The 259,341-nt window shown below is 38.7% G+C and overlaps 3 protein-coding genes across 10 annotated transcripts; 1 reads left to right on the top strand and 2 right to left on the bottom strand.

The window, feature by feature from the left end:
- Positions 1 to 250: 250 nt before the first annotated feature.
- On the top strand, positions 251 to 72,094 carry PCOLCE2 (procollagen C-endopeptidase enhancer 2). 2 transcript variants are annotated; one of them, XM_065876533.1, is made up of 10 exons: positions 289 to 596; positions 1,520 to 1,628; positions 46,389 to 46,644; positions 53,251 to 53,375; positions 56,341 to 56,477; positions 61,637 to 61,791; positions 64,798 to 64,800; positions 66,710 to 66,793; positions 69,141 to 69,308; positions 71,518 to 72,094. In XM_065876533.1, exons 1-10 carry the CDS (start codon positions 514 to 516, stop codon positions 71,646 to 71,648), a joined length of 1,251 nt encoding a protein of 416 aa, XP_065732605.1. In that variant the 5' UTR covers positions 289 to 513; the 3' UTR covers positions 71,649 to 72,094. The 2 variants fall into 2 exon arrangements, with proteins under 2 accessions (XP_065732606.1, XP_065732605.1); XM_065876534.1 differs by lacking the exon at positions 64,798 to 64,800 and having other exon boundaries at positions 251 to 596.
- A 20,867-nt stretch (positions 72,095 to 92,961) lies between these two features.
- TRPC1 (transient receptor potential cation channel subfamily C member 1) lies at positions 92,962 to 156,073 on the bottom strand. 7 transcript variants are annotated; one of them, XM_065876811.1, is made up of 13 exons: positions 155,857 to 156,073; positions 144,898 to 145,052; positions 138,389 to 138,490; positions 133,998 to 134,200; positions 128,406 to 128,537; positions 125,999 to 126,194; positions 121,614 to 121,950; positions 114,820 to 114,959; positions 112,994 to 113,137; positions 103,709 to 103,884; positions 94,769 to 94,970; positions 94,277 to 94,471; positions 92,962 to 93,214 (listed from the first exon to the last, which is right to left on the bottom strand). In XM_065876811.1, exons 1-13 carry the CDS (start codon positions 156,029 to 156,031, stop codon positions 92,987 to 92,989), a joined length of 2,385 nt encoding a protein of 794 aa, XP_065732883.1. In that variant the 5' UTR covers positions 156,032 to 156,073; the 3' UTR covers positions 92,962 to 92,986. The 7 variants fall into 7 exon arrangements, with proteins under 7 accessions (XP_065732883.1, XP_065732880.1, XP_065732882.1 ...); XM_065876808.1 differs by lacking the exon at positions 138,389 to 138,490 and having other exon boundaries at positions 92,987 to 93,214; positions 155,857 to 156,031; XM_065876810.1 differs by lacking the exons at positions 112,994 to 113,137; positions 138,389 to 138,490 and having other exon boundaries at positions 92,987 to 93,214; positions 155,857 to 156,031.
- A 4,512-nt stretch (positions 156,074 to 160,585) lies between these two features.
- PLS1 (plastin 1) lies at positions 160,586 to 236,786 on the bottom strand. The gene is made up of 16 exons (XM_065877041.1): positions 236,661 to 236,786; positions 209,747 to 209,852; positions 204,742 to 204,905; positions 202,785 to 202,914; positions 198,256 to 198,388; positions 196,716 to 196,797; positions 188,456 to 188,621; positions 188,232 to 188,374; positions 187,231 to 187,326; positions 184,376 to 184,571; positions 179,355 to 179,433; positions 176,142 to 176,256; positions 169,214 to 169,347; positions 168,645 to 168,768; positions 161,348 to 161,472; positions 160,586 to 161,113 (listed from the first exon to the last, which is right to left on the bottom strand). The coding sequence occupies exons 2-16, from the start codon at positions 209,814 to 209,816 to the stop codon at positions 160,978 to 160,980; spliced, it is 1,893 nt and encodes a 630-aa protein (XP_065733113.1). The 5' UTR covers positions 209,817 to 209,852; positions 236,661 to 236,786; the 3' UTR covers positions 160,586 to 160,977.
- Between the last annotated feature and the right edge of the window lie 22,555 nt (positions 236,787 to 259,341).

Raw genomic sequence — 259,341 nt, 5'->3', positions numbered from 1 at the left:
CCCTCCAACCCCCCTCCCACCCCATCATCTGTGGATCAGGGCGCCAGGTCCCATTTGGGTACCACGCGGCAGGGGATTCCCTTTCATCCTTCTCTCCACAGCCCCTGCCCGAGGGATGTGAGCGGGGTGCGGGTCCCGGGGTGCCAGCGAGGAGCCGCCCGCCCCCCCGCCCGCCCCGAGAGAGGAGGCGGCTCCCGCCTGGGAGCCGCCCCCTCTCGCCGCCAGAGAACAAACGGGATATTCAGCAGTGGCCTGTGGCTGCCAGAGCAACTCCTCAGGGGAAATTAAGCGGCGAGGCAGACTGCACCGTAATCGCCTCTAGAAAAGCGCCCGGCCCCGCCTGCCGCGCACGCCCGGCTACCTGGGCTACCCCGCGGCGGCGCGTGCGAGAGAGCGGGAGAGGGCTCGCCGGGGTGCGGGGCGCGCCGGGGCGAGAGTCCGGGCCGGTGCGGAGCGCGCGGTGCTGCGGGGTGCGCGCCGGGGTGGGGCGAGCCCCGAGCGTCTCCACCGGCCATGAGGGGCGCGGACGCCTGGGCCCCGCTCTGCCTGCTGCTGGCCGCCGCCGCCCAGCCCTCGCGGCCGCAGCCCCCGGAGAGGTAACGCGACCCCCGCCCGCGCTCCCTCCCTTCCGCCTTCTCTTTCCCTCGCCCACGGCTTGGCTTTACCCACTCCGCTTCGGGGCGCCGGGGGACCCACACGCCACCACGACCCCGGGAGGGGGCCGGCCTCGGGGCTCCTTCCGGCGCCCCCCAGCTCCGCCCGCCTCACGGCCCCGCAGCTGGCCGGCCACCACCTCTCCTCTCCCCGAAGATTCAGGCGGGCGCTGGGAAGCACTGGGACCCAAATGTGTGGACTTTGCTTTACTCCTGTTTTCTTCCCCGGAGAGGCTTTGCCCAGAGAGAAGCCTAGGGGAATAACGCGAGTTGCCCAGCGCCCGGGGAGCGGCTCTTGGCAAGTTTAACTCTTCAACCTCTGAGCTGCCAGATGGCTCCAGGACCTGGGCCGGGAGACCCGCCCTATGGCCAACTTTGCCTTCTCCTTTTCAATGAGAGGTTCTGCCAATGGCCAACGATTTTCAAACAAAGAGAGAATTAGGCATCTCTCCAAATCCAGGAAATTAAAACTTTTTCATATTAACCATTACTTGTCTAGCTTTAAAACCATGCACTTCACGGAGCCTAGCTCTCACCCTCGCTCTCTCTCCCCACCCCCGCAGTTAAAATTTCCATTTACCATTTTCCTGTAAGATCTTACCACTTACGTGGAGGACTTGATTGCATATGGATGGATGGATAGATTGATCTTGTTATTATGGTGGAGACAGATGGCAGCTGGACTGAATGTTTTAGCAGGCTAGAATTTATTCTAAGAGCTAACAAGTATTTCAAATCCCGTATATGATGCAGGCAGTCAATTGTCAGTCTTCACTTTATCCATATGAATAGACTGCATCTTTCTGAAATTGACATTAAATTGTTAGACAGTGTTTCAAATTTCTTTTCTTCTTTTATTTCCCCAGACCTGTTTTCACATGTGGCGGCATTCTTACTGGAGAGTCTGGCTTTATTGGCAGCGAAGGTTTTCCTGGAGTGTACCCTCCAAATAGCAAATGTACCTGGAAAATCACAGTAAGCATTTTTTAAAGAGGGTATTCTCCAAAAGTGAATACTGGAAACAGTGGAAGAGCTGCTGCTTTCTTCCTCTGCTGTCAGAATTTGGGTTGGGGGCAAATGTCTGTAATAGTGAATTTGGGAGATTTTAAATAGAACTAGTGGTGCCCTGCATTAACAGTTAGAAAGGGCTCGAGATAATGCTTGCAGGGATAAATTCTTAAAGCAGATGTGTGTCTGAAAACCCAGTCTGACTCAGCTGAGTTTCATGGATTCAAAATCAAAATTCAAAATTCAAAATTCAGGCTATCTTCACGCAAAGGCCCATCATAGAGACTTCTAGAAGCTATTTGTTGCCTGTGCCTTTCATAAATGTCTCCTAGTGGCGGATAGAAGATCAAAGGTAGCACTCACCCCTGACTACTTTATAACCATTAGGGGGAAGAAAAGGGGAAAGAAAAAGAAAAAAACAATCCCACTTAATGTCTCTGACTTAAAACCACCACTAAAGGCAATCTAAGAATAGAGAATAACAATAACTTAGGGGAGAAAAAGCCTAAAAACAAAAACTAACAAAATGCCCAGGTTGGTTACTAATGGCATAGATTATGCTGAGTCAAGGTAAGAAATCAGATTTAGAGACAGCCAGCCTTAAAAAAGTAAGTCCAGATTTAGTCAGCTAGAGTGAGTCATCTTTCCAAGTGAGCATAGTAGTGACCATTATCTTCTTCAGTTTTTTCAATTTTGGGAAGTTGTTTGGTACTTGAACACATTAGTTCACTGAAAGCTTCATTCAGTCAGATTGTACCACCCATGAATTAATGATTTTTAAAAATAGGTACCTCTTATTGAGCACTTACTGGGTGCCAGGCACTGTGCCAAGTAGGTAACAAGCATAATCTCACTGAATCTTTGAAATCACTGTGAGGAAGTATGATTATCCCCATTTTATAGATGAGGAAGCTGAGGTCTAGAACAATCATATAAACTGACTTGATCAAGCATTGGGTAAGTCCGACTTTCTATGAAGTAAAGCCTATTTTGCAGTGAGGCCTTCCCACCAAGAAGGTCATTTGACAGACAGATATGGGGGGGTCTCCTTCCTTAAATAAAAGTCAGTTCCTATATGCATTGATGCTCTCCTGTAAAATATCGGCTATCTAATGAATTGGTACAGATTTCATTATGTTATTGCAACGCATGGGGCCAGGAGAGGATGGTCATGAAAACTAGCTCTGCAATATTGTTATTAGCATAAATGTGAAATAAGGCTCTGAAACAAACATTAACTTGGTTTTTATATTATAGTTGTGTTTTAGTTATGATTAAATGGCTGTAAGTTAAAAATGACCCAAGGAAATTAGTGACTGAGAGGCACCATGTGCCTAGCAGGTAGACTCCATGGTGAGCCCAGTGTTTTGGGTCTTCGGGGCAATGTTAGTTTTGGAGGTGGGGAAGGGTGTCCAGTGAAAGTTGTCCTTGGTAAAGGAGGGGTGTGCCCTCGCAGAGGCCTGACTACCTTATTTTTATGTGTGGGAAAGAGGAAGTATAATGGATGCTCCTTGTGGGTACAATGTAAAGGTGAGGCATGCTGGCTCTCACTCCATGACTCATAAGCCGTGTGATGGATTTATCTTTAAACCTCAGGACTGTTGTGACGATAACATGAGATGGTATGTATAAAGCTCTTTGGCTGAGTGTCTGCGTTAAAGAAGTGCTCACTAAACGTTAGCTACCACCGTTACCGTTGTTGCTAGTATTGACTCATCCTTTCTTCTGACTGGTAGGCAATATGGCAGATCACTGCCACCCCCTTAGTATATTGGCTAAGCTGGGCTTGGCATCAGCTTTAAAGCAGCTCAGACTTTGATGGAACAATAGACTTCGTTATGTGTATCTAGGAAGCACTTATTTCTGTGCTTGGGTTCTCCTGTAATCTTACTGGAGAGATTCTGTGTGCGTTAGGACTAGGTTGGCTCCTAGTAACAGAGATCCAAAGTAACAATCGCTCAACCAGAAGCTTGGTTCTCTCCCATGTAAAGGAATCTGGAGGTAGGCAATTCAAGATTGGTGTGGCAGCCTCAAATCATTAAGCACTCAGTATCTGCTTAGATGTGTGCTCAAGTTCCAGCCATCAGGTTCATGGTTTAGCCAACAAAAAGGAAGAGAGGAAGGGCACAGATCCTCCCTTTAAGGACATTGTGCAGAATTACCTGCACCTGGCTAGTTATTAGTTACATGGCCACTTCTAGCTGCAGGGAAGCCCTGAAATGAAGTCTTCATGTCAGGAATCCATGTGCTCCGCTAAAATTCAAGAGTCTTCTTTTGAATAAAAGTCTTCTATCAACTGTAGAAAGAAGGGAAAACAAGCAAACAACAAGCAGTCTCTGTGACATATTTATTTGTGGTTTGCCCAGGCTGCCTGAACTAATGCTCAAAAGTTGAGTAGCAAATGCAGCCTTTTTGAAAAATATATATTTTTAGAAAGCATAGGTAATGCACAAGAAAGGACTGTACAATTTGCTTTTCTCGTGAAAAGCTTTATAGTTTTCACTCTTAGCCATTTGATTGTTTCAAGGGACTGCCTCTTTTATGTTTGCATATGAGTAGCACCAAGAACTTCCAGAGGAGCCCAGTACATTCTCCTGGTTATAATTACAGCCTCAGCAGAATGTTCCCAAAGGCCTTGGATGCTCTCAAGATCTCAGTTTCAAAATATCTTCATATCTTTGTATTTCACAAGGAAAAGCACTGAATCGTTGGAAAAAATATTCCCATTTCTTCTTCATGGTCCTCTGGTGTGTCAGAGTAGAAGAAGGGAGCTCCCTAGCTTCTGTATATCCTTGGGTTGATAAAAGAAGGAGGACTGTGATAGCACTAAAGCTTGTAGAAGCTGGTAGCCCTAAGGTCTGTCATTCATTCAGCAAATGTGTGTTGGGTCTTGGGTACTACTGGAGTTTTGGTGAACAAGGCAGCCAAGCTCCTTGCCCTCATGCAGCTAGCATCGTAGTTTGGAGAGACAGGCAGTTAATGTTTAAACAAACAAGTAAACAAGAAAATATTACATAGTGATAACTGAATTATAAAAATAAAATAGATACTACTTCATATCCATCAGGATGGCTATTATTGAAAAAGCAGAAAATAATAAGTGTTGGCAAAGATGTGAAGACACTGGAACCCTTATGCATTGCTGGTAGGAATGTAACATGGTGCAGCTGCTGTGGAAGACAACAGGATACTTTCTCAAGGAATTAAACTTAGAATTACCATATTACCCAGAAATTCCACTTCGGGGTATATACCCAAAAGAAGCTAAAGCTGGGATTTGAATAGATATTTATACGTCCATATTCATGGCAGCGTTATTCACAATAGCCAAAAGGTGGAAGCAACCCAAGTATCTATCCATAGATGAATGGACAAACACAATATGGTATACAAAGGAACATTACTCAGCTTTAAGAAGTAAGGAAATTCTGACACATGCCACAACATGGGTGGACCTTGAAGACATTATGCTAAGTGAAATAAACCAGTGACAAAAGAACAAATATTGTGTGATTCTGCTTACATGAGGCACCTACAGTAATCAAAATCATAGAGACAGGAAGTAGAATGGTAGTTTCCACGGGCTGGGGGAGTAGAGGAATGAGAGTTAGTATTTAATGGATACAGAGTTTCAGTTGGGAAAGATGAGAAAGTTCTGGAGATGGATGATGGTGATTGTTGCACAACTTAATGCCACTGACCCATACACTTCAAAATGGTGAAAATGGTACATTTTATGTTGTGTATATTTTACCACAATAAAAAATTTTTAAAAATAAAACAGAGCAGTGGAATATTAGATAATAACCGTATTCCAGTTCCAAAAGGGGAAATCTGTAGAGACAGAGAGTAGATTAGTGGTTGCCTGGGGCAGGGGATAGGTATGGAGATTAACAGTTAATGGTCATGAGGGATCTCAAAGGTGGAAATGACCTATGGTGATGGTTGTACAACTTGGTATAGTTACTAAAAGTTATTTAATTGTGCCGTTAAAATGGGTGAGTTTTATAATATGTTAAATACACCTCAAGAAATATGTAGCAAAAACCAACAAACATAACATAGTGGTGGGATAGAAGTAGCTATGGATGAGGTGGTTGGGAATGGCCACTCTGAGGAAGTGACATTCGAGCTGAGGCCTGAGTGATAAGGATCCAGCCATGTGAAAGTCTGGGGAAGAGCATTTTAGGCAGAGGGACCGGTGGGTGCAAAGGCCCTGAGGTACAGACAAGCTTGATTTGTCTGAGGAACAGCCAGGAGGTCACTGTGGCTGGAACAGAATGAGTAAGCGGGACGATGGGAGAAGTAAAAAAGGTGAGCAGGGGCCTGTAGGCCATGGTGAAGAAGAGTAGGAAGCCGCTGGAGAATCTTAAGCAAAGGAGTGAGATGTTCTGATTTTAAAAGATCATTCTGGCTGCTGTGTGGAAGATGAATTGTAGGGCGTTAAGAGTGGAAACAGGGAGACCGATTAGGAAGCTGTGTGGCCTCCAGGAGAGAGAAGATGGTAGAATGGACAAGAGGGATAACCAAGGAGATGAAGAAATGTGGACTCTTCTCCCTAAAGCAGTTGTCTTAGTAGTTCTGAATGCAGCTAGGGTGGAGTGGCACCGGCCAAGAGGCCCAACGCACCAGGCTCTGGACCCTTGCTTGACATCTGCTCCAGACAGGGCTGTGCTCTGGTGTGGCCTCATCCAAGTCAGTCCATTAAAGGCTTTCTGGAAACCAGTGGATCCAGTCCATTTTCCAGCTCCTGCAGTCAGTAAACCAAGAGTAGAATTCCCACTGGCTATTCAACATCGTAGAGACCTCTCAAGACGGAAGAGTCTCAGAATAGCCCCCAAACTCAAGTTCCCATAGCTAGAAAGATCCTGCTTCTCACCACTCATCTGCTTTGCAGTCCATTCTTCCAGACTGGAGATGTGTCCCAGCAAGGTGGCTTTCACCACCAAATCCTCTTCATCAAACTCTATCTTATCAGTGGGGGCGTGGAGGTGGGAAAAGCCTAACGTTAACGTCTGTATACTTTGAGAAAGGTGAAGGCTAGTGGTCACAAGCAAACTTTCTAGCCATTTGTATTGGACTTTCTAAGATGGAAGTACAGCTTGCAGATTGGAAATTTAGATTTGCCCTTAAATTATAGGACTTTAAAATTTTCCTTGCTATTTCTTGGACGGCTGCACTGTCTAAATACACTATCAACATTGGCTATTTAAATTTAAACTAATTAAAATTAAGTTAAAAATTAAAACTCCAGTTCCTCAGTCACCCTGGCCGTATTTCAGATGCTCAATGGCTACATGTAGATGGCAGCCACCATATTGGACAGTATATAATATGAATATTTCCATCATCACAAAAAGTTCCTTTGGACAGTGCTGTTCTAGAAAACTTTCGAGGTTGATTTTACTCATGTGAAGATATGTTGGGGACGCACGTGCTCCATGCTGCTTAGTTGTACTTCTGCTTTGCAAACCAGGCAGCTGATGCTTGTTCTGTGTAGTGCCGAAGCTGTGACTGGAACTCAAGCCTCTTGACTCAACTCTATCTTTCTGGCCACCAACTCTTGGTGACCTCTTGGTGACTCAACTCTATCTTTCTGGCCACCAACTCTTGGTGACCTCAAGTCTTAGGTTTTACTAATGAATTTTGCTGAGTGTGTTCTAAAAAACGTATGGCTAGAGTTCAAATCAGAGAATTTGAAGGTTAAGAAGTTGTTAAGTATTTTGTTACTAATGATAACAAAGTTGAGGGTTTCTTAGTTTCTCGTAAGAGTTGAGGTTCAGGACTGTAACCTAAGGGGCATCTGCATAAAATACCAAGTCTGCATACATGGGGGGTGGGTAGGACTTAAGTATGATTTGACAGCTAAGGGAAGTATAATTTTTGGAAAATGGTGGCTGGTCTTCTAAGCGAGCTTGGAAGGACAACATGACTGGGTTGAGGCAAAAGTCACCCAAAGTGATTGAAGGATGAGAACTGCGCCTGTACCAAGCCCGGCAACAAGAAATGAAACTCCAAGTATTGACATACCACCACCTGGACCGCACTATCACAGTGGTCCCCCTGCTGGGTACATGTGCCCAAAGGGGCAAGACTGTGCAGGAGACAGTAAGAGACCTCTGAGATCCCTAAAACAAGTCAGGGAGAGTGGACCAGTGTCAAAAAGAGCACAGCCGGTGGGATGTGGCTCACTGCTACACTGGCAAGGCACGTTTACCAAGAGCCCACCAAGCACGGCTGTAGGTGCTGGAGACACACAGATGAACACCTGGGAGATATGAGCATGGGAGGCTGCCTGGGATGACGCATTCCCCAGGCTCTGGGTGGGAAGAGAAATAAAACCCAACAGGCACCTTGCCTTCTTGGGTCCACCGGCACAAAGATCACCATTCTATTAATGGTTTCCTTATAAATTCATTGCAAACTTGGCATGTCACCCAATCCTTCGGTTCCTTGATCTTTTCATCGATAACTTGTTCATTTTATAATCCCAGTAGAATTGGAGATTCATATTGATAATTTGACACAATTTTAAAAAAAAAAAGAAAAGAGGCTTTAGTAGCAAAATAATACCTTGTGAAAGCAACTCTATTCAGAGTTTGACTTGGGCTGCATATGGTATGGCCAGCTAAGTGGAACCAGCTGAAACTTGGTTTATAGCAACTATGCAAATTAGAGGAAACTTGAAGCCTAGAACATTCTGGGAACTCTCCTCGAATAGGTATGTAGGTATTGTTATTTTAAATTGGTTCCCAAAGTTAACAACTAAATATTGCATCTGAATTGCTGTTGTTATCTAACAGAAACAGCAGTTGGTATGCAGATGTCAGTGAAAATGATTTTGTTCTTAGATTTAAAGGTGGGCATAATTTACAAAACAGTTTTTAAAAATGAGATTATTCATGTATGTGGTCTTATTGTTATAAAACATTATCAGAATTACAAGGTATTTGTTTACGATTTATATCTCTTTTTTATTTCCAAAAAAAAGTTTGAAGGTACTGAAATTAGCAGATTATTGAAGGTTTCAGTTATTATTTTGAGCAGAAATCTGGCTTGGGAAAAAACCAGCAAACATTTGAGCAGTTTAAAATTTGGTGGTTCCTTTAACTCTGAAGTAAATAATGTGGGCTGATCAGAAAGTCACAGACTTATGCCAGAAATGGAAGGAGAATTATAGCAATGAATAGAGTCAGTCCTATTTAAGCCGAAAGTATGTGGCAAAGTTTTCCTTATTTAGCTAATTCATGCAGAGGAAAAAGGCATAAATTGTCATATGTAGAACATCTTCAGATTCCCCAGGTAATACACGTACTGTCATTTTGCTAACTACCTTATTTTTTCTATGCAACTGGAATTAAATATACGCGTTATTATACAGGTCGCAGATCTAAAATAATAACATATGGTTACTTCATCTGCATCCAATTCCGTGATGTCAGTGGATACGTGTTAGTATGTCCATTTCACAAATGGCAAAAGTGAGGTCTGAAGAACTTGTATCTTGCCTAGTATCCCTGCAAATGGTTTGAAAAGCCTAGCACATTTTCTGACTCGATGACACAAATGCAGTATTATGCACTTATTTAACAAATAAACATTCGCTCAATGCTTATTGTACATCCGCTAGCTATGTACTGAGCATTGGGCTGGGCCCCAGGGCTAAAAGGTCAAGGCATAGTTTCTATGCTTACGGAGTTTATAATCTGGTAGGGAGTAGTTAGATAAGAAAATCAGTAGCGATTATGTTGTGTAAATAATTATACTACTCAGTGTAAGTAGTTTTAAGTATTGATAATGTGGAATAAGGCTGATTGACATTTTAAAAATTATTGAAGTTCTTAGGTTATTTAAATGAAAACAATTATTACCTCATGCAAAGAGTAAAAAATGTTATGACCCACTTTACATCTGTGCTGCTCTAAGACTTGAGAAATTGTTATATGTCCTTTGTTTGACAGCACAGGGCTGTTTTACAACACATGCCTTGATATTTCCAAATACACCTAATAAATAATTGCGTAAAGGCATTCCTTACCATGGGGTGATTTTGTTACTTATGTGTGTTAAAGTCATCATACTGAATCCATCCTCCAAAAGCCTGATTAAGTTTAAATGGCATTCACATTTACTTTAGAGAAATGATAGATTGAAAATGTGATTGGGGTTTACATCTTCCCACTAACCTTCATATGGCTTCATGAAAAGCAAGTCAGCAGTGGTGGGGCATGGAATTGCATGAAAACTGAAACATATAGTGATGCTCTATTTAGATTGGGGCTAGGTATATAATTTGAGAAAACAAATAGTGAATTTAGACGGGAACTCAACATTTAAGTCGCTTAATCATACCTAAGGGTATGGCAAGGGGTTCTAGAATTACTGTAACTGTTATTTGCCTGGTATAACCACAGCAGGACAGATAGCGGAATGGAATTTTGGCCTTAAACACATATTTCCTGGCTTTAAAATACATGCAGGATTTAGAATTATATAGAGATTTAAATTCCAGTCAACTATGGGGTTTGTTTTAATGCACCTATACATTTGTTGGACTAGGCTTCGTTACTTCAGCTGCCTGAATAGTAATTTAACCCCATGCTCGACTTAATATCATTCATATCTAATTCCTTAGTAAAGATGAGTGCAATTAACAGAGAATGTCTGCATACCCAAACTTGAGCACTCTATGAATGGGAAAAGAACACTATAGCTACATGCTGTCTGTTTTTTAATTAGGAGAGAATAATTCAGAAACGTTGCGATTCTTATGACACTTAAACTGTCCCAGTTAGGTTTCAATTGATAAAATACTGGAAGCATTAAAACATTTTCCATGCTGCCTTCAGTCCTTCTGAGAAGCAGGGGGAATATAAATCCTAAATAAATAAGCAAGTAGGTGACGATTTCCCACTGGGGCCTCAGCCCGATTTTTCTAAGTTTGTTTAGTTTCCTGCTTGCTTTTAAGGGCTTCTGTTGCTTGTTTTGTTTTGTTTTTCTTTGCTGTCTCACATGGAAATCAAATATGTTTTTATTGATTGAAAACATGATGTTTTATTAATGTGCTTATTTGTACCGCTTGTATTTTTAGGGCTGGTTGAAGGCAGATGCCTTAGAAAGGGCTTAATGAGTAGAGAAGAAAATGAGAGACCATGAAAATGAAGTCCTCTTTGGGTATTTCTTTTTTCTGAAAGAGATTCTCTTTAATAATATATTAATGACAAAAAGTCATTTTTCCTGAAACATCACTATAGTAATAGAGCACAAAGATAACACATTTAAAACCCCTCTATTAAAGAGCTGTATAATGAGAAAGCATTTAACAGAGGTAAAACACCCAGAAATGGTTTTAAAGATTGTATTATTAAAAAGACTGATGGAACTAGTTTCACACTCCTATCCCAGAGTTCAATTTATGATGTGAAATTATAGGCAAATTGGAATTGTTCCATAAAATTTGCAGATTCCTTGCCATCTATCAGGTATTGACAGAAAAAAAAAAGAAAAAGAGAGTGGTTTCATTGCTTGGTTGCTCTATGCTGGAGACCAGAGAAGCATTTACAGGGCTCCTAATTCTAAGGCTTTCTCTCTTTTTTTTTTCACATTGTCCTGCTTTCAGAGTTTGGAAAGTGTTCCCGTGGTTAGCTGCTGCACAGCCAAGTTTTATCTGTATGGATCATTATTCCTTGAGCCTATGAAAAACGTAATCACTGAAACACCCCTGCACATTATAATTTAGCAGCCTTATCGACAGTGGCAATGGCGCTTTGGGGGTACTCTTGAATTTCTTACTCTAGGGACTTGGGAGAATAGAAGTGTTTTCTTCAGATATATTATGAGTCAAGGTGGCAAGTCTCTGTAAAACCAATATAAATATCTAAAAATAAATGGAACAACCACAGAGACGTGGGGAGTTGCAATTAAAGCTGCACAAGCCCTGCCACTAAATATCACCTCTCTTTCACCACCTCAGCCCCAAGACACTCCTGGACATGACATATAATAAAATAGTGTTTCCCAAAGTGCAGAGGGAGGGAGAGACCTTTTAGTCACAGATGGGCTGTTCTGTGGACCAAGCTGATAAGAAGCACAGGGAAGCCAGTGGAGATCTGATTGCTGCTTGCTGCTCCTAGAAGTGAATTGATAGTGTTACGGACTAGGGTTCTTGACCTTCCTTAATCGATAGAAGTTGATAAGAGGCCAGACAAGAAATTCAGGCCGTGCTTCACTGGGGCCCCTGCTGCAGCAGGGGGGGAGCGAAAACAAGTAACAGGTTCCCTTGCTCATTTCTGGGGAAGGGCAGCAAGCTGGTTCCTTATATGGGGTGAGGGTGTGTCCAGGGGTCGGGCTGGAGGTGTGGCTTAGGTGGCTTGCCCACCCTTTTGGTGGAGTTGAGTGCAGGTGACGTGCACATTACCCCTGTTTTTGCTCCGGGCTCTTCAGAAGTGGCAGTTGGGTTTTTGATCTCTTTGTATCTTGTTGTCCATAATTTGCCCCAACTGGGCATGCACGCAGTTATTTTTAGTCCCTTATAGTTTCTTTGTATTTTGTTGATCGAGGAGACATTTTTCCAGGTGCAAGCACTGCAGCCGAGGGTCCCCGGTCCCAGCCTGTCTCAGTAAGGGTCTGATAGAGGTCTGATATAGACTTTCTAAAAGCCCTGGGCTATGATTGACCTTCTGGGAAGAAATCATAATTCATTACAACTATTTTTAAAGTACCTTTCAGAGATCAGATGCTGGGCTGGGCAGGGAGACTGTAATGTTTGGAAAGCCATGTCCCAGAATAGGGCTTGGTGTGGCAAGGAGGCTTTCACTAGTCTGGGAGATGTCCCGGAAAAGATCACAGTAGCACAGGGTAACAAGGTTCACGGTGGAGTGTTGTAAGTATGGCGTCACTCAGTGACTAGTAGAAAGGGCATTGGCGAGTCACACTGAAATTTTTTTCAGCTATTTACTAGGAAGGTGATGCACTTTCTAGAACTTTCCAAAGTTGGTTATCATGGCCAGACCTGCATTGTAAAGGTAGCGTGAGGATTGAAGGAGGTGGTAGATGAGAGGCCCTTGGCACGGCGCTTGATGCAAGAAAGTAGTCAACAAATTTTTTTTTTCAATCTCTCTTCCAGGACTGTAATAAGCCATAAAAGGGTGGTGTTTGTGTAGAACTTGTCTGCAAGCCAACGCATTTCAAGCTGGATGGTAATCCCTTTGGGGCATGGCTAGCTCCCATGGGTATTGGAAATACCCATTCCTACTCACTATGTCCTTTCTTCACTTAAAATATGGTCTTTCGTAAGACTTTGTCCACAGAAGTGCTTCCAGACCTTCCCTGATTCTCCTCAAGCTAACCACCTCCCACCCAGCACCAACTGAGAATGCCCCTTAACTTTTAAGACTAGGGTGCTTAGAGGCAGAGAAATGATTGTCAGTTAAGAATTGCAAATAATTTTCTGTCTTTAGAGATGGGGATTTTAATTTGCTTTTGGAGGCTCAAATCATCAGAATAGTCCCCACTAGTTACACAAATTAAGTAATGAATTTATTCATTAATTCCTAATAGAGATACCCCATGATATATTATTGATAGTTAAGAGTGCAGTTTCTGGAGCCAGACTGCCTGGGTTCAAACACCAGCTCTCCTATTATGGTGGTGAATCCCCAAAGATGACCCCTAAATAACCTCACCTCCTGGTATTCACGCCTTTTTCTAGTACCCCCAAACATTGAATCTTGGCTGGCCCTATGAAAAAATAGAATGAGACAGAAGTGATACTACATGACTTCTGGGGTTGGGGCATAAGAGATCTTAAAGCTTTTGCCTTAGTCTCTTAAAACGTGAACTCTGGGGGAATCTAGCTGCCATAAAAGGACTGCCATGCTATGAGGAAGCCCAAGCTAGCCTTGTACCGAGGCTTCATGGAGAGAGAGAGAAAGATGCTCAGACAGCCCCCAGCTGTTCCAGTATTCCCAGCTGGGGTGCCAGACATATAAGTGAGAAAGTCATCTTGGAGGACCAGCCCCAGTTAAGCCTTCAGACAACTTAAGCCCTAGCTGAGAAGTGATAGTAATTGCATGAGATAATTCAAGCAAGAATCACCCAGCTGAGACCAGTGAAGTTACAAAACCATAAGAAATAAGAATACATTGTTGTTTTAAGCCACCAAATTTTGGGGTTGTTTGTTATGCAGCAGTAGATTACCAAAATAGTTACTTACCAGCTATATGACCTTGACCTTGAGTTACATACTAGCTGTATGACCTTGAGATGAGTTTCCTCATCTATCAAATATGGCTAATAATACTCTCTACCTCATAGGATCATTTTGGGCATGAAATTAGTTATTGCATGTACAGTATTAAAAACCATGCTTAGCACATGGTAAGTACTCGAAGAAAAAGCATTATTCATCCATGAAATATTTATTGAATGCTTAATATGTGTCAGGCCTTGTTTTATATTCTGGAGATATAATAGTGAAGGTTCTCGTACTGAAGGTGTTTACTCTCTACGGGGGGAAGAGAGACAATAAAATAGATCACAAATAGTAGGGTAGGAATAAGTACCATGAAGACAATAAAACAAGGTGATGTAATAGACTGAGGCTGACGATGTGACATTTGAACTGAAACCTGGATGATGCAAAGCATCTCCCCACTGATGGTTCCTGAAGAAATTGTGAGGTCATCACTGTTCTGAATGCAGATGACTAGGTATGTGGCCTTAAGCAACTTCTGACATTTCTTGTCCATTATGAGTACAAAATGTCTTCTGGATGATTACAAGTGAAAAGGCCTTGCTCATGAATTAAGGTTAACTCCTCTGGACAGGGTAGTGGATTTGGTTTGCTTCTTTATATTTGGTTTGTTTGCCTTTTTCTTTTGAAAGGTGCTTTGGGATGTGGACAGGGGAAGGGCTGAAGGGTCAGTTTTTGTGCGTAATGTTGTCTTGGGTCCCATGTGACATGGAGTGATGCAGAGTTGGGAGGAAGGTGTTGTCCTCATCCTGGCTCACAGGTCTCTGCAACTTGGGAGGGAGCAGAATCTTAGGGGCATCAGAAGATAACACCCTTGAAACAGATAGATGCTTCCTCTTCATTGGCCCATTCAGGGGACTTGGTGGGCACATCCATCACCAGGAACATTCTATTTATCCATTCATCTGTGAATTGACACTTGGGTTATTTCCACTTTTGGGCAATTTTGAATAGCGCTGCTGTGAACACTGGTGTTCAAGTGTCTGTCTGAGTCCCTGCTTTCAGTCCCTTTGGGCATACACCTAGGAGTGGAATTGCTGGATCATATGGTAATTCTCTGCTTTATGAGGAGCCACCAAACTGCTTTCCAGCAGTAAGAGAGGAAAGACATGTGAACACTATCACTAGGGAGCCAGACAGCTTTGTGGGCCGGTGTAGACATCCCTTGGAGATACTCCAAAACAACTGAGATTTTAGGGGGGATTCTGGCACAGTCATCAAGCTAATAGGAACTTGCACCATTGTTCTTTAGGGATTACAACTAGGCATTTATTGTGTGGGGGATACATATATGTGGTAGAAAAAACATTTTTTTTACTGCAAGGCAATTATCAGGAGCCATACATCTACCCTAGGAATTGCCCAATATACTTGTTTTAGTTATTATAATTGTGATTTATAATTTTAATGAACTTGTTTTATTATTCTCCATAAGTCTTATATATATTTATCCCTATAAATCTGAGCAATGCATATATTGTTTTATTACTCTCTATAAATCTTAGCTATTTATATATCTGAAAATAATGAAACTATATTTCTTAGTAGAGAAATAAATCATAGAATTATTAAGTCAGAAAGAAATTACCAGAAAGCATTCCTGACTGTCTATCCCCCAGTGCAGACTGGAATCTACTTCCTCTGTGTTCCCATAGCATCCGGGGAGTATCTTTTTTGCAACACTGATCACTGATCATCTGTTTACTAATCTGTCTCCTCTACTAATGGAAAAGCTCTTGAGGACAAGACCCTTGTTTTAGTTTTCTGTTCTCCTAGTAGCTAACATAGTGCTTGACACAGGCAATAGTAGCTGATGAAAGAATGAATGTATAAATGAATGAATGTTCGAATGAATGAGTGAATGAATGAACAGATCAATGACTACACCTCCTTTTAGGCAGAACAGCACAGAAGCTATAGATCTCTGCAGAAGAGTATCAATTTATTGCCAAAGATCTCTAGGGAAGGAGACTTATTCTGAAAATGACTTATTCTGAAAATGTTTGTGATCTGCAGAATGCTACCCTTAAAAGAGATGTTCCCTTCCTGCATCCTCCTTGCCTCTAGTTGTGTGCCACATGTGTGCTGTTTGCACCTCCCCCTGCGTTTGTGCGTTATCAGTCACCTTATGGCTGTACTGGGTGACCAGCAGTCGGTCAGCATAACATCAGTGACATGAACAGAACAACACACCCTGTGGATTTAATGTCGATTTCTGCATATTTACTTTCCAATATGGGTGAACATTCTTAGATGCATCATTGTGTGAAGTTCTTCTTCTGTGCCTTCTGTTCCACTGCAGAGTGTCACTATAAATACGCATTACACTTCTCACATACGCAAAAGTACAATGCTGCAATATTAACGTTGACTTTGTAAGCTGTTAGTTTTATGTATAAAACCATTCGGGGTTGGAATTTGTAAATAGTTAAGTAGAGAAATAGATAAAACAGTTAATATGAATTAAGAGTGTGTTCTTTTCTGTTTTTTTTTGAATTTTATTTTATTAAAAAACATTTTTTTTATACAACAGGTTCTTACTAGCTATCCATTTTATCCATATTAGTGTATATATGTCAATCCCAATCTCCCAGTTCATCCCACCACCACCACCACCACCAAGAGGGTGTTCTGTTAGCTACTTCACTTTGGTAAAAACGTTACATTCTTTTAAAGCCAACACATCCTTATAAAAACGTAAGTGATAGAAGGCTGAATGAAAGAGATTAGATTATAACATAATTCTCACATTTGTAGAATTGCTTGGTTGAATGAGCATTTATAATGTTGAATAATATCACCTTAAGTATTATATTTAAGTTTAGGTATTTCATTCCATTTAACCAATAAATCTTTTGAAAAAAAAAAAGTCATTTGGGGGCAATCCTTCACATCTTGTGAGGATGAATTCACAGTAAAATTGTCATCCTGTTGATGAGGACACTTGCCTCTGGCTGAGTAGTGATTTTCACACTTCCCCAAGATATGTATTCAGTGATCCCGGGGGCTTTTATGAGGGAAACAGACATGGTAGCTTCTGTTGCAAAGCCAGACAACAAGAGGCAAGATTTTTCTTCCCACTTAGTGTTATTTTTTTTTTTTTTTTTTTTTTTTTTTTTTGCGGTACGCGGGCCCATCACTGTTGTGGCCTCTCCCGTTGCGGAGTACAGGCTCGGGTCGCACAGGCTCAGCAGCCATGGCTCACGGGCCCAGCCGCTCCGCGGCATGTGGGATCTTCCCGGACCGGGGCACAAACCCGTGTCCCCTGCATCGGCAGGCGGACTCCCAACCACTGCGCCACCAGGGAAGCCCACTTAGTGTTATTTTGTGAGCTGTGACGAAGACACAAGATGGAGCACCTATGAGGGATGCAACAAGAAAGGATGTTGGTATGGGAATCAATGAAATTATTTTATTTGATTTAGGCAAAAAGTATTTACTGAGCACCTAGCATGTTCTAGGCAGTGTTTGGGCACCAGGGATATGTCAATGAACCGGGCAGACAGAGATTCTTGCCCTCAAGGAGCTTTGCATGCCTCGCATGTGCTGGGAGCAGCGAAGAAGCCTGTGGAGTGAACAAAGGGGAAGGGAGCAGATGCTGAGGTCAGACAGGGAAGGGTGGGGTAGATCCTATAAGGCCTGGAGACCAGTGTGCGTGAGATAGAGAGCCTATCAGTCAGGGTCTCCATGGAAAACAGCATGCTTGAAATAGCATGTTGGGGATGGGGTGTTGTTTACAGAGAAGCTGTTTAAAAAGGGTAGGGAAGCCTAGAGGAGAGAGATATTACTAGAACCCAGGAGTCAACCCAAGGGGACCTCACAGAGAAGGAGCCAGGGAAGTTAATATCCTGACCTAATTCTCTTCTGTGTTTTCTGTTTCCTGTTGGGGCTTCCCACGGCCACAGCACCCGAAGACAGTGGTTGATGCATTGATCCAGGTCAACCACCCAGTAAGGGGAGTAGGATGGAGATGGGAGGAGAATGGATCCAGAGGGACAAATGGAAGACATTGGGCACAGGAAGCCTGTATCAGCAGTCTCCAGAGAAACAGGACCAGTAGGACATGGATATACATATACACACATGCATATATACATACAAACATATACACAGGTGCATATAATGTACATATATGTATACATATAAACACATATACATATGTATATATAAATATACACACACATATACATATACATACATACATATATAAAGAGATTTGTTTCAAGGAATTGGTTTATGTAATTATGGAGGCTGGCCAATCTGAAATCTGTAGGTCAGGTCAATTGGCTGGATTCTGTCAGTCGGGAGCTGAGATGCTGCAGTCTTGAGGCAGAATTCCTTCTTCCTCAGGGAAAGGTTTTGCTCTTAAGGCCATTCAGCTGATTTGATGAAGCCCACCCACATTATCAACACAGCCTTCTTAGTGAGTTGATTGTAGATGTGAACACATCTATGAAGTACCTTCATGGCCACACTTAGGTTAGTGGTCAATTGAATCATTAGGTGCTACAATCCAGCCAAGTTGACACATGAAACTAACCATCCAGCGCCACATCAGGGTTCTGGGCCAGGAGTGACATAATGTGACTTGTGCTTGTAAAGGATCACCTGGATGCTGTGTTGAGAATAGAGCATAGGCTGCTGGGGTGGAAGAGGGCAGCCTAGGTAGGAGGGTCTTTCTGTAATTTAGAGAGGAGATGATGGCTTGGACCAGCATGGGAGCCACGGAGGAGGTGAGAGCTGGTCAGTGTCTGGATATACTTTAAAGTAGAGCCAATAAGAATTGTCGATGGACAAAATGTGGGGTGGAAGAGAAACAGAGGAGCCAAGGATGGCTTCAGAATTCTTGGCCTGAGCAAACCGGAAGGAGGAGATCAAGGTGGCACAGAAGCTGGGGTGGAGCGGATTTGCCGGGGTGAGCAGGGGCTCCGTTATGACATGTTAAGCTGGGGTGTACGTCAGTCCCCACAGCAAAATGTCCTTCCAGATACCGCTTAACCAGCAGAGAGGACAGGCGGCAGATAACAGATTGCTTCCTATTCTTGATCCAGTGCCTCAGAAAAAGTAATGAAAATGTTACAAACTTGATCAAATGGCAGCAGTGAGCCCCGTCTTTAAAGCGTGAGGTTCAAGGAGCTGCTGCAGTATGGGACTATGCTTAGGTGTGCCGGCGGCTGACGACAAAGGTGCTCATGAAGCTTTTGAAATGAAGAAGGTATATAGTAAAAAACAGAAGAATCACTTCACTTCACTGTTAATGTCTATAAAGACATTTCTTCTGCTTCAAATGACCTGGTGTGTTATAGCAATAAATCCTATTTCTTGCCTACCCTAAACCTATTATTCAGAGCCATAACGTCACTATTTTACATTGAAAATTAGGAATTGGAATCTTTTGAGTTTGAACTGGGGTACAAAGTGTTTGGTTGCTGAAACTTTGGCATATTCCCAACACCGGATGTTTTCCTTCACCTTTCAGAGAAATAAATCAATAACTTAACATTGGGCATATTTTCAAGCTACACCCAAATGCTGCAGCAGAAGGTGAAAAAATACTTTCTAGAGCTAAGTATTATCAAGACAGAATCAGGAACCCATTCATTGCTCTTGCCCAAATTGAAACAGCTTTCTAGGCCCTGAGTGTGATAAATCCATCAGCCTTAACATTTTACAGAATGCTGCCATGTGTAACGAGAAATCACTGTTATTCTGGGTCCTAATTTGACTTGACTCTCCGGAACTTTCTGACAAAGCCAGCAAACGCTTGCTGCCATTCTTGACATCCTATGATGCTTAGGATTTTCTAACTTTTAGAGACAAGAATAAAAAATAAAACTGACTGCCTTTGGTTCTATTACCAAATGTATTGGCACACTCTAGAATCATCCCTCTTGTTATTGTGAAAATACTATTAATTGCAAGATAGTAAATGAATTTAATTTTAGACTTTTAAAAACAGGCCTAGAGGTGACAAACTGTGTACATTGCCTGTATCTGTTAAATGGTCCTTGGAGGCCAAAAGTTTGAGAAACACTATTCAAGACAGTGCTCTCCTTAAGAGCAGAAGCCACAGTTGTATTTATCCTTTCCTTAGAGCCCAGCAGGTGACCTGACACATAGTAGGTCCTTGATAAATATTTGATTAATTTATTGAAAATAACTGGATAGCCTTCCTAGAAGAAACAAAAGAATTATCATTATTCCCTTGTGTTTTTTTGTCCTGCCCGCAAGGAACTTGCATTCGTTTGGGAAGAGTTCACAGCCATCGCATTCCTGTGTTTTACTGATGAGTTATCGTCAACACATTCTGTTGCACTTTCCTCACACGTTTCAGTTACTTTTCTGAGCAGAGACAAAGAACCACAAGTCACGACCCTCTACAGCAATTCGGCTTTAGCTCCCTTGGGAAACTGTCAAATTCACCACTAATATTTTCTGTTTTTACTCACTTATGAAATGGCTGTTGCTTCAGGTTAAGAATACAGTTGATATTAATGCTACTGAACTGAACTTGGGTCCGCCTGCCTGCCCGCTGTGTAGCAAAGCCAATCTGATGACACTGGTTTGTAGTGAAGGAAAGTACAGTGTTTATTTGTGGGGCACCAAGCAAGGAGAATGGGCAGCTCATGTTCAAAAGACCCAACTCCCTGATGGCTTCCAGGGAAGGGTTTTTAAAGGCAACATTTGGGATGAGGGTTGCAGATCATGGACTTTCTTCTGATTGGTTGGTCGCGTGGTAACAGGGTGATGTTTTTGGAATCTTAACCGTCAACCTTCTGGTTCCAGCCATTCTGGGGTCTACAAGCTTGTGGTCAGCATGTAGTCACGATTTTCCCCTTTAGTGTGGGTCTTAGTTTCTGCAGAACAACTGGAAGATATGCATCACATTGTTATGTCTATCCCTTGAGGAGGAACTAGGACTCTGTTTTATCACTGAACTATTGTTTAGGCTAGCGCTACTTTTCTTGCTTAACTGCTTTTCCTTTGTTTCTGAATTCCACCACTTCTCTAATTAGTAACTGGTTGAGTCTGTGCTTTGGAACTAAAGGAAGGCCCAAGAGACTAAAGCCTTTCCCTGCACACAAGAAACAGGGGACACGGAGGGGGGTGGCTTTTGTACCTCTGTGGGCTCCACGGGGTCCTGCTCGGTTTCACTCCCCCCTTTTCTTTGATACTCTTCAATCCTGAGGGGAACAGGGGCGGGGCAAGAACGGAAGTAAAGTTTTGGATAGAGAGGTTAATCGTAAACTTGGCAGGGTAACTCAGTTTTAGAGAGACTGGGTTTCATTAACAGGACAGCATAAATTAGATACGGCTTGTAGTAAGTTGTGAGATTTTTATACTGGATCACGGGGCGATGGACTATGACTAGACTTTATAGCAATTTGTTGTTCAGGTTCATATCAATTTCAAAATTCCTCAGTAGCAGGTTTCAAGTTTGCAACAGTGTTGTGGATGGCATTTAACTAGTGGCTGTGTTATGATACATAATACTTGTAATTTTAGCCAACATTTATTGAGCCTTAAGTAAGCAGCAAGCACTGTTCTAAACTCAGTAGACTGAAAGATATATGTTCGTACCATCTGCGTGACATTGTGTATTTCTGCTTATTTTAGTTTTGGAGGGTTTTTTTTAGGTAAACTTTACATAGAGTGAAAGGCACAAATTTAATATTTATAATTCAATGTATTTGACAAATGCATCCTCCATTTCCAGTACCCAGAACCTTCGCTCTCACTCCTTCCCAGACAATTCAACATCCCTCCACGGTACAAGCACCATAGATTAGTTTTCCTTGTCCTAGAACTTCATTAAAATGGAATAATTTGGAAAGCACTCTTTTTTCTTCTTCAGAATTTACTCAGCATAATGTTTTTGGATTTATCAATACTGTTGTGTCAGTAGTTTGTTTCTTTTATTGCTAAATATTATTCCATTGTATGAGTACACCACGGTTTGTTTACCCATTCTCCTGTTGATGGGCATTTGGGCTATTATGAATAAAGCTACTGTGGACTTTTTGTGTAGGGCCTTTCAATGCATATGTGTTTTCTTTTCTCTTGTGCAGCTACCTAGCAGTAGAATTCATGAGTCGTGGGATAGGTACACATGTAACTTCATAGGAAACTGCCAAGGTGGTGACCCTTTTACACTCCCACCAGCAATGGCAGAAAGTTCTGTGTGCTCCACATTCTAGCATTTGATATCATCATCAATCTTTCAGTTTATTATTTTTTTTAAACAACTTTATTGGAGTATAATTGCTTTAAAATGGTGTGTTAGTTTCTGCTGTATAACAAAGTGAATCAGCTATACATAAACATATATTCCCATATCTCCTCCTTCTTGCATCTCCCTCTCACCCTCCCTATCCCACCCCTCTAGGTGGACACAAAGCACTGAGCTGATCTCCCTGTGCCATGCAGCTGCTTTGCACTAGCTATCTGTTTTACATTTGGTAGTGTATATATGTCCATGACACTCTCTCGCGTTGTCCCAGCTTACCCTTCCCCCTCCCCATGTCCTCAAGTCCATTCTCTACGTCTGCATCTTTATTCCTGTCCTGCCCCTATGTTCATCAGAACCTTTATTTTTTTAGATTCCATATATATGTGTTAGCATGCAGTATTTGTTTTTCTCTTTCTGACTTACTTCACTCTGTATGACAGTCTCTAGGTCCATCCACCTCACTAAAAATAACTCAATTTAGTTTCTTTTTATGGCTGACTAATATTCCATTAAATATATGTGCCACAACTTCTTTATCCATTCATCTGTCGGTGGACACTTAGGTTGCTTCCATGTCCTGACTATTGTAAATAGAGCTGCAATGAACATTGTGAAACATGACTCTTTTTTAATTATGGTCTTCTCAGGGTAGATGCCCAGTAGTGGGATCGCTGGGTCATATGGTAGTTCTATTTTTAGTTTTTTAAGGAACCTCCATACTGTTCTCCATAGTGGCTGTATCAATTAACATTCTCACCAACAGTGCAAGAGTGTTCCCTTTTCTCCACACCCTCTCCAGCATTTATTATTTGTAGATTTCTTGATGATGGCCATTCTGACCGGTGTGAGGTGATACCTCATTGTAGTTTTGATTTGCATTATTCTAATGATTAGTGATGTTGAGCATCCTTTCATGTGTTTGTTGGCAGTCTGTATATCTTCTTTGGAGAAATGTCTATTTACATCTTCTGCCCATTTTTGGATTGGGTTGTTTGTTTTTTGATATTGAGCTACATGAGCTGCCTGTATATTTTGGAGATTAATCCTCTGTCAGTTGCTTCATTTGCAAATATTTTCTCCCATTCTGAGGGTTGTCTTTTTGACTTGTTTCCTTTGCTGTGCAAAAGCTTTTAAGTTTCATTAGATCCCATTTGTTTATTTTTGTTTCCATTTCCATTTCTCTGGGAGGTAGGTCAAAAAGGATCTTACTGTGATTTATGTATCAGAGTGTTCTGCCTGTGTTTTCCTCTAAGAGTTTTGTAGTGTCTGACCCTACATTTAGGTCTTTAATCCATTTTGCGTTTATTTTTGTGTATGGTGTTAGGAAGTGTTCTAATTTCATTCATTTACATGTAGCTGTCCAGTTTCCCCAGCACCACTTACTGAAAATACTGTCTTTTCTCCATTGTACATTCTTGCCTCCTTTATCAAAAATAAGGTGACCATATGTGTGTGGGTTTATCTATGGGCTTTCTATCCTGTTCCATTGATCTATATTTCTGTTTTTGTGCCAGTATCATACTGTATTGATTACTGTAGCTTTGTAGTATAGTCTAAAGTCAGGGAGCCTGATTCCTCCAGCTCTGTTTTTCTTTCTCAAGATTGCTTTGGCTATTCGGGGTCTTTTGTGTTTCCATACAAATTGTGAAATTTTTTGTTCTAGTTCTGTGAAATATGCCATTGGTAGTTTGATAGGGATTGCATTGAATTTGTAGATTGCTTTGGGTAGTATAGTTATTTTCACAATGTTGGTTCTTCCAATCCAAGAACATGGTATATCTCTGCATCTGTTTGTATCCTCTTTGATTTCTTTCATCAGTGTCTTATAGTTTTCTGCATACAGGTCTTTTATCTCCTTAGGTAAGTGTATTCCTAGGTATTTTATTCTTTTTGTTGCAATGGTAAATGGGAGTTTCCTTGATTTCTCTTTCAAATTTTTCATCATTAGCATACAGGAATGCAAGAGATTTCTGTGCATTAATTTTGTATCCTGCAACTTTACCAAATTCAGTGACCAGCTCTAGTAGTTTTCTGGTGGCATGTTTAGGATTCTCTCTGTATAGTATCATGTCATCTGCAAACAGTGACAGTTTTACTTCTTCTTTTCCAATTTGTATTCCTTTCCTTTTCTTCTCTGATTGCCATGGTTAGGACTTCCAAAACTATTTTGAATAATAGTGGTGAGCGTGGACATCCTTGTCTTTTTCCTGATCTTAGAGGAAATGCTTTCAGTTCTTCATCATTGAGAATGATGTTTGCTGTGGGTTTGTCATATGTGGCCTTTATTACGTTGAGGTAGGTTCCTTCTATGCCCACTTTCGGGAGAGTTTTTTATCATAAATGGCTGTTGAATATTGTCAAAAGCTTTTCTGCATGTATTGAGATGATCATATGGTTTTTATTCTTCAATTTGTTAATGTGGTGTATCACATTGATTGATTTGCGTAAATTGAAGAATCCTTTCATCCCTGGGATAAATCCCGCTTGATCATGGTGTATGATCCTTTTAATGTGTTGTTGGATTCTGTTTGCTAGTATTTTGTTGAGGATTTTTGCATCTATATTCATCAGTGATATTGGTGTGTAATTTTCTTTTTTTGTAGTATCTTTGTCTGGTTTTGGTATCAGGGTGATGGTGGCCTCGTGGAATGAGTTTGGGAGTGTTCCTCCCTCTGCTATATTTTGGAAAGGTTTGAGAAGGATAGGTGTTAGCTCTTCTCTAAATGTTTGATAGAATTCGCCTGTGAATCCATCTGGTCCTGGGCTTTTGTTTGTTGGAAGATTTTTTTTTTTTTTTTTTGCAGTACACGGGCCCCTCACTGCTGTGGCCTCTCCCGTTTCGGAGCACAGGCTCCATACGTGCAGGCTCAGGGGCCATTGCTCACGGGCTTAGCCGCTCCACGGCATGTGGGATCTTCCCGGACCCAGGCACGAACCCGTGTCCCGTGCATCGGCAGGCAGACTCTCAACCACTCCGCCACCAGGGAAGCCCCTGTTGGAAGATTTTTAATCACATTTTCAATTTCAGTGCTTGAGATTGGTCTGTTTATATTTTCTATTTCTTCCTGGTTCAGTCTCAGGAGGTTGTGCTTTTCTAAGAATTTGTCCATTTCTTCCAGGTTGTCAATTTTACTGGCAAATAGTTGTTTGTAGTAATCTCTCATGATCCTTTGTATTTCTACAGTGTCAGTTGTTACTTCTCCTTTTTAATTTCTAATTCTATTGATTTGAATCTTCTCCCTTTTTTTCTTGATGAGTCTGCTAGTGGTTTATCAATTTTGTTTATCTTCTCAAAGAACCAGCTTTTAGTTTTATTGATCTTAGCTATTGTTTCCTTCATTTCTTTTTCATTTATTTCTGATCTGATCCTTATGATTTCTTTCCTTCTGCTAACCTTGGGGTTTTTTTCTTCTTCTTTCTCTAATTGCTTTAGGTGTAAGGTTAGGTTGTTTATTTGAGATGTTTCTTGAGGTAGGATTGTATTGCTATAAACTTCCCTTTTAGAACTGCTTTTGCTGCATCCCATAGGGTTTGGGTCATCCTGTTTTCATTGTCATTTGTTTCTAGGTATGTTTTGATTTCCTCTTTGATTTCTTCAGTGATCTCTTGGTTATTTAGTAGGGTATTGTTTAGCCTCCATGTGTTTGTAATTTTTACAGATTTTCTCCTGTAATTGATATCTTGTCTCATAGCATTGTGGTCAGAAAAGATACTTGATACAACTTCAGTTTTCTTAAATTTACCAAGGCTTGATTTGTGACCCAGGATATGGTCCATCCTGCAGAATGTTCCATGAGCACTGGAGAAGAAAGTGTATTCTGTTGCTTTTGGATGGAATGTCCTATAAATATCAATTAAGGCCATCTTGTTTAATGTGTGATTTAAAGTGTCTGTTTCCTTATTTATTTTCATTTTCGATGATCTGTCCATTGGTGAAAGTGAGGCGTTAAAGTCCCCTACTATGATTTTGTTACTGTCGATTTCCCCTTTTATGGCTCTTAGCATTTGCCTTAAGTATTGAGGTGCTCCTATATTGAGTGCATAAATATTTACAATTGTTATATCTTCTTGGATTGATCCTTTGATCACTATGTAGTGTCCTTCTTTGTCTCTTGTAATAGTCTTTATTTTAAAGTCTATTTTGTCTGATATGAGAATTACTACTTCAGCTTTCTTTTGATTTCCATTTGCATGGAATATCTTTTTCCATCCCCTCACTTTCAGTCTGTATGTGTCCCTAGGTCTGAAGTGGGTCTCTTGTAGACAGCATATATATCGGTGTTGTTTTTGTATCCATTCAGCCAGTCTGTCTCTTTTGGTAAGCACATTTAATCCATTTACATTTAAGGTAGTTATCGATATGTGTGTTCCTTTTACCACTTTTTTAATTGTTTTAGGTTTGTTATTGTAGGTCTTTTCCTTCTCTTGTGTTTCCTGCCTAGAGAAGTTCCTTTAGCATTTGTTGTAAAGCTGGTTTGGTGGTGTTGAATTCTCCTAGCCTTTGTTTGTCTGTAAAGGTTTTAATTTCTCCATCAAATCTGAATGAGATCCTTGCTGGGTAGAGTAATCTTGGTTGTAGGTTTTTCTCTTTCATCACTTTAAATATGTCCTGCCAGTCCCTTCTGGCTTGCAGAGTTTCTACTGAAAGATCAGCTGTTAACCATACGGGGATTCCCTTGTATGTTATTTGTTGTTTTTCCCTTGCTGCTTTTAATATTTTTTCTTTGTATTTAATTTTTGATAGTTTGATTAATATGTGTCTTGGCCTGTTTCTCCTTGGATTTATCCTGTATGGGACTCTGTGCGCTTCCTGGACTTGATTGACTGTTTCCTTTCCCATATTAGGGAAATTTTCAACTATAATCTCTTCAAATATTTTCTCAGTCCCTTTATTTTTCTCTTCTTCTTCTGGGACACCTATAATTCGAATATTGGTGCTTTTAATGTTGTCCCAGAGGTCTCTAAGACTGTCCTCAATTCTTTTCATTCTTTTTTCTTTATTCTGCTGTGCGGTAGTTATTTCCTTTATTTTATCTTCCACGTCACTTATGCGTTCTTCTGCCTCAGTTATTGTGCTACTGATTCCTTCTAGAGAACTTTTACTTTCGTTTATTGTGTTGTTCATCATTGTTTGTTTGCTCTTTAGTTCTTCTTCGTCCTTGGTAAACGTTTGTTGTATTTTCTCTATTCCATTTACAAGATTTTGGATCATCTTCACTATCATTACTCTGAATTCTTTTTCAGGTAGACTGCCTATTTCTTCTGCATTTGTTTGGTCTGGTGGGTTTTTACCTTGCTCCTTCATCTGCTGTGTATTTCTCTGTCTTCTCATTTTGCATAACTTACTGTGTTTAACGTCTCCTTTTCGCAGGGTGCAGGTTCGTAGTTCCCATTGTTTTTGGTGTCTGCCCCCAGTGGGTAAGGTTGGTTCAGCAGGTTGTGTAGGCTTCCTGGTGGAGGGAACTCGTGCCTGTGTTCTGATGGATGAGGGTGGATCTTGTTTTTCTGGTGGCAAGACTGCGTCTGGTGGTGTGTTTTGGGGTGCCTGTGAACTTATTATGATTTTAGGCAGCGTCTCTGCTGGGTGGGATTGTGTTCCTGTCTTGCTTGTTGTTTGACATAGGCTGTCCAGAACTGTAGCTTACTCGTCGTTGAGTGGAACTGGGTCTTAGTGTTGAGATGGAGATCTCTGACAGGGCTTTCGCCACTTGATATTACATGAGGCCAGGAGGTCTCTGGTGGGCCAGTTTCCTGAACTCGGCTCTCCCACCTCAGAGGTTCAGGCCTGACACCCGGCTGGAGCACCAAGACTCTGTCAGCCACACGGCATTGGAACCCATATTGAATCTCTAGTTCAGGGTCTTTTGGAGTGAAAACGTGATGAGCTCTGGAGCAGCACCATAGATAAACCTTAGATGATCATCAGTCTTTCTAATCTTAGTTATTCTGGAGGATGTATAGTAAAGTCTCATTTGTGATTTTAGTTTGCATTTCCCTGATGACTAATGAGGTTGAAAGCTTTTCATGTGCATATTGGTCTTTCTTTATGAAATGCCTGTTCAAGTCTTGTGCCCATGTTTCTTACTGGATTATTTGTATTTTATCGTTAAGTTATAGGAGTTCTCTATTTATTCTGAATATGTTATTTGTTAGATATACGTATTGCAAATATTTTCTTACCATCTGTGGTTTATCTACTCATTTTATGAGTTTCTTTGGATGCCCAGAAATTTAAAAATGTTTGAAGTCCATTTATCAGTGTTTACTCTTGTAGTTAGTACTTTCTTGCTACCCAGGGTTGTAAAGATACTCTACTATATTTTCTTCTAGAAGTTTGTAGGTTTAGCTTTTGCACTTATGTCTGTGATCCATCTCAAATTAATTTGTGTATGGTGTGAGGTGGGAGTCAAGCTTCATATTTTTCTGTGTGGATTTCCAGTTTTTCCAACATGTTTTGTAGAAACTGTTGCGGTTTGAGAAATTAAGGTGAGAAACCAGTGTTCTTAACCAATGCATTCTTTGAAGGATACTGTTGTCAACTCACAGTTCTTTTGTGGAGAGTAACTTCATCAAACAAACTTGTTAGGGGTGCCTTGCCCCTCCCTCTTGGCATGAAATCGATGTGCGAAACCAGATTTTGCGGTGTGACTCAGATGCTCATCTTTATTACAAGTTAAGTTTTGATGCTTTTCTTTCTATTTATAACTTGAAATTAGGGTTGACAATTAAAAAAAAATGGGCAAAAGATTTGAACGGACATTTCACCAAAGAAGATATATGAATAGCCAATAAGCACATGAAGAGATGTTCAGCATCATTAGTCATTAGGGAAATGCAGCCCCAAACCACAATGAGATACCACTTCACCTCCACTAGGATGACTATCATCAAAAAACAGAATAATAAGTGTTGTTGAAGATGTGGAGAAATTGTAACTTTTGTACACTGATGGTAAGAATGTAAAATAGTGCAGCCACTTTAGGAAACAGATTCTTTTAAAGTTAGACATTTACTATATGATCCAGCAATTGCACTCTCAGGTGCAAGAAAAATGAAAACACACATCCACATAAAATTTTGCACAAATATGTTCGTAAAAACATTGTTAACAATAGCCCAAAAGTAAGTACATCTCAAATATCCACCAACCAATGAGTGGATAAATAATATGTGTTATGTCATACAATGGAATATTACTTACCCATAAAAAGGAATGAAGTACTAATTTATGCTACAACATGGATGAACTTCAAAGACGCTATGCTAAGTGAGAGAAGCCAGATGCGGAAGACCACAAGTTATATAATTCCATTGATATGAAATATCTGGAAAGAAAGCAAATCTATAGAGATTAGTGGTTGTCTGAGGCTGGGCATGAGAATGAGGAATGACTGAATGGGCTTGAGGAGTGATGGAAGTGTTCAAAAATCGGATTGTGAGGGAGTTTCCTGGTGGTCCAGTGGTTAGGATTTGACGCTTTCACTGCCGTGGCCCGGGTTCAATCCCTGGTCTGGGAACTGAGATCCCGCAAGCCATGTGGCACGGCCAAAAAATTTTTTTAAATTAAAAATGAAATATTAAAAAGTAAAATAAGATTTATATATAAAAACTTGGATTGTGATGACGGCTGCCCAACTATGAAAATTTACTAAAAATCATTGAAATGTACACTTAAAATGAATGAGTTGTATGGTTTGTCATTTTTACCTCAGTGAAGTTTTTTTTTTTTTTTTTTTTTTTTAAGTGTTTTAGGATTGGAACATTTTGGCCTGAATGGGGTCTGAGATATTAAGGAAACACCAAGACCCTACCTGACACTTGTGGCCAAGTGGGGAATGATACAAGCAGAACTGCCGTGTCTGGCATTATAGGACTTTGGTTTTAAGAATCACTTTCTTGGACTTCCCTGGCAGTCCAGTGGCTAGGACTCCACGCTTCCACTGCAGGGGGCGCGGGTTTGATCCCTGGTCAGGGAACTAAGATCCAGCATGCCACCCGGCCAAAAAAAAGGAATCAGTTTCTTGCATTGAAAACACACAAGATAACACCTTCCCTCAACATCAGCCCACACTCTAGGGCAGCCAGGGGCTTTGAGGAAAGGGTGCTTGGTGAAACTTGGGTCTTCTCATTTTATGAATAAGCCTAAGGTTTGCAGTTGAAGAAACAAGAACAGACAGGGGACAGCATGGAGGTGGAGGAGAACACCATGCCAGGCCACGTTTGAACGCAATGACCCCTGCCCTGCCGTGACTTTTCAAGCCATCTGTGCCAGTTACAAGCAGTCTGATCTAGTGAGTTTGTTCTGAGCCTCTCTCCAATGTTGTTCTTCCCATCCACGAGTGTCTTCTTTTTATGATTTTTCCTAAATGTGTTGTCACAGAACATTTAATTTAAATGTCACACCATGTGAGCAGAAGGGTTCAGCGTCTTTTCTCCTGCTGACTAAACTCTCCTCGGGAATCCTGAGGGTTTTCTTAAATAGCACGTTAGTTTATCCATTTTTCTTTTGTTTTTAATTTCATTTACGTTTTTTGAAAAGTTTCCTTGGGGGGTGGGGATCTGAGGGGAGGAGAATTTATAAGCAGAGTTAGCTAGGTTGTTGGTCTTGGGAAGACAGTTGTGGAAATAATGGAGGTGCCGCCTGTTTACACTGCTCACCGCCGTCCCCAGGATGTGCCCTTTGGGTTGTGGCTTCTGGCATCTCTGAGCCCCACACACACCCTCTTTCTCTCTTACCCTCTCCTTATGGCTCCGCATTTGGGAGGCATCTGGCTACAGTAAGAGTCATCTCTGGCCTCAGATTGTGTTTTCTCTTGTAAAAGTTTTCCACGTCCTCTTTCCTGACCGAACTACACCTTTTTTTTTTTTAAATTGGAGTATAGTTGCTTTACACTGCTGTGTCAGTTTCTGCTGTACAGCAAAGTGAATCAGCTGTACGTATACATATAACCCCTCTTTTCTGGACTTCCTTCCCATTTGGGTCACTACAGAGCACTGAGTAGAGTTCCCTGTGCTATACAGTAGTTTCTCATTAGTTATCTATTTTATACATAGTATCCATCGTGTGTATATGTCATCTCAATCTCCCAATTCATCCCAACCCCTTTCCCCCTTGGTATCCATACATTTGTTCTCTATGTCTAGAACTACACCTTTTAAACTCGTTCCCCTCCCTCCAGCCATCGTTCCAGCTGCCTTTTGATACTGAAACATATACCTCTGATATCTTAAACTTGCCAAAAGCAAACTTATTACACCCTCTGTCCCTCCACCCTGCTTTCCTCTAAAACAAAACAACACAAAACCTTTCTCTCCTTCTCACGGTCCTTCTAATGTGGATGGTGCCTGCGGGGATTGAAGCCTCGAGGTCATCTTTAGGGAAGCTTCTCCTCCCTGCCATCCCCCCTCTCGTCCCCACCACCTTAAGTGAACCCAGCTTTCCACTGCAGATGCTCACTGTGAAATTAAAACAACAACAAAATGTCATTTTTTTGCCTACCAGATTGACATGTCTTGACAGCATCTGTGTAGTTGAGGGTGTGAAACGTGGGACTGTGAATTAATTCAGCGTTTCCTGGGTCTAGTCTGTAATCATCTAAAATGCCCATACTCCTTGACTTAGCAAATCCGTTTCTAGGAATTCATCCTACAGAAATATTCCCTTACGCACAAGAAGCCTTATATTATTGTGATTATAATAGCATTATTTATAGTAATGAAAAATTAGAAACGTACTAAAAGCAGAAAAATATGTAATTGTTTCTGTAAATTATGGTACAGGCATACATTAGAATAAAGCCATTAAAAAATGGTAACGTAGCTGTCTTTTAGTTCTTTTGAGTCCTCCATAGCAGGGGTCCCCAAACCCTGGGCCATGGACAGGTACCGGTCCGCAGCCTGTTAGGACCCCGGCCGCACAGCAGGAGGTGAGCTGTGGGCGAGCGAGTGAAGCTCCATCTGCCGCTCCCCATCGCTCCCGTCACCGCCCGAACCATCCCCCACCTCCTCCCCTCCCCGGTCCGTGGAAGAACTGTCTTCCATGAAACCGGTCCCTGGTGCCAAAAAGATTGGGGACCACTACTCCGTAGCATCTAGCATAATTCTTGGTATTTGATAAGTGCTTAATAGAATCTGGCTTTTCTGTTTTAAATGTACTCTTGTACATAATTTTATAATGTTATACCTAACATACTCTTACAAGTAACCTAAGACTATAGTGTCATATCATTCTTACTACTTCTTAATAAAAATCACCTTAGTGACCTCTGGTTAAGCATGGTAGATTAAACACATGTGCTTATATCTGCCCCCTCTCAAGATCCCACCAAAATTACAGTAAGGAAATTTAAAAATTTAAACCCACAAATACAAAGGGAACTGGAATGGTACTAACAGTACGTGAGAGATACCAACAAAATTTTGGAGGATAAGAAAGCAGATGGCCAACGGTAACTGAATTAACAAAGGAGAGAGAATGAAATCGTGACTTTCAGAGGGGAGGGGGCGCTGCCACCGAGGAGCAAGCTGATTTGTGCCACGGAAACCCTGCCACGGAATTGGAGGCACCAGGTTTCCTGGAAGGCAGTGGAGCAGGGGAGGTTATAAATTGGAGTTATGTTTGAAAGCCTTTTAAGAGCAGTTAACCTCTCAGGTTCCCTCCCCCACTCCCAGCAGCAGGGGGGCTGCCTCCCTTCCCTGTTGCCCTCCATCATGGCAGGGCTTCTTCTCTGGGAACCAGAGAGGTTCTGGACTTGGGAACTGCAGGTCCAGCAGAAGGGGCCAGGCTGTTGGGGAGGTCCTCCCAACCCCCTTTCGTTCTGCTTCTCTCATGAAAGCTGCAGCAAAGCCTTTACCCCTCGGACAAGACATTGAAGGATCTCAGCGAAAATGAACAGCCCCAAGGGAAGGACCTCCAGACACTGACTTTTGGGAGACCCCAGGAAAAAGCCAGTCTGTCCCCAGTCACGCTGTGGTGACTAGCCCTGCCACAGAGCTTCCCATCTGCCTCACCTCAGTCGAGGGTTCCTAGACATTTGAGGAAAGGCTCTTACCTGAAAGAGTGGAGCCCAAACAGACAGAAACCAAAAAACTCCAAGGAAACAGAGACAATGCAGAGAGCAGAAGAAAATTTCAAAATGAATATTGTTCTCCTCAGAGAGATCAAAAAGGATATTGTTCACGTAAAATAAAAGCAGGATGCTTAAAAAAAAGAAAAAATAAGTTAAACACTCTTGGAAATTAATAATTTGGTAGAAATGAAAAATTAGTTTCAATTAATTTTTAAATTGATAGAGGGCTGGAAGATAAACTTGAAGAAGACACTCAGAAAGCAAAATATTAGAGAGAAAAGGTAAGAAAATTAGAGGATCCAGGAAGCCCCATCTGACTAGGGAGAGTTCTAGAAAAATAGAACAGAGAATACGAAAGGGAGGGAATTATCAAAGAAATAATACTCAGCACAGTGAATGAAAAAGATAAACACCAAGGCACATCTTTATTAAACTTAGACGAGAAAATCCTGCACGCTTCTGGAGGGGGCGGAAATCACGTAGAAAGGGAAAGGAACATTAGTTTATTGGAAGCTAGAAGTCAGTGGAACAATGCCTTTAAAATTCTAATGAAAATTATTTTTAGGCTATAATGCTATACCCTGCCAAACTGTCAGACAAATGTGAGCACAGAATTAAGGCGTTATTTTTTTTGTTTGTTTGTTTTGGGGTGGTTTTTTTTTTTTGGCCACACCACGCGGCTTGTGGAATTTTAGTTCCTTGACCACGGATCGAACCCAGGCCCTCGGCAGTGAGAGCGCTGAGCCCTAACCACTGGACCGCCAGGGAATTCCCAACACGTTTTTAGAAATGCAAGATCTGAAACTCTTTATCTCTGTATACCCTTTGTAAGAAAACTACAAGAGGATGAGCTCCAGAAAAATGAAGGAATAAAGCAAGCAAGAAAGAAGACATAGGAGCCCCATGGGGATTTCCTGAGTTAATGGCTAAGCAAAATCCCAGCCTAACAGCTGTGCAGCAGGACTTGAGAGTAACCAGACCAGACCAGAGAGATAGAGGGCAGGAGGGTGGAAGGCTCCAGAATCAATATTTCAAAGAGGAAAATGGAACCGATAAAACACCTGCGGCTGACGATTACTGAGAGGGGTTTGAGTGACAAGCACATGGAAAACAAAGGACGCTTAAAGAACGAGGCAATAAATTAGCCCTAAGAAAAACAAAAAATTGTGCAAGAAATGGAACAACTTAGTTCAACAGTGAATAATATTTATGTGGTCGGAGTACTGGAAATCCTAAATATTGATTTAACCAGAATCTTCATGGGGGAAGAGGGGAAATAGTAGTAAGTTAAGACATAGAGATTTAAAAGCATAAATCAAGAAATAAGCAATTATACCCCAATAAAGATGTTAAAAAAAAGAAAAAAGAAATAGAAGCACAAGCATTTTGTTAAGAAGCAAGGAGGTAAATGCCAGATAAAACAGTCGAAAGAGTTAAATTGGTTATCCCTGAGGAATCAGGGATGGGAAGAGGGGCAGGGCTGTTATTTTCCGTTAAAGCCTTGTAGTGCTATTTTAAGTTATAAACTATGATTTTTTTGGATAAAAGAATTAGGTTTAAAAACAATTTGAGTTCTTTCTTGTAACAACCTAATGCGGCCACACGAACCCTGTTTCTTACTCCTTCAAGAGAACATTGGATGCTCACATTTGCATCTGTTCTGCTTGGAATGTGTTTATTACCTTCCTGTGACTTCTCTTATCCCAGAAGGGAAAGGCTTTCTCTTTCATTCCTAGTAAAATAGTAGAATTTTGTGTTCCAGGGCCATTACAGATTTTTCAGATGATACCACAGATTACAAAAGGATTTTCTTGAAAATATCATTTCAGATTTTTTTCTTAGGTCATCACATAGAAATCAGTGCTATCCTATAAAAGCTTTCAAAAATAATTACACCCATGTGTCATTAAGGAGAAAACACGGGTTATGTATGACCCAAAGGCCCCTGGCTAGCAAAAGACAACTCTGGCTTCTATGTCTGTTACCCTTAAGCCTAGCTGTCAGACGACACAGACCAGTGGCTTAGGGTAGGGATGCTTTTTCTCTATGAATCTCCACCAATCATGTTTATCCCATTCTGGATTAACTCATGCTGACAGCTTCTGGGGAATTGAAAATATATCCTAAAATGACTTAAGTACTTTGTTCTATTTTTTGAAGGTGTGAAGAAATGGGCTAGATTTAATTCTATGACCTATCTGCAGTCTTTTATCATGAAACACAGCTAAGAAAAAGCAATGGCTATCCTTTCTTTTAAAAAGTTATAATCCATCATATGCAGATTGAGAGATTATAGCAAACCAGACTGCTTGGGATGGGTGGTGTTTTTACAATCTCCTTCTCTAACATGTCTTAATGGAGCCCTAACTTGATCCAGGGAGGCACTGCCAAGTTCTGTGTCACAGGGACCCTCGGAGTTTATGTTTTCTCCACCTGGATATGTGTCACTGTGCCAGCTGCTATTATTTATGGCATAGATGGCATATGGCATAGATGGCATATGGCATGGTAAATGGCGTAGAAAGTCCCCAAACTGTTCGCAGATCTGAGACTAAAATGAAGATAGAAAACTCTTCCCCAACTCCATCCTCACCTTTCCTGCATTTTTTTTGATGCCTGGACTCCAGCTGCCTGTGGGTTCGGACTCAGATGAATCAGAATGGAGCAGTCCTGCCCCTGAAAGGTTCACAGCCCACCTGGAGACAGAGCACACACCCCAGACCCTGTGGGCCCCTGTGGGCCCCGTAGATGCTGAGGGATCTACCGAAAGAGAGGGGAGAATGGTAGAACAGTGGGCTCTGGGAGCGGAAAGAGGGAAGATAACACCCCCCTGAGTGTGGACATTTGTCAAGCAGTGGGAGGCTGGTGGGTTCCTAGAGAAGGTGCATTTGGCCCAGACTTTGAAATCGGGGTGGCAGTCGATAGACTGAGATGGGGAGAGAAGATTCCACGCAGGGGTTATGCATGTGATCTCATAGAGGTGGGAATGGAAAGGGGCTATTTTCGAGGATGGGGAGATTCGAGCCCACGATACAAAGGGCTGGGTAAAGATGAGACCAGAATGTCAGAGGGGAGAGCCTCACACAGCATTACTGTAAGGAGTTTGGACTTCATTCTGCAGGTTACAGGAAGCTATTCTTTCATTCTTTTATCCATTCAGCAGCTCTTCATTTACTCAACTTATGGTTTTTACTGGGGCAGCTTCTAATTTTAGAGGAGGGACCCAGATGCCCTGCGGCCAGGATAGCCAGGCGTCCTCATTTGTCCTGGACAGTTTCGATGTGTACCCGTCATTCAGGGCATCTCATGTGATTTAACATTTGTCATGGATTTTTTATTATTTTAAAAGAAATATTACTCCTGAGAGTTGCTTTAAAATAATGCAAGATGGGTTTGGTAGAGCTTCCCTTTGTGCTTCCATCTTCTGCCGTGGTCTTGTCTAGAAGGGCATCGTACACTTATGCAGTAGGCAGAGTTCTCTCTTCAGCATGTGGTTAAATGTGAAAGACAACCAGTGCAAACTTGTCTCTTTTTTCCCAACACAGCTAAGACCTTTCAAGGGCAGCATTCAAGACACCCACTAATCACGTGAAATAGCTTGGGCTTTAGCCACTAGGTTCAGCCACTCCTTCCACTCTTGGGTGGTAGAGGGATGAGTGTTTGATGCTTCTGGTCCCAGAAGCCAGGTGGCACCAGTGCTGTGGTTGGTGCTGTGACCAGTGAGACACACAAAGCCACCAGGCTACCAGCTGGCTGGTTCAATGGGCAACATGGGAAGTATAGGTTCATTGTGCGTGAAATATACGCTGGGGAAAGGAGGCTGAGCTGTCCTGCTGTAAAACAGTCTGAGTGTTCTTGCTAGAGTGGTTTCGTTATTTATGGCTTGGTATAAATCGACAGCTCTTTATTTTATAAATCAATATTTTATTGTATGGTAGTGCTTTTTTATTTTATTGTTGGGTAATGCTTTTTTATTTTGCAGTAAACCCTTTCAAGAATAGCTAAAAAGACAGCTCATGTGTAGTGAAAAATTAAGTAGTGAATTTCCAGTTCTCAGGAAAAGTGATGACTAATGCATAACTTGCCCAGATTTGTCATCACTTACATCTATGGTAGGGTCCTAGTGATACCATGAGCCACAGGAAAAGCAGAAGAGGCACATCTGTGAAAAGATGTGAGCAGTATGGAGGTTCCTTAAAAACCTAAAAATAGAGCTACCATATGATCCTGCAATCCCATTCCTGGGCATATATCTGTAGAAAACCATAATTTGAAAAGATGCATGCACCCCAATGTTCACTGCAGCACTGTTGACAATAGCCAAGCCATGGAAGCAACCTAAATGTCTGTCCACAGAGGAATGGATAAAGAAGATGTGGTACATATATACAATGGGATAATACTCAGCCATAAAAAAGGATGATATATAGCCATTTGCAGTAAGATGGATGGGCCTAGAGATTATCCTAAGTGAAGTAAGTTAGACAGAGAAAGGCAAATACCATATGATATCACTTATATGTAGAATCTTAAAAAAAAAGAGATAAAATGAACTTATAAACAAAACAGAAATAGATCCACAGACACAGAAAACAAACTAATGGTTACCAAAGGGGAAGGGGGAGAGGGATAAATTAGGAGTTTGGGATTAACATACACACACTACTATATATAAAATAGGTAAACGACAAGAACCTACTGTATAGCACAGGGAACTATAGTCAATATTTTGTAATAACTTATAATGGAAAAGAATCTGAAAAAGAATGGATATATGTATAACTGAATCACTTTGCTGTACACCTGAAACTAACACAACATTGTAAATCAGTTATACTTCAATAAAAAGTAAAAATAAATAAAATTACTTCAGTTTTTTAAAAAAGGAATACTCTACATTTTAAAAAATTTCTATATATGTTACATATATATATATATATATTTTAACATCTTTATTGGAGTATAATTGCTTTACAATGGTATGTTAGTTTCCGCTTTGTAACAAAGTGAATCAGCTATACAGAATGCCCTACATTTAAACCTGACTTTTCCTCCTCCCCCAGGCAAAATCTAAAGGAGTAGCTTTTTGCCCAATTGCCTGTCTCCCCATCCTGGCTGGACTTTCCTCAGAGTTCCTGTTGCCCTGGGTGCTGCTTTGTTGTGCCTTCACGTTTTTCCCATCTGCATTTTCCCGTGGCAGACTTGAGTGGCCCTGCGGGAGCCACCTTCTCCTCTCTGGTTTTTCCATCTTCACTCTCAGGCTTAAGATGCATGACCAGCTTCTTGTTCATTCCACAGCCAGGTCTTCCATCAGAAGACCCACTTCTTTTCCCATCTCGAGCAGTACCCATGGCTGCTGACTGTCTTCTCTCCTTCACTGCCCAGCCACAGATAAAGGCGTCAGGGGTCATGACGGTGGTGCCAGAAGAGCCAGTTAGACTTTGCAGGAGCCACTGAATTTACAGCACGTACCTCGGTGATGCCTCTGAATTCACTCTTTTCTGACTGCTTCAAATCGTCTGTCACCTCCCCCGCTCCCATTCACACAGCCTGAGACCGTGTCCGCTTCTTGGTGGCCATATTACAATGCTGATTCATATGGAACTTATAGGCACCAAAAAACAACAAAGATATCTCCACAGTTGCCTGTCACCGAGCTGCTGGGTCAGGACAACTGGCACGTGTCACTATCCATGTGTCAATCAGGATAATTAACCCAAAGTGTAAAGCTGTACCAAACAGCCCCCCAAATCTCAATGGCCTGACACAACAAACGGTTATTTCTTTTATAAATTTATTCATTTTATTTATTTATTTTTGGCTGCGTTGGATCTTCGTGGCTGCACACGGGCTTTCTCTAGTTGCGGCGAGCGGGGGCTACTCTTCATTGCGGTGCATGGGCTTCTCATTGCGGTGGCTTCTCTTGTTGCAGAGCACGGGCTCTAGGTGCGTGGGCTTCAGTAGTTGTAGTTCTTGAGCTCTAGAGTCCAGGCTCAGTAGTTACAGCACACAGGCTTAGTTGCTCTGCGGCATGTGGGATGTTCCCGGACCAGGGCTCGAACCCGTGTCCCCTGCATTTGCTGGCAGATTCTTAACCACTGTGTCACCAGGGAAGCCCCAAACGGTTGTTTCTTTTTTTTTTTTTCTTTATTTTATTCAGGTGTAGTTGATTTACAATGTTGTGTTCATTTCTGCTGTACAGCAAAGTGATTCAGTTATACATATATATATACGTTCTCTTTCGTATTCTTTTCCATTATGGTTTATCACAGGCTATTGAATATAGTTCCCTGTGCTATACAGGAGGACCTTATTGTTCATCCATCCTGTATGTACTAGTTTGCATCTGCTAACCCCAAACTCTCAGTCCATCGTTCCCCCACCCCACCTCCCCCTGGCAGCCACAAGTCTGTTCTCTATGTTTGTGAGTCTGAACGAAGGGTAATTTCTTGCTCATGTCACCGTCCAGTGCAGTTGGATGGCTGTCCCGGGCAACTCTCCTTTGAGCATTAGCTCCTGTGTGGCTCTGCCATCTTCTAGAACCTTCCTGTTTCCTCCCTTGAGTCCCCTCCTTAGAGCAAAAAGAGAACTCTGAAAGGATTGTGCAGAGGACTTTTATGGCTCGGCCTGGACGTGGGTACCTCACTTCACCTGCATCCCACTGACCAGGACCCAGGCACCTGGCCCCAACCTAAGTGCAGTGCAGGCTGGAGCATGTCAGCTTCCTGTGTGCCTGGGGAAAGGAACCGAGATCAGTGAGCATCTCCTCAGCTTCTGCCACCGTCGGGCCATGGGAAACACAGTCGGGTAGAAGTCAGGACACCTGGGCTCTGCCGCTGACTTGCTGGGTGGCTGTAAGTCATCATAACCACTCTGAGCTCTTTCTTCCTTTTCAGAAGGGTGCCACTACTGCTTGCCTCATACCTGTTAGTTTACGTTGTTATATAAACTTATGTGCTAGTCATAGGAGTTGTGGTCTGCACTGTTTTTTTAAAATTAAGATTATAAGGATTCCAGTCATTTGTTCAATAACTACGTTTTGAACTCCTGTAATAGCTAAGTATTGAACTAGCTGTGGGCAACCTCTGGTCTCTGGATGGTACATTCTGGTGAAGAGACAGATGATACATAATCTGTAAAGAAATAACGCGGTTATATGGTCAACATGATCTAAAGCAACTGAAGGGCTCGGGAGAGACCCCTCTGCAAAGGTGACACTTGAGCTGACAGTTAAATAATGAGGTAGGTAGAGGCAGACTTGGGAATATCAGGGAGGAGAGTGTGCTGTGCAGAGGGGCCAGACTGTGCAAAGGCCCTGAGGTGGACAACCAGCTTGGAGGGTTCCTTGAACAGCCAGATTGTTGCATGACAAGGAAAGATGAGGTCGGAGAGGTAGTCAGGGGCCATATCATACAGGACCTTAAACCTCTCATTGCTTCAGTTTCCTTACCTGTAAATTGTAAAACTGGGCTAATATCAACTTCATACGGTTGCTGTAATTAAGTGGAATAATATATGTCAAGGGCTTAGAAAAATACCGGCACCTTTTATACACTTAAGTGTGTGATTACAGGTACAGTGAGGATTTTATTCCTGCCATGCTGGGAAAGCTTTGGACAGTTTTCAGCAGAGGAGTGTAACCTCATCTCCACTGGTTCTCATGGGCTGGGCTTGAGGTAGTTGGGGGTTTCCACCCTCCTTCCAGACGTAAGGGTGTAACGGGTTTTTTTTGGTAAAAACCCTAACCAAAAACATATATATATATATATTTCAAAACATCACGTTATTTCCATGAATCAAAATGTATGTCTTATTTTCCAAATGTTTATAAGATTCCATCTTTAAAAAGAGGAGTATTTAAATAGACACAGATGATGGGAATTCCCTGGTGGTCCAGTGCCTCACTTCCATTGCAGGGGGCCACAGGTTCAATCCCTAGTCGGGGAACCAAGATCCAAGCAACGTGGCACTGCCAAGAAAAATAAAATAAATAAATAGAAGAGACACATGAATAAGATCTTGAAGCTTCTGATTTATCCCCCTCTTGAAGCCTAGCCAAATATTTGTGCGTACTTTGTACATACATTTCTCTGGATTACATTTGGAGATGTAAGTGAGTTGACACAGAGCTGCCGTGCCTCTTGAACTTGCTGTAAATAAAATGTGGCCTGCATTTTAGAACATGCTTTCTGAAAGGTCTGTTTGTGGAAGAAGAAATCTAAGAACATTAAAACGAGGGCTTTTAAAAAAAATCAGACAGGCTGCAGAAACAGATCTTTTTGCTCAAATTAGTAAACGATGCGTTGGGGGAAGAAAAGATACAGACACAAAGGAGCGTTCCCACTTCTACCGAAATCTATTCCTCCACACAAAAGCAGCTGGCTTCTATTCGCATTTTTTTTTTTTTTTGCAACTGATAGAAATAGATTTACTTTAATAATTTCAAGTTGAATATACACATCGATAGCCAATAACACAATTTTAAGTTCTCTGTCATCCACTCGGTTATTTATTTATTTTTACATTAATTTAATTAATTAATTAATTAATTTTTGGCTACAGTGGGTCTTCACTGCTGCATGCAGGCTTTCTCCAGCTGTGGCAAGCAGGGGCTACTTTTTAGTTGCGGTGCACGGGCTCCTCATTGCTGTGGCTTCTCTTTCTTGCATTTTGCTCATAGTATCCTGAAAATGCAAATGACCAGCTCAGAATGCAATTCCCCATTCATTCTCTGGCAGCAACCCTGGCATTGGCATCCAGCGACTTGGCATACTTGCCTGTGACCATAAGGACACCCCATGGGCTGTGGGGTGAGCTGAGGTCACTGTTGCAGTGCTGGGCTTTGGCCCACACAGGACTCGGCTACTGATAGGGAAAATCACAAGCCCAGAATTATTTTTCTACAGGCAGATGAATCCCTTGGTCAATAGAATCTCAACAACTTGGTAGCCCTGTCTAATTTGCTACCCCAAAAAAGTACGTTACTTGAGTTTCCGCATTGTTAGCATTTACGGGAGATTTGAGATATAAAGTTTCCCCAAAGATATGTCTTCTATTTTTGGTAAAGAATGACGTAGAAAGGAGAGGGGCCTTCTGGAGTTTTGCTGCTTGGTGGGATATGAAATTAAAACCCAAGAGGCAGAGCCACCCAAAAGGTGCCTCGTCCAGGATTTGTGCAAAGAAGCCGGTGTCCATTTAGCTCTTGATGGATTCATTCATTTAATAAATCTTTATTATGCACCTCTACTTGGGGCCATGTGCTGTCCAGAAGATGGGGATGCAACAGTGAACAAGGCAGGCGGGGGGGATCCTTACCTTCTAGAGCTCCATCTTTCAGGGAAAACGGACACAAAAACATAACTATGTATTTTGCATGGATACATATACATGTATATAAAAGTATTTTGCGTGGCACAGAAGAAAACTCACTCAATTTGTGACAGTGGTTGCTTCTGAGAAAGGAGGGAGAATGAGGCTATGAATGAGGACAAAGGAAAACTCATTTTATCTGAAATTATGTATTTACTTTCTAAAGGAGACTTTAAAAAATGTGTTGACAGAATGTTAACAATAATCAATTCTGGCTGGTTGGTACCCAGGTGTGTGTTATATTACTCTCTGTTTCTTTCTATATTTTTTTACATCCCTAACAAAGAAAAATCAAGGGTACAGACCATAGATTCTTCAAGTGGAAGGTCATCTTCAGAGAATATGCTTTCCAAAGTCCTTTAGAATCATAATCCAGGAACTCTTAGCAAAGTTCACCTCACAGAGCATCAGACAGTCTTGGTTCCTTATATAAATATGAAGAACAGCTGTTGTGTTACAGCGACAGGGTTTGATGCAATGTGCATCTCACTTGCAGAAGAACTTCTCTTTGGCCTTCAGTGTGAGATGGCATTCGTCTGTGGTTCCAATAGACCCACAATGGGTACAGATCTCCCCTGAAACCTTCCTTCCAAAGAGTTTTTGTCCGGGTTGTTGGGTTTTGTGTTGAAAGTTATACAATGTAACCCATTTTCTGCTGCTGATATATTTGTGTCTCATTCTCAGAGAAATTTCAACTTTTCATTGCATCGAGACCAAATAAAGAATGTTGGAGAAGGAAAGATTTATCCCATTGGGAATGAGTTTCCAAGGCTTGGATTCCATTTCAACAGCCTGACCACAGTCACCCAGTTTTCTCAGTGTCACAGACCTATGATGAATGAAATGAAACAAGGCTATGATGCCCCATGTCCCTCCTTGTTGCAGTCGTCCAAAGACTCTAGGACAGTCTCCCTCCTTTCTTGTAAACTTTAGCCCCTGGCTCACGGTCACTGTCTTCAGCACCTTCCTTGTCATCATTCGCAGTAATTTCAATATCTACGCGGATGATCCCCTTGGGTCCTTAGCTTCCTCTCCTCCATCGCTCCTCAGCCACCCACTTCCACTGTCATTGTCCTTGCCTCTACCATGATCTAGGTTGTTACTGCCCTCACCCTACTGAGTCCTGATTTCTATGCTTACAACCCAACTTGGATTCCACGGTCCACCGTTATGGTCATTCTCCTGCCTACGTCCTCTCCCCCACCATAGTCCTCACTTGGCAAACACCCCTCCACCTCCCAACCTCCCCACCCAGCACTGCTTAAATCCAGCTCCAGCCGCTCTGCACCTCCACCCAGGGAGCTGAACATGGCTGGGGAGAAAAAGAACGCAACCATGCAGAGAGGACTCACTTTTTCTTTCCTTTTTAATGAAGTATAGTTGATGTACAAGATTATATAAGTTACAGGAGTACAACATAGTGATTCACAATTTTTAAAGGTTACACTCCATTTATAGTTATTATAAATTATTAGCTACATTCTCTGTGTTGTACACTCTATCCTGTGGCTTGTTTATTTTGCACATAACAGTTTGTACCTCTTACTCCCCTACCCCTATCTTGCCCTTCCTCCCTGCCCTCTCCCCACTGTGGTTTACTCTCTATATCTGTGAGCCTGTTTCATTTTGTTCACTACTTTGTTGTACTTTTTAGATTCCATATATAAGTGATATCATACAGTATCTGTCTTTCTCTGTCTGACTTACTTCACTTAGCCTATTACCCTCCAAGTCCATCCATGTTGTTGCAAATAGCAACATTTCATTCTTTTTTTATGGCTGAGTAGTATTCCATTGTATTTATATATAACACATCTTCTTTATCCATTCATCTGTTGATGGACACTTAGGTTGCTTCCATATCTTGGCAATTGTAGATAATGCTGTTAAGAGCATTGGAGTGCATATATCTTTGAATTAGTGTTTAGTTTTTTTGGATATATACCCAAGAGTGGAATTGCTGGGTCATACAGTAGAAAGGACTCACTTTTTTTTTTTTTTTTTTTTGCGGTACGCGGGCCTCTCACTGTTGTGGCCTCTCCCGTTGTGGAGCACAGGCTCCGGACGTGCAAGCTCAGCGGCCATGGCTCATGGGCCCAGCTGCTCCGTGGCATGTGGGATCTTCCCGGACCGGGGCACCAACCCGCGTCCCCTGCATCAGCAGGCGGACTCTCAACCACTGCGCCACCAGGGAAGCCCGTGGCATCACATTTTGATCATTTTCTGATCATGGGATAAATAGAGATTATATGCAACAAAGCAGGACAAAAAAACAAGGCATTCTACAACAGCTATCTCCGTGAGCATGCTTAAAAATTTAATTGCATTTTTTGCTATCAGCTTCTTAGACTGTGGCTTTAGAGCTTCTGATATTCACACTTAAGATAAGCTTCCAGCAATTAGAATGCAACCATGTCAAAGCCAAAATATCCCTCTTCTTGTGACTACTCTGTTACAGCTTCTACATTGGGTGTGTATGTGGCAAAAAAGGCAAATAACACTGAAACACTTCTTCTTATTATAGGAAAAAAAATTCATGGCATTTACCAGCATGGGGAAGCCATATTTATAAGAAAGCATCTGTTGATCTTTGAGTCTGAGATAGTCTAAGATGAAGCAGTCAGTGTTGCTTGTGTTTTTTTCTTTAATCGCTGACCTTTGTCATCTGTAAGCTTTTATGGAATGAAATTCTTATTCTATTGAGTATGAAACAAAGCTGATCAAGACTTTAAACAGCTTGGATGAAGAAATTAAAATAGTGTGAACTGGGAGAGAAATGGGGCTTTTGTAAGAATCCTGCCAAATGCTTTTGTAGCCATTTTCTCTACCTATTCAGGGAACAAGGAGGGAGGAGGAGATTATGGTGAGGAAAGTCTTATGAGAAAGTGAAAACACATCTTTTTTTTTTTTTTTTTTTTTTAATTTTTGCGGTATGCGGGCCCCTCACTGTTGCGGCCTCTCCCGTTGCGGAGCACAGGCTCCGGACGCGCAGGCTCAGCGGCCATGGCTCACAGGCCCAGCCGCTCCGCGGCACGTGGGATCTTCCCGGACCGGGGCACGAACCCGTGTGCCCTGCATCGGCAGGCGGACTCGCAACCACTGCGCCACCAGGGAAGCCCGAAAACACATCTTTTTCATCAGTGTATATTGTGTTTCAAGGCTGCCTGTTATACAGAGTTTTCACCCGGAAAACAAATAAAAACTCAGCGACTTTGAAAAGAGATGATTCACCAGTTACTCAATGAACATAATCATTGTAGATATTTGATCTGGATTCTTCAGGATCCAAAGTGGATTATCTGTAAATTAACTGCACAATTGCCAAATCACCCCTTCAGTTTGAACTTCATAGAAACATTCTGTATATTGAGATCGTCCTATTGTGTTATTTGTGAAAAATGACATTTCAAATGTTGCTTTGCCAAGCACTATCTCTGAGTGCCATGGTGCTTTGAAATACGCAGATGTGCGCTAAGGTCCAATCAGGACTGGTATTCTTTGTCAGCAATGACTTATCAATTAATAAGACTGATGCAGTATTTTGCAGCTTTGTTGAGACAGACTCCCTAGGAATAAGCTCCTGTACCCCAGAGAATTGTGGAATTTGTCAAAAGAGAACAAATGCTTATCTTTCACTAGGAATGCATTATGGTAGAAAATCTTTTCTGGCCTAGTTCAGAGTTGAGGGAAGAAAAACCATCATTTTGGGTATTAAACTTTTATCTGCTTATTTTAGTAATTGGCTAGACGTGAAGATTTCAGATGTTTTCATGACACCGTTTTCCACTTGGCCCTTTTCTTGGCAGGTCCCCGAGGGAAAAGTAGTAGTTCTTAATTTCCGATTCATAGACCTGGAGAGTGACAACCTGTGTCGCTATGACTTTGTGGATGTGTACAACGGCCACCCCAATGGCCAGCGCATTGGGCGCTTCTGCGGCACGTTCCGGCCCGGAGCTCTTGTGTCCAGTGGCAACAAGATGATGGTACAGATGATTTCCGATGCCAACACAGCTGGGAATGGCTTCATGGCCATGTTCTCTGCCGCTGAACCAAATGAAAGAGGTATCGTTTCCACATAACAGCAATAATAAGGGCTCACAGTTGTTGAATGCCTCCTGTGTGTCAGGCACTGTTCTAGGCAATTTATATGGATTTACTCATTTAATCTAAAGTTTAAGAGCAATTCTTCTCAAACAGAGAGCTAATAAATACCACCAAACCATCAAGAGACCATTAAAAAGTCAGTCTTGGGTCTTCCTTGGTGGTCAGCTGGTTAAGCCTTCGCCTTCCAATGCAGGCGGTGCAGGTTCGATCCCTGGTTGGGGAGCTAAGATCCCACATGCACTGCGGCCAAAAAACCAAAACATAAAACAGATGCAGTGTAGTAACAAATTTAATAAAGACTTTAAAAATGGTCCACATCAAAAAAACAATCTTAAAAAAAAATCAGTCTTGCCAAGGGGGAGGGAGGGTCAGGGAGGGATGGACTGGGAGTTTGGGGTTAGTAGTTGCAAGCTATTACATATAGAATGGATAAACAACAAGGTCCTACTGTATAGCACAGGGAACTAGATTCAATATTCTGAGATAAACCATAAAAAAAAAAAATCAGTCTTTTTTAAAGCCATATATATTCTTATAAAAATTCAAATGTAGAAATTCATGGAGTAAAAATGTGAAGCCTGCATACAGATATACACATACAGCTATAGAAACATTTCACCCCATTGTAGTCCCCTCTTAGAAATAGCTGTGGCTGGTAGTTCCCATACCGTCTATATGCACTTACTTATATGTATGTACTTTTGCAATAGTTTTTAAAATATATAAGTAGTATCATACATTCATATTGTTTCACAACTTTTTCTTTACACTTCATACTACGAGTTGGGATCGTTCCGTGTCAGTACATGTGCGCTCCCAAGGGTAGAAACCTCTACCCTTGGAAGACAACCACAGTGGTCAACATCTGTTAAACTTACAGCCTTCCGCCTGCAGGCACTCCTAATCTTTTCTTGCTTTGGGCTATAGTGCAACATCGCTGGTTTGAGAGAGCAGCCAGAACCTTTGGGAGGAAATCCCAAAGAAGAATTGAGACACAAAAAATTTAGGTATAATCCAGCTAAATCTTTGGCTAATGGCTAAACTCTGCATATATGAGGGAGAACTCAATTGGCCTGGTACAAAAGCATCATCTGGAGGTTGAAAAAAACAGAGATTACAACTGCTGCTCGCTACCAGGGCAACAGACTTTGAGCTTGGATCTAGCCAAGTTGATTGCCTTCTAGAACAAAAGTCACTTTTTATAGGAACACAACAGAATCTAGAGACTTTATAATGTATCATTCATAATGTCCAGTATCCAATCATGTGAGGAAACCACGAAAGTGTGTCCATATTCAAGAAAAAAAGCAGTCCATAAAAACTGACCCCAAAATAACCCAGAAGTTACAGTTAGCAGAGAAGCACTTTAAAGCAGCTATTATAAATGTTTAAGGATTTAAAGGGAAATATATGTGTAAAAAATAAACAGATTGAGAATCTCAGAAAAGAAACTATATAAAAAAAGAAAATGGTAATACTAGAGCTGAAAGATACAGAACATGTAATTTTTTTTTTTTTTTGTGGTACGCAGGCCTCTCACTGTTGTGGCCTCTCCCGTTGCGGAGCACAGGCTCCGGACGCGCAGGCTCAGCGGCCGTGGCTCACAGGCCCAGCCGCTCCACGGCATGTGGGATCTTCCCAGACTGGGGTACGAACCCGTGTCCCCTGCATTGGCAGGCGGACTCTCAACCACTGCGCCACCAGGGAAGCCCCGAACACGTAATTTTTTAATTTACCTGATGGGCTTACAAGCAGACTGGAGGTAGAAGAAGAAAAAGGCAGTGGATTTGAATAGAAATGATCCAAGCTGAAGAACCAGGAGGAAAAAGATGAAAGAAAGAGAGCCTCGGAGACCAGTGAGACAATGTCAAGCGGTCTAACACATGTGTAATTTGTGTCCCAAAAGAAAAAGAGAGTGATAATAATGCAGAAAAAATATCTCAAGAAATGATGGCTTGAGGCCACCCAAATTTCGTGAAGAACATCAATTTATAGAGCCAAGAAGATCAGCAAATCCCAAATAAGATAAATAAAAATGAAGCCACACCTAGGCACATCATAATTAAATTACAGAAGTCGAAAGATAAAGAGAAAATCTTAAAATCAATTAGATAAAACCCAAATTACATACAGAAGAACAATGGTGTGAAGGATGGCTTTCTTTTAATCAGAAACAATGGAGGCCAGAAGGCAGTGGAACAGCATGTTTAAAGTGTTGGAATAAAAGTATCAACCCCGCATTCTACAGCTAGTCTTCAAAAATGAAAGTAAGTCAGAAAGAGGAAAACAAATACCGTATGCTAACACATATATATGGAATCTAAAAAAAAAAAAAAAAAGGTTCTGAAGAACCTAGGGGCAGGACAGGAATAAAGACGCAGATGTAGAGAATGGACTTGAGGACACGGGGAGGGGAAAGGGTGAGCTGGGACGAAGTGAGAGAGTGGCATGGACATGTATACACTACCAAATGTAAAATAGGTGGCTAGTGGGAAGCAGCTGCATAGCACAAGCAGATCAGCTCGGTGCTCTATGACCACCTAGAGGGGTGGGATAGGAAGGGAGGGAGGCAGGGAGACGCAAGAGGGAGGAGATATGGGGATGTATGTATATGTATAGCTGATTCACTTTGTTATACAGCAGAAACTAATGTACCATTATAATTATACTCCAATAAAGATGTTTAAAAAATAGAATAATAGTAATGGTAAAAAAAATGAAATAAAGACATTTTCAGATAAGCACCTGCATCACAAGAAGTATTTAAGGAAGTTTCTCAAGTTGAAGGGAAGTGGCCCCACAGGGTAACTCAAAGGTAATGGAAGGATTGAAGGCCACTGGAAATGGTAAATATAGAAGGCTATATTTTATTTTCTTCTCTAATTTCTTTACATGTGTCTGTTCAAAACAAAGCAAACAAAAAACTTTACCCCTCTATTGTGGCAAGCGTAATGTATGACATAATATATATGACAACAATTGAACAAAGGATGGAGGAGCAAATGGAAATATACAGTACGTGAAGAAATACACTGTTAACTCTAAATACGCTGTCCTTGGAGAACCCATTAAAACTGCAGTCCTTGGAGAAACCATTAAAAATGCACATATTTTAGCTAAAAGCCAAAAGATTAAAATAGAATACCAGAATTATTGAACAGCCCAAAGAAGGCAGGAAAGGAAGAGCAGATGGAACAAGAGAAAGGTGTGACAAAGAGAACAAAATAGTAATTGGCACACTGTCCAAACATGTCAATAAATACATTAAAGGTAGAGGATTAAATACTCTAATTAGAAGACAGTAATTATTAGAATGGGTTCAAAAGCACAGCCCAACCGTAATTGTCTAAAAGAAAGCACTAGAAATACAAAGACAAAATAGGTTCAACATAAAAGGATGGAAAAATACATACCATGCAAACTGCATTAAAATCAAAACTAATGCTTATAAAAGGCAATGTTACAAAGATGAATAGGCAACCTACAGAATAGGAGCAAATATTTGCAAAACTACCTCATAAAGGATTTGTATTCAAACTATATAAAGAACTCAACAGTACAAAGATAAAGATCCCCATGAATATAAAAATGGGCAAATACTTGAACAGATACTATCCAGAAGATATATGAATGACTCATAAGTACATGAAAAACTGTTCAGTGTCATTAGTTAACACGGAAATGCAAATTAAAACCACAATGAGATACCACTGTGGTTTTACATACCAACCGGGTTGGCTAAAACAACTGACCGCACTAAATGGTGGCAAGGATGTGATGCAACCAAAGTGCTCATCCCTTGAGAGGTAAAAAATGCTACAACCGCTTGGGGAAAAAATTTTGGTAGTTTCTTATGAAGTTAAACATCTACATCTACTCTTGGCCCAGCAATTGCATTCCTGGATATTTATGCAAGAGAAATGAAAATACATGTCCCCAAAGAGATGTATACAAAAATGTTCATAGCAGCGTTATTCGCAGAAGCCCAGACTGGAAGCAAGCCAAGTGAATATCAGCAGGAGAATACGTGAACAAACTCTGGTTTCCACACCCCAGAATACTACTTAGCAACGTCAGGGAACAAACTACTAATACACACAGCAACATGAATGTATCTCGGAAATTGTACGAAGCAAGAGAAGTCAGACACAGAAGAGGACACACCGTATAATTCATGTATGTGAAGCTCTAGAATAAAACTCATCTAAGGTGAAATTTTTTAGAAAAATGGCGAGAAGAGCCAGCAGACTGACTGACAAGGGATACAGGAATTTTGTGGGAAATGATTCTATTATAATCATAGGAGTGTGGCTCCCACGGGCAGATTCATTTTTCAAATTTTTACAGCTAAGACTTGTGCATTTCAGAGTATTGAATTTACCTCCCCCAAACCTGTAAAATGATAATAATAATAATAATGCAGGTGGTGAGCATTGGGTAGTGACATTGATAGAATAGTAAAATGATGATAATCGTTGAAATTGGATGATGCATACATAGAGATTCATTACATTGTTCTGTTTACTTTGTATATGCTTGAAATTTTCCATGAATTAAAAGTTACAGATGGACTTCCCTGGTGGTGCAGTGGTTAAGAATCCGCCTGCCAATGCAGGGGACACGGGTTCGAGCCCTGGTCCGGGAAGATCCCACATGCTGCGGAGCAACTAAGCCCGTGCACCACAACTACTGAGCCTAGGCTCTAGAGCCCGTGCGCCACAACTACTGAGCCCACTTGCCACAACTACCAAAGCCCTCATGCCTAGAGCCTGCGCACCGCAACGAAGAGTAGCCCCCGTTCGCCACAACTAGAGAAAGCCCCTGTGCACCAACGGGGACCCAACACAGCCAAAAATAAATAAATAAATATATATTTTTAAAAAGTTACAGAAATTACTCCAGGCTCAATTTTTATAACACATTGTCTTAAATTTAGAGACTTCCTTTAAGAATGATTAGCTTCTGTGTCACAGAAATATTTTTATTAAAGTATATTAATTCCTTTCAGTGTTTCTTTGTTAGTTAAGTCCCAGTAAAATTAAATGTAAAACTTGTATTAAAATGTCTTTCTAAAATTATTTCTGTGAACCTTTTTGTATTCGGTTGACCAAAAAGTTCATTTGGTTTTTTCCGTAAGATGCTACAGGAAAAACTCAAACGAACTTTTTGGCCAACCCAATACATATGCATAGAGATTGGTCTGAAATGATGTTTGTCACATGTTCGTTGTGGTTAGTGGGATTTGAGGTAATCTTACCCCGCATTTAATTTTAATTTTTTTCCCCCCACCAATGAAGAAACAGCTTTACTAGGAGTCTAGGCGTATTGGGGAAACCCAGTTCAGTCCCAGAGAAGTGAGGCTAATATCGGCACAGAGCAGGAATCTAACACTGCAGAATTTTCTCTTGAAGACCAAGTGTGAAACTAAACCTCCATCTTAATATCCTAACAATCAGAAGTGCTGCTGAGTTTAGCTGTGGTGAAACTTCTGGAAGCTCCTAGTGAAATAATGAGACTTGTGCATAAAGGGAGAACCTCCAGCACTGCTGAGTCTGAGCTCTACATGAGGTTATGGGTCTGGGGTGGAAGGAGTAGAGGAAAAGGTAAGGGGATGGTCTCATCCCACACAAGGCCATCTCAGTGTGCAGTGAGGGAGGAACCAGGGGTTTGGGGACAGAGGGCAGCAGAGGGACACTGGCTGACGAAGCACAGTCCCTGTCATAACGCACAGGGCCTGTGCTGTCTGGTGTGAGGGCACCTCCAGCAGGTCCTGGCAACACCCGGCGGCACCCCTTCCTGAGGCCCTCGGGAGAGAGCCTTCCTGGTTCTGTTCTGAGTTCATCCAGAGCAGAACTGCTCATGCCTGATGGCAGGTCCAGGGTCATGGGTAGCTGCGCGGGATGGAGCGGCCCCCCCGTGACACCTATACCTGTTAGTCCAGGAGACTTTTCTGGAGCAGTCACTTTCTCAGACCAAGAGGGAGCTTGCCCAACACAGGCCCAATCTAGAAATCACTCCCACCTTCTTTAATGCTTTTCTGTATTGCTGAAAATTTATAAACATGTATTGTTTTTACAAACAAAATTCTTAAAAATTGTGAAAGATGTATAGTATAAAAAGTTTTCTAGGAATGAGTGTTGTCTGTAACAGCTAATTCAGATTTTGTCTGTGGACGTGGACAAAAATAGTATTAGTAAATAATACCCCTGCCTTGAGAGTTCTAATGAGCCTGCATGATTTCTGAATGAGTGCATGCCCAAATGTTTTGTCTCGTCCAAAAAATGGGAAAAAGGAAGGAAGCTATGGCCCTGATTTCATTCCTTCTCTCTCTTGTGCTGATATGATATGTCAGTTAACCTAGAGATCATTCTGTGTGTGTGTATGTGTGTGTGTGTGTGTTAGGGAGGGGGGTGGGTTTAGAGGAGACTAACCATTTTTTTAAGAGAAAATTTAAAAGCATCTGCCATTGTCTTTATTATAGTATCAATATTCCAAATTCCTAATTTCCCCATGGTTGCATTGCCATAAACTTGGATTTTCTTTTTTCGTTTTTAATAACTTCAGGGGATCAGTATTGTGGAGGACTCCTTGAAAGACCTTCCGGCTCTTTTAAAACCCCCAACTGGCCAGACCGTGATTACCCTGCAGGAGTCACTTGTGTGTGGCACATTGTAGCCCCAAAGAATCAGGTGAGATTCCCTGAAAACATGAAGAAAGTATGCATGTGTGAATTAGTGTGAACTGTTAAAGGTACAGGGTGAGGAAGACCCCCTGGACACAGTATTTCTTCACGCAAAGGCCCAGGTTAAAATTGCCTTTGTGCCATTTGACTTGTAAAGTCACGGATTTAATTTCCTATTATAGAATTGTAATTTTCAAAACAGGTTTTGAAATACAAATGGTCTGCAAATTCCACATGAGATTGTTTAACCCCGTGGAAGATGTTGTAAGCATGGGGTTATAAGCAGCAGTGACAAACCGTAGGAGCATAACAAATCCCCAAGTACATGTACGCTTCAGGTTACCATTTGCTCACAGAGCATTATGTCCTGATAATGGCCCTCTTAGAGACCAAATCAGAAACAGCCTGAATGCTTCACTTCAACAAAGCCAATGCAAGCATACCACATCATCTTTTCTAAGAACATCTTTTCTAAGAATGGTCTGATGAGAAAACTGGTGGTGTGTGTTTTGTTTTTTTTTTTTTTGGTTGCTGTTTAAAATAAAATTTGTGTAGGTTCCCCACAAATAACTTTATTCATTGCTCGAAAACAATCAACAGAGAAGTTTTCCATTGTTTATTAGTATGTAGTTATATGAATTTTTACCCTTTTTGGGGCCCACTTTCAGATATTAATCGCAGGGTTGAACTTAGCATGAGAATAGACCAAGCTTACATTGTGGAATTCTGAAAATAACTTTTAAAAAAATTGTGATTATTACAAAACATTATAGACTTAAATCAAAACACTGTATGGTAAGCATTACAATACTGTTAAAAACACTTTTCTAAATTGATCTTTTGTATGGCTTACACAAATATTATTTGACATATATTCATTTCTTTAGTGGAAAATTACTCAGGTAAATATACCCTGCAAGTTAGTGATTTGAGTACACACACACACACACACACACACACACTTCACACACTTTGATCATAATCCTAAAATTCAGTTTTATTTTTAAGATGAAAAATATGTTCATTTATTTGATAATGAAAGATTCTATAGATCTATTAAACATTTTATAGTTTAAAATAAATTTAAAAATTAAATTTCTCAAACATTTAAGCCATTATGTAACTCTTGAGATAGTACTGATCATTTTTCTCTCTGTGTCATTTGTAAATATGTTAGATTTTTTTTTTTTTTTTTTTTTTGCTTGATAGATATTTTTTATTTATTTATTTTTTAAACATCTTTATTGGGGTATAATTGCTTTACAATGGTGTGTTAGTTTCTGCTTTATAACAAAGTGAATCAGCTATACATATACATATGTTCCCATATGTCTTCCCTCTTGCGTCTCCCTCCCTCAATATGTTAGATTAAATAATTTGAATTTAATTATACTCACAGATTACAATTTAGCATTTTTTCCATTGTTTTTCTCTTGGATTATTTAAATTTGGGTTTTATCTTTTTATATGACTTTTGGCTTCAGCCAGCTGAGTTTTTAATCATGGTGCCTGAAATCACTGGAAACTGTCCAAATGAGAAAAATAATATGAGAAAGTTAAGTCCTAAGTAATTTCTATGTAAATCTATGGGCATTTTCTTCTATTAAAGACTTACTTTTTAAAAAATCATAACTTTCCCCTTTCCCCTTCTATTTATTTACTTATTTTTATTTTCTCTTCAAAAGTTCTGTGACTATTTTCTAAGTAGAAAAAGTTCAGCCAATTTTTTAATAACCTAGAACACATTTTATTACTAACCGCTGAGGAGTTACAGGACCCAAAGAGGAAATATTTTAATATAACTTAAAGCAGTGTTAAGTATGAATAAGCAATTATTCACCCATCACTGGTGCTGACTTTTTAAAAGTGAATAAATATGTAGATAAGTGGCAGTGATGTTCAAAGCCACATTTTACCTCTGTGTCTCTCTGTGGTGCCATTGCTGTTATCACCTTCACCCACATTACTGTGTCTAAGTCTTTGCTAGCTAACAACTAGTAACAGTGTGCCTGCCCTAACAGGAGTTAATGCCTATTATATTCCATAAGCAGCAAGGAGGGTTGCCTGCCCACCTGCCATCCAGCAAGAGTGGGGACCAGCTCTCTGGGTGCCATGGGTATTTATGAACCCCGTGAGACTTCCTCTGATTCACAGGTTGGAGGGAGTCTTGAAAAATCTGCTTATGAGGGGAATGATTGCTCTTACATCAGAACTTCTTATTGATTCGAATAATTTAGGACACTATTACTGGTACCAGTGCAAAAAAAAATTAAGAAATACTTCAGAAATCTAACACTGACTTTGTGTATCCATGCTTCTATGCAACCTCTTCAAAAATCAACCAGATCACCAAGTAGACTGTGTTTGGCAGGCACAGTTTTCAAACATACTTCCAGAAGACATCATAGTCAGTTCCCACTTCCCTGAACCTCTGGTCCTAAAGAATTTGACTTCTTTACATGTGGTGGGAATGTGAGTCTCCTTTTCTTGAAAGGGGAACTGTTGTGTCCACGCATCTCACGCACCCCAACACACACTACTGTAGGGGACATTGTAGATAATATTTTTATTTCTATTAGTTTTCCTCTAGAGAAGAATGAAGTTGGTGTATAGCCCCGCTTCCCACTCCAACACAAGCCCAATTTAAGTCTTAACATAGGTTTCTGGGGTTATATAGTGTTTTTATACTTTCTTAGCTGTAAGTGAACAGAGTTCCCACGTTTAAGATCCTAATTAGGATTGATTTGGGCTTGAGATGGTCTTTTGGAATGATTAAAAATGAAAGCAAAAGAATACCACAATTTTGATAACTAATAAGTATGTAAACACTAAGAAAAAATTCAAACACAGTGAATAAATTTTTTTAAGAAGGAAAATCGTGGTACCCTACAAATCTGGGGAGAGGAAGAATTCTGTTTGAGGTTGTTCCACACTGCTCCTCTGACACTTCTAATGTTGTGCTTTCACTAAAGCTTATAGAATTAAAGTTTGAGAAGTTTGATGTTGAGCGTGATAACTACTGCCGGTACGATTATGTGGCCGTGTTTAACGGCGGGGAGATCAATGACGCTGAAAGAATTGGGAAGTATTGTGGCGACAGCCCCCCTGCGTGAGTAGCACCTGTTTTATTTCATTAATATTTTAGGAGTTCTAAACTTGTTTCTTATTAAATTGCCCAATTATACTGTATTTTCTGGAAGATTTTGTGGTGTCGTTTTGTTCTCAAATTCTTGGGTTCCATGGCAGTGGAGTCCCGTACATCATCAACACAAAGAGCAGCCAACCCAGAGAGCGAGGCAACATTAGCAAGAGTGTAGAGAGGGCTCGGCAGGCAGCCAAACAGATAAACCGAAGTAGAGTTGGTGATGCCCCTGGGGCAGATGCTGAGCCAGAGACCTGACCTGGATACCTCACTGCCCTGCAAGTGGGGAGCTGAAGCATCAGAGTGGAATGAGGAAAATTCTGAGCAAAAACTAGGGAGCTGATTATTGGGAATCCAGACGAGGAAACCTGGAAGCTTATGACAGATCCAGGTGATTTTACCTGTCCTGGACTTTGGGGGCTTTACGCCGCCTCGCATTGTTGCTCAAATTCTTGCTGAGTGAGCCTGGAAGGTACTGTGTATTTATCAGCAAATATTTATGGAGCTAAGAGCTCTGCCACTTACTAGATGCATGACATTGGGCAAGTTACTTAACGCCTCTGTGCTGTATTTTGGTGCAACACATGACTGTTTTGGTGCAAGATATTTCACACTGTCACATACAGTACTAGGAAAAGTGGCAATGACATTGCTACAGCTTGCCGGCAAAGTCACCACTGTGCCAATTTAAACAGCCTTTCTTATTCTGTTGCTTCAACATAATTAGAATATCTGCATCACTTGATCTTACATGCATTTCTATGATTTCCCATAGACACATCTGAGTTAAAGCAAGGTACTTTGCGGTTTAAATTCATTTATATTTATTATGTTTGATAATAGTAAGCATTTTTGATGTGGATTTTACAGTCCAGCTGTAAAATGTACATGGCATTGCTAGGGGAGGGGACAAAACTAAGACAGTTTTGAAGGAGAAGGAACCGGCAGGAGGATTTGACCAACCATGGTGGAGCCGGGTCAGAAAGCTGTTGTAATTAAGACAGTGTGGTTTTAACAGAGAGGTAGAAAATTTGACTAATGAAAACACCAAAGAGAGGCCAGAAACACATCCACATGTCTCTGCAGATGAGACGTATCCCAGAGGCACACAGATCAGCAGGTAAAGGATGACCCTATTGAAGAATGAGGCAGGGACAACTTTTGCTTCTATGGTAAAAATGAATTGTATTCATATCTAATAGCACACAAACGTCAATTACAGATGGATTGGGAACTGAAATGAGAATTTCTGCTCATCAAAATACACCTTAAAGAGAGGGAAAAGAGAAGGCACAAAATGGAAACAGATATTTGTAAAATATTTGATATATTTGACAAAGACCTAGGTCTAGGTTCCAAAACATATCAAGAAATCCTTAAAAATTATTAAGAAAAAGATAACAACTCAGAAAAAATGGACAAAAGACATGAAAAGGCATTCCCCAAAGAAGAAAGCTGAACAGTGAATAAATCTTTGACAAGAATGTAAATTGGTACAATCACTTTGGAAATCAGTTTGGCAATATCTAATAAAATTGAAAATAAGGACTTCCCTAGTAGCACAGTGGTTAAGAATCCACCTGCCAATGCAGGGGACACGGGTTTGATCCCTGGTCCGGGAAGATTCCACATGCCGCGAGCAACTAAGCCCATGAGCCACAACTACTGAGCTGGTGAGCCACAACTACTGAAGCCCGCGCGCCTAGAGCCCGTGCTCCGCAACAAGAGAAGCCGCCAGAGTGAGAAGCCCGCGCACCGCAACAAAGAGTAGCCCCCACTGGACACAACTAGAGAAAGCCTGTGTACAGCAACGAAGACCCAACGCAGCCAAAAATAAATAAACAATTTTTTAAAAATTTTTATTTATTTTATTTTTGGCTGCGTTGGGTCTTCATTTCTGTGCGAGGGCTTTTCTCTAGTTGGGGCAAGCGGGGGCCACTCTTCATTGCAGTGCGCGGGCCTCTCACTATCGCGGCCTCTCTTGTTGTGGAGCACAGGCTCCAGACGCACAGGCTCAGTAGTTGTGGTTCATGGGCCTAGTTGCTCCGTGGCATGTGGGATCTTCCCAGACCAGGGCTTGAACCCGTGTCCCCTGCATTGGCAGGCAGATTCTCAACCACTGTACCACCAGGGAAGCCCAATAAACAATTTTTTTAAAAAATTTGAAAATGAGCTTGTATCCTCTGACCTGGTACAGAGCATATACCCTACTCTTCTCGTGGACAGTTTTTTCCTTCTGCATCACAAGACATATACCGGAATGTTCTCATTAATATTATTTGTACTGGGGGCAGAGTAAACAGCACAATGTTTATCAACAAGAGAACAGTTCGATTCTGTTATAGTTCACACTATACAGCCCTGAGCACAGTGGATGAATCTCAGTTACAATGTTGAGGGTGAAAAAAATAACAGAAAAAGACACACTATATTCTTTCATTTATATCAAGTTTAAAAAAATGCAAACCTATAGAATATATGGTTTCACGATGCATATGTATGAGTAAATCTATAGACAAAAGGAAAGGAGAAGCACAAAACTCAGGGCGGGTGGGGGCAATGGGGATATCACTTCAGCATCCCTGTGCCTGGTTCAAATCAGTATCGATACCACTGGATTCAGTTCAGAAACATTTACTATATATACCCCAGCCGCGTGGCAGACACGATGCTAGGGACCTCGAACACAAAGATAAAATAAAAGATACAGAGGTAAGTAGTGGGAAGGACAAAAACAAGGCAGATAGGTAAACTGGCAACGGAATGTCCTGGTGGATTTCTGACAAGGAGTCCTTTGGTCCAGTCGGGACAAATGGTGGGAGGTCAGGGGAGGTTTGGGAAAAGAGATTATGCCTGTTGAAGCTGAGTCTTGAAGTAAGAGTGAGAGTTAGAGGCAGAACTTAGGACACACTCATTCCAAGCAGAGGGGACTCCGTTATTGAAGATCCACAGGGGAGATCTATGCTATTCTGGAGCCTGAACCTTGAGTGGGCGCCCAGAGGGCAAGGAGGCGGAGAGTGGAGCTGGGTTCCACGTCCTGCAGACATGGGGACTCTCGAAGTGCAGTTAGGGGAAGTGACAGGACCGGTGCTTCTAGAACGCCCGCCGTAGACAAGAGGAGCAGGGAGCTGGCAAGGAGGCTGTAGCAGTGGTCCCGGTAAAGCTGAGGTGGTAGGGAAGGGTGGTAGAGATGAAGAGGAGGTGGATCAAGGAATATTTAGGAGGCAAAACTGGCAGGACTTGGTGGCTGGTTGGCTGTAGTGATTGATGAAGAGGAAGGCTGTGGATGACAAGGCAGAGACAGCTCACAGAGCCGGCTCTATAAGACACCGGTCAGCATCCTCAGTCCATCCTGGGGTTTGCCAGTGGGGAGTGGGTCCAAGTGAGATGCCCCCTTGCCTTCCTGGCGGTTTGTAACAATTTGCAGATGCAGCACTCTGCCCTCAGCACCTTCATGGCACTGTGACTCCGTCGCATCCACACTAAGGCTCAGTAGCGGCATATCTTTGTTACTAAAATACTCTTCCTTGAGAAAATTCAGCTTCCAATGTCGTGCTTCCAAGATGAGTTCATAGAAAAGGCAGTGAATGATCACTATGATTATAACATCATGCCTAGAAGGCTGACCTGGTTGGATCTTAAGGTTTTCTTTGCTGCTTATAAGAAGTGCTTTTTGTAATTTTATCATCTAAACAAGATTAACGTGTCTTATTTGTACTTGTAGTTGAGAACTGTGTTTCCTGCACACTGTATTTGTTCAATGGAATGTGTTTTCAAAAGCAAGATAAAATATTTCTGTTCCAGGCTTGATTCTTAGAAGCATTATTTAAATGACCGTGGTCACTTTTGTGACTGGAACTCTAAATGTGGGTCACAGAGCTTGCTCTTAGGTTTGTCTCGTCCCTTGGCTAAGAAGGCAATAACCTTCAGGACAGAAAAGAATCCTGTAGTTTTTCTAACTGGTTGGGTCAAGTCCAGATCTACCTTCCCCTCCACCCACTCCACTCAAAATAGCTGACAGGTTGCCTCATTACTTACTATCCGTGAGGGCTAAGAAGCAATTCAGCTGAGAAGACGACTCAAAAAAAGGAGTTTAGTCAAACCACCAATTAACTCAATTAAATAAATTTTCCACTTCTGAATTAAATAGTTTTAAAATAGAATTAGCCAATTTTAAACCATTTTTAAAATAACAATAGCAAGATTAAATGAAACTACCGTCTTGTATAATATAGTTATCCCCTAAGATTTAACAGAGCTTCTGAGCCTCGGTTATGATCGCCACTAAACCTTTAGTACCAGCACGCCCCTAAAATTGCTTTAAAATTAGAATTCTTAATGATGTCTTTCATGACCACCAAAACAAAGGAATCACTTTCTCTTTCTCCTTCACAGCATTTTGCTACCCAGATTATAAACAGAAAGGCTTCCATTTCAGGCACGCATAAGAACTCTCATTAACAATGAAATGAAAGTCCCATTAAACCCTGCGTGGCTTTCTTATCCCTAGGTGACCAACCCACTGAGGTGATCCCTTCGGTGGTGTCTTCACAGGGTGTGGGAATTTGTTCACCGAAGTTCTCCATCTGATTCCCCAGGGTCAGCAACCCTAGCTCCCCAGGCCAGCTGGAACCCAGAGTCTTAGTTCAGAGAAGCTGTGTGGTTGCCAGGTCAGGCCAAACCCTGCAAGGCTCGTGAGGAACCAGCTGCAGCTTCGGTGTTTACATTGGTCCCAATGTCTACCAGCGTCTCTAAAGACACCTGGTCCTTTCAAATGCTGACTCTCCCACACACTAACCGAGGGCCTTGGGCAAATCACTTGAACTCTCCGATCTTCACTTGCCTATTCCATGAAGAGGGGATGATAACAGGGTTGTAGTGAAGACAGAATTCAACAGTTTTCACAAAGCACGTGCCTAACTGAGCAAACGTTCAGTAAATGTTAGCTATTCGCATTAATACTGAGCAGATTAAGACCATCATCTTTTTAAGTATTTCAGCTTTTCAGTTTAAACAAAGAATAACCTATCATCAGAAATGGATGGAAAGTTAGAAAATGCTACATTTCAGAGAGGTATCACCTAAATTTTTAAATATATATATAATTACATCTTTTTTTCTTTTAGGCCAATTGTATCTGAGAGAAATGAACTTCTCATTCAGTTCTTATCAGACTTAAGTTTAACTGCAGATGGATTTATCGGTCACTACAAATTCAGGCCAAAGAAATTGCCGGCAACTACAGCACCACCTGTTACCACCACCTTTCCTGTGACTACAAGTAAGTTTTCCTCGTTTGAAGTTTGTACACAAACTTGAGTATAAGAAAAATTCTTCTGAAGTACAAAAAAAAAAAAATTAAGAGGAAAATACTTGAGACTAAAATAAGTTAAATAAGATGACAACTTATGGAAGAGAATGAGTCCATGAATTAAAGAAAAGTGTAAGGTGTAAGAATGCTTCTAAGTTAATAATTTTAAAATGTTACCTAAGAAAATTACGGTCACTTAAAAATGCTAGGAACCCTGTTTTGGCACAGATCATTACAAGCCTACTTTTTATTTTTTGGCACTTATAACATTATGTGTTTTTTTTTATTACGTAGAACTGTAGTGTTTTAGGTTAAAGTTTCAGGGCCCTGATACCTGCCTGTTTTCACATCTGCCGGTATTTGGACTTTTTTTGGGATGGGGTATGCTCCAAAATGTGTCATACAAAATGTATTATTTTTTCAAATTGGAGTAAATCAAACAAAAATATTTGAGGTATTATAGAAGCCAGTCGGGAAACTCTGGTATTATCTAAGAAATGGAGGGGCAAGTGTGGGTCCCTGTATCTTGTCTCTATACCCTGTCAGCTCCACCCACCAGGATTTCAGGCCTGAGATTTCAAAATCTAAATCCAGGGAGGAGAAAAAAAGTGGGAAGGAAGGATCTAAGGTTAAGATATGAAATAGGCTGAGATAAACCCAGTTTTACTGCCCACCATTTTCTGCAGGTACCCTGAGCAGGGCTGTCCTGAGTACAGGCACTTCTAGAAGGGCTGACTTTTCTGAGCACTCCACAGTGTGCCACCCTGTGGCCTGCAGGTGTACTGCCGCACGTTACAGCAATATTTCTCCAGCCTATCTCAGTGGACCCTGGTGTCCTATTCTTTCCAGTGAATTATCTGTCTGCATTCATGTGGTTCCCCAGCTTTTATCTTGTGGTTCCCCAGCTTTTATCTCCAGTCCTAAACTTTCTCTGAAATTGCAAACATGAATTTGTAAATTTTCTCCTAGAGTTTTGCAACTGCTAGACATTTAAATTAAAACATATCAAATGTAACTCATTTCTGTCACATTATTTTCTGTCTCAATTCTGCTTCTCCACCTGTTTTCCCAAGCATGGTCCACAGCAACTGTAGCCACACTCTTAGGGTCCCCTTCCTCTGTCTTAATTCCCCACTGAATGCCCCATACCCACACACACACACACACACACACACACAGCAGACTGTGTCCTTCTCCCACTTAAATTGTCTACACCTGTGCCATCCAATACAGTGGCCACTGCTGAACACTGGAAATGTGACGAGTGCTACTAGAGATCTGAATTTTAATTTAATTAAAATTTAAAAGCCTCCGTGGCCAGTGGCTACCATATTGGACGGCACAAGGGCCAAACCCCTTCGCACTTTGTACCTAGCCTCTCCTGCTAGGTTCATCTTTAGGCCCTACCACCTCACTCCTGATGCTCTGAGTAGCTGGGGTTTTATCCTAAGTGCAGGGGAAGCTGTTGGTGGATTTAAGGAAAGTTCAGGATTAGAGTCACACTTTACGAAGATCACTCTGTGAGGCCCCAGTGAGGTGAATGGACTGTAGGGGTCAGGAGGGTCAGCGTGTTCTTGGGGTTGTCCAGGGGAACTGCACCAGACAGAAATACAGAGACGGTCTAGAGACACCGACAGTTCTGCAGGCCAGAGACCTTGGGAGATATTGACAGGGCTCAGCGGTTAATTGGACTAGGGCAATCCAGAAGCATGCCTCCCGGGTCCCTGGCTTGCACAACTCAGAGGAACAATGTTACCATTCATAGAAGTAGAGTCATAGGTTGAGGGGTAGATTCATAAGTTAAGCTGTGCCCTTGTGGGGTTAGAGGTGTCTGTGAGACAAGCAAATGGAGCCGTTATGTAGACAGTAAGATCTACGGGCCTCCAGGGCAGAAGAGAGATTTAAGCAAGAGATTTAAATTTGAGTCTTCAACATGGTTGACCCCATGGTGCAGAATGCGATTGCCTAGGGAGAGGTTACGGGGGAAGGAGAAGAAGGGCTGGAATTAAATCTCTAGAAACTCCAGGTCTTTAAAGAGGGAGGATCTGCTGGCAGAGAAGAATGAAAAAAGCAGCTAAGGGGCGGCGGCAGACGTGGGGGGAACCCAGGTGTCTTGGGGGCCGGGGAAGAGAGTGTTTTGAGAAGGGGGTAGTCAGAAGAGCCAAGTGTTGATGAGGCTTCAAACAACGTCAGGACTAAAATGTTACCATGTGATTTCATGACGTGGAGGCTACTGGACACCCTGGCAAGGGTTATGAGTGGAGCTGTGCAGGCAGAAGCCAGATGGGGGTGAGGGGCGTGTGGAGCAAGGCGAGGAAACTAAGTCCAGCAACTCAGTGCACAGGTTCAAGCCTAAGGGAGGGTGTGACGTGGTAAAGCCAATGGGAAGTAGCCGGCACAGCAGGAGAACAGAAGGGCAGAGTGAAGGAATAAACTGTAGAGGAAATTTCCACAAAGATGAGCGGGTCTGGCCTTCGGAGGACGCACAGAAGGACAGACCTTAGACCAGACGTGGGCAGCCTCCTCTCTCAGGGGAGGAAAGAAGAGAGGGGGCCAGATAAAGACAGCTCGGAGGTCTGGTGGGGCTTCGAGGACATTTTCTTCTATGATCTCTGTTTTCCCCAGAAAATAGGCAAGGTCACCTGCTGAGAATGAGATGGAAGGGAGGCGGGAGCCCCGGGGGGTTGGGAGAATCCGAAAAACAGCTGTGGAAATTGGAGACAGCTTGTCACTTGGAGGAGGGTCCATTTGTGTCCTCAGCTGTCTACGTGCGGGCACAGAAGGAGAAGCAGAGGCTACTTCAGGCTTCCTAAGGGTTGGAGGGCAGAGGGGAAAGGGAGTTTAACATATTGCCAGGAAAGTGAGATAACAGACCATGGAAATTAAGTGGAGTAGCTAAGGAAGTAGAGACGGGCCAGGATGGTGCAGTGGGAAGAATGCGAGGGGTCAATGTGTTGAACCTCTAAAGACAGAAAGCAAGTACTCGTGCGAGTCTGAGAGTAACTAAATAAGCTTGAAGCAGAAGAGGCTACACTGGCTGACAGGGTGTCCACACTTGGGAGATTGGTGATGAGACTTCAGCAGGAGGACATGGAAGCCTGGGACTGAGGGGCGGAGACGGAGCAGAGGGAACGTCTCTGGGAAGGATGGGGCCGTGGCGGTGCCGAGAGGGATCGTCCCCGAGGAGGGAGGACCCACCGGCACGGCCGCATGAGCACATGGAGAGGAGGGCTGAGAACCAGGTGCCGTGCTGGGGAGTGCAGGGCAGCAGAGAGGACGGGAGCATGGCGAGGGTCAGGGTGGGACAGCTGACGGCTGAAAGGCAAGAGAGCGGGGATGTTCCGAAGGGAGAGAAGGGGCCGTGTGGGACACCCACCCAACCTCCGGACTAGCATTCTGAGGCCGAGAAGGAGCTGGTTTCCAGTGGCCCACATGAAAAGATGCTCTTTCATCAGACAGGGGGAACCACTAACGCCACTACCTTTTGACTCAGTGAGTGAGGTAAATTCAGGTCCCCAACTCCTAGAACAATAGTCCCTCTAAATGCTTTCTGAGCTCTTTATCCATATATATGCTATTGTGTTTATTTTACCATTAAACTGTGTGTATTTTAACATTAAATTGTATATATTTTAATACTATAATCCACTTTGGATCCTTTTTGGAGTTAAGTAGGGGTACACATTAAGAGTAAACTCACAGGGAGTAGATATGGGGATATATGTATATGTATAACTGATTCACTTTGTTATAAAGCAGAAAGTAACACACCATTGTAAAGCAATTATACTCCAGTAAAGATGTAAAAAAAAAAAGAGTAACTTCACAGAAAAGTTAGCAGAACATATCAGCAGGGCAATATTACAGTTGTAAATTCTTACCCACCAAGTAGTGTTCTGTGACAGCTTTGTTTAGTTCTTCCTAGCATGTTGCCACATATAAGTGAATCATTAGGAAATATTTTGGCAACATTTTTAATGAGGATTATTTTCATTTCATTTCATTTTGTTTCATCACAGTACAGTTTCTCAACCTTGGCACTATTTACATTTTTGGCCAGATCATTCTTTGCTGTTGGGGGCTGTCCTGTTCACTGTAGGATGTCTAGCAGCATCCCTGGTTATATACCCACTAGATGCCAGTGGCATCCCCTAGCTGTGACCACCAAAAATATTTCCAGGCATTACCAAATGTCACCTAGTGGGCAAAATCACCCCTGACTGAGAACCACTGTGGTTATCTGTTTAGTTAGTTGTACTTTCAAATTTGTCTACTTCTCAGTTCTTAAGATCCTTCTAGGCAATGAATAATCCTTACTAATAATCCTTACAGGCTCAAAATAAATGTTTAGTGATTGGTTGCATCTAATTACGGCTATAACACACCTTACCACATGAGCAGTGTTCCCAGAAACCTGTACTGCTCCCATTTGGGCGACTGTGTATATTTCAGATGCACCAAGAAAGCGCCCTCCACCCTCAGGGGGAGACCCATAGGATTCCTTTCGGAAAATGAGGAGTTAACCTACATCTCCTGTGTTCATATTTGTTGTACTGGGTTTTTCTAAGCAGGGCACATGAGACTGTATCTATTTTTAGTTACAGCATTAGTTATATATAAAGGAAGAAGAGAATAGGGCTAAATTTGGGTTATCTTTGATCTCAGGTTTAAAACTCAGCAGAGGGTATTGAGTTACCCTGAAGAAATTAGAGCAGGAGTTGGTAGCATGAAGAGTCACCTTTGCATGCTTTTTAATTATTTCATTGCAATGACAGATTGGTGGCTCAGGGAAACATATGGGAATTTTAAATTGGTAGATTCAGATCTAAACACCAATTATACTTGAATTCATTTTCCTGAATCTTATGTCTTTCTTCTCTGAATGAAGGTTTAAAACCCACCATGGCCCTGTGTCAGCAGAAGTGTAGACGGTCGGGGACTCTGGAAAGCAATTATTGCTTGAGTAACTTTGGTAAGAAATAAAACCCAGCCTTTCCTCTTTAATCAGAAACCTGAAACCTCATGCTTAATCTCAAAGGAACTGCCGTGAATGTGATGGTAAAGGGTCAGTTACACTCTTCATTTACCCAAGAAAATATTTTCTTACACACTAGGGTATGTTGACTTGTGCCTTTTGAAGTGTTAGATTTCACACCTGAGAAAAATTCATGTACAGAAAATATACAGTTTCCACGTAAACTTAATAATTTGACTCCTGGTACGTGATACTACCGCTCTGTGTCTTCTGGCTGGCTCCGTATTCCTGAAAAAACCGGTATCCCTTTCTTCTCACATAGTTTTCACGCACTGAGTATTTTTTCACACATCTGTAATTCAACTGAAGTTAATTAGAAACATGTCCAAGCTGGCCTCTCTCCGAAGAAATTCAAGTATTTCCTCTGTAGTGTCCTTCCAAAGTACTAAATTCAAACTTGGAAATCTGAAATCCATTTGGAAACTCTTATAAACTGGAACCTGAGGAGATGTTACCTAATGACTTAGAATTTCTAAGAGTTTTTTCCAATTAAAAAAAAATTGCACTTTCTGTGAAAACCACTTAAGAGCAAAAGATCCCAAGTTTAATTATGTTGGTTATGTTTAAAAGGAACATCGAAGAGAAGTCTTATCAGGAAAAGAAAGTTGGTACAGCCTTTAAATAGGTTACCCAGAACAAAGGGCCTCCCAGATGAGGCTTTGCTTGCTTTTTCGTATGCCTTCAAGTGGTAACTGCAGCCCAGGCGGACTATGTTGCAGAGAAGGTATGAGGCACTAAAGAATCTAGGGCCCTAAATCTAACTGGAGTTTGCAGCAGAAATTCAAATAATGGCATGAAAATGAAAACCAGTAGCACGAGGTGTCACTGCTCCCACACCCAGTGTCGTCTTCTGTAGGAGATGCTTAAGGAAATCTCCCTTCCTGTCCTCAGAGCCACCTGATTTCACTCGGCTACTGACTGACGTTTTGCAGTAAGCACTCATGACCGAAAGTCAAAGTAAGGCATGAGAAGAATTCTGATGTTATGAGCTTTGCATACCACATAAGCAGTGTGTTCTCACTTTATCCTGAAAGGGTCATATCAGCCAAGTCCAAAGCTCGATCTATTCCACTGTGACTCACTTCCATGGCAAAATGACCCAGTACTATCACCAGTGGCCCATTGGTTTCCTACCAGCATTGGTAACACTCCTTTAGGGGCAGGTTTTGATTGTCACAATAACTGCCGGGTGCTACTGGTTTTCTGGGTAGAGACAGGATTCATCAGAAGGTCATTCAATGCAAGTCCTGCCTCACCTGGAATGTCCACTGCCCCCCCCTCCAGAATGCCAAAAGCACACCTTTGAGAAACACAGAATCTTTCTTTCTGTGGGTCAGAAGTGAGACTCTTCTCTGAGTGTCACATAGTAAAAAGAGAGAGTGACATAATGAAAAGCAACTGAATTTTGCTAGAGTTTTTTTTTTTTAAGCAAGAAAATGTCTTAAGCTATACCTCAGTTCTATACTTTGACTTGTTAAATGCGTTAAACAGGATGGATAAAAAAGAGAATGTGAAAGACCCAGAAAAACACAGATATTTAGTGATCATTAGAGGGAGATGGGGATCTATGGATGAATCAAAGTTCAAGGAGAGAGCACCTGATATCCACTGAGAGAAGACAAATAAGGGATCCCAACCTGCTGCTTCTAATTCTCTTTAGTTTCCTCCAGCACCTGCAATTGGTCATTTGCTGTAGAAGCCTGGGAGAAGGCTTAAGGGAGTGGATATTTGTAAGACCGATTTTTCATTTAATAAATACGTGTTTTATAAAAAAAAGTTCAAGGAGAGAGGCCAGCTAAAGAGAGGAACCGGGGGAGACACAGAAAGGTAGGCGCTCACCCACACAGACACAAGGACTCAGATCTTCGTGGCTCAAACCCCCATCATGCAGCCTCTTAGTATGGTGTTACCTCTAAAGACACAAGGTCCTATTGAGTATTCATAGGTAGAGGCGCATGAGCCCATCCCTTATTTGGTAACTGATCCATACGTTGGATAAAACATTGGAACGAGTCCTCATCTCAGCAACTGACTACAATTCGGCAGATATTTTGGTTTTCCTAACACCTAACAGCTGCGGTAACATAACAGCTTCACGACTCCTTTGCTTCAACCTGAATTTTGGTGACAAATGTACAGAATCAAATTCAATGGCTCTATTAGGACCTTCTTTCTTACATTAAAATGTTTCCCATCTGACACTTAGAGAAATGTACAATTACGTTCAGTTCTGCTAACACTTGCCTTCACTGTCCCATTATTTCAAAAACGCTTTCTTTTGCAGTCTTGGCCGGCACTGTTATCACCACCATCCCTCGAGGTGGGAGTCTGCACGCCACGGTCTCAATCATCAACATCTATAAAGAGGGAAATCTGGCAATTCAGCAGGCCGGCAAGAACATGAGTGCCAAGGTCGTCGTGGTCTGCAAGCAGTGCCCACTCCTCAGAAGAGGTGAGTCAGAGGAAAACTTCAGTCTTTCTTCCAGGGGAGCTCAGGAGCAGAGAAGGGGATGGGAGAGCCTCTCTGAGAAAATCATGGATCTTTCCATGCCATGGCTGGTCTAGGGAAGTAAAGTCAGGGCTACTGTATTGCCCACTTGTGGTTTCGAAGGGGGCCTTTGGAGTCAGCCAGAATTGGGCTCCAATCCCAGTTCCGGTCACTTGTGGAAGAAGACGAGATAATGGAAATGATCAATGAGTCCAAGAAACGTCTGAAGTTGGATCAATAGGGAACAGACAGAGAAGGAGTACATCAGGAGAAAGAGATTTTGAATTATTGCACTTAAGGTGCCACTACTGTGTGTAGAGGAAGATATCCATCAAGGAACAGGAAATTCAGAGCTGGAGTTCAGAAGAGAGAGGTATCTATGGGCTAGAATGAAAGATTTGGGATTCATTTGTAGATATAGGATTATTAAATCCATAGATGGGGATGAGTTTATTAAGAAATGTTGGAAAAAGAAAAGCTACTTCAGAGCCAAAGGTACATGATTTTTTTTAAAAAAACAGGTTCTTTAACTTATAAAAGTAATGTATGCTCTATGTTTTTTTTTTGTTTTTGTGGTACGCGGGCCTCTCACTGTTGTGGCCTCTCCCGTTGCGGAGCATAGGCTCCGGACGTGCAGGCTCAGTGGCCATGGCTCACGGGCCCAGCCGCTGCGCGGCATGTGGGATCCTCCCGGACCAGGGCACGAACCCGTGTCCCGTGCATCAGCAGGCAGACTCCCAACCCCTGCGCCACCAGGGAAGCCCCTGCTCTATGGTTTTTAAAAAGTTTAAATAAGTAGAGAAGGATATAAAATAAAAAGTGAAGCCCTTTCCCTTTCACCAGAGGCACAATGAACAGCTCTTTCCACAAAGTTCTATCCATATAAAGCCTGCACATACACATGTAGAGAGAGGGATCATGCTACACATGTTCTACTGAAACTTTTCCCCCACGTGATGTACATGTGGACAGCTTTCCATCAACAGCACGTATAGATCTCTTTTTCGGCATGGCAATAATGCCTGGCATTCCACTGTGTGCTCTGCCATGATTTCTCTGTCCAATATCAGCTCATTCCTTTCCTCAGTCTTGTTACACACCTCTACTACAAGTGAAACAAACGAAACCTCTGCCACACACACACAGAAATATAGCATATCCACTTCAAGAAAGCTTTACTATGAATTCAGATTGTTGAGAAAATCAGAAGGTGAGCAGCCTCACATTGACTCTTTAGAGGGAATAGCAAAGACTCTGTAGAAGGTAACACTTCTTTCCAGAACTGCCCGGAACAGCAAATAATGCACATCTAGACACAGTCAAATCTCGATGCTAGCAGCCCAGGCTTTCGGTGGCATCTACCTGCTCATCCTACCAAGCCTTCACAGGCTCAAGACCACTGTGATGCCAGTGTAGGCCCACAGAGGAAGGCCTATGCAAGAGAAAAAGAAACACGTATTCCTCTTATGACACATGGGGGAGAGGGAGAATAAAGGGGGTGGTAAGACACACTTCCTTTATGACATTTTTCTGAAGCAGTATAAATCTTCAGAGTTGAATCCTACATAGCTCAGCTTGGGCCCCAGTCTAGGCCTACGTTAGCCAGAAACACTGATATATAAAAAATAGTATAACAGAATGAAGTACTTTTTAGTACTTATCTTTTTGCAAGGGACTATAAGAATGGAAAGAAGTATATGATCCAACCATGCCCTCAAAAAACTTACATAGTATAAATGTTGGAGATGTTAATAAAAAGTCCAAGACAACAACAACAGAAGACGATGGATCATTAGCTGCCAAATGCCTGGGGAGATCCAGAAGCCTTGTGACACCAAGAGAGGCCATCTGAAGCCCCTTGAGGAAGGAGAGCCTTTCACAGAAACAGTGTATTGTTGATAGCAGACACTCAGTAAATACATCAGACCTTCCGCAGAGCTGGACGTGACCGGATCGAATCATTCCATCCACTTTCCTAGTGTTAGCAGAGCTGGAACATGCTATTCAGTTACATTTAGATTTTTTCCCAATGAGAATCTTAAACCAGATTTTATCCTAGATAGGATAAATGTCTAATTATACCATTTACAGAGCATTTACCTAGAGGTGAGTTATAGTCGAAGTTGTTTCAAACCAACAGAGAGAAAAAAATTAATCTTATATTCTCTTTTAGGTCTAAACTACATTATTATGGGCCAAGTGGGTGAAGATGGGAGAGGCAAAATCATGCCCAACAGCTTTATCATGATGTTCAAGACCAAGAATCAGAAGCTCCTGGACGCCTTGAAGAACAAGCAATGTTAACAGTGAACTGTGTCCATTTAAGCTGCGTTCTGTCACTGCCTTTGAAGGATCTATTTTTTTCTCAGTAGGTAAAGAAAATTTATAACCAGAAATATTGAGCATTCAGAGAGATTTACTCTTCACATGATGTAGGTAGGAGAGCTCCGGTGTCACTGATGGAAGTTCTGTTGCCTGCACAGAAGAGAGCCGATTGGAAACCTGCAGACTTAGTGAGGTGATAAGAAACTAAATGTATCAAGTGTTGACAGTTTGGAAGCAGTTTATTTATACATCTCTGTAAAAGGATATTTTAGAAATGAGCTGTGTGAAGATGTAAAAAAGAGATTTTATACGTGCAATATTTATAGTGATATTTGTTTTACCTTCAAGCATTTGCTCTGAGTTGTTATATTCTTCTCTTGCATTTTTAAAATCAGTGCTTAATAAAATATTTTTAAATGATTATATAACAGCCATTAGACTTGCTTTTATAGAAAGTGGGACACTGTAAAAAGAATATTCCCTGCTATTTACACATAAGGTTGTCCTTGTATCAGTTTATACTTTGCTAAAAGAACATTCCAAGAACCGCAGGGACTAGATGGACTCAGTAATGTAAGCAGACTATAATTCTTCTCTGCAGAACCAGAGAATGTTAGAGCTAGAATCGTGTCCCTCAAGAATCTCATTCAGGTCCTTCATTTTGTGATAGAAATGGAAGCTCAGGTATATTTAGTGACTTGTGCAGAGCACACATCTCCCAAGAGACAGAACAGGCAATCTAGCTCAATTTATATAACTAGACTAAAAAGTTAAAAGCCAAAGATTATCAGACTGGATTAGAAAAACAAAATACAACAATATACTATTTGAAAGAGACACCTAAAGCATAAGGACACAAAGAAGTTGAAAAGAAAAGGATAGAAGAACATAAATATATCAGGCAAATATTAACCAAAACCAGACTGAAGTGGCTTTATTCATATTAGGGGAAAAAATAGACTTTAAGGTATTTCTCAAGATGAAGAGGGTTACAAGGAGATATAACAATTCTAAAATTTGCATGCAGCTAATAACATGCAAAGATATATAACTAAAATATATATTTTATCCTTCAATATAATATAGGCTTCAAAATATATAAGTCTGGCATAGTAAAAATGAAAATTGACAAGTTCACCATCATAGTGGGAGATTTTAACACACTTCTCATAGTAATTGGCAGATTTAAAAGAAACAAAAAAAAGATATAATTTTTTTAAATAACATCTTCATTGGAGTATAATTGCTTTACAATGGTGTGTTAGTTTCTGCTTTATAACCAAGTGAATCAGCTATGCATATACATATATCCCCATATCTCTTCCCTCTTGCATCTCTCTCCCTCCCACCCTCCCTATCCCACCACTCTATGTGGTCACAAAGCACCGAGCTGAAAAGATATAGATTTGAACCACACAGTTAGCTAGATTTACCTGATGAACATAAAACAGAACCAAAAGCTCTTTTTTTTTTTTTTTCCATGCCACGTGGCTTGTGGGATCTTAATTTCCCGACCAGGGATCAAACCTGGGCCCTTGTCAGTGAGAGCACAGAGTCCTAACCACTGGACCGCCAGGGAATTCCCCAAAAGCTCATTTTTAATCTCAGTATGGAACAACTTCAAAACTTGACCACTTACTGCACCATGAAACAAATCCCATTTAAAGAACTAGTGTCCCACAGACATCCTTCTCCAGCAACAATGAATAATTAGAAATTAATAGCACAAAGTACACAATAATTAAAAAAATAAGAAAAAAACCCTGATGTTGGAAATTGAGAAATGTACTTTTAAGTAACTCGTGATCAAAAGGAAACTGTCATGGAAAATAGAAAATATTAAAAACTGAACAATAACAGAAACACTGAATTTTAAAATGTGTGGAATGCAATTTATAACCTTAAATGTTTATATTCTAAAAGGGTGAAAAATATTTTGTGACTGATACAAATTATGGAGGTTAGTAAAAGAACAACAGAATACACTTCTAAAAATTGGAGGAAATAAGCATACAAGCAGAAATTGAGTAAAATAGAATCATAAATAGAGACAACGAAATAAAAAATTGGTTCTCTCAAATGACTCATATAATTGACAAAACTGACAAGATTAAGCAAGAAAAAACGTTAAAAAGGACAAGAAAATGATTTAGGCATGAAAAGGGACCTTACAACAGATGTTAACGCACTCTCAAAAAGCAGTTAAAAGGATATTATGAGCCATTTATGTCAGAAGATTTGGAAACTTAGACGAAGTGGACAAATTCATGGCCAGGGGGTGAGGACTTATCACTTGGACTCAAATAGAAATAGAATACCTAAATAGTCTTATAATCATTAAAGAAATTCAATCCTTTTTTTTTGGGGGGGGCGGTACGCGGGCCTTTCATTGTTGTGGCCTCTCCGGTTGCGGAGCACAGCCTCCGGACGCGCAGGCTCAGCGGCCATGGCTCACGGGCCCGGACGCTCCGCGGCACGTGGGATCTTCCCAGACCGGGGCAGAAACCCGTGTCCCCTGCATCAGCAGGCGGACTCTCAACCACTGCGCCACCAGGGAAGCCCAGAAATTCAATCCTAATTTTAAAACTTTCTTCAGATAAAACCCCAGGTCCAGACAGTTTTACTCAGAAGGTCTACCAACATCTAAGGGACAAACACAGCCAATCTAACATATACTATTCCAGAGTACAAACAAAGAAGTAACACTCAGCAATTCTTTTTATGAGAATAATATAATCTTAACATCAAAACTTCAGCAGACAACAGGATCTAAAACCACTAGTCTGATTTTACTTCTGAACACAGGTGCAAAAACCCTAAACTAAATATTATCCCCCAAAATCCAGCAAACCAACCAAATAGGTGACAATCAAGTTGGGTTTATCCCAGAAATACTTGATTAATTTAACATTAGAAAATCAACGATCACACTTCACTGCATTAATAGAACTGCAATGCCAACTAGGGAGTCTTAAGGGCAGCTAAACATCCAGACTTAACAGTATCACAGGCCTCCCTTGGTACCAATATCCTCAGAAAGATACTGTATAGCACAGGGACCAGAGCTTAATGACACAATGTCACACTTTCTTCTCCGGGAGTCTTTGTAGCCAGCTGGCAGCAGCTCATACCAGCTATCCATGAGCTGTTTTCTTTGCCTCCCTAGATAAAGTCTCAGGTGCCAGGAGACAAGATTCATGCCAGATGGGTGTAGACACCCCAGTTTAAAGGTCGCATCTCCACAGAAGCCAGTTATCTCTTGTAACAACTCCATAAGCCCAGCTCCCAGATGCCTCATAGATGACACACCTGTTTATGAGTTATACACTCAGGAAAGCCCAGAGCTCTGGCTCCCCTATCGGGTGTTTATAGTTCGCTTATACTGGATTGGATTCCTCCCAATCCAAAGCAATTTACCAATCAGGGATCATTTTTACCAGAAACAAGTTTGTCTAGCAACATAGTTGACATACTGTATTAACAGATTACTAGGTAAATAAACTAAGCTAGAGTTAAGCAAAGATCATCGCTTAATGGGGAAAGGTTCTGTTAAGCCCTATTCACAGTAGATTAAAGAAGAAAAATCATTTGATCTTAGTAATGCAGAAGTACTTGATATAATTCAACATTTACTCATGACAAAAATAAACCCTGAGCAAACTATGAGTAGAAGGGAAGTTCCTTAAGTTGAGAAGAAAACTTGCAGCAAATCTTATATTTAATGGTAAAGTATTGAAAGCATTTCCTTTAAGATCAGTGATAAGACAGGAATGCTTGAAATCACATTTCTATTAAAAATTGTACTGGAGGGTCTGGTCAGTGTAGTAAGTTAAGAAAAAGAAAAAATGATATTGGAAAGGAAGAAACAAGACTATTATGCAAAGATGATATGATTATCCAAATAGAAAACCTGAAGCAACATGCAGGTGATTAGAATTAATAGTTTCACAAGTTTGTCTCTTAGCCCTAGCCCAAAACAAGATATAAATATTATTTTATAATTAAGCATCATAAGTACATGAGGCTCATTATTTACACGCTAACAGCCTCTTTTTAACATAGAAACTATGGGGGTATACATGGATGTACAGAATTAGGGATTCAGATGGGGCAGCTCCGGGACATACATAGAAGTTTTTCTGAGGGATTTTAAAGTTATTATGTAAAATTCTGACTTTGTTTTTGTAATCTGCTTCTTCCCTAAGTCAACAATTAGGTTTAAAAAGGCTAAAATTTAATTAGATATAAATTTGAAACAGTATCTTTTGCTTGAAGGATGTCCCTGTGGCATTCTGATACCAACATTAAGTTAGATTTAAACAGTGAGGGTTTTTTTTAACATCCGTATTGGAGTATAATTGCTTTACAATGGTGTGTTAGTTTCTGCTTTAAACAGTGAGTTTTGAAGTATAGAAACCTATAAAGAAAAATTACAAGCTTAATGTACGACTTTATAAAGCTGATTAGAATCACATCAGATTGGAAGAGTGAGGGGGAAGAGGGTGGAAGAGTAAGACGCGGAGATCACCTTCCTCCCCACAGATACACCAGAAATACATCTACACGTGGAACAATTCCTACAGAACACCTACTGAACGCTGGCAGAAGACCTCAGACCTCCCAAAAGGCAAGAAACTCCCCACGTACCTGGGTAGGGCAAAAGAAAAAAGAATAAACAGAGACAAAAGAATAGGGACGGGACCTGTACCACTGGGAGGGAGCCGTGAAGGAGGAAGGGTTTCCACACACTAGACGCCCCTTCGCGGGCGGAGACTGCGGGTGGCGGAGCGGGGGGAGCTTTGGAGCCGCGGAGAAGAGCACAGCAACAGGGGTGCGGAGGGCAAAGCGGGTAGATTCCCGCACACAGGATCAGGGCCAACCAGCACTCACCAGTCCGAGAGGTCTGTCTGCTCACCCGCCGGGGCGGGCGGGGCTGGGAGCTGAGGCTCTGGCTTCGGTCAGAGCGCAGGGGCAGGACTGGTGGCGTGAACACAGTCTGAAGGGGTTAGTGCACCACGGCTAGCCGCGAGGGAGTCCGGGAAAAAGTGTGGACCTACCTAAGAGGCAAGAGACTTTTCCTTCCCTCTTTGTTTCCTGGTGCGCGAGGAGAGGGGATTAAGATGGCTGCTTAAAGGAGCTCCAGACACGGGCGCGAGACGCGGATAACAGCGCAGACCTCAGAGACGGGCATGAGACGCTAAGGCTGCTGCTGCCGCCTCCAAGAAGCCTGTGTGCGAGCACAGGTCACTATCCACACCTCCCTTCCGGGGAGCCTGTGCAGCCTGCCACTGCCAGGGTCCCAGGATCCAGGGACAACTTCCCTGGCAGAACGCACGGCACGCCTCAGGCTGGTGCAACTTCACGCTGTCCTCTGCCGCCTCAGGCCCGCCCCGCACTCCGTGCCCCGCCCTCCCCACCCCCTCCGCCTGAGTGAGCCAGAGCTGCCGAATCAGCGGCTCCTTTAACCCCGTCCTGTCTGAGCGAAGAACAGACACCCTCCGGCGACCTACACTCAGAGGCGGGGCCAAATCCAAAGCTGAGCCCCGGGAGCTGTGCGAACAAATAAGAGAAAGGGAAATCTCTCCCAGCAGCCTCAGAAGCAGTGGATTAGATCTCCACAATCAACTTGATGTACCCTGCATCTGTGGAATACCTGAATATACAACGAATCATCCCAAATTGAGGAGGTGTACTTTGAGAGCAAGATTTATTATTTTTTCCACTTTTCCTCTTTTTGTGAGTGTGCATGTGTATGCTTCTGTGTGAGATTTTGTCTGTATAGCTTTGCTTTCATCATTTGTCCTAGGGGTCTATCTGTCCGTTTTTTGTTTTTCTTTCACTTTTTAAAAAAATTTTTTTCTTAATTATTTTTTATTTTAATAACTTTATTTTATTTTACCTTACTTTATTTTCTTTTATTTTATCCTTTTTCTTTCTTTCTTTCTTTCTCCTTTTTCTCGCTTTAATTCTGAGCCATGTGGATGAAAGGCTCTTGGTGCTGCAGCCAGGAGTCAGAGCTGTGCCTCTGAGGTGGGAGAGCCAACTTCAGGACACTGGTCCACAAGAGACCTCCCAGCTCCAAGTAATATCGAACTGCGAAAATCTCCCAGAGATCTCCAGCTCAACACCAACACCCAGCTTCACTCAACGACCAGCAAGCTACAGTGCTGGACACCCTATGCCAAACAACTAGCAAGACAGGAACACAACCCCACCCATTAGCAGAGAGGCTGCCGAAAATCATAATAAGTCCACAGACACCCCAAAACACACCACCAGTCGTGGACCTGCCCACCAGAAAGACAAGATCCAGCCTCATCCACCAGAACACAGGCACTAGTCCCCTCCACCAGGAAGCCTACACAGTCCACTGAACCAACTTTAGCCACTGGGGACAGACACCAAAAACAATGGGAACTACGAACCTGCGGCCTGCAAAAAGGAGACCCCAAACACAGTAAGATAAGCAAAATGAGAAGACAGAAAAACACACAGCAGGTGAAGGAGCAAGATAAAAACCCACCAGACCTAACAAATGAAGAGGAAATAGGCAGTCTACCTGAAAAAGAATTCAGAATAATGATAGTAAAGATGATCCAAAATCTTGGAAATAGAATAGAGAAAATGCAAGAAACATTTAACGAGCACCTAGAAGAACTAAAGATGAAACAAGCAATGATGAACGACACAATAAATGAAATAAAAAATACTCTAGAAGGGATCAATAGCAGAATAACTGAGGCAGAAGAACGGATAAGTGACCTGGAAGATAAAGTAATGGAAATAACTGCTGCAGAGCAGAATAAAGAAAAAAGAATGAAAAGAACTGAGGACAGTCTTAGAGACCTCTGGGACAACATTAAATGCACCAACATTCGAATTATAGGGGTTCCAGAAGAAGAGAAAAGGAAAGGGACTGAGAAAATATTTGAAGAGATTATAGTTGAAAACTTCCCTAATATGGGAAAGGAAATAGTTAATCAACTCCAGGAAGCACAGAGAGTCCCATACAGGATAAATACAAGGAGAAACACGCCAAGACACATATTAATCAAACTGTCAAAAATTAAATACAAAGAAAAAATATTAAAATGAGCAAGGGAAAATCAACAAATAACACACAAAGGAATCCCCATAAGGTTAACAGCTGATCTTTCAGCAGAAAATCTGCAAGCCAGAAGGGACTGGCAGGAAATATTTAAAGTGATGAAGGAGAAAAACCTATAACCAAGATTACTCTACCCAGCAAGGATCTCATTCAGAGTTGATGGAGAAATTAAAAACTTTACAGACAAGCAAAAGCTGAGAGAGTTCAGCACCACCAAACCAGCTTTACAACAAATGCTAAAGGATCTTCTCTAGGCAAGAAACACAAGAGAAGGAAAAGACCTATAATAACAAACCCAAAACAAGAAAATGGGAATAGGAATATACATATCAATAATTACCTTAAATGTAAATAGATTCAATGCTCCCACCAAAAGACACAGATTGGCTGAATGGATACAAAAGCAAGACCCAAATATATGCTACCTACAAGAGATGCACTTCAGACCTAGAGACACATACAGACTGAAAGTGAGGGGATGGAAAAAGATATTCCATGCAAATGGAAACCAAAAGAAAGCTGGAGTAGCAATTCTCAAATCAGACAAAATAGATTTTAAAATACAGACTATTAGAAGAGACAAAGAAGGACACTACATAATGATGAAGGGATTGATCCAAGAAGAAGACAAAACAATTGTAAATATTTATGCACCCAACATAGGAGCACCTCAATATTTAAGGCAAATACTAACAGCCATAAAAGGGGAAATCGACAGTAACATATTCATAGTAGGGGACTTTAACACCCCACTTTCACCAATGAACAGATCATCCAAAATGAAAATAAATAAGGAAACACAAGCTTTAAATGATACATGAAACAAGATGGACTTAATTGATATTTATAGGACATTCCATCCAAAAACAACAGAATACACATTTTTCTCTAGTGCTCATGGAACATTCTCCAGGATAGATCATATCTTGGGTCACAAATCAAGCCTTGGTAAATTTAAGAAAATTGAAATTGTATCAAGTATCTTTTCCAACCACAATGCTATGAGACTAGATATCAATAACAGGAAAAGATCTGTAAAAAAATAGAAACACATGGAGGCTAAACAATACACTACTTAATAATGAAGTGATCACTGAAGAAATCAGAGGAAATCAAAAAATACCTAGAAATAAATGACAGTGGAGACACGATGACCCCAAACCTATGGAATGCCACAAAAGTAGTTCTAAGAGGGAAGTTTATAGCAATACAATCCTACCCTAAGAAACAGGAAACATCTCGAATTAACAACCTAAACTTGCACCTAAAGCAATTAGAGAAAGAAGAACAAAGAAACCCCAAAGTTAGCAGAAGGAAAGAAATCATAAAGATCAGATCAGAAATAAATGAAAAAGAAATGAAGGAAACAATAGCTAAGATCAATAAAACTAAAAGCTGGTTCTGTAAGAAGATAAACAAAATTGATAAAGCATTAGCCAGATTCATCAAGAAAAAAAAGGAGAAGACTCAAATCAATAGAATTAGAAATGAAAAAGGAGAAGTAACAACTGACACTGCAGAAATACAAAGGATCATGAGAGATTACTACAAGCAACTCTATAAGAATAAAATCGACAACCTGGAAGAAATGGACAAATTCTTAGAAATGCACAACCTGCCAAGACTGAATCAGGAAGAAATAGAAAATATGAACAGACCAATCACAAGCACTGAAATTGAAACTGTGATTAAAAATCTCCCAACAAACAAAAGCCCAGGACTAGATGGCTTCACAGGCAAATTCCTTCAAACATTTAGATAAGAGCTAACACCTATCCTTCTCAAACTCTTCCAAAATATAGCAGAGGGAGGAACACTCCCAAACTCATTCTACGAGGCCACCATCACTCTGATACCAAAACCAGACAAAGAAGTCACAAAGAAAGAAAACTACAAACATCACTGATGAACATAGATGCAAAAATCCTCAACAGAATACTAGCAAACAGAATCCAACAGCACATTAAAATGATCATACACCATGATCAAGTGGGATTTATCCCAGGGATGCAAGGATTCTTTAATATATGCAAATCAATCAATGTGATACACCATATTAACTAACTGAAGGATAAAAACTCTATGGGCATCTCAATAGATGTAGAGAAAGCTTTCGTCAAAATTCAACACCCATATATGATAAAAACCCTCCAGAAAGTAGGCATAGAGGAAACTTTCCTCAACATAATAAAGGCCATATATGACAAACCCACAGCCAACATCGTCCTCAATGGTGAAAAACTGAAAGCATTTCCACTAAGATCAGGAACAAGACAAGATTGCCCACTCTCACCATGCTTATTCAACATAGTTTTGGAAGTTTTAGCCATAGCAATCAGAGAAGAAAAGGAAATAAAAGGAATCCAAATCGGAAAAGAAGAAGTAAAGCTGTCACTGTTCGCAGATGACATGATACTATACATAGAGAATCCTAAAGATGCTACCAGAAAACTACTAGAGCTAATCAATGCATTTGGTAAAGTAGCAGGATACAAAATTAATGCACAGAAATCTCTTGCATTCTTATACACTAATGATGAAAAATCTGAAAGTGAAATCAAGAAAACACTCCCATTTACCATTGCAACAAAAAGAATAAAGTATCTAGGAATAAACCTACCTAAGGAGACAGAAGACCTGTATGCAGAAAATTATAAGACACTGATGAAAGAAATTAAATTAATGATACAAATAGATGGAGAGATATACCATGTTCTTGGATTGGAAGAATCAACACTGTGAAAATGACTCTACTACCCAAAGCAATCTACAGATTCAATGCAATCCCTATCAAACTACCAATGGCATTTTTCACAGAACTAGAACAAAAAATTTCACAATTTGTATGGAAACACAAAAGACCCTGAATAGCCAAAGCAATCTTGTGAATGAAAAACGGAGCTGGAGGAATCAGGCTCTGTGACTTCAGACTATACTACAAAGCTACAGTAATCAAGACAGTATGGTACTGGCACAAAAACAGAAATATAGATCAATGGAACAGGATAGAAAGCCCAGAAATAAACCCACGCACATATGGTCACCTTATCTTTGATAAAGGAGGCAGGAATGTACAGTGCAGAAAGGACAGCCTCTTCAATAAGTGGTGGTTGGAAAACTGGACAGGTACATGTAAAAGTATGAAATTAGATCACTCCCTAACACGATACACAAAAATAAGCTCAAAATGGATTAAAGACCTAAATGTAAGGCCAGAAACTATCAAACTCTTAGAGGAAAACATAGGCAGAACACTCTATGACATAAATCACAGCAAGATCATTTTTGACCCACCTCCTAGAGAAATGCATGCAAATAAAAACAAAAATAAACAAAAGGGACCTAATGAAACTTCAAAGCTTTTGCACAGCAAAAGAAATCATAAACAAGACCAAAAGACAGCCCTCAGAATGGGAGAAAATATTTGGAAATGAAGCAACTGACAAAGGATTAATCTACAAAATTTAAATGCAGCTCAATAACAAAAAAAAACCCAATCCAAAAATGGGCAGAAGACCTAAATAGACATTTCTCCAAAGAAGATATACAGACTGCCAACAAACATATGAAAGAATGCTCAACATCATTAATCATTAGAGAAATTCAAATTAAAACTACAATGAGATATCATCTAACACCAGTCAGATGGCCATCATCAAAAAATCTAGAAACAATGAATGCTGGAGAGGGTGTGGAGAAAATGGAACACTCTTGCACTGCTGGTGAGAATGTGAATTGGTACAGCCACTACGGAGAACAGTATGGAGGTTCCTTAAAAAACTACAAATAGAACTACCATATGACCCAGCAATCCCAATACTGGGTATATATCCTGAGAAAACCATAATTCAAAAAGAGTCATGGGGCTTCCCTGGTGGCGCAGTGGTTGAGAGTCCGCCTGCTGATGCAGGAGATGCGGATTCGTGCCCCAGTCCGGGAGGATCCCACGTGCCGCAGAGCGGCTGGGCCCGTGGGCCATAGCCACTGAACCTGCACGTCCGGAGCCTGTACTCTGCAGTGGGAGAGGCCACAACAGTGAGAGGCCTGCGTACCGCAAAAAAGATCATGTACCAAAATGTTCATTGCAGCTCCATTTACAATAGCCAGGACATGGAAACAACCTAAGTGTCCATCATCGAATGAATGGATAAAGAAGATGTGGCACATATACACAATGGAATATTACTCAGCCATAAAAAGCAACGAAATTCAGCTATTTGTAATGAGGTGGATGGACCTAGAGTCTGTCATACAGAGTGAAGTAAGTCAGAAAGAGAAAGACAAATACCGTATGCTAACACATATATATGGAGTTTAAGGAAAAAAATATCATGAAGAACCTAGGGGTGAGACAGGAATAAAAACACAGACCTACTAGAGAATGGACTTGAGGATTTGGGGCGGGGGAAGTGTAAGCTGTGACAAAGTGAGAGAGTGGCATGGACATATATACACTAACAAAAGTAAAATTGATAGCTAGTGGGAAGCAGCCGCATAGCACAGGGAGATCAGCTCGGTGCTTTGTGACCACCTAGAGGGGTGGGATAGAGAGGGTGGGAGGGAGGGAGACGTAAGAGGGAAGAGATATGGGAACATATGTATATGTATAACTGATTCACTTTGTTATAAAGCAGAAACTAACACACCATTGTAAAGCAATTATACTCCAATAAAGATGAAAAAAAAATTTTAATATATAGCTGATTAATTTATCTCACGAACAAGAAATTTATATTAATAGTAACATAATACAATGAAGAGCCTCCTGGATGATGAGGAGAAAGACTTGGATTCTCCTTCACAGTGCAGCATTGGGGAACCTTAGTTTCCTTATCTATAAAATGATAAAGTTCAATTGGATTCTTTCTGAGATCCTGTATAGGTCTTCAACTGTTTCCAGATTCTTGAATAACCAAACTGATCGAAATATAAAGTAGCACAGAAATAAAATTAACCACTTTCTCCATTCTAAACCCTTGGTCCCTCCATGGCCTGGCTTGTTTATTTTCTAAGACTGACTCTTGATTTTTAATTTATGTTTAATACCCCACTGTGCATCCTTTCCCTCTGTCTCTTGCTCATCTCACTGGTCTCTGCTTCTGACCTTGGTCATAAACTTAAAGTCTTTAATAAACTAGTCATTTAGAAAATAGGGACTGGACATCTTAAGTTCTATTCTCTGACCAAGATGAAACTATAGTGAGAAATTCATTCAAAAAACCAAAGTGTTTGGATCTATCTTTCCCAACACAAATAATAAATGGAGCTCAAGATCCCAAGTCAGTCATTGTACAACCTGGACAAATTACTTAATATGTCAGTTTTCTTTCCTATGAAATAAGAAAGCTGAAGTAGGTGATGTAAGTTTTCTTCCAATCCAATTTGATGGAATAAGACTTAGAGATTGCAATTGTTAGAAGGGTATCTGACTGGATATCATTTCCAGGATATTTACACAAATAGATAATGGCTAAATTTTCATTTAACAAATTTGTGTCATTTAATATCAACAACATACTTAAGCTGAGGATACAGAGAATAAAAGAACTGCCCCTTCCTATGCTTTGTCTAGTTTTGTACCTTAAAAAAAAAAGAAAAAACCCTCTGTGTTAAAATAAGCAATGTGCTTGCTATTTCTACTGAAATATAAAATGGGGGAAATGAGTTTTAAAATATGGAGTTGAATCATCTCCTAAATTAATTTAATTTCTGAATGAGTTAATGAGGTGGCTAGTACATTTTCTTCCTCAAAACCCTTTTCAAATGGCACCTGATAGTTTTACTATCTTAGAATAATTTTATCTAAAACTGAAGGGATTGACCAAATAGTCTTACTAATGGAGACAGACAGAGAGAAACGTCTAGATTGCTGGTAGCAGAATGAAGAAACCTGTCATTATCTGGCTGAAACAGTTCTTTTTTGAAACATATATTTACCTCCTACCCAACTATGCTGCTTTGCCTCTTGTACTACTGTAATTTAATTTACATCAGAAACCATGTCTCTTAAAGATGGTTATTTTAAACCATGTAACTAACACATAAATTTTTTCCTACTTTTGAGTTCTATATTTGAAGCACGTATTTCAAACTGGAGGCAGGGGGAGTAGGAAAAGAAAAAAGTAGTGTGAAATGACCAAATGAAGAGAAACACTGCCACTGGCAATTCTAAATATCTCTTCAAGAAACACAACATATTTACCCACAGGGCAGTGATGCCAGAAAGCTAACAAATTTACTTACAAATGTGAAATCCACAGCAGCCATTGCCCTTCGTACTATTAATATTTTCTTAGTGTAATTTTGAATAATTAGATTCTCTACAGTCTATAACCTTGGCCTATTTGTTATTTTATAAATGTATTTTCCGAGGAAAAGAAAAATTTCAATATCAATGCAATTCCAATCAAAATCACCACAAGGTTTTTTTGGTAGAAATTGACGGGCAGATTCCAAAATTTATATGAAATAGCAAAGAATCTAGAATTGCTAACATAAATTTTGAAAAATACAAAATTCTTCACCCTGGCATTTACTACCATATTTCACGTGACTGTGTTATGTTACTAATGGGCTACTGACTTGCATATTCAAGCACTGTTTTCTTCTGGAGTGTTAATAAATCATAAAATTCAACTGTTATTTTCTTCGTTCTTTCTTTCTTTCCTTCTTTTCATTGAGGTATTGTTGATTTACAATATTGTGTTAGCCTCAGGTGTACAACATAGTGATTCAGTATTTTTTAATTATATTCCATTACAGATTATTAAGAGATATTGAATATAATTCCCTGTGCTATACAGTAAATCCTTGTTGCTTATTTTATGCATAGTAGTCTTTATCTGTTAATCCCATATTCCTAATTTGTCCCTCCCTCATCCATCTCCCCTTTGGCAACCATAAGTTTGTTTTCTATGTCTACGAGTTTTGTATATAGATATTTTTTTCTAAATTCCACATATAAGTGATACCATATAGTGTTTGTCTTTCTCTGACTTATTTCATTAAGAATAACATTCTCTAGGTCCATCCATGATGCTGCAAATGGTGGTATTTCATTCTTTTTTATGGCTGAGTAATATTCCAATATATTTTTATATATGTATATATATATATACAGATATATGTATATATACACACACGTGGTATATATATACCACATCTTTTTTTTAAACTTCTTTATTGCAGTATAATTGCTTTACATTGGTGTGTTACTTTCTACTGCATAACAAAGTGAATAAGCTATACATATACATATAACCCCATATCCCCTCCCTCTTGTGTCTCCCTCCCACCCTCCCTATCCCACCCCTCTAGGTGGTCACAAAGCACAGAGCTGATCTCCCCATGCGATGCAGCTGCTTCTCAGTAGCTATCTATTTTACATTTGGTAGTGTATATATGTCAATGCTACTCTCTCACTTCCCCCAGCTTACCCTTCCCCCTCCCTGTGTCCTCAAGTCCATTCTCTATGTCTCCATCTTTATTCCTGTCCTGCCCCTAGGTTCATCAGAACCTTTTTTTTTCTTTCAATCCTATATATATATATATATATATATATATATATATATATATATGTTAGCATATGGCATTTGTTTTTCTCTTTCTGACTTACTTCACTCTGTATGACAGACTCTAGGTCCATCCACCACAAATAACTCAATTTCATTTCTTTTTATGGCTGAGTAATAGTCCACTGTATACATGTGCCACATCTTCTTTACCCATTCATCTGTCGATGGACACTTAGGTTGCTTCCATGTCCTGGCTTTTGTAAATAGAGCTGCAATGAACATTGTGGGATTGCTGGGTCATATGGTAGTTCTAGTTTTAGTTTTTAAAGGAAGCTCCATACTGTTCTCCATAGTGGCTGTATCAGTTTACATTCCCACCAACAATGCAAGAGGGTTCCCTTTTCTCCACACCCTCTCCAGCATTTATTGTTTCTAGATTTTTTGATGATGGCCATTCTGACTGGTGTGAGGTGATAGCTCATTGTAGTTTTGCTTTGCATTTCTCTAATGATTAGTGATGTTGAGCATTCTTTCATGTGTTTGTTGGCAGTCTGTATATCTTCTTTGGAGAAATGTCTATTTAGGTCTTCTGCCGACTTTTAGATTGGGTTGTTTTTTTCTGATATTTAGCCTCATGAGCTGCTTGTAAATTATGGAGATTAATCCATTGTCCGTTGATTCATTTGCAAATGTTTTCTCCCATTCTGAGGGTTGTTTTTTCATCTTGTTTATGGTTTCCTTTGCTGTGCAAAAGCTTTTAAGTTTCATTAGGTCCCATTTGTTTATTTTTGTTTTTAGTTCCATTACTCTAGGAGGTGGATCAAAACAGATCTTGCTGTGATTTATGTCAAAGACTGTTCTTCCTTTGTTTTCCTCTAAGAGTTTCAGAGTGTCTGGCCTTACATTTAGGTCTTTAATCCATTTTGAGTTTATTTTTGTGTCTGGTGTCAGGAAGTGTTCTAATTTCATTCTTTTACATGTAGCAGTCCAGTTTTCCCAGCACCACTTATTGAAGAGGCTGTCTTTTCTCCATTGTATATTCTTGCCTCCTTTATCAAAGATAAGGTGACCACATGTGCGTGGGTTTATCTCTGGGCTTTCTATCCTGTTCCATTGATCTATATTTCTGTTTTTGTGCCAGTACCATACTGTCTTGATTACTATAGCTTTGTAGTATAGTCTGAAGTCACAGAGCCTGATTCCTCCAGCTCCGTTTTTCATTCTCAAGATTGCTTTGGCTATTCAGGGTCTTTTGTGTTTCCATACAAATTGTGAAATTTTTTGTTCTAGTTCTGTGAAAAATGCCATTGGCAGTTTGATAGGGATTGCATTGAATCTGTAGATTGCTTTGGCTGTGTCTTTTGTGTTTCTATACAAATTGTGAAATTTTTTGTTCTAGTTCTGTGAAAAATGCCATTGGTAGTTTGATAGGGATTGCATTGAATCTGTAGATTGCTTTGGGTAGTATGGTCATTTTCACAATGTTGATTCTTCCAATCCAAGAACATGGTATTATCTTCCCGTCTGTTTGTATCATCTTTAATTTCTTTCATCAGTGTCTTATAGTTTTCTGCATACAGGTCTTTTGTCTGCTAAAGTAGGTTTATTCCTAGGTATTTTATTCTTTTTGTTGCAATAGTAAATGGGAGTGCTTCCTTAATATCTCTTTCAGATTTTTCATCATTAGTGTATAAGAATGCAAGAGATTTCTGTGTATTAATTTTGTATCCTGCTACTTTACCTAATTCATTGATTAGCTCTAGTAGTTTTCTGGTAGCATCTTTAGGATTCTCTATGTATAGTATCATGTCTCCTGCAAACAGTGATAGTTTTACTTCTTCTTCTCTGATTTGGATTCCTTTTATTTCTTTTTCCTCTCTGACTGCTGTGGCTAAAACTTCCAAAACTATGTCGAATAATAGTGGTGAGAGTGGGCAACCTTGTCTTGTTCTTGATTTTAGAGGAAATGGTTTCGGTTTTTCACCATTGAGAATGATGTTGGCTGTGGGTTTGTCAGCTATGGTCTTTATTATGTTGAGGTGAGTTCCCTCTATGCCTGCTTTCTGGAGGGGTTTTATCATAAATGGGTGTTGAACTTTGACGACAGCTTTCTCTGCATCTATTGAGACGACCGTATGGTTTTTATCCTTCAGTTGGTTAATATGGTGTATCACATTGATTGATTTGCATATATTAAAGAATCCTTGCATTCCTGGAATAAATCCCACTTGATCATGGTGTATGATCCTTTTAATGTGCTGTTGGATTCTATTTGCTAGTATTTTGTTGAGGATTTTTGCATCTATGTTCATCAGTGATATTGGCCTGTAGTTTTCTTTTTGTGTGACATCTTTTTCTGGTTTTGGTATCAGGGTGACGGTGGCCTCGTAGAATGAGTTTGGGAGTGTTCCTCCCTCTGCTATATTTTGGAAGAGTTTGAGAAGGATAGGTGTTAGCTCTTCTCTAAATGTTGGATAGAATTCGCCTGTGAAGCCATCTGGTCCTGGGCTTTTGTTTGTTGGAAGCTTTTTATCACAGTTTCAATTTCAGTGCTTGTGATTGGTCTGTTTATATTTTCTGTTTGTTCCTGGTTCAGTCTCGGAAGTTGTGCTTTTCCAAGAATTTGTCCATTTCTTCCAGGTTGTCCGTTTTATTGGCATAGAGTTGCTTGTAGTAATCTCTCATGATCCTTTGCATTTCTGCAGTGTCAGTTGTTACTTCTTTTTCATTTCTAATTCTGTTGATTTGGGTCTTCTCCCTTCTTTTCTTGATGAGTCTGGCTAGTGGTTTATCAGTTTTGTTTATCTTCTCAAAGAACCAGCTTTTAGTTTTATTGATCTTAGCTATCATTTCCTTCATTTCTTTTTCATTTATTTCTGATCTGATCTTTATGATTTCTTTCCTTCTGCTAACTTTGGGGTTTTTCTGTTCTTCTAATTGCTTTATGTGTAAGATTAGGTTGTTTATTTGAGATGTTTCTTGAGGTAGGATTGTATTGCTATAAACTTCCCTCTTAGAACTGCTTTTGCTGCATCCCGTAGGTTTTGGGTCATTGTGTTTTCATTGTCATTTGTTTCTAGGTATTTTTTGATTTCCTCTTTGATTTCTTCAGTGATCACTTGGTTATTTAGTAGCGTATTGTTTAGCCTCCATGTGTTTGTATTTCTTACAGTTTTTTTTTCCTGTAATTGAAATCTAGTCTCACAGCATTGTGGTCAGAAAAGATACTTGATACGATTTCAATTTTCTTAAATTTACCAAGACTTGTTGTGTAACCCAAGATATGACCTATCCTGGAGAATGTTCCGTGAACACTTGAGAAGAAAGTGTATTGTTATTTTTGTATAGAATGTCCTATAAATATCAATTAAGTCCATCTTGTTTAATGTGTTATTTAAAGCTTGTGTTTCCTTATTTATTTTCATTTTGGATGATCTGTCCATTGGTGAAAGTGAGGTGTTAAAGTCCCCTACTATGATTGCATTACTGTCGATTTCCCCTTTATGGCTGTTAGCATTTGCCTTAAGTGTTGAGGTTCTCCTATGTTGGGTGCATAAATGTTTACAATTGTTATATCTTCTTCTTGGATCGATCCCTTGATCATTATGAAGTGTCCTTCTTTGTCTTTTTTAATAGTCTTTATTTTAAAGTCTATTTTGTCTGATATGAGAATTGCTACTCTAGCTTTCTTCTTAGTTCTTTATTTTAGTATGTTGTACCATTATGTAGTTTTGTCAGGTTTACTGAAGCATAATTTCCATACATTAAAATTCACCCTTTAAATGTATAGTTTGATGAGTTGTGCAATCAATCTTCTCTTCCCACCAGATCCTGGTAACCAATGATCTGATTTTGGTTTCTATAGTTTTGTCTTTTCTAGGATGTCATATTAATGGAATCACACAGTATGTAGCCTTTTGTGATGAGTGTCCTAACTTGGCATAGTACTTTTAAGATTCATCTGTGTTACTGCATATATTTCACTAGTTTGTTCCTGTGTCAACTTGGATAGGCTGAATTATGTTTCCCAGAATTCTCTCCCATGTATGCTTCTAGGTAGGGTGGGCACAAGACACATTTCAGTGTGAAATTTGGTGGGGAGAAATGGAGCAGCAGCCATTTGGCGTTTTTGCAGGCACTTTCATAGTTTACACATGTTGAAACTTATCTGCTGGCTCAACCTGCTGGTGAAGGTCAGCAGCCAGGACTCTAATCATTCCACCTTTCCTTGGCTTGTCCTTCAGTTTCTCTAATTCTGGACCAAGTGTGTTTAGCAATGTGGCAAAGGGTAACTTCTCCCACAGGATTCCCACACCATCAAGGTTGGAGACAGTGACAAGTGACAAGGGTCTCAGACCGTCCTCATGGGTTCCAGCTTATCCCCATTTCTTCCCCCGACACCTATTTTCCTCTTCCAACAGCCAACCTGGTGAACTTTAAGCTCCAGTATTAGATGCAAAAACAACAGCCTCAGAGATTGCTTAACCAACTCCAACAATTGTGTAATGTCAAGTCCCTGTAAACAAATCACTGTACACACAAACATATGTGCCTGCCAATATCCTAGTAGTTCTGCTTCTCTGACTGAACTCTGACTGATACGATTCCTTTTTATCACTGAGTAGATTTCCATTGTATGGATATAGGATTTACTTACCCATTCACCAGTTCACGGGCATTTGGCTGTTTTCAATTTGGGATCATGAATAAAGCTGCTAAAAACACTCACATACAGGTCTTTGTATAGTCATATTATTTCAAAATATGGTATTTACAAATATAAAAAGAAATAGCTAAAAGAGTCAACTATCATTGCCACCAGAGGCAGGAAGAGGTACAAAGGGGTCTGATGCTGATGTTTTGCATTTTAGACCTTTGTTGCCATAATTGAAAAAAACAACAACAGTGAACTGTATACTTTAAATTTTATGATATGTGAATTATATCTCAATTAAAAGTATACAATAAAACAATGAACAAACTCTGTCAATTTATAATCTAATGTCAAGTTTTATTTACCTTTTTTCTTACAATATGCTGTCATTCAAAATATACTTCGTAAGTAACTCATGCATACAGTAGGCACTCTATAAATATTTTGATTTAATAATTAGATATTTTTTAGAATGACTAAAAACCCTGATGTAAAATCCCAATTGGGAAGTGCTTAATCCCATCATAGACAAAATATATAACTTTACAATAAACATTTTTATAAGAATTTGCCCATAAAAGGGAACACTTACAATTTGGAAATTAAAAAATAAAAAGTAAAAAGCAAGATGAAACACAACACTAACATATTTCAACATTGATCCCTGGATCGGTGGTACTTATAGACCAAGGGCTACCTGCACCCTGTGGCCTTAAGACCATCTGACATTCAGTTAAGAAGGTAATTATATACATAATAACCTCTTAACTGGAAATGTTGCATGAATAAATAAGGAATAGCCTATGACAAAAATGTTAACTATATCCCTTACATGAGCACAGGAAAAAAATTTAAATATATACTTTATTCTCCAATTTAAAAAGTCAATGCTTTTCACCCTAAGCATCAAGAATGAGCCACAAATAAGCATGAAGTCCCGTTTCTAGAACTATGTTAAATCCTGTGGAAAATACTTTTGGATATAAGATCAAGAACCTTAGTCCAAAAGTAAAACAAATCCTTGCATTAAAGGGTCTTCCAATGTTTACACAAACAAACAGGCTGTGACCATACATGACAAAGAAATACCTTCTAAATCCTTATTTTGGGTTAGCTTTATAACTAGGAACATTCACTCCAGCTTGAAAAAAAATTATATCACTTTTATGATAATAAAAAATTAAAAGCCAATAAATCCCTAACCTTAGAGAAGTAGCTGTGCAAACTTATAAACATAATCAAATACTCTATAGCTACAAAATGAAAAGTCTACTAACTATATTTTTCAAAAACTATATAATTCTATAAAAATTTAAATACGTGGACTCTATCAATACATGGAAATGTATATATAAAATACTATTAAGTGAAAAAAGCAAAATGAAAAATATAAAGTGATTACAACCATGTAAAAGTAAATATATTACAGTAACAAACATTGAGGTGAATTTAAATTTATAGACACAAATAGATTCAAACATTCATTAGGGCTTTATCTTTGTTGTTTAAGATTATAACAAAAGAAAAAAGAAAAAATAGACTACTGTTTTAGATAAACCTATACTCCTAAACAATAAATACTGAACTATATATGTAAACTCCTAAAACAAAGATTTTAAAAAACAAGACTTCTATATCTCAAGTGTACCCTATGGAAGGAGATCAGTCCACATTTGCTGATCTTCATTTTTACAAAACCTTCTGGCAATAGTCACTACAATTCTAATGCTGTCCTTCTTAAGCAGAAAGGGAAAAAAAATTTAAGCACCGTTTAAATAAGAAAACTAAGCAGCATGCTAACAAAATCTATCTACTTAATCTGTTTCATTACTGCAAAAAGCCACGAACAGAGGGTTTTAAAAAAACTAATCGTATATACATATTTTACATAACATATATTTATGCTATAAATATTTTAAAGAATGGCTTTTACATAATTCTTTATTTCAATATATATCTTACTAATTTAATTGCAAGTTATACAAATGCAGTCTTTCAGATTTATTATTGAAAATTATACTCTACGTGATTTAGAAAATCGCTAATTTCTTGGATAAAACATAGCATATTTAGAAGTCCGAAAGCCAAGTAAATCCCTTATTTCATTTCGGAATTTTGACAGATCTTGGCGCAGTTCATTTAGATTTTCCACAGTTGCCTGATCTGTACTTTGCATCTTTTGTCTCATGGAAGTCAAGTAACGATGCACTAAACAGCACATCACTTTTTGGTAGTTTTCATCTCTCTTTTGCTTCAAATTTCTCCATTCCTTCAAAACAAAAACTATGATACTAACAATGTGCATAAAAATATTTAAATGAGGTGGATTTTTTTTTAAATTTACAGATACAAACACATATCTTGTAATGCTTTATTAGACTATATTTTTGCCACTACATGTTACAAAATAATGTTCAACACATTTGAAACATGCCATGCATATTTGTTTTATTCATTTACCTGTACACTTGCCTTGATTTAAGATCTTTAGTTTATAGTAGGGATTAGCAAACTATGACCCACAGGCCAAATATGACCCACTTCCTGTTTCTGATGGCCTATGATCTAAGAATGGCTTTTACAGATGAACATTTTGTAATCAATTTGATGATGGGGACTACTAATTTTGAACTCCAAATAAACAAAATGTTATTTCCCCCCAAAATGGAATTCTATTCATTAATAGAGCTGTATTATAAAAAAAAGTGTTAAAAAAAAAAAAAAAAAAAAGTGTTACTCAATTATTCTTATATGTTTAATTTCATCAATAAAAATTTTGTGGAAATTTGTTTTCTCTCTTGTTATATTACTACCCACATAAAACCTACAATTTTTTCACAGCCCACAAAGTCTAAAATATTTATTATCCGGTCATTTACAGAAAAAGTTTGCCAATTCCTGGCTTATAGCAACATGTATTGAATTATTAATGTATTGAACAACTTTCAAGAAGAACCAGAAAAATATGCATTGACTCTAAGAGTCACTCTTATGCTGACAGCCTAGGTATTCTGAATATTTTCCTTGTTTTAAAACTGTGAGATGAGAATTCATGAAAAAAATCACAGCTCTCTCTCTCATTTTCAATAAATATTTATTGAATCCTTACTTTATGTTAGATACTATGCTATGCATTAGGGATACCGGAGTGAAAAAAAGAAGTCTTAGCCCTTGTTTTTTTTAAGCTGTTTTGCTAATTGCTTTATAACCACAACAAATTAGTACAGAGAATGCCCTGTACAAAAAACACAGCATATTTATGCTTTAGGAACATCTGAGATTAGTAATTATTAAAATTATCATGTTGCAGTTCAACCATCTAACTTCTTACCTTTAAGCTGTTCTGCCGTTTAACCTTGCCTTTCGATGTATGAGAGCAAATCCATTTACTGAGGCTACTAATCATATAGCAGATAGTCTTTGGCGAAGGAATGATGTTGAAAGGTGGGGGTAATGTACATTTGTCATCAAAGTAGCTAAGCCACAACTTTGCTCGAGCAAACTTCCATTCTTTGTCTTCATGATTCTATAAGAGGCAAGTGAAAAACCAACACAGGATATGAATAGGCATGCACACACGCACACACACACAGTAGACCTGGTATGAAGAGATTGTTTAAGATTGTTCAAATGTTTCCACACCTTGTAGGTAAAAATTTGGTTCAAGACTTGCAGTTAATATACATTACTTACATTAAAAAAAAATCTATATTTAATTTTTAAATGATACATTCTTAATTCTTTTAAATCTTTGCCTTATCTACTACATACATTTGGTATGGTCTGAAGAGAATATAAAATTTTTAAAAGAATGAACACTTACTGCTATCAACTGAAAACTTTTATGAAGCATTGCCACCAGTAGCTTAGTAAGCACAATCACAACCACAACATTGTATGTCCCAACAATAACAGCTCCGATGAAGGACTGTAATTCTTCTCCGTAGCTAAATCTTGTGACAAATATTGCCACATGTGCTAAGGAGAAAATATACCAGAACAAAGCAAAGCAAGTGCCGATGAACCTGTAAAGACAATTACATTTCTGTTTAAAAGGAATTTTAAGTTAATTAGCAAAAATAAAGAATTCATTTATATCAACATTACCTAAAGAATACATAGATAGCCCAGGAGTAATATTTTATACAATAACTGAGGTTGGACCCAACATCACAGATATGTCTTACTTTAAACAAAGAAACAAACTCAAAAGGAAGATAAATTATTCCTGTTTAATCTCTTACTACTTCTCTGTCTTTTCTCAACAGAGCAGCCTACGATCCTGTAATACTTAGTTAGATTTTGCCACTTCTTCGCTCAAAAACTTCAAATGGCTCTCAATCTCAACAGCCCAAAGTGCATACAAGGGCCAACAAGGTCCTACATGATCCCATTACCTTTCTTTCTTTTTTTCCCTTCCTTTATTTCTTTCTTTCAATTGAAGTATAGTTGATTTACAATATTATGTTAGTTTTAGTTGTACAGCATAGTGATTCAGTATTTTTGCAGATCATACCCCATTATAAATTATTACAGGATAATGGCTATAATTCCCTGTGCTATACAATATATCCTTGTTGCTTATCTATTTTATACATAGTGGTTTGTATCTGTTAATCTCATACCCATAATTTGTCCATCTCTGCTTCCCTCTCCCCTTTGGTAACCACAAGTTTGTTTTTCTATATCTGTGAGTCTGTTTCTCTTCTGCATATACATTCATTTGTATTATTGTTTAGATTCCACACAGAAGTAACATTATACAGTATTTGTCTTTCTCTGTCTGACTTATTTCACTAAGTATAATATTATCTACATCCATGCACATTGTTGCAAATGGCAAAATTTCATTCTTTTTTATGGTTGAATATTAAATTGTGTGTGTATTTATATGGATTAAGAAGATGGAATATATATATACCACCTTCTTCATTCATTCATCTGTCGACGGGCCCTTGGGTTGCTTCCATATCTTGGCTACTGTAAATAGTCCTGCTATGAACATTGGGGTGCACGTATCTTTTCAAATTAGTGCTTTCATTTTTTTCTGGCTATATAACAAGGAGTGGAATTGCTGGATCATACAGTAGTTCTATTTTTAGTTTTTTAAGGAACCTCCATACTGTTTTCCACAGTGGCTGCACCAATTTACATTCCCACCAACAGTGTATGAGGTTTCTCTTTTCTCCACATCTTCTCCGACATTTGTAATTTGTAGAGTTTTTGATGATGGCCATCCTGACTGGTGTGAGATGATATCTCATTTTTGCTTTGATTTGCATTTCTCTAATAATTAGTGATGTTAGGCACCTTTTCATGTGCCTGTTAGTCATCTGTATGTCTTCTTTGGAAATATGTCTATTCAGGTCTTCTGCCTATTTTCTGATTGTGTTATTTGTTTTTCAATATCGAGTTGTATCAGCTGTTTACATATTTTGGATATTAACCCTCTGTCAGTCACATGATTTGTAAATATTTTCTCCCATTTTGTAGGTTGTCTTTCCATTTTGTCAATGGTTTCCTTTGTTGTGCAAAAGCTTTTAACTTTAGTTAGGTCCATTTGCTTATTTTTGCTTTTATTTCTTTTGCCTTAGGAGACTGATACAAAAAAATATTGTTATGATGTATGTCAAAGAGTGTTCTATGTTCTCTTCTAGGAGTTTTACTGTGTCGTGTCTTACATTTAGGTCTTTTAACCACTTTGAGTTTATTTGTGTATATGGTCTGAGGGAATATTCTAATCTCATTGTTTTATGTGTAGCTGTCCAGTGTTTCTAGCACCACTTGTTGAAGAGAGTGTCTTTTATCCACTGTATATTCTTGCCTTGTTTGTCATTGATTAATTGACCAAAGGTGCATGGGTTTATTTCTGGGCTCTCTATTCTGTCCCACTGATCTGTTTTTGTGCCAGTATCATGCTGTTTTGATTTCTGTAGCTTTGTAGTATAGTCTGAAGTCTGGGAGGCTTACACCTCCAGCTTTGTTCATTTTTCTCAAGATTGCTTTGGCAATTCAGGGTCTTTTCTGGCTCCATATGAATATTAGGATTATTTGTTCTAGCTCTGTGAAAGATGTTATGGGTATTTTGATAGGGACTGCATTAAATCTGTAGATTGCTTTGGGTAGTTTGGCCATTTTAACAATGTTAATTCTTCCAATCCAAGAACATGAGGTAACTTTCCATTTGTATCATCTTCAATTTCCTACATCAATGTTTCATAATTTTCAGAGTACTGTCTTTCACCTCCTTGGTTAAGTTTATGGCTAGGTGTGATTTTAAATGGGATTGATTTTGGTTTTTTACTTTCTCTTTCTGATATTTCATTATTAGTGTATAGAAACTAATTAACATGCACAGATTTCTGTATGTTAACCTTGTATCCTGCAACCTTGTTGAATTCCCTTATTAGTTCTAATAGTTCTTTGGGTGGAGACGTTAGGATTTTCTATATAAAATATGTCATCTGCAAATAGTGAGTTTTACACCTTCCCTTCCAATTTGGATATGTCTTATTTCTTTTTCTTGTTTGATCACTGTGGCTAGGACTTCCAATACTTTGTTAAATAGAAGAGGTGAGAGTGGCCATCCTTGTCTTGTTCCTGAATTTAATGGGAAAGCTTTCAGCTTTTCATCATTGAGTGTGATGTTGACTGTGGGTTTGTCAAATGGCCTTTATCACATTGAGATATGTTCCCTCTATTCCCGCTTTGATGAGTTTTTATCATGAATGGATGTTGAATTTTGTCAAACACTTTTTCTGCAACTATTGAGATGACCATGTGATTTTTATCCTACCTTTTGTTAATGTTGTGTATCACATTGATTGATTTGCATATATTGAACCATCCTTGTGACCATGGAGTAAATCCGACTCGATCATAGTGTATGATCCTTTTTACACATTTTTAGATTCAGTTTGCAAATATTTTATTGAGGATTTTTGCATCTATATTTACCAAAAATATTAGCCTGTAATTTGCTTTGTACTGTCTTTGTCTGGGTTTGGTATCAGGGTAATGGTGGCCTCATAGAATGAATTTGGGAGTGTTCCATCCTCTTTAATTCTTTGGAATACTTTGAGAAGGATAGGTATTAATTCTTTATATGTTTGGTAGAATTCCCCTGTGAAGCCATCCCATTTTGGACTTTTGTTTGCTGGGTTTTTTTTTTTTACAAATCCAATTTCACTTCTAGTGATCAGTATGTTCAAATTGACTGCTTCTTCTTGATTCAGTCTTGGCAGGCCGTATGTTTCTAGAAATTTGTTCATTTCTTTTTGGTTGTCCAATTTGTTGGCATATAACTGTTCATAGTATTCTCTTATGATTTTTTTGTATCTCTGTGGTGTTGGTTTGTTATTTCTCCACTTTCATTTCTTATTTTGTTTATTTGGGTAAAGGCTGGCTTTTTCTTCTTGGTAAGCCTGGCTAAAGGTTTATCAATTTTGTTAATCTTTTCAAAAAACCAGTTCTTGGTTTCATTGATCTTTTCTGTTTTTTATCTCTATTTTATTTCCACTCTGATCTTTATTATTTCCTTCCTTCCTTCCTTCTGCTGACTTGGGGCTTTGTTTGCTCTTTTTCTAATTCTTTTAGGTGGTAGGTTAAGATATTTGTTTGAAATTTTTCTTATTTCTTGAGGAAGGCCAGTATTGCTATAAACTTCCCTCTTAGAACTGCTTCTGCTGCATCCCTCAAATTTTGGAAAGTTGTGTTTCCATTTTCATTTGTCTCGAGCTATTTTCTGATTTCCTCTTTGATTTTATCATTGACCCATTGGTTTTTTAGTAGCATGTTATTTAGTCTCCACGTGTTTGTTCTTTTCCCATTTTCCTTTCTATAGCTGATTTCTAGTTTCATATCACTGCAGTCAGAAAAAAATGCTTCATATAATTTCTATTCTCTTAAATTTATTAAGGCTTGTTTTGTGGCCTAGTACGTGATCCATCCTGGAGAACATTCCATATACACGTGAAAAGAATGTGTGTTCTGCTGTTCTGGGATGGAATGTCCTGTAAATACCAATTAAGTTCAACTGGTCTATGGTGTCATTTAGGAACACTGTTTTCTTACTGATTTTGTTTGGATGATCTATCCATTGATGTCACTGAGAGGTTAAAGTCCCCTACTACTATTGTATTACTATCAATTTCTCCCTTTATGTCTGTTAGTATTTGCTTTATATATTTAGGTGCTCCTGTATTGGGTGCATATATGTTAATGAGTGTAACATCCTCTTTTGTGTATCCCTTTATCATTATACAGTGCTCATCTTTGTCTTTTGTTACAGACTTTGTTTTAAAGTCTATTTTGTCTGATATGAGTACTGCTATCCCTGCTTCTTTGTCATTTTCATCTGCATGAAGTATCTTTTTCTATCCCTCACTTTTTCTTTGTTTCTTTAGCCCTGAAGTGAGTCTCTTGCAGGCAGCATATTGAAGGGTCTTGTGTTTTCATGGAATCAGCCACCCTATGTCTTTTGATTGGAGCATTTAGTCCATTGACATTTAACGTAGTTATTGATAGGTATGCAGTTATTACCATTTTATTCCTTGTTTTCCAGTTGTTTTTGTAGTTCTCTTCTGTTCATTTCTTCTTTTTGTTTCTCTAGTTGTGGTTTGATGATTTCCTTTAGTAGTATGCTTGAGTTCCTTTCTTTTTGGTTTTTGCATATCTATCATAGGTTTTTTTTTTTTTTTTCAGTACGCAGGCCTCTCACTGTTGTGGCCTCTCCCATTGTGGAGCACAGGCTCCGGACGCACAGGCTCAGTGGCCATGGCTCAGGGGCCTAGCCGCTCCGTGGCACATGGGATCTTCCCAGACCAGGGCACGAACCCGTGTCCCCTGCATCGGCAGGCAGACTCTCAACCACTGCGCCACCAGGGAAGCCCTATCATAGGTTTTTGATTTGTGTTTACTATAGGGCTCATATATGCTGTCCCATAATTATATCTACTTGTTTTAAACTGATAGTCATTTAAGTTCAAACACATTTTAAAAGATCTACATTTTTACCCCCCTCACCCACATTGTGTTTCTAATGTCATATTTTACATCTTCATGTTTATCTCTCAACTGTTTACTGCATTTATAGTTGCTTTTGTGTGTATGTTTTTTTCTTTTCATCTATGTACTGGCTTTTTAAAGTAATCTTCAATCCTTACTATGTAACTGCCTTTCCTAGTGGGATTTTCCCTTTCCTATAGATTCTTGCTCCTTTTCCATTTAGATAAGACCCTTCAACATTTTTTAGGTTTACTATTGATGAATTCTTTTAGTTTTTGATTGTCTGATAAGTTCTTTATTTCTCCTTCTATTCTAAATGATAATCTTGCTGGGTAGAGTATCCTAGGTTGTAGGTTTTTTCCTCTCAGCACTTTGAATATATCAAGCCTCTCCCTTTTGGCCCACAGAGTTTCTGCAGAGAAAATCAGCTGATAGTCTTATGGGGATTCCCTTGCATATGACTGATTTTCTCTTCATGCCTTTAGAATTCTCTCTTTATCTTTAACTTTTGCCATGTTGTTTATGATATGTCTTGATGTGGGTCTGTTTGGTTTCATCTTGTTTTGGACCCTCTGTGCTTCCTGTACCTGGATATCTGTTTCCTTCTTCAGATTTGGGAAAGTTTCAGCCATAATTTCTTAAAATACATTTTTTTTTTTTTTTTTTTTTTTTTTTTTTTTTTTTATGCGTTACGCGGGCCTCTCACTGTTGTGGCCTCTCCCGTTGCGGAGGACAGGCTCCGGACGCGCAGGCTCAGCGGCCATGGCTCACGGGCCCAGCCGCTCCGCGGCATGTGGGATCTTCCCAGACCGGGGCACGAACCCGTGTCCCCTGCATCGGCAGGCGGACTCTCAACCACTGCGCCACCAGGGAAGCCCTTAAAATACATTTTTGATCCCCTTCTCTCTCTCTCTTCTCCTTCTGGAACCCCTATTATGTGAATGTTGGTATGTTTAATGTTATCCTAGAGATCTAGTGGACTCCTTTTGTTTTTTTGTTTATTTTCATTTGTCTTTCTTTCTGCTGTTCTGATTGGGTGATTTCCATTATTCTATCTTCCAGATCACTTATGTGTTCTTCTGTGTCACTTAGGCTGTTATTCAGAGTGTTTTTTATTTCAGATATTGAATTGCCTATTTTTGTTTGGGTCTTTTTTATATTTTCTAGTTCCTTGTTAAAATGATCTTTGTTTAGATCAATTCTCTTGATCTAAACTAATTTAGTTAGCATTTTTATTACCAATGACGTGAATTCTTTATCTGGTAAATTGTTTATTTCTGTTTCATTATTTATTTTTTCAAGGTTTTTCTCTTACTTTTTCGATTGAGAGTAGTTCCTCTGCCTTTTCATTTTACTTAACTTTCTTTGCCTCTATGAATTTAGGTGAAACAGTTACCTATTGTGGTCTTGAAGGGGTGTTCTTATGTGTGTACCCAATGCCTTTGGTGGGATGGCTGGATTTGATGTGGACACCAGTGTTTCCTCAGGGTATGCTGGCAGCGATGACCTTGGTAGGAGGTGTGGCTAGAGATGGAAGAGCTAGAGCCCACGCAGGGTGTGAGGTGCGATGTTCTCTTTGCTCACTGGCCATCACTGCCCTGTGGGATCTGCTCCCAAGCTGCTGGAGTAAAAGCCCTGAGGGTCAGGCTAGAGCTGGCTCTGTTCCTTTTCAAGTGTGTTTTTCCTTCTCCCCACACCAGCATCTTTGCCCCAAAGGAGGGGGGTGCTGAAGCAAGTGGGGTTCATGCACTTATAGAGGTCTAATGCACTACCTGTGTAGGTGTCCATGGCTCCACTCAGATGCAGCCCATGGTCATGTCTTTTCCCTGGTATTGGCCACCCCAGATCTAGCGCTGTGCTATGGTGTGAAGTGAGTGGGGCCAGAGCATCCACTCAGTCTGGGCTTGGGCACATAGCAAGGTGGCCACAGGAAACCCAGCAGCTGTGCTGCTGTCAAAACTCTGGGCTGCTTCTGGGGTGCCACTGGAGTAAGCTCCAACAATGGCAGCTGCCACACCACCTGGGCTACACTCCAGGACTGGTTGCCTCTATGTCACAAGGACGAGTCTTCTCCCAAGTCCTGGATGCCCTAGATCCAGTGCCATCCTGTGATGTGGAATGAGTGGAGCTGGGGTATTCTCTCAGTTTGGGCTGGGGAGAGCAGCAAGGTGGTCACAGGAAACCTGACAGCCACTAGGGCAGACCTCTCTCTGCCCTAGCAGGGGGCAAGCCAGCACCTGCACCCCTCATTAGTGGCATCCAGGCTGTTCCAGCCTTTCTATCTCTCCCAGGGTTTCTCCAGCCAGTTAAGGGGGCTTGTCTTCCATGCGTAGAAACCAGACTGGAACACCCAGTCTGTGGCTTGACCCACTAACTCCCCAGGGCGAGTATCCACCTGTGTAATCTCCCTTTTCCTTTGAATCCCTTCCCGGGGCACAGGTCCTGACCAATCACTTTCTTCTCATCCTACCCGATCACATGTATACCTTTCTTAAAGCCTTTGTTGTACAGGAGTCCTTCTGCCTCTTTCCAGCTAGCTTTCAGTGAGAATTATTCCACATGTAGATGTATTTTTGATGTGCTTGTGGGGGGAGGTGAGCTCCAAGTCTTCTTACTCCACCATCTTGATCCGCTTTATTCCCCATTACCTTCCTGACCTAATCTACTACAGCTCTCGCTCTGATTCACTACATACAATCCACGCTGATCTCCTGGCTTTTTCTTGAACATACCAACCACACTCCCATCTCAAGGCATTTGCATTTGCCATTCCCCTATCTGCCAACGCTCCTCCTCCAGATACCTTTTCATGGCTTGATCCTTCACCAGCTTTATATCTTTACTTGGATGTCATCTTTTGTGAGGCCTTCCTTAACCTCCTACCTAACTAAAGCTACACCCTCTCACACAAAAATCCTCCCTGGCCCAAGCTTTATTTGGGCTACAGGCAAGGGCCTGTGTAACACTGATATATACTATATCAGTACTGTGCAATATGCTATATATTTTATTTTTATTGCCTGTATCACCTCAACAGAATAATAAACTCCATGAGGGTAGTGTTGTTCACTGATACTTCATTTACTTAGCACTTAGAACAGGGTCTGGCATACTGAAGGTGTTAGATGAATATTTATTACTCATTTAATCTTATTCCTTAAATAAACTAAAGAATAGTTGGTACATAATAGGAATACAACAAACGTGTAATTCTACACCTCTTCTCCGTTATTTTATCTAAGAATGTGGGGAGGTATTTTGTCTGCCTCACAACTGGTTGTTCAATTCCTTCCAATACAATAAATTAGAGAAAAAAAGTGTTCTTGAAGCTTTAACAATCTCAACCCTAATGACCTCCTAAGAAATGTTGAAATCTGAGAGTGCTTTGGTTGTAACAATGACTGAGAATTGCCACTGACAATTAATACTTGAAGGGCAGAGCCGTGGAACATCTCACAATACATATATAGGACCCACAAAGAACTGTCCTGCCCAAAATGCTAAGAGTGCACAAAATGCAAGAGTTCCTCTGTTAAGATAGACTGTAGTTGAGGAGACAATGTAATAACTCAGGCCACTAATTATTTAAGATTCTATGTGTAAAGGTGACTATAAATGATTCATGAAAAATAAGTATTTCTTATTCAAAATGCATTTCTTAAAGAAAATTTGAAGTCCTAGTTCTGTAGGTATGAATTCACACATAACACAACAGAAAGACAGACATACATTTACTAAAAATTTAAAAGACACTCACGAATGGAAGGTATCATTGCTTTGCTGTTCACAGAAGATGCCTACACAGTCCTTCTGTTCTTTTGGAGTATAGTCTTTATCATACAGTTGTGTCAGTCCAATTGTGAAAGAAAACAAAACAAGAAGAAACATTCCAAGAAATTTTCCAAAATCTTGTAACATCTGTCCCATTGAAATCTGTGGAATATATTACATAGGCATTCATTAAAATCATCAGGAAAACAAAATATGAAAAACTAAATGACCAGGCAAGAAAACATATGATCCACAAGGCTACTCCTTTTTTTCCACCTGTTTGAGATATTTCATCACTTTTAAAACACCAAAAATCCAGTTGTCAAACAAAAAGCCATTCTGATCATGCCAGCACTGTGAGTGTTGGATGGTACATTCCTTGAATCTGGACCAAGTCTGCAGAGGATAATTTTGCTATGAAGGTAGAGGAAGAGACCTAGAGATTTAAGAAAAGGCCTAATTTGCAAGGGATGAAAGGAAAATTCTTTGCTAAAACCTAAAGTGAAGTAAATGCTTATATTTATAGTTTCTCAAAGTTTACAAATATAAAATCATTAGGACATAAAGTATTTCATTTGATTTTTGCAACCAATTTAAACCACTTCCTGAAGAACAGCATTTCCCCCTCTAGGACTGTCCTAATCTCTTTTGCCAAGGTGATCAATTCTCTTTCATTTGGGGTCTATTATAAGAAAAAATTATACGTGTTAAGTCAAATGAGAGGGTCTAATACTTATGTGAGTATCTACCATAATTTAGACATGTGTAATGCATCTGGGAGCTTTATTCAAGCCTAATTTCCTTCTCCTTTAATACTCTTTCAAATTCTGGGGAATAGGTACTTTTCATAAATTCTTGTTATTTAAATTGGCATACAAATTTGGAGAATAATTTAACATTACGCTTTGATCCCAAAATTCTATCCCTAGGAATTTAGCCAACAGGAAGTACACAAAGATGCATTACATACAAGGATTTTCATTGTAGTGCTGTAGAAAAAGAAATTAGAACATCCTAAATGTTGTTGTTAAAAAGAATGAAGTGCTATGTGCTGGCATAGAAAGATGCCTACAAAACATTAAGTCAAAAAAGCAGGGTACACAACAGTATTAAACAGCTATTTTTTAAAGGATAGGTTAGATATATATTTTCATATAGATAAGGTTTGATATGCACAGGAAATTTCTGGAAGTTTACACAAGAAACCATTAACAGTGCTTGTCTATGGGAGGTAGGACTAGGGGTGTGGTTTGAATCTTCTTTGCTATATGCATTTATTACTTTTAAGATACAAAAATTAAGTGTTTAGAAAGAATCCCTCCTCAAATGTAACCAGGCCAAATTTATATAATTAGTGAAATCCAACTTCAAATAAAATTCCGAACTCCCTCGAGCCTGCCAAAATAACGCATGCCAATCACCGACGACACAAAATAGTAGCAGCAGGCAAGTGGCCAAGCCCCTCCAGCCCACTATAGTGAGCCAGCTAATTAAGTCGAAGAGGTGTGGTAAAATTTTTAGGCACAGCACAAGCTAGTATTCCAGGCGACTTGGAGTGGGGAGGTCCACTATGCCTGACTTTTATGCACTTGACTAGCATGTGACTCTTTTCAAAATCTTATGCTTCCCTCACTTAGCTCCCTTGCCAAATTCTGATGGAAGCAACAGAAAACTTTTAGAATCAGAAAGCTCAAAATGTGTGAGAAAGAGAAGAAATACATTTCTCTCTTAATCAATGATAGCTTTATTAGGTCACTTTGGAAAGAAATCACTTATTCAGATTGTGACTGCTTAGAATAAAGCCATATCGTGTTAGTAGAGAACCTAATAATGTATGACAGTGAGAGTACAATAACTGCTTTAGATAAGTACAGAAAAGATTGGATTTGAAGAAAATTTAGACACTGTGAGCTTAAAGGTAAATAAAGTTTTCCAAGAGTGACCATGTATGCTGTTATAATTTTAATTTCAAAAACTCAGTCCAAAAGTGAAAGCCTTAATTTAATATTACTGGGGGTTTTTTGTTTTTGTTTTTGTTTTTTTTTGCGGTACGCGGGCCTCTCACTGTTGTGGCCTCTCCCATTGTGGAGCACAGGCTCCGGATGCGCAGGCTCAGCGGCCACGGCTCACGGGCCCAGCTGCTCTGCGGCATGTGGGATCTTCCCGAACCGGGGCACGAACCCGTGAACCCTGCATCGGCAGGCGGACTCTCAATCACTGCGCCACCAGGGAAGCCCTTAATATTACTGTTTTAAAGAATAATTTAATTTCAATATCAAGATGAGCAATATTTAATGAGAACACTATAAACTTCATGACTTGTTTTTTAAAAACATGATATTAGTTCTTGTATAACATGGAAGAACCAAAATTAGCTACAGTGGATATCGCTGAGGTGAACATTAGCTTGAAGAGCACACTAATGAAACATTCATGTGAAATGCAAACATTAAAAGCAGTAAATTAATTTTAGTCTGAGAAAGATTATAAGGTTCATTTATTTGTAAAAATAACAATCACGCTTTCTTACATGTTTACTTATTTTTATATGTGTCAAGAGAATCAAACTGGACTACTTCTCACACCATATACAAAAACCTGAAATCGTAAAACTCCTAGAAGAAAATCTAAGCCAGTATGCCTCTTTGACATTGGTCTTAGCAATACATTTTTTGATATGTCTCCTCAGGCAAGGGAAGCAAAAGCAAAAATAAACAAATGAGACCTACTCAAACTTAAAAGCTCTTGCACAGCAAAGGAAACCATCAACAAATGAGAAGGCAGCCTACCAAATTGGAGAAGATATTTGTAAATGATGTGTCTGATAAGGGGTTAAATACACAAAATTGTACAAAGAACTCAGACAACTCAAACTTCCTCTCTCCAAGCACCCCCTCAGTCATGCTCCCAAGTCCTTTGTATGTAATCTCTAAAATAGTATTCTTCACTTTATACTTTATTTATGTTTGTCTCTTCTAGCAGTCTTTAAGGGCAGGCACAATGTCAGCAAGCTCCAGAGCCTGGCATATTAATTAAAGTACTGAATACAGGGGCTTCCCTGGTGGCGCAGTGGTTGAGAATCTGCCTGCCAATGCAGGGGACACGGGTTCGAGCCCTGGTCTGGGAAGATCTCACATGTAGTGGAGCAACTAGGCCCGTGAGCCACAACTACTGAGCCTGCGCGTCTGGAGCCTGTGCTCCGCAACAAGAGAGGCCGCGATAGTGAGAGGCCCGCGCACTGCGATGAAGAGTGGCCCCCGCTTGCTGCAACTAGAGACAGCCCTCGCACGGAAACGAAGACCCAACACAGCCAAAAATAAATAAATAAAATACTGAATACATAACTACTTTTTATACGTCTTTTATCTAACTCTTTACCATTTAACAAGAGGTATCACATATTTTTATTTATCCTGCAAGGTGGGGAAGGCTAGCATTATCTCCATTTCTCCAAGTGACAAACTGAAACTCAGAAAGATTTAGTGAATTGCTCAGGGTGAAAGAACTAATAGATGGCAAAGGTGGAATTGAATTCTTGCTTATGACTCCCTGCAAGGGCTTTTCTAAAACATCACTTTGTGGTTTTTACCTTAGCTCTCCCATTAGAAATTTGGGTCTGGGTACAATTAAATATTTAGTTCTCACGCATTTTGCGTACACAGCAGGGCTTGTTGAATTAATACACGAATAAATGTATTTTAAAAGATGTAATTGTTAATTAACATTTTGCACCGTCTTTTTTCTAACACTATGTGAGCTGGGCCTTACTTTCCTGACCTATAAAAGAAATGGCCACATGCTGCATCAGACTTGCTCATCTACATGCTATTAAAAATTTGTCAGACTTCACCCCAAACTATTTAATCAGCATCTCTGAGGGCAGGACTGGAGAATGTAGGTTAAATGTGTTCCCCACACCATCCTTGCAGCCTCTCCAGTTTTTGAACCCCTAGACTATACGACTTCTAAGTTTCCCTCTAGCTCTGACATTCCATACTCCTTTCAAGAAAAAATATCCATCCCCAGTATAACCCTAAAATGCAAAACACCTGAAATCACTCTTTACTCACAAAGAACAATACTTTACAAACAACAATAATATGCCATTTATGTTATACAGGCCACTAAACCAAGTCTGATAATTATCCAATAAAAACAAACAATTCACTAGGAATAAAGGATGCACTCGTGTGTCACATACTACATTCACTTTCCAAGTTTTCTTGTATTATTTTTCAGGTCGGTCACAGTTACCTCCACTACTCTAAGGGAATGGAGGAATGGATCTAAACGTTTATGTAAAGTCCATGATGTGTCAGGTACTCTGCTATGCATGTGATATACACTGACCCATTCAATCCTCACAACAGATACAGAAACTGAGACTCAAAGAGAAGAGGTAACAGTAAGTTATGGAGCAAGATTCTGAACCAAGCTGTGTGATCCTGCCTTTTCCTTCTTGTCTAATCACCCAACTACCAGTATTAAAGGCTGCATAAGTCATTTGACACACATGGATAAATGAAGAATTTTAAAAATCTATAAATTATGAAAGGCTGCCAACAGAAGTATTGTACAGTAAAAGTTAATGAGGGACTCATATTACTCAAGGAAACTCTGAGAAGCAATTCAGCACAGTGGTTAAGACCATTAGCTCTTGAGGCAAACTGGGTTGGAATCCCAGTTCTACTACTCATCAGCCATGTGACCTTGTACAAGTTACTTAATGTCTCTACACCTAAGTTTCTTCCTCTGTAAAATGTAAATAAAAGAGTCCGCCTCTTCGAATGGTTGTGAGGATTGAATGAGGTCATAAATGTAAATAAAGATCTTAGAATAGTAACTGACACACAGTTAAGGACTCAAATGTTCACTGTTATCAATATTACCATTATTCACGATTATTTATAGATTGTGCCTTTTTTTTTTTTTTGGTTGTTGAAGTATGTAACATTACTGATTTATATCCAATCATGTCTCTTACATCTGCTGAGGTAGATTAGCTGGCATCCTGAATTCAAAAGAGCGGGAGAGCTAACTTCAAAGAGCAGGCTGGTCTCTGGAGTCAGACCGAGGCAGGTTCAGCTCTTGACTCTGCCACGTAATAGTTCTGTGAACTATTTCTCTCCCTAAGCCTTAAACCCTCCATTTGTAAAATGAAAATGAAAAATAACAAGGGTTGTGATGAGGGCTAAATAAATGGAAAACATATAACAGAGTGCCTGGCCCACATGAAATGTTCAATAAATGTTAGTTGCTGTTATTATTGGGAACAAGCAGGTACAGCAACAGCTAGGATGTAGCCCTATTTCTCCATCAGATTTTTTTGTTTTCTCAGACCAATCAGTGCTTGTATTTACTCAACCCCATCTAACAAGTTTTTCAACTCAATTCAACAAACAGACATTAACTCCATCATATGGAGAAATTCATTCTCATGGGAGTACGAGTGTAGAAATAGATTTTCTAGTGGTGGGGACACTAAAGCTGGTGCATGTCCCCTCTCCCTGGAATGCCCTACAGCCAACCTCCTTTCAACTCATCTTTTAAGGCTTAATTTCAGTGTCATCTCTTCTGGGAAGTCTCCTCTGATGCCTTCAACTGAAGTAAGTACCCTTCCTCTGGGCTCTCTATTACAGCATCTACCATTCCAAATGTTGTCATTGGCTTGTCATCCTCGGTGAACTATGCATTCTTTAAAAGGAGACTGCAGTATACTCACTTTAGTATATTCCCAGTGTCCAGTACCTATCAGGCACTCAATAAATGTTTATTGAATGAATAAGTAAAGTTTCAACAAGCAGAGGATAGTCTGTGACTGAGGTCCCCAACCTTTTTGGCACCAGGGCCTGTTTTCGTGGAAGATAATTTTTCCACATACGGGGTGGGCGGGGTGGGGGATGGTGCAGGCGGTAATGCGAGTGATGGGGAGCAATGGGGAGCGGCAGATGAAGCTTCACTTGCTTGCCTGCCGCTCACCTCCTGCTGGGCAGTCTGGTTCATAACGGGCCTTGGACTGATACTGGTCCGTGGCCTGGGGGTTGGGGACCCCGGGTCTGGGACATTCTAAACAGGGTAATAACATAAAAAATGACAAGGAAGTGGGAAAGCACAGGACCTGTGTGAGATTAGTGACTGGTCTTGGCCCAGATGGAGAAGTATTTCATGAAGAGATAAGGAGATGAGTATAGTGAGCAATGGCTAGAAAGTAAGGCCCGATTGTAGAAGGCCATCTTCCAAAGTCTACCTACAACATGTCAGAAATTTAACAAATACAATCATACAAATTTCAAGTCATAGAATAAAGGATTCAATCACTGCTGAATCAGGATCATTTTATGTAATCCACTACAGGATAATTCCATGACCTTGCTTTGCCTGGTAGAGTCCCAGTTCACAGCTGTTGTCCCAACTTAGTAATGAATAATATCCTTTTCATTCTCTAAAGTGTCTCTATTTGGATGATAAATTATAGTCATTCTAACTAAGGGAGAGATCTGGACTCCTACTGCAGGTTATATAACCAGCTAAAATAAAAGCCTGTCAGCTTCTAAATCTACAAAGATTTGGAAGGAAAAAAATGTTAGTAAATAGAGATAAATTTAACAAACAACTGCAGTAATCACATAAAAACATTATCTGACATAGCACGTTATGTAAAGAAAAAAAGCTGCACTTTAGCTAAAGTAGTTAACTTATTGTCAATTTTCCTTTTGCATTTCTTTTTGCTTTTTTTTTTTTTTTTTTTTTTTTGGTGGTACGTGGGCCTCTCCTGCTGTGGAGCACAGGCTCTGGACGCACAGGCCCAGCGGCCACGGCCCACGGGCCCAGCCACTCCGCGGCACGTGGGATCCTCCCGGACCGGGGCACGAACCCGCCTCCCCAGCATCGGCAGGCGGACTCCCAACCACTGCGCCCCCAGGGAAGCCCTCTTTTCGCTTTATATTCATAATTGGATCACTCTTTTAATTGAGTTCCTTGCTTCTGATTAACAAAACGGAAGAAAATGTATTATAAATCTGCACAAAATTATTCTAGAGTTCTTTGTTACCAATATGTTATACAAATCTTTCATGTCAATAAGATTACACTGGAAAACAAATAACTTTATTGGAGAAATCTTTTAAGTAAAAGCCTGAAGATAGGACTCTACAGATTCTTATTAAATATCTATTTTTCATCCTCTTTCTGAGTAACCAGACCTTGGTTTCTTGGGGGGAAATATGCTCAATTAAAAGTACTCATCTCCTCAGAGATACAAACAGCCATGTGACCCAATTCTGGCCAATGAGTTATAAGTGGAAGTATTTTGTAGGCCTCGAGGAAAAATAATTGTCCTCTTGTTAAAAAAAAGAAAGACAGCTGGCTCATGCTCTCTGCCTTTCCCCTTCTTCCTGCTGGATGCAGACTTTATATAATGACTTGGAGCAGGGAGCCTGCGACCATGAGAACCAGTCACACTCGAGACAAGTTTATATATTTGCAAAACTCATCAAACTATACAGTTAAGATGGGTACATTTTACTGTATGGCAAATTATACCTTAAAATACGTTTTTAAAAAGATCAGTTGCTGGACTAGACCATAATATTTAAACATATATTATGATTAACCTGTAGACCTTTTAAAAAATAGGAGCACACTAAATATTTGTTAGTTTCACTTAAATTATTTGCTAGTTCTATGGCTATTAGAACAATATAAAGTACCTGCTGGAGGAGAAAAACACACACCACAGCTGAAAAGACAAATACCCACTTACGCAGTATTTGTATACATGTCTATAGTTCTTTTGGGAAAAGATTAAGTCAGGAAGACCTGACTCAACAGTTCTAAGAAAAAGAAACACATAATTTGCTAAGAAATAATAATATACTTTTTCCTTTTTAACTTGTTGTAAAAATCTGTAAAGAAATTTTCAGTATAGAAACTTAGTGATACCATCAGTTTTTAGCTAAAAAACAAAGAAAACAATGTGCATGTAGAAATACTGTGGACTCTTGATTAAAACATTTATAGAAGATATTAGTGATAAAATTAAATCAAAATAACAGATAGTCTCAACCAGTGTTTCACAAACCATGTTTTGGAGAAAAAAAGAGACCTGAGCATATTTCATGAAAAATGGGTATGATGTTAACTGAATTTAGGTGATGATAGTTTGAACAAGATCAAACAAGTTTCTTTACTTCTTTCTCATAGGCGTTAATGTGATAATGTGTACTGTGAATTCCCAAAAGAGGTTATACGGAATGCAGTGTATCCCAAACTTATTTCAGTCCGAGCATCTCACAGGACTTGGCTAAGAGAGAGTCACACTTCAGGAAACACTCTTGGAGGATGACAGCACAAGCCAAATCAAATGGGGTTTTTCCTACATATTTTGTTTTCATATCTCTGTTGGAGAAGGTAATTATGCATTGTATTTAAAATATCTCCTTTAAAAATACAAAACAGAATCTAAATTGTTAGTAAATTTTGACTTAACAAGGAAAAATGAATATTGCTCAGGTTTTCAGACTTACAAAATAACAAAGTATTATGTAGAGCTGGTCCCCAAGCAGAACTGGCTCCACCTTTCAAGAACTATCAGCTACTAAAATCTGTGGGGTACATGCAACCAATTATGAGTCCTTTCTTTAGTGTAAAGAGACTTAGAATTTAGTCCTGGACTCTCATGTATAATAATCATACTACTTTGAAACGATAAAAGCTCAATTTCTTTAACTATAAAGTACTGTAAAGCATCAAGTTGGACTACATAAGCTCTATGAAATTTTTTAGCTCTAAATACTCTATTTTCCAACTTACTACATTTGATATTAAGCAAAGTAAAAGAGTATTTTGTTACAATATAACTTACGTATTTTCAAAATCATCATGAAGTATGAATTCTGTTTGTACAACATCTCCCTTATATTTGTCACTTAAAACTTTCAATGTGAAATTCATTTTGGTAAAAAGCAAAATTTTATGTCCCAAAATTTTATTTCGTATGTCTGAAATATAACTATATTTTAAAAACATCTACGTCTATGAACTCGGGGGAGAGGGACAATGGACCACAGCTTAACAAAGTTTGGAATGTCTAAAAGCAGAGGATTATCATTCAGCCAGAAGCAAAGCAGATGAACATGCTGTGACTTTTCAACTGTTAACTATTTTCAAAAGCAAAGTTTAGCTTTAATATCATGAGAAAACAATGTTCCAGTGGACAAGTAAAAGGTGTAGTAGTTTTACAAATTTTCTTCAAGAAATTTTAATTACTTACCTGTAATGGACCCAAGATAGAGCTTGTTGTATACATAAAAAAGAGACGAAGATAACTCAGAACGTTGGCAAATGCAAAAAGCCCTTCTGCCACCAGTGTAGGATGGAATGCATCCCAGTCCTTCCGATCAGCAAAATCATGAAACTAAGGTTAGGGGAAAAAAAGCCAAAGACAAAACAGCTCTCTCAAGTTAGGAAAATAAAAAACAAATATTCTGACTGTTGAAAGAAACTATTTTATGTCTCCTTGTGGGGGAACTCCATTTATGTTTTATAAAGTTCCCTTCTTTTAATAGAAATAACATTGTTTTAAATAAGTAAAAGATTTCTACATATGTGGGGCAATATCACTTGTGCTATATAAAGAGGTTTTCTCAGAAATTCCTATGTTTTAAAAAACTAATGTGTTAAAAACTTTCATTAGACTTTTTATGAATGAAATTTCTGCTAGTTTTTCTTAAATTCCACAACACAAACTTTAAGAATGTGTGCTGTCAATTAATTAGCTATCACATTAAATTAACCTAGCCCTTTGACTCAGGATTCTACAATGGCCCATATATGCTTTCTCCCTTCTAAATAACAAGAAAAAAAAGAGTGTATTATTATACTTTAGACATAGAATGACCACATGTTTCAATTGCCTGGGACAGTCCCAGATTACATACCAGTTTTCCTGGCATAATTATTAATTGTGCCCCCTTTCACTTGTAAAGTGTCTTGGTCTGAATAATAAACTATATGGACACCCTGCTTCTAGAACTAAAGAGACCAGTCTAAAAAAACCAATGACCATCAACCCTTCTATCAAACCATCTATCTATATATGATCTTTTTATTTTCTTAATAACTTCACAACTCTGGTCATGGAACATACCTAATAAACATGTTTGGTACTACTGATCAATTACATGAATAGAGGTTTTTAATAAAGTGATACAAGATAACCAGTTTGCTTTCTCTATAGTCTATGAATCAGTCAAAACCCAAAAAATATTATATAAATAGTTCCTTGAATGTGACGCCTCAGAATTCTAAACTCAGGTGTAAACAAAGATAGTTAACATAATCTCCATTACCTTTCCTGGGCTTTTAATAAATCTTTATAAAAGTAACATTATAAGATGTCTATAAGGTTAGATTTTTGTCAAATTTTAAATTTAAAAATATAGGAATCAGAAAATAACTAAATTTACATAACTTTTTAAGCTGTGTAAGATAATAGTCATGATTTGGAATGTGTAAAACACTATATAATGAGTTCCATTCAGATAAACTTTTTCCTGATAGATATAAAGATATCTAACACTAATCAATTTAAGTAACTTTGTGTTACTTAGGTTAATGAGGTAATATATAGGTTAATGAGGTAAGTGAACCTAGCTCAGATTTAAGGAATTGGCATTTGGTAGAAAGAAAATGCCTAGACAGACCTGGATTTAAATCCAGTCTTGGTTTCTTACTGTGTGGTCTTGGACAAGTTATTTATTATCTCTGAGCTTCCTTTTCCTTATTTGCAAAATGGGGATAAGGACATCTGTCTCATAGAATCCCTGTGAGAATAAAATGAGATAAAGTATAGCAAGTATCAACCATGGTGCCTGGCATAAAATAGGTAACGAACATTTAATGGTAATTAACACCCTTGAAGCTATTAGAAAGGAAGGAAACAATGTGTACTATTCCCTTGCACAAGGATAGGTTTAGAATGAAAACACGTCAGACACAGATTTGGGCCAAAATAACTCTGAGATACATAGCTAAATACCCTGGGTTTTTCCTAAATAAATTTCACTTGTGCCTCCAGTTGACATAGTTAATAGTCACCTTGTTGTGAGCAACCACTTTGAGGGCAAAGGTTGCCAAATAAAGTGAATTCATGACAAAACTGAGTTGATTACGTGATTCTTCTAAAAAGTCTTCCAACCCTTCATACCACAGTCTTTTAATGTCTGACCAAATCATCCCTAAAAAAGGAAGAAAAAAAATCAGATAATGCTCTCTTCATTCAATAATAAACTAAAAAATACCTTAAGACTCAAAGTACTAAATAAATAACACCTGTCAGTTATAGCCTCATTCAGAAGAAAAAAATAACATTCAGTAAAATGTTCTTAAAATATGAAAAAAAATAACCTTAAGTTTCATATGACAATATCTTTCCCAGAGAGGGATTTTAATAAATGATGTGAAACAAGCATAAGAAAGCAAACTGATGTTAAATACAAAACCCCCAAAAGGCTCAGTTCCTGATTCTTTTCTCTGTCTACACTCACTCCTATAGTGACCTCATCCAGTCTAGTCTAATGGCTTTAAATACCATCTATGTGATAGACTTTCAAGTTTTTATCTCTGAACTCAACCTGTATTTACATAATAATAAATATCTCTAAACTTCTTTCCTAAACTTAACTTGTATAGGTACTTGGCTACTCTGTATCTCAAACTGGATGTCCTAACATGTCCAAACTGAACTCCTAATCTCTGCACCCAAATTCACTGCTCTTGAAGACTTCCCCATCTCACTTAATGGCAACCCCATCCTAGCTGCTCACTCTCAATGTCCTTGAATCATCCTTGACTGATATTCTTTTAAATCACACATTCAATGCAGTAGTAAGTCCTGCTGGCTTTACTTTCAAAATATAGTTAGGATCTAACCTTTCTCACCACTATTTCAACTTCAAGCCACTATCTTCTCTGGCCTGAATTACTAAAAGAGCCTAGTCTCCCAGCTTCTACCCTGTTCTCCCTAAAATCTATTCTCAACATGACAATCAGAGTAATCCTTTTAAAATGTAAGTGTTACTTCTCTCCTCAAAACACTGTAGTAACTCCCAGAGGAGAAAGAATGAACTGCAGGACAGAACTCTTTTCCCATGGGAAGAAAATCTCATGTTATCATCTATTTAAGTGTCGCCTTGGAAACATACTACATTAAGAAAAATATGGAAGGTCAGCTGTGTTCAAGATTGTTATAAAAACAACCACTGATTGGGAAACTGCATCTGGACTGGAGGACTATGAGTGGACTCATAGACCCTAAAAGTATACCCAACCAGGACTATATAAAAACATGTTGAGAAGCACAGGCCTCAGTTTCTCTGTGTGATGTCTCTCTTAATGTAAAGTGTGCATGTAGTGGGAGCTACATTCTCAGGCTTTCTAAGATATCCTGCTGGATTTATAAGAAATCCTGGTAGATTTCAGGCTTCTTTGGCTGGGGTAGCCCACACCCATGAATATGGCCTCATTCCACACAACTGAGTGTGCCCCTATGGGGCTGGGAAGCAGCCCCGTCTTTTGTAAAAACTGCCAATAAAGATATATTTGAAGCTGTCACGCTGACATGCTCTATTTCCTGTCTTCTATCTTCCAAAGGTAGGTAAATCTGGTGCCAGGTTTTTGCCTATCGTGTCCAGCGAGTGCGAATGTTAATGAGAACCTAAGACCACCGCTGCTGACTGCAGAGTAGGCATTGCACCTTCCCTTACAGCTCATTTTATTCAGAGTCAAAACCAAATTCCCTACAATCGTCTACAAGGCCCTACATTACCTCTTCTCTCTGATCTCCTCTCCTATCAATCTTTCCCTCCACTACTGGCCTCCTTGCTGTTCTCTGAACACACAAGACTCCTGCCTTAGGGCCTTTACATGGGCTCTTCCCTCTGGCTGGAAGCTCCTCACCCAGACATCCATTTGGCTAACTCCCTCACTTTGCATCTTTGCTCACCACCTACTCTGATCATCCTATTTAAAATTGCAAACCCCATGCCCCTCACTCCCAATCCCCCAACTCTTCTTTCTTTTCCCTTAGTACTTATCACTTTTAAACAATGGATATAGTTTACTTATTATGTCTATTATTAACTGACTACCTTCCTCCCACTTCGGGTAAACTCTTCAAGGGTAAGAATCTTTGTTTTATCAACCAATGTCCTAAATAGTGGCTGATACACAGTGGGTGCTCAAAAATTTGCTCAGTGAATAAATATACATAAATAAAAACCAACCGAACCAAATAACTCCCTTCCCCTTCTTTGGCCAGAAGTTTCTCCATAGTTATATATTCCTGGGAGTAACGGAGAACAGTACTACAATCAAGAATAGCTTTATGACACATTCCTCCACTAAGGTTTTTTTTTTTTTTAAAACAGTGAGCGGGCCCCCTCACTGTTGTGGCCTCTCCCGTTTTGGAAAACAGGCTTCGGACGCGCAGGCTCGGCGGCCATGGCTCACGGGCCCAGCTGCTCCGCGGCATGTGGGATCTTCCCATACCGGGGCACGAACCCGTGTCGCCTGCATCGGCAGGCCGACTCTCAACCACTGCGCCACCAGGAAAGCCCCACTAAGGTATTTTTAAGGAGAATGTAAAGTGACAAAAGAACAGAGTGCTACAACCTAAATATGGATGAAGATCAAGTTAAGCCAATCAGAATCATCCTCTGACTTATCAGTGTACAGAGTAAGTCCCCTGGGAAACACATGAAGTATTCTCAAAATATCTGTTCGTAACATCTTAATTATACAGTACCCATATTTTATGTAGAAAAACATTTTGAAATATTTGCAGGTCTGACAGGGAAAACAGTTTTTAAAAATTCCACTTGGATGAGCTTCTATTTAAAATGAATAGATAAAAACTAACCAAAAATGTTAAACCAAATCGTTTACATTTTATTAACCCAAACACTGTAACAGTAGAACACTAAGCCAAGAAAGATGCTGACAGAAATAAGTTTTATTTCTGTAAGATGTAATATTATACCTAAAGGGAACGCTTGACAAAAATTACAACATGAATTGGAGAAGATTTTGATCAAGAAAGGCAGACATAAGAAAGAATATTAAGTACCACCGACAGTTTCCCAGCTCCTGTGCAATATCCCACACCAAAGTGAAGCTAATACACTTGATGTATTTCCCATTTCTGAGCTGGATTGGAAGAACACAATAATTTTAAACTATTATAAGCAATGCAATCACTACACAATCAATGGACTACATTTTGGGGTCCTTTTTTGTTGTTTTTTAGAATTAGTTAAGATTAGCAAACCGTAATCTCATCATTCTGGGAATTCCTCGAGGCTTGCTCCTAGGTCCTCTCTTCTTCTCATCTTATACTTTCTCAAGTGTCTCATGTGTGCCCACAGTTTCATCTACAACATATATGCAGATTATCTGCATACTGCTAACTCAAGCTTAAACTTCTTCTTGAGCTCTAGACAATGATATCCAATTGTCTGACTGACATCTCTTTTGAATTTCTCGAAGGCTTTTCAACTTCAACATACCCAAAACCACACTCAGGATCTACTCTTTCACAAATCCCCAAACCTAGTACTCTTCTAGAATACTTAGGTTGCTTAATAATTTCCTCCTCCCTCACTTCATATATATATATATATATTTATTTATTTATTTCCATGTCCTACTGGCTTTACTTTGTAAATATTTCTCGAATCTGTTTCCTTCTCTTTCTATGGCAACCGGCGTCAGTCCAAGGCACCATCAGCTTTCATCTAGAGTACTGCAACAGGCTCCTTATCAGTCTCCCTCCACCTACTCTTGCCGCAGCCCTTCCTCCCAACCCGTTCTCTACGCTGTAGCCAGAACGATCTTTTCAACATGAAAATCTGATCATGTCACCCACCTACTTAAAAACGCCAGTGGTTTTCCACTGCTCTTAGTATAAAGTCAAAATTACTTAATATGGCCAACAAGGCTGTCCATGGTCTAGTATAACATCCACTTCTAGAGTTTCATCTCAAATCCCACTTCCCTTGTCCTCCTGCCTCCAGCCTTTACGCAGTCCCTTCTTTGCGCCATGCTCTCTCTTGCCACGGGGCCCCTGAATGTAACTTTTACATCAGCCTAGAATATTTTTCTCTCCCAATTCTCCTACCTTTCTTTCCCAATTCTCCAAGTGGACTCCTATTTATCCTTTAAATCTTAGCTTACTTATCACTTCTTCAAGATAGACTTTCCAACCCCCTGAGTAGGTAAAATGCCCTTATAAAATGCTTACTCTCCTAGCTCCAAGACCTTTACTTAGTAGCACTTAACTCATGTAATTTTTTATTTTATCTGTGTGATTTTCAAGTTATTGGGTGTTTTTCTTTTAAACAATAATTAGACCATAAGCTCCATGAGTGTTGGGCCATATCTATTTCTGCCTGTGCTTGGACAAAGTAGGTAGACAACATTTCAAAATATACATTTCTGTAAGGGCTGTTCTATTATATTCCAATGGTAAAAAATTAAGTAAATGGGTACCATTAATATTCTGTGGATTCATCAACACATTGTTTTCTTTTTTTCTACCTTGCTTTTTATAATTTAACCCTACTTTTTTCCTGGAGGGCTAAGGAAAAGAACAGGAAACAAATGTACAGAAGCCAGGCATCATGAGTCAGAAGTCCCTGTGCTCACTGCATGAAAAAGTAAATTGAACCAAGGAGTGACTTTGAACAAGTAGGCAAATGATTCCTACACGTTTCCTTAGAGCAAGTTCAGATCTATATATTTAAGGAAGTCAGAGCGATCTAAAGACATAACAGGTTCAGAAAACATCCTTGGCAAGGTTTATTCATATCTAACTGTTTCAAAGCAGAAGCTGTGCTGAGAAAAGAAAAATACTTCCAGGAATTTTAATGGCATAATTCATACTGCACTCTTCTACTGAGACAGAATATGTTTAGAAAATTAATAATATTGTGTGTGTGTGTGTGTGTGTGTGTGTGTGTGTGTGTGTGTTCAGGGCCACTGTGATTAGAAGAGAGTAGCCACAGTTTTACCATTTGTTGTGAAATTCAGCGACAGCAGCAATATTTATGCTATCCAAGGAGTGGTATGACTCTCTGACTTCAGTGAGTTTTTACTCACTGCTAAGAAATATAAACTTTACTTCTTATACAGACTTGGCTACAGACGTTCATTTTACAAAACAAAGAAAATATTTTTTCTCTCTCACTACTATTTAAACAATAGGTTATAGATAAATGATATAAATTTTCCCTTTTTTATGACTAAGGTATATATTACAATCTTTCAGAAGTAGTTTAAATAAAGTGGAAAAGTGCTTCTAAGAGATTCCTTTCAGCCTAACCTACCCAATTAAAAATATAAACAAATTTCACATTGAAAAGATCTACAACAATGCAATTTGGAGTCAAATATGATAAAGTATAAATTATTTCCTAAATTAAAATATTAAATTTTAGATAAGATAGTGGAAATATCAGAAACATGAAAATATTAACAAGAAGAAATTATTTAATTCTCTTTAGCCTCAAGTTCAAATGTGTATTATTTTTACTGTATCTACCTAATTTTAAACATTAATGCATAACTCTGATGTAAGATCAAGTTACTTGACATGAACTGATTTCCAAATAAAAATAAAAATCCCAAAATACACTTTTATATCTGAAGAACTAAAAGTGAGCACTGTACATTAACTCTTCTTAAATTATTTAATAACTGAAACAGTCAAGAACATATTAATCAATCCGTGCTTCATAACATAGAAAAGAATAAATTTCAGTATTCCTTTTACTCTATAGCAAATAGTAAAGAAAAAAAAAAGGTGGGAAATGCTGAGGTTAAAAACAAGGTTGAGGGCTTCCCTGGTGGCGCAGTGGCTGAGAGTCCGCCTGCCGATGCAGAGGACATGGGTTCGTGCCCTGGTCCGGGAAGATCCCACATGCCACGGAGCGGCTGGGCCCGTGAGCCATGGCTGCTGAGCCTGCGCGTCCGGAGCCTGTGCTCCGCAACGGGAGAGGCCACAACAGTGAGAGGCCCACGTACCACAAAAGAAAAAAAAAATAAAAAAAAAAAAATAAAAAAAAAAAAACAAGGTTGAAGATCCAGAGGGAAATAATACAGGGGATGTCATTAAAAGACCATAAATAGACAATGTAATTATACCTCAACTTCCCTCCTCCTCCCACCTCTCCCAAAAAGGGCAAGGGCAGTAAAAACTGCAGAAGATCATTAAAATATTTATGATACATCATAATACTTATAAAAAAACAATTTTTAGAAAATAAAATGTCTTTTTTTTCTTTTAAACTGTCATTTCTAAAGAGATCTGGCTGCCATTACAAAGAACTGATTTATAGAGTGAGTCATCAGGGAATGTTTTCTCTATATAAGGTAATATGTAACTATAAAAGTTCATAGGTTCTTAAAAGAAAAGCTAATGATATAATAAAACAAAATAGTTAACTCTTAAAATGCAACCGAGTACAAAATGTATTATTACATTTCAAAATACCTAAGAAAATGTTCATATTCTTATAACAAGAAAAATTCATCAGCAAAATTTGTTTTTCTGTTTCAACAATCATGAACAATTTTAGCAACTGACAAAGAATTTTTAACTTCCGTGTAATTAAGTAATATTAAGTAAGAGATCTGCTTCCTTATCATCAAGTTCAAGAACATTTATCTTTTAAAAAAAATGTTAGTTACGTCTTCAATGATCATGGAAGCATTCAAATTCTTCCTGTATAAACAGTGTAAAATTACAAGTTGAAGGCAGCTTATAATGCCACCAAGCAAGGGAGAATTAATGGGCTAAATAAAGGCAGAACTTTTTAAACTAACTTGATACTTACCAATAATCCACAGTATAAGAAGATAGTCTATTCTTTCAAGGGCTGGCCCCATTGTGTTTTTCTTATCTTCATTGTAGACAAGAGAGTATAGGTTTAATAATAGCAGAAATGTAAAATATGATGCTCCATGAATAATAAATTTCATAAAAGGTGTGTGAATAATTCTGCCAAACTGAGATTTGGGAGCTATCAAATAACAAAGTGACAAAACTGGCCAAAACATGCCAACTGTCAACACAGTCATTATCTTCTTACAGGTAGGCTTACGTCGGTAACCTGACATCTGTCCAAACCAAACAGTGTTCAGGAACTGCTGACAGTTGGACTGGGAGACAAACTGAAAACGAAGCACACACATATAAAAAAAGTAAAATATAACTTGTAAATACGATCTGATAGTACTATTATTTAATTGATAGTCAAAGTTTTAATAATAGTTTGAAATCAATTCTATACAGTCCAGTTCTTTTTGTTTTGTTTTGTTTTCTTACGTGTAATAAGAGTATGGTGGTTAAGAGCATAGACTCTGGAGCCAGATTACCTAGATTCAAATCCAGGCTCTGCCACTTACTTACTAAATGACCTTGAGCAAGTTTTTAAATCTCTCTAAGCCTCAAATTCCCCATCTATAAAATGGGGATAATAGTATCTAGTCATACACTTGTTATGAGGATTAAATGTAAAGCTCTTAGAATAGTGCCTGGTCATAGCATGCACTATATAAATATTAGTGATTATTACTAGCCTACTCAGCCATTTCAAAACGTTTAACTTATAAAGACTCATAACAGTGTTTATGAAATTTCAAAATTAACAAGCACAATCCACAGAAAGAGACTTCAGCCTAGAAAAACTGATGATTTCAGTTACAAGAAACCAACATGTCAAGAAAGCAAAGCAATTAAAGTCTAAACATCAGATATTTCTATGCTCCACGAAAACACTGAGAATTTCTTAAAATGCATTAAAGATACTCTTAAATCTTCTTAAAATGGAATTCTATGTGAGAAGAAAAGGAAAAATATTCCCAAATAAGAGGAAAATTCTAGTTCAAGTATAGAAATGAATTTACCAAAGTTTACGAAGTTTTTTAGTTTATAAAATTCAGAAGCAATATTTTCCCAATATGATGCTCACGTTGTGAAGTATAAGTTAAGGATTCTGATAACTCTGGACACAATAATGTAATCAGGTTTGAAATCACCAAAGTAAAGCACAAGTGATCATAATATCATTCAGATATTAAATAATATTTGGTCAATGTCCTGTTTTAAAATGATTTATCCCAAGATAGAATATAATCTATAGAATGCAACACTGTAGTGTAAAAAAGTAGACAGAGTTTTGTTGTTGTTTATTGTGCTTATCAAGAAATTTCCTAATATATCAATACTATACCTATTTTTGGCAGTTAAGTCTTCATTATTTATCCTTCTGCTTAGATTCCAGTGTTGTTAGGGAATCGTAATTTGTCCCTCAAGAGGAAATATCAAGGAGGAAAATAGCTTTTCTTCCCACCAACTACCCAGTTTAGTAGCATCCCAAACTTAGTGGTTTCATCCTTCCCCTGAGTATCAAAGCAATCTCAGGCGTGACTGCTGCCCTTGCCATTCCTCTATATAATGATGATTTAATTAACAGTAATGTTAAATATGTAATTGGAAGGACAAATTTTCAATTGGAGATGTTCTAAGTCTGTGGTGGTTTTAAAACATAGACACAAATTCTTTGCTGCTCCTCTCATCAATAGGTGGGCTACCAATATTACCTACCCTTCAACTCAACAAGCTTATAATTGCTTTAACCAGTAGATTCTGGAAGAAGTGACGCTATGTGACTTCTGAAGGTAGGTCTTAAAAGGCCATTCAGCTTCCACCTTATTTGAGAAACACTTGCTCTTGGAGCCAAAAGCTGGCAGGTAAAAAGTCCTACTATCCTGAAGCCACCATGCTATGAAGAAGACCAGGCTACATGTAGGCACTCCGGTCAGCCCTCAGAGGCTACTCAGACCATCCCCCTGCAGCCAGCCCACCGTGAGAGCCATGCCCCTCCAAGGTTCCAGTCCTAGGTTCTTAGGAGACCCACCTTCTATGGACCCACCCACCTGAGCGCCCAGCCCACTCAGAGCTCCCTGTTTGAATCCTCAGCTGCTGCTCAGGCACCAGACATATGAGTGAAGAAGCCTCTCGAATGACTGTAGCCCCCCATCATTTGAGCTATCTCCAGCTGAGTCCTTGACATGGAGAAGCAGAGACAAATCAGCCTTGCTGTGTCCTTTCCTAATTCTTGACCTAAAGAACCCAAGAGCATAATAAAATGATCATGAAATTACTACAAAATGACCATGAAATATTGTTTTATGCCACTAAGTATCACAGTAGTTTGTTATTCAGGATGTATGACCTGAACAAAGTCTACCAACTATCTGGAAAAACATTATCTTCCCCTTTGATTATTTTTAGAAATCTAGTTTAAAAAACTAATTTACATTTTCATTAATTCTTAAAATTACAGAGTATCTTCCTTCCAACTAAAAATATTACCACTACTTCTTTTTCCTTTTCTCTACTCTTCTTTAGAATGGAACACCTGGTTATCCTCTGTGAGTTCTTCAGGGAAATACATATATATATCATTAGGAAACTGCCTCTTAGTTTTTTCTTCCCTTACCAGGATAATCTCGGTTCTTTCCACCTTTCTTTGAGGTTCTTTTACCAAGCACTTAAGTTGGTTTTGTATCTTTGTTATATCTTCATTCTATCATTTTCTAGTATTTTGTGTCTATTTTAGGTTGTGCAACACATAAGTAAATAAATTAACATAAGATCTAGTCAAAATGTATGTCAGGGGAAGATTACATCAGGGTTCCTATTTTCTCTGTTTCTACATATACATATTAGCATTTATTTCCTTTTAAAGCCACATAGGTATGTTGCTGATTTATAATCTTACAGCTACACTGATCCAAATTCTTGTACTTAATTTTTTTTCCCTATAAATGGTCTACCTTAAGCAAGAACGCTGGAGTACTAGAAAAATTATAGGATTTGAAGCCAGAGATCTAGATAAGAAATATAATATTTAGGTTATTTTATTTTATTATTTGTTTAACATCTTTATTGGAGTATAATTGCTTTACAATGGTGTGTTAGCTTCTGCTTTATAATCTAGGTAATTTTAAAGTAAACATCTTATAATTCCTTTATCAATCTCCTGAGTCACAAAGCTATTGGGAGACTCAAACTGTCAACCAAGATAATCAAAAACTCTGTCCCGGGCTTCCCTGGTGGCGCAGTGGTTGAGAGTCCGCCTGCCGATGCAGGGGACACGGGTTCGTGCCCCAGTTCGGGAAGATCCCACATGCCGCGGAGCGGTTGGGCCCGTGAGCCATGGCCGCTGAGCCTGGGCGTCCGGAGCCTGTGCTCCGCAATGGGAGAGGCCACAACAGTGAGAGGCCCACATACCAGTTAAAACAAAAACAAAAACAAAAACAAACTCTGTCCCTAGCACCAAAGGTCCTATATCTTGCCTTCTACCATAATCTGTTTGGGGCCCCATTTTTATATTAATATAAATTTGATAAGCAAGTTTTATTCCAATATCTATGTTGATAGTAAGAATAATGGGTCTTAGAAGAAATACCTTAAAAGTACCATTTACCAACACCCTCTACTGAACATCATTATCTACATATAAATATCCAGGTCTAATAAATTATCTCAAAAAATGAAGTTAAAAATGCATACCTTCCTTCTTCAAGTTCCTGAATCATGTGCATGTGAGTGTATGGGGAGTAGAAATAGGTATTTCCCTTAATAGGAAGGGATGATGCCAGAGAACCAGATTCAACTCAGTTATCATAGCATACGTCTCTCCACCTTTGGGTTTCACAATGAATTAACAAATAAGAATAAGGAACATAATATCTGATATTTTATTTTTAAACAGAAAGGCCCTATTACTATAGAAAGGACTACTTATAAGCGATCAATAATACAAACCCATGACAGACAAAACACAAGATGGAAACTTCATTAGGAAGGCGTTTACTCTACAGGATCTTACCTGCATAGCTACTATATAGCAAAAACATTACATTAACATCCATATTATTAATGTTAATTGTTAAAAATAACAGCAACTACCATTTATTGAGTACTTGCTTAATGCTTATACTCATTGTACTAAACTCTAAATATATATATATCTTTAATTAATTCTTTAAACTAAAGCTCAGACAGATTCAATAACTTTCCCACGGACACACAGTTTTTATGAAGCAGAACTAGGATCTCAACCTAGATGTATTGCTCCAAAGCCTTTGTTCTGAGCCACCAGACTACTGTGGAGGAAATAATTTAAATATATCACAGAAAACCTCATACCTCCTTTTGGTTATATTTGATAGCAAGTTTTAGACGACTTAAATTCATTCTTTCTTCTAGTAGTCCCCGTTTGTCAAGAGGCTCATCACTAGATGTATGGTTTAGGATGACTTCTAATTCGCGAGAATTCCGGGCTTGTGCAAGTAAATCTTTAGCAAACATTTTACATTGCCGGGCTAGCTCCTCATAATCATTCCTGCAAAGTGCAACAGTCTATTATTAGAAATGTCACTTCCATCTTCTAATTAAGCTGTTTTCACTAGAACATTTTTTACTCAGTAACATTTTAATTCTGATACTGCTACACAACATCTTTTGTGCTGACAGTCAAAGGAACCTACTGGTGCATAAATTCTCCATAGCTTTGGGGAAAATTGTAACACAATTATGTTCTCTGTGTTCACACTGATAATCTTAGGTAAGCACAATGTTTTCTTACATGTACTGATATTCCTAGGAGTTCTGATAATATTTGTCAACCAGCTCTTCACTTAACTCATTTGCCCTCATTCTATAATAGTTTTGTATAAAGCTTCCTTTTATATTATTTATCTAAACAGTAGATAGTAATATCTTGATGCTATCCAATAAATATTATTATATAATTTTTAACTGGAAGTTTTTTCAAGGATAGTCTACAACATGTTTATGCTACTTCTGATATTAAAATAGCATTGCTTCATTTTTAAAGTGCTCATTTAAACAAAATTCAAGTTAGAAAGAAAACTACTGAAACACACCTAGTACAGAATTCTCTTTCAGAATCACTATTCCTTGAAAGTTAGGACTTACCTGCTCATTAAAGGCAAGCCTAAATCACTTCTGAGAAACTAAGAAGTTTTAGTAGATAATTCTTTTTAAAATATCAATTACATTAAGCTTATGCCTGAGTGGAACAACTTAAGAATAAAGTTAGAAATAAATAATTATGAATTAATTGGGGTTAGATATAAGAAAATAATTTTTCATTCAGTTTTTTTAAAGGGAAAGGAAGGGAAAATAGGGAGATTTCCCATTGATTAATTTTTTTTTCCAATGGGATTTTCCATTAACTGGCTGCATAAAATTATAACTCAAGGAATTAAAAAGTTTTCCTCACCAGCTAACATTTTTTCATCCATTCTTGCCACTTACTATGTAACCAAAATTACCTAAGAATAAGTAGTTGAATTTCTTTAAAAAAAAAAAAATTATTTATTTATTTATTTAATTTTTGGCTGCGTTGCTGCATACAGGCTTTCTCTAGTTGTGGTGAGCGGGGGCTACTCTTCGTTGCATTGCACGGGCTTCTCACTGTGGTGGCTTCTCTTGTTGCGGAGCATGGGCTCTAGGCACGCGGGCTTCAGTAGTTGTGGTGCACAGGCTTAGCTGCTCCGCAGCATGTGGGATCTTCCCAGACCAGGGATCGAAACCGTGTCCCCTGCATTGGCAGGTGGATTCTTAACCAATGTGCCACCAGGGAAGCCCAGTAGTTGAGTTTCTTTAACAAACAACGTATTACCTACTTCTTAGTCTAGGAATCTAATTGCAGTCTAATCAATTTTATGTCTACATGCTATGTTTCTCCTACTAGAAAATCTCACCAAACAGTGAAAAGGGACAAAGTCTGGGTGTGTGGAATGTCCCTGACATACAAAAAGCATTCTATACGCTTCTGAAAGTTATGAAGGATCGGGCTCCAAGGATGATTACAGAATCTAGGAATGAAGGGAGTAGGACAGAGAGCAGTTATAAATAAGTTTTTTCTTGCTTAAGGCTACCATTCCCACTACTCTTCACACTGCCTTAGAATGCCTCTGGCAATGCTGAACAAAGTAGGGATTTAAGGGTGGTGGAAGAGTGGAAGAAGGAAGATGGGGAAGGAGTGACGTAAGTGGTACTGGGGTCTATTCCACTGAGGGAAAAGGAAAATCCCAAGTATGTGGCAGCAAGGTTTGGTCATTTTGGATCAAATGTAGATAAATAAAAGATAATTTGGCCTATGAAAAAACTCAGGCTGAAAATATTCTGGAAAACAAAGAGATAATTTACAATTTCCAGGGCTTCCCTGGTGGCGCAGTGGTTAATAATCCGCCTGCCAATGCAGGGGACATGGGTTCGAACCCTGGTCCAGGAAGATCCCAAATGCCGTGGAGCAACTAAACCCGTGTGCCACAACTACTGAGCCTGCACTCTAGAGCCCGTGAGCCACAACTACCGAGCCCGTGTGCTGCAACTACTGAAGCTCATGCACCTAGAGCCCATGCTCCGCAAGAAGAGAAGCCACTGCATTGCAATGAAGAGTAGCCTCCGCTCACCACAACAAGAGAAAGCCTGTGCACAGCAACGAAGACCCAACACAGCCAAAAGTAAATAAATAAAATAAATAAATTTTTTTTTTTAATTTACAATTTCTATTTATTCCCACCTGAATTCCACCTCCACAAGGCTTAGTTCTTTTAAATCAGCACTAAGTTCAAATGCTCGCAGAATTGGATCCTCCTCTGTTAACATTATTAAAGCTGGACTGGCCAAGCAGCGATATATATCAAGACGAAACCTGTGATAAAATTTGATTCCATAATGTAAAACAAATTTATTAGATAAATATGATCAGTATCTTTAGCCTATAATTTTCATAAATTTAAAGTATTATAAAATTAAAAGAAAATAAAACTATAAAATACTTATTATAAGGTAACCTGCATAAAAAGAAAAAAACTTAAAAATAAATATTTTGAAATATAAATATTGCAATTTTTTATATCTACTGCTTATAAAGAAATTGTTTTAGTATTTGTTTTCATAGATTCAAAACTTTGTATCCTTCAATTCAATTTAATTAAAAAATTTCTATTCCTGAACTCAGTATTATTTTTAATGAAATATGTTAACAACTAATACATTTTGAATATGATATGGATGATCATTAAATTTTCCTTCCCCAGTGATAAGTTTACTTTAATATGCTACATATATATAACACATGACTCATTCAACCAGGTTATTTTTGAAAGACCTTTCAAATCTTAAGAATGAAATCATTGATTTATGTCTAACCTCTAACTAATAGAAAAGTACTCCCTTTACCTTCTGTAAACTAATTAATGTTTATAATCAATATCTAAATAGGAACCAAGTCAGAAAAATTTTGCTATAATTCTTTCATTTATAAATATATAATTCTTAATTTAAAATTTGGTAGATATTATATAAATATTTTTTCTTTTAAATACAAATTTAATATAATCTTGTTTAAAAAAAAGCAAGCAGTTTAGAAACATAATGCTCCCCAATTCTCCTCCTTCCACCAACTCCACTCCTCAAAGAGAGTCACATTTCAGAGAGTTATGAAAATCTTTCCTGATATTTTCTATTCACACACAAACATAATCAGACACACTGTGTACAGGGACAACTATTTCTTCTTTTTTCTTTTCTGAGTATGTTTATTGATTTTTATCAATTTTTGGTTATTCATAAGGAATCAGCTTTCATGCTACTTTTGTGACAAGCCTACAACCCTAAAATTCTTAGGTGAAATTTATTGCATCTGAATTTCCAAGACACTTTTAAAATTTTTTTTTCTTTCTTTTTTTAAATTAATTTTTATTGCAGTATGGTTGCTTTACAATGTTGTGTTAGCCTCCACTGCACAACAAAATGAATCTGCCATACATACAGATATCCTCTCCCTTTTGGGCTTCCCTCCAATTTAGGTCACCACAGTGCATTAGGTAGAGCTCCCTGTGCTGTACAGTATGTTCCCATCAGTTGTCTATTTTATACATAGTATCAGTAATGGATATGTGTCAGTCTCCCAATTCCTCCCACCCTACCCCTTTCCCCCTTGGTATCCATACATTTGTTCTCTACGTCTGTGTCTCTGTTTCTGCTTTGCAAATAAGATCATCTGTACCACTTTTTTAGATTCCACATATACGCGTTATTATACGATATTTGATTTTCTCTTTCTGACTTACTTCACTCTGTGTGACATTCTCTAGAAGGGACAACTATTTCTATGTCACTACATATAGAGTCATCTCGTTATTTCCTAAAACTGGATGGTTTTCCATTTGATGGCAGTCCATCCAATCTCCATTAACGGAACTTTAGGTTGTTTCTGATATTTTACTTCCATAAATAATGTAAAACTGATTATTCTTTAGTTCATATACCCTTTGCACATTCAGAACTGCTGGATAAAACACCATGTGCATTTTAAATTCTGGTAGATGTTTCCAAAGCACTAACAATAAGGAGAGCTCATTTTCCCCTACATCTTCATTAGTACATTGCTACCCTAACAGATGAAAAATGGAATTTTAAGAGTTGTATTACTCTGAATTTCTTTAGAAGCTTAAGCATCTTTTCATGCTTACTATTTGTTTATACTTCTGTAAACTACCTGTTCATTTGCATTAGCCTATTTTTCTGGTGTTTTTTTTTTTAAATCACCAATTTGTAAAACCTCTTTATATATAAAAGAAATTAGCCCTCTGTCTAGTCAAAAATGTTTTAAATACTTTTCTCTCGTTGGTTGTTTGTCTTTTACTTTGTTTGCAATGGAATTTTTCTGTATGGAAATTTAAAACTTTTATGTAACAAATTTATTGAAATATTCCTTATTTACCTGATAGGTCTCATGTCTTACTTAGAAACAAAAATAGACTCTATACAAAGCATTTTTTTCTATATAATGCATTTCTAAGAAAACAATTTTTATGAAATCCAGCTCTGATCTAGATATTTAATTAACAAGTACAATTACCTGTATCTTAAGTAAGGATTTCTACAGAGGTATTTGCCTATACCAAAACTGTCCAAAAACTTGAGAAAAATATATATAATTGAGCAACTTATCTTTCTGTTTCCATCATAGCAATTAATTCTTATAGTAATTAATTTTATCAGATTGTCTCTAAAAATGACTTTTGTATTAACCTACATAGTCATGTCTCAAAATATGGATTAGTGACAAAATGCACAGGAAGAGTGACTGCTAGTACTGGTGGCAACCAACTATGCTGGAGTAATAATGGAATAGCCATAGTATGGAAAGCAATTAGATATAATCTGAAAAGTAATGAGGCTGCCTCGCTTTATTAAATCTGTCATTTTTGGTATTCAAAACACTATCAAAAGTAATGGTGGGGGCTTCCCTGGTGGCGCAGTGGTTGGGAGTCCACCTGCCGATGCAGGGGACACGGGTTCGTGCCCCAGTCCGGGAAGATCCCACATGCTGCGGAGCCGCTGGGCCCGTGAGCCATGACCACTGAGCCTGCGCGTCCGGAGCCTGTTCTCCGCAATGGGAGAGGCCACAACAGTGAGAGGCGTGTACCGCAAAAAAAAAAAAAAAAAAAAAAAGTAATGGTGGAATATGAAGAGGTCAGTGATTTCACTACACAAAATATATGCATAAAAATGGACAAATTTTTTTTAAAAAAATCAACTATTTCAGGTCACTGGAAATTGTCTATTGAGAATCAATTATTGGAAAACTGCCAGAGCTTCAGGCAGGAATGGCTGGAATCCACAGCCTTCTCACCTGAGGCTACCTCTTCACCTCTGCCTCCAGTTCACTCAATGAGAACTGCAGTTTTCCAGCCTGAAGCTGGTAAATCTGTATCTTTGTGCTAAAGGGGTAAAAATCAATTCATTGGGAACCAAAAACCTACAGCTCTGCTGGCTGAAAGGATTAGACTTAGTAGAGATGAACAAGGAAAACCTGCAGCTTTGCAAGACGAAGCTTGTAGTCTGATTTGAGACAAAGAGTGGACCAATCAGAAATTTAATAGGGAGATCTTGGAAATGAGAAAAGATATCCAAGGATTCATATATAGTCTCCACAAATCCCTAGCTGACTAAAAAATTAGGCATGTGTGCCAAGCATTAGAAAGTCTGATAAAAAGAAAAAGTTCCTCAAGGGAACTCTTGAGAAATGGCTGCAACTTTGAATGCCTTCTCCAACTAACTCACAGACTGTTTGTGTCTTACATTCCACATACAAGTGAAATCATATGGTGTTTGTCTTTCTCCGCCTGACTTATTTCACTTAGCATAATGCCCTCAAGCTCCATCATGTTGTTGCAAATGGCAAGACTGCATCACCTGGCACTGCATCATCTCTGAAATTTGAAACCCAACATCTTAGAAATACAGATTGCCTCTCTTCCTTATTGCTAGTATACTAACTCTTCAACGTCACTGAAACCTTTACCCATCCCTTACTCATTTGTTAGTTTCCTTTTCTCCTGCAGGTCTGCTTAGCAATTCCTGGAAATGACTTCAGTCAGATCCCTTTGACATTTGCTATAACTGTTTTCTCAAACATCAATAACAAACTCTCTCAATGTCTTCAACAGATATACCAGACCATCCCTAAGTAAACCACACTCACATACTGTGTAAAATGCCTTTTACCTGTTAATTCTCATCCATACTTATTAAACACTGAGCTCAAGCCACAGCTCCTCTAAAAACTTTCAAAACAAGCTTTTTCCACACCTCAAACCAAGACAGGTAAAGTGTTTTCTCCAGCTCCAACCCCTCACCTCCAACTGCTTAAACTACACACATATTTAATAAGCATACCTAATAATATTTGAAAAATATTTATATTTAGTATTAATAAAGGATTTTAATACTAGAAGAAGTCTTAAAGATCATTTCTGCTTGTCATTTTATAGAGTATTTTATTTTATTTGCCAAGCTGCACAGCTTGCAGGATCTTAGTTCCCTAACCAGGGACTGAAATTGCCCTATCAACTTCACTGACACTGCCCTCGGCAGAGAAAGCACAGAGTCCTAATCACTGGATTGCCAGGGAATTCCCCATAGACTAGTCATTTTAAAACTAAAAAGTTAAATGAAATTGGCATAGCTATTAACCAGATCTTATCAAAGAGAAACACAGATCTCATTGTAAAATAGATTTGAAAATAGAGGGACTTCCCTGGTGGCGCAGTGGTTAAGAATCCGCCTGCCAATGCAGGCGACACGGGTACCAGCCCTGGTCTGGGAAGATCCCACATGCCGCAGAGCAACTAAGCCCATGCACCACAACTACTGAGCCTGTGCTCTAGAGCCAACACAGCCAAAAATAAATTAATTAATTAATAAAAAAAATAGAAAAAAATATCCAGTACAATCTCTGCAAGTAAACATTAAATTGATTCCCAGGAGACTTTTCCAATTTATGGATTTGTGACTATCTGTTGAAAGGTGAGGAAGGAGGGAGGGTGGATGGTTTACAGCTTTAAAGCTAATTTCAAATATACTGCACAACAATCCTCAACTAGAAAACAATGTCAACGGATGACCTCGGACTTCCAAACCACATTTTCTGTAGTAAATGCTATACTTGATACTATTTCAACTATATTTGACTACTATATAGATAATATATACATAAAGGCATATGCTGAAAATTAGATTCTCAAGTCTAGCCCAGAACCATACACCTTATACAACGTGCACATGTGTGATCTTGCTCAACCTGTCCAAGAAGGGGTACTTTTTTGTTCATTCACTCCTCAGTTGTTCTTAATATTTTTGACTGGGGAGAATGGGAAGAGAAGAAGACTCAGATACTGTGTGAGAGGGGAAAAAGAGGCATAACAGGTTGAATATCTAGTTAGATAGATAATAGTTTTTATTTTCTTATAAATAAGACAGGAAGTGGTATCTCTACCCCTTCCAGTGCTTGGAAATTCTCTTAGATTAATAAACTCTGCTTTTAAAAAGCAAATAGTGACCCCATCCCTGACCAGCAGAAGTATGAGATAAACCTTATTCATTATTTGAAAATTTTTCCTAATTATTCATCATTTAGTAAATACTTCTTTAAAATGCAGAACTCATTGTATTAAGCAAAGGAGCTAGAAGTCTGGCTTTCATTAGTCATTGCAGTACCATATTTCTTGAAGTAGACATAGAAAGAACAACAACAACAAAAACTTCATTGACATATACCTTACTGCATCATACATCTTAATTTAAACCTTAATTTTCTGACCTGGAATGTCGGAGGCTGTCCTTTTTGTTTTTTGCAGAACACAATGTACATTCACAGCCAACTGCATGGGGCTTAGGTAGAGATACATCCTGTTTTAACAGCATTGTAAGAATTTCATAGTTGTTACGATGAGCAGCTAAAATGACAGGTGCAACATCCATAGTTGTTGAATACTCAGGATTCTGAATTCGCTCCATTAGTTTCTGAAAAATATTTATATAAATGTCCAAAAGTTCTTATTTGTGACTTCAAAAAAACATTTATCTAAAAAATGTAATGAAAAATATTGAATGCACAAAGGATATAAAAATTATTTTGAGGAATATGATAAACATTTTCCTAGGATCAAATATTTTTTGAAACCTCAAAACTCAACTTTAGTTAATAAATGCAATATAATCATGACAGACAAAATCTTCAATAGGAAATGTTCATACAGCCAGACTTCTGTTTTCCTAACAAAGAAGAAGTGTGGATATCTAGAGAAATACTTTAGGAGAAAGTGTTTCATTTTCACAGGATTATGGAAACATGCATGACAAGGATAAAGAACAAGAATTTTAGAAAAACAATATAATGGAAAAACAGAAATGTTAAAAGTAGGCAAAATATAAATGCACGAGAAAAAAAAGTTTAATTCCACCTCTATGGCAAAACCTTGCCACATCGATAGCAATGAAGTTACTTGAAAGGAATAATAGGAGACACTCTTCATTTTGTGTAATTCTCTACATATTCTCAAACACCACCTATACTACTTCCTGTTACAAATGCACAAAAACACTAACAATCATAGCTCCTGGAACTATTAGGCAGTTTACATTTATCATCTCATTTAATCCCAATAGCCTGCAAAATTGAACATTATAATCCCCATGAAGAAACTGAGGCTCAGAGAAGTTAATGTGCCCGAGCTACGACAACAGAGTGGCAAAGTGCAGATAGACCCCAGCTGAGTGTTATTCTGGATGCTGAGCTCCTTTCACTACATGGGCTCATGCCTGGTGATTGCATGACACGAGGAAAGAAACATTAGTAAATAAAGAGCAGGATTAAATAAAGAAGGTTGACTATTTTATGACTATTACATATTCTTTCTAATACTTATCACTTTTTCACAGATGTTTTCCTGTGAGCTGTTTGATTCCATAGTATAAGCTCACCAAGTTCACCGTTAATTTTTGTAATTTTTATTAACATTGTAAAAGTAGTGTACACATTATAAAATATCTGAAAAATATGCAAAAACGGAAAGAATAAAAATGCCCATGTTCCTATTACTCAAAACATTTTACAGTATTTCCTTTTAGTCCTTTCTCCACCACACCCGCTTTTTAAGGGCAACTTTGGCATGAATGACTTGGCACCAACGATTAAAAACAATGGTCCTTAATATTTTGAAGATCAAGGACCCTTATAATGATCTCATAAAGATATAACCCAGAATCTTCTGGGAAAAACATTCATGTACAGAATTTTGCATGCAGTTTAAGGAAGTTCATAGACTCTATGTTCAAGATATTTTATTTTGCTAATATAAATAATACTACCACAAACATCTTTATGAATACAGCTTTTTCAAAATTCAGGATTATCTCATTAACATAGAACCCCTGAAGTGGAATTATAGGTCTGAAGGCCATGAACAATTTTGAAGCTTTTTATACATACTATCAAAGTCCTTTTAATAGTTTATATTACCAATAATATAGGAATGTACCCCCCCACTAAGGTTTACTCACCAGCACTGAGCATGATCACTCCCAATTTATGAGTGAAAAAACTATCATGAAATATTAATTTATTCTTCTTTGATTACTGGTAAATTTTAGTATTTTCTGACATTCTTATCTTTTTTTTCCTCTCTTATGAATAGTTTGTTTATATACTTCCCATCTATTTATTGGGGACTTCAAATTAATGAATTTATTTTAAAATTACAGAAAAATCTAAAAATTTATTCCATGCCCCCTAATTACAAAAAAAGAGGTTATAAAGAGGAGAAAATCCTATTTAATCCCTTAAGAAAAAAAATGGTCCTTATTTTTCCTATGAAACATAATTAACTGTATGAAAAACACTATTAGAGATAGATGATTAAAGTTCCTAATTTCAATGCTCATAATATAATCTACATACTATCAAAAAAAAAACCCTGTATTTAAAAGTGAAAATTTATCAAAAGACAATTTTGATAAGCCAAGAATATACAATGAATTCACTGAGGTGGTAAAAAAAAAAGTATATAAAAATATTTGATACTGCCTGTCCAGTTGTAATGAGGCCGTTATAATGTGATCTTGTCACTGGAGGTATTCAGGCAAAGGCTGGATAATTTTCTTTGTTAGAGATAGTGTAAAAAGTGTTCTTTCATTGAGTAGGTGAGGACTGCCCACCCTTACAACTCAGTATTCGATTGGCAGTGACAATGGTGATGAAATGATATCAGTCAGTTGCTCCAACACCCTGGCACACTACACTCACCCTCCCTAAGAGTGTAAATGGATTAAAAGGCTAGAAGGTGGAATAGGTATACCAAAATATACTAGTAACTGCAGGATAGGTGTCAGAAAATTGAATAGGATTTCTGATCATTTCTGATCTTTTGGATAGGAGTTATATTATTGGCCCTTTTTTCTCTACTCTTGTTGGCTGCTTACCACCACTTAAACTAGTGGGAACTATCCTCTGGAGAAAGCCATGCTTACACAAACTTTGTAATAGTTTAAATGAGAGAAAAATATTTCAGTTAATATATGATAAAGTATGGAATTTAGGGGAGCTTCTCATCGCTCTCAGAATATGGCAGATAATTTGCAACCAATTTATAATTCTTTCTTAAAACAATATTTTTCTTCTGAGTATAGCCAGTTTACACTCCCAGAAATTAATTTTTACTGATTGTTTCACTACATCCTCACCAATAATGAATGTTATAACTTTAAAATTTTGATACACAACAAATATCTCTTCTTTTTTTGTGTGTGTGTGGTACGCGGGCCTCTCACTGCTGTGGCCTCTCCCGTTGCGGAGCACAGGCTCCGGACGCGCAGTCTCAGCGGCCCTGGTTCACGGGCCCAGCCGCTCCGCGGCACGTGGGATCCTCCCAGACCGGGGCACAAACCCGTGTCCCCTGCATCGGCAGGCGGACTCTCAACCACTGCGCCACTAGGTAAGCCCCAAATATCTCATTTTTACAGTAGAATTTATTTAATTATTAGTGACTATCTTCCTAGTTACAAAAGCAATAAAGAAAAATTTTAAAGTAAGGAAAAATATCCTTAATTTGGCAATGTGATGACTGCTGTTAGGTAACATTTTGCTACATTTCCATACAGTTCCTTTTCTGTGCATATTTTTAATCTCAGATCATACTATATGTACAGTTTACTATTCTCATTTTTCCCCTTCTGTATCATATTTTTTCATGTTCCTAATTATTCCTTTTAAAAATATCATGTTAATATATATGTAATTATTTATGTTTCCAATCTTCTATTTTGGGATGTTTAGATTGTGTCACATGGTTTTTTCATTGCTACAAATAAGATTATAAGTAACATTTCTGTCCACATTTCTGACCATTTCCTTTACAAATTCCTAGAGGAGGAAGCGCTAGGTTCAACAATATGAACATCTTTCTTGTTTATGACATATCCTGCCAAACTACTTTTCAAAATACCCTCTTCCAGTGGTGTATGAGGCTGTACTACGCCTTTGCCATCAATGGTTATTAGTTTTTACAAAAAATTTGCTGTTTGATAAGCAAAAGTTAGCACCTCGTATTTGATTATTAGTAAGATTTAACATTTTGTACTTTCTTTTGAGATTTTTCCATGTCTTTTATTGATTTTGATATTTTTCATCAATTCATCTAATATTATGATTTTGATATATGCTGGAAATATCTTTTGAAAGTTATCCATCTGCTTTCTAAATTTTGCCTGATGTCTTAATTCTAGAGGTTTAACTTCTATACAGCCAAAGCCTGTGCCACTGTGATTTTTCTCCAAAGTTCTTCCCTCCCAGTCAAATATTCACCTACATTTTCTTCCAGTTCTATGGTGTCACTGTTTATATTTAACTTTTAAATGCACCTGGAAGCTAATCTGTATTTTCAACTTAACCTGCAGAATGTTCCAAACTAAAAATACTGGATCACACTGGCAAAATTATAGAAATATCATGAATTTTAATACGGTTTCCTGAGAGCAACATTAATTATTCTTGCAAATGTCTACTTACTTTAAAGCAGTATTTTACAGAGTAAAAAAAAAATCTATTTCTTTAAAACAAAGCAAATTGGAGGGGAGGGAGAAAAAAATGGCAGTGGGGCAGGAGATCTATTTTGGTTTAAAAATCCAAATTAATAAATATTTAAGAGTACTAACTACTATAGTTGGTCTTGATGATCGTTTTGGTCGATGATTAAGTAGTATATCAACAGCTCCCACTACTTCAGAGTCGATTGCCACCAAAAGTGCATCTGCAGACTTTAAAAAAAAAAAAAGGTTAAAAATGAAAATGGAGGATAAAAAGGTAAACTATTTATTTTTACTAATTCATAAAGAAAACTATTTTTTTAAATTTAAACTGTATTATATACAGTAATACTAAATTTTTAAAAATTTAGACTGTCCAAATAGTATATTTGCTAGCCTTGGCAGTACTTCAGTGTACCACAACACACATATTTTTGTCCTGGTTTCACTGAATGAGCCGGTAAAATAATGAATGCTTGATAGTGGGGTTTATTAATGAAACAGTGCTGATCTATGCAGTATTAGTTGATATGTTATTTTTTTCAAGATGTTTACTCTCGAACTTTGGACCAAAAGAATCTTCATTACTCCAAATCTATAAAAGAAATTGCCAAGAACAATTACTACAGGTAAAGGATTGTTTTGTCTGATAAAAATGATAATGCAACCATGAGGCTAGGGGACAATGAAAAATATGTTAACAGAAGGTGGAGCCCCTCTGTTCTCATCTTTAAAGCACACACGACTGACTGAAATGGTACAAATATGGCATTAATATTAGTAATCTTTTTCTTTTTGTTGGTGGTGCCACACTGATTGCGGGATCTTAGTTCGCTGACCAGGGATCGAACCCAGGCCACAGCAGTGAAAGCGCCGAGTTGTAACCACTGGGCCACCAGGAAATTCCCAACATCAGCAATCTTAGCAAGTAAAAATCACAAAGAACTAGGATACCAATGTCCTTAGAGACAAGCCGGAGAAGTGACTTTATAGTTTTACTCCCAAACTATAGGTCATTTTGAAGCTCCAACTTTGACAGGAGGAAAAAGTAATTAAATAGAAGCTGAGGAAATGGAGCTTTTTCAACTTTTCGATATAACAAACTCTTCAGTCCTATTGTGATACTTGGCAAGTGAGACATCAGGTTTGGGGTTTCTTTTTGTTTTGCTTTGTTTTGTTTTTTAAGGAAAACCATAAAGGCAGAAGCAAAAAGTGGGGATAGGTAATGATTTAATCTAAGAAAATACCCTGATTATTTAAAAATGTACCCTGTACATTTTTAAATGATTATACTGTTTAACAACTATTTAAATCAATATTCTCTCCCATGAAAATGAAATTATACCAGATCTTTAATATTCTTTGTAGCTGAAAAGGATGCTTTCATCCACTTTCTCTAGATGCCAAAAACAGGACTAAAAATGGCAGACTTCATCTGGATGTCTAAAAATAGGACTAAGCACCCCAAATAATTGGGTTGGGGTCATATTCAACCATTAGGAACTGCCTATGTATTCCTACAGGAAAAACTCCCCACCCTCATGGGAAATTTAATTCATTATTTTATCCCTTAAACATTTTAGGGTTCACTGGGCTGTAGCCTATTCTTTAAAAGCTAGCACTATTATTCTTCTGCTTTACAAACGTTTCTCTTCAGTTTTTGCTGTACTTGGTCAGGTGAAGCAAACAAGCAAAAAGAACCATGTGTTCATTACTACTAAACAGTTCATTTATGGTTTTTAATTTTAACCTATAAAGCTACCTATAGTAATGCCACTGCTCTCGAAGTCAAAACACCAGGCAACTCCAATCATCTGAAACATAGCCATGGATGTAGCTGCAAATTTCTCCCCAAACCATACTGAGCTGTCACAAACAAACTTCATGGGCATTCTTTCCTAGAAGCAACTGCCTCACCCACACCAACTTCGAGTTGTCCATAAATGACAGACACCTGGCTTTCCCAAGTACCCTTCAGGCTAGATTAAAACCAACAAAGAAGGGAGAAAGGATGAAAAACGGCTAAAAGTTGATCATTGAGAAGATAAAATATCAGCATAGCAAAATCACTATCAATACAAAGCAGTCTGAAGCCACTTAATGTAAGGGAAAACGTGTCAATAGTCTCAGACTATATGAAGCAAAGTAAAATGATTAAACTCTCAATGATTCCCACTTACGATGGTAAAGTTAAATTATATTCAGATATAATATTTAGTAAAGAATAAAGAAAGATTCATGTTAAATCTTTCAAGGCTTAAAAGGATAAGCTTCAGGTATAAAAAAATTTATGGAAAAAAGTCACGTAAGGAGTCGCCCTGGACTTATTCTGCACAATGCTGTTACTTGATATATCAAAGGCAGCTCCGAAGGGAAAAATGTTTTAAATTATTTAAGTATCTCTAGGTATACAAATGTCCTCATTAGTTTTGCTTCCTAATTTTTCACAGATATTTGACCATTCTTTATTAAAATCTATTCAGTACACACCTATTATGTATTAATGAGGTTACTATCTCCCTTCTCACCTCAGAATTTGTCTTTTCAACAATTCCCATACTCTCTCCTCAAAGCTCAGATACTCATTTATTTCATTCCTTCCCAAAGCTAAATTTTCCACCTAGGTATTCTATTTAGTGCTCTGGTCTTCTACAGGACCTTGGTCCTTCCTTCGCAGAAACACCAGTCCCAGCCCTCACCTCCCCAAACCTCCCCAAACATGAAATACTTCCTCACTCTTTGCTAATTGACATGATCCTCTCTTTCTCTCACCACTAGAGTTTTCTTTCTCTCACTCTCACTCTCAAACTCATGCGTGTCATTTTCTCTAATTCTACTGATGCCAGTTTCAAAATCCAATGGCCTTTCCTACCATTTTCCTTGATTTCTCAGCAACGTAATAAAACCGTTTCTTTGGTTTTCACAACGTTGCATATCCTAACTCCTTTAATGAAACCCTTTCCTTCTAATGCCCTTTTTTAATATAGATGCTCCCTGAGAAAGAATCAGCACTAGTTGTTTGCTCTTCTCTATGATTTCATCCACTCTCATGATGTCGGGTCATCTCCATGGCCACGACTGCTGTATCTCTCCAGCCCAACCTCTCCCTAGAGATGTCAGCTTTCCACTGGAAACTGCCTGATAGCCCCAAAATAAACAAGGCTAAAACCAGAATTCACAGTTCTCTGCCCCAAGTTTGACTTAACTTCCTGTTTTTCTTGCATCATTCTCCCAGTAACCCATGTTTAAGATTTTCAAATCATCTTGGACTCCTTCTCAATACCCTCCTCCAAATTTAAATACTAAGTTCTATCAATTCTTCCTTCATAACATCTCTCACATCTGCCATTTTTTCCCCTATTCTTATAGCCACTATTCCAGTTCAGGCTTTAACCTCTTCACATCTGGATTATTATAAAAACTGCTCACCCAAACTATTTATAGCCTTCCCCACTTCCCATTTTTTAATCTGTACTGAACACAGCCACTACATTAGTTTTTCTAAAATACCATTGGACACATCACATCCTTACTCAAAAATTATTTAATGATCTCACTATCTATCATATAAAAGCCAAATTCTTTAGGCTGGCATTCAAGCCCTTTTCATCAGTTTTGTCTTAGTTATTTTTCCAGATATTTTCCACTACTATCCAACCCAAATATTTTGTTCAAAAAGGCTAAGTCAATTCACTATCTCAAGAATATACATTTACATGCCTTTGTTTACGTCCTTCTCCACCTCCTGTTTTACAGTAGTTTTAGGTAGCAGGTAAAAGCATGGACTCTGGAGCCAGAACCTGGGTTCAGATTCCAGATCTGGCATTTACGGAGTAACTTTGGGCATGTTACTGAAACCTTCTGTACCATGGTTTCCTCCTCTATAAAATGGGGATAATAATAGCACCTATCTCATAGAACTGTTGTAAGGATTAAGGAAGTGAATATATATTTAAGATTCCTGTCACACAGTAGAACTATATAAATATTAGCAATTATTAATATTTCAAGGCTGAGCTCAACTGCCATTCTTCCATGAAACCTTTCTTGCTAGCTCTAAACCACAGTGATCTCCTCTTTCCTATATCTCCAAAACATTTATTGTGAACCACAAAAGTTTACGTATAAAACAGGGTTTCTCAATGGTGTCACTATTGACATTTGAGGCCAGATAATTCGTTATTGTGGGGGGCTGTCCTGTTCACTGTAGGATGATTAGCAACGCCCTTACCTTCTACCCGCCAGACGCCAGTACTAACCCACCCACAAGCTGCAAAACCATAAATGTTCCCAGACATTGCCAAATGTCCCCTAAGGGACAAAACTGCCGGTTGAGAGCCACTAGTATAACACAAGATAAAATACATGAAAGCACTTTGTAACCTCAAAGCGACATACAAGGGTCAAGTACTATTACCACCGAGCATTTATGAAATACACTTTGGTATCATTTGATTGATTTAAAATTCATATGCACTTTCATTGTCCAATTGGTTTTAACATCCTTTAGTACAGAACTCATGTTTTACATATTCATTTCCACAGTCACACCCAACCAAAGGCCTTGGACATCTGTTGACTGACAGATAAGACATAGGTAATTTAAGACGCAACACAGTGAACTGGAAAGAGCATGGGATTTGCAGTCAAAAGGTTAGCTTCAATCTTAGCTTTGCCCTTACTTATTTTAGAACTTTGGGCAATTCATTACAGTCTATGAGCCTCAGTTTTCTGATCTATAAAAAATATAACATCTAGACAGGCTGCCTATGATGTTCAAATGTGATCAGGTATGTGAAAGAACCATGTATACTGCAGAAATTTTATATACATAGAATCTTACATGTAAAAAGACAAAATGATTATTATATCAATACCCTAATACCTCTTTTACATAGACTCATCAGAGACTTTCTTTGCGACATTATTTTATAGGTAACTGAAGCTTATGCCTTTAAGTGTTTAACTTTGAAATTTAAACAAATTTGATGGAAGTTTTCTGCTTTCAGAAGTACTATATATATTCTTCTTTCTTCAAGTAATACGTACTGAGTATAATTTAACTTTCCCTTACTGACTCTGGGCCATTGTTATAAATAGCAATTACCACTCTAACATACAGTACCCTTAGAGATTAACAGGTATCTAATGCTATGGACCTCTTTAAATAGAGTCAGAGGTACTGTGCCTAATTTTTTTCCAGTGCAGCCTCATGCCCTTTCTGTTGCCCCTGTAATTCTCTATGGATTAGAAAACTAAGTAAACTTGTTAAAGTGGAATCTAAAGTAAGAAAAAACAGATTTTGAAGGAGGACTCCAGAATTACCCCTATGATAAAGCTCATAAATGGGAAACTTCACCGCCATCTACCCTGGCTGCTCAGAGGTATTTTTCACTTACTTCCTGGTTCAAAGGGTGTTCTGGATAAATGAAATTTCTGGGAAAGCCATTTATTTCTACTCTAAATATGTATACACAGAGACAGTACCACATGTTTTAATACATATATATATGTATTATATTTATATATATAATAGAAACATACATAGGACTAACCTACTTATTTTTTTTAAATCTTCTGAGTGCTTCCTGATACAACTCCCAAAAAAGTCTCATTAGTTTAAAGCTACAAAAGAGCAAAGAACCATACTGTTTGAAAGAAAAAAAAGAGCCAGAAGTCATATGCTAAGTCCCATTATAAGCAAACCAAAAAAGAAGGAAAATAATGTTATTAAATTTCCTTCCGATCTCTTAACTGAATTCTTTCAAGACATACACATGCCTGCTTTTTTTGTTTTGTTTTGTTTTGTTTTTGCGGTACACGGGCCTCTCACTGTTTGTGGCCTCTCCCGTTGCGGAGCACAGGCTCCGGACGCGCAGGCTCAGCGGCCATGGCTCACGGGCCCAGCCGCTCCGCAGCATGTGGGATCTTCCCAGACCAGGGCATGAACCTGTGTCCCCTGCATCGGCAGGCGGACTCTCAACAACTGCGCCACCAGGGAAGCCCCACATGCCTGATTTTTTACACGAATTGATATGAAGACAAGCAGAAAGGTCAATGTTTCCCAGTTTAAAAAAATCCGTTCACCTTTAGCTATAAGCAAACACTAGATTTCAGACAAAAAGGACAATTTAATAAAACTTTGGAGAAAATCAAATTGAAAATTGCTTTGTAAGTGAGGAGTATTCTGTTTTTATGCTTGTAAATTATATGGGCCACAGAAATACCTGTTCCCCTGACACTTCCAGAACGCTTGTACTATTTTTAGATATATAAGGTAAATAGTAATATAATAATGTAAGTAATAAAAACAAAGTCATCTTTAATAAGTCATGATAATTTACCTCTGTCGGATGGTTTAAAACATATAAGATAAGGGGCAGGAGTGAAAGTTGGGAAGAAAAAGATAAATCAAGTCAAAATACTATACTTTTTTTAAAAAGGGTTTTTTTTAGTTTGTTTTTAAATTTTTAGTAGCTCAAAACAAAATAAAAGGTGAAAGAAAGAGAGAAGAAAAATAGAGAAAGGAAGGAAAAAAGTAAGGAAGGAAGGGAGGAAGGAAACTAGAAAGAAAGGAGAAAACATGGCATATCTAACAGTACTTAGAAGCTACTGGATAAAATTATCTAGCCTTGTACCTGACAACCGTAGTCCAAAAGAAGCTGCAGTATATCCAAGTTTTCGTTTTCAATAGTTATGGTAACAGCATTTCTCCCAAGCACATCTACGCAATTTATGTTCAAGTCACCTGAACTGTTTTCCTCCAAAATCTTTTTAACCATATAATAGTCACCTAAATAACAATATACAAACATAATTTAATATCCATGACATATTAAATAAGAATGACTGTAAAGAAAACTTAGCCTGTTGATTTAAAAGATTAAAAAACGTAAACTCATTTTTGTATATGGAAATGTGCAAAGAAAATGTGAGCATTTCCTTGCTGAAAACTTATACCCTGATAAAAGAATATGTACATCAGTTGCAAACATAAAAAGTAGAAAAAATTTAAATGTACAGTTTAAAATAAAAGTTGTTTAAAATTCATAACTGATTGATTATAAGGAGAAGAACTTTCAGAAGATATTTAAAGTAATAAAGAATGTCTAAAAACATAGACTGCGTGCTAGGAAAATAAGATATAAGCTTAAAGGATTTAAGTTTTATATCTCAAATACATACACACATTTAATTGTTAAATGGTTAAAAACGAGATCTAGTAATAAGTGGAGGATGTTATGAAGAGGTTTTACAGGGGAAAATACTTTGGAAAAGCAGTGTGAACGTGTATATGCTTGTGGGTATGTATAGTAAAAGGGAAAGATGTCCGAAATTCCTAGTCTCCTCCCCCTCTCCCAACACACACACACACACACACACACACATCTCATTAATGAAGCTGTTTAGATTAAATAACGACAGAATATTCAGCTCACAAAACTCTTAAGCAAGACTATGACTAATGCTGGTAGAGGCCAATGTCAGAATATTTCAAAGCGAAATTTGACCTGTCAGGATTATGCAGATTAGCTTCTGCCTCACTCTACCCCACTCTACCCCACAACAAAGCAGCTAACTCATGGGGTGAAATGGGAATAATTATGGAGGTAATCATTTTCACAGAGGGCCCACTATACTTGTCTGCTAACCAGCTGGTGCAGCAGGTAAAAGGGGAATAAATCAAAAGAGAAATGCTAATTAAATGGAGAAAGAAAGCAAAGTGGGTTTTGTTTTATTTCATCTTACTTTTTAAACATTCAATGAATAAATGATTTTAAGTGACTTGCAAATATAGCTGTTCCTTGGAAGTCTATGAATAAGAAACAGGAAAAGAACAATCAGAGTAGAAATCAGAAGAAAAAAAAATGATTTCATGATACAGAAAGAGAAAATTCTAAAACTGGACTAAATGAGTGAATAACAAAGAAAAGTAACAGATTTTTTTGGTTAAAATTTCAAATAAATTATGCTATTATTTTTAACCAGTGACTTTAAAGTCCACACACATTTTGGAAGATGTTGAATGGTAGTTTTCTTGATGGTGTATTTCCTTAGTTCCCTCAAGAAGAAAACTAGTCACAAAAAGAAATTATTTCCTCATAGAACTACTAATTAATATTTAGACACTAATGCTCCATGGCAAAAAACTTATCAAACACTTCACAAAGTTGAACCAATATGAACATGCAGATAGATCAGTGAAAACTTATCACTAATACTGGAAAATAAATTTAAAATCTTATTTCAGGTGAGTTGATTTCAACATCTCAGTTGTAGGAGAATGCTACCCATAAAACCCCTTGCTCTATTTTCTTTGGTTTCATGATGTGTCTGGGTGAGGATTAGATTTTATTTATCCTGCTTGAGAATCATTAGGCTTTCTGAAGCTAAGGACTATGCCCTTCATTCATATGCAATATTTTCAGCCATTCTCTCTTCAAATACTGCTTCATCCCCTTATTATTTTTTCTCCTGTTGGAACTTCTTTAGACATTATGTTAGATTGTCCCATTCTAACTTCTTTGTCTCTAAAGATTTATTTTTCTTCTTTCTCTCTCTCTTTCCTGCATTCTGGATAACTTCTTCAGATTTCTCTTCCACTTATTCCTCCTTCAACTATTTCTGCTGATTATTCATTAATTTTATTTTTTTTTAATTTTTTGCGGTACGCGGGCCTCTCACTGTTGTGGCCTCTCCCGTTGCGGAGCACGGGGTCCGGACACGCAGGCTCAGCGGCCTTGGCTCACAGGCCCAGCCACTCCGCAGCATGTGGGATCCTCCCGGACCAGGGCACGGGAGTGCCCCCTGCATCGGCAGGCGTACTCTCAACCACTGCACCACCAGGGAACCACCATGAATTTTATTTTTAATGACTACATTTTTTATTTCTCTAAGTTTTATTGGATTCCTTTCTAAATTTTTGATTTACTTCCTTATGTTTTAATTTCCTTATTTTAAGCTTTTTGTCATTTTAAACATACTTATTTTATGGTCTCCATATGATAATTATCTAGGTCTTAGGGATTTAATCCTATTCGTTGTGCCTATTGTGATAATAGGTGACTGTCTTCTGAATTTTTTAATTGGGTATTGCAAACTCAACTTCATGCAGGTTAACTGTGGGAAACTAGGCAGCCTCCTTTGAAAGCTTGTCCCACCAAGGATGTTTTGTGTTTGCTTCTTCCAGATAACTCAGAGGTTTTGCTACCCTATGAATCCTTTTTATACTAATTTCTCAGTTTAGGTTTTCCCAGATCAAGTAGGTAATATTAATTTAAACCCCAAGCCAACAAGAGGCAGGAGCATAGTTACAAGTTCTTAGGGAAGTCTTATTTGAAAGGTTCTTTGTAGGCTCCCTGTGCTGATGGACGGGTTCTTTTCCTCATCTACCCCTTTGCTAAAAGTGTAGTCCTTTAAGGATCCTGGTTTCATGTTTGGATGTTGTTCCAATTCCCCCACTTTGTACAAACTCAAGGCTTTGTAACCTGTTTCCACAAGGGCATTAAAATTCAAATCCCAACAATGCCCAGACTAATAACTCTTGCTCCCATCCACGGAGCACTCAAATGTCAACTCACATACTCCTCTGTTTTTCAGTCTTTTCTTTATGTTTGAATCTGTTTTCCTTACTTTCCTGAAAGCTCAGCTGTTCACTTAAATGTATGTTTATTATATTTTATCTAGCATTTCTAGGTGATTTAAAACAGAAGCGTTTTCAGATTATTTAGTCAGCCATATTGCTAGAGACTGAAAAGTATAGAGAGCTGTATACATATAATTCTTATAAAATTGTATAAATTTCACATACAGCAAATGGTCAAAACCAATGGCTACACATTTTTAAAGTTTAGACTGCTATTTAAAAAGTAATTGTATTGCAAATGTCAGATTCTACAGCTTTAAGGTTTCAAACACTATTCCCATTACAGTTAGGGGGCTATACAAGGAAAAAAATACCTTAGAAATCAAAACCAAGTAATTAATTTTCATCCCTAAAAATAATAAAAATTTCTACCCCATCAAGGCTGACACATTCACGCAAATGAACAACTATAAACTATAGTCACAGAACCTATAGGAAACCTAGACTGGTTTCTAAGCATTCTACCTAAGTTTATATTTGTAAGCCATTTAAAACAATGTACTGCATTCAGAAAGCCCAGAACAGTCTTAATATTTAGGATGAGTGTATATGTAAGAAGAGGTGAGTAACTTTAAAATATATAGCAAGAAGCTAGTTATAGAGCAAGGATTATAAGTCAAAATGCCTTCTTGGGTCAGGCAAATTTAGAAATGTTTTTCATTTTACACTGAAGTTGCTTTTAATAGTTACATACATCTTTCGTCTTTTAGAATATAACATATAGAAGGAAAGGCAACATGATCCATTTACTTTTTTGGCTAGATGGTTGTCTTTTTTTCAGTGAAGGAAAAAGAAACCTTTTCAATCAGTTCCACCAGTATCCAAGTTCAACAGCAAAACTTCTCAGTCCCCTCTCCAGAGTATCTCCCATACTTATCCACTTGTACCCTTGTACACTGTAACCCCCAGTTCAAGACACCATCATCTCTCTCCTGGACCCTGCATTAACGTCTTTACTGATACAGCTGCCTACACTCTAGTACAGGGGTCAACAAACTTTTCTATAAAGGGCCATATAGTAACAACAAACTTTTCTATAAAGGGCCATATAGTAACAACAAACTTTTTCTATAAAGAGCCATATTTAGGTTTTGGGGGCCATGTCATCCCAGTTGCAAACACTCAACTCTGCTCTTGCAGCACCAAAGTGGCCACAGACCAAATGTACACGATGAACTCCAATGTGTTCCAATAAATATTTATGGACACTCAAGTTTGAATTTCATATAATTTTCAAGTGTTATGAAATATTATTCTTGATTTATTCCCAACCATTTGAAATGTAAAATATAAAAATCATTCTTAGCTCACAGGCCTTCCAAAAACAGGTGGTGGGTGGATTTGGCCTGTGGGTTGTAGTTTGCCCACCTCTACTCCAGCACCACCTCTCTTTAATCCACTCTCCACCCAGCATTCACAGTGATCATTTTAAAATTCAAATCACATCAGGTTTTCAATCCTCAAGATTTTTTTTGTACGCGGGCCTCTCACTGTTGTGGCCTTTCCCGTTGCGGAGCACAGGCTCTGGATGCGCAGGCTCAGCGGCCATGGCTCACAGGCCTAGCCACTCCACGGCATGTGGGATCTTCCCGGACCGGGGCACAAACCCGTGTCCCCTGTGTCGGCAGGCAGACTCTCAACCACTGCGCCACCAGGGAAGCCCAATCCTCAATATTTTTAATCACACTTTAAATGCCACAATCTTTTCGTAGCTTACTAAGCCTTATGGGACCTGGGTCTTGCTATCATTCTGCATTTACCTTGTTGCCACTCTCCCACTTACCCACTATGCTCTTTCTACACCAATGTTTCCCAAACTGCAGGTTGAAACCCAGTAGCAGTCATGAAATCAATGTAGTGAGTCCTAACCAACAATTTAATAAAATGAAATAGTATATAAAAATACTATTGTAATCCCATGGATCCTTAGCAACAAATTCACCCTGGCCAACTTGAGAAAGACAGTGGAGATATGTTATAGTATCAGTGAAGAACCGGTAATCATCTTTTCTTCTTGGCATCTCATTTTATTTTCTGACATATGATGGTAAATTTCAGCATCACTGAAATGGGAGTATTAATGTCGGTCAGTTTAATTTTATAGTAACCAAATTTTCAGTTAGTTGTGAAGTACTGGAGAATTTATCTGTCAAAAAATCTGTAAAGTTTTTCAAACCAAGTTTATCTAACAAACTTTTTGACTATGGCAACTGCAACATTCTTATTGAACTATTACTAAAGACACTTAAAACAGAAGATTTTATTATTAAGAGGAAAAAGAATGATGAAGTAAAAAAATACAAAGCCATGATCAAATTCAATTGTTGGATCTGGAAATATTAATAGTGACAATACTGATTAAAATGTTAACTCTACAGCAAACTTCAAATTAGTTTGAACCAAATACTAAAAAGAAAAAAAAACAACACACATGCAAGACTTTTAGAGTGAAGACAATTTAAAATGTAGTTTTACCAAATGTGCAAAACCCAATATTTATCATAGACCCCAACATGTTTGTAATCACATTGTTGTGGATGAAACCTTCAAAATTAGATACTCAGAAACATGGTATGCTGAACTGTCCGTAGTACTCTGAATATTTTTGGAAAAAGACAATTATTACTATAATTTCTTAGCCATTTATGTCTGTTAATTAAGACTATTAGTGATAATGAATATCACCTGGCAAAAGAGCAGACACTGCTGCAGGAAAAAATTATACTTATAGAAGGTAATGCTGATTTTTTTAGAGTAAATTAGTTTATAAATAAAAAATTATTAACATATTCTTGAATCTATTAGAAGCAATGTTCACTTTGTACTTAGAGTCTGTATATGACTTGAGATCTAATTCACAGTGATGTTACAAGTTGTATAAAACTTTAGTTAATATCAGGTATGCAGTAATACAGTTTCATAAAGGATTTATTGTGTTGCTTAAACTTAATCTCAAATACATTTAAATTATACATATTTATAGAACTGAAAAAGTACATTATGGATCAATATAAATTAAGCTACAAAAAATATAAAAGGATTAGTGATGGAGCAACAAATATGACCAGAAAATAAACATAGGAGTTTTTTGGTTTTTTTTTAATTAACACAAGCTATTAATAACAGTGCTGATCACCACTTTATAGGTCACAAAGTTTTGGCATGCAAAGAAATTCCACTGAATCTCATATCTATACTGATATGGTATTGGAATTCTTTTAGTCCTGATAATTTGTTTAGGCTCGTAAAAGTCACTACTTACCCCTTAGTGATAGCTTTTGAACTCATTACATATTAAACTACTAATCCTAGATCTTAAACTTCTTAGTATCATTAAATTTGGTGGTCAGTTATAAGGAAGATATTTCTAACACTGGAAGCATGGAAGAAGAGGAATTATTCTTAGGTTGCAACAATACCCATACAATAAAATTTAATCTTTTAACACCCTTCCCCAAAGTTTATAATATACTAGGTAAAGGGGTTTGGCTTGGGTTACATTTTTTTAACTGCCCAGATAAAAGACTGACTGCATACTAAGAATATCCCATCTTCCAAATCATAAGTAGGCCATTTAAGTTAAATTGAGCATTTGTTTCTGCCCTTCAGACAGATCTATTAGGCACAAACATACTTTATTTCCCTTACTGCTTCCCACAAGAGCACAAGAGAGCATCTCCACTACAGAAGAAGGTACTAAAGGATAGGGATATAGTCAGTTATTTCTTGATAAAGCACCTTTCTCCAGTGTCCTAACAAAATTAACCTGATATATAGTCAGATGATGAATTATAGAAAAGAACAGCAAGTTAAAAATGAAATAAAGAAGCACACTTCTGTAATCACTACAAAGAAATGCCAGTATTATACTACTATGAAGCAGCTAGCTGCTCAATGATTAGCCTCTTATAATAAAACTATCCACCAAGATTCTGGTGATTTAAGAGTCTTTTTTGTTAAAATAAAGATGAACCATACACTATGGCACCACTGGTGATTTGAAAACCTCTCCTGTACAAAATACTTAAATACTAATGACAATTTGTGAAATGCCGGTAGAATTTTGTATATAGTACCCTCTTTACCCCTCCTTTCTGCAAAGTTTTCTTCCCTCACAGCACATACCTCTTAACATTAGGTGTCCCTTGTCGACATAAAACTTCTTGGCAAAAAAAAAAAAAAAAAAAACTTCTTGGCAGTACCCAGTACTCTGCACTTTTTCTTCCCACGGCCATCCTCTCCAACCTCAGCCACTTCAAAATCTCTTTTCAAATAGCTGTTTTTAAAAGTCCCATTAAATATATTAAGTGCCATTAAAACAACAGCTTAATATTACTTCTCCCAGAAATGTTACCCATTTCAAAAGCATGCTAAGCCAAAGGTATGCAAAGTTTAAGCAGAATCCAGGCATCAAAGCACCCTCCATACAATGCAGCAAATCAATACCACAAAGGTGATACAGATCTAGATTATTAGACTGAGCCTGACAATAAAGGTGAAATTCAGCTCTCTCCATCCCTCCCCTGACTCCATGCTGAAATTTCAAGAAGGGCCTCCTGACACTGCAAATCAAATTTCCTGAAAATGTTCTTCATGAAAAGTTGGCAGGGACTGAATCCAGACTGAATCCTTTCATCATTTTCCTTTTCTACACAAGAACTGATTACTGATCATCAGCAAATTAAGGGTTTAATACTAAAGCTACCATCTACTGAACAGTTACTTTCAAAGAGGTGAATTAACAACTATATTTAGCTTAGATGCTCCCTAAATAAAGGTATTAATTCTTTCTCCAGCCAGCAGGTCTGAAGTTAGACCCCTGTCTTCCACAAATAAAAGTGGCTCATTACCATACTAATTCTCAGTGTGAAAGGAAGACTTGGGTGTTAAGAATCACTGCTTAATATTCCATAAAACAACACTCTTGTTTCAGCTTTTGTTTCAATTAACCTTTACCTCTGAATTGCAGCATTCTACGTCTAAAAAGAATATGTGTACTTTCTGAGAATTTTATGTGGGGTGGGGTGCCAGACTTAGCTTTATATAACTGGCACAGGAGCCTTCAATTCACTTTTTCTTCTAAATTTTACGAAAAAGAATCGATGTTACCTTTGAGATGATTCTGACCCACTTTCAAGATCAACAATAGCCACTATTAAGTGGCCACTACCTGGATCTGCGCTTGCCTAGATCTATTGGACTAATAATTTACATAAAAGCTAGCTGTACACACTATAAAATCAAACTATAAAATCGTTTTCTTTCCTTTTTTCTTTACTCCTTAATGTGTACACACCTCTCAAAGGGTCACCCATCCACTAACACATAACCCCATCTCCACAATTTTTGCTTTAGGAATTCTCCTTAAGTGGAATACATTACGGACATTTTACACATGTAGTGTAAACTTGATAAATGAAAAAAGGATGAGAAACATAGACGTTCTAGAGTGGATCTGCTCTTGTGCTATTAGAGCTTTTTACTTTTATTGGATAAACATAATCCATGGAAACCACAGTTAATAAAACATTCACAGAGAGCAAGTTTAATTTCCAATTAGTAAATCCAAATATGGATGTGTCTTTTCTAACACAAGTGATTTTCATTCATTCAACTACAACTAGATCAAAACTTAGTGGTTAAGAGTACAGGCTCAAAATAGATCCTAGTTCTACTACTAACTAATGTAACCTTGGGCAAAGTAATTCTAAAATTTTGCTAAGCCTCATTTTCCTCATTCATAAAATGGGGATAACAACATCTGGCTCATGGGGTTGTGAGGATTAAATGAAATCATCTATGAAAAGCATATGCACTCTACCCCAAAAGCTGTCTCAGTCAACGTTTGCCATTTGGCTTGATGAAAGCTCCAAAGTAATAGTGGAAACTATAGCTACTTCAGGAAACTTTTCACTTTTAGATTTGGTTTGGGTAATGCTAAAAAAGGTTTAACAATATGAGTGAATATAAACGAGTAAACAAAAAAACTGCTATAACTCAAATATATTTTTTTCAGCATAAATGTATACCATAAGTACATGTAAGAAATAAGCCATTTTTCCAAATCTAACCTAAGAATTCATTTCAACATACCTGAAACAGAAAATACCTATTTAATCTCACTTGTTAAAAAATGTTTTAATTTATACCGGGGAGAAAAAGCATGCATATTTACTTTCCACCCTACCCCCAAAAGCCAAATCTCTCCAAGGATCTTAATGATGGTATAAAAGGGAAACTGACGAAGAAAGACTATCAAGGCTATTTCAAACGGCACTACTGGACAGGTTACAGAACTGTCATACATTCAAACTCTTTTGACATATGTCATGCAATAATCCTAAATATACACACCATACAAGTACTTATTCGAGCTATGTTCCATTATGACATTCCTCTGTCCTCAGTTTAACAGGAATATTAAATTGCCTTTCTTGACATAATTTCTGTTTGCTTTAAAATAACCATAGCTCAGTAAGCTGGGGTAGATGTAGCAGCCACTTACTAATGCTAGTATAACACAATCTGTTCCCTTCCTCTCTCAGAGAATTTTTGAAGGAAGAGAACTCAGACTATCCACTCTAGAAATACTAAATAATTTTACGTAATCCACAGACGATGATATTTATGAGGTTATAGACATATATTCTATGTTTCTTCACATTTCCAAGACTGTATGAACCTGTCCATGGTGGACTTTCACAAATGCTTTCATAATATAATTTAATACTACTACATAAGATCATAAAAGGACTCATGATGGACAGGGGTGGACTTTGTTTATACATCAATGTGTTTTCAAAAAGTTGTGTAAATAGAATCCTATCTCAAAGCAGTAAAAGTGGTTAAGGAGGCTGTCATTTTTTAAAAAAAAAAACACATACAAACAAAAAAATCCTCTGTAGTTAATCTTTTCACAGTGTAAGCTGCCCTTTGGGTTTATGTTTTGGAAGTTTGCATGATCCTAAACATTTTTCCTAAGCAAGCATGGCCACTGGAAGGCAAGCTGAATAAATTTAGAAAGAGAAAATTCACAGCACTTTTTTACACGTAGGAAATAAAAGCAGTCTTAGGGCAATCAATTTCCCATTCTTTTTATTATATTCATCAATAGAAAGCATGCTTAAGAGAGGAGACTTTGTTATGGCCTTAAAAGTGATCGATTTCCAGATTTTTAAAAAAAATATTAAATATATTCCACATTTTTGCCCTGTAATTATTTTACACTACCTTTATTTCCCAAAGACGTCTGAGGAGCAATAAACCTTCCTCTCTAATAAAAAGCATGAACAAAGTTGTTCCATAAATTTGGAGAAACTCTGGAACTTAGGCAGAATTTCTCCATAAAGTGCTGTCTTTATGTCCACCTAGGATATTGACATACCTAATGCCATTCGACAGTCACTGAACACCAAGGCACCGGGTGGCTGGAGTTAAATAATACAAGTAAGGTTTTAAAGAAAAAAGAAAACAAAACACCAGCTGAGAGCCCATAATCAGGAGGTACCTTAAGCAAGGACATGGGATTTTTTTCGTACTGAAAGGTCCAAAACTAGACAAAACCTCTGGGCTTCCAGAAAGAAAGAACTAAAGCCCCAAGCGGTAGACCAGGTCATTCAAGTGGTCAGTAGCGCCGGTGAGGCTGAAACCCTAGGGTCCCGGCCCCCACGACGCTACCTGAACACCTGACCGCACGAAAGGAGACCACCGGGCAGGGCCGCCGCCCCAGGTGCGGCGCTCGGAGGGCGCCACCCGCGGCTGCTCCCGCCCGACAGCTCTGCACTCACAAGGCAGAGGCGGTGCCGAGCAGCCCGGCAGGTGCAGCGGGCGCGGCGCGAACAGACGCTCGGCGCACGAGGAAGAGGGAGTGCCCCGAGTTGAGGCTGGGGAGAGGATGAGGGGTGTGAAGGACACGGGCATCCAGAAGCAGAGAAAGGGGCCTAGCTCTCACCCTTGTCGCACGCCAGCAAGAAAAGCTTCTCATTCAGGGTGTTCTCCTCCTTCACCTCCCGCACATCCTTCAGCGCCATCACCTCGTTCGGCGACGAAGAGGAGGATGGGGAGGAAGGCAGGGAGGAGGAGGAGGCGCCCGAAAGGTCCGTGCTCGGGTACAGGGCCGCCATCATCGCGGCCCATGAAAGGGGCAGGCCAGGAGACGGGGGCGGGGCCCCCACCAGCCCCGACCCCGACCCCCGGCTGGAAAAGGGATGAGTCGTTCCCACGGCCGCCTCGGCGCGCGGCCCGTTGGCCCCGAAGGGCGTCGCCTCCCCACGGAGCCAGCACTCGCCCTCCACCGACAGCCCCAAATTGGTGGCGGCGCATGCGCGGCCCCGGGGCCAGCGCCCCCTCCCCAGCCGCCGGCGCCCAGGCCGAGCAGGTCCGCGCCCGTCCGGGGACGGCAGAGTGGCCCGCGCCAGGGCGGCAGCCGAGCGCGGGGCCGTGCCAGGAGCCGCTGGGGCCGCGCGGGGAGCGGCCCGGCCAGAGTGGAGGACGAAAATCGGTGGGAAGGGTGCTCCAAGAGGCGATTCTGCACCAGCCGGGCTCCAGGGCTCTGGAAACCGCCGACCGAGCTGCACCCAGAGGTGTTCGCGGCTCTCCTCACGTCATCTTCCGCTCGGTGAGAGCGACGACCACGGGGCGGGCTCTGTGGTGGGCGGGACCTGGGGCGGAGGCGGAGTCCGCGAGCGCACCGCCCCCTGGAAGGCTTCCAGCCTCGGAGGAAAAGGCGAATGGCCGGGTGTACCCTCTCCACAACCAGGTTGCAGGTTTGAGGTAATTTCCCCGCCGTCTCGGGCTGCACACAAGTTAAACATGCAGCGGGGTGGTTCACTGAGCCTCTGATGACTTAACGTTTAGTCGAACCCCCCCCGTGGAATTGTCGAATTATTGCATATTCCTTTGTCCTCTGCCTAAACCAGAAAGGACAGGGCCCTCGCCACGCCACCAGACCTGTGTTCATCTGTGTGTAATTATGTCGGGCTAGCTACATAATTATTTCTAAAACTGTATTAAAAAGAAAAAAACCATTTTGTGATATAAAATTGGCATAACATTTCTAGTATCGTTTATTCGCATGTAACCATTGGATAAGCACATCATTAGGATCTACTCTACGTCATAGTCCTTACAGTGGTTTCTTGTTCATCTTCACGTTTATAACTCAGATTTTAGAAGATGAGTGTTATTTAAGCAAAAGCTAACCGAAGTGCAGTAAGTGCTACTTCCTTGAATATTTTTTTTAAATTAAGCTTGTATTTAAAGCAGATTCTTGCAACTTTAAAAGCTGAGGGAGGGGGACTGGAAATTGTATCTCGAATAATTATTGCTTTCCACAGCCAACTGTGCAAAAATCTAAATTGCACCCATAGTGCTTAGGTTTTTAAGGCAATACATAAATTTACTTGAGTACATGTATTGGAGAGAAATACTTCCTATTCTGTTCAGGTTGATTTGTTCCATCGCTGTCCCGGCCAACTCTAACTCCCAAATTTCCTAAATATATGTTTCTCATCATTCACAGTGCTCTTTCGATCTTCTCTAAGAGGCCTTAGGTAGACAAGATTGCCCACCTTTCCAAACATTTTTATGTGTTTACTTCAAAACAGTTATCTATTAAAGCATTTTAGCTTTTTCTTTCTTATCTCTAGTAGATCATAAATCTGCCCCATTCTCTAATGTTTAATACAGTTCTAAGTTTGTGTATTTAGTGGAATGTCAAAATTGCTCATTGTAAAAAAAAAAAAAAAAATTGCTCATTGTAAATCTGTGGCCAGTGAACGGAGTGGTACCTATTTGGGTTTATGGACACTCTTTGTAGTCCAGTAAAATTTTTTTCTCAGTAGCAGAACAGCTCTAACCCAGGCCCATCCAAAAGTTCCAGAGTGTTTAAGGGTCAAAATTCAGATGGCTCAGAACTATAGAAACCACTTTAATCTGAAGTTTTTTCAAGCTTCTGGGTTTAGGTGATTTCTTTTCCATAAGGCTCCCACAGGGGCTGGACTGATTTCTTAGATTCAGTTGAATTCCAATTTACTTTAGGAGATAATCCTAGGAGGCATTCCAAAGTATTAGAGGGTTTTTCCTCCTTCAAAGTAAACAAGTGTTTCAACTGTATCTTCAGAAGTCTTTTTGAATCATCTCAGATGCAGAATATTCTCTCTTGTTTCTCGGATCCTTTTTCATCCAGTGTAAATTGGGGTATTTTAAGATCCTCTATATGATTTATTTTTCATCTGTGATATGGAAACCAATGATAGAGCTATGATGAAGGTGCAAGATTCAGAAGCATGCAAGATTCAGAAGCAGCATGTTGCTTAAAGCAACTCACCGAACCTCATATACTGAAGAGCCATCACAACTCCAGTTGTGATGGAGAAGAGAAAATCCAGATTCAGATCTAGACCTATAAGTCATAGACCCTGTCTTCATCTCCAAACTCTCTACCTCTCCCTCTTAGGCCAATTTGCCTATTTCTTTTCCTAAAATGCCTGCAAGACTCTTCCTGGCTCACAGCCTTTGCACTTGTTCCTTCTACTGAACAGTTAGCATCTGGCTGCTCCTCCTACGATGCATACCTCAGCCTGACTGTCACAACCTTAGAGAGACCTTCCCTGACCCACCCAAACTAAAAGCATCTTCACCCTAGTTCCTAAGTCTCTATCACATTTCCCTGTTTTATTTCTCTTAGTGCATTTATCACCATCTACAGATCCTATGTGTTTACTGTCTGTCTTTCTCCACTAGGAAATAAGATGCATGAGGCCAGAAAACTTTGTCTATATTTTTCTCAGCTGAATCCCCAGTGTCTAGTATCATACCCGGATCATAATAGACAAATTTATGTTGATTAACTCAAATTATTTCATCACAAACTAAATTTGTAGAAATCGTTTACTTGGTCTTTCCTAAAATTCTTCCTGTTAAAGAATCATAGAACCATCTTCACTCCTCCCAAAATAATAAATTTTTTGTTGCTGTTTTACTCATTAGCGTAGGAATTTTTCTCTTTTCTTTTCTGGAAAATAAGTTTATGATAGATTAATTTTCCAAGTTATATATTTTTCTTTAAATGAAATAAATACGGACACATTTGTACATACACAGAATTTTTATTAAATATATTTTGTGAGAGAAAGAACACTCTGAAGTGCCAAATTGCATGTAAATCAGATAACTTAGTGAATATAATGGTGAAAAAAATCAAGAGGAAATGATTTAAATAATATCACAAAAGAGCAAGAACATATTTTAATCTTCATATAAGAAAACAATTATCAAATGATAAAAGGAAAGGAAATCTCTTTTGTAGAATATATTTCAAAGTTCCACCTGTTGATGATCTCATTTAAAAAATTCTCTTCTAAGTACATGAGTAGTCGTACTCTTACCATCACGTATGTTTTAATCCATGGTAGAAGGGGGTTTAGACTACTCGTTCCCAGTGAGATAAAGTGACAGCATTTTTTGTTGCACAGCAGTACTGGTCACTGGCACTAACAGTGGAAGATGAAGGAAGTAAACTTCTGAACTCAATTGTTAGCAGAATTGGTCTACTGCTAAAAAATTCAGACAAAAATAGGTCTGAAGCAAAGCTACTGCCAAGTAACATAAGCATTAACCAAACGTTGCCAATTTGAAGGAAACTGGGAAAAATGTGAAAATATGTTGAATATTAGCTTTGTGTTACTTTCTACTAAAGATATTCAGTGGGCATATTCTAAATTAGGGCTAGAATATCAAAATTTAGCATGTGTAATATGAAGCTAATAATATGGTATCAACATGTCTTGAGAGCTGTAGCCAGTGTTTGAAGTCAGTTGAAAAGTAACTATATGCACATCCAAAATGAATATTTCTAAAAGAAATCTTCATGTACCAGATAGCTACAAACTGAAAAGTGTTACGCACCTAGTGGGGGCACAATTATTACTTAATGTTGGTTAACTGACCAATACAGTCATCCTTCAGTATCCAGAGGACTGGTTCCAGGACCCCCCAAAGGATACCAAAATCTGCAGATGCTCAAATCCTTTATATAAAACAGCTTAGTATTTGCATATAACCTACACACATCCTTGCGTGTACTTTAAATCATCTCTAGATTACTTATACCTAATATACTATGCAGATAGTTGTAAATACAATGTAAATGCTATGGAAATAGTTGCTGGCACTTGGCAAATTTAAGTTTTGCTTTTTGGAACTTTCTGGAATTCTTTTTTTCAAATATCTTTGATTGCCAGTTGGTTGAATCTGTGGATGTGGAACCATTGGATATGCGTGCATCAGATATGGAGGGTTGACTGTATACATACCACTTAAGAAAACCTGGGTAATTCAGGTGCAAAATATGTATATGTACACACATATTTCTCTAATAACATCTTACCAACATGTATATGCTGCATGTCATAGTTAAAGCTGTATTACCAAACCAGTACATGTAAAGTATCGATGCAGTTAAAATTAAGTTTTAAGTAAAAAGCTCCTGCTACTTATATAAGAGAATGTACTTTGAAGTTTATTCATGAGTTAGTCCTTATATATAAAAAAGTTTAATGTTAATGAACAATACTTGTCATTTAAAAATTTTAGACAGTATAGAAATTTACAGAAAAGTTAAAGTTTTGGACCACTTCACATAGTTGGAGGAAAAAAAATAAAAGGATTAAACTGGATTATGACTTTGAATACAATTATGATCAAAATCAACACACACACAAAATCAAAACACATTTCACAGCAGGACCTGCAGAAAAAGTTTTGCATTGATCATTTCTGAACCATGAAAAAGAATGAATTAGTCTTGTTTTAATGAGACTTTCAGGAAACAATAATTTAATCATAAAATATCATCTTGAAAATGAACACACTCTTATCAGTATCGACTGGTAAATTAATCGTCAACAAATCCTAGCTAGTATGAACAGGATATTAAATTCATTAATGATTCATACAACTGTTTTGAGAATACAAATAATCTCTGGTTTTATACCCACTACATTTCAGAAATCTGTAAACTGTGAGGCATTCAATGTGTTTAATGTGGCAGAAAATCATAATAAATGTTTCATTATTTTATTTTGTTCAGTCCTTTTCCCATTAAGCATGCAAACACTGTCATAACCATCTTGGGTTTCACTTCCACGAGGTCATCAGGTAAGGCATATATACGGGCACCGATCTTTCGAGCAACTGAAATGGCGTATCTTGAAAAGACAAGAAAAATATCTTGGTATTTGTTTTCACTTAATATATGTTAACAGAAGAATGAAACATTTTGACAAGGTTAACTTTACAAAAAAGTTGTTTGTGAGTCTTTAAATCATATTCCTCACATAAATTGTACTTAAAAATGTGAATTTTAAGGACATCATAGCCTCACCTGCAAGGATTAAGAACAAAAGAGCCACTATGTTCTAATATAAACCATAAAGGCTTACTTAGCATTGTTCAGCTTGTCCTCATTAGAAAGGTCTTCTCTCTTGATCATTTCTTGACGAACTGCATTTGGTGCAATGGCATCTATTAAATCCAAGACAGGTAAACTAGTGGTAATAGATTTGTCCTAGAAAAGAAAGAATAGGTGAACATTCATAAACATCTTTTGTAAATGTCAGACCAGAAGATCATAACCATATAACTAAAAGCAATTTATAAATTTTCATTATACTTAACATTCAGCTATTCTTCAACCAACACACATCACAAACCACTTAAAATATGCTTTTCCTTTCATCCTTACAGAGCTTACAGTATAGAGAACTGTCATCATACCTGGAATAAGGTTTGTGGATGTGACAATTCCTAAAGTATGCTAGCTACAGTATCCATTCGTAAAAAATAAACAACTTTTGAAAGGGAATAGGAGATGAATTTTAAGTGAATAGTTTTGCAAATTCTAGTAATATTCTTTTTCTTAGACCATGGACTCCTAAGCCTTCACTTAATATTTTTCAGAAAGAAAAATTAAAATAATAGTGGAAAGGAACTAATATTTATAAAGGCATTATTCTTGTTGCTTTACGTGTTCAGTTTGTTTAATCCTAACAGCCTGGTAATAAAGAAATTATAATCTCTCATTTTAAAATGAAGAACATGAAGGTCAGAAAACTCAAAAGAGCTGTTCAGGGCTTCCCTGGTGGCGCAGTGGTTGAGAGTCCGCCTGCCGATGCAGGGGACACGGGTTCGTGCACCGGTCCGGGAGGATCCCACATGCCGCGGAGCGGCTGGGCCCGTGAGCCGTGGCCGCTGGGCCTGCGCGGCTGGAGCCAGTGCTCCGCAGCGGGAGAGGCCGCGGCAGTGAGAGGTCCGCGCACCACAAAAAAAAAAAAAAAAAAAGAGCTGTTCACACAACCAGTACGTACAGAACCAGTATTTGAACCCATGACTGTCGAACTCTAAACGCCCAAGATTCTCTCCACTTTGGAAGTTACCTCCAAGGCAACTAAAAATGGACAACGAAATTCTAGTGGATAGAACACTTCTACTGAAGTCAGAAATCCTGGTCTGAATTGATTGTACAACTTACCAGCACTTGAACAAATTATTTGTTTTGTCTCTCAGGATGAATAGTAGCAAATGTCGCTTGCCTATCCAGAATCCACTCCTTACTACTTTCTCCATCCTACCAGAACCCACATGTTTGCTCTGTATCCATATATGGACGTGTGCTTCAAGGAAAATTAACCCCATCCACAGCTCCAAGAGTGACCCTGAATTAGTGTAGACCATTTATTCTGCGGGTAAGGTGATAAACTTATTCTTTATATGTATAGAGCAATACAGTGAATAACAGATATACTAATATCTATGGCATTAAAATTTCATGGGGGAGGGGAATTTAGGAAGAAAATGTCTAAAAGACTCATTAGGCAAACAATAATGAAAAAAGGTTGGAAAAAATAGTCTAAAAAAGCCAAAGGGAGGAATCTCATCTGATTGCCACAGTGATTTATTTGGCAATCGCTAATTTAAATCACTAATTTAATTTAATTTAATTTAACGTGAGGCCCTTACTATCCAGGTAGAGCTATGGAAAGCTAGCAACACCCCCTCCCGACTGTGAATGAGAGGATGAAACCTCTGGCACAACCAGCAGCTATTCAATGAGCAAGAGGAAAACCAACTTTAGAGAAAACCACTTTAGACGGCAAAGCAGAGATGGACAAAACCTGATTGACATTCTTCAATTACTGGCTCAACCAACCCTAATGTCTACCCCACCTCTGGATCTTTGCTATTGTTCTGTGCCTTTACTTTTGGTTTAAATCACTTTTTCTGTTACTTGAAGCCAAAAGCACCCATTCCTAATCACTACAATGGAACTGTCACAGGATTCTTGGGAATATTAAGATAAGTGACGACATCTAGTACAGTTCCTGGCCAAAAGTGGTTCTTTTTATTTTATTTTTTTAAATGTATTTACTTATTTTTGGCTGCATTGGGTCTTTGCTGTGTGCGGGCTTTCTCTAGTTGTGGTGCACGGGTTTCTCATTGTAGTGGCTTCTCTTGTTGCAGAGCACGGGCTCTAGGCGCATGGGCTCAGTAGTTGTGGCTTGTGGGCTCTAGAGCGCAGGCTCAGTAGTTGTGGCGCATGGGCTTAGTTGCTCCGCGGCATGTGGGCTCTAACCCCTGTCCCCTGCATCGGCAGGCAGATTCTTAACCACCGCGCCACCAGGGAAGACCCCCAAATGCGGTTCTCAATAAATGTTTGATAAAACAATTTGAAGCCATGTGAAGAGTACAAAGTTCTTTTTTGGGGCCATTATCTAGTACATTTATTAATTTTAGAAAAATTTATATTCTTCATTTTCAGGAATGTTCATTTTATGAAACAGATTTTTTGGGGGGGAAGTAGAAATAGAGGGATAAAAATAATTAGGGTCCTTAAGTCTATATGGTGCTGGTAATCCAGATCTGGTTTTTGGGCATCTTTTCTATTTCTGAAAAACTCTCACACATACGTTCTCAATGTGTAGCCTGCAGACCGCCTACATGAAAATCACCTGAGGTGCTGCTTAGTAAAAGCACAAATTAATCCTTGCACTCAAAGTTATGTCAGATTATTTGTGGATGGGGCTAGGAATCTACATTTTTAATAAGCTTTCTAGAAGACTCTAATGTACACCGTTATACTTTCTAAAATTAAAGCTTAACATGCATGTCATTCTATAATAAATTAAAAATTTCTATGTGCTTACTTTTCATATATTTCTATCGTGATTCACAATCAGACAAGTGGCTTAATTGTGCTATATTTTGATTAATTATTTGCATATTTATGAGGGTTTTTTTAAGTTTGGGGAAAATTGTTTTGTTTTTTTTCAGCTTTATTGAGTTAACATTGACAAATAAAATTGTAAGATACTTAACGTGTACATCTTGATGATTTGATAAGATCCCTCCCATCTAATTAATTAATACATCCATCACCCTCAGTTATGTATTTTGTGGTGTGTGTGTGTGTGTGTGTGAAAACATTTAAGTTCTACTCTCCTAGCAAATCTCAGTTATACAAGAGTGTTAACTATAGCCACCATGTCATATATTAGATTCTCAGACCTTATTCATCTTATAGCTGAAAGTTTATATCCTTTTGTGGTATTTTAAATATTTCTTAACTTAGATTTAAGAAACAAGGATTTTTCCACCTATTTCCTTTGATTCACCTTGAGAAAAACAAATTTAAGTTTCTAAAGATGATATTGGATCCCTTATCTTCCTGTTTCCAAAAAAACAGTCCTATCTTTCCAGCTCCCCTGATTTGCATATTATCAGTGAAAGACATTTTACTGCAAAAAGGGCAGGGGTTATTGTAAAACCCTTGGTTTAGTATATAAATACATTTTCATAATTTTTCTTTCACTTTCCTTAATCATATAGAAATAACTTAAGCAAAAAGAATTTCTAGAATATTAAAGATAACTAGTCTAGAGTTTGGCTTGACTTTCTTTTTTTTTAATTAATTAATTAATTATTTTATTTATTTTTGGCTGCACTGCGTCTTCGTTGATGCACGTGGGCTTTTCTCTAGTTGCGGCGAGCGGGGGCTACTCTTCGTTGTGGTGCGCAGGCTTATTGCTGTGGCTTCTCTTGTTGCGAAGCACGGGCTCTAGGCGCACAGGTTTCAGCAGTTGTCACACACAGGCTCAGTAGTTGTGGCGCATGGGCCTAGTTGCTCCACTGCATGTGGGACCTTCCTGGGCCAGGGCTCGAACCTGTGTCTCCTGCACTGGCAGGTGGATTCTTAACCACTGAGCCCCCAGGGAAGCCCTTGATTTTCAAGTTAGTGTGTTGTACCATCTCTTCTCTTAGTTTGATATACATTACTAGTAGGACATTGCCGTCCATTGTTCCTCCTGTCATTTCTGAAAATAAATTTGAGTGCTTTATGAATCATCCACAAATGCACAGTGTGTGGCCGCCAAGACTCCCTAAAAAAATCACAACAGGAACCTCTCCACGATGCCCTTTATATATTGGCAGGACCAGTAGTGTAGTGTAGTAAGCTCCATTTATTGACCCCTTAATGTGTGCCAGGTATGACTGAGCTATTTACATGTGTTAACTTATTTAGCTTGACAACAGACCCAGAAGATAGATACTCTTCATACGTCCATTTTAAATATGGGGAAACTCAGGCATAGGGAAATTAATAATTTGCCCAAGGTTACATAGATAACTAAATGTGAGCCAGAGGTAAAATCAGTTTTATTCATCAAGAGATGTAACCCAGCTGTTAGTATAAACTGCTAAGATTTCTGGAAAACGCATGCCCTCCTCACATGCTCCCTATTCTCCTTAGCTGATTTCTATAGCACTGCTAACACCCCATACTGTGATTCCTGTTTTCTTATTTGCCTCCTTTCCTAAACAGTGAGCTCTTTGAGGGCATTCTGTAGTCACAGCACCTAGCAAAGTACCTGACACGGAGTAAGCTTTGAATATTTATGGAATGAATGAGCAGTATGTCACATAGCTAAGAAGTGGCTAAGCCTGTGTCAAACCCGGGGCCATACAACTCCATAGCTTGGCTTTCAACCTGCAGTTAGATCTGGATATGAAATCCAGCTTTCTGCTTAATAGTTGATGACAGTGGACAAGTTATTTAACTTTTCTAATGCTCACCTTTTTGCTTATAGAGTTGAGAGAATTAAAAGAAACAACAATGTGTAAAATTCTTAGCATAATGACACACAGGACTCAATAAATGGTAATTATGATTATTGTTATTAGCTGATATACCACCTCCTCATCTTCTTGGTGAGGAAAAATTACTTTGCAACTAAAACGGGTAAATTTGTCTTTTCTAAAATTTCTGAGTACAACACTGCCTTGATTATGATTAATAGGCTCTTACTAGTACCACTTATCATAGCTTTCAAATATAACACACTGAGTTGGAAAAAACCTCCCCAGCCCAACTATTTTTTAGCATGCACTGCTATATTTCTTATTTACATTCTGTTTAAAGGTTTTATTATCAAGCATATATACACGCTAAGCACTTGTGCAATTTGTTTCTACCACCTCAGTTCTAGTAAAACCAGTCTCAAGTCTGCTTTTCTCTGTGAGCTCTCTCCCTTAAATGGGTTGTGTACTCCCATTTTTCAACTCTCTCTTCTATTCAACTGATCACCAAGCTTGTAATCCTAGTTTTAATGTCTCTTTTCATGCAACTCTTCATTTCCTGAAAATTACCTCAAATCCAATAAGCTTAAAACTGAATTCATTGCCTTTTTAGAAAGCAGCTGTACCTCAGACATCCCCATTTTTGTTGTTATCAGTTTTCCAGTTACCCAGGCCCCAAACATCCAGTTTTAACTCCTCTCTCTTTCCTGCGCTTCCCTGTCAAGAAGCCAAACCCTACCTGTTCTTTTGCAAATGACTATCCATTCTTAAAGTTCCCAGTGCCCATCTGCATCACCCCCGCCAGGACCCTTATTACCTCGCACCTTGAGTTCTGCCTCAGCGCTTTCCTCGCACTTACACCACTCTCGCTCCAACCGGTCCTGCCCCCTACCTTCAGGACAGTATTCCTATGCTTACGTTACTCCCCTTACCAGTATCCTTTTTAAGGCCAGATTCCTCCACAGTCTTGGCCCAGCCTACATCTTGCACTATATCCCTTAGGAACAATCCTGTCTAGCCAGACTATTTCTCCTAACCTTCTCAGACTTGCCTTTATTCAAGGTGGACCCCCTTCTAGTTTATTATTACCCTCTTGTTCTCCACCAATTCAAATCCTGCCTCCATCTCTGATGCTCAAATAAAGTCCAACTGTCTCCACTAACCATTCAGTTGGAAATGATCAGTTAGATTTTTCCATAATATTAGTTGTATTATTTCTTTGGATTTTAACATTTACCCTGTAGGATTGTTACCTTCTCAGTTATACAAATTTTGTCTTTGAAGTAAATGGCAAACACTCTGAGAGCCAAAATAATTTCTTACATCTTTTTCTTTACCAAAAGTGTTACTTAATAGTTAGAGCTCAATAAATATTTATTAATGTGCTTCTAAATATTTTCTCATTGTATTTACTTTAATGATATACGTGCTTGTTATTTTTCACAAATTAATGTACAAATGTATATAATTTCAGTATAACAATTTTAAAGAGTAACTGTCAATTAGAGAGTTTTATATGTCCCCTTTCCCGTTTTACATTTTAAGTTGTGTTTTATATCTAAAATATATAAAGACAAATCATGGACTAAAAATTCTTCTTTTAAAAAAAAATAAGCAACAACAAAAACTCAACGTCATTAGTTCCTTCCAAGATGGAAAAGAAAGAAACACAGTTGAACTAGGACTCAGGCAACATCTCTGCCAACATCCAGCTGTCCACTTTGGGGCTCAGTTTTTGGTAAAGAACAGAAGATTGAATTTATCAATTTCTGACATTTCTTCTGTTCTACCATGTTGTCAAACATATATAGCAAAGGCAAAGAAGAAAATAAAGATGGTTAGATAACTCTTGCGAGAGCTTAGGGTTTCATCTATTTGCACTCTTATTTCACTAAAAAAAATACAAATTGATGGGTAATTTTTCACATATCATAATAAAATCACAAACACAAGGTTCACTGAATGAATGTGTACAAGCAGACATGCTTATTTGTAGCTAATATCAGCTTGCATGCAAAAGCAAAACAATGGAAATGCATGAGAATTAGTCGGTATGTATGTGCAGACTACATTTTGAGTGCTTTATGAATCATTCACAAATGCTCAGAAGTGAGTGTTAAGTGTCATTATGAAGCCAGATGACAAGATATTTTTTTCCTACCAGTTTTCTCAATTCCCACTTGAATCGGTTTGGCTGGCTCTGTTATGCCTTGGAAATGATGTCAATACAATTCTGAGACTGCTGCTAGGGAGCACAAAACATTATAGGTCCTATATAAGCAATGTCTTTTTATCTTTCTTTTTTCATTTGACAATTGGATTTTTGGCTCAATTTCTTTTTTAAGATTAGATTACTGAAGTCCGATAATATTAACCTGCATTTATACTCAATAGGATAACCAATCAAAAATATAAGAATTCAAACTGAATATTTCTGGTTTACACATGCCAAATAATTAGTATGCCTAAGCTCATCAATTATGTGTTTCTGAGATACAACACTGATGTAATTCTAAACCTAAACCAATGTAATTCCCAATAAAAATTCCTTCTTAAACTTAGTTTCTTACCGCCCCCCCCCCAAATTTTAAAATAGCTTTTGATTACCTTGAAGCTGGAAATAAAAGTATTTTTGTTTGCACTTTTAAGAGTCTGATTGACCCATTCAATGATAATTGCATCATTTACTTTTTCACCCTCTCCAAGATCCGATAACACATTCAACGTGTACCTGTGACAGAAGAGATGCATATTTAAGACTGAAAGGGGTAAAATTTGCTCTCACATCATTTATATCAATATTTAGATGAATATTTAAGAAATATTTCAGTTCTAATAAATTATTTCTCATTTTAGTCTGGTAAGCTCTAGTACAGAGCTTAGTAATCAGAAGCAAAAACTACTATATGGTACTTTTAAAAATTAAAACAACTCCTTACAAAGCAGTGTTTCAGAGGCATTAATAAAAGTAATTGTGTTTCTAGAGACTGACCCACTTTTAAAACAAAATATAATTTGTAGAAAATTTATTATCAACAATAAATCATTTAAAAATTAATATATTTCACATTGTATGTTTCTTCTGTGTTTGCTATTCTTCAAAAATAGCTAAAGTTTTAGTTCAGTGACTCGTTGAAGGAGACTGACAGTGATGTCACAAACAAGTCAGCCTTTACCTTCTCATCAGCTGCCACACCAATGCCAGAGTAAGTGTGGAATTCCCTTCATTTAAGTCCTGCCCAGCAATGCCAACCAAGGAGAATTTGGCCTTATTCTTCCCAAGTTCCACTGCATAGTTACAGTTTTCGATCTGTAAATAATAGTAAAAGTTTTGGTATAAAACAAATTTTTTAATATATTTCTTAAATATGCCAGCCTAGTTCAGTCATCTGAAAAATAATTATGATGACACTGAAAATTTATATGACAGAATTTCATTTCCTAATAACCAGTGAAATTAAGGAAATAATGATTCCCATTTTATAGTTGAACATATCAAAGCACTGAGGGGTTAACCTAGACAGAGAAACAACTGGCTGAAAAGTTTAAAGATCTTCTCTTACTCTAAAAAGTCTTGACTGTCCAAGATTACACAGCTGATTAGTGGCAAATCTGAGACTAAAAACCCAGTTTTCTGCATTCCATCAATAGAGGTAATCAATGTTGTTTTGTCTACATTTAAAATTAAGGAATAGAGAAATTGTTTCATTAAGAATCTAACTTCATCTCCAATATTCTAGATCTCACTCATCCTTTAAGCTTTTAGCCAATTTTCTTCATCAAAGGATTAAGCTTAACTGTATCATCTGCATCCCTCGATGAACTGCCAATCATGGTTATTTTATAATGCTTATGTACCATCTTCTACTTATATTTAGCATTTTATGAACTTTCTTTTGCCAACCATACATAAGCTCCTTTTAAAGGGCAAAAACTATAAAGTGTACAAATCTGTATCATACTCTCCCCATCCCTAGCCCAGGACTCAGCATGGTGCCCTGTCTACAGTAAGAATCTGATGAATGAACACCAAGTAAATTATCGACCTAACTACTTGTTTCCAGTGGTATAAGTACAATTAAAAATTTTTTGTCTATCCTGGGCTCTACAGAAATTTATCATCTCCAGTCATCTAGTACTATCCTTCTTACCTCAGAACATATATATATAAATGTGTGTATGTACATATATATACACACATACATATATATATATATTTACCTTTCCCCCAGTGAAATGATAAGATCTCATAATATCACCAGTAATAAAAGGTGATTAAATATTTTTTTAGAATAAACATTTAGTTAAGAAAAACAGTATAACTGGTTTCTCCTGATTTTCTTTCCCAAGTTAGTTAAGGCCTCATTAAAAAATAAGTAAACCTGAGATACAAACATACACTTCTTTCTAAGAAGAAGAAAATATTTCCAGGAAAGGTGAGAAAAGGACCCCACAATAACAGAATTTGTACAAATTAATGGATACTGTACTTGCAAAAAGAGAATCCAAATTCCCAGAGGTCAGCCTGTTACAAATAAAAATGCAAGAAGATACTCTGAACCTGCTGTAATATCTGCCTGGTTCCCTTAATAAGTTAAATCAAATCTTTGATATGTATTCATTTTTTTACGTGCATGGGGATAATATTCCAAAATTCTCTTTCCTACTAGTCATTTAATATTATAGATTTAGTCTTCCAAATAGAAATATGCACATAATTTAAAAAAGTGAATTCCTAATTTATGGAAAATAGCAGAGCCCTGATTATGTAATAGTGTGAACAGGAGAGATAAAAACCAGCATATTTTCCACTGCCACTCATTTTAACAGGACAATTTTCTAGCAAATTGTAATAACCACTCATGTAAAATGTGTTTCAATGAAAGGCCATCTGTTTTATGGTTAGTGTGACCAAAGTTCCTGAGGGGAATGACGGTGAGAAAGGAGGTCAGGGTTAATAGTCTAGAGGGCTGAGATGATGTGACCAGCAATGAAAGAGAAACTGGAAATGGATGCTAGTGTTAAGGGAAAAGATATGTTCTACTTTTCGGCAACATTTGATTTCAAGTTTGGCAAAATACTTCTAAGATCTGGAGAGGTACCAAACTAGAGAAAGAGTAAGAAATTAGGTTCCTAGAGGTAACCACATTTATGGTAGTACTTAACACTCTAAAAAGGGATCTGCTCCCTGAGGATGTAAACACAGAAAGTTAAGAGCATTAGGCCAAGAACTGAGCCTTGGAAATTCCTAGAGTTGTCGGGCTAAAAGTTTAAGACCCTGTGAAAGGTAAGAATGAATACAAAGCACGAAAAAATTGCAGAATATAGTCTCATAGAATTAATGGAAGAAATGATTACCAAGCACTTCAAAAGTGAGGCTTAGATCATTTGGAAAATGAGAAAAATTACATAATGGGATACAGAGCTCCAAGAGAAAAGAAATGCTGAAGACATAATGAAGAAAGACTATTCAAGTGGCGCAGCTTTATGAACTTTACAAATGAAGCAAGTGACGTCCGCTGATGAATGCCCGAAGTCCATAAAATAATTCCCTGGATACCATTTCATGAAAGTACTGCTTCTTTAATTTTAAGACATCTTGAACTTATTTCAGGCCTTGTGTTTCATTCTATAAATAGCTAGTATTTGCTGAAAGGAAGCATTCTACATATGATTGAGACATCTTATAATTAATGAAAAATTCCAGATATAATGAATGAGTGGTTCAGTTTTGTTTTCCTGTTATATGTAAATTGATACAGCCACTATGGAGAACAGTATGGAGGTTCCTTAAAAAACTAAAAATAGGGGCTTCCCTGGTGACACAGTGGTTGAGAATCTGCCTGCTAATGCAGGGAACACGGGTTCGAGCCCTGGTCTGGGAGGATCCCACATGCCGCGGAGCAACTAGGCCCGTGAGCCACAACTACTGAGCCTGCGTGTCTGGAGCCTGTGCTCCGCAACAAGAGAGGCCGTGATAGTGAGAGGCCCGCACACCGCGATAATGAGTGGCCCCCACTTGCCGCAACTAGAGAAAGCCCTCTTACAGAAACGAAGACCCAACACAGCTCTAAATAAATAAATTAATTAATTAAAAAAAAAAAAAACTAGAAATACCATACGATCCAGCAATCCCACTACTGGGCATATACCCTGAGAAAACCATAATTTAAAAAGAGTCATACACAGGGAGATCAGCTCAGTGCTTTGTGACCACCTAGAGGGGTGGGATAGGGAGGGTGGGAGGGAGGAGATATGGGGATATAGGTATATGTATAGCTGATTAACTTTGTTATAGAGCAGAAACTAACACACCACTGTAAAGCAGTTATACTCCAATAAAGACGTTAAAAAAAAAACAAACCTATGTGAAATTAGCTAACGAAATTTCCTGAATTCTACTCCCGAGAATTATGGGAATATCAAATAAAATATAAAACGTAGACAGTCCAACCACTAGAAATATTGAAAAATATGAATATATATATAAATCTCTTGTAATAATACTACCCATTTAATTACTTTTAATATTATGATGCCTTTCTTTTTTGTCATTCTTTCAAGAAAACAGGGCTTTTAAAAAAATCTCGAAGCCTATAAATACATACATATTCTAGGGATCTGGAGGATCCCTAGATCCCTTTGTATGAAGTCCTTTTTGAATGTGTGTGTGTGCGCGTGCGTGTGTGCAGTGTGTTTTAAACAAATTAGATTCATATGTATATATACAATTTTGTATCCTCATTTCCATGTCACTATTACTAAAACACTAAAAATGCTATTTTTTAATAGTACATTTTACTTCATTTTATGGGTGTATCCCAATTTATTACCCCTTTGTTGAACAACTAAGTTGTTTTCTTTTTTTTTTCTTCTATAAACATTGCTATGATGAGCATTTTGGCACACAACTTCTTGTCTGACTTTCTCATTATTTCCTCAGGATAGATAATAATTGAAATTATTAAGTCAAAGGACTTTTTGAAGATTATTGATATGTATTACTAAACTGTTCTAGAAAGGTTACACGAATGAACACTCCCTCTAACATTGAATGCAGTGCAATCCAATTGTTTCTTATTTTAAATTGCATTTTCTTATTGTAGGTGAAAAGTTTTTCATGTGTATGTTATCCATAATCATTTCTTTTTCTGTGATTTTTTTCACTCATATTGTTCACTCTCCCATTTTGCTATTACAATTTTAGTAATAGTAATTGAGCTTTAGTAATTGACTCACATGAACTATTTATATGTTAAGGATATTAACCATTTGTTGCAAATGTTTCCAAGTTTGTTTTTATTTGCTTTTAAATTTTGTTTATGGTGTTTATTTTTGCATACAGAAGTTTTAAATTTATATGTATCTACTGTATCAATTTTTTCCTTTGTAATTTATCACTCTAAGAGTAGATTATCACTCACTTCTATTTTCTTAAAGTTTTATTAAACATTTACCCCTTTACTTTCATTCCATTGGAATTTATTTTGGTGGATGACACATGGTGAAAATTGCTTTTTTCCCTAACAAAATAGTTAACCAGTTGTTCTGATATCATGTTTTGGACGATCCTTTCTTTTCCCACTGAATTTAGTAAGCACCTTGTCATATATTAAGTTCTTATATTCTAGGATAGGTTTCTAGGCTACTCTATTTCATTCTATTCTTATATACCTATTAAACTATTTCAATTACTTCAGCTTTATAAGTTTTTTATATTTTCTAACAGCTCCCCCCTCAATATTCTTGGAAAATGTTCCTGATGATTTAGGCCTATTTCTTCTTCCAATGGAACTTTAGAATCACTTTATAAATCCCATCCCCCAACACACACAAACATACACACACACACATGCCCACATATACATAAGAGGAGACTTCCTCTAATTCTAACTGGAATTATTTTCCATCTGTAAGTTAATTTGCAAGAATTTTATAATATTTAGTCTTTCTATCTGGGAATACGGTTATATTTCCATTTATTCCACTAGAGATAGTTATTAAGTCATACGACTGCAGGTTGATTTCATAGTAGCCATATTGATAAGTTATAACAATTTGAGCCCATTAATTTGTATTTTATATTTAAATTATACACATCATTTATTTTATTTTATTATTATTATTTTTTTGGCTGTGCCACACGGCTTACAGGATCTCAGTACCCCAACCAGGGACTGAATCCAGGCCACAGCAGTGAAAACCTAGAATCCTAACCAATGTGCCACCAGGGAACTCCCATATACACATCATTTTAAATGAAAGGATAAAGTTAAATGAAAGATTCCATATATGTGCATTAGCATACAGTATTTGTTTTCCTCCTTCTGACTTACTTCACTCTGTATGACAGACTCTAGGTCCATCCACCTCATTACAAATAACTCAATTTTGTTCCTTTTTATGGCTGAGTAATATACCATTGTGTATATGTACCACATCTTCTTTATCCATTCATCTGTCGATGGACACTTAGGTTGCTTCCATGTCCTGGCTACTATAAATAGAGCTGCAATGAACACTGTGGTACATGTGTCTTTTTGAATTATGGTTTTCTCAGGGTATATGCCCAGTAGTGGGATTGCTGGGTCATATGGTAGTTCTACTTTTAGTTTTATAAGGAACCTCCATACTGTTCTCCATAGTGGCTGTATCAATTTACACTCCCACCAACAGTGCAGAAGGGTTCCCTTTTCTCCATATCCTCTCCAGTCAGTACTGATGAACCTAGTGGCAGGGCAGGAATAAAGACGCAGACGGAGAGAAAGGACTCGAGGACACAGTGGGGGAAGGGTAAGCTGCGATGAAGTGAGAGAGTGGCATGGACATATATACACTACCAAATGTAAAATAGATAGCTGGTAGGAAGCAGCCGCAAAGCACAGGGAGATCAGCTCAGTGCTTTGTGATGACCTAGAGGGGTGGGATAGGGAGAGTGGGAGAGAGGCTCAAGCAGGAGGGGATATGGGGATATATGTATACATATAGCTGATTCACTTTGTTGTACAGCAGAAACTAACACAACATTGTAAATCAATTATACTCCAATAAAGATATTTTAAAATAAATAAATAATCTACTGCTTAAAAACTAAAAGTTAAATGAAGGTATAAAAATTTTAAAGTCCTACATACTTTTACTTTAAAAAGCAAATGAACCTGATATAGAAGGTAGAAAAGAAAAGTTGACTATTAAACCGGCAATTCAACAGAACAAGCAGGTACACCAAGGACACCACAGATCCCCTATATGAGAAAGGAGAATATTGGAGACAAGCACTTCCTTTACCATTCATCTGCCAGCTATTCTCCCACCAACTGTAATCAAGTCACTCTCCTGCTCAAAAACATTTCACGGCTTCCCAGTGCTTGCAGTTTAAAACCCAAACTCTTTAATCTGACATTCAAGGCTCTCAACATCTGGCTTCAATTCAAATTTTTGGCATTCACACTCACTTCTTACCTATCAGAAACCTCTGCTATAGCCAAACTATTCTTCTTAATCGTCAGCCCCCACCCCAGTCTCCTTCTGCCAAAATTCTATCCATTTCTCAGAGTATAACTCAAAACTACCCCCTGCATGAAGCCTCTGATAAGTGCAGCCTGTGGCTTTTTCTTTCTTAAAACTGATAATATTCACTTTTGCATACACTGTGCTGTAATGTAGTTATTTGCACACATATCTAATTTCTTTAGGGTTTCCTAAGGACCAACTCCATGCCTTTTACTATCTTATATCCTGGCATTGCACTGTACAGGTCATAGTTAATCGATAAATATTTGTTGAAAAATATTAACGAATAACCAGTAAAGATCGTCAAGTTCTGGTGATTATAAAATAGGAATTCATTTATGATACATCTCCAAGAACATTAAGTATTACCACTTGCTAAAGATAAAAACAGTTATATTAAGTATCTGACTGGGGGGACTGCCTTCATCTTTCCAAACATTAAAGCTCACTTGTAAAAAGTCTATTAAGCTGAACACATTTTGGGTTGAATCTGTGGGGACAGACCACACTTTACTAAGCTTTATAAAACTCTAAATCCTCTGTTTTCTATCTGAACAATAAGAAAATATCCATGGTCATTATTTCATTCACCTTCTTCATGTTCCCTCCAAGAGCAGGATACGGAGGTTTGTTGACATGGCTCCAATCGACTGGCACGCGGATCATTTCGTAGAGCTGAAAGATGACTAAAGCATCTGCGAGGTCACTAAGACAGGAGGAAAAGAAAATGAAGGAGAAGGAAATGTTGGTACTACCTGATTCTATTAAGCGCACTGGAGATGGGCTTATATCTATAAAAATACAACAGGGTCATTTAATGCTCAAAGAATGGCAGGCAGAACAGATCATTTGACCCAAAAATTCTAATCTAGGAATCTGTCCAAATTTTTTTTCATAAATGTTTACAAAGATATATGTACAAGGATATTCACTCCCAGAGTATTTATTAATTTGCAAACAATCTAAAGGCCTGGCAGTAGGGGCTGTTGAATAAATTATCCATACCATGGACTCCTGGGTCACCATAAGACACAATAAGGTAGATCTCTATGTACTAACATGAAAAGCTTTACACAACATATTACGTTTAAAAAGGAGGCAGAACACTGCGTACGGTTTATTATCTATTAAAAATATTTTCAAAATTAGTAGTATTTAAATACCTCTGTGTGATATGGACTGTTAATAGCAATTACCTCTGGTCAGGAAAAAAAGGAATATGGGAGGAGTAAAGAGGGATTATATTTTATTTTGTTCTACTTAACGTACATACTTCCTGAAGCTTGTGCACTGAGAATGAGTTCATCTATTACTTATGTAGTATGGTTTTTAAAACTTAAAAAAAATAATTATATAAAAATCACAATAGCTACTCAGTAGGAAGCTGTTCATGTTAAATAGCGAGCATTAAGAGGAAGGAATTTATGAGCAAGTAGGAGTTATTGAAGTAAAAATACTACTACTCTGTATTCAGAAAAACACATTCTTCCGAGGTGTGCAGAGTATGTCCATTGAGTCTGTTTTCAATTCTGTATGCTAAGGACATAATGCAACAGTGATTGATTTTTTTAAATTGCTAGCTCTATGATTAATTACCTGACTTTTCTCCCTCAACAGCTTGTTCATTGAGTTATGTTTTGCTAAGGTCCATATTAAAGTTACTTTGCATCTCTGAGCACACACCATATGGCCGTGAAGGGGGCTGGGCCCTGTGCTGAGTGAAGGAGGGAGAAAGTCCTCCTTTGATGAAGGTAATCAAGAGCTAAGTTATCTATCAGCACATGGAGAACTTTGTATGAAGAATAAATCACTGAAGTAGTTGTATAGGTTCTGAAATCTCACCTATTTCATGATTTTTTTCTTTTTTACTCTAAAGGAATTCATTCTTATTTCTATGTAGTATGGTTTATTACTCATGTCTTGCAAATAGGGAAACTGATGCCCAGAGAGTTAAAATGATTTCCAGAGAATTTAAGATGTGTTCCACAACCAACTTGTCATAGAAAAATTCTAGGACTAGTAGTTATTAAAATATATTTAATAACCTGTTGAGAGGAGAGAATTTTCAGTTAAAATCAATCTAAATTTTTATTTTGCTTTGGTCTGGGTTTGCTGTAAGTAGGTGAGGAGCTAAAATCACTTAGAGGTGGGTTTAGAAATATGAGCCAGACACAAATTCATGGACACACAGCTCTGGTGCCAACTAGACCTCTGGTTATTGTTTTTCTATACCCCGATGGTTCTTTTTAAGGTTATGTTATTTTTGAGAGTTTTCTGAATTCCCTTTCCCCCTCCCAAAATTACATACACCCAGAAGCCCTGTGCTAAGTAGTTCAGGATCTAAATAAGTAAAAATAATCTTTAGCTAAAAAGTGTGGCCAATTCTTCTCCACTGTCAACCACAGAGAACTCTAGTGTTCCTGACACCTATGAAGTTACCATGAAGTTTCAACAAAGCCTAATGCCCTAGTTTTAAATTTATTTCTTAATTTAAAAAGAAAAGACATGCTCATTGTAAAAAAAAAAATTTAAAAACCCACGTTTAAGTTACAAAGTTTGAAAATAAAAGTCTCCTTACTACCCTACCCTCCTCCCTAGGTTGCATACAGTTTGGTATTCATCCCTCCAGATTTTTAAAAAATTCATATACACATATGTATATACTCAATTTTTAAATAATAATATCATGGTAGTCCTATTATTAGTTTCTCTCAATTATATATTATAGACATTCTTTCAAATGAGTCCATAAAGATCTAACCCCTCTTTACCTTCAGCATTTGAGTCCTTCACTGCCCTGCTACTATAACAGCAGTTCCAGTCTAAATATGTATATCTCGTCATCTAGCTAGGATTTACACACTCCTATTAAAGACTTTATTAAATTAACTCTGTCACGTCAACGCTATTTACCAGAATCAGGCAATACCGGTTTTAAAGACTATTTTGAATATACACCAAGAAATAACTGCACCATAAATCTCAGTTACCCAGTGAACGTGGTCTTTTGTGGCATTAATCTTCAGTTCATATTTTAAATAATAATGAGTTTCCTTGGTGTGTAAATTATTAATAGGTTTAGTTAATTAGACCTTTTTCCTAAAAAATATACAATTAGCTGAAGTTGAGTTCTTTTGCATTTTTAAGGCATGCTGGTAGATCTTATTATAAAGAGAGAAGGAAGGTTTCCTCTCATCTACACCTAGAAAGACACATTGTTAGTACTACCAGAGAGCACAGGAAATGATTCAATAAAAATATTGTCTTAGTCCAACCAATGTTAATAACGTGTCATCATTTTTAAACAAGAAAGAACAAAATAAACAAGTACTCAGGGAAACCAAGTTATTTCTACAAGTTAGAAAAAATATACTGAACAAATTACGGGACAGTTGAAGTTTTGGGCAAAAATAAATAGAAAGAATGTGAATTATAATGAAAAATACTGATAAAATGGTAAGAGCAATTTATAAAATATTACTGTTCTTCTAATCTGTTAAAGTTGAAATCATTTATTATTTTCCTGATTAGTAATTATTAAAAAGCAAGATGAACTGATTATCTTTACTAAATTGGTTATTTATATCATCACAAATTATAACTAATATTATCATAATCTTATCTTTTCAAATAATACTTTTCTTTTAAAATCTAGTGTATTGCCAATCCCCAGCATTCTGAAACTCTAAATGTTGGCTAAAATTCTTGAGATTTTTAGAAAATGTTCTCATGTAAACATACCTACAATTTGAAACTAGAAAAGTTGGACCCTGGCCATAAAGCTGAATCACATAAAATATTTACCTGTACAAATGATTAATGTATGGGTTGACTCCCAAGGAATTCATCCAGTTCCGAAATGTCCTCTCTTCCTTGCTTTCTCCTAGAGTAGACACAAGTTCACACTGATGATTCAGGACAAAAGAAATCAAGAACTATATTTTAAACCATTCTGGCAGGTACGAACTGGCCATACATACTTTGCCATGGTTCCTACGATACTACAATCTTTTTAGGGGGAAACAAATCTCTTACTGCCAAAGTCCTTGTTTTCCCTGTCTAGAAAGCCTCCATTTGCTTTCTAAATGTCTCCATCTAGAGCCCCTTACTTGATGTCTGTGAATTACTGAGCCATGGGTTTCTCTGTTCAGAAAAGTAACAGATAAACTTATGTGGTCCTATCTGTAGTTAATGATTACATGCAAAAGGGATTGGCTAAAAATTAATAAAGCAGCCTTTCAGGGTAGCATTAGCACATTAAACAAAAATAGAAAAGCTGTACCTTCCCCAGTGCAGTATCTCTAAATTTGTACAGATTATACAGGAAAAGTGTCTGAGCACACAAACCTGCATTTTAATCAAACAGCAATGAAGGGGAGAGGTAATATAAAAACAAGCAACGAGGGGCTATAACTATTTTACAGGCTTCCTGAGTTATTTTAGATTGTCCCTACTGAAAATACATAAGGGACACAGCCCCCATTCAGAGTGCGAAGACAACGACACATTTCATCAGGGTAAGTCACTAGACCTCAAAGATCACCTCAAGAAGAAACTCCTGCAGGCACTATTATTGAACCTGTGATTACCTACGCTCCCTGAGCAGTCCCTTCACAGCAGTGCTTACCCCATCCATAAGGGAAATGTGGGCTCTGGTGTGCCACAAAGTGGGCAGAGAGAGATGGGGGCTCTTTTTGCCACGTCTGCTTTCTGGTCATCCCCTGGATTGCAGATTGTCCTAAGTGACCATCTATAAATATTACTGTTTGTTTTTCAGCCAAGTTAGGAGACAATGGAATGGCCTTGCCTACACCTCATCACCAGACTCTTGAAAATTTGAAACATTTACACTTCTCACCCCTTCTAAGCCATGGGCAAGTCCAGGTCACCATCTGGACTTTGTCTCATGTGGGATCCCCAGGACAATTTGGCACATTTAACCACCTGAGCTCCAGGGGCCCAGTCCCTATGCAGTCATCCCTGCAGTCATCTTCAGACTGAGTGTCACACACAGTGTATACCTGCACACCCAGAACAGAAATCCAAACCTTGTAAAATCTAAAAGATTCTGGTTTTTTGTGCCGACTGGTCAGGAAATAATCTGCCCCCTGTATTTTCATGTGGTTTTCAATACCATTACCTAAAGACTTTCCCAGAATCTGCTTTAATTCTTGCTCTATTCAATTACATAGCCATATAATTTCTTGCTTAAATTTTGTTCCCTCTGGTCTGTAAAAGGTAACTGATCAGTCTGTTGTATCTTCCACTGCCATTTTATAATATATAACTGATACGAGAACCTTTTTAAAAAGAACCAAGTTAAACTAAATACTCCTAGAACCCACGTTTGCCTTGTTTTAGGAGTTATTAAATAGGTTCCAATTAACTATCTGAACTTTCCTGGAAGTGACATAAATATAACCATACTATGATCAACAGCTTGATGCATGTGACTTGGGTTCACCTTTTAGGTGTTTCTCTATTACATTCTATTATTTTGCTATGTATATAAATTTTTTTCTGGTAATTAGAGAATTTTTACATTATCTCCATCTAGGAAAATCCAAATTATGTTTTAAGATTACAAACATCGATAGTGTATAACAATAATTTAATTTTTACTTAAAGTAATATGCAATTTCTGCTGAACCTGATGATAAAAGACATTAAAGTTGTATTTTGACTGAGTTCTGAAACTATTACAAACTTCAGTGTTTCCTATTTCTTCCTATTGTTCTAAACTAATTATATCATTATTTTAATTTTTGATACCTGGAAAGTAAAACAGATTTTACAAGTGAGCATTTGTTTATCTAATACCATTTCAAATTGTCTTGGTAAATAAATGCTAAAAGCCAGAAGCACTATGCATTTGCGCAAGAGCCATGGTAAAGCATTACAAAAACATATGTATTCCGGACTGGAAATGTTGTCTGGATTTCAGACAACTGAAGCCATCTTAGAAGTAAAATCTTAATTGCTGACATAAAAGAGAGAAAGAACTATAAAACATTCTTTTCACATTCAGGGCCAAACTGACACTGCAATTGATAAAAGTTTCAGAGAAAATAACAAATATATTAAAAGTAGGCTACTAAGAGGAAAGAAAATGAACATATATTGAACACTCACTACATGTGCTAAGTGATGTATTAAGTGTTTTCCTCTTCCCGACCTGAACATTATTGAGCACATACTGTATGCTAAACTCATTCATTCATGAAAGGTCATTTTAACTTGCTCTGAAATTCTTCAAAATAAGTATTATTAGTCCTGTTTTATATACGAGAAAACCAAGGCTCACAAAGATCACTCAGTTATTAAGTGGTGGTGCCGTGATTTGGACAAAGTCTAATTCCATGGTCTCTGTATTTTCTGGTGCCGTGATTTGGACAAAGTCTAATTCCATGGTCTCTGTATTTTCTATCACCACAAATGAATTCTGAGATTGTCTCTCTATATGTAGCCCACATATTTGGCTCAATTTAATATAAAGATTTAATATTTAACTGGGCTTTTAATTTTCTTTAATTCCATACAGATAAAATTCTTTGCCAATGAGGACATACTAATATATGAATATGGGATGTGATACGGTCAAGCTTCAAATTTCATAAGGCTCTACAAAAACAAATGTACAGAGGAAAAAATTCCAATGACAGTCAAAGTCAAATTCATTTTTGGCAGATGTATCAGGACATACATATGTTCTAAATAAAGATGATTGATAAATATTTCCCAAAGTATCTTTTTACATAAATAAAGTAAATACTAATGGAAATATTTAGCAATCCTATTCACACTGAAAAATTCCAAAAGCATGCTGAACACTAGCAAAAGAATTCAAACGTGACAAATAGGAGAGCAAGTTGGAAAAGGTATCTAGCAAGAGTTCAGTGACTATAAGAAGCAGATCATTTTTAATATGCCACTCTAAACAATGCCTTCTACTGTAAGACACAGAGGAATTTTGAAATTTCCCAGACCGAAAAAAACACAGCAGTCTCCCTTTTTAATTTTTTAGAAGTTCTAATCCCTCACCCTAAATTTCTCTGCTGAAAAATCAACATTTTTAAACCTATCTTATCTCTCAGTTACATATCTATGTAGAGAACACAATCTTTATTTTAGTGAACTTCTGAAAGAGTGAATTAATCATATTCCTCAAAGAACATATTTGTTAAATCTGAAACTTCTTTCATTAATCAAAAAGCTGTAATCATAAAGTGACCAGGACCTTGGAACTCTGGTTGTGGCAGTCAAAGAGAAAAAGATGATGAAGCTGATTTCTCACTCTGCCTTACTGGGGAAGAAGGTGGGTGATGTGAGAGAATGAACGCTGCAGTATCAAGTGTTCCCCACCAGGAAGAATCCCCACCTGAGGACCAGCTTCTCCAAACCAGGGCGACCATGAAGACTATTTTAGGAGTGGCCCTAACCTCTGACAACTGCCACCACTGCTGCCACTGTTTTTACTCTTAGTTCTGGTACTAATGTGGGTTTTAGTATGCATGTGAGTGAGTGTGAGGATGGCAGAAGAAAAGGAGAGAGGCTGAAACAGATAAGGAGAAAGAACTAGACACCGAGAATGTTTTCGTCATTATGATGATTCATATATTGTAAGCTTCAATGACATTTAGTAAATGTAATGTAGCTAAGTAATACAAAATGATCTATGTTATAGAATCTAAACAGATCCTGCCAAAGATTACTTGAGATAAAAAGCCGCATAGCACAGGGGGATCAGCTCGGTGCTTCGTGACCACCTAGAGGGGTGGGGTGGGATAGGGAGGGTGGGAGAGAGGGAGACGCAAGAGGGAAGAGATATGGGAACATATGTATATGTATAACTGATTCACTTCGTTATACAGCAGAAACTAACACACCATTGTAAAGCAATTATACTCCAATAAAGATGTTAAAAAAAAAAGAATACATTTTAACTTAAAAAAAAAGATAAGTTTGTTTATTCACAGCAGAGGGATAAAGGCTTTACATCAAATCATGAAATCAGTTGTCAAAATTGATTTCTAATGTGTTAACAACTACACTATTCCATCATTATAGAAGGCAAATTAGGTGGACAGTTTATATAATCAAGTCTTGCTCTGCTATCCTAATCAGGTTTCATTTGTGTTTCTTGCTTGTCATCATTCATTCTTTAGGCATATTAAGACAGAAAAAAAAACACAACATGAACAATGCAAAAAATAAATATCAACCCAGACAGAAAGAATAAATGGTACTAATAAAAAGAACATTCAGAATGAATATATTTATAGAGTAGAGAAAAGTACTAAATACAGTACCTACATTAGGAGGGGTCAAATCTGCATTTCATGAAGCAAAACAGGAAAGTATTATAAATTATGAGACAGATAACAATAGCCCACACACAAGACAAGTAATGAATATTGTAAATTTTTTCATGTACACTAAACACATTAAAAAGAGAACAATACTGGAGTCAAACTGTAGCTTTCAAAGGAGAAAAAAGCTACAAATAATTATTTTTTCCAATAGCTATAATTCATTGTCCATATTGGTGGTGTAATTATGTTATGTGGTCATTTAAGAGAACGTTTTAAATGTATGATGGTTTTCACTAAACTCTTATGGAGAAATGACAGACATGTAAAATCTACCTCAGCATTCTCTTTTAACCAAAATGAAAAACGACTTTAAGTTGAACTTTTTAATGAATGCACATGCCTACACACAGTAAACTTCATCTCCCGCCACAATCCCCTACCTCTGACAGTGAAGTAGGACAATACCACAAAAAGATACACACAGTGAATCAATTAAAGACAGAGAGAGCATACCTTCCAATAAATTCATATCGATGTCATTATTATCAGGCTTGTGTAGGCTTGGGTATGTGTTAAACAGATTAGCTACAAAAGCTAAATTAAGTTTAGGATTGCCTGAAACCACATCTGCAGGAGTAACAAACTGTCTGCAGCCCAGTTTATCTGCTTCCTGAAGCATGAATTCAGCACGCTTCAAGTCATTTTCCTCCTAAACAATGAAATAAAACAAAAATGTTCAAGATTAAACTTTTTACTGGCATAATTTTTAATTCATATACATATTTATAAGCAACTACTTTTCTGGAAATATATCAAATAATGGCTCAAAATAGGGTCAGAATGTGCAGGAATTCCAAATTAACTTCCCCATTTCTTTTAAATCGGTAAGAACAAGTCTCTGAGTTTTCTTGCTGGGATCAGTGGAATATTTCACCCTCATTGCTGAAGTACTCAACAAAACTCTCAAACATTGTATCAGTAAGCTTCTACTGGCTGAATTATAGGTAACTTGCTCAAGGCCATATACTAGAATGCTTTCTGGCTAAGAGGCTTAGCTATCTCACCCTTTCTACTCTGGTATTTCCAGTAGACTCTTTTCTCAATGAAAAACAAGCTGGGATACATATAAAAAATATTAAAGTCAGTAGGGACAGCACTTTTCACAATTGCAAAACCCTGGAAACAAACCAAATGCTTACCAACAGGAGAGCAGATGAAAACTGTGAAACTGTGTTATATTCACACAATGACATATAACAATATGAGTGACTCATTAATATGTTCAAAATAAGTATAGAAATGTAAGTATATGACAAACTTTATATGAAGTTAAAAAGTAAAATAAATTTTGCAGAAAACAAACTTACGGTTACCAGGGGATAAGTAGGGGAGGGATAAATTGGGAGACTGGGATTGACATATACACACTACTATATATAAAATAGATAAGTAATAAGGACCTACTGTGTAGCACAGGGAACTCTACTCAATACTGTCTAATGGCCTATATGGGAAAAGAATCTTAAAAAAGAGTGGATATAGGTATATGTATAACTGATTCACTTCGCGGTACACCTGAAACTAACACAACATTGTAAATCAACTATACCCCAATAAAAAAAATTTTTTTAAGTAAAATAAATTTAATTTTTTAAGAAATACATTTGGTTGAAAGAAAACTATAGCAAAAGAAAGGCAAAAAACGATGAACATAAGATTCAAGATGGTGATTATCACATTAAGGGGACGCAGAGAGATGGCATAGGGAAGAACTACACAGCTAAATGTAAACTGATGTCAAAGTCTTAGCTTTCTTGTTGGATTGAGGGCTTGTATGAGCTTGTTACAATTTCAATACAAACAACCAACTACCAGACAAAAATAAATAAAAAGAGGGACATGCCTGGACCCACGATGAGAGTATATCACGACCAAGGATTATGACTTATCTAATTCTGTGCATCAGAGTTGTAAATAAAATGTAATTGAAATCAGAGAAAGCAATAGGTTCAATGCTATTAAACAGCAATAAAAAGCTCCTCAGGTAGATGTGAACAGATCACAATATGTGGACCTTACTTAGATCTTAATTCAGATAAATTATAAAAAGAAAACCTGACATTTATGAGGCAACAGGAAATGTCAACACTGACTAGTTATTTTGATATTACAGATTATTGTTAATTTTTTAGTTATGTAAGGTATTATGGTTATATTTTTAAAGGGTCTTTATCTTTTAGAAGTACATATTGGTGAAATGATACCATGTCTAGGATTTGCTTCAAAATAATATGGAAGAGAAAGCAAATAGGTAGGTGATAAATGAAGAAACAAGACTGACCATGAGTTGATAGTTGTTGAACTTGGGGGATGAACACATGGTAGTTCAGTATATTAAGTCTGCCCACTTTTGAATAGGTTTGAAACTTTCTGTAAGTTTTTTTAACTTCCTAATTTTTGTACTCGAGCTAATTTGTAAATTTTGCAATACTGATTTTTAGATTTTATAATAATGTAAAATATAATTAATTAGTGATGACTCAAGTTGCCTTTAAAACTAAATATTCTGGATATTACACTTTAAGTACTTAATAGATTTTCATACAAACTATAATCTGACCATACTTTAAGGTTTCGATAGAACCATCCCTGGTACTTAGAACTTATGCTAAAAGAATGGGCTTCCTATAAAATGTGTTAGATGGGTCAGGATTTGTATCAGTTCTTCCTACACCATAAATACTAGGAATTGCCATTTTTTATTTTGTGTATTGTCAAATATAAGTTGGAAGAACTTATAATCAGTTGCTTAGAAATCTAATAACAGCTTGTTGCTCCCTTTCCTTGTGCACAGCAGCAAAAGCCCTGGTGTGTTCCAGTGATGTTGCACCAGGGAAATGTGAGTGTAGGGTTGATTCCACACATACTCAAGGTCAGAATTCTGCAATTCCCCTTCCTCACTCATGACAGCCAGATGGCTTAGCATGGAAATTTAGAGCCTAGGGCATGAAAAATAACTTCTGAAAAGCAAAGAGCCAAGGTTTAATGAAGGGCTGAGGACGCCACCAGGGAATGCTGCCTGAAGCGAACTGTGCTCTAAATATGACTGTACTCGCTAGTCAGATTCATAGAGACGCAAAGTAGCATAGTGGTTACCAGGAGCTTGGGAGAGAGGGGAATGGGGAGTTATTGTTTAATGGATACAGACTTCACTATGTGATGAGGAGAAATTTTTGGAGAGGGATACTGGTGATGGTTGCATGTACTGCAAATGTAACGCCACTGAGCTGTACACGTAAAATTGTCATTTTTATGCTATGCATATTTTATCAAAATTTTTAAAAATTTTAATTAAAAACTATACTCACATTAAATCCTGAAAGGTCAATGGCAATGGCAGGTCCATCATCCCGGTCACCTTTAGGTGCAATTTGATCAAGCAGATGAAAATAGGCTCTTGAATCCTTTAAGGAAGGAAACAAAATAGAATTTTTCAAATGAATAAAATCATCATTGGATTTAGGGGGGAAAAGTACTCAAATTGAAGCAATTGTCCTCATCTCAAAGAATGGAATAATAACTTAGTAACCTTTACTTATTGCTTACAGGATCCTGAATGCACTATGCTGTTTCACCCTTGAGAGCTTCTAGCAACACTGTTTCCTAAACCTGGAAGGCCCTTCCTCACCTCTTTCATTTGTTTACACTCCTAAGGATCAGCATCAGTTAAGATTAGGGCCAAGTTTCCTTGACAAGTCTCTTCCAGTGGGGAGGGAAGTGTTTCAAGCTACTTTGGTTCAGAGACACACCTGAAGACCCCCTTTTGTCTACTGATTCCCTATGCCCTCTGATACTTTGGGTTCCTCTTAGCTGGTTACTGAGAAAGTGGAAGTAACTATTAAACTGGTCAAGCCCACAAGGGCCTCTAGTCTAGCAACAGATGTAATTCTCAGTCCAAATTAACAGACTGACATTCTCATTATAATCTAATCTATCCGTGGCATACAAAAAGGGAAACGATACTTTAATCTGCTAATGCTAGCATCTCTTTCCTCTCACAACAAGTTGTATTTCTTTTTAAAAGCCAATAAAACAGTTTTTTGGGGTTTTTTTAGTAAAAGATTTTATGATTATAAGTGGGGGATCCACCTCACACAGAGAAATGCAAAAATTTCATTTTCTACACTGTGCTTGTGAATTAAACTTCAATTCAAATTTAAGTCTGTGGGTGAAGTTCTTTTTTGTCTTTGTTTAAAAAATCACAGCCATAACACACACACACATACAAATTAAGTCTGAACTCCTTTTGTTCTTGACGTGCATCTACATCCTTTTTGTATGTCGCAAATTTGAACATTAAAATATGAACCTTAATGTCCTGGCTGAAGTTGCTGATGGTACGCCATCCTGCATTGGTCAGATGGTAGTTCACCCAACGCAGCAGTAATTCCTCTGGAGAAAGCTTCATCAACTCTTCTAGATCCTCACCTTCATTTAGCAATGCAATCAGGGCTAAGAGGAAAACAATGAAATATAAATTTTTCCCACAGTAAGTATATATCAATGAAAAGTAAATATTTTTGATGACCTTACCTTCATTTCTGGAAATCTCAATATCAGCAAAAAGACCAACTTTGATGATCTGCCAGAGAAGTCCCAAGACCAAGTGAGGTTTTCCTTCTTTGAGATCCTGTGCACCAATGTTGACCACTGTACAACCAATGGCTGAGGCAGAATTCAGGGCTAGGTTTAAATTTTCCTGAATCGCCACAAAGAAAAATACACGTGAGAAAGTACTTTCTAAACTCTTATCAACAAGTTGTGAAGGTAAGTAAGACACAATGGATGGTGAAACTTCCCATTTTTTTTAACATAAGTAGTACTTATATCACCTCTATATGCCAATGACTTTCAAAGCCGTATCTCCAGGCCACACTTCCTCCCAGCACCCACTCTAAGCTCTACACCTGTATACATATTTGGTTATGTCTACCTGGATGTTTCACAAGTATCTCAAACTCAACATGTCCATAATTGAAGCAATTTTCTGGCCATGCTTCCCTAGTCTTCCTCTAATCCTCTGTCAAAACTGGCTTTTCCTTTATTTCCTGTCTTGGTTGACAGGACCAACCTTCATTCTTGCTTCTTTCTTCCTAAGTCAGAAACCTGAGCAGAATCCTTGTTCTTCTTGCCTCTAACATCCTGTGACCAATTTCTGTCAATTCCACCTTCTAAATACCTCTGGAAACTGTCAGTACCTTTCTTCAAGTTTCTTAATTCCTTCCTAACACCCATGCTCAGACTTACTCTCTAAAACCCACCTTCCATAGTACCCTGCTGTTGGTAACCTTATTAAAATATGGACCTGATGGCATTCCCTAGCTTTAAAACCCTACAAATGTTCCCCTATCATTCCCACTATCTCCTCTCACTCACTCTGTTCCAGCTCTATAGGGCCTTTGAACTTGCTATTCCCTCTGCCTGGAACACACTTTCCTCAAATATCCACAATTCCTTTACACTGCTCAAATGCACCTAATGGCTTTCTCCAATTGTCCTACACAAAATAACAAGCATCACCACAGCCTTTGCTGGCACTCATTATTCTCTATTTTACTCTGTATCATTCTCCGACATGTTATATAGTTATATATTTATTTTTATATCACCCCCAATTAGAGTATGAGCTCTAATTATGATGAGAGAAAGAACTCCTACAACTCAACTACAATAAAACAACCTGATTAAAATATGGGCAGACGACATGAACAGACATTTCTCCAAAGAAGATATCAGATGAACAGTAAGCACGTGAAAAGCAGATCAACATGACTAATCATTAGGGAAACGTCAACCAAACCACAGTGAGGTACCACTTCACACCCATCAGGATGTCTATTATTAAAAACAAAACAAAATAAAATAACAAGTGTTGGAGAGGATGTAGATAAGTTGGAACCCTGTGCATTGCTAGTGGGAATATAAAATGCTGCAGTTTCTGTGGAAAACAGTATGGCTATTCTTCAAAAAATTAAACACAGAAGTACCATATGGTTTAGCAAATCCACTTCTGGATATTTACTCAAAGAAAAAAGCAAGCTAGGACTCAAAGAGATATTTGTATACCCATGTGTGTAGCAGCATTATTCACAAAAGCCAAAAGGTGGAAACAACCCAAGTGTCCAGCCACAGATAAACAGATAAGTAAAATACGGTATAGGCATACAATAGAATATTATTCAGCTTTAGAAAGGAAGGGAATTCTGCACAGGCTGCAACATGGATGAATCCTGAAGACATTATGCTAAGTGAAATAAGCTGGTCTTAAAAAAGAACTATTGTATGATTCCATTTATATGAGGTACCCAGAGTAGCCAAATTCACAGAGACAGAAAGTGGAATGGTGATAGCCAGGGGATGGGGGAGTGGACAATGGGGAGCTTTTTTTCTTTTAATTAATTAATTAATTTATTTATTTTTGGCTGCATTGGGTATTCGTTACTGCACGTGGGATTTCTTTAGTTGAGGCGAGCAGGGGCTACTCTTCTTTGCAGGGCATGGGTTTCTCATCGCAGTGGCCTCTCTTGTTGTGGAGCACGGACTCTAGGCACACAGGCTTCAGTAGTTGTGGCACATGGGCTCAGTAGTTGTGGCTCACGGGCTTCAGTAGTTGTGGCTCACAGGCTCCAGAGCGCAGGCTCAGTAGTTGTGGCACACGGGCTTAGTTGCTCCGCAGCATGTGGGATCTTCCCGGACCAGGGCTTGAACCCGTGTCCCCTGCGTTGGCGGGCGGATTCTTAACCACTGCTCCACCAGCGAAGCCCCAGGGAGCTATTATTTAATGGGTATAGAGTTTCAGTTTGGGAGGATGAGAAGAGTTTTGGAGAAGAATGGTATTGATGAATCCATAGCAATGTGAATGTATTTAATGCCACAGAACTGTACACTTAAAAATGGTTAAAGTGGTCCATTTTATGTTATGTGTATTTTACAACAATGGAAAAAAAAGGAAAAATGGCCCAGAGCCATCTTGAAGGTGCTCTCTATGGCCAAATCTGGGACAAGTTAAGCACCAGAATAATCAAGCACAGTAATGAATTAAGCCACGGAAAAAGTAGGGATTCCTGAGTCCTATCAGTGACAGAGAGAGAGAAGAGACGTCTCTGGGTTACAGAAGAATGCCAAATAATAAAAGACTAGGGCTTCCCTGGTGGCGCAGTGGTTGACAGTCCGCCTGCCGAGCCAGGGGACACAGGTTCGCGCCCCGGTCCGGAAGGATCCCACATGCCGCGGAGCGGCTGGGCCCGTGAGCCATGGCCGCTGAGCCTGCGCGTCCGGAGCCTGTGCTCCGCAACGGGAGAGGCCACAGCAGTGAGAGGCCTGCGTACCGCAAAACAAAAATAAAAAAATAAAAGACTAGTAAATGTGGAGGAAGTGCTGGAGTTGAAAAAAAAACATAATTTTGCAACCATCATGGTAAAGACCCTGTTAGGAAAGAATCATCAATCAAGGGAATCTAAAATCTAGGGGGAAATTCTGTTATGGAGCAGGATATCTGCATAGCCTTCAAGTGTTTCCTCATGGACTGCTTATTAGTTGCAAGGGAGAGAAAGAAAAGGAAACAGTAATTATACAGTGGAGAAACTGGGTAACATCTTAACCTGATGATAAAAACTAACATCAACTATAAGAGACATACAGATATCTTGTGCCTCTCAATATACAAATTTATAAACTTGATAACTATACTGTGGTAATATAAGAGAAAATCCTTGTTCTGAGTAAATATATGCTGAGGAATTCACTGGTAAAGAGTGATAAGGTATGTAACTTATCCTCAAGTGGTCCAGGAAAAAAGGTTGTGTACACACGCACACACGAGGGAGAGAGCACAAATATTAAAGTGCAATAAACCACTAACAACAGGTGAACCCAGGTAAAGGATGTATGAGTGTTTTTGTATAGTTTTTAGTTTTGCAACTTTCTCTACGTTTGAAATTATTTTCAAATAAACCTAAAAAAAGGGTAACTCAAAGTTTTTTTATCCAAACATGCCATTAATTTTAATCTAAAAGCTTAATTGAGGGCAATATTTATTTAATAATATTAATTAATTTTTGCTTTAGCTGTCATCTATCAATGCTATACCAGTGATCAGAAACACAAATGTACAAAAAAAGAGCCACCAAACAACAAAAAAACAGTTTGGGACAACACAAGGCAGCAAATTGGAAAAGACACTGAATTAGAAAAATTTACAGTTACCTTGGCTTTTAACTTTTTTTTTTTATTCCCTCCTCCTCAAATTTCTTCCCTAAATAACAAATGCATACTATGTACCGATGACATTTTTCCGATCAACTTTTCACCTTTTGGAAAGGCACGGTGGCCTGTTTGCTACTAGGCCTTATTTTTTTGGCCATTTAATGGTGATAAATAATCAATACAGTCAGACTTTTAAGTCACCAAAGATAAGAGGAGGTAACTTTAAGAGCTAGGGGATTTGTTGTTAACTGTGTTTGATTTGCTTTGGGGAAAATGTAGAGATTGTCTTTTCCTCTTTTATTTCTACAGTCCACGCTTGGGTGGGGCCCCTGCTCCCACAGTTTGTTTAAATTTTTATGTTTACTAGCCAGAAGTTACACAAAGGTTTACAAAGCACAGTGATTATTTCAATGGCTTCCTCTTACAGTATGCTGAAGCAATTTATCTTGCTGGGCTCCAAGTAAGTGGCTGTATCTCTTGGGGTTTAGTCAAGGGTAACTGAAGTAAGCATTTGGAATTAAATTATTTTTGTAGTGGTATTAAGCAATATTCATTTAAATGCAGTTCTCCCAAAAGAAGGCAGAACCAGAGAATCCTTCAATATATTTACAACCTAAATAAACATGATAATTGTGAAAATATTTTCAGTAAATTTCAAGTATTTTCTAGATATTCAGAAGATTTTTCCTACCTTCAGATATGTTTAATTACCTTAAATCAAATCAATATAACTTTCAAGAGATAGCCTCTGTCAATTTACGCTAGACCAGTAATATGTTTCTCTCTTCATTTCCAAGAGCATAAAGAATGTGTGCTCTGGTTGTGATTCCCCAGAATGCATTAGCTGGGGAAAGAACTGGACTGAAAATTTTTCCAGTAATAGTGTTAATCTTGCAATGACCCATTACATTGACAGCATGGTACTGTGGCCAGAAGAAATATGTAATTTCACCAAATTGACTGTAATAACTAGTGAGAACCAAAACCTTCCACTGCTTTTCTCAGCCTGGACAGTGACAAGGAAACCACACCTTAATGTGACCTTGCACTTATTCCTCTGTCTTCACTGGCATGACTTTATTCTTCCAGGAGAAGAAGGCAAAATATTTGATTGTTCATTGCAGCCACTACTTCCAAGACCTATCAGCTCCTCAGTGGAAAGCATCAATGGACAGTTAATACTCTAAAAGATTCTTTGACACCCTCACCTTGAAATCCTCCCCTTGCAATTTCCACCAGTTCTGACTGTTGCATCAGTTGCATCATCATCCTTACCCAGTCATTAGTCTCCTCTCTTCCCCTCTCCCACAGTGAAAGACCCACCTTAAACCACAATTCCAAATCATCAGTTCTAACCCCAGCTTGAAGACACTGCCACAGATTTGCAGGAGTTGTTTTCTCTTACTGCTGAAAGCAGTAAAACTCAGCTTTGTCTTAACAGGTTATGTTGGTGATATATGGAGAACCAGCTTTCGATGTTAATTTTATTCAAAAATGTTGGCTTTACAAGTATAGTAAATGACTTCTGAGTAATTGGCTAAAAATGGATTGAAAATAAGGAGCTAAAATGTGCTTCCTCAAATAAATGGTAGTTTCTAATTGGTAAATACATTATTGCCCTACTGGAAATGAGGGAATGGGATGACCATTATTGTCTAGAGCTGATTCTAAAGAACACGAAGTAACAGGAGAACCCCATACAGAGGTTGCTCTCCAAGTCCTAACATGGACAACTGCCCTGAGTGCTCAACCTTCCTTCCTGAAGACCTGTTTTGGGGGGGGATAGGCGAGAACAATGGGGAACCTTCAACAACGTAGACATAAGAGAGGTGTTGTTCCTCCTTGTGTTTCAGTGTCCTCATCTGTAAAATAGGATACCTTACCTTACAGAGATATTAACAAAACAATCAAGCAAACACGGCAGTTTATCTTGGATAAGCCATCCATTCTCTCCCATCTTTTTTGTGCATCAGTGAATTGTCTGTGTCTAAGATAGAGCCCACTTTACCAGGCAGAAAAATTTACACTGCTGTGTTAGATGGTTTCTCATGTCCCTTCTATTTTGATTAACTATCCAACTCTTTACTAACAGTCTCAAATAGGGATTGCAAGTTTTATTTCTTTTAATTCATACCACTTTGAAAATTTTCATTTCCAATAAAGCTTCAATTCCAGATGAGTCCACTTTTGTTAATGATTTTTTTTAGAGGGCTGTGCTAAACACTTATCGGGTAAGGACAAAGGCATTCTTTGTTATTCAGATTTCATCCTTATTTCACATACCATCGCTTTCACTGCATTTGTAACGTCCAAATGAGATTTATGTTTTCCCTACTTAAAGTGTAATTGAAATTAAGGTCATATATGTGTGTGTACATTTGTAAACATATGTAAGTGTAAAGTATATACATACACACCTTGTATATATGTGAGTATATCAATTGCAATGGATTTTTTACATTTATAAGGAACAGATTCAATCTCTTATACCTACTCTTGTGTTAGTTTCCTGACTTTTAGGTCCCTAAATCATTACCATCTGTTTGACTCTTACTCATATAATTATTTTTCTTTCAATAATGACAAACAATCAAAAGAATGCAGCTCAGCAACACATTGGGTAGAAGGAGAGATGACCAAGCATCCAAGATCATAAATGAGTCCTACTCTTAGCTACTTGATCTCTTTCCCTTGCTTTCATAGTTATTGTATGTCATTTTCATCCTTTTATATTTCTCTTCTTTCATACATCATGATACTTTACCAACCTATCATCATGAGGTGAAAAACTATATTATCACAATCTTTTACAAATGAATTAGGCTTCTTCGAGATAAAGTTTCATGGGAAACGGGTAGCTGTCTAGCAGATCTATTCCCAGAGCTCTAAAATTACTGAATAAACAAAACAGATTTAATAACCACAGTAACACTTTGCCCCTTCCCAGAGGGCTATCTTTTCTCATTCTACATCAGTACACTTTTTCAAGCATCTTAGAGACCTTGGCTATTATCCCTACTCATATTGGAAGAATGCTATCTCTAAAAATAGAAATATAAAAAACTTAGCCCCTCAGACCCATCCCATAGTTACAGAACATTTTTCTTCATTTTCTCCAATGCACTGCATATAAGTATTAAAAGTAAAACCGTACAATTAATTTATACAATAGTAAGAAATGTTGCATTTCAGATTAGGGCCATAAAAAATTGTGTGACACATGTATTCTAAAAATAAGATGTATATTTTCAACAATGATAGATATTAGAGGAAACATCCTGACACAAGATATGAAGGAGAATAAACTTCTGGCAATTGCAGTCAGAAAGGGGCTTTTTCAAGAATGGTAGTTTCTGCTAGGAATATGTAACATTACTGGAAAAAGGGGGTCAAGAAAGCCATGTTAGGGCTTCCCTGGTGGCGCAGTTGTTGAGAGTCCGCCTGCCGATGCGGGGGACACGGGTTCGTGCCCCAGTCCGGGAGGATCCCACGTGCCGCGGAGCGGCTGGGCCCGTGAGCCATGGACGCTGAGCCTGTGCGTCCAGAGCCTGTGCTCCGCAACGGGAGAGGCCACAACAGTGACAGGCCCACGTACCGCAAAATAAATTAAAAAAAAAAGAAAGAAAAAAAAGAAAGCCATGTTAGTCAACAGCCAATTCTGTACTACTCAAGAATAACGGGAAATGGGAGGACCCCTTGGATAGTCTGAGACTAACCACATATCACTACTCCAAGGTCATAGCTTCCTTATAGAAGAGCCTTAACAACCTTAGCAAAGTCAAGAATTATACCTGCCAATAGAAATAAAGGAAACAGCCAGGCAGTAACTCACTTTTAATAGCTACAGCTGTGACTAGCACATTAACTTAGTTGCTTATTACTATCACCACATGAGAGTGGCAGTATAGCTTGGTGATTAAAAGGATGGGCTCTGGAGCTAGACTACTGGGACCAGATCCTACGTCGGCCACTGTGCAACCTCTCAGTGCCTCGGTTTCCTCATCTGTAAAATCATAGCATCCACCTTACTTTAAGGCTGCTGGGAGAAGTCAAAGGGATAATTCATGTGGTGTGTTCAGAACAGTGACTGGTACCTAGTATGTACTTAGTAGATACTGATATTCCCCTATTTATCTAGAGATTTTGAGGGAAAAAGTGTGGTGACTATAAATTCCCGGACTTTAACAAGATCTGAATGGAGAAGCTGACTACAGAACAATCTAGTACAGAAAGAATAGCGAAAATTTTGTGAAATGTAAAACATGCGGTAAAACTATGGGGTATTCTTATCTCAATCAACCAACAAAAACACTGGCATCAAGCGAATATTCATCAATAAAAATAACTCAGTAACTACAATAGTTGAGTAACATAATCTGAACACTACTTTAAATTTCATCCAACGTACTTTGAATGTTAATTTCTTCATTAAAAAATGCAGCTGAATTTTTACTTAGTAAAAACCTAGTTTTTAATAGGAAACCAAAATTATGTTAAATCAAAGGATTTGCCTGGGCCTAAAGATCCATTAATAAGGGATCCATGATCCTTACAGTAACATGATTACTAGCAAAGGACAAATACTTACAGAAATAGTGAAAGGGGTGAGCTTCTTCTTATTAATGGCTCTTTCATCAATTGTATCTGGTTCAGATAAGTTGATCATTTTACTAAAGAGAAAATGGGAATAATTTAGTTTAAGACTCCCAGAAATGTTTTCAGTTTATTTTTGCAAGTAGACAATAAAGTTAAATTTTGAAAAGTAACCATCCATTTCTTTGAAATATTATACTATAATTCATGTCAGGGACTTAATTTTAAAAATCTAAGAAATATTCCCAAACCTAAAACATATTCATCATTCACTGCAATTGTAATCTTAGCATTTCCTTCTAACTGTTTTCAAACACTCTTGCATTTTCTTTATGTGAATCTTGCCTTTATTTCCTTTAATGATCATCAATATTCAGCAGCCTGAAATGTTGAACAAAAAAATCCTCAAGATGGCAAATTTCATACAGTGATATCAACAGCGTTAAAATTACTGTTGCTGCAGAAAGATGAAGAGCCAGAGACTTGGTCTGAAATTTCAGTAATTCAAACATTTTAAAAGAAACTAATATAAATTTTATCTCTGTATTTTAGAATACATTTTGTATTTTAAAACAAAGGTAATAAAATACCCATTCAATTCATAATAGGAATTTCCTCTGAAGCTCAGAGGAACAGATCAGACTTGTAGGTAGAATTCAAGGTATATTGTATACGTAATGTCCTAAAAACTAATATCCTGTACTCATGGATAGTTTTTTATTTTTAACTAAAAAACACAGAAAAAAGACTGTGGAAATGTGCCAGAATATCAATAATAGCTATTTATGGGTGTTAAGAATATTTGTGGTTTTCTTCTTTGAAAGTCTTCTGTTTTTTTATAAACTTAAAAAATAAGAGATATCTGCTTTGTTCAAAGAAGTATGCTGGGACTTTAGTACACACAACAAGGACAAAGACATGCCCTTAGAGAGTTTACAATCTAGTGAGCAGAAATAGATTGCAAAGAGCCATGGATATGACAAGATTGAATTAAAATGTTAATCTGATTTAAGCATAAATGAGATATATAGTTCTATTATATTTCCTCATGTTCCTGTCCCAGTCAATGATCAACAGTCCCACACTGAGAAGTGAAGAAAGAAACAATGGGGAATTCCCTGGCAGTCCAGTGGTTAGGACTCCACGCTTTCCCTGCCAGCAGGACCAGGTTCAATCCCTGGTCGGGGAACTAGGATCCTGCAAGCTGCGTGGCACGGCCAAAAAAAAAAAAGAAAAGAAAGAAACCCTGTGAACATTATTAAATGCATCAGAGGAGTAACTCAAAAGTTTCCTGGCATCGTTAAGGAAACATGAAAAAGATCCCAAATAAGAGATTGCATTTGAAAGAAAATGTTGGAAAATATATAGTACTTGATTTTCTATATAATATATATAAAATATAAAAATTTCAAGACTAATGTAGCTACTTGTTGACTAATTTCAGAAGACAATGGATTCACTGAATTGTAGTTTTCACTGAATGCTCTTCAGTGGACAGTAAGAACATAGCTCCCTGAACGCAATACTCAACTCACCAAAGAAGGATGCCATCGGCAAGTGATTTGAAAAGACTGCCGTCATTGGGATTCATAGGTATGAGATGCTTACAGTCAGCGTCATTCTCCAGGGCTTTGTTTATCCAGTTAACAAAAGCCACTTTTTCTTCCTCTGAAAACAGAAAATCTTAGTTGGCATACCTCATTTCACAAAATTAATTGCACCGCAAAAATGTAATTTTATATTTCTGTTCAAAAATAATAAATGCCAATTTTTAAAACCTTACTGAAACAATAAAGTGTTTAAGAGGATGTAGGTTTAAAGAAAAAGGGGAATTCATTCCACTTTTTTCATCTGATATATCAGGGAAGAGTAAGTCATATACCTTAAGTTAGCACAATAAATATTCGGTTTGATTCTAAAATCTTTCCAAATATATATTCCTTCTGAAAGCTAGTGGATCAGGAACCAAACACCAGCGGTCAGCTTACACACACACACACACACACACACACACACACACACACACACACACACACACACACTCATATATGCCGGGGGGGAAAATACAAGAAACAAATAACCACATCAATAAATTCCACCTGCCCCCCAAAACACTTTCATAGAGTTGTGATTTGGAACTTACAACAGAAATACTAGTTTTAATCAAGAGTTATTTGAATGCAAAGTGAGAGAACAGGGAGCCTTGTTACCCTGATGGGTGGGATGTAAATTGCAAACAGCCACTCTGGAGAAGTGTATGGTGTTTCCTAAAACATCTAAAAAACAGAGCTAGAGAGCATAGGGCACTTCCACTCATGGGCGTATATCTTGAGAAAAATAAAAATCAACAAGACACAGCCACCCCAAAGTTTAGGGCTGCTCTGTTCACAAGAACCTTGACTTCGGTACACCTTAAATATCCCAGGAAAGAGAAAAATGGATAAAGAAGTTGTGGTACTTATGTACAATGGAATATCACTCAGCCATGAAATCAATGCCATAAGGCCAGTAGCAGCATGAGTGGATTTAGGTATGATGATTCTAAGTGAAATAAGCCACACAGAAAAAGAAACTTATCATGAGATATCACTTATAGAGGGAATGTAAACATGGCTACACATGAACTGAATTACAAAACAGAACAGAGTGTCACATTTAGAAAACACACCTCCGCCTGCTTAAGGGGAAAGGTGAGGTGGTGTGATGCATAAAACCAGAGTTTGAAATTAGCACAGATACCGTTCCATAAATCAAATATGTAATAGACAAGACCTACTCCTTGCTCAATGAACTGGACTCAACACCCCCTATTCACTGCAGAGGAATATATCAGACTAGTAAGAATCTTAAAACCTATGTGTTGGTATGTCTCTGCAAGAGAATCAAGTGTGTGTAGAGCGGCATAAACACAGCAGTGAAAATCAGCTAAACCCCATTATAAAAATAAATTTAAAAAAAAAAGAGTTATTTGAATGAATAAAATAGCTCCATTTCTGTAGAATTTCTATTATAAGAAATGAAGACCCAACACAGCCAAAAATAAATTTATTTTAAAAATAATATAAAGTAAAAAAAAAAGAAAAGAAAAGAAAACTGACACATCGAGATACCAGTCCTACTCTCAGCCATCTTCATCCTCAACTTCTCAATCCATGGCTTCCAGCATAAAAACAGTGATCTTTAGGCAGAAAAAATTGTTGGGCTATGCAGTGGGGAAAATAGGAAGGAACTTAAAGGAAAAATGGTCTACTGCCTCATTATTATTATGTAAATATAAAAATGATTTAACAATATAAAACTTAAAGGAAAATAATTCCCATTTCCATCACAGGGTAGCTGGCCTTTCTCTTTATTGCCCCAATTCCTAGAACTAGGTAATTTTCCTAAGGGCATATTTGGTAGATACCCCCAAATTCAATCCAACACACACACACACACACACATACAATCAATAAAGACACAAACATTTACTTCTGTAGGTATCATTATCTGCCTTCTTATCTTCTTACCTCACTATACATACCTGCTTAGGGACTTAGAATCTAGGGATTTAAAGATCACTAAGATACTGTACCTCTCATCAAGGAATTTTTAGGGTAGTGATAAGATAAAACAGATACACGAAGAAATGCAACTAAAGGGAAATGAACATACCACAGAGTGATATAAGTAATGTTTCAGGGAATTTAAGGAAAGAATCATTTCTCATTAGGTTGATCAAGAAAAGGCTTTATGGAGAAGGTACTATTTGAAAGATAGATATTTAATAGGTGTAGATGGTCAGGGAAAGGAAATGTGTTCCAGGTTTGGAACCAGGAATGAGATACCACTTCCCAACTACTGGATGGCTGTAATAAACAAAATAGACAATAACAAGTGTCGACGAGAATGTGGAGGAATTGGAACTTTCATACCTTGCTCGTGGGAATGTAAATGTGTGGCCACTTTGGAAAACAGTTTGACAGTTCTTTAAAATGTAAAACACAGAGTTGCCAAAAGACCACTCCTAGGTATATACCTAAGAGAATTCAAAGCATATGTCCACACAAAAAAATGTGTACACTAATGTTCATACAGAATTATTCATAATAACCAAAAAGTGGAAACAACCCAAAAATCTATCAGCTGATGAAAGGATAAACAAAACACGATATTAGCCATAGAACAGAAATTATTCAGCAATAAAAAAGAATGAAGTACGATACATGCCACAACATGAATGATACTTGAAAATATTATGTCAGGGAAGAAGCCCGTCAAGTGAAAGGCCACCACTGTATAATTTCATTTACATGAAATTTCCAGAATAGGCAAATCTATACAAATAAAAAGTAGATTAATGGTTGCCAGAGCCTGGGGGGAGGGGGAAATGGGGAGTGGCTGCTAATGAGCATGGGGTTTCTCTATGGAGTAATGAATGTGTTCTAAAATTACAGGGTGCTAATGACTGTACAACTCTGAATATATTAAAAACTACTGAACTATACTTTCAAAGGATGAATTTATGGTATCTCAATCATATCTCAAATAAAGCTGTTCTTTTTTTTTTTTTTTTTGGCGGTTCTCGGGTCTCTCACTGCTGTGGTCTCTCCCGTTGCGGAGCACAGGCTCCGGACGCACAGGCTCGGTGGCCATGACTCACGGGCCCACCCACTCTGCGGCATGTGGGATCTTCCAGGGCTGGGGCACAAACCCGCGTCCCCTGCATCGTCAGGCGGACTCCCAACCACTGCGCCACCAGGGAAGCCCAAGCTGTTCTTTTTTTAAAAGCCGTTAAATGTTCTGTATCTGGTTCTAAATAATGGTTACATGGGTGTATTCATAGGTTAAAAAAATCCTCCCATTATACTTAAGAATAGGGCACTGTATGCACTTTACTCTGTGCATCTTGTACCTCAATAAACAGGCTAAAAAAATAATCTACGGTGATAGACATCAGAAAGTGGACAGTTACTGTTAGAGGCAAGAGGGAGGCACGATAGAAATGTTGTGTTTCGATCTGGTTGGCAGTTGCATGAATGCAGCTACATGATGTATACACATGTGAAAACTCATTGAGCTGTACATGTAAGATCACAGTACTTTGCTAAATGCATATGATACCTTAATAAAAAGTTTTTTTTTTAAATGGAGAAGCCATTTCATTAGAATGGATAGGCAGAAATAGAGTTAAGGAGTAAGTACCTTTCAAGAAATAGAGTTATAGACCACTGCCTTCCCCGCTACACTTCCCCGGTGGGAGAAAGTTAGGACAATATATACAATGCGTAGAAGTGTGAGTATACTGTTAGAGGAAAATCCATTTAGAAAGGAAGAGAACCAAGAGGATAATTAACAAATTCAGATCTCAAAGGAAGAAAGAGGGGGGAAAGTTAAAGTGAGTTTTTTATCAAAAATTTTGAAAGCGTAGTTCTAATTATGTTAACATGAACAAAAGGAACTTGGCCAAAGGTTTTGAGGCATCTTGATCCTGAGGAGCAAGCTTAGCATGGGGCAAGCCATCTCCTCTTAGGAGTTAATGTGACTCTGGATTTCCCACTGGGCAACAATCCAGCGATCCTATCAGATCAAGCAAATCAGGTGCTGTGCTCTACCAGTCATTTGGTTGCTTGATAAAAGATGAATCAGGAATCTCAGTTCCCCAAAATGGAAAGTCCTTGCAATAAACCTCTCCACCGTCCCTAAAATAGGTCTAAAGTAAACTCATCTCACGGGTCAGGATGAAAAATCCATTCCAAGGTCATGATTAAACACATTCAGTGCTGAAATATAAATAACTTCTACTTTGCTGTTTCTAATTCTGTTATCCACTGTTCCTGACACATAGTAAAAACTCATTTATTATTACTTATCATAAATTCTAGGATTTTTCATTCTGACACCTCTGAAATTACGATACATTTCAAATCTGATGGCACTTTATAATTTAGTCTCATTTTCCCTCAAGGACACATAAAACAATGGTGCGAATTACAGTAAACGACATCTTAGATTTGATGACATACAGGACTTGTTGAATGAACCAATGACTGAAAGATTGAATTTGGAGCAGGTGGTCGGTTACCTGAATAAGAATGCTGTGTGCCCTCACTGGAAATGGATGAAGTTCCTCCAATAGCAGTAATCCCTTCTCTCTTGTTAATTATTTTTCTGAATGTTTTGCTGATATCTTTGCTTTTCAACTCTTGCATTAGCTGCAATGGGAGAGAAGTAAAATTGACTCTTGATTAAATAACCATTAAAATCCGCACAACATAAAGGATAGTTATTTATTCGGAATGACATCAAAATAAATACTAATCAGTTGTTCTTGCACTTATTGCTTGTGTAGACAGATAACTCTCATGTCATTTTATAACAACACAAAATGGACAAATGTTTCCACCCCAACCTATAATTAAACTCAAAGTGTACACACTGAAATTGTTAGCCTAGACTTGCCATGGTCTTTTGTACTAAAAACTAAAGAATATCTAGCTACATGATGAAAATTTTTAAATGCCTTAACAAAGATATTATCCCATCTGAACAGCTCAAACGTATACATGTTAAAGTCAAGAAGTCAGCTTTTGTTGGAAATTACACAGGCGTAGAGAGAAACGCCCTCTGTCAGGCCCTCTGTCACTGGCTACCCTAGAGCCTGGATAAACTGAATTCAATCAGTTCTCCATGCAGCAGACAAAGTGAGTTTTAAAAAATGCAAATCTGATCATGTCAATTCATACTCTATTCCACTGGCTTCCTACTGCTCTTAGGATAAAAACAAAAATCCTACAAGACCCTGATGACCTGACTCACTTCTCTAGCCGCATTCCTAACCCTTAGCATCTCAGCTCCAGCCACACTGATGTTTTTTTCAAGTGCTTGAGAGCATTCACCACCCCTAAAGGCACAGAGGCTCTACACACGCTGTTACCTCTGCCTGCCTTGCACAGTACTCATTTCCCCCACCTGCCCCTTTTATCTGTTCCTTCAGATCGCAACTCAGTCTTCACAGCTTCAGGGACAGTCTTCCATTTCCCTGAATCTCTGAGTTCCCTAACCTCCCCACCAAGTTCACTTCCTCCTACTACAAACTTTCAAGGGACCTGTCCTGCTCTGTCACAGCATTTATCACAGTTATCTTTTATCCATCTGTGTGATTCCATCTTCCCCTCCACCTGTAAACTCCATGCAAGCTGGAGCTACATCTCTTTTTGTTCATCACATTACTCACAGTGCCTGAGTTCCTGGCAAGAAAGGAGCTCAGATATTTGCCAGATGAATAAAGAATGCAAAAGCAGACAATTTCTATTTCATAAATATTTATTCAATTATATTAGTGAATAAATTAGTTCATTAATTTTCATATGAAAACACAGTCATGGTGGTGTTTATGGAAGGTAGTGACAGCTCTTCCTCAACCACCAGCTGGCAATGGCAACTCAGTCATCTCTCTCAGCCTGAGAGGTTTGAAATACCCGATACACAATATTCAGCTCTATTTTTCTTTTATTGGTGGAGTCATATATTATTTTGCATCTTCTTCAGTTCCCTGAGTCTCAAGGTAGTTTAATAATGAAACCACAGTTGGCATCAAAATTCACCCGGTGGCTTTACCAAAACTGAAGATATAACCAATCACAAGGAAACAACCGGTTTCTAGGAGGTATATCTTCCATACCTTAGCTATTTCAGTTACAAAAAAAATATTCCACTTCTCAAGACCAAGTATAAGATACGAAAATATTCTGCATACAGAGATAGTCAATAAGCATTTAAATTCAACTGTAGTTTTAGTAGGGCATGAAAGATTATTATCTAAACCTGACTTCAATTCCAACAATTTGAGAATAATTTTTTCCTTTGTTTTATGAATTATCTGTGGAAATTATTGTTGTTATTGTTATCATCATCATCACTTTAAAGCAGTGCATTATCTGGTCTCTGAAGCCAGATTTAACCAAAGAGAGCAATGACATTACTGAAATTCTGCTTGAAGCAAAACAACCAGTAGCCAGGAGAGCATTTAGATTACTTACTGACACAAACTCTTCGAAGCTGATTTTCCCATCTTTGTTGTTGTCAGCAACTGCTAGAATTTTCTCCACAATTTCGCGAACCTTGTAGCCAGGCAGAGGAAGGCTTGCTTCCTTAAACAGGTCCTGGAGTTCATAGTCACTGACATACCCACTGTTGTCAATATCTAAAAAGATAAATTATGAGCTATCAAATATCACTTGTACCCTGTTGGAGATCTGCACTCAGAAGGCTGTTTGGGGACTTCCCTGGTGGTCCAGTGGTTAAGAATCCGCCTTCCAGTGCAGGGGACGCGGGTTCGATCCCTGCTTGGGGAACTAAGATCCCACATGCCACAGGATAACTAAGCCCGCGTGCTGCAACCACTGAGCCCACGCACTCTGGAGCCCACGCACCACAACTAGAGAGAAGCCTGAATGCTGCAATGAAGAGCCTGCGTGCTGCAACTAAGACCCAACGTAGCCAAATAAATAAATATTAAAAGAAAAAAGGCTGTTTGGGAGACTCACAGGCAGGCAGAACATTTCAGGTTTGTTTCACAAGTGGCAGTAATCTTTTCTCCTACACCTGAATTGTACAAGGTATACTATATACTTTACCAAAAAAATTCATATTTAATGAACTTTACCCCCATAGATTTAGGGCTACCATATGTATTTTAAGTGTATAATAAGGACATTGTGCTGACAGAAGAAAAACTCAGGTTTAGCACATGACTAAGTTTCAAAGAATTAAGCATGGGGAGGTCTCAGATATCTAGAAGAAATATAGCAGCATTGGTCATAGGGGAACACCCACCCAGACTTTGACTTCTTTATGTAATTTACGAAATGGAAATCTGGTCCCACATTCCATATAAAATATGTGCATCATGTAAAATACACATAAGGCACTTCTGGTCTACATTTCACTTGGTGACAGTTCTGTTTCACTTGTCAATAATTCACTGCTTCTTCATTAGGTATTTATGATACCATTATGTAGGCCAAATAATGCTTGATGTCACTTTGAGATTAAGTGTTCAAGAAATAATTTCACACCTACATTTGGACTTTTGGAAATAGGTTTCCAGGTGTTTTCACATCATCACTGAGATACCCTTCCCTGGGTTTTCCCTAGAGACTGGATATCAATTCTTGACACAGAACAAAGGCAACACAAAACACTTCTGGCCAGAGCTGGCAACATGGCTTTGGATTGTTTGGTTAGTTGCCTGGATCCACCTTGTATAGGCTCTCTTTACTCATCTGGTAGTAGTTGCTTTGTTTCCTATATTTCTCTTTCCTCTCAGTATAAGAGCTATTAACACTAAAACTGAATGAATTACAAGACAGAAACTTTTCTTTTAAACTCTCATACACAAGTTTTAGAATTAATACTGTTCAGAATGATGAAAAATTTCTAAACTAGAATCTACCAAGAACCAAAATAGTGCTATAATCTCAAAAGGAAGCTATATTGCTTGAAATTGCAATAATTCTTTCTTTGAATTTAGAGTAAAATCTCATTATTTAGTACATCACCAGTTCAGAATTGTTTCCTATAATTCTGAAATAGACAAATAGACTAGGCAGACTTACTGCCTAACAGCACTGTGGTGGGGAGTATTTAAAAATAAACAAGATCAAGAAAAAGTTACTTACATGCTATCCGTCATGCTAAACTATCATTAAGAGTTAGGGCTCTGAAGATGGACAGATCTGTGTGCTTAAATCTCAGCTCCATCCCTACAACCTCTGTGTTTTGGGTGTGACATGACAAGAAATAATAAATACCACTTAATGAGCACATATTCTGTGCCAAGTGATTTGCTAAGAATTTGACTTATCTAATGAAATCCTTACAACTTTGAGGTAGTTAATAATATTATTTTAATTTTAAAGATGAGGAAATCAAGCCTTAGGGTAAATAGCCATAAAATCACAGTTTAAAAAGAGACAAGACTTTCTTACAACTCAACAACAAGCAACCTGATTTAAAAATGGGCAAAAGACTTGAATAGACATTTCTCCAAAGAAGACATACAAATAGCCAGTAAGTACATGAAAAGATATTCAACATCACTAATCATCAGGGAAATGCAAATCAAAGCCACAATGAGGTATTTTATACTCACGAGGATAGCTGTTATAAAAACAAACAAACAAACAAAAACAGAAAGTAATAATCATTGGCATGGATTTGAAGAAATTGGAACCCTTGAGCATTGCTGGTAGGAGTTAAAACGGTGCAGCCACTGTTGGAAACCATTTGGTAGTTCCTCAAAAAAATTAAACAGAATTAAATTATCCAGCAATTTCACTTCTGAGTATATACCAAAAATAACTGAAGAGAGAGACTTGAACAGATATTTGTACACCCATGTTCATAGTAACATTACTCACAATAGCCAAAAGGGTAGAAACAACTCAGAAGCTCACCAACAGATGAGTGGATAAACAAAATGTAATAGGGACATACAGTGGAATGCTATTCCATCTTAAAAAGGAAATTCTGACACATGCTACAACACAGATGAACCCTGAAGACATTATGCTAAGTGAAATAAGCCAGTTACAGAAAAACAAATATTATATGATTCCACTTGTATGAGCTACCTAGAGTAGCCAAATTCACAGAGACCAAAGTAGAATGGTGGTAACCCCGGGGGGCAGGCATGTGGGGGAGGTGGATTGTTGAGGAGTTAGTTTTTAATAGTTTTTAATGAGTATAGTTTCAGTTTGGGAAGATGAAAAAGTTCTAGAAATAGATGGTGGTGAAAGTTGTATAACAATGTGAATCTACTTAATGCCAACAAACTGTACACTTGAAAATGGTTAAAACGGTAAATTTTATGTTATGTATATTTTACCACAATTGGGAAAAAAAAAGACAAATATTTTAACCTCTCACTTCTCCCTAGAGACCCAAAAATATCCCATCTAGCAAGGTTGGATGGGCATGTCCCTCTGCCTCTGAGAAAAGTTGTTTGGTACAAATTAGCAGGGGATTACTGAGTTCATGAGTAAAAATTTATCTTATACACAAAGTAAGGAAGTATAAATTCTGCTAGTGTTAGCACTTCCCTCACACAGAGCAAATTATCTTGCTGTCAGAACTGTTCCATCAATGAATTATTTATTCAAAATATCATTAAATAAATATTGCAAGATTATATGTCCATGAGATATAAAGATTAAAGTTGGTGTGTGAAATAGAACTAAATCATTCATTTTACTAAGACCGAGGTAGCACTTTTATTCAAGCTGCCAAACTGTACCTGTAAAATAATGAAAAATACCAAACTAGGAGATACATTTTTATTACTTCCTCTGTTTCAATGCTTGAAATGAGCAGAACATTTCAATAATTGCCCAATTTTTGTCTTGGAAAGACACTGTGCACTGCATACAATACTCCATAAAATTTATTTTTAACAATAACTTTTTAGAAATCATGCAATGCTCTACTGCCTGCAAAATAACGAGCCTAAGGTGGCCACCGTGTGGACTGTATTCTGAAGGTCTGAGTTACTCTGGAAACAGCTGTGCAGGGAGAAGTGGAAAGGCCCAGAGATTTGTAGAATTCACTTTATCTCATAGCAACAGTTTGTAAGTCACGAGCTTCCTGAGAACTTTACTCATTTTTTTTTTCAGAGAGAGCTTTATTTTTTAAAACTTAAATCTTTCTTTCTTTATCTTGATCTCTGAAACTTCTGCACTGCATTTCACCTACATTAATTTTAGTCATTATTCAGTAGGTTTGTGAGAAATCTAGGCACAAGACCAACTGTGATCATTCCATCCTCCCTGGTCTACCCTCTGACTCTGCTTTCCAGAGTGCTCTAATGCACCAGCAAAGGAGCCCATTGAGGCAGGGGCAAGGTTGAGGGTGTTACCATCTCAATCTCTATTCACTACACTCACCTTTCCCTAGGTTCACCTTTCACTTGCACACATGTACAGACTAGAGCAAAAGATGGTATTCATACTCTCATGGGTTTCCTAAAAGCAAAATGCAGAAGAATCGTGATCTGACAGAGGACGGGGGAATTTTTTGGAAGAAAAAGACAAAGCTGTCAAAATGATGTCGTAAAGACAAAACACTGAATGGCTTTAAAAGTGAAAGAAGAAATATAAGAGGTGTGGCCTTTAAAAGCAACACTAAGCGTTTTAAATTATGCATGAGGGAGAAGGAAAATAAGACATATGGCCTTTAAAAATTATATCAAGGGCTTCCCTGGTGGCACAGTGGTTAAGAATCCGCCTGCCAATGCAGGGGACACGGGTTCGAGCCCTGGTCTGGGAAGATCCCACATGCCGCAGAGCAGCTTAGCCCGTGCACCACAACTACTGATCCTGCGCTCTAGAGCTCGTGAGCCACAACTACTGAGCCCGCATGCTACAACTACTGAAGCTCGCGTGCCTAGAGCCCGTGCTCTGCAACAAGAGAAGCCACGGCAATGAGAAGCCTGCGCACTGCAACGAAGAGTAGCCCCCGCTCGCCACAACTAGAGAAAGCCTGCACGTAGCAACAAAGACCCAATGCAGCCAAAAAGAAAAAAATTAAATAAATAAATTTTTTAAAAGATTTTTTAAAAATAAAATAAAAACTATATCAAGATTTTAAAATATTCTGCATGAAGGCAAAATGTGTTATTGTTCGTGACAAACACATGGAGGCCAGAGTTCAGCTTACAGACAAGGAAGTGTTTCTATATTTTCTCTGTAATGAGAAGATCGTGTTAAGCATATTCAGTTACACTGTCATTCATTAACCTGGTGTATTCTCTGCAAAGAAATGATCAAAGAATTCAAAGTCCAATTCTCCTAGAAATTCAAGCCAGTCTTAGTCTATCTTTCAGAAAGAAAGAAAGAATCCAGTGAAACCCAGATGGGAAAAAAAAAAAAAGGAATAAATCTGGGGGTTAAGGGGTGGTGGTGGAAGCAATAGAAGGTATTGTTCCATTCCTGGAAGGCTGGTATCAAGCAGAATAGTAACTGTGTATTTAGTTTTTCTCAAGCATACCTATTTTATTAAATGCTTCTTGTAGCTCTTCCAGCTCCTCCCGAGAAATGGTGGTGGTGCTGTTCTCCATCTCTGAGTAGGAAAGACTACCTTCAGGTCTTTATATCTAGGAAAAGCAATGTTAGAAAAAGAACGTTAGCCCTCTGGAAACATTTACGTAAGCAGTAACAGAGGACACAGGCAGTAAAATATCTAGAAGAAATCACCTGACAAGAAACAACTAGGAATAGATCCCCTGATAATACTCTTTCCCAGCACAGGTGAGCCAGACAATAACTGAGATTCAGTAAAGGAAAGAAACACCGGTTTTCCACACTCTGTGCTTATCCAGGGCATAGGCATTTCTCAATGATTTGTATAATTTTCATTTACATTTGACCCACTGTTTCAGTAAAAGAAGCATTTCAAGTTGAGGAAAGTATAGCATTTAAAAATATAAAGGGTGTGGTTGGAAAGTAAAATTTTAGGACATGAATAATGTCCACAAAAAGAATAAAGTTAGAGCTGGATCATCTTGGATGAAGCTTGTGGCTCTAATGTTTAAGTTTACAGCATTCAACCATTGCCACCTCCTTTCCCTTTCCCTGTGCTAGGTCTTTCCCAGATCTGCAGGGCCCTTCTTACTCTGAGCAGGTGAGACAAACTAAAACAAACAAACGGACAAAAATGATGTAAAACTGGTTTGTAAGAAAAGCAAGCATGTGATATTCATTATAGAAAATAATTGGTAGCAAAGGCCCAAATCAGAAATTTTAAATTAGCCACAATCCTACTATCCAGAAATATCAACTAGTACATTTTGTTATCTACATCTTTCTGGTTTGCTTTTCAAATGCACCTGTACCTTTACTGTGGAGTGAAAATCTGAGTATATTATAATTTTTTGTACTACTACATTGTATGTATCAACATAATATTTAATGGCTACATAGTACTATGTCATAACTTATTTGGTAAATCCCTTGTTTCATGGTATTTGCATTGCTTCCAATTTTGCATTATAAACAAATGCTACAATGAACATCCTTACAGATAAAGCTCTACACAGATCCATGTTTATTGCTGTAGATAAATATTTCAAGATGGAATTACTTACTTTTTTTTTTTCTTTTGGCGCTGCCACATGGCTTACAGGGATCTTAGTTCCCTGACCAGGGATTGAACTCGGGCTGAGACAGTAAAAGTGCCGAGTCCTAGCCACTGGACCACCAGGGAATTCCCAAGAATTACTTCCATTTTTAACGCTTCTAATATATAGCAGAACAACTCATTTTTAAAATGACTTCATGGTTTGACTATTCAATGCAAAGTTATAGATGAATACAAATCATGTATTCCTCTTAAACACATCTAATTACATTAAAGTTATACATATTTCAGAAAGTGAGTGAAAATGAGCGTTTTATAAGATAATAAGAACTGAAGCTAAGCAGGAAATTCTCTTTTTTTACACACATATTTATATAAGAGGTTCAACATCATCCCTGAACATTCCTAATTTGGGGGTTAAGCACATAATTTTTTAAATTATTATTATTTTTTTATTATTATTTCTGGGTGCATTGGGTCTTCGTTGCTGCTCGAGGGCTTTCTCTAGTTGCGGCGAGTGGGGGCTACTCTTTGTTGTGGTGCGCAGGCTTCTCATTGCGTTGGCTTCTCTTGTTGCAGAGCATGGGCTCTAGGTGCATGGGCTTCAGTAGTTGTGGCTTGCGGGCATATTTGCTCCGCAGCATGTGAGATCTTCCCAGACCAGGAATTGAACCCGTGTCCCCTGCATTGGCAGGTGGATTCTTAACCACTGAGCCACCAGGGAAGTCCCAGCACATAATTTTTTTTTCTTTTTTTTTTTTGCGGTACGCGGGCCTCTCACTGTTGTGGCCTCTCCCGTTGCGGAGCACAGGCTCCGGACGCGCAGGCTCAGCGGCCATGGCTCACGGGCCCAGCCGCTCCGCGGCATGTGGGCTCTTCCCGGACTGGGGTACGAACCCGTGTCCCCTACATCGGCAGGCAGACTCCCAACCACTGCGCCACCAGGGAAGCCCTGCTCATTTTTTAATTAGGTTGTTTTGGGTTTAAATGGAATTCTTACTTCCTGGATGCAATTTCTTACATGTCAGCATTAAATACATGTCCACATTTTTATTGAATTCTCACTGTTACAATGTTTTACTGTATTTAATACTATTTACAGGCATACTCATTTTGTGTTGAAAGAGATGACAAAATCCTTTTAGGATTTTTAAGGATAACCCCCAGTCTGCAAAATGCTAATTCTGTCATGGCTGGCTTTGACTCTCTGTGGTTTTGGATATCCTGCATATCCTTTCCCATATTCAAAATGGTTTCTATCCCTTGTCTCAAAGTTTTAAAAATAGTGCTCCAATTTTAGCATTCGCACTCCACAGAAAGGCTGCAAATTAACAGTCCTTGTGTTGACCTTGCATTTGAAATGATAAATATACCTGGAGTTCTATTCTTTGCTCAAGCCTGTTCAAATGTATGTCACTTGTTAATTACATAAAATATTTTTATTCTCCCACAATCAGATAAAACCAGCACATAAACGTAGTGAAAAAACAATTTACCTAAATGATATTATTTCATAAGGAGAAATAAGTTTATAGCATTATACAAGTCCTTTAGTATTTAAATGAGAAAAATACAGAACAATCTTTAAGATATATTCTTAAAAGAAGAAAGCAAGATGCAGACGAATAAGTATGGTTGGCGGAAGGGGAGCTGTATCAGCTGTGTATTTATAAAAGCATTTCCAGAAGGATACAGAGAAAGGTAACAGTGATTGCCTCTCCAGGGAAAATTGGGGAATGGAGGCACAATGATAAAGGGGCTTACTTTTCATTATGTATATTTTTAACTTATTTTTTTAGACTATAAGCCTACCAAAATCAAAAATAACTGAAAAACAATAGAAGTAATAGTGGTAAAACACTGGAAAAAAATAAAATAAATACTAGTGGTCTGAAAGTATACACTATTGAACACTGACAGATAATAAGATTAGTATATACGTACCTATATCTATATGTTACAATTTTAAGTAAGAGCACCTATATTTCCTTACAAAGCAAAATACTATGATTAAAATAGCAAAGTAATTTATAGCCTTCCACAAAGGCATGACGATTTAGTGGTAGAATGGTTAATGGAAAATATATTGCCTTTTTTATAAGTGTAGACTGCATAAATATACAATATCAATATTTTTCTAAGGTTTTGCAAAATTATGATAATATTAGGATTCTTCAGAAACTAAGTACAGTATATAGTCTGCCTTAACAAGCATGTTTTTTTTGGCTGCTCTGCACAGCACGCAGGATCTTAGTTCCCTCATCAGGGATTGAACCTGCACCCCCTGCATTGAGAGCATGGAGTCCTAACCGCTGGATCACCAGGGAAGTCCCAACAAGCATTTTTACATAGCACAATAAACTTATCGAGAGCAATATACACTGTTGGCTGAGAAAATATTTGATATGTAAAAGACTGTTACATGATCCCCAAATAAATTGCTTACTATGATATTTTTCCATGGAAAAATGTTTGCTACAATAAGCACTGACGTTTAAAAACTTTATGGACGAGAATTAAAATTTCAAAGTATTATGTTAAAATTTTAGAAGAGGGCTTCCCTGGTGGCGCAGTGGTTGAGAGTCCGCCTGCCGATGCAGGGGACACGGGTTCGTGACCCGGTCCGGGAAGATCCCACATGCCGCGGAGCGGCTGGGCCCGTGAGCCATGGCCGCTGAGCCTGCGCGTCCGGAGCCTGTGCTCTGCAACGGGAGAGGCCATGGCAGTGAGAGGCCCCAAAAAAATTTTAGAAGAAAAGCTCAACGACCCTATAACTAGTATCCCCATATTTATTTTTCTTACTACTCCCAGACTTAGGTGATTAATGCACTGTCCTAAATGCTTTGTGTCCATTCTCACTTACTCCTCACCACTCCATGAGGTAGGTACAGTCCTCATAGGATTGAGTAACTTTCTCAAGGTCCCAAAGTGAATAACTCTCATTGTCTCCTGAGTTATGGCAGAACTTGACTGTCTCATTCCTGCTTCTAGGCCAATATGCTCTGCAGCCTCCCCCATATAATCTGACATCAAATCATAAAAAACATGTCAATATGTGTTTGTACAATAATCACACAATAACTTACACAATATATGAAGCATATATTATATACCTGTGAAATAAGAATTTGCATTTTAAAAGAAATCAGCTTCTGTAAAATTCTTTGTAAAGTTTTGGGGAAAACATTCTAGCTAGATCAACTCATTTTTATTTACCACATAACTTGTCGGTCCTGAAACACTGTAGAATACACAGTTACTAGAATTCACTTTGTAGTTTTAGAAATGAAGAACACATCACTAACAGGTACCCAAACACTGAAACACACACACCTGGATGCCTGATACAGCTCAGAGCATAGTTTTCCAAAGTCAGTCCTGAAAGATGCAGCCCAGAGGTGGCCAGGATCACTGACCAGAGATCCACCAACAGGGCAGGTTATGCTGAATTCTCTAGACAGGTACATCTTCCCATGGATTTTGACATGTGCCCTATACATCTTCAATAATTTCAACTCTGCTTTCCTCCTCTGCTTTTTTTTTTAGCCCATATAATTTTAAGTAAAACCTTCTTTCACCAATTAAAGCCCCTTTTTTCCCCTTTCCTAATCCTCAAGTGTACCTGACACAACCAAACATAAATTTGGAAAGTTAAGAAAATATATTCTAAAAATGAACTTTTTAATTTAGATGAAATTGGATTTCATCTTTTCTCCTCCCTCAAATTTCTAACTTCCTTGAACCTTTAAAAGCTTTACCAAAATTAGTCTAAGTAGCCCTTTACGATTGGCAGGATCTAAAGCTCTTAGGACAGTTTCAAAGAAAAAGGCATTAGAAACAACCCTGAGACCAACAAGACTTTGATGCCTTTCTACCAATCCCAAAGGTCCCAACTTCGAGGGATCAAAGCTGTCTTTCCTGGTACCTTTTGGCTTCCCGGCTATTCTGCTTTCCCTCCTTCCACTGTGGTCCTAGACCGGGACACCTGAGATTCTGAGTTCTCCAGGGAACCATTGGCCCAGGGCAGGCAGCCTTCCCCCAGCCCATTCTCCAAAATTCCCTTCTTCCCCCTTCTCTAGTCTTAAAAACAATAATGGCAAATATTTAGAGAGGACTTTCAGTGGGGCTGGAACTATGCCACCTTCCTCACACACATGAGCTCACCATTTATCTGTTCCTCTGATGGAACAAGCATCCTCCCTTCAAATGTAAATTAGAGGCCTACAAAGATTAGGTAACCTGCCCAAGGAAGGTAGACAAAGTAAAAGATTCAAAATCAAATCTGTTGGGCCTCCCTGGTGGTGCAGTGGTTAAGAATCTGCCTGCCAATGCAGGGGGCATGGGTTCAAACCCTGGTCCGGGAAGATCCCACATGCCGCGGAGCAACTAAGCCCATGCACCACAACTACTGAGCCTGCACTCTAGAGCCTGTGAGCCACAGCTGCTGAACCCACGTGCCACAACTACTGAATCCCGTGCACCTAGAGCCTGTGCTCCGCAACAAGAGAAGGCACCGCAATGAGACGCCCGCGCACCGCAACGAAGAGTAGCCTCCGCTCACCGCAACTAGAGAAAGCCCGCGCACAGCAATGAAGACCCAACGCAGCTAATAAATAAATTAATTTTTTAAAAAAGAACATAGGGGCTTCCCTGGTGGCGCAGTGGTTGGGAGTCCGCCTGCCGATGCAGGGGATGTGGGTTCGTGCCCCAGTCCGAGAAGATGCCACATGCCGCAGAGCGGCTGGGCCTGTGAGCCGTGGCCGCTGGGCCTGCGCGTCCGGAGCCTGTGCTCCGCAGCGGGAGAGGCCACAGCGGTGAGAGGCCTGCATACCGCAAAAAAAAAAAGAACATAAAGAAATGTGGTATTTCTTTCCTACCTGATTTTTTATGGCAAAAGCCTTGATGGTGTCTCTCTAGAGAAGTGACCAGGATCAGAGGTTCCAGAGCATTTCAGTACCTCTGGTGAGTAGCAGTTCTACTGGTGTCCTGTCTCCTCCTTCCCTTCTTCACAAACTTAGCTCCCACCACAGCCCTCTTTTCTTTTCACATCCTATATTCAGCTCTCCACTACAAGTTGAAAGATCACAGGTGAAAAATTTTTAAAAAAGAAAGAAAGAAAGGAAGGAAGGAAGGAAGGGAGAAAGGGAGGGAGGGAGGGAGGGAGGGAGGGAGGGAGGAAGGAAGGAAGATAGATCACAGGGTCACTGGAATAAATCACTATGTGAAAAAATTAACAGCTAAGAAATACAAATCAATTGAAGAGTTTTCTTTCTAATTTAAAGGAAACCTGGAAAATATTTTTATCTATCTATAATATTTCCATCAATCTCCTTTTTCAATTACATTTCACAATAGAGAGCTGTGTCATTCATTTTGCAAAAAGCAAACATCATATTCCATATCAACCTGTTAATTTCTTCAAATCAGATTTTCTTTAATTAACTGGAATGTCCACTGACTCTCTAATATAAGTATGAATTGGGATACCATTGACTTTGTTAAATATTAGTCGCCTATTCTACACACCAGCCTGGAGTGCCCTTTGGACAAAGCAAGTTATTAATGGGTACAGCGTAATTCACATTTTCCCTGAGCATCTTTCTGCTCTGACAGAACGGAGCTCAGCTTTCTCATTCATTCTACAAGGGGCAGCCATGCTAGGTTTCCTAAAAAGTGATCAATCTGATCGCCAACAGCCAGGATTTTCCAAGCCCCAAACTATTTTTTTTTAAAGGTAATGTTAAAAAGAGTTCCTGTTATTCTCAAATAAGCAAAATAATTTCCTAAGTGCCTGCACAATCCTAGAAACATAATTAGGCACCATTATGAAGAGTTAAGACAGGTTTAACACCTGGGATGAAGGGACAGTTGGCTCCGAATTGACTCATTTGTGACCTCTCAAAGGGAGGCCTGGTAATCTCCTGCAAAAACAAACAAAACAAAAAGTAACAATATACTGTTATCTTAATGTTGGGGCTTTTTTCCGCTTCAGTTTTTCCAAGTCTTAACCATCTCATTACTCCCCACACTACCAAATTAACATGCTCTCTGCCACCTATGCTCAATCCAACAGTCCACTCACTAATGCCCACATCTCCTTAACCCCTCTCACCCGCATTAGATCGCCTCTGTCTTTACCTTGGCTCTTATGTATTATTCACATACACTAATGTATTCTTGATTATGTGTTGTCTTGTAATCGTCACATTTTGCTATTTTATTCTTATTCACCTTCCTAACTTCATTGCTTGCTCTTTGCAGGTAAAAGATACATATTTTCTTCTTTTTATGTTCCCCATGGCCTTACTGTATTATGTACGTAGGGAAAGTTTAGTTAAATTCGTTACCAGGGATATTTCCCTTCATAGAGCAGGGATAGTACTAGGTCAAAAAAGGGCCAGACAAAACAATGGTCAGTGGGAAATGCGCCACCAACAGACGAGTGAAAAGACTGAGAGAGGGCTTCCACACCTCGATAATCAGTCTTCTTCATTCACTCACCTCATTATTTATTCAACAACAACTTACGAACACCTGTTCACTGTGCTGAGTATTAGGGGCACAAAGATGGCACTGGAGTTTTTGAACCCACATGGGTTGAAAATCTTTCAAAATAATCTTTGCCCTAAATCTTGCAAAATAGTTTTTGTCAACTTTTTCCTAATCCTTTCACAAAGGAGTAAATAATATAGCCCCGATTCTTCCCTAGGGGAACCTTTTAAGTGTTACTCTTGCAAACACCAGATAGAGAAATAAAGAAATCCACCGGCAAAGTAGAGAAGAACAGAGAGAACTCGCCTACATCTTGTCCCCACTGCCTCACTGCATGGGCCACCGCGATGGTCACCTCCATGACCAGCTGCAGTTAAATTCATCATAGTCCTGTGTATTTGTACACTTGGGCTCTGACTTGGGTTGCCTTCTGAGCACTGAGTGGCTGCTAGAGTTTCCACCAAGACCTTTCTACATCCATTTACTTCAAAGCCCCAGTACGAAGCCCCTAGTAAGGGAGTTTAAATTCATTCATTCAAGTACTCAACAAATAACGTACTATTTGACTGGACTAAGCATGGAGATTTAAAGATGAATAAGAATTAGTTTCTTCTAAAACAACATTCAATGCAATGCTGACCAGGTTCAACTATAAATGCCTGAGAAGTTTAACTAAAACTGATTTTTTTTGATAAATGATATAAAGTAATCTTATGATGACTTCTCTTCGATCAACAAATTAGAATCATCCCCTAATTCATTTGCTGTTTTAATCTGGATTTAAAGGGACCTCCTTGTATACTATATATCACTTATTGTAGGGGTTATTCAGCGTATATCATATATAATCCTGGGTTGGAAGTTTCTAACTGTAGCCAAGGCAATTGTAGTACATGGAATGGCAATATGAGAAGGCTAAAGGAGGTGTGCATGTGTGGGTTTGTGTCTGTGTGCACACGCACGTGTATCTACACACATGCACAAGCAAACATATGCACTGAAGAGAAAATAAGAATGGGAGAAAGAGACAGGGACCAAAGACTTTTGAAGAAAACAAAAACAGAAGTTTTTGGAAAAGCATTTAGCATGTGAAAAATTCACGTAACTCTCTTTCTTCATTAAAGCAAAGTGCAAGTCAGAGGTAGGCAAGACCCCAACCAGAATACCTATGTAAAAGCATGTGGTAAGTCAACAAATATTTAGAGTCCAAAAATGGACTCAGACAAAAAGAAAAAAAGTAGATTATACAGAAGTACTTGGAAAAAATAACTTTCCCAAGAACAGACACTGGAAGCTGCTGGCACGACAACTCTGACCTTCCCTACTTTATGTACGGGATTTGGTCACTCAAGCCCAGAGGTTCAAATGTCATTTGACTTGTGCAGTTGAATGAATAGGTGTGAAGAGTTAGAGTTGCTCACTGAATGGTTAAATCTGTGTGTAAAAAAAAAATTGGTCTCTTCTCACAAGGCCCTTACTCCAGAGTTCTCCCCATTATCCCTGACTAACACCAAACAGGTGCCAACTCAGGTTTGAAACCCAAATACTTAAAGTAGGTACAAGTGCAGAAGTGATAAAGGGATGGCCTAGGCAGAGAAGGACAATGTGCAAAGCTCACCTTTCACCCTGTGCCCTTAGCTCCACCCAGACGGGTACACTAGTGGATCCACCACGCCTCAATGGTGTAGACACAGCTCCTCCACTGCAGCCTGTCCAAGGGGCAGGGAAACCTCTGCCCCTTTGTTAGCGAAGCCAAGGTTAATAATATTATTTTAGTTGAGAAATAGGAAACTACATTAAATGTATACCTAAAAGATACAAAGTAGAGTTTATTGATCCAAGCTTAAGTCAAGAATATCCATAGGAGACCGTGATTGGAACCATTTGGAAGTGTGAAACAAAGGGGAGGCCTTAGTCCCCAGTACCCACCTGAAGCCTCACGCTCTAAGTTCAACATTAAATGAATATAACTAACTTGTAAACTGAGGAAATTACAATCTATGAAGTGGGAATCAGTTCTTCTCAGGGCCTACTGACCCATGATACCCCATGGTCCCAAGCTCAGCAACACTTCTGCTCTGAAGGCCATGAAAATTCTTCCTGGTTCCTAAAGTCCTAGATGAGGGACAAGGTCCCTATATCCAACTCCCTAGCCTTCACCCCTTTTCCTGATGTTTCCACGATGCCAATCAGGGCTCTAAAAGAGGAAGCCACAGCTGAGCTCCAATGGACTGTTGCCAAGAGGAATCAGGCCAAAGTCGCCTGATCTTCTGATGTTTAAATGGAAGTAGAAATCCATACTTTTATGTGCCATCTGATTTTTAAATCTGGCAAACAATTTGAATTATTATAAACACCAGGGGTGTCTAACTAGAACTCCAGTCTATTAATTTTGGTTCTGTACCTCCCTAATTTTGTTACTTCACTTGGCCTCCCAAAGGGTCTTGGAGGAAATGCTGTGTTTCTCTAGAAACACTTCAAGAAAACTAGCTCATTCTAAGGGCCAGGAAGAAAATATTTAGTCCCTTAATGTGTCAAAACCCAACCTCAGTTATGCACCTCTTACCATATGATCTCAATGAGGGACATTTCCAAGTGTCAGCTCCTCTGAAAGAAGAGGGTCCAACAGGTCAAGAGCCCATCAATCAGATTCCTAGCTCAGGTAACTGGATCTGCCCACCATCCCAGGATCTTTTTCTTCTCGTTTATTATTTACATCCCATCTACTCTCCCCCAACCCCACCCCGACTTTGGACTTCTCTGGCTAAGAAAATTCAACACACAAGTGTTACCCAAGTTCCTATCATATAATGTTCCAATATCATCAACACTTAAAGTATAATTTTCTCAACATATTTTGTTTTCTTCTCCAGCAACTATTTCTATACTTCTGGTAACAGCATCAATTTTAGTTTTGGGGTTCTACTCATTCCCTTATAATCTATCCATGCCATTTGACTGAAGCTCCAGGTCCAAGCCAATCAGCATGTCACACTCTCTGGCCATAGTGATTTGGTTTAGGGATGGCCATATCACCCAGCTGGAGCCAAGAAAACAGAAGGCTTTTGTGGAGCTTTCTATAACGAGAGTCGCACACACTCCCCTTGACCCATATTCATGAGGATGTAGAGGCCAGAGTAGCTGCAGCCATCTTGCCTCCACGAGGAAAGAACCCAGGGCTAAGAAGCCCAAACCAACACTCAGCAGAAAAGAGTGACAATGAGTGAAGAGAAAACCCCACACCTGGCAGGGCTGAGGCTTGAATCCCACCATGCTAACGCCTTTGTGCTTCTTTAGTGACTTGAAACAATATATTTTTTAACATCTTTATTGGAGTATAATTGCTTTACAATGGTGTGTTAGTTTCTGCTTTACAACAAAATGAATCAGTTATATATATACACATGTTCCCATATCTCTTCCCTCTTGCGTCTCCCTCCCTCCCACCCTCCCTATCCCATCCCTCCAGGCGATCACAAAGCACCGAGCTGATCTCCCTGTGCTATGCGGCTGCTTCCCACTAGCTATCTACCTTATGTTTGATAGTGTATATATGTCCATGCCTCTCTCTCGCTTTGTCACAGCTTACCCTTCCCCCTCCCCACATCCTCAAGTCCATTCTCTAGTAGGTCTGTGTCTTTATTCCTGTCTTACCCCTAGGTTCTTCATGACATTTTTTTTTCTTAAATTCCATATATATGTGTTAGCATACGGTATTTGTCTTTTTCTTTCTGACTTACTTCACTCTGTATGACAGACTCTAGGTCTATCCACCTCATTACAAATAGCTCAATTTCGTTTCTCTTTATGGCTGAGTAATATTCCATTGTATACATGTGCCACATCTTCTTTATCCATTCATCCGATGATGGACACTTAGGTTGTTTCCATGTCCTGGCTGTTGTAAATAGAGCTGCAATGAACATTTTGGTACATGACTCTTTTTGAATTGTGGTTTTCTCAGGGTATATGCCCCGTAGTGGGATTGCTGGGTCATATGGTAGTTCTATTTGTACTTTTTTAAGGAACCTCCATACTGTTCTCCGCAGTGGCTGTATCAATTTACATTCCCACCAACAGTGCAAGAGGGTTCCCTTTTCTCCATACCCTCTCCAGCATTTGTTGTTTCTAGATTTTTTGATGATGGCCATTCTAACTGGTGTGAGATGATATCTCACTGTAGTTTTGATTTGCATTTCTCTAATGATTAGTGATGTTGAGCATTCTCTCGTGTGTTTGTTGGCAGTGTGTATATCTTCTTTGGAGAAATGTCTATTTAGGTCTCTGCCCATCTTTGGATTGGGTTATTTGTTTTTTTGTTATTAAGCTGCATGAGCTGCTTGTAAATTTTGGAGATTAATCCTTTGTCAGTTGCTTCATTTGCAAATATTTTCTCCCATTCTGAGGGTTCTCTTTTGGTTTTGTTTATGGTTTCTTTTGCTGTGCAAAAGCTTTGAAGTTTCATTAGGTCCCATTTGTTTATTTTGAAACAATATTTTTTAAAGCCAGGTAAACTGGGTTTCTATTACTTGCAACAATGAGTCCAAACCGATAACAAAGAGCAGTAACAGACATAATTTACAAAAAGAAAATGGAAAAAGGGGGGGGTGTCAATTCCTCAAAGGACAGAGAGTATTTGGAGATCCCGAATTGGGAAAGAAAATTAACCATAATTATATTTTCTGAATAGATTTACATCTGGTAAGAAGCATTTTTTTGTTTTTTTTTTTTTTGCGGTACGCGGGCCTCTCATTGTTGTGGCCTCTCCCGTTGTGGAGCACAGGCTCCGGACGCGCAGACTCAGCGGCCATGGCTCACGGGCCCAGCCGCTCCACGGCATGTGGGATCTTCCCAGACCAGGGCACGAACCCGTGTCCTCTGCATTGGCAGGCGGACTCTCAACCACTGTGCCACCAGGGAAGCCCAAGAAGCATTTTTTTTTTCATAATTTGTTCTTTACCACCACCACACCTAATCTCAGAAATTCAATGTATCAGTGAACTACCGAACAGTCAGTTTATGTTTGCTCCCATAGCAATCAACAGTGTTACAGATTATATTCATAGCCTAAAGGCTTCCTAGCCTATGGCTTCTTTGTACCTTTTTTTCCTTCCCTTCATCTACAAAGGTTCTCCCCACTTCTCTCTTAAGTCATCTCTAGCTAAAGATGACAAACTGAGTAGTAATATAGTATGAGAAATAACAGATATTTCTTGTATGAGGCAGGGCAGGGCAATCTAGCTGTAATAATGAACATTCAAAATCAACATATCATTAAAATCAGGACATTACTAACCTACGCCTCTAGACTCTACTCTTTCTCTGTGAATGATTCTTGTTTCCCACTCTACCCTGAGAAGGGCCTTCTCTTTCTGTAGAGGCCCCTTTCTGATGGTCTCATCACTTTCCTTCCTGCCACTTACTGTCACTAAGCACAGCTCAAACTCCACCATGACTTCCTTCATTGTCCTCATTCCATTTTAGCACGAGTTTATTGCGAAGATCTGAGGTACTAGGTATTGTACCAATATATGGAGGCAATCAAATGGTGACTAACACTGAGACCTGGCTCTCAAAGAATTTACAACCTAGGAAGGGAGTCAGTAAACCACAGATGACAGCAATGGCAAACGCACAGGACTCCTTCACCCACTGCCGATGTCACTCCAATAGCAGTTCAAACCTATGGAGCCCGGAGCTGCCTCCGGATTCCCTTTTCAGCATGGCCCCACACACAGCCCCTACGAGGGGGCCAGCCCTCAAAATCAACTGAATGTCACCTCCAGAACCGCAGTACAAACTGGAATGAAATAAGCAGGAAAAGAAGAGTCTTCTGACTGGAAGATTCAAGGAAGACTTTACAGAAGAGGCACGCTTTGAGACCTTGAAAAATGAGCGAGCATAGAGAGAGAGAGATGCAAATCCCAGTTAAGGGAGAAAAGTCTTAGAGGTCTCCCCACAGAGCACTGGGTCTGACAAAATGGAGTTCTTAACTAAGTATCTATGTTGTATTACAGCATCTTATCACCATGTAATTTTTAATTACAGAAGAAATGTAAGATACACCATTGCCCTCAAGAAACTTAAACATTTTCAGGGTGATAAAATGATGCAATACAATATAAATACTTATTTTAAAAATCCACTTTTAACTTCTTGGTGACAATGATGGTGAGTGATCCTATTCAAAAGGTGTCACTCCTTTGAAAGCCTTTAACTTTTCTGTTAGCTCTTTTGCCTATTGGTAATTTCCGCCTCTGACATATGAAAAATAACCCCCGCCATCTCCAAAGATGGCTGCATGCTACACCTTCTATTCAGAACAGACCAATGCTGGCCAGCCTGAAGACTTCCTCTTTCCATTCACGTAGGCCAAAATTCACTTCTTTTGCACCTCAGAAAACAAATGACATTATCCTCCGAACCATACTTTCTAAAGAGGACGTTTCTATGACTTCTAGAATGCTTGGCCTCATCTGTGTCCCCTTACCTACTGACAATAGAAACATTTAATCTATCTACTTGGTATTTGTGCCAATTAAGGTATTTTGATTATTAGCAATAAAACTGATTCTGGCAAAATTTGCCCAGAAAGGACCCGCACTGGAAGGGCACTGGGAGTTGGCTCAAAGAATCAAGAGAGGGCTAAACATGCAGGCTCTGGAAGGATGGGTGCCAGGAAGCTCTAAGGAAACCCACAGTGGAAACTATAATGTTCCACTTTGGGCACTAGTTCCAGTTGCTTCAACCACCACCATCTGTGGATGACAGTATCATTCCCAGGATGGCAGAGCTCAGGACACATGCCCATCCCTATGCTCAGAGGATACCAGGAAGACAAGGCCTACAGCTGTAGAGAATCTCATTTCCCTTCTGCACGCCTCTGTGTTTGTATGAAGCAAAGATAAAAGTTTAAATCTGACTCCAAAACAAATGCAAGCATTCCATCCTAATAGTCTACTCTCCACTTGAACTCATCTCACCCAACCAAAAACACCTGAAGGTCATATAATCCTAACTCATAAAATCTCTCCCAAGTTCCCCACCCCAAAACCACAATACACAGCACTCATACACAATGGCAGTCTGAACAAGGCAAAGAAGACTTGGGTGCTCACTACCGGCCAAGCACTGTTCTGAGCAGTACACATATTGTCTCATGTAATCCTCATAGCAATACTATCAGGTTGGTAATAATACAATTCCCATTTTACAGTTAAAGCAATTGAGGCCAAAAGTTTCACAATAAGTGGCAGAGCTGGGATCCAAACTCAGGGAGTCTGCCAAGTCCAGGTCCTTAATTATACATTGCCTTCTCAGTGGTGGTGCCCATCCACCCCCTTTCATCCCTATAGCTCAAGTTATACACCCTATGGCCTTTTCCTGTTAGAAGCTGCCCTAGAACCCTTCTTGTCAGTATAAACTGTTAGGATGTAGTGTGGACACAGTGTGATGTGTCTTATAGAAACTCAGGCAATGGACAGAAGAGTTTGAATGAGCTTTGGGAAAGTGATATGAATTATTTCACATTACATTTTTTGTCTCTGGAAAAGTACTTTGCTCCTTTTTTCTATGTATTATTTGGTCACAGGAAAGTATACACCAGGGAGATAATTGCCTAGATTGTTACTGCCTATATTGCCAAATATCTTATTCAGAATGAATGCCTCAATACCAACACCAAAGTGCTGTCAGGGAACAGGAAGCCATGAGTCATTTCTAAGTGCTCTGGAATAAACCGGGCATTACCTCCTGGTTTATAACCCCCTTTCTCCCTGATTCTAGCCAAGAATGTCTATGTAAATGATTCACAGCGACACAGAGATTCTGGTCCAACCTGTGTCCAAGTGAGCAGTGGAGTCCTACCAGGGTGTTTCCATGTCAGTGTTTGAACTTTAACCTCCAAAGCACACACTGGTTGTGCTTTGAACACACTTAAAGTCTTCATGTTTTATGCAGAAAAATTAAACCAGTATTTTCAGGAGTTGAATCTCTGAGGTACTTTATATTACAACCTGCAGAATCCAACTCTGACATTTCTTTATTAACAAAACAAGCAAAAGAAGGAATTATATGTGGGTGTTTTCAAGGATCCACAAAAATCTTTCCTAAATCCTAAGTTTCTATAAATTATGGATAAAAATCATTAGTACTGAAAAATATTTTCAAACAATTGCAAAGGATACCATATAACAAAGAACTAACAACTATCAAATTATTAACACAGTTTTCTTTAAAAGTACCACTAGATAACAAATCTACAGTTTTATCATTCTTTTAACAGCCTGCCTGCTACCAGTGAAGGGTTCTACCAGCCAAACATAACAGGTTAGAGTTTTTTTCCTACTCCCAAGAGATGGACACCCTCATAGTACAACTAGATATTTGCCCAAGAACTGTGAGGTACCTTTGCTATCAGGGAATGGAAGAAAGCAGTATCCACTACCAGCTCTGGAAATTTTCTCTCACCAGAATCTTGGCATTACAAAAATTAATAGCAGCACTATATATTTGCCAAGCATTTTATACTTTCCAAAGCAGATCCACATTGATTATCTCATTCTTAGACATAGGTACCCTAATAAAGGAATTGAGACACAATCAATTTTAATGATTTATAACACTTTTAAAATCCAGGCCACACTCCTCTCTCCAGAGACAAGAGAGCTGGCACCTAGACTGAGGGGTAAAATGATGTGCTCAGAATTCCAGAACAAGTCATCGACAATGCTGGATGAGAGGGCTTACGTCAAAAGAGAATTCAAAGGAAAAACCACCAAAGAAAAATACAGTCAAAATTAAGATACACAGGCATTAATGTTTATATGCCATGAGTTGTACAAGTTTAGAAATAAAGAAATTAACAAGAGCACTACTACTATAGAAGATGTTAAGTACTGACAGTTTAATTAGTCAAAAGCAAATAAGGATATAAGAATTTGAATAAAATTAATAAGTTGTAATGGTATAATATTTTCTACAACCCTCAGATTATACTCCTTCTTTTCCTAAATTAAATCAACATTAGCTCTAAGGCCTACCCAGTATCACTTGAGAAGACCAACACCAATGTCTTATAGATCCCTCTCCATTCTCTGAGTTATACCAGGACCTCAGAGAATATACGAGAATAAAACAATGAGAAGATCCCTTTTGTCATCAGTGAGCGAGAGGCTTCCTCTTCCAGGTTTATATCATACATTCAAAAGCGCCGTCCCAGTGACAAGCCAGAAACAGTGACCTTTCCTTCCAAGGTCAGTCCCAGTCACTTAGAACATCTCCTATATCTGTAGTCTCCCCAGGTGTAAGCCTCAAAGTCATCTTGACTCTATTACTTTCTCCCTTCCAAAACCCATAACTTACCACCAAATTCTGGAATATTCCCCTCCTCTCCGTCTTTACTTGTCACTGCCTTAGTCCAGCAACCTGGTGTCTTGTTAGAGCTACTTCAGGAGGTTCATTTCTGCTCTCCCTGACTCTCCCCATCCAGTCTTTGGCTCTTAGCCTATGCCCATCAGCTTCAACATATTCCCCTCAAGTGAAGCCAATCTAGCAATGCATTTAATAAGAAATATTTTACTTAAGACTTTACGGAGACGTAGAGCAGAAAATTTACATTGCACACCATTGGGCAAAACTCTGCAAGTTTTCCTTTAAGTACCTCATCTTTCCCCAAAACTCCTCTCTGAGAGAGCCTCCTTTCTCTCCTTCTGGGATAGAGGGGACTCCTGAACTGTCCCCTCTCTGGGCTTCAGCCTCCTGTCCTCAACCATCCCAATCACTTTTCTTACACTGAGCAATTCAACTCTTGCCTCAGATTCTACAATTTGTATCCTTTCACCCATCATCCAACACAACTTCCACCTAAGGATCCAACTTCCTTAGAAGACATAGGGGAATAGCAAGTAACAAAAGAAGACAAGTTAAGAGTAACATAAGCTCCATATGACTGTTTAAGAAATTTTTTTTAACTGAAAAATCACTGACCTACTGAAAATATCTTTTTTAAATGGCCATTAAGCCAAATGAAAATGAAGCTGAAACAATGAAATTTCATTGTTTTGCTCAGAAAATTAGCAGCCATATTTTAAAAAGTATAAGAATCAGTTGGAGCAATGGTTCCAGGAAACATAAAGACCCACTGTATGGGGTGCAAACTAAGAGACTGCACTGGTGGGGTGCAAATTGAAACAAGTTTTCTCTAGGACGACTTAACAACAACAGAATTAAAAGTCTCAAAAACGTTGATAAAAGAATTCCACTTTTAGGAATTGTTCTACAGAACAATCTGAAATGAGCAAAGATAATGGTATAAATATGTTCACTTCATCATTATCACAATAATGGAAAAACTAAAACAACTTAAATTTCTAAACATAGAGGATTTAATAAAATATGGTATACTTATAAAAAGGAATGTTAGGCAGTCATTAAAAATCATGTTCTCAATGAGTATGAGAAAAAATTAACAATATATCATCAGGTTTAAAAAAAGGAGAATATCAACATGTGTAATGCATTCCCAACTTTGTTTAAAGCATATATCTATGCAAAGAAAAAAGAGTGGATAGACCAGATGATATAGGCAATAAGGTAAGTTCCCCCGACTCTGCTTCAAAAACATAGGATTGTTGGATAAAATATAAACCTTTAAATTTTGACAATAGGCATCTGAGCCTGAGCAAGTGAAAGGAATCTCCTGGTGTCAGAAATGAAGCGGGAAATCTAGCAAGAGCAGGCCCACGTTCACATCTCAAGGGACAGGAGTTGAAACCTCAGGGCTTGAACACAGCAGAAAGTTGGAAGTGGAACCCAAAGCCAGAAACTAGGAAGGAACAATCCTCTCTGTAAAACGGGATGCTCACCATGGACTCTGAGTAGGAAAAAGGCACCCATGAGAAGTCAGAACCCCCAATCTGCCCTGGGAGCGGGCGTAGGGCTGAATTCACACCATCCCACTATAAGAACCCAAGAAACCAATGAAACCATATGGATCTGGCAGAGGCAGAAACAAAACTGTCCTATAGGAAGACCTCCGCCATCTAGAGTATACACTGAACGCCAACTGAAGAAAATGCTCTGAAGATGAGCTCACAGACAAAAATTACAAATCATATAAGAACCCATCACCACAGAAGTCAGGAAGAGACTTCCACACTGGGAATCATGAAAAAGACTTTAAAATAAATATATCTGAAATGTTCAAAGATAAAAGAAGGAATTCATTCACAAGTAAAAATCAAGACAATCTTAAAAAAAGAAAGTATATTTTTAAAAATGAATAGGAGATATTGTACATAAAAGTAGTAACAGGAACTATTTTGGGGGTGATGGTGGTGAGATTATGGATGATTTATTTTTTTCTATATAGTTGCGTATTTTCCACAGTGACCAAATATTACTTTTATAACAGACAAGGAAGAAAAGGAAGAAAAAAAGTGGTTTCACATTTAACCATTCCTACGTGAATTTAAAAGAATTTTGAAAAATGAAGGGGATAAACCTTGATGTATTAATACTACAAGAATGAATCCAAACTGGTATCTAATGGAACGCCCCTACAACCAGCCAAACCCATATCATCAGATGATACACCTGCCCACACCACATGCCCCAAACATACTGAGCACATCAGCAGATCGTGTACATGTTAGTTCTTCCTTAATACCAACCCTCTACACATACCCTTTCCCTAGAATTCCCTTCTTCCTTTCCTCAACCTGCAAATTTCTAGTAACCATTCCCCTGCGGAGTCTTCCTCACTGAGCAGCTATCACTCAGTAATGCCAAAGAAAGTCATCCAACACTCTGGTTAATGCCATTTTGCACGCTGTATTTTCTGTCCATCCTACCTCCATCAAGGACTACGCATTTAGGGATGTAAGAAACAACTTTTCTCAGATCATCCCTGAATACTGACTGTCCAATACATCACTTACCCATAGTTGGTGCTCAATGAAAATTTGCTGTATGAATGTAAGTGCAGAAAATCATTAAAATCCTACCAAAATAGGACTTCCCTGGTGGTGCAGTGGTTAAGAATCCATCTGCCAATGCAGGGGACACAGGTTCGAGCCCTGGTCTGGGAAGATCCCACATGCCACGGAGCAACTAAGCCGTGCGCCACAACCACTGAGCCTGCACTCTAGAGCCCACGAGCCACAACTACTGAGCCTCCGTGCCATATCTACTGAAGCCTGTGCGCCTAGAGCCCGTGCTCTGCAACAAGAGAAGGCACCGCAATGAGAAGCCCACGCACGCAACGAAGAGAAGCCCCCACTCACCGCAACTAGAGAAAGCCCGCGCGCAGCAACAAAGACCCAATGCAGTCAAAAAAAAAAAAATTCTCTCAATTAAAAAAAAAAGAATCCTACCAAAATAAACTCAGGGGAATCATCTGCTCAGTGCAGTTTTTCTCCTTTAGCCTCAGAGAAGTGAACTGGATTCATCTACCCACTGTCTGCTTACACCCTCTTGAATAATTGCCATTACAAATAGTATCGGCCGGGTCTTTTTCTGAAATGACTGCACCATGTATGCAATCACACTCATTTTACCTTCCTTCCTTATTCTATAAAACTCTCCCAGCTGATTAAAAGCAATACGTTAAATCAGGGGTCCCCAACCCCCAGGCCCACGGACCGGTACCAGTCCTCAGCCTGTTAGGACCCCGGCCTCACAGCAGGAGGTGAGCTGCGGGCAAGCGAGTGAAGCTTCACCTGCCGCTCCCCATCGCTCGCATTACCGCCTGAACCATCCCCCCCCACCCCGGCCGTGGAAAAATTGTCTTCCACAAAACCGGTCCCTGGTGCCAAAAAGGTTGGGGACCGCTGCCTTAAATCATTTCCAATGAGCAGTCCGTAGCAGATATGGCTTTTCTAGGCTTCTTTGGGCACTGGAAATACATGTAGAAAGAGTTAACATACTATGACTCTCAATTCAATTAAATTAAGTAAATCGTTTGGGATTGCTCAGTGTTCAACACTATGTCAAGCATCATAGGAGATATAAAAGAAATATTAGATGAATTCTCTGTACTCAAAAAGTTTAAATTCATTCATTTATTCATTCAGCCAATATTTACTGAGGACCAGCTATGCACTCCACCCAAAGCTAAGCACTGGGAAGAGCATCAAGACTTTGAATCCCTGACCTGGGCACTCCAGGAGCTTACGTACTAGTTGAGAGGGTTGTAAAAGACACAAATAGAGGGCTTCACTGGTGGCGCAGTGGTTGAGAGTCCGCCTGCCGATGCAGGGGACATGGGTTCCTGCCCCTGTCCGGGAGGATCCCACATGCCGCGGAGCGGCTGGGCCCGTGAGCCATGGCCGCTGAGCCTGCACGTCCGGAGCCTGTGCTCCGCCAACGGGAGAGGCCATAACAGTGAGAGGTCCACCTACCGCAAAAAAAAAAAATCACTTGGCCATATACACAAGGGTGAATTTCTGGGCTGTCTATTCTGTTCCATTGGTCTATATTCCAGTATAATACCATCTTGATTATTGTTGTTTTGTAGTAAGTCTGGAAATAAGGAAGTGTGAGGCTTCCCACGTTGTCCTTCTTTTTCAATATTGTTTTGGCTACTTAGTATCCATCGAGTTCCCGTTTGAATTTTTGATTTTTTTTTCTATTTCTGCAAAAAAATGCCCTATAACTACTCTTGATCTTTGTTTTCAGATGCAGTAAAATTCCTTGGAAAGAGTTTGATCCTTTGGGGTCTTATATTTAAGCTCTGTTAGGCAGGACAGAGCAGAGTTTAGTCTTGGGCTGTGGTTCTCAGCAGGAGATGATTATGATCCTCAGAGGACACCTGGCAATGTCTAGAGACATTTCATGAGTGAAAACGTGTTACAGGCATCTAGTGTATTGAGGCCAGAGAGGCTGCTAACTACCCTACAATGCACAGGGGATTCCCTTGTAACAAAGAGTTATTCAGTCCAAAATTTCTGTAGTGCTGAGGTGGAGAAACCATGCTCTAAGGGCTAATTATTCCCCACTATTGATATTGAGGTAAGATGCTTCTGAGTATTCTACCCAATACCCTGTAAATTACTACTTGTTTTTCAGTCTGGCTGATGGGAACAGGCACTATTCCTGGCTTGGTTTGAGTGCCTACTATTTTTCTTATTAATCCTTTCAGGTGGTTCTTTCCCAGGCCTCCACGTACTTTCCTCACACCACTCGTCAGAACCTGGTGACTACTTGAGGGGGACGCTCTGCAGATCTGTGGAGTCCTTTCTGTGTAGTTCTCTTTTCTCCAGTAGTTTGTACTGTGAACTCCAGCTGCCTTTGCTCCCCACCTTCTCAGCTCTGAAGACCTTCAATACTTATCCCCTCCTTGACTTGCAACCTGAAAACTCTCTTGAGACTGTAAATGTGGCAATTGTAGGGCTCATCCTCTTTATTTCCCATCTCTCCAAGATCATTGTCCTTTTCTGCCTGATTTCCAGTATTTAAAAAAATATCTGTCATATATTTTGTCCATTTTGTCTTTTGACTTTTTCTTTTTTTTTCGTTGTTTCAGTCAGGAGGGTAAATTCAGTCTCTGGTACTCCATCTCGGCCAGAAGCAAAAGTTTGAACTGTACATTTTATGTTTATAAATTAGAAAATATTTCATGTTCAGTAGAAAAATCTAAAGCAACTGCAGTACTTGGGAGGTATCCTTCCGGACTATTTTAATTTACAAGTATTCATTTATATATATGTACCTAGATACATGTATGATTTTTTAATGGAGTTATGCCATAGATCTTAAACATTATTTTAATAGCTACATAAAATGAGAAAGGCAAATGAAAACAATGACCTAACATCCTAAACCCATCAGGTTGCCAAAAATGAAACTGATGGAAACACCACGTGCTAGAGAGGATATAAGAGATCAGAAGCTATTGCTGCTACATTGTTCTCCAAAGCGGTATATTGGAAAGAGGTGAAGGTATGCATACTCTATGACCCAGAATTTCACTTCTAGTAATTAATCCCAGAGGAACTCTTGTACAAATAAACCAAAGTACAGGTAAAAGCACAGTACTGTTTATAGTATCAAAAATAATTGGAAACAACGTGAATGTCCATCATCAGAAGGCTAGATAATTACAGAACATTCATTTAGTGAAATACTCCATAACAGTTAAAATGAAGTAGATATCTGTATTAATATGAAAAGATCTTGGGCCTGTATGTTAAATGAGAAAGGTATATAGCAGATATTTGTAAAATTTTTAAAGTATTTAAAATAGTACTTTTAATGGACAGTGTTAATGGAAAAATAGTAAGATGGGTGGAAAGAATAATTAACACATGCCAATTTCAGGCGAGGAAAGGGATTAAAATGGGAGAGGGCCTTCAATCATATCATTAATGTTTTATTTCTTATAGGAAATAAAGAGCTGATGCATAAAATAAATGGCAAATTGCTGACATTTCTTAAATCAGGGTAGAGAAAATGAGTGTATATTATTCTCACTATTCTTCTGCATGTTTCATTATTTTATTATTAAAACTATGAAAGAAAATTTAAACAGAATAATATTAGGGAACATCCCACAACCATATGTATGGTTGGGCCTTCTTTCCATAGAGCATTTTACTTAATCATCCTCTTCATTTGGTCTTAAGAAAATATAGCGGAAAGCCTGTTTTTATAGCAGATTATGTAGCAACTCCCCTAAGTTAACATTTCAATTTGGGAATACAGAGGAAAAGCTTAAGAGTGGCAGGATTTGTTCTTAAGCTTAAATAAAGAGCATCTGGAATGAAAGGCTAAATGATGAATGGGGTTTATAACAACAGACCTGCCTGGACACAGGAATGCACAAACATGGAATAGGGCAATTCTTTTTCTTTTTTTACAGTTGATACTATGCACACATGAAGAGAATCTACTGCCAAGCACTTGATATAAATTATCTCTAATCCTTAAAACAACCCACAAAAGTAATGGTTACATCTTTACATTTTTATTGATAAAGAAACTCAAGCTCTCTAAGGTTAAGTAACTTGCTCAATACCACTCAGCTGGTGAGCACTAGAGTCATATAATTCAAACAGCGGTGTCAAGGTCCATGTTTCCACTACTCCATATAAGGCTGGGTCCAGGAAGGTACTCTGGACCCGTCCCAAGGGAATTTAATCCTTCTGCTTACAAAGTTAGTCTGACCCTAACCAACTTTGCAATCTTAGAAAATTTTAATTAAATTAATTTCAGTATCTTAATTTAATTGGCTGATCCCATGTTTTTTGTTTGTGTGTTTTAATGTGATGGGTTTTTCCTGTAAGTCTGTTTATTCAGTTAGTATGTGTCCCAGGCAAATTCCCTAGAGATTTTATTCTTAGCTAATAATGATCTAAGCTTTGTGAAAGAAAAAATAAGTACAAAACTGATTCTTCAGTGGCCTAAAATCAAAGACTAAGGAAGACCACCACGATATAAGGAACATGTGTCATATGCAAGAGCACTAAGTCTTAACACATAAGTGCTTTCTAACTTACAAAGCGCTTTCACATATATATGATATTCGATTCTCACATCAATCCAGTGAGTTAAGCAGAACAGAAAATATTATTACAATGATCATATATACATACATACATACACACACACACACACACACTATAATAGTATTATCTGTTTCCTCATATTATTTTATTCCCATTTTACATATAAGGAAATAGAGAGGTGAATCTACATGACCTAGGTCATCCGCTGCTAAGTGTCAAAGCTGGTGCTATTTTCAGTGCGCCTGAGTTCCAGGCCCATGTTCCTTTCAATAAACCACACTGCCTCTTGTATCATGAGAAATTAGTTAAGGGTATCATAAAATCCTTCTAATTAACAATACACTTTTTAAAAATCACCTTATTCTTTCAAAATTATTTTTATATAGGCTCTAGTGTATATACATGAAGTAGCACTTGAATAGAATAATAAATTAAAAATATATACCTTGAAAGTGTTGTTATACAAAACACACAAAGCTTTTCTACCGGTGGGAGTAGAACAATAAAAAAAGCCTATGTTCACCTGAAACTAACATAACATCATAAATCAACTATAGTCCAATGTAAAATAAAAATTTAAAGAAAAAAGAAATAGAAAAAAGCCTAAAGGTCACTACTCCAAGGAGAAAGAGCTCAACTTCCCACCTCTGCTGGAGTAGGTAAAGGGATAATTTTCTACTACTCGTTAATGACAGCCTCTCTCCTATCCTGCAAGACTGAGAACTGGGTCGGAAACTTCTGGAAGGAAAGAGAAAGAAGGAACCCTAAAAACCTCAACGCTAAAGAAGGATGTAGTCAGAAAAGGCCAGTAAACTTTTATAATTCTCAAAGCAATTCAGGCCCAGGCACACGGAGCGTTAGAGATTAAAATCAGCACTTAGAAGAAAAAACAGGCTTCAGGTACTCAGTAGAACGTATTCAGGAGTTCAAGATGTATGCGCCTGCAGTGCGTACCTAACCCCAAGAGCTGCTCCCTTTCCACAGGCTCGTATTACTGGGGTCCTTAGCAATAGGGCCTTTTACAACATTGACCGTAAGTCAGCATGAACATGGACTTTTAAACGGCTAGATAAGGCCACGCCATTAGCAACATTTGTAGCTAAGCGAAGTAACATAATAAGGGTAATCAAATATCATGCTTTGGGTGGTAAGCTGATCTAAACTGGGGATCATAAAGGAATGTTATCCCCCTCCTCTGTAAGAACACAATTGAGCATTTGGCTGGTTCATTATGAAAGGACTGGCAGAAGAGCACAGCCTTTGTTGGACTCCGGGCATAATACAGGAACAGGAATTCTGGCTCCTAAGAAAACCATAAAGGGTTGGTGGGGTTTTTTGTTATTTTAAGAATTATGTGGAATTTGTCCATGGCACTCACTTTCCAGAGTTAATTGGTCATGATGTGTTTGTTTCTCTAAGAGGAGCCAAGGTAACTCTATTCTATTATGCCCACGAATAAATTTAAACAGTTGACTGCTTCACAAAGCTGAGCAGATAAGTCTTAACTTTCTACTTAGGTTTGAGAGCTCAGGTCATTGCACAAAGGAAACATACTTAACTTTTTAAAAGCTGGCCTCTCTCAAGAAAACTCAAGAGTCTTACATTCTTTGGCAGTAAGACCTATGCAAATTGCGAGCGGTATCAGTATCCAGGTTTCCTCGACATGTATCATTCAAGAGCTTCTCAGCTTTACATGGGCTGGGAACTGTTCATTTTCTGCTTTACCGAGAAAAGAGCTAAAGTAAGGCAGCTACAGATGCCAGGACTGTGTAGGGTGAAGATACGTGGTTCTTCAGCCAACTTCAGAAACCATTACAAAGGCTCACTGTGAAAGGGAACCTGCTTATTTGAACACAGTTTATAGGAAGCTCTTTCTGAAAGCCTGCAGCCTCTTCCCAAATTCAATGAAATAGTGAAAAAAGCTTTGAAGCAGGAGTGCTATCTCCAAGACTTGAAAATATAGACGAGCAAAGATAATGATAAAGAATGCATTTCAATTAAGATGTTTTCTTCAGACTCCAGATGGTTGGATATAATCGTGCCATAGCCTTAGCACCGACAATATCCTCTATTAACATTTGTTTTATGCATCTGTGGAATCTCTTTAGAAAAAAGAGGAGTTCTGCTTCTCCATGACTAAACTATGGACAGGAAGTGCTGTTTCAGCAAATTGAAAGAATCTTCGAAGCAATAATACATATACATTATAGATGACACCAAAAGTATACTCAGTCACTTTAGCGTTTTCCTAAAATTGTATATATCTTTCTAAAGGGAAAATTAAGGCTAAAACAAAAATTAGGAATTTATTTTTTTTATCCAACCCTGAATAAACCAAAAGAGTTCTTTCTTATCTAACAAGTATTGCTTAAGAAATAAATAATTTTGGGGCTTCCCTGGTGGCTCAGTGGTTGAGAGTCCGCCTGCTGATGCAGGGGACACGGGTTCGTGCCCCGGTCCAGGAAGATCCCACATGCCACGGAGTGGCTTGGGCCCGTGAGCCATGGCCGCTGAGCCTGTGTGTCCGGAGCCTGTGCTCCACAACGGGAGAGGCCCGCGTACCGCAAAAAAAAAAAAAAAGAAAGAAAGAAATAATTTTTAAGACAGAAAAATTAGGAGAATAAGAAATTATATGACCCTCACACCATGGTCACTATTTGCATTGATTATGCAAAGCTACCTAGACCCCCAAAGCAAGAATGCACTAAAACAAAACAAAACCCCCAAAACATGAGGGAGTTTATCTCAATTTAACAATCATATAAAAAGGCAGCTCTAGAATCTGAGGCTGTATTATTGCTACTAACATAAGGGAAAATTCTGCATGCCTATTTCTGTTGGTGTTATCACCTGAGATTTGGAGGTCCAAGAGAACAATTCAGAAGACTAAAATTCAGTTTTTTTAAACTGTGTCTATTTTCAAATAATCTTCTGCCAAAGTCAGCATCTGACCAAAGAAAACAAGCAACTAACTCCACACTTAGCGTTCTGCCTACTTCTACAGATTTTAATCTCAAAAGAACTTGGTCTCAAGCAGAAAGGCCAATCTGCAATGGGTGTGGCTTGGAACCACAAAAAAAAAAAAAAAAGGCAAAAATGTGGATGTCATCACCTTATCTGTTTGATTATGACTGTAGTGCTTAAAATACACCAGGATATTCACCATATATATAAATATATATAAAACAGGATATTCGCCCTTTAGGTCCACTCAAACGGGTCTTCTTCCTATGACATGGGACTGCCTGCCCTATGAGGTCTCATATGAATTTTATAAATATTCCTTTGTCACTTTAATTTTGAGATGGCAATTTCTTTTTCACCATGTGAAAAATCATTAAGCAATTACGTATACATTGAGATTCCTAAAATGATTAGGAAACTGTGTTAAACTTTAAAAAACAACAACAAAAACCCTACACCCTACTGAGTTTTTAAAAAAATAGTCCCTGGACTCATTTCAATCAAATGCACAAAATTAGCTTTGATTAGTAACTAGAAACATTACATAGAATTAAACAGTGTTAAAGCTGGAAAGTGCCCTCAAGGGTTATAGTCCAATTCTACTTTTTAAGTGAGGGAAGGTTCACTTATTAACTCTATAATACATTTTCACTGAATGGTGAGTTCTCTGAAGAGGAAGTCTGAAACACCTTTCACGACGGCTCCATAAAAGTAAAGAATGTAAAGAATGGCTTTTACAAAAATCCTTCATAAAGTGAAAGAAAAAGTTAAGGGTTTGTTATGTTACAAGCCAGTTTTAAAAAGAAAGTACCTACTGTGTGGTTCCATTTATATGAAATTCTAGAAAATGCAAGCTAATCAATGGTAACAGAAGGTAGATCAATGGTTGCCTGGAGTAGGGGCAGAAGGAGGGATGCACTGCAAAGGAACAGGAGGAAACTTTAAGGCGTGATGAAAATGTTCTGCATCTTGATTGTGGCGATGATTTTATGGGTGTATACTCTGTCAAAACACACCAATGTCCACTTTAAATGGTACAGCCTATTATACCTAACTTACACCTCAATGATTGTTAAAAGTACACATACATGTATTTAAATAGTTAAAAGGCACCTGTGTTGAAGAAGGCTTTCTCTTGCTCTATATGGCCACAGGATGGTAGAACTAGGTCCATTAAGCAGAAATACCCAGAGACAAATTCCACATCAACATAAGGAAAAATATTCTGTCCAAGTGGTCCAGAGCCAACCTAGGCTACCTCTGGAACAGTGAAGAGGTTCTCTTCACTGGGCCTGCCAAATACAGGCTCAGAGTACATTTTGGGCAGATGATGTTGTTTTAGGGCTTCTTACATAGAAAATTGGATGAAGTGAACATTAATGTTTCTTGCATTGAAAATTCCATTATTTCAAGGATGACCATTCATTGATGGATGTTTGTGACCGTGCGGCTGTGGTGTGGAGTTCTGCTAACTTCCTGGCTAACCAATGTATCTGCCATTTCTGATTTCCCCCAAAGACTTCACTGCCCAGGAAAAGTTAATTATCTGCCCAATGCATCCTTTTTTCAAAAAAATGGATACTGTGTGGTTATTTTCTGATTTTTGAAAAGTTATATATATATATACATATAATGAAAATATATAAATATATAAAATGAAAATATAAATATTTGGAAAATAAAAAATCTAAGTTGCACTCAAGCACATTATTCAAAAACATCTAGGGCCAACAGGTTATGAATTTCCAGTCTTTCTTCTACACACATGTGCATGAATACACTTTTTCTTTTTTTTTTTTTACAAAGTTGGTAGTTTTCAATATATAGTTTTAGTTAACTCTACTAAGAAATTTCTCATATCATTAAGCATTTTCTTTGGAAACATGCCTTTTGTTTTTCATAATGGTCCACGTTATAACTATACCATGATTCATTTAAGCACTCATGTTGGTAGGTAAAGTGGTTTCCAGTGTTTTATATTTAGAAATTATGTTTCAATATCCTTGAACACAGAAAATGAATACGGAATGAGGGAAAGACAGCCCTGAATCCAGCTTCTCTTTTTATCCACTTTATTTTGCTTCAAGCAATTTCACTTCCACTCAGCTAGGAAGTGTTGTGGCAGACAGTTAAAAATATGTGGTATGGTGGCTGCCACCTTTGCTGACAATAGTTTTCTTCTTGAGTACCTACTATGAACCTCAACCAAAATTCGAGAGAAAATATACTAATTTGTTCTCAATAAAAACTATGTAGAAACGGATGTGGTGTCACATCACTGCCAAGTACCTGGTGCAGTTTTAACAACTTGTGAGTATTCGAGGCAAGAGGATTGTTTGAACCCTTACGAATACTCAAAAAATATTGAGAAATAATCTGACTCAAAGTTGCTTTTGTAACTCAAAGTATTTGATAAAGCAAGAATATTTAGAAAAGAATTTACTGTTCCGTGTTTAAATGCACCTTCAGGGCAGGAGAGATTTTTCAAATCTCTGTAAACCCACATACCCTTGTTTAGGAATTTGTTCAAAAGAAGTATTTTCACAATAATTATAAGAATTTTTTCTGTATCTTAAAAATAGTCCATTTCTCAAACTTCTAAAACATCAGGTTAGTGATTACCCTTGAGAGTAGTAACCACTGGAAGGAAGCAAGAAGGTTTCTGGGGTGCTGGTAATAATTCTGGTTTCTTGATAGAGATGCTGATTTCGTGGGAGTATCATTTTGTGAAAATTCATCAAGTTATGCACTTACCATATGTATATATTTCTGCATGTATACTATACATCAATTGAATATTCAAAAACAGACCTCAAAAAAGTCCCCTTGCCCCCAGTATACTGCTAGGTAATCTGACAGAATATGAATTAATATATTCAGTAAAAGAGAATTGGAAACTTCATCTCTAACAATACCAGTTTTCCTCACTTACACAGGACATTCCTAGCAATGTTCTTTTTCTTAACAACATTGTAAGGAAACATTAAGTACACATATTTTGCAGAATTGGGGTGTATAGATAACATAATCACAATCATTTAAGTTTTGCACTTTGAATCAATTCAATTAGTAGTTTTGAGTACCAACTACACCCAAGATGTAACGGGGAATTTTTCAACGCTGTAAAGACTTACGGGGGAAGACATCACAGAGAAGGACTCAAAAAGAGCCTCTGAAAGACTGGGAGATAACATGGATTCTTTTTATCATTTGAATTCAGCGACTGGGAAAAATGAGTAGATGCCACACTTTTTAGCACCTTGGAAAGTGTTTCCTAGAATGAGTAGGTATCAAAATTTGTCATAAATATGTACTATTACAGATAAATGGGCAGAAGGCTAGAAGGGCAGACCAGGCAATTAGAAGGGTTTCAACAAACCTGTGGAAGCATGAGAACATGTGGCATAATGACTAACTGAAAGCCAATATCCTGGCTGAATGATTGTGCCTATTTCACATCATCATTTTTTTCTGAATCTAAATCACCAGAGAAGCAGGCACTCTGTGCACTACCTCCTTTGTGACACACAGAGAGAAGTGATGCTGCAGCTCTGCTTGACTGGACTAAAGTCCTGAAACATCCTTTCCCAAACTACTTGTTTACGAATCTGGCCTTGAGATGATTTCAATTGAGAAAACGAGCCAGTTCAGTCACATTTTCTCATACACATCAGCATGAACTCCTGAAGCTCCACTGGCAGTGATAACCACTGCTGTCTTATTTGTCAACCAAGGCAGATAATGTGTCTGTGACAGGCAGGATAATTCCCCCTCCCCCAGAAGAGGCCCATGCCCTAATCCCCAGAACCTGTGAACTTGTTACCTTACATGGCAAAAGGGACTCGGCAGATGTGACTAAGGGTTTGAATGGGCCTTGGGAAAGGGCTGATTATCTTGGAGATAGGCCCAATCTAATCACCTGAGTCCTTAAGAGCAGAGAACTTTCCCCTGCTGGGTAGGAGAGCTGAAATAGAAAGAGGAGGAGTGCGAGGGGCGGTTGCTGGTTTTGAAGATGGAGGAAAGAGATCACAGCCAAGGATGCAGGTGGCTTCTAGAAGCTGGGAATGGCCTTCAGTTTACATTCAGTAGAAAATGGGGGCGCTTCCCTGGTGGCGCCTCCCAGTGCAGGGAACATGGGTTCGAGCCCTGGTCGGGAAAGATCCCACATGCCGCAGAGCAACCAAGCCCATGCGCCACAAGTACTGAGCATGCGATCTAGAGCCCGTGAGCCACAACTACTGAAGCCCGCGCGCCTAGAGCCCATGCTCCACAACAAGAGAAGCCACCGCAAGGAGAAGCCCACGCACCGCAACGAAGAGTAGCTCCCACTCGCCGCAACCAGAGAAAAGCCCCCGCGCAGCAACAAAGACCCAACACAGCCAAAAACAAAATAAATTTTTAAAAACTTTATTTAAAAAAAAGAAAATGGGGCTGTCAGGCCCACCACCTCAAGAAACTGAATGAGCCATGGAAAGGATTTTCCCCTAGGACCTCCAGAGAGGAACACAGCCCTGGTAACACTTTAATTTTAGCCCAATGAGACCCACATTGGATTCCTGATCTATAGAACTATAAGATAATAAATCTGTGTTGTTTAAGCTGCTGAATGTGTGGTATTCTGTTATGGGAGCAATAAAAAACTAATACAGGGGCTTCCCTGGTAGCGCAGTGGTTGAGAGTGGTTGAGAGTCCACCTGCCGACGCAGGGACACGGGTTCGTGTCCCACATGCCGCGGAGCAGCTGGACCCGTGAGCCATGGCCGCTGAGCTTGCACGTCCGGAGCCTGTGGCCTCCAGAGAGGCCACAACAGTGAGAGGCCCGCGTACCGCAAAAAAAAAAAAAAAAAAAAAAAACTAATACAAGCTTAGACAGTTTGATTCCAAACAGGATGCTCTTATCACCCTGGCCTTGGATTGCCCACAAGAGAGAACGGTTATCATTTAGGAGAAGCAGAGAGAGACGAAGAGTATATTTGGAGGAAGAGGCCAATGTTGGCTTTACAATTCTCCTTAAATAAATGTTCCCTCCAACAGGATATACGTACACACATATTGTAAGTCAAATATTCGGTTTAGCAGCTTAAAGAGAAAAAGATTACAAAATTTAAAATATTCAGTAATGGTGAGCAGAAGTGCCTTTGTCTGAACCCTACCTAATATACTGGGGCCTGGAGATCCCTGCAGTAGACAATTAAACGCTACCCAGAAATTAGGTGCGGTGGTTCTCATCAGTAGTCACAAGAACAACCTGTGGAGCTTATATTAAATGCAGGTTCGTGGATCTCATCCCCAAGGATCCTCATTCTGAAGTTTTAGGGTAGGGACCAGGAATCTGAATAGGCTCAAAATGAATAATCTCTGAACCCTGTCCTCTAACAAATGACTAATATTGCTGAAGCATTCTCCACTTCTCCCACCAAACACCAGAGATCTCTGCTATTCTGACCAAAGCCCAAAATACAATTCTTATCGGGAGTTAGCCCAGGAGGTAGCCCATCTAGCAGACCAGATGGTTCAGGGTATAGCTTTGATAGAAACAAACCTGGATTTGATTCTGCTTTTACCTCTTAGTGAGGGAGTGTTTGAGCATTCTGGGGCAAGTCACTTAAGTTCTCTGTACCTCAATTTCCTCATTTGTACAAAGGGAATGACCTACCTACCCACAGGGTTGTTGTGACAGATTGAACCCAGTTCTTGGGATTAAGCAACTATTCAGTTACCGTGATTTTAACACCACCATAATTCCTTCTTTGGATAAAGTCAAGCAAAATATTTATAAGCAAAGGTAGTTTAAATTCTTTAGCAGTTTCCATTCCTGTAACACTATCTGGAAAGATTCAATATTTAATGGAAAACAGCTTCTCCTCTAGACTGCATGGAATTGGGTGTGTTTATAAGTGGTTGTGTTGTGGGGAAAAAAAAAGGGAACCATATACCCATTTCTCTTTGAGGTTGTACAGAATTTCATACCAATGCTCTAGAAAGGTTGGCTAAGGCAAAAAGACATTTTTCCCAAGCACAGGCATTTAGGAAATGTATCTCTTTTTTCACTTTCGAATATGAAATGCCAGCCATATGGATTGTTGAGATCACTCCTTGTCATCACTGAGTATTTTCGTGGCTGAGCGGGCCTCCATTCTGATTTGAAGACTGCTGAGAGTGAAACAGTTTTCTGCTCAAGGTTACAACGCAAGTTAAATAATCTCAACTGCCATAGTCTCAACTGCCTATGAAGGACATAAAGAATCATGTCACTGAACGATGCACAAGATTCAATAACGTGAAAATGAATAGATACAAATAGGAAGCAAACAGCACAGCACTGTTGAGTCCATGCCAATGACAGATGATTCTACCACAGTCAAATGGCCTGTAATTGGGGGTCACAGCTAGAAAAATAAATCAGAGACTAAAAACTAAAATAATCAAATACAAAATAAATGATGAATTAACCGTAAAGAATGATGTTGGAAGCAATATAATACCTATTTATTACTTTGCTTTTATATCTTTTAGTGTTTTTCCTCTCTCTGCTTCTATTTATTCCTTCATCACTCCTTTTTCTCTCTTTTATTCTTTATAGAAAAGGTAGGAAAGATTAACAGATAAGAAAGGGGCAACTGAAGAAAATCTTCATGTTTGCATCTGCTGGTCCTTCTCAGACTATATATATAGTCCTCTATAGAGGGCAGGATTATCTGTTGGGGAAACCCATTCATGGAATCTTTGTTTCCATAAGGGCATATTATTATTATTATTATTTTGCATTACGCGGGCCTCTCATGTTGTGGCCTCTCCCGTTGTGGAGCACAGGCTCCGGACACGCAGGCTCAGCGGCCACGGCTCACGGGCCCAGCCGCTCCACGGCATGTGGGATCCTCCCGGACCGGGGCATGAACCCGTATCCCCTGCATCAGCAGGCGGACTCTCAACCACTGCGCCACCAGGGAAGCCCAGGGCCTATTATTAAAGCAGCACTTCTGGCCTCTTTCTCGGCACTCCTTTCTTACTCTCCTCCGAAGAAGGGGAATGATTTCTCTCACTCGTGAGAGGGTTAAGTGTCTTGGGTCCACTAAACCTCCTTCCTCCACAGCAATGATTCTCAAACTTTAACTGCAACAGAATCACAAGGAGAACTAGTTAAAACACAGACTCTTGGAGTCTCTGATTCAGTTTGTCTAGGTTGGAGACCACAAATCTGCATTTCTAACAACTTTTAGGGAGTGCTGATGCTGGGTACTGAGGACCACACTTTGAGAAACACTGCTATTGTGAATGGGGCTGAAGTGTCCCACGTTACTGTCCTCCCATTGCTTGCCCCTTCCCTAATAGAAGTAGCTTGTCCTCAGGACACTAGCTCTCCTCTGCTTCCACGTGGTAAGGAACCCATGGTAAGGAAAAGTCCAGCAGGTCTGCCTGCGATGGGAGGAAAGGTATGAGGAAGACCATCTGGCCGCCAGCCCAGCCTGCAATCCTGATCCAGCTGCACCAGGAATCAAGTTGATATTTTGAACTCTACGTAAGAAAGAGGCCTCTATCAATTTCTCAATCAGTTCCGAGAATAAAGAGAAGAGTCTGAACTATCAGCCTCCTCAACCCACGAGCATCCAGCATAACAATCATGGAAATGACGGGAATATGACTAGAAATTCCAAAGGCTGTGGCCTCAATCTGGAAGCAGAGCAACCCTGTCTTGTCTAAGCCGTAATGCTGAAGCCATATCACATCAACTGTGCATATAATAAATAAAGGACTAATGTTCCTGCTCTTGAAGAACATGTAGTTATCGCCAAAGTGGTGTACATGGAGACAGGAAGATACAGGGCCTTCAGGAAATTCAGCCTAGATTACTCCTCTGGGTCAATCATCAACAACCGTCCAGACCGGGTTGGCTGGCTCAACAACTCCCTCCTCACCCGCAGCTAAGTCAAGCCCTTGGGCTATTCTTTAGCACCCTGGGAACCTCTCACCACCCTTTCAAGCCCCGCTTTCCATCCTTGGGCCTGGCAGCTCTACTTCTATGCCATGCTCTGCTCACCTACCCAGATCCTGCAGTGCAGTTGAGTCTTGAGTCTCAGTTCTCAGATGGCACCCTGGTTTCAAACCCTGCAGTGCAGCCAGTCTTGTCTCACCTCTGCTCAGCCCCACTCAGCTCCTGGAGCCCCCCAGCTGGGCTCAACAATCCCAGGTCCTCCTTCTCCAGGAGAAAAATCTGGAGAGCACAAGGTTTTCCTTAAGAAGAGCAGAAAATTTACAACACAACCTCATCAGCCAAACAAAAAAGAAAGAAGAGGGTGAAATCCAAGCCAGGTCTTGCATTCTGTGGCCTCCATACTCCCGGGCACCCATCTCAGTTTAGTGAAAAAGAAGTTACAGGAGCTTCCGGCTGCCAAAGGGACAAAGTGGTACCATGGGCCAAATCCCGCCTGGACATGTGTCCTCTGTGGCTCACTGAGTGTTCATTAACTTTGGGAGCAAATATATAAAAATGAGGAGGTTAACATAAAATTCAGATTCCTATTTTCTCTTTTCAGATCAGAATGTCTGGCAACACTGAGCCCCACATTTCCACATGGTAACACTGGACTAGGCCAGTGACAGTCATGCCCTTTAGATAAAGGGTAAACGTTCAAGTTGACCACAATCCTTACAATCCCCTGCCATCCCCATTCTCCCACAGCCTTTCTTCCACAGAACATACATGAACCAACAGTGGTTAAGCACAAGCTCTACTACCTGCCACTGCTGATTTCATCAGGTATCCTTAAATTCAAATTAAAGTACTGTGATCATGAGAAAAAGAAACATATGTATTTTTTTTCCTCTTCAGCTGTTGGTTGCTTCCATTCTCAGTCATGAAGCCGTAATTGTAGGAATCATGAACAAATGGGCAAGGGCTTACCCCAAAGTGGCCCAGACTCGTGGAGGGTGAGGGGAAAGAGGGGAAAGGGAGTCAAAATAAAAAGGCAATCCCTTTTCCAACATCTCGAGCTCCTTAAAAGATGAGGACTCACTGAAAGCAAAAGTAGCCATAACCTGTGTTGTTACAGGGCAAAAATTCCATAATCCGAAGTTACCAGACATAGAACTTTATGGGCCATTTCATTATAAATTATATAAAGCAAATAAAAGTTTACTGTTTTCAGAAAGACCCTGTCACCTGATGTCCCTTTTTATTTAGCAATAAGCTAGACCACAGAAAAACTTAGAGGAGAATTATTATCTAATTAGGATATGATCACTGTGCCATAAAAGCATACAAAGATCTTTTCTTATCTCAAATCATCTGTTATCTGCACACACAATGAACTGGTTGAGAGTACTGCTGTGCCACCACCAAATGACTGCAGTGCCACAGCCAGAGACTCGCCCCAGAGTGGCACAAGTTTGCATACCTTTTGAATTCCTGGTCTTTGCCCATAAGATTAGATGAGTGGAGCTTCCCTGGTGGTGCAGTGGTTAAGAATCCACCTGCCAATGCAGGGGACATGGGTTCGAGGCCTGGTCTGGGAAGATCCCACATGCCATAGAGCAACTAAGCCCATGCGCCACAACTACTGAACCTGTGCTCTAGAGCCCGCGAGCCACAGCTACTGAGCTCACGTGTCACAACAAGAGAAGCCAATGCCACGAGAAGCCCGCACACCACAACAAAGACCCAATGCAACCAAAAATAAATAAATTTTTTAAAAATAGATTAGATGAGTGAGTCAGTGTCAAGGTAAAAATTTGATTTTCAGAATTCTTCCTTCTCTTTCTCACTTCTCTCCCTCTACAGCCAGCATCTGAATGGGAAAATAAAATGTGTCAGGCCTTACTTCTCAGAAACTTCCCAGGACAAGAATGGATTTTGTAGTCCTTTTCCTCCTGGTTCAACATAAAACGGGTCCACAAGTAAATGAGGGAAATGTTAATTGTTCCACTAAGAATCTTTCACAGTTTATGTTCCCTTGAGATCTAACCTTTTCTACTGATCCAACTTAAGGAGCCATGAAAGTAGGGCTAAGGCTATATCTATAGTGGAATAGCCCACTGGAACGAATAACAATGATCCCTACGGAATACAATTTGCAGGTTACAAAGTGCTTCCACCTAGTGTGTCACAAGCAAGAGAGTATTTTATAAGTGCTATATACAAATATAAAGTATCTGTACTATGAGTTTTGAGCTGGACATGACGCACCATTCTACCGTAAATCCAGCCCTGCCCTGATAATTCAGCTCAGGAAAGAGGAGGTTCTCAGCCCACTGCTTATCCTGAAGTTAGAGTCTTAAGTTGATTACCTTCATTCACGGACAGAAACAAGTTAAAATTAAATCAGTGAGAACTATTAGAACACTTGCTTCCTAAATGTTTCCTTTTGCAATCACATTCTTGCTTCTGAAAAATAATTTTTTAATCTTTATTCACCACTTCTATTTTCTTCCATTGTAGTTTAAAAACACAGTTTACTTTCACGCATGTATTTCAGTACCAAGGAAGGCATAATTTATCATTAGAATCCCTGACTCTGGAGTCAGAATTCTTGAGAATGAATATAGACTCTGCTTCCTATTAACTATATCACCTCGGGTGAGTCATTCTGAGTCTTGGTCGACACAGTCAAAAAATGAAGATGATGATGATGATAATTCCAACTTCATAGAGCTTGGGGAAGGATTAATTAAAATAAACAGCAAAGGGCTTAGAAAAGGGTCTGACATATAGTAAGTACCCAATAGATGTTAGCTATTATTTTAAATATTGGTGATTCATGACCTTCATAGCATTAGTGGTCCTCAAAAGTAATACAGTTGTGTACACACTTGTATATTATGTGTACACGTACATATATGTGTACATGAAGGTATACACATAATATATTTGGAGGAAAGGGAGGAAGGGATGGAAAAATCATCTCAGTCTGCAGAAACGACATTCCCCAATAACTGATAGGAGGCATGTTTATTAAATAAAGGCCTGGATGAAGTTAATTATCTTTAAACACTGAACTTGAGTGTTTAAGTAATCATTAAGGCAGTTCACTATCTACTTGTGAGAAGAAAAATATACAGAGCTTTACAACTAAACTCAAACCACTTATATGGATTCTTTTTTAGAGATTCTGTTTTAAAAAAACAAAAACAAACAAACAAAAAAACACCGTACAGAGCTGACTCTACACCAGGGATGAGCAAACTCAGCCCTCAGGCTAAATCTGGCCCACTGCCTGCTTGCATACTACCTATGAACTAAGAATGGTTTTTACATTTTTAAACAGTTTTTAAAAAAAACAAAAGAATAATAGTTTGTGACATGTGACATTAAGGAATCAAAATGTTAGTGCCCACAAATAAAGTTCATTGGAACACATCCAAGCTCATTCACTTACATATTGTCTACAGCTACTTTTGTGCTACAAGAGCGGAGTTAGGTAGTTGAGACAGAGACCATATGACCCATAATGCCTAAAATACTTATCATCTGGTCCTTTACAGACAAAGTCTGCCAACCTTTGGTCTAGACTGTTGTTTCTATGAGGGTGGAGACTGTAGGGCCTAGCTCAGTGCCTGGCCCAAACTGTGTTCAGTAAATATTTGATGAATGAATACGGCATCAACATAAAGAGCCTGAGGTGGGGCTCTTTCTGTGTGGTAAAGAGAGTTGTTCTCAAACAACAGAGAGCCTTTTTCAGACAGAGAACAAGAGAGGACTGCTCCGGTCTGTGCGGCCCAGCTACTGTCCTTGATATCCTGTAATTCTAATGGTAGAATTTTAGGCCACAATGGAGGATGGGGAAAGGGCAGATCATAAGGACAAACTACAGAGGAGTTCTGCGTTTACCGGCAGTATATTGTTAAGAAAAAATAAAAATGGCATCACAAAAACACAACCAAAGAGGATTACTTTGGAAGAAAAACATTTATATATCCAAAAAAACAAAAATCCTATGGTCTTAAGTCTTAGTTCACCACAAGCCTTATTTCTAGATACAGCTGCTAAAGAGGTTTGCAGAGTCTTAAGTTGCACATGTACAAGTATGAATCCAAGTCACAGTAAACACTGGGTCTCACTGTAACCCACGCTAGTTAGACAACATCCAGAGTGCCACCTTCGACCTAAGGAGGCTGTTTTTAAGACAGTGCAGTGACAATCTGGTTTCTAGAGGAGAACTGTTAGCATGGTGATGGGTCTAATCTAGGCACCATTTCCAACAAGGCAAGTTGATAAAACTGGAGAGGATTTACCATGGAGATGAAATCACAGTCCTCAATCTGAATTAATTTAATTCATGTAAAACACTTAGGACACCTCAGTAAATACAAGCTTTGATCACCAGAGCCATCACCTGAAGAATTATGATATGAAAGAAGTACACTTTGTTATCCCCTTGGAAGATGTAGCCTTGATATCCACAAATGGTATCAAGTCGCTGAATCAGCCATACGTAAATTACTATCAGGTAATTATCACTATCTTAGTAGACTTCTCTCTCTTTATTGGAGGTTTCTTCCCCACCCCCACCCCAAACTAACCTGTTCTCTTACTCTAAAGTGGTGAAGCAAAGACACGTATTGTTCACTGAATAGCCATGTGCTGCCCCTCACTTCCAGCAGGTCATGTGGTTAGTTCCAGCCAATGGGCTGTGAGTAGACGTGACTTGTGTCCCTCTTCCAAAGCATTTCAGAGCCACGTGATCCTCTAGCTCCCCTTTCTCTGCTGCGACAATCTGGAAGTCCCATGTTAAAACAGCAAAATCACAAAAATCACAGCAGTCTGACTCTGAGTCACTGTGTGCAGAACAGCTCCCCGGGAGTAGAGCCAATGCACACTGACATTTATGAGAATAAGAAATCAATGGAAATATCAGGGTTGATTTGTTACTGTAATATAGCCCACTCTATCTTGACTCATACAGAAAGTCTGAGCAGAACGAAGCCTTGTATCCTATGATCAACCAATTTGAGACATTTACAAGGATGAATTAAGGAAATTTTCCAAACCTTCCTCAGACAGGTATCTGTGCAACTTTATTATTTCATTTCAAGTTCATTCATAGATTATTACCACACCTACTCCTATTCCAAGAAAAGTATTTAAAGCCAAATCCTCTATGCCACTCACTTATCAATAAAACTTAAGAACTTACTGAGATATATACTGAGCTATGTACCTTGAGCTATGTTCACCAAACGATGTAACCACTGACAAACCTTAGCTGAATCTGTTGTTCTCCCGCATGGCTCTTGTCTTGCTTTATGACTCTCAGACTTCATTTTCAGGAGACACATTTGGTAGTGGGGTTACTGCTCCATGGACAAGATGGTTCTCTTTTGTTAGCAGGAACAAGTATGCTGTTCATTGGACAGACTTATATCGGCGGGGCTTTGGACACAGAGAGATGCTATCTCCTCCAGCAGGCAATAAAAACATCCAGAAAGATAAGGACTCAATCCTGTGTCCTTTGATACATTCCTGATTTAAAACCACTGGAAACTCTGAAGCCTGGCCTGGCAAACAGCAGGGTATAAACTTCCACAGCCCTGGGTTCAAATCTCAGCTCAACAACTGACAGCTGTGTGAGTCAGGCCAAAAGACAAAGACACAGGCCTGTCAGAGCCTCAGTTCCCTGACCCCTCCACAAGGCATCTGTGAGGATTAATGGAACTGATGTAGATTGAAATACTCACTGCACGTTGGACCCTTGCTGCCTCTGAACCGTGGAATTCTTCTTAAAGTCAACTGGAATTTCTATTCCCTTTATGTTGTATTACAAGCAAAACAACATTCTCAGGTACATTTAAAGCAGTGAAAAATATACCTTCAGCTTTATCCTTAGATTAGATGCTGTCTAATGACAGTCACAAAAATTAATTCTATTACTTAATCTGATCCTCTTCCAATGTGATCAAGCCCTTGCTAGGAAAATATATCTTGAGTTAAATTTCTGCTCATTTTCCAGAGGCAAATGAACCTTTTAAATTCCTAAGAATTTCCTATTTACCATATGTTTGCTGATTTCCAATTCTGATTATGTATTTTTTATGCTCCAAGTAAATTGCTGTCATTTTTATGCTAAAAATCAATGTCAATGCAGCCTAATCATAAAAAAGAATGAAAAATTAGACAAATTCCAACAGAAGGGCATCCAACAATGTACCTGACTACTCTTCCTCAAAATCCTCAAGGTCAACAAAAAACAAGGAAAGTCTGAGAAACTGTCACAGCCAAGAGGAGCCTAAGGAGCTAAATGTCAATTAAATACAATGTGGATCCATCAGGAATCCATCAGGATTCCTAGATGGGATCCTGGAACAGGAAAAGGACTTTAGGCAAAAACTAAGGAAATATGAATAAACTATAGACTATAGTTAACAATAATGTAACAATATTGCTTCATTAATTATAACAAATGTACCATACTAGTGTAAAATGTTAATGATAGGGTAAGCTGTGTATCAGTGTGGAGGCACATGGAAAATCTCTGTACTATCTGCTTATTTTCTCCGTAAAGCTAGACTTGCTCTAACAAAAAATGAAGTTTACTAATTTAAAAAAAAAGTCAGCACAATGAGACACCACTTCACAGCAAGATGGTCATAGTCAAAAAGACAGATAATAACAAGTGCTGGTGAGGATGTGGAGAAACTGGAACTTTCATACATTGCTGGTAGGAAGGTAAAATGGTGCAGTCACTTTGGAAAACAGTCTGGCAGTTCCTCAAAGTGTTAAATGTTGAGTCACCATATGACCCACCCAGCAATTCCACTTCTAGGTATACATACACCCAAGAGAAATGAAAACATATGGCCCCCCAAAACTTGTTTACAATGTTCATAGCAGAATTATTCATAGTAGCCAAAAAGTGGAAACAAATGTCCATCAACTGATGAATGAATAAATAAAATGTGGTAGATCCACACAATGGACTATTATTCAGCCACAAAAATGTGAAGTATTGGTGCTACAACATGGATGAGCCTTGAAAACATTATGCTAAGTGAAATAAGCCAGACACAAAAGGCCACACAGTGTCTGATCCCATATATACAAAATGTCAAGAATATGCAAACCGGGCTTCCCTGGTGGCGCAGTGGTTGAGAGTCCGCCTGCCGATGCAGGGGACACGGGTTCATGCCCTGGTCCGGGAAGATCCCACATGCCGCAGAGCGGCTGAGCCCGTGAGCCATGGCCGCTGAGCCTGCGCGTCTAGAGCCTGTGCTCCGCAGTGGGAGAGGCCACAACAGTGAGAGGCCCGCATACCACACACAAAAAAAAGAATATGCAAACCTATAGAGACATAAAGTAGATTTGTCATTGCCTGGGGAGAGGTACAGAATGACTAACAGGATTTGAATTACAGGAGCAAACATTTCCAAACGAAGTACTGTCCACCATATTTTTAGAAAAATGAGGAAATGAGGAGCGCTAGTGGATATAGGGTGATGAAAATGCCCTAAAACTGACTTATACTTTAAATGAGTGGATTGTATGGTATGTGAATTATATCTTAATAAATAAAGTTGTTAGCTTAAAAAACAACATCATGTACACCAAGAACACTGATGGAACAATTCAATCCTATTCAAGGCAAATATTTTGACACTGTCTGGTGGATAGAAACCTTTAATTTCCCTGAGAAGTGTTCTGTTTGATTTTGTAATACCCTTAGTGTAATGCCTAAGGGCATAACATAATGAAAAGAACCTGTGCACACAGACAGTATGAATGAGGCTTTTCAGATTAAATGAGCAAACTATGTAAATATAAGGCCTCCCTAAAGTGTGCCTGAGATGTGAAAGAGGATGCAAAAAATATTCCCACTGATATTTAACAATAAATTAACTTACAAAAAATGAGTATCATTGTATACTCTTTTAGAATGCTACCTCTGAATGCAATCATTTCCTCTGAATTACTAGAAAATTACAATGCTTTCAGTTCTTCCATTATTCATTGTCCTGGTCCTATGAGAAATGTAATACTCATCTTGCAGAAATAGGTCAATTAAACTTTAGTCTCCCACAGCACAATATATATCACATAGGTAGGATATAACTCAGTGAAAATTTAGAAAGTTTAATCTTTTTTATCCTACACATTCCAGATGTATATTAACAGGAAATATAATTTTAAAAACCAAACTACTTTGTTCACAATGAAAGAGACAAACTTTTTTCCCATATTAATCAAGTCGAACTTCATTAATCTAGAACTGAATTACTGTTAACGTTAGAGAAACTGTAAAACCTAAGGTAGAATAAAGTTACTTTTAGTTCTTGTTTCATTTAACTGCAGGTAAAACAGGTATCCAAGCCTCTAGTAGATTAGTGTATTAATATACATTTCTTTGAGCATCTCTATAAACTACTGTCCTACTCACCTCTAATCTGATTTCTCTTAAAACAATAAGAAATACTTCAAGAGGAATATAACCTCAATTTATATATGTCAGTTTCTTTCAGAGGTGAATCTGTTTTACGTATAAGCATTATCTACATGTGAGACATTACTATTACATATTATTATTTAATTCATTTCTGGAATTAGTCTAGAACGCATATGAATCTACAAAGATTCTTATACTTTGAATTCAAGCTATGCAGCTGTCTCCTGGGTAAAGCTGGAGTCTATCTCAAGATTTACTGTCAATAAAACACAGGCCTGGAGTTAGCAGTCTGAAACTAAGGCACCATGGATCTTAAGTCTCTACAGGCAAGTAGAAGCTAGAAAATATTCGGTATGTGAGTGGGGTGGGGGTGGGTATAGATTCATCCATTCATTCATTCCTTTTCATGTTCCATTCATTCAACAATTTATCAAGTGCCTCCTCGCATTCAGGCAATGAGGATACAAAGTGAAAAAAGACACAGTCCTGCCCTCAAGAAACTCACACTCTGCATGGCCACAAGTGTGGCCACAGAACTTATAACAAAATAAATCTTCGTATTGGAAGATTTTGATCTAACATGCATATTGTATCATTCCTATTTTATCTTATTTAATCCACAACAAAAAAGAAAAACAAGACGCAAACAACAACAAAAACCAAGGTTCAGACAGGCTGAATGACTTGGAGATTCTCCTACCCACTGAACCTCTCAGCTATGGATGAGTCGAGTCACTCAGCTCTGTCCCACTCACTCACCTCTTCTATTGATAGGAGCCACCTCTTCTATCAATCAGCTAGCAAGCGACAACGCAGGGTGGCAACTTCTACTTATGAATCCACCTTTTTTGCTTTTCCCACCACACCGTAGTTTTAAACACAGGATTCTTTTTAGGAGACACACACGGAAGATTCTCAAAATCTCCACTGAGACACAAATGTCTTTACCATCTGTGGACGTCACCCCAAAAAGATGAACAGAAGGCCTTAGTACCTTCTATTCCCCAGAGACAAGCTTTTCTAAACCAGTACTCAACCAGTAGAATCTCCCAATGTATAGCTAAAGCATCCCAAAGAGACACCACGTCGCCTTTCACTTTCACCTCTGTAATCCTTCAGCACTTGAAGTCAGTTTGAAAGTATCTGTAGAACACCATGCTTACAGCCTTAGCCTTCACTTTTGAATTCCCTTCTCCTCCCAGAACAACCCTGAACAAGTACTATAATCACTTGACTTGGTGATTTATTTTTATCTCGTTTTTTATAATCTGTCTCTCAGAAATTGAAATTGGCTGTCCTTTTATATTTTACATATTTTTGAAAGACACAGAAGCCTTTAATATGATGGATTAATTTTTGCAAGTCTGTAAGATGACTGAAATACACATATTAAAATCAGGGACTTCCCTGGCGGTCCAGTGGTTAGGACTCTGTGCTTTCACTGCTGAGGGCGCAGGTTCAATCCCTGGTCGGGTAATTAAGATCCTGCAAGCCAAGCGGCACGGCAAAAAGAAAAAAAAAAAAGAATTAAAATCAGAGCCAGGAAAAAAGCATTTTTAGGTGTTTTTCCAAAAGAATATGAACCACAGGTCAATACACGGCAAGAAATGGGGTTCCTCCTCTTCCGATGTGTTGGGAGTCAGGAGTAAACCGGAAGTGAAAGTAAGCCGAGATAAACCTGACTCACACTGCCTAAAGAATGAAGTCCAAAACCCGCAACCTCATACTCAAGAGGTTCCACCATCTTCCCAAAATGCTTTTCCAGTCTTATCTCCCTGTACTTTCCGTAATGAACTGGAGAACTCAGCACTGGCTGAACCCGCGTTTCCCTGCTGCACCTCTGTTTGAAGGTTCAGTTGCTCCTTTGTCTGGAACACCTCTCCCCATAACTCCCCCCGCTGCCCACTCTACCTGGTGAGCACCTGCCCATCCTTTACTGCCTACTTCATATGCTTCCTCCTCCACTATTTTCTTTATGTAGACAAAAGGAAGCCCTCTTATCAGCTGGCTCACAGAGATGGGTAAAACATCAGAAGACAGCATAAATGATCACCCCATCAACTCTGCCCTGCCTGCCCTAATTATTCCAATGGAAAGTGAAACTTCCTCCTTCTCAGACCTATCACGGTTGGCTCCTATCTTTCTTATAGCACTTAGCACCAGCTGCCCTGTACTGGAGCCAGGAATTCATATATCTTAACCTTCCTACGAGTCTGCACGTTTTCTGAGGGGCAAGGAAGGAACTTTCTGCAATTGTGTACATCCTACCTCTGACCTCAGATCTTGCAAGCTATTCCAAAAATACTTATAAAATGAAGTTTAACATTACATCCAGATTAACAAAATAAAATCCAAATACATACTCCTTGAGTTTATTAGTCATTCACGCTTGGTTTGGGTCAACTCCTAACATCTTCTGGCTGATGTCAGCTGTTCAGCTCTCCATAAGTGGAATGTCATACTGGCTGAACCGCAGTTATTTCAAAAATATGGAATACAAGAAAAGGGCTGGTTTCTTGGGAGAACTGGGGGGTTGGGGTCAGGGTGGAGCGGGTAAGGAACTTCCAGAGGGCAGCAAAGGGCACAAGGCAGCAACCACTTGGTAAATGAAACTAATTTAAAAAGAAAATAACAATTAAAAAACCCTGTAACAACAGTTTTATGAAGTTAGTACCGTTTCAAAAGAAAACCACTTGTTTCTAGCTCTCCTATCTAACCTACATTACTATACTCTCCTCCAGTGGCTCTCAAAGTGTGATTCCCAGATCATCAGCCTCACATCACCTGGGAACTTGTTGAAATGAAATTCTCCAGCCCAGATGAACTTATTTGCACAGCAGAAATAGAGACACAGATGTAGAGAACAAAAGTATGAATACCAAGGGGGGACCAGAGGTGGTGGCGAGATGAATTGGGAGATTGGGATTGACATATATACACCACTATGTATAAAACAGATAACTAATGAGAACCTACTGTATAGCACCAGGAACTCTACTCAGTGCTCTGTGGTGACCTAAATGAGAAGGAAATCTAAAAAGGAGGGGATATACGTATATGTATAACTGATTCACTTTGCTGTACAGCAGAAACTAACACAACACGTAAAGCAACTATACTCCAATAAAAAATTTTAAAAAAGAATATAGGAAGGGCTTCCCTGGTGGCGCAGTGGTTGAGAGTCGCCTGCCAATGCAGGGGATACGGGTTTGTGCCCTGGTCTGGGAAGATCCCACATGCCGTGGAGCAACTAGGCCTGTGAGCCACAACTACTGAGCCTGCGTGTCTGGAGCCTGTGCTCCGCAACGGGAGAGGCCGCAACAGTGAGAGGCCCGTGCACCACGATGAAGAGTGGCCCCTGCTCGCCGCAACTGGAGAAAGCCCTCACACATAAACAAAGACCCAACACAGCCAAAAATAAATATAAAATTAATTAATTAATTAAAAACAAAAGAATATAGGAATAGCAGACATAGGAAGCAGCCTATATTACTATATTCTCTCTGCTACTTATTACCCAATCTCTCATTACTCCAGTCCCCATTATAGTTAATAATTCTTTATATTAAACTTTCCCTGCTCAAAAAAAAATAAAACTAAAATATAGACCCAACTCAAAAGAAAAAAAAATTCTCCAGCCCCACCCCAGACCTAAAGAACGAGAAACTTGGAGTTGGGACCCACCAACCTGTTTGTTAACAAGCTCTCCAACTCATTCTTAGGCCCAATCACCTGTTAGAACACATTAAAGTACCTGCATTTTCCTGAACAGGTCAGCTCCATCCTGTCTCCGCGCTTTTGCTCATGCTGTCCCTTCCCCAAGGAATGCTTTTTCCTCTATGTATTCTCTGTAGATTGAACTTGTGCTTTTCTTTCAAGGCTCAGCTCAGAAGTCTTGACATCTTCCTCAACCCACTGAACAGAATGAACTGCTCTCCATTCGGGCTCCCCCAAAGCCTCATTCTGCCCTTCCTCCTGGTACTCACCTGTGTCCCAGGCTGTCTCTGTGTCTGCCTCCCCCAACTGACTGAGAACCTGTGAGTACATGGACTGTGCCTCACTTATAGTGCTGTCGCAGCCCAGCTCCCTTTCGGCAATCAAATCCCTTTGATTTTGCAGAGGAAGAGGGAAAAGTATTCTGCAACAAGCCCCCGATTGACCATGAGAAGGATGCTGAGAGGCATCCAACTCCTCTCTCTCCACAATGGAGATGCATAAATACCCTGTCAAGTGAGATCTGAAGTTTAGGGGGCAGTTGTTGAAGGCACCTTTGGGACCAGAGACATCACTTAAAGAGCTCCATAGTCGAGGCTTAGCCATAAACACATTTAAGATTTTATAAAAGCCAGATGTCAATTTCATAGAGAAATTATTCCCTCTGGTCAGTAAAAGAAGGAAATATGGATTGACTGAAAGAGCACTGGATTTGGGGTAGACTGGCGTTCCATGAGGACAGGGACCCTATACCTGTCTTGGCCATCACTATAGTTCCAATGCTGAGCCCTAACAGTCTGTCAAATGTTGAAATGAAAAGACACAGATGTGAATTCCATCTCTGCCATTTCCAAGCCAGGTAACCTCAGGCAGGCAAGTCATTCATTCTCAAAGTCTTGGCCACTTATCAATGAAAGGCAGCGAAGCTGGAAAATTATTATATCAATAAATACCTTACCTTCTCACCTTATAGGTTACTAATTGCTTTCACATTTACTAACTTGTTTAATCATCAAATCTGCAGCTGAAGAGAAGGCCTGTCTTCTCATGGGGTCAGAAACAGAATCACAGACTTTGACTTCTCATCCACGGCCCTGATCATAGGCCAATTGATTTCAGATATCTAAACTTTAATTACCCTACGGGGCTCATTTTGATTGAGCAATAAACATTCAGAGATTCTCAGATTACCTTTTTGCCACGGATGCTGATCTTGGGTTTAACTTGGGCTGTTTGAGGATAGGAAGAGGGATCAGGCCAATTGCTGCTAGTGCTGTTTTCCCAAAATTAATTCACTTGGCATGAGAACTTTTGCTGAAAAACATCATTCGGTTTTTGTGAGCTGTGTTTCATGCCTGGCACCTCATTGACCTAATAACACTTCGACTCTGAAATAACTGGGCCACTCTTGGCAATACCCCTTGGACCAAAAGAGTGTCCCAATGACCCTCTGAGGGGAGAGGAAGGAAAAGGGAGACTTGACCAGGACAAAATGCTGAGAGAGCTTTCAAGTGAAAGAATTACGGAGTCTTTAAGAACTTTTGATTTGTTCCCAATGGTTATAAATACTAACTTGCTATTGAGCTGAAGGTTCAATTATGTACTAATTTGATATTATCATTCCACCAAATTATTGATGAACAGCATTAAAACCCTAAGCAGAGACATTTATCAAACCTCAGAATTCTAGTTTGCATTGATTTTTACCTATAAACAGTACACAGTATATATCATCAAGGACAAAAAAAGAAAAAAACCAATATAGCCATAAAAGGTGGCGTTTAAGATGACAAAGTGAAAGGAGACAAAAAGTCTACTTGTGCCTTTGATCATTCACTGTAAACGAGTCAGTTCTGAGCCCGTTTTTCTTTCATTTTAACAATTTAATCTAGATTCTGAGCAACAGCTATGGGAACAAAGTGTGAATGCAGCCTAAGGCATTCAAATTTCCTTGATCAACATCAGTTTTAGGTCAAAGACTGTCCTGCATCACTTTGGGTTTTACAATTGTGATCCACGGAGATAGGTTTACTCTTTTATTCATGGAATGCAGAGGCCCCATGTGGGAATTCATTGTAGGGGGCAATTAACATGAAATCCTTCTACATACATTTACCATTACCAATGTTTTAAACTCAAATTCAATCCAAATTCTATTTTGACAGCACTGCTAAAATCTCTTGTTTTTTGGTTCTCTAACAAATTGAAGGGGCTTTCATCATTTTTCTTTTAAATGTTATTTCCTGGGACTGGATCTTTAAACAATTTATTGAGTTTCTCAATAATGAAGCAATTCTGGTTTCCTCTAATACTGAGTTTCTCCTGTCAACCATTCCCCAAAACCTTTTGCTTCCACCTTACTAAGATATCCATCCACCTTACTATCAGAAAAAGAGTTTCTCGTGTTTTCTTTGTGGTTGGCTTGGGTTTTCTGAAGAAGGCATGTCTCTGTGCAGTGAGT

This window comes from Phocoena phocoena, chromosome 4 (assembly GCF_963924675.1).
Source record: "Phocoena phocoena chromosome 4, mPhoPho1.1, whole genome shotgun sequence".
Classification (NCBI taxonomy): domain Eukaryota; kingdom Metazoa; phylum Chordata; class Mammalia; order Artiodactyla; family Phocoenidae; genus Phocoena; species Phocoena phocoena.
Note: the sequence above shows the minus strand (reverse complement) of the source record. Positions and strands in the feature narration are given on the sequence as shown.

Bases quoted from the DNA above. Each gene is read 5' to 3' on its own strand.
- PLS1 (XM_065877041.1), bottom strand. From the start codon at position 209,816: ATGGAGAACAGCACCACCACCATTTCTCGGGAGGAGCTGGAAGAGCTA. The intron at 198,389-202,784 runs GTAACCGACCAC...TTCTGTTTTCAG, and splicing joins CACACAGCATTCTTATTCAG to AGGAAGAAAAAGTGGCTTTT. The intron at 179,434-184,375 runs GTATGCTCTCTC...TGTCTACTCTAG, and splicing joins CGATATGAATTTATTGGAAG to GAGAAAGCAAGGAAGAGAGG.
- PCOLCE2 (XM_065876533.1), top strand. From the start codon at position 514: ATGAGGGGCGCGGACGCCTGGGCCCCGCTCTGCCTGCTGCTGGCCGCC. The intron at 53,376-56,340 runs GTGAGATTCCCT...CTTTCACTAAAG, and splicing joins TTGTAGCCCCAAAGAATCAG to CTTATAGAATTAAAGTTTGA. The intron at 69,309-71,517 runs GTGAGTCAGAGG...ATTCTCTTTTAG, and splicing joins GTGCCCACTCCTCAGAAGAG to GTCTAAACTACATTATTATG.
- TRPC1 (XM_065876811.1), bottom strand. From the start codon at position 156,031: ATGATGGCGGCCCTGTACCCGAGCACGGACCTTTCGGGCGCCTCCTCC. The intron at 138,491-144,897 runs GTACAAGGCTAG...TTTTTTTTAAAG, and splicing joins TTTTGGACTACGGTTGTCAG to TCTGCAGATGCACTTTTGGT. The intron at 93,215-94,276 runs GTAAGAAGTTAG...TTTGTTTTGAAG, and splicing joins AACGGCAGAACAGCTTAAAG to GAATGGAGAAATTTGAAGCA.